General features: G+C 38.5%; 1 protein-coding gene across 1 annotated transcript; it reads right to left on the reverse strand.

The window, feature by feature from the left end:
* Positions 1-396: 396 nt before the first annotated feature.
* ABI3BP (ABI family member 3 binding protein) lies at positions 397-159,990 on the reverse strand. The gene is given in 55 exon segments (XM_057413009.1): positions 397-890; positions 3,346-3,459; positions 7,233-7,394; positions 8,384-8,413; positions 9,896-9,975; positions 21,081-21,192; positions 25,370-25,582; positions 26,818-26,886; positions 28,883-28,966; positions 30,959-31,072; positions 34,898-34,993; positions 39,971-40,045; positions 40,319-40,384; positions 41,504-41,578; positions 42,033-42,107; positions 43,271-43,318; positions 43,802-43,873; positions 44,523-44,597; positions 46,059-46,133; positions 46,823-46,897; positions 48,120-48,194; positions 48,875-48,949; positions 49,847-49,894; positions 59,131-59,205; positions 59,721-59,768; positions 61,105-61,179; positions 61,675-61,722; positions 66,832-66,912; positions 67,401-67,466; positions 68,595-68,669; positions 69,215-69,289; positions 71,176-71,250; positions 74,034-74,099; positions 74,489-74,554; positions 75,657-75,719; positions 76,136-76,201; positions 79,125-79,211; positions 85,139-85,204; positions 85,594-85,659; positions 86,762-86,829; positions 90,309-90,371; positions 91,536-91,614; positions 92,813-92,887; positions 96,935-97,009; positions 98,333-98,413; positions 103,088-103,165; positions 105,840-105,935; positions 106,960-107,022; positions 108,103-108,154; positions 112,850-112,911; positions 115,770-115,951; positions 123,273-123,405; positions 126,340-126,408; positions 136,423-136,602; positions 159,804-159,990. Coding segments are annotated over 55 exon segments (4,557 nt in total). The 5' UTR covers positions 159,883-159,990; the 3' UTR covers positions 397-774.
* Positions 159,991-250,363: the final 90,373 nt, after the last annotated feature.

Here is a 250,363-nt window from a genome sequence, read left to right on the forward strand (position 1 = left end):
GAAAAGCTGGAGCCTTGAGGGGCATGTTTGTCACTCTCTGTCCATAAGTACCTGCCTGCTTTCAGGTAGCCCAACCACCCATTGCAGTCCAGCTCTGCAGCAAGGGGCTGAATGTGCTCTGCTGCTGGAGCTGGAGCCTTCGAAAAACCCACTAACCTGATGATGCAAAGCTGCATGTAGAGCAATCTCCCTCTTGTGTGCTGGCAGGAGTATAAACTGTTTGTATAACAGGTAAAGAGACAGCGATTCAAGTTTACTGGTTGCAGGATATTAACAATTGTAGTGTCTTCTCTATGACAGATCCATCTGGACAGGGAGCTTATGGCACTTGTGTTGTAGAAGACCAATGGATACTTAAGAACTAAAGCACGTTGTGTTCCATGACCAATTCTGCCATAACTGTGCCTTAAACATTTATTGCAACATTGTGATAAATAATATACACACCGTATCTTTTAAAATACCATATAAACCATACCTCAGGAATAGGGAGCCAGCTTCCCTACACAGTATCCTACAACATGGCCCTAGCCTGGCTGGAATTTATTTTTTAAATCTAAAACCAGGTCTGTAAAACTGGATAACTACATACAGTAAGCAGCCTACGCTATTACACAATTAATGTAGTATTGGCATTAGACTCATATAAACCCTTGCACATCAGCAAACTCAACTGCAGTGCCAGGTGTACTGTGGACATTGCCATCTCTGAGCCCATGCTGGGCAGAGGCGGGTGGGAAGTGGCTAGGCCTTGTTTCCACGTTCACGTAGCATCTACCATTTCCCAGGAATCGATGTTCCACACTCATACCAGCGAACATAGTTAATGTCGGTCTCTCCACCAATTTTTCCAAATTTGACAGGTTCCTGACGGACGGCCCTGAAAAATCCTACAACAGAGAACAGGGTTGGGTTTGCATAGAGCCTTCACAGGACAACTTCCTTTGATTACGCTGTGATGTCCGTGTGCAGCTCAAGTAAGGGCTACACTAGGCCCTGAGCTGTTAGCTTGCGTGCCACACACAGCACTGTGCTGCCCCTGCACGGAGGGCACGCTGGCATTTTCCACCGAACTCCCAACACAAGCAGCAGCCCTTGGGATGTCTGCAGTGCAGGAGAGGTGAAACCTCCCTCCCTTTGAGGACCCAGCACTCACCCATGGGTGGTGCTAGCAGGGCTGGGCCAAGACTCCTGCCTTAGTTTCCCCTTGGCTGCAGCTGCTGGTGGCTTCTCTAAACAAGAGATGGTTCTTCCTCACAAAGTTATAATGATTGAATGGTTCCCACTGCAGCAGCCTTGACACTGCAGTAAACCTAAATAAAACCTGACAGCTCGGGATATTTCACACTATCTCCCCATCCCCAGGTGAAAGAAATGCTACATATTCCAACTGTTCCATATGACAATTCACATGCTTGCCAGTCAAATGGTTAAAGTGAGGCATTAGTGCTGAACTTAACCTGATCATCAGGAATGTGTGTGTGGCTAAAGCATGCACCTGTGCTCACACACACACAAGTGACTGTTCTGCCACTAATACACAACAGTAGTCATCATTCACCCTGCACTTTGGGCAAATGGGTGTAGTTAGTTCCAGTTTGAACAGAGCTCGTCTTGCTGCAGCCAGGGAGGAACCCCACAACAACAATCTGTTCTTTCCTCTGTCCAGTTCATTGACTAGAAGACACGCTATGGCAGAAATAGGGTTTCTGTTGGTTGTTTTGTTGGCTTTTTTGCTTAGGTTTTTTTTTTTTCTTTGTCTCTACAAAATTAATGTAGCTGATGAATTCACTCAATAAATCCAGTTGCAGAAAACAAATCGGTTTTAAATGTCTGGCGCAGATTCACTTAAATTAAAAAAAAAAAGCTTAAAAGACATTTTAGATTGGATTCAGACAATCCCTTACAACAAACAAAGCACCTTTACAAATGGGCAACAGTGATGGGGAAAGGAAAAGCAAAGCCCTCTTAAAAAAAAAAAAACACACACACACACCCCCCCCCCCAGTAAAAAATCCCATGAGCAAACGCCCTTAAGCTCATTTACCTAACTCTCTTCAGGAAAACTTGTGAGAGATTTTGGCACTTTGGTCTCCCTCATCTAAGTCAGCACATTCCTGTACTTCCATAAGGTGCTTTATAAATCATAGAATCAGCTGAGTGGAAAAGTCCTTTTAGATCATGAAGTCCAACCATTACCCCAGCACTGCCAAGACCACCCACTAAGCCATGTCACTGAGGGCTTCATCAAAATGGTTTTTGAACACTTCCAGGGACAGTGCTTCTGTCACTTACCTGGGCAGCCTGTTCCAATGCCTGATCACCCTCTGGGTGAACAAATTTTTCTAAATATCCAGTCTAAACCTCCCCTGGCACAGCTTGAGGCCATTACCTCTTGTCCTGTCACTTGTTACTTGGGAGAAGAGACCAGCCACCTCCTTGCTATATTCTCTTTTCAGGTAGGCTTAGAGACCGATAAGGTCCCCCCTGAGCCTCCTTTTCTCCAGAATAAAGAAATTCAGATCCTTCAGCAGTTGCTCATAAGACTTGAAGCACTACCTTCAGGATGAAGCACTGCCTTCAGGAAGGTTTGGACAACACACTGATACCATACCAAAAACCGTTCTATCTTCCTTGGTAAAATACTCCCTGACACACTCAGCCATGCACATCAATGCTGCCTGTGTCCGTGCCCCCTCAAGGGCATGGAACCCTTCACAGCAGCATTGCTGCCAGCAAGCAAGGCAGGCACTCAGCTGACAGAAGGACAATCTTACGGTTTAGCCTCAGCAACATGTGAACCATAGCCATAGGCATGGGGCAGGCTGCATTTAGGACATCCAGTCCCATGCTCAGTCAGACCAGGCTGGAATTCTAGGCACTTGGTTCAAATGAGTGCACACAGAATTACTGCAGTGTGAATTATGTTTTCCAGTAATAACCTTTTGGTGTTTAATTAAGACTAAACAAAGCTGTTTAATGCCCAGCTGCTGATTTACTGCACTTTAAATCAACCTTACTAGTTTGAACATAACACTTCATGCCTCTCTGCAAACACAAATTTGTGGTTGGATTTAAGTATGTAACACCAGCTGTGAATAATCTGTTGGCATGTTTGAGACAGGCGGAAGGCTGTTTACTACCTGACAGAACCTGAGTCATAACCGTCTTTTGATAAGTCATTGTTCATCTTCAAAAGCCCCTCAAGCCTGTTCTGCCTGCAAAGCCAGTTCTCCCTTTACATCACCCGCCCTGGCAGTGGGCATTGCATCCACCGCAGGAAAAAGAAACATGCAAACAAAGGAATTGTCAAGGGTTGCTACACAGAGAGGCATAAGGAATTACCGTCTTTGACCGGCAGATCTTCTTGCTGTCCTGTCCTTCCATCTAAGAATGAGTCTACAAACTGACAGTGATCTTCTCCATGGCCCCGCTGGTCTCCTATGTTATAAAATTTTCCTGAAAGCAAACAAGCAGCAATGTTCAGTGAGGGCTATTTCCAACAACCACCGGAGGCCATGGGCTGTGAAATTTGCTCCGTGGGGAAACCAAGGTGAATGCTACGATTCTTTTCCTCCCAGGATCTGTAGCTGTAATTTGAATATTATGTGCATACTCCAAGTACAGTGCTCTTGGCTATAGAGAAAAGTGCCTAATTCATGGCCAAAACCTATACCTGAATGCATTTTTTCCCCACCTTACATTTCATACAGTAAGCAAAATTCTGTTATTACCTAGAACCTCATCCTGATACTACCAAAAATAAGGTGAGTTTTGCTAGTGATTTCAACATAAGGCAGATTTGGTTCCTTTCACAGAGCCCCCAGTACCTTCAAGGATGTTTTTGTGTCACCTCATAAGACACCCAAGCCTGTTTTATAAATCATCACATTTTTACAACACGTATGTGCAAGTGATAGCCTTTAAGGAATATATGACCCCAGTATAGTAACTGCTATCCAGAACATGAAGTGTGCCCTTGTATTTATTTGCAGGATTGCTTAACTTGACTGCAACTGAGTAGAAAACAAGGTCTCAAATGCCACATGGAGCATGTGCTGATATTGTGGGCTGTGCTTACCCTGTTAACAAGAGCACAGTGAAGGAATTCTGACGGAGGTGTTTTTACTTAACTGATTTGGTTTGCTGGACATTAGTAATAACTTAGTTCAGAAGATGGAGGAATTGATGCTACACTCTCTTTCCAAGCCCTGGCAGGAAATACTCTCAGATGAATGTACCTTTTTCTCTAAACTCCTTTCATAGCACTTCTTACTACGTTCAGCCTTTGGCTGTGAGGTTGAAAGGAAATGTGAGAGCCTTTAGATACAGGCTCAGTACTCAAGTGTGAGCTAAGCAGGAAGTCCAGTTAGATGCTGGGCGTCTTGAATCTGCGCCAGTCTGGCCATTTGAGGGATGGTGAGATGGCTTATGTTACTGCTCCTTAAGGTGCAATTAATAAAGTAGCAGACTACCAATAAACGTTCTTTTTCTCATATTATTTTTTTTATCTGATCAGTGCTTTGCCAAGAATCCTCACCTCCAGCTGATGGTGTCTGTGCACACAGTTCTTCCCTAGCTTTAGAAAATTATTTATGACTATCCAGTTCTGGCTGCAGGCATGTTTTTTTCCATAGGAGAACTGGTCAGAGGGAGTTCCTTTCAGCAATTCTTTGGTTTGAATTGCTGCCCAAACCAGCATTTTTTTTTCCATGGCGTTGAAGGTCACACTTAGAATTTTTTTTCCTCCCCTTAATAAATACTTTTTTCTTTAGGTGGCCTGCTTTTCTGAAATGCCTGCACTGACTGCTCTGGAGGACTGTTAAATGAGGTCAGCAGTAGATGCTGGTTTATAGAACAGTCCTGGCATGTGTAGCATAGATCAGTTTTTTCTTCATGAGACTGAATAAACCAGATATTTTTATGGCTAACACAAGAGCCATAACTTTCAGATATGCACACACTCTCCTGGCCCACAGCGTAACCTATGCATAATTCCAACAATTTCTATACATAAATTAGCAGTGTTCTCAGTAAATTTTTACTTCCCAACTCTTTCCATAATAAAGGAACACACTTAAAAATATTTAGCTGACAAATGGCTGGATTTATCTTTCTCATCTGGGGTTAGCAATTCCAGCATAAAGTAAATTTTTCTTTTTTTTTCCAGTGTTCCCATATGGGTGGTCTTAAGAAAATTAGTTACCATCTTTGTTTTATACATTATGAATTCTGCAACTGTAGACATAGAAATATATGCTAAAACCAGTTTGCAGTGATATGGTTGTTGGCTGCCTTGTAGAACAGCATCTGCACAATGCACCCAAAGTTCAAGATCACTGTGCTGCTTAAACAGCAAAGCTCCAGAAGGTATTTTCAGCATATGGTGGAACTGGGGACCTCAGCGCAGCCCCTCACTGCTGGCTGGCACTGGCAGGATTTCATCCTCTGGCCGTGGGGGCATGGTGAGATGAGGTATGACAGCGAAGCACATCTGAACAGAGTCTGGCTTCAAGCTGGAAACTTCCTCACTCACATACAGAGGCCCATGCCATGGCAGTCTCACTTAAGAAATGGGGGGATGGGACAGGACGCTTTCCTTCATCATAAATATTTCAGTTATTTCAACAACTGTTGACAACTGGTCAGCACTGGTTGTAACAACTCAAGGGCAAGAACCAGGCTTAGCAAGTATAACGAATACAATGTGGCTGCCATAATCTTTCTCCAGCAAGTTAAGTCACCACCCTTCCAGCAAGAACAAAAACAATCTGATGAAAATGGGAAAATGGGCTCCTAATACATTAAACTTTTCTTCTAAGAGTGAAGTAGCTTTCACTGCAGTGTTACCTCACTGATTTGGGGCTAAAATTGAGTCCTGCTAGATTAGCACTGCTATTTCCTCTACTGGCTGGTTTTGTGATACGCTGTGCCTCAGTGCCAGTGTTTGTCATTTGATCACGGTTAGTACAGCAACAGCTGAATGAATAATCTCTCTGTTCAAAACAGTTGCTTTTATTCACATAACTGCCAAGGTATTGTTTATGTATGAGGTATTGTACTTGCTTTCCTTCCTTGTCTGCTCATGGGAGCATGGTAGCAGGTTCAAGGCCGTACAGCTTAAAATTGTATTGGCATGGGCTGCCCTACCCTCTCCTGCTCTTTTCTTTCCATGTGTACAGAGAGCAGAGTCCTGCTCCTGTGAAGTGCTGAGCTCCAAGATGGGGCAACTTTGGATTACAAAGTCACAGTTTCTCCTAGTTAATGTAATTCAAAGTAATGAACATACTACCTCTAACTTACACTCAAAAGATATTTCCTGTGCACAGTTACATATACTCCTCCTACTCTGGCTGACATACTATTATTGTTGTGATAGAGTTGTCTATGCAGCTCTGATGAAAGACTGAAGAAAGCCAGGATCTTGGGATGGATTATAAGAAGTTAACATATTTCTAAATATAGGTTGTACAATCTGCATCAGACACAAAGTTCTGCTGAACTATCACCTACCCTGAAAAACACTTTATAGGCTGTCTCCCCAGCTTATACACAGCATATGTCACTTGATTCAGGTCTTAAAGACATCACACTCCAGTGACTTCAGACACTGAACAAAACTTGAGAAGATAAGGCCAGGAGGCTGCTGTTAGTAATTCAACAGAAGGCGGCAGAGTGGTGGAGCGGAGAGGAGAGAGCTTGTAAGCGAAACTATGGAATGTGATAACAAAATAAAAATGTCAACACAGGTCAGTAAACCCTTGTTGACCAGAGTTGTAGCTATTTATTTATAAGTAATGAAGTAACCAGATGTTTATCAAATGGGATAGGAATGACTGAGTTCAGTCCTGGTATCAAATGAGGCCCTAATCCTCTAATTAAGAACTACTCCAGGCTACCCTTTAAATACAAATTTGGCACCTTCACTGGCAGAGATGTGATCTATCTCAATTTTCTGTATGACTGCTGGGATACTAACAGGTATTCAGATGAATAAAATCAAATGACTGTCAGAGAGAAGTAACTCTTGAGTCTGAAAATTCAGTATCAAACACATCAATGATTGCTGAGCACAACCAATCTACTGTGCTCATTAGTCTGCCTATGGACCTGATTTAACACACATGATCACAATTCAGTAGAGCTTGTCTATATTAAACCTCTTAGTTCTGGAACCATGATATCTTTAAGAAGCATATCATATGGACAACACTGATTTGAATGTCTCTTACCCGTAAGTGAATCACTGAGGTATATCTTGTATCTCAAAGAGTTACACAGCTGCACACCTACAAACTTCTTATACCAAGTCCTCTTTACGTATTGTTTCCCTTTGCATTCTGAATAGGTGTCTGAATTGAATGGGATTTCAGTCCAGATAGCATCCTTTCCCACTGCAGGAGAAGAAAAAAAGAGGCTGAAGTATGATGCTGCACACAAAATTATGTACAACAAATACATTCAAATAAATAGAAATAGAAGCCTTGAGGGAGCAGAATGCACCATGGCACAAGTCACCTGCATTTTGAACATGAAAGATCTGTCAGGGAAGCATCAAAGGCTGCAGATATGACTGATGCAGTGAACTGCTGCTGCTCTCTGTGTGTGGTGCCAGTTTGGAATAAGCTCATACTAGGACCTTTTTAGGGGGACAGTGACTGTGTGTTGGCAAAACTCATTCACAAGGTTTGTGATACAGTCACTGTTTTTCAGTGTGTTCAAGCCAGGACAGTCAACTTGCAGCAAATTGTATATGATTTAGCAAAAATACACATAAAAATTTGTGTCATGAAGTACATGGAAAGTAATGGGTGTCTCAGTGTTTGTCAAAGTGATGCCCATTACAGATGCAAAAAGCAGCCCAATTTGCTTGAGTGATCTCAGCTTTTCTTCAAAACGTCGCACAAAAGACAGCAAGAGCCTCTTCTAAGTGTCCTGAAGCAGAGCTGGATCAAGCTTTCAGAAGTAGAAAACTTTTCTAAAGCACAATGGCAGATAAATAGCATCCTCTGAGTTGTGCTCTGTTAACTCACTTAAAAAGCATGGAGTATCTTACTCATTTTACAGAGCTTTCTTTTGCCTTAGCGACAAGGCTGAGAAAATATGACGCTGTCCTTGGCTCATTTGTGTATATTGGTTTGAAGCCATCCCAGCTGCCATGGAAGCACCACATCGGCGGTGTTCCGCTCAGGTAAACAAGCAGCCTGGCATGAATTCCTTACCAGGGGTATGGGTGGAAGGAGTGAAATAATGTGCGAATGCTTCTTGATTCCATCACTCATTTAACTGGTGTAGGGCAGCCACCCCCCTCGTAAAATTATGCTATCTTATTTCTGACAAGCTTCCTGATCAGAAGACTCTATACTATACATAAAAGGCTTACTTGAAATTGGCTCGTTCACTCTTGGGTCCACTGGGGGAAGAAAACAAACATTCAATCAGATGCTGTAAAAAGAACTTTCCCAGTGTTTCAATGGAAAAGCATTGGTAAGTGTTTTTCTACAGCTGACCTAAGCTGTAATTTGTGAAACAGAAAGAGTTTTGGAAGAAAAGTTGATTTTTTGTACCAAATTAAATAAAGGGAATATATTTTTATGTGAAACTACAATATCAATGGGCTTTTAGAAATTTCACCTATGGGACAATACCAGTCAAACACAGTTCTAGTAAAAACAAGAGCTTAAACCCATAACCAGCAAAACCCAATTCTACTGCATCTTTTTTAAAATTTCATTTCCAAAACTTAAAATAATAAAAAGGACCCCTCTGTAATACTTGCCACTCAAAAACTTGGCTATGAAAGCCCAAAAGTGAGAAATGGATGTGTGCAATTAAGAAAAAATAAAACTGCCTGCATAATTCGTCCAAGCTAAATAGCAGACAGAACATAAGCCTTGTCATTCCTGAAAACTACACTTGGCACAAACATTTTTTTCAGTTTTAACAATTTAGGATTACAAAGAGTGCATTCACAATTTTTAAGTATGTGTGGCATAGTCTGAACTCCTCCCTGACTAATCCCTTGCTCAGCTAGATCTCCCATCATCAGTGGACTAGATGAGGACTAGATCTAGCACTAGATGAGGACTATAATATTACTACACCTGGCTCAAAATGCAGACTGAAAAAAAAGGCTAAATCTATTTTGTGTTTTATACGATCCTTAAGTACTACCAACCCATAAACACTTCTACACAAAAGATGGTATCATGCTTGTATAAAATCAACAAGTCAACTGTAGTTAGCCTTACTGGGATCTGGAACAGAGAAAGCAAAGGCAGTCTCCAATTCTCACCTCTGAGTCAGATAGGACTTAACTTGGGAACCGCCTACGGTCAAAACAGGCTTGTAGACACCTTTTTAACAGTTTCACAGGTGAGTAAACAGGACAGAAGGGGACATACTGGATCATCAGCTTTTCCCAACTGCTATTTCTCAATCCTTATTTTAGCCAAAAGACATCACTATTATACAGCAGCCTTATTGAACAGGTAGCAAAGGTGCCCATAAACACACCAGCCCAAAGAAAAACCTTATGTTCCCCATCCAGAAGTCATTAATGAGTTTGATAGATACAAAAAGGTCAGGAATATTAATCTTAAATGACTGAGTCTTCTCTAAGGAATTAGGCTTCTTCATAATGAGCACCAAACTCTCTGTGCTCGTGTTTGTTTCTCCTGCATTCTGGCCATCTTACATCCTTACACAATACAGCCCTGAATGCAGCTGACCTTCCAGACACTACTGTAATATGTTCAGTAGTAAAATGGCAGTCTGGATATAGTGAAGAGCAAGACCAAATGCACAAAATGAAGCAAGAGAGCCTTTCATATATCCCCCAAACTTGAATACTAGAGCCACTGTAAATGACGGTCAGACCTTTGGAAGCTCTCACCTGATTCAGTACTGAAGGCCACAACATTGCTACTTGGACCTTCACCAAGAGGGTTTCTAGGTTTCACGTGGAATTCATAACTGCGGAATAAAATAGAAGAGATGATAATTTTGCAAACCAAGCATTCTTTCAGACTCTGGAGCAAGCAAACTGCCAACACGCACTTCGGTGCTACTTGCTCTGGGAGAGGAACAAAAAGGCCTCATTTCTTGGTCTGAAAACACTGAAATAGTCTTTGTCCTCACTGTATAAGGCCTCTCTGAACACATAATTTACCAGTCCTTTTGATAATTATTTGCACATGTAATATTAACGTTTGATTTAATGCACCACTGGTTTAAGCCGGTCTCCTCTCATGCATGCAGTTTCAGCTCTGGCAAAGGGAGAAGTTCAGGTGAGGTCAGAAATAATCTGATAAGTAGAGATTGAATAAAGCACATCATTGCTATTTATTTGCTTTTTTTTAATGCATAAGAACAAAAACCTCCAATTCAATGCCTCTCAGGCCCATCAACAGTAATAGACTGGGCCAGTAGTGAAACAGCATGTCTTCCAGATAGGAGCTCAGCCAAGGCAAAGATCCAATTACCTGAACATACATTAATAGTAAATATATGATGTAATGAGAGATGTTGTGCAGCACCTCTTTCTTATCTCTTTATAGTCATGTCACACACCAGTCTGTACTATAGATATCTCATAATCTCTTTTATTCATAAGTCAAACACAGTGCTATGAAAAAGGAATAGAATAATGAAGAAAATCCAAGCCAGGCTTCCCTGCTTAAGCTTCTCCCATGTCTTAATACTTTATTATTGGACAGTGGGATTGAGTGCGCCTCAGCAAGTTTGCCGATGACACCATGCTGTGTGGTTCGGTTGATACGCTGGAGGGAAGGAATGCCATCCAGAGGGATCTTGACATGCTTGTGAGGTGGGCTGATGCCAACCTCATGAAGTTTAACCATACCAAGTGCAAGGTCCTACACCTGGGTCGGAGCAATCCCAGGCACAGCTACAGGTTGGGCAGAGAAGAGATTCAGAGCAGCCCTGCGGAGAAGGACTTGGGGGTGCTGGTTGATGAGAAAATGAACATGAGGGGGCAGTGTGTGCTTGCAGCCCAGAAAGCCAACCTTATCCCAGGCTGCACCAAAAGGAGTGTAACCAGCAGGTCGAAGGAGGTGATCCTGCCCCTCTGCTCTCGTGAGACCTCATTTGGAGTACTGTGTGCGGTTCTGGTGTCCTCAACATAAAAAGGACATGGAACTGTTGGAACAAGTCCAGAGAAGGGCCACGAGGATGATCAGGGGACTGGAGCACCTCCTGTATGAAGACAGGCTGAGAAAGTTGTGTCTGTTCAGCCTGGAGAAGAGAAGGCTGTGTGGAGACCTCATAGCAGCCTTCCAGTATCTGAAGGGGATCTATAGGGATGCTGGGGAGGGACTCTTCATTAGGGACTGTGGTGACAGGACAAGGGGTAATGGGTTAAAACTTACACAGGGGAAATTTAGATTGGATATAAGGAGGAAATTCTTTCCTGTTAGGGTGGTGAGGCACTGGAACGGGTTGCCCAGGGAAGCTGTGAATGTTCCATCTCTGGCAGTGTTCAAGGCCAGGTTGGACGCAGCCTTGGGTGATATGGTTTAGTGTGAGGTGTCCCTGCCCACTGCAGGGGGGTTGGAACTTGATGATCTTAAGGTCCTTTCCAACCCTAACTATTCTGTGATTCTATGCTTCTATGATTATAGTCATGGACAGGCAAGATAAGACAGCTTCCTACTGCAGTTCAGCTCTAGGTAAACAGCTATTGACAGACAGTTGCAAAGCTAAAAAATATTACACAGAAGACACCGGACAGGTGAGGCAGAAAAGAGAGTTACAGGGTTGAACACTGGACACAGATAAGATCTTACATGAAGGGCAGACCTGGAAACAGACTGTTTCCCCTTCCTCCCAGCAGACACTAACCCAAACCAACTGTTTCTCAGCTCTCCTGGCTGTAGGCTGGTAGGACCTGGGATTTTCTCACTACTCAGCAATGGCTCAGTGCCTCCCTGTAGGACCTGCATGCCTTCTATGCCAAAGCACCTTGATGAGTAACATGTATACACACCCAGATAACAGTACCCTCTTCACACCCCCGCCAAGAGCTGTAAGCAGTCATCTGTCCAATGCATGCCACCTGTAGAGACTTTTCATGTGCCTTGATTGAGTACATGGTGAACATCTCCTAACACAGTGTTTATACATCAGTGAGAGAGATCCATAGGACATGAGTCATGAGGACAGTAGGCCTGTAAAATGGGGCCCTACTTATAGACTAAACACAGAGCAACGTGAGAATCCCAGAAGTGTGCAATTAAATATCCAGCTCATGACTAGTGAAGGATTCCTTACCAATGAAAACTTGGTAGCTCATGACTATAACAGCATTGTAATGTATTGCTGAAACTGTTTCCAAACAGCAATTTTCTAAAGAAAAAAAACATACCACTCTCTGCACACGGTTGGAAATTTGTAAACTCCATTTCCAAGTCCCTGCAAGAGACAGAATAATTCAATCCAAACTTTGGATTACCTCTCATTGCTTCGTGGCTCCTGCAAAATGTGAACGGATAGCTAATTAACCTCAGTGGACTAATCATGCAGTACCAAGCAACTGTTTTCCATCCACAGTTCTTCTAAGACCATATTTAACTTTCAAATTGCTTACATAAGCAATTGCCTTTATTTCTAGAGTTTTCTTTTAAGGGAAATACTTACAAAATTTGGTATGCTGAACAGATGCATTGTGGATAATGCATGGATATTTCTAAATGAAAGATGGGCTTGTTTTGAGCTTTAAAAAGTCTGTTTGGAGTAATCTTACTATTTATTCAAACGTGCCACAAGACCACTTTGAGCAACTCAGATGATTATTGTGGAAGGGGGACATTAAATAAATAATAAGTTCTAGACACAAAATCTTCTTCATGATCAACTTGTTTAAACAAATACATGTTTTTAAAAATTGGATTTGAGCCATTAATATCCACATGCAGTACAGAAACTATTTTGGTCAAGCAGTATTCTCATCTGGTAAGAAAGGTTGTTACACAGAGCACTGCAGCAGGGCAGTTGGAGATTCCTCCTAAAGAATCACTGAAGCATAAATGAAGATTTGCTAATATGCTGGGTGTTTTAAAGTAATAAAGAGGATACATTTTGGGCAGTGTACAAATTAATGCATGTCTAGAGATAAAAGACTCCAAAGAAGTTTTCCTGCTTCCCACACTTGGGAAAATAATGGTAAGATTGAAATAAAGAACTCTACATACAGAGATTCCAGTTCATGTAAACAAAATTGGAGAAAAGGAAAGTAATAAAGAAATGCCCAAATTTTAGCTTCATGGTTTAGGGGAGCTTCTTATTAATAATTTTAAATATGAATTGTTTTAAACTAAAACTTATAAAATTTTATAGTTTCATGGTGGGTATTTTTACAGATGCCCAGTCATCATGGGCTCCTTTCCTCTGCCAAATTCAATCCTGAAACAATAGCAGTGGCTACAACCGTATGAGAACAACAAACAACCACTTTTGGAGATGAAGAGAAGTAGCTAGTTGAGTGAAAACTGAAAGGGAGAGAAAGGAAAAGTTAGACTGGGGTCACGATTTGATAGAGTTTACAGATCTAACTGTAATGTTAAAGCCATGGTGTGGTTCTCTTCATAAAAAAAAAACATTTAAAGTTTGCCTTTTTGTGTGTCGTGAAATATCTGAAAAATAAAAACAAAATGGTGAAAAAAGGTACCTCCTTCCATATTATGCACTTCTATACAAGCCACAAGGGAGGAGAAAAATGCTTAGAGATTCATGAAACTATGTAGGGCAAAGTTAATAAAAGGAAATAGGAAAGCTGTTTATCCCATGTCTATCTCTTAACTAGACATTCACAGGAACCTGGAGTCTATATTGTATCTTTACATATGTGTGCCTATGATGACAAAAACTCTGCTACCCTCTAACACCTAGAAGATTGATATCTTACAAAGTTTGGAGACTAGGCCTCCCAAATCCTCCCAAACTGCATAAGACAATAAAAGTCCTTGTTCAGATTAAATGGACTTGACTTCTGGTATTAATGTGCAGAGCATATTTTTCCACCATAAGAAATCACTATTCCACATGGAACTTTGGCAGACGCAGCTGCTCCCGTATTTTTCAAAGCATGCAAAAGGAGAAGACTGAAGATTGCAGAACTGAAAATAGATGAAGAGAGATTTTTACCATAGTAGGAGGACTGGAGCAGTTGAGTACAGTCCTGGGATTTCAGGTCATTGCTGGGGAGATGCTGGTGGTTAGATGACAATATCACACAGGGCTGTCTCAATGTATACATTGAGCTTCTCTGTTTCTGCAGTGTGTTTGTATAGCAGCATGATCTGACATAGCAAATAAAACTAGGTTTAAGAAACGGGAGGGAGGGAGTGAAGGAGGGATTGCTGGCCTTTTTTGGGGAGTCTTTCTCCTAATCAAGTTGGAAGAAGGGCGGGAGAAATAGGAAATGCTTACCCATGATCCTGTCATCAACAGCAATTTAGTACAAAAATCTGTTACTACTGTAATAATGAGTACAAAAAACTCCAGCATTTTTCTGCCACTTTGCATTTTTCTGCATTGCAGCTTTCACTGTAGTGCCCATTTCTTAACTGTTAACAAAAGCTAAGCTCTTTGCATCAGTAGATTTTTTTAACTTGCATGTGATTAGCAAAGTTTAGATGCTAACTGCAATACAAACCAATACTAGATAATGGCAATAACAGCATGAACTGTTATTGTGAATTATTTATTCGTATGGTATGAATTATTGTGTATAAGTGCACAAAAAACGTATTCAGTAGAGGGCTGTAGACTTACTTGGTATGGCCTTTGAGTAAATTATAGCAACATTCTCTTTTTTTGTCTCGTACCTTTTGTAAGAAGTATAAAAAAAAATTTTGAAGAAAATCATCTACACACATTATAAAAGCAGTTTGGTACATGCATATATCCTACACATTTCACATGCACTGCACAGTTCTGGTTGGTGGTTGGATTGTTTGCTTTTGTTTTCTGAGGGCCTTGGATTTTATTTTTCTTATAACATTTTTGTTATTTATATTCCTTAACAGACCTCATGGCTGGAAATATACTTTGCCTCGGGACATAATCTAACCCCAAAATCCAAAAGAGACCACTCAAAATTATTTTAAAAAGGAGAAAAGTAGATTTGAAATCACCAAACTGCTTAACCAGGCAAAGGGTCAGTATATAAAGGGAGGTTTTACAAAGCTGTGCAATGCAAGAATCACAGCCCTTTTTTTCCTTATTGATAATTTTTTTTTCTATTAAAAAGCTACACCAGCAGGCTGGTGGGACACATCCTCTAATGGCTAACTGAACTTGGCACATCTCTGACTGCAGTCTTAGTATTTTTCTTTACTACCTTCCAATTACTGCCAACGTAAACATGAATGAGAGCTGTTTTCAAAGCTATTCAGACACTTTTTTGAAGGCTTGTATAGAAATTAGTGCTGCAGATCTTCCTGGACACTAGTGGTATGTGCTATGAACTGAACTGCCATTAAACAAGCCACCAGAATGAAAGAGGAAATGTACACCTAATAAAAAAAGTATTTCAAGATAGGGCAGGGATACAGAAATAAAAACTACATATTTTTTTCAGAAAAAAACCAGGAGAAATAGCATAAAAAGTTAAAATGATATTATAGCAGACAACTGGAAGACTTAAAAAAACCCCCAAAAATATCAATTTTCAGGAGTTATAAAAATCCAAAACTAGTAAAAAAAAGCCCCAACTTAAAATTCCTTTGGAAATGGGAAAATAGAATTGGAAGCAAAAAAAACCAACATCTGCATTTAATATTCTAGCCTAGGAAAGTTCCATGAAAAAAGTGCAGGACAGTGAAACTAATTTCAGTGAAGGAGAGGATGCAGATGAGCACCATTTTATTACTACACAGGAGACAGAGTGAAGAAAACAAAACCCACAGGAAGCCCATTTCTATCTCAGGCCACTCAAGATTTATTACAAACAAGCACTTCAAGGAGGGAAATACTGAAAATTGTGGATAATGACCTTACCTTGAATCACACATGGAAGGTCTTGCTTGACTATTATCACCAGAGAAGTTACTGCAATACTTTCTTTTTAAGGGTAGTTTAATGTAAAACTAAGAATATATAAAGAGCACAGAGTCCCGAGTATGCCAATGAAACCAGGGGTTCCACTGTGAGCAGTGTGAGCAGCATTGTGAGGAAACTCAAAAACAAAAGACCTGTATGACAAATGAGATGAATTATTACAGGTCTTACTCCTCAAATGACTGCTTGGAAGCTAGATTTTAATTGCTCTGACCAAAATGATCATTCTTGTAGCTTTGACTATTTTCCAAGTGGAATAAATAGTATATTTTCCCCCAAACCTGTGACAGAATCTCCATGTGGAGGATGAAAAATTATATTGACAGATTAATTCATAGTGGTGTATCCCTTTCTCCCATTTTGCTTTGCTAAGAAATCAATGGCATTTGTATTAGCATACAAAACCAACTTGGCCTGCATTAAAGAAAATAGGCAAAATTGAGATTTTCAAGATCAGAAGCTACCCATAAAATACTGTGATACAATAATTTATGATGGAAGGGACTTATGAAAGTCATCTGGTCCAGGCCCCTTTTCACGCTTATTTTAAAGCTACATTAGGTTGCTCAGGGTCAATCAACAAGCACAGTAGTTACAGACACTCACTGCTTGAATAACAGTAAAAACTGAGTACCTCAGTGCTTGGTTCAAACTAAGTACAAGAAAGAAGGATGAATGGAATTTAACTATTTCACTCATTTAACGAGTGAAGGACTGATGGAAGAATGAAAATGGCAAAAACTGCAGAAAAAATGGTGTGTGTTTAAGTGTGATATTGAAAAGAGGGCTGAGTGAAATGTGACCTGGATCCACTCTAAAATTCTTAGAAATAGTGTAAAGGTAACAAAAGCTAACTAAATCACAAAGTTGTAACCAACAGCTGTGATTAGGTGATTATTCGATCACAGAAGTGCATCTGTAACAAAAATTCTTAAGCAGAAGATGTTCATAAAGCAAGAAAAAGTTTGCCTTGTCAGGCACCAGTTATATCCAATATATATTCATCCTATAAGGAAAAATCCTTTAATAACTGTGATATTGTCAACTGTCAGGCATGCCTTACTATGAGAGAATGACATGGATACAGCGTGCCTTTTCTTGGGGAAAAAAATATAGGGATCTCAGCACTCCAACAAAATCAAGCCATACAGGAGACTTTAGAACCTTAAAAAAAAAACCCCACCCCCCCCCAAAAAAAACCCAACCCCCAAACCCAGCAACAACAACATAAAAAAACCCCAACAAAAGTCCAAGCAGTTTTGTTGCAAAGCAGCTGACTGTACCCCACTTTTAAAGGGTGTATGTCCTTACAGACAGATTTTCAGATCACTACATTCTTCTCACAGTCTTGACGTCTTGCAGTCAAGTCACCAAGAACTTGATGCTAGCATATATATTGTAAGACAATCAAGATGTATGACCAACTGCCATAATATATACAACCTTATTCATTTAAAAGTAATCCTCACAACTTGTATGCCTATGAAAGTGCATTTTCATTTCCATTTTAGCATGGTATGTGTCTGTTAAAACCAAATACTTGATAATTGTACTGAATATCAGAACTCCTTTTTCAGCCAGTACATTTTTAATGGATCTAGTCACCTTTCAGACAGCTAAATGGACACACAGAATACTACATGATAATCCTCTGATTCAGAGAAATTTGCATTCATTTAACGTTTATGTTTGTACTTACTGACAGCTGCAGTCATACATGCAATTTTTCATGAGAGACTGTAAGAGACTCTCATTGCTGCCTCACTAACACTGTCCAAATATCTTAAATGGAAATCTGAGTCTGGCCATTAGCTTCTAATCTTTCAAAGCTGCCTTGTCAAATACCAGCTCAAATGAATATGAATGTCTGGCTTACTGCAGAGCTTCCCAGAGGTGTAGTAGTATGACCAATTTGAAAGAAGAATGTAAAAAGAAAAGTAAACAAACAGCATGATCTAGCAGGCACAGATGCACCGTTTTCCCCTGCTGCTCCTTCTGCCCTCTTCACACTGAGGAGTTGTTTGTCTTGCTTCTCTCTTGCTGGATGTGGGTAATTAACTCTTTAGCTTTTGGGCAAGGCTAACATATCCTACCTGATTTACCTCAACAGGATGATAGACAGTGGGCAAACTGACTGCAGACTATCTTTGTCATGTACTGCTTCTCAAGAACATACATCCAGAGAATTGCAGACTTGAACTATCTTGCTGCTATAGGATCTTTCTGGTTTGAATTTACTCATGGAGACTGAGATACCACATTTACAAACATTTTTATTCATTTTGAAAAGTCTCTGCTTAGGTCTGTCTGTTTTAGATCCACCCTGAACTGTCTTCAGTTCTGGATGCACTGAACCTTCGGAGCAGCATAGGTATTCACACAGCCTCACTGATGGCTTCAGGGAAGCTGGAAAAAATAGACTCAAATTCAGCTTGTCAGCTTCTCCAAAGTGCTTGAAGGCCAAGAAGCTCTTCCCCAGTTAATCCACCTTCTGCTATTGAGCATCTCTCTTTCCATATACTTGCTGGTAGTTTTGCAAATGTTGATCATTTTCCGAAAGGGATTTATTTTCTCTTCTAAGTTTCTTTTCCAGCTCCACCTCTTCTACAGCTCTTTCCTTTAAAGCTAGTTATGGAAAAGTCTGCTTCCCAGTCTTAATCTCCTACTTGATGAATTTGTGGACATTTCAGGGACCCAATTAATTTACCAAGCTGTGTTTTATTGTCTCTTTTAATCCTATTTTCAGTCAATTTTGTCCACAGGTCAATTTTCTTCATTTATTGAGCAATTGGCTCCTGACAGATGGGAGGTTTTATTATGACATTCCTTGCAACACTGATACTGTCTATATGATGCCAGCTGTCTTCATAACTTTCTTATTTTACCCTAATTTAGTGTGCCAACAAACCTGGATTCAGATGGTAACAGCAACCTTTTCCTGTGCTGCTACTGAAGCCCTCAAGGTGTCCTCAAAATTAGGAAACATTTTGAAATGGGAGTTTAATTGAATAGAGCCACTCAGAGAAGGATTTTATGTCCTTTAAATCCTGTGAGACTAAAAATGACATGCACCACTGCCATTTCTGTCAAAGGTTTTCAATTTCAGGAATAGTCTCCTGAATCCAGACAGACTTTCACTGTCTTTCGCTTTTGAGGTTGGGGATGAGAGGAATAACAGCTTTTACATCTTAAGTCAGTCTCCACCAGTCAGTAGCGATCTCATATCTAGCTTCCAAAATCCTTGCTGCAAAAGACAGCTTTTCTCCACGGTTTCCACTGTCTTTGGTCTGGACTTGTTTACCAAAACCCAACAGTCCTCTCATACAATTGATGGAATTGTTACTAATTAAAGTTAAAAACCATCTCGTCTGCTTTCTCCTTCCTTATGACCCTTCCAATGGTTCTAGCTAGGTCTGCCTGACTTCATCTTGCCTCCTTTCTGAACAAACAGCAATCTAAATATACTTTTCTCTCAATATCAAAGCCTTTTCTTTGCTTCCATGTTTTTTTCTACACTTAACTAAATTCATCCCATTTCTGTTACCATATATGACACAGAGTTTGAGTGTGTAATGGAAGAGAATTTCACTAATAACACACTGTTCTTATCAAAGATTCAACTGTATTATTTTAAAGCATTATTCAGAACTAAAATGAAAACACAAACAGTACAGCCTGGCGTGTTTAGGAGCACCTACAGCATTTTGTGTTCACCACTCCAGAATTACATTGCTTTACAATGTATTTCTTCTAAGCTTTCTCAACTGATTGAGGAAACTGATGCTTGGTCTCCTATTGTATTGCCAACATATCCTAGTTGCCTCTTAACAAGACAGAACAACCTAGCTTCAGTTCACCCTTTCACAAGACACATGCCCTTAAGAAGTAAGACAGATATTCTTGATGCAATACACAGAAATGCTAGCCCTTCTTAAGAGTTTTGGAGTCTGTCAAAGAAACTGGTTTTGGGTATCACAGTTTCCTCTAGCCTTTCTTTTCCACTTCTCTTCTCTTCCCCTTCACTTTCTGCAACAGTTCCTCATTCCTCAAATACATGATCTAAGAAACAACACCCCAGATTAAACCACACATTGCCTAAAAATAGAGGTTCAAGTTGGGTTCTATGCAGAATTTTGTGCTGTGCTTAAACTGCTACCAATTTAAGGACAGTAATAGAAAAGGGCAATTTGTCTGAAACAGAAAAATCCAGTCACCAAAGTCAAATGGATGATTTTACAGGAAGAAAAACATGTCATTCATTAGCTTTCTGATGCAATCAATAAGCAACACAAAGAACGAGTGGTTTCATCTCATCTCTGAATTTTACCACAAAACCAGAAGAATAATTTTTTAAGAGATACTTTTTTTAATAATATTTATTTGGGCTGCATGAGATGCACGCCATCAATTGGAATTCACTGACCCATTTTTAACTTTCCAGGTGTTTCAAGACACTGAAAGAAAACTACATACACAGCACAAATGCATCTTTCATTTCCATGGGCCATGCATAGTCGAACTTTGTACAGTGCCCAACTTGCACTGCAGTATTTGAATGAACATCTCTAAATAAGCAAGCAGGCCAAGTCAGTTGCGCAAAGTATCCTGGAAAGAGACAGCTGTGCATATAAATCTTTATCTTACATATCAGGTTAATATTTCTTGTGTTCACCTTGTTGCTTTATCTGCCAAATTCAAGAGATATGCTGATAAAAAGCAGTACCTTTTCTTACATTGGACTGTTAATCCAATGTCTTTCTGATAGAACAGGTCACTTCTGCAGTTTGTCCAGACCATACTCTTGGAAATTTCCTAAAGATTCCTCAAATGCCTATTATCTGTTAATTTACAAGAAAGCAAACCAAAGCATACCTTTTTCCTATCAGAACAGGAGCAAAACCGATTTGGTCTCATATACGTATGGATTTTCAATTGAATTGGCAGGCAGTTTACAGTCAAAAGTACTTGGATTAACTTAGAAAATTATTTTATTTAGTTACCTTGTGTCAGGTTTTAGGTTTTCCACAGTAGAATGAGTTTGATTTGTAGTGATAATCGATTTCTCCTTTTCACCATCAGTTACTCCATTTTCAGTTGACACAACCTCATACTCTGGAAAAATATAGTACAGAAAAATGTGCTTAAATAACAGCTTACTTGAGCTTCTTCACTGTTCTCTCTTTTCTCATCTGATTTCCACTCCTACTGTCTACTAGGCTGTAAAGACAACTTGGGTGAATCAGTCTGGACATTACTATGCTAAAATTGTTAAGAGAAGGAAAGATCCAATTCCAGATTTCCAATTGCCTAGCCCCTCATACTTCCTTATAATTCAGTTATGGGATGGAAGGTATTCAACCTCTCACCTATGTCCAAAGGTACAGTAGTGACAAAATTCCAAACACAAATAAGTATTCTGCAGTTTGAATAAAAAAATTATCAAAAATAAAAGTAGAGTTTCTAAATGCTTAAAACTCGATTAAGACCTAATCCAGACCTAATGTTTTTAAGATTTCCAAAGGAAACTGCTCAACTAACTTGGACTGTGCACTTAGAGAATCTGCCAGTTTAGAATGAAATAATTTTGCATAAATATATTTCTGTATTTATATGATTTATAGAGTCTAACTACTTTCTTTTCATCTCACTGGGATGTATCATCAAGCACAAGCCATGCGCTAAACAGGGAATTAACAACAGATGTTTGGGAAGAAGGTACCCCTTCAGTCATAGCACTGCTGAGACACAGTCTCTAGCAGCAACCTTTGTCCTATACACCTTTTCCTATATAGCCTCCAAGGGCTGAGTAAACCATGGGAAAAAAAACACCAAACTATGCAAAAGCCTTTATTTTCCCTAGTTAAGCCTCATTTGAGAAATTATGTTTACTAGGAAGCATGGAAGGAAATGTGGATATCCACTGCCTTAGGTGCATCCAGATAGAGTATGAGTAGGAAACTTCACAGGAATTCTATTTTTCTGTGTTCTGCCTGCCCCAGGTCAATATGTCATGTGATTTTTTAATGAATTATTTAATTCATTTAAATGAATAAATGTGAATGGACATGCAAACACGTGCATGCACAGACGCAAAGCACTGTTGAGCACATCTAGTACCTGCATGTTACTCAGTGCGTAAGTCTTGGTGCACAAGTCAACAAACTTTTCTGTGGCAACACAAAGTAGCAGAGAACCAGCAAAATAGTTTTTGCTCCTGACCTTTGCAGCCTTTATGAAAATAAGGATGTAAGCTTGATTACTGTTTGTTTTTAGGAATACCAACACAATGAAACCCCTTGAACATAGCTGAAAGTCAAGCATAGTAACCAGCAAATGACATTTTGTTTCCACAATTCTATCTGAAACAGTGCATTAAAAAAATAAAATAAATAAATGTGATGCCTAAATCAAATAATTGAAAAAACATGTATAAACTACAAAAATAAAAAGAGATGACAGAAAACTTGATTTAAGTCTGTCTAACCAAGTAATGTCATACTGGTGCCAATATGAAGTAATCACTGTTTTCAGAAAATGGGATTCGATGCCTTCTCTTGAATTCACAAAATGTCCTTGGATGAGTCATTAACAGAGCAATTTTTTGAAGTTAAAAAGGAGACAAGCTCAGTAAGTTTATTTGTAAAACACAGAGTTCAAACATTTGTATTACTTATTGAAGTTAAAAAGAATGAAGGTGGTATTGCGGGAAAGCTGTTACATCTAGATAGGAAGATAGCTAGATTGAAAAATAAAGTTTCTCTCATTGAAGGAAAATGAATATTAGTCACATATTCTGCAGAAGATTTTAATCTTTCCTGGTATGGGGAAGGCTATGCCACATGTCTCAGTTATCACAGAATACTCTTACAGAAGAGAGGAAACTTCATGGAAAGTTAACTTTTACAAATGCTGATTACAAATGAACAGAGAAAAGATTCATATTGCATATGAACTGTGCATATTGCTTGCTCTATATTTCACAACACGTATTAGAACAGAAAATGAATAGTATCAGAAGGCAATTAGGTCTTGCTCTCATCATTAGAGATGTGCGCTGACAGTTTTACCAGCTATAACAGAAATGTTTTTATATTTTTGCAATACAAATGGGTGTGTTGCGGTGGGTTCATTAACATGCCCAAGAAAAATGGCAGGTCTACTTCCAAGAAAACATGCAGACTAAATGGTGTTATCTAATCTAATCGAGCTAACGGCTGGTCTGTGGAGGAGACAACAGTAGCAAAAAGGCTTTTACTTGAACGAAAAGAAGCATTGCAGAGCTGCCTGGAAAATGAAGTGTTCACAGAAAGCCTTTACTCAGTCTAATTTTGAGGTCAGCAATATTCCTTCAAAATTCCTTTTCTTCCAGGATGAAGCACATTGTGGAAGACAAGCCAAGTAATCAATCTGTTATATTGTTGGTACTTTTTAATTGCCTACAGTATCTTGTTATTCCCCTTTTAATCCACCAGAAATGCTAAGTTTCTTCCTCTTTCCCAGAAGTAAAAAAATGCAAGTTAATTTCTGTGTTGAGTGTCCTTTTGGTTTTGCGTTTACTACTTTTCAAAAAGAAAGAATAGAGGCTAAACCTAGTAATTATTTCTAGAAAGTCAAGGAAGGACTAATTTGGGGAAGAGAGTGGCCTTGCTTGTGACAGTCACCTAATTATATCCCTTGAGACACGGGGGAGCACAAAATTACAAAATGAAATATATAAAACTTTAGAATCAGTTTTAAGTAGTGTTAAGTTTGATGGCTTTGTAACAGTAGCAATGGAAAATTACTGAGGTGCATGATACACAGAAAAAAACCCCAACAGTAGAGTACAGCTAGAGAACATACTGAGAATTCCTGTACAAGATAAAGCATTATAGTTGACATAGTTTTAAGAAAAACAGTCTAGAAGAACAGGACACAGGGATAAGGAGTATCTGGGAATGGCAGGTGTCCAGGATGGGCTGCAGTTAAACTAACTGATAAGAGGAGGACAGTAGGATTATTATATCTGTGGTGCTAATGAACCAATTAAGCTGGTAGAAGCATCTACTGCGCGTGCTCCAAAGGCTGCCAGAAGCGATGAAGATTGTTGGAAGAAGTAATTGACCCTCAGAGACCACCACCACAATTCTGTACGTATGCGGGGAACTTTCTGGAAAATGATGTAATCCATATGTAGCCTCATGAATATGTATGTATGCCCAGTGACTATATAAGGGCGGCTTGTGTAGCAATACGGAGACACATGTTAGGAGGAGCTATCCCCCATGTCTCCTGGCACCCAAATAAAGAATACCTGCTTGTCAGCCTGAAAACTTTGTTGGCAAGTTTGTTCCTGGAGTTTTCTCCGAATCACCCTGCACTTAAATCTCTCATGACATGCATACACAACATCTGAAAAAATCCCACTTAAATGATAAAGTGAATGGCTAAGATCAAGTCTTAGTCCTCACAGTCCTGAGTCTTACCTGTTCTACTCCCCTGTAAAGCAACACAGCCAAATCCACTTGGTCATGGCTGTGATAAGCCAGTGATTTTGCAAATCAAAGTTCTATGTCCAGCATAAAAAAAAAAAAAAAAAAAAAAAAAGCCTGTTTTCCTAACAGACCAGAAGAACCATAATTTTCAGTTGTTAATTTGGTAAACTTGTGTTGAGACATAGAAGATGACAGAAAAACTATGAATGGTCATCTTGCATGCTTACCTGTCTATGTACTGATTCCTGCATGACTCACAAGGGTTTATTCTCAATACAAAACATTTCTTTGGAAATGAAAAAAACAGATTATTTTAACATAGAGAACTTGGTGACCCTATGCTGAGTACTGCAAGTATTACACTGGCAGAGTTCTACTGTCTTACTAGATGGATGTAAGGTTTCATTGTGTCTGGCCCACTGATCAACAATATCCTCAAGTCAAGAAAGATGTGTGTCTACATGTGTATGCATTTATGTGATAAAGACTACTGTCACATTCCTAGAACTTCTTGACTAGATCTTACCAGATTCTGTACACAGAGAAGCCAGAGAAGATACTATAGCATCAGGACAGTCATACTACTTAAATATCTTATTGTGCCATCACTGACACCAATGATACAGTTGTGAAAATCTTGCTTTAATCTAGTAGCACTGTCTTACCCACACTGGAGTTTACAGTAGCACAAAATAGAGGCACTGGGACTCCCTTGGGATTAAAATATCTTTTAAATGGTATAAAACCACTGTGAAAGCATAAATAAGCTGGAAATACTGTATTCTGATACAATGGAGGAAAGAAATAAAACCAACCAGTAACAGTGTCATTGTCTGGTTTCTCCCAGTCCAATATGACGAAAGTTGGACAGCCCTCAACAGTCACCACTGTGAGGTTTGTTGGAGGATTTTGCGGAGGACGAGTAGGTTCTTCCTTGCTGTTAGCTTCCTCTTGTGGAAAATGTTCAAGAGAGCTTGTGATTGAGCAAGGCACATCATCATCTTTCTTCATGTACTTGACATGGGGGGCTAAGAGCAACAGGAAAGAGTTGTTATTCAATACAAGGTGTTTTTACAAAATGCCAATGCCACTTTTCACTTCTGGCACAACTTCCATCTTGTGGTATAGATTTTTACTTGGTGCTCCAAGTCAAACATAAATGTTTAAGAATGAAAATCAAATATTCAATATTAAGCTGCTTGTTGGTTTTATTATTCTTGCTATACCTGGAATGTGCCCTTCACCCCCTTCTCATTGACACCACTGATGAATTACCACTCTGAAGTGATTAGTGGCTGATATGCACTGTTTGAAAGAATTAACTTCTGTCATAAAATGAGATAATCAATTATTAATATTCTCTAGTAAAATGACACTACAATTCCATTTGCAGCTTTTGAGTGCTATGCTAACACAAAGATGTAAAGCCCATCATCACTTTGTTTCACCAGAAACAGTAACAAGTATAGTCCAGAGTCATCCCATCATTAAACTTGCAGTTATTAAAGTGACTGTCAAAATCTTAAACATTTTCTGTGGTACAGGACCAAAGCTTGAAACAAACTTTGAGGGAAACCTTGCTCTCAGCATCAAATATAGGAAGACTACTGAAGACAAACACATTAGTTCTAAAATTAGAACTTCTACTGTAAACAATATGCTGTTGGAAGAAAGATAGTCTTCAGAAATGCAGTATCTTTTACGAGACAAAAGAAAAAAACAAAAAAACAAAACCCTGAAAAATCTTTTAGTACAAAAGCACTTCTTCCTGTTGTCTCACCTTGCTAAACTCTCTAGGTTACTACAACAGCAATAACTTTATCATCTAGTCTACTATATGTTATCGTTTCAGACTATCTGAATATGCACAGCCTGGAATGAGAGGTGAGGTATATATGGGGAGTAGACATCTATTACGGTAAGTTGCACTGGGATTGCTTGCAAGTCCACAGGATGACTTCTGTTTGGTTTGGTGGAATGTGAACAGAGTGCAGTGGTACTACTGCTAGTGTACAGGAAGAGCCACAATGTTTATGGGCAAGACTGCAAAGTAGGAGGTGGTAGCAGAGAAGAAAGCAGAAGTAAAATTTAGTCAAGAATATGCTGATGGTCTGCACTACAGCCCTTTCGCCTGACATTAAAGTGAAAGGGAATCAAATGGTGTTTTGGCCTTTAGATAACCAAACAAGCTAATTTTGATGCAAGATAAGTCAGCCTTCATATATTCCCTCAAATAAAAATACCATATGCATTAAAATCCTACCTTGGTACCTTGGTTTGCCTGAAGAATCTGTTTCTGATGTAGGACTTGAGCTGAAGACAGTTGCATCAACTGTGGGAAACATACTTATAATTTAATTTGCAATAAATAATACTTTTCAGTGTTAGAACTGTATCATTTCACAGTTCATTTGGCATTTTACATCATGGTAAAGCTGTTCCATAGTAGACCTTTGATGCCAGATCTGTCTTTTCCTTTTGAGGACTCCATTTTGGCTGTGATGCCAGGTAAACACCATACTTACCTGCTAGTATAAATATAGCCATAACCAACCACAGACTTAACGACTGCTGCTGGATTCAGTTTATGCAGTACATGAAAAATACTCTTGACCTTTTAAAAAGGATCTTTTTGCACTGTAGTAGCTGTTCAGCTGGAAGCTTTTTTCATGTTCACAGATTATATAGCACTGTTACATTGGCAAATGAACTTCTCCAAAAATAGCAATGAGGAAATCACAAATTCTGTCTTCAGAGTGTACAACTTCTACAAAATTTGAAGGAAACTGAAGGCAAATACACTGGTGAACAGAAATGTGCTAAAGCAGTCAGGATTCACGATACCAGTATTCTATTAAGTAGCCACTATACTGAACATTACATGTATATATAAATATATATATATAATGAACAACCCAAACATTACAATGGACTTCAACAGACAAATCACAACATGTTCACAAGCATTTCTTCATAAATCAATGTCCTGGGTTCAGCAGTAGCAGTCATGTTTCCCCTTCTTGGTAGCTGGTGCAGTGCTGTGTTTTGACTTCCAGCCTGGGAACAGTGCTGGTGATACCGATGTTTTCGGTTGTTGCTAAGTGATGTTTACCCTGACCAAGTACTTTGTGAGTCTCATGCTCTGCCAGGGAGGAAGGGAAGCCAGGAAGAAGCAGAGACAGGACGCCTGACCCAGACTAGCCAAAGAGGTATTCCATACCACAGCACATCATGCCCGGGGTGAGGGTGTGTGTGTGTGTGTAACTGGGAGTTACCCGGAAGGACAAGGGCTTCTGGGTGGGACTCGTTTCCTGGCAGGTGGTTTTGTATTCTCTTCCCTTGTTATTTTCTCTTATCATTGTTGTCATTTGGTGTTAGCTTTGGTGATTGTTCTTATACATTGGTTGCTGGACTGTTCTTGTCTCAGCCCGTGGGAGTTGCACTCTTTCGATCCTCCTCCCCATCCCTCCGGGAGTGGGGAAGGGAAGAGCCTGGTGGGGGGGGGGGGGGCCTCGATTGCTCTCAGCCCGGCACCACTCACTGGGAGTGAGTGGACAAGCTGTCTGGCTAGGGTTTAAACCATGACAATCTAGTACCCAGCTTGCTTTACTGAGCACTAAGGTTCACAGTAAGTTCATGATAATTATAAGGAGACAAGAATTTCTGTGTTACTATAAATCCAGGAAAACTAGAAACAGCATAATTCATGACAGTACACCTAGAGCTGCATCTCTTAGCTCAAAAATTTTAAGCATACCCTCCATCAAACCCATTCCTGTATGACACTTTGAGGAGATCTGGTCGAAACTTGTGAAGTTGAAAATTTATGAAGAGCGAATTAACAACTAACCACTATGTTTACTCCATCACATATTTTTTCTTCTTAAATGGTGGCAGTTTGATCAGATGTGGAGCGCTATCAGTCACTGTTGAATAACAATTTGAACTTATGATCTCTGCAAAAAGAAATATCTCGGAAAAGAAGTGCCTTCTCTATTCACTTCACAGGTTTAAAGTAGCTACTGAATGGTATTGAAAGCTTACTAAACACAAATTGATTTCTACGAAGATGGAAGGATCACCATGCTCTCATTTACCAAGGTGTGTATCAGAAGACAGCCAGGTGAACTCAGTTAAGTTAGGAAAGTTGCAAAGTGGCATAAAGAAAATGAAATTCAACCCAGACAGAACACATTAAATATACAATGCATAAATACGGTTTAGGGAAAGGAAGTAAAGGAAAACATGAAAACCTTTACATAAATGAAAAAAAAAAAAAAAAAAAGAAGAAAAAATAAAAGAAACCAGAACTGTCTTAATATGCTTACCATAATAGTCTGGGGTTGCAAAAGCTGTTGGTATCTTATATGACGTTCCTATCCTCACAGGTGTTGTTGGTCCAGCGGGTTTAGCTATAGTGACAGAAAGAGGAACTTGTGGCAACTAGATATCTTAAGGTCCTTTCCAGCCCTAACCATCCTATGATTCTATGGTAAAGGATGCATTGATTGTTTTCAAAATAGCTGTAAAAGACAAGAACTACATTCATAAAACATGCACATACCCCCAGATAACCATTGCATGACTGTGAAATCATAATCATAATGTTGTTGCCTTCCCTGCATATATAAGACAGAAGAATGTGGTAACTGAAGTCAGAACTCTGGTGAACCAAGTCTAAACCAACAAAAATCCCTATTATCCATTAATTTCTTTCAAAGTGAAAATTTATTAAAATTCTCATAATAAAGATTCTCTCCTAATTTCCTTATTAAAGACTAAATTTATTAGGATTCTCACTAGAGTCCAGTTTCACAAAGGTTCTGGAACTCTCTTGTTTCCTTTTTTCCATCCAGAAGGCTTTTAATGTTGGCATAGAAACCTGCCCATAATACTCACCCACTGCTTTAGTAAGAAAGATACAAATAAGGAATTAATCACAGTGTTAATGAGAAAAAGAAACAAGACGGAATTATGAAAGGGAAAATCCAAGAACATTGAGGTAAATTTTTCCTGTCAGCATTGTGGAACAATGTCTCCAGGGAACCGGAAGAAACTCAATTATGATAATTAAAACTAAGCTGGATAAAATACTAGTGAACACAGGGAGAAAGGGAAACCTGCCACTGGCCTCACAGGGAAGAACCAGATCATCTAACCAGAATATTCCATCTTGAATGCCTAGGAAGGTATAATACCACATAACCTGACCCCTAGTATATGGAAAAGGTGAAATTTCAAAACACTGGTGAATTAATTTGACACTTAATGTTGAAAATTAGCATATACCCTATTAAAAGCAAAGTAAAATGTATCAAGTCAACATTATTTTTAATGCTACAGCTTAGGACTGATAGTATCTTATGTTCTGTTGTAACAATATCTTATGTTCTATTACTAAGGAAACATCATTGAACAACAGCAAGTATAGACATAACATTTCAATCTTGGCTCTGCTGTTGAGTAAATATACAGCTTGTTTCATCCAGATTGAGGATTCTTGCTTCTAATCTGCTGCAAAAAAAAATATTAAGGAATTATTTAGGCCTTTAGTGCCTTAATAGCATACAAGAACCCAAATGAAACAAACCAAAAAAAGCCAACAAGAAATACAGCAGAATTGAGACCTTTATATTACCAGTGAACTACAGAGAGAAATATGAAGAGGGAAGCATTTCTTATGTTGCCAAGCATAATGAGATAGTAGTTTCTGACTACCTGAAATAATGAGTGCCTAAGAATTCTTACATAGAATCCACAGACAAAACACACATTAGGATACTTAGTATTGGCTTCAGGATAAAATTAAAATAAAATAGGAAATGTGAAGGTTTCAGTGTGCTCTTATACTGATACCAAGAGTAGGAATATTGTAGCATAGGAATGAAGCTAAACTCCGCATGTGAAATAACTCAGCTTGCCCTGCCTACCATGAGGTTAGTTTCCTGAGTGCCTGTTAGCTCGCTATTTGTAGGGGTTAATGGATGTGTTGTATATATGGGACAGAATTTCTTTACAAATAACCAGATGGGAGGATGCATTGAAGCATAATAGTTAATATCTCCCATCTGATATGCACATTAAGTAACTGCAAATGCTGTTAGCAGACACAAAATGTTCTTAAGGTTGATCTTCTTAAAGGATGACTTGCATTATGCTACTTTGCTTTCAGCTTCCTTACTAGGGATGATTTTGACATAACTATGTTAGGAAAATGAAAGGAAAACAGATTTTATGTATGAAAACAAAAGACACAAGACCTGCATGTTCCAGAAGACTAATTTCTGCAGATATCCCAGATTAAAGAAAAATAATCTATACTATAAAATTTTCCTATACCCTGCTAGTCACTTCAGTATTCTTTCATACATAATACGATATTTATGCTGAAAAGGCTGAGATACCTGGCATCCCTGGTTTACCAATCACAGTGTTTGGAGGCAGAGGTTTCCTTCGCATTTGTGTAGGCTTGACAGGAGGAGGCATAGGAGGATGCTGAGGGCCAGGTGACATGGTTACTAAATAACAAGACAATATTATTAATTATTTAACCTCAAATTTCATACAATCACAAACCCATTACAAGTTATATTCTGACTTCTCAAACTATGTTTCATGTCTGATTTAGCATCAGAAGTGGTGAGGTGAGGTTGGAAGCTGTTGTATGAGTTGTATTTTCAGCCTTAAATTCTTTGGGAAGTGTGTGCCATAGAGTGTTAAATCAAGCTTACACTGAAATTACGTAGCTGCTTTGGGATTTTGTACAAGTGTTTCAGCGACTCATTTTCTGTGTAGTTTATTTCTGTCAACAGTATTTTTTTGGCAGACAATAAGATACTTCTTCCCACAATAAATACCATCTCACTGTACTCAGAAACACCTTCAGTATCCTACTCAAAAGATTTCTGATCTTCTGTACTTTCTAGCAGATAAAACTGGCCATGCTCAGCTTGAAGCAAAAGATGTAGCAAAAGGGAAATTGTCATTAAGGACAGTTTATCCTATGCTGTACAAAAGTGAAAAATGAAGAAGTTACTGTCACTTCATGCACTGATATAGATAAAGACCGTTACTAGTAGAAACTCCTGGAGCCCTCAACTAGGTTGTTTCAATGTGCATCTCCAGCCAATATCTATTAAATTTATCTGGCAAAGTCCCTTGACAGTGAGGAGGAAAGGAGAACCTAAACCTGAAAGGAGAACATAAGTCTGAAAGGAGAACCTAAGCCTCTTAATTCATACTTACAAAACATATAATTGCCTATATTTTCCAGGCAATTATGAAGGATTTTATTATACAAAGGAAAGGCAAAGATTTTTCTTCCTTTGCACTTCTGAAGAACAGGAGATATGTGCAACACATTTATGTAACAAAAGATTCCTTGTACCGTACAGGGGAAAATCCTTAAGAATAATGTAATTCTTATAATGCTGCCAGTGTCAACAAATACACAAGTTGCCTGATACTGAATTACTGGCCACACAGAGTACTTTGGGTCCTACGTATCGGACCTTAGTTTACTCTAAAAAAATAGCATGACTATGGACAAGAAGAGAGCAGATTCAAAGACTCACTGGGAGAGCCTTTTTAGAAATACTTAAAACATACAAACAGGAACATGTCCATCTTTCCATGTTCCCTTTTCCTTTTAGACTTCTGTAGTCACTTATAAACATTTTTTGTTTTTTTTTAAATCCCTCAGATCCAGACAGGAAACAATGCTCTATCTATTTCAGGAAGATGTAATGGTTTTGAAGAGAGCATTTATAGGTTTCATATTCATCCGTAATCCCCAGAGGGAGATGAAAAAAAAAAAGCCTAAAGACCTAAAAAAAGATAATGAATTTTTGTATATACTACTACATGGCAGTATCTGATTAATTTTCCCTTTGACCATGGAGGACAGCATTGTCTAAGATACTTAGCGGGTGAAAACATGCAAGTATTTACTCACCAGTGTTTTCTACCTAATCTTCTGAACAACACAACCGCAATAGTTACATGCAAGCCAAAACATCACATTCACTGGACTGTGTCACACTTGAATCTACTACACGGCACTCCGGAAAAACAATAATCCCTACTCTTCCCTTCTACAAATTCCACAATGATTTGGGTAATGGTCTGTAATGATAACAGATCTAATTAATAATGTGTGGAGACTCAGCTTGTAACCTAGGACACACAAGAGTATTTAGGGATTTTGTGATAGTGTAGATTCTTGCAAGGAATGGTAAACTATTGGGATTTATTTAATGTTGGGGATCTTTATGGATTGGGAAGGTATTTCCTTGACTGTGCCCCTCTTCATGAAAGAGGAGTGCATGCAAGTCTCTTAGCACACAAGTGTCTTAACACATCAAGGTTAATTCTTCTGTGCTGTAAACTATCTTTTTAATTTCTTTTAAGTGGTGTAAGTTTGGGTAAAACCAAAAAGACTTTCTTTTCAGTCAATTTTTATGACAGTAAAAAAGCACAGCTAAAGCAAGCCCTATTCTTGGTGATGCATATGAAACAATGGAATTCTCTACCTGAAAGGTTGTTTACATGTTTGTATGTATGTCTGTGTGTATACATGTGGTATACAAAAACTCTACAACTTTTCAGTTGAAACAAATTTTTAAGAAGCTGACTAGGAAAAAGTGAAACAAAGAAAGTCTGTTTTTGAAGGCTTCTTTGTGGAAGCTGTTTGTCAGTAAAAATATATTGATTGTTTTAAAAATATAACAGCAAGACTTGAAAGAAAAAAAAACCTGACAAGCCTGGTACAGCACAGATAAAAAACCCTGTAACTTGTTAGTATAACAACTGCATTGTTGGTTTTTTTTTTTCCAAGCCTAATTTTCCCAACAATCCTGACATGACATCCTTGTCTCTAAATTGGAAAGACATCAATTTGATAGGTGGACCACTCGGTGGATAAAGAACTGGCCGGATGGCTGAACGCAAAGAGTTGTGGTCAATGGCTCAATGTCCAGCTGGAGACCAGTAATGAGTGGTGTCCCTCAGGGATCAGTGTTGGGACCGGTCTTGCTCAACATCTTTGTCAGTGACATGGACAGTGGGATTGAGTGCACCCTCAGCAAGTTTGCCAATGACACCAAGCTGTGTGGTTCGGTTGATATGCTGGAGGGAAGGAATGCCATCCAGAGGGACCTTGACACACTTGTGAGGTGGGCTGATGCCAACCTCAGGAAGTTTAACCATGTCAACTGCAAGGTCCTACACCTGGGTCAGAGCAATCTGAGTCACAGCTACAGGTTGGGCAGAGAAGAGATTCAGAGCAGCCCTGCAGAGAGGGACTTGGGGGTGTTGGTTGATGAGAAAATGAACATGAGCCAGCAGTGTGCACTCACATCCCAGAAAGCCAACTGTATCCTGGGCTGCATCAAAAGGAGCATGACCAGGAGGTCAAAGGAGGTGATCCTGCCCCTCTACTCTGCTCTTGTGAGACCTCACCTGGAGTATTGTGTACAGTTCTGGTGTCCTCAACATAAAAAGGGCATGGAGCTGTTGGAACAAGTCCAGAGAAGGGCCATGAGGATGACGAGGGGGCTGGAGTACCTCACATATGAAGACAGGCTGAGAAAGTTGTGTCTGTTCAGCCTGGAGGAGAGAAGGCTGTGTGGAGACCTCATAGCAGCCTTCCAGTATCTGAAGGGGGCCTGTAAGGATGCTGGGGAGGGACTCTTCATTAGGAGCTGTAGTGATAGGACAAGGGGTAAGGAGTTAAAACTTAAACAGGGGAAATTTAGATTGGATATAAGGAGGAAGTTTTTTCCTGTTAGGGTGTTGACGCACTGGAATGGGTTTCCCAGAGGGGTTGTGAATGTTCCATCCCTGGCAGTGTTCAAGGCCAGGTTGGACAAGGCCTTGGGTGGTATGATTTAGATAAGGTGTCCCTGCTTATGGCAGGGGGGTTGGAACTAGGTGATCTTAAGGTCCTTTCCAACCCTAACTATTCTATGATTCTATGATATTCAACAAAACTTCCTCATAAATGGGAAGACAAATTGGTTATGCATTTACCTTATTCTTCCTTTGCTATGTAGAAACTGTTGATATGAAAAAAGTCAATGCTCACAGTATTCTGGGTGTCATAAGGATATAACACTGCTGGCTGTAGTTTTTAATACATAGTGTATGTTAGTGACTAAGTAGTGACCATGAAATCTTCTTACTTTTATCTTTGTTAGTAGCATCCTGAAGGCAAGAGGTGTATTGGTGAGAATGAATAATAGTTTCTCTTTTTAATGGAGGTGCTTTTTGTGTAGGAATGGTCATGTTTTTATTCTTTCATAACTGTTAAAATTTGCTATATTGTCTTATTTTATTAACCTTACCAGAAATTGCCTTTTCCCAGGTATCAATATATTCCAAAGGTTTTTGTATATCAATGCCAGTTTGTCTGTCAGTATCCTCATGTGTATGTGCATCATCTGGAAAAAAAGGAAATGAAATAACTATCTACAGTTCTGTGTACCAAATTACGGAATACTGATACATTGTGTACGTTCAAACTCTATGTAACACTAAGCGAAAAACTAGCATATAAGACCCACCTATGTTTTACAGATTACTTACTGATATTCGTTATCTTCCTATTCAAGTAAACAGAAAGTGATCTGGGTCTAGAAAGTGTGCGATTAAATTTTTAACGTTACTTGCAAAAAGTCTGCCTAGAAAGAGAACGTTAGTAAGATTAAGAGAGAGCAGATCAGTTAAACCAAGATTGTATGTAGAAAGATGAGTACAGAGAACATTCTATTTTTTCAGCATACAGAATAAAATACCCATTGATACTTGCAAAGGGCAAAGTTCTCCTTCTCCCATATGTAAGATCTTCAGTTTTCCTCCATTTTTAATGACTAGAGCAATTCTGAACCAAACATACACTGCATTTGGAGGGCAAAGTGTACATAAAATCAAGTTTGTATATAAAAGAAAGTTCTACTTAAATGTTACATAAAGACATTTTAAAAATACTGAAGTAAATGGCATTAAAAAGATCAACACAACTATGGCTGGTACAGAACAACTGTCTCTCATAATGATATCTATAGAGCAGTCAAACTGTTAAATTAATACGTTTTCCCTATACAAAATAAGTATATTTACTTTATAAAAACTCTATATATGCTGGAGTGAGAAGATGCATTGCAATTTCATCATGGTGGCAAGGGGGTAGGGGAGGAATACCACTCCTTCCTCTGACATATGACCCCCCCTGAAAATTAATGTTTTAAGAAAACACCAACCAAACCAAACCTCAAATTTAAATTAATTATCAAATTCCAACATGATCTAAACCCTTCAACCACAGATTTCACTGGTTTATAATCTGGTGCTCAGTTTCTTTTGAGATTAAATTAGTATTTTAACACCACAAAGCAAATAATTTTCCAGTTATTTTAGTATTTGGCCATTCTTGCTAAGCATACCTTAGGAATCCAGAGTCCATAGTATGGACACATCAAACGTTTTACTTAAGACTGAAGTAATGAAACCTGTAGTAAGCTGGGAGCAGGATGCAGGTCACCCGATCCCTGTGATCAGAGTTTCCGAGCGCATCATGTGGTTTTATATAACTGCAATTTGTCTTCAGGTAACTAAAGTGGTTTATTAGATCTTCAGATATACTAAGTACCAGAGTACTAATCAGTGTTTCACATTATGGTGTTTGAGGAAGAAGAGGCATGATAAGACCAGCACCAGCTTTAAAAAGAAAAAATTTACCGTGTACACCACAGGTCATAGTCAGAGTATTTAGTTTCATTAGCTTCATCTCACATTAAATGCATCAACAAAATGTAGTAGCACATGGACTAAATCACACTAAATCACCCAAGTATCCGTTACAACTCCAATCTAGCTTAGTCCGATCTTAGTGTCTATAGAAAAGCCTGCTCCTTACAATCTAATTTAGAATCACAATCTTTTCTGAGTTAATGCTGTTCTGTCATTAGTAAAGTAGTAATGAAAAATACATCAAAGTTTCAGGGAAAATGTTCACACCACAACATTTCCCTGTTGACAAAAAAATCTCCCTTTTGAATGATTCATGGACTTTGAAGTTACATAAAAGTTTGTATTTTCACTGAAGGTCCCTCCTCTATCAAGCAGCTTGCTACATTTATCATAATATTTGCCTTATGCTAGCAAACATAATTTGCTTATTATAAGCATTTTGGCTTACCACATTCATCTAAGCTTTTAACAAAACTGAAAATACATGTACTACTTGCATGTGTGTTTGTGTCTTGTTTTACTTCTATCTTTTTTCCTGAAAACATTCATGGGGGTCTGGAGCACCTTAAAACTAACTACTGCATCTTTAATAGCAGGCATACAATTAGAAGGGTGGATCATTTTAAGGGAAGAACTGGAAAAATTGCCTTTGATAAAGCAAATTGAAATACCTTAAATCTCGAGTTTCTCTAGAACTTGGCTTTACAGCCACACTTTCAAAAATAAAAAATAAAAATTAGCACAAAGTTAATGGCTATATGACTATAATGAAACCCAACCTCTCTTTCACAAGGGAAACGGAAATGTTGCTCTAAACAAAGAAGTTTGTTTGCTGGTGGTTGTCTGGAAGCTTAATAGATCAGGAGCAGTTTTTAAATGCTTAAGACTAAATAAAAAAATAACTAAGTTATACACACTAAGAGAAATATGAAAAGCCATCTCAATAAAATGAACTAAATAAAATGGCTAAGGCATGGTTGAAAGCTAGAAGAAATGTTAGTCATGAGGAGGCAATCCCTGCCTCTTTCCCGCAGTCAAGTTTACCATCTGGCACTATAGCTAGCCAGGAGACCAAAAAGCCTGCCAGGAAACCAGTCACAATCCCATGTGCTGCTGCTGGAAAAAAACAAATTCCACTGCTTATCATCTGGGCCTTGCAGCTGCCAAGTGTACTCTGCATGAGGTGAAACGTCTTTGCACAATCAGGAAGAACTGGAGTACATTTAACAGCAGTGCCAGCTCAGCAAGGGACTGGTCTTGAAACAAGTGTCCATGGCTCTTCAGTGAATGTGCTTTTCTTCAGAGAAAGAAAAAAATGAAGTAATGTCTAGAAGTAAGTCTGAAAATATACTGTTCCTTAAAGTCCAATAAAGGCATCTGATCACATTTTAAGGGTTCTGATAAGCTAACCACAGAAAATAAGATATTTTCATAATGGAAGAAATCAATTTCCCTACACGGAAAAATCATCCGGATACCTTAAAATGTTAAAATATTTGTAAGATATCACCCACTGAAAAAGAAGTAAGATTTAGGTTAGTAGAGTTAGTAGAGTTCTCTTTTCCAAGTCTCTTCTGCAGACTCAGGAATTCTGTCTGCAATATGTAATTTCACATTTCTTCAGAGAGATACAGGTGATTTAATTGGTTACCTGAACTCCCTCTTTTTGTGAAAAGTTTTTTATGAGCAGAGAGTCCTGTAGGCTCAGACACTGCATTTGTCACAATACTGTGATGTACCTGCTTTACAGAAGACTTGGGATTCCACTTATGGATCACCAAGGAGAGTAGACTGAGAAACTGTGAAAAGCTGCAGTCCTCTCTCAATGTCATGAACGTATAAAATTCATTGGTGATTTCCTTACACTACTGAGAAGAAAGGTGCAGACTCACAGAGAGCTATGCTATGTCAGGAGGGTTGGAAGAGCAATGGAAAATATTACTTGAAGTATTGTTTTCCAGAAGAATTCTAAAAGGCACTTACTCGCCTTTTAGTATACATGGTATGCACAGCAAGGCAGTAGTCTTGTGATGATCTTTGACATGATCTACCACAATGAAGCTCTAGCTCTTCCTGGCAATTTGCACTACTATAAAGACATGGAAATAATGAGAACTAGTGGGCATCCAACAGGAGCATTTGAAACAAGATTGCTTAAAACAATACCTTAGCAGTCACCCAAAAAAACATTAAGCACAATAAACTACATTTAGGAATTTATGTCTACTATTATGCTTATACTGCTGATTTACTTAGCATGATTTTTTTTTCGTTCTTTTTAATCTACAAATGCCTCTGCAAAGGTTACTACTATATGGGAAAAGGGAAAAGCATAATATACTGTTTAACATAATTGTGTATTTGCGCATGATTTCATAAGGTGCTTTCAAAAGCCACCTACTCCTGGAGACCTGTGTGAGTTCTGCCTGTTTTGGTTATCAGACATTAGAAAGCTCACTTATAAGCAGACTGCCAACAAAATAAAAGAATAAAACTTTCTAACCCACAACTACTGACACAGGTCATTTAATACTGTCTCTGATGTCCTGGAATTTGATGGGCTCATTTTATTTATCAGAAGGACTATGAAAGGTCAAAGAGCACATACCTCCAATGAAGGCGCCCACTCTGTATGTAATACAGAAGAGTATGTCATGTTCTAAACAGGCTATTTCGAATTCAATTTAAATATTCAACTTTAAATATACAACCTCTTTTGAGATTTTGCATTCCTAAAAACATGGTGGGCTTCTCAGAAGTATATACAGGAATGAGTAGTTCAAATCATACTGAATTCAACAACATGTATTAAATTGACAAACATACACTGGAAGAAGTACAGAGAAACATTATATGGATAAAAAAGGAATGTTTACAGTACACATTGCTCAGGTTATCCTAACCTACCTAGCACAGAACAATAATATGGGATAGTAGCACTGTTAGTAGTGGGTGAACAGCCAAAATTTGCTTTGAATATGCATTTTATTTATCTATATTATTTTTTAAGCCTGCATCATTGATGAAGAATCCCCAAATTCTTTATTTAATTAACCTTTGTCTGTATTTAAAAAAAAAGCAATATTTGTATTGATAGAATAAATTAATGCTTTATTAAATAAAATGTATGGATTCATTATAAATTAGCACCGAAAACATTATTTTGATTGGATAAAAAATCAAGTACAATTGACAAAGGATGAATGATTTTTTTCAACAAACAAACCAGTATTCTGAATAAATCTTTGTGGTTAGGGATGTATGTTATCTGTGTGTGTAAGGACATGTAAATTGAAGTGTTAGCTCTCACTCTCCTCTATCACCCACCAACCTGGAATTTTCTTCATGCTGAAGTATTTAAGTATGAATACTGCACAGTCCAAATACTGCAGTCTGAGTATGAGTATGTTTAACATGAACATACTGTGTGCATAGCTAGTAGCTAGCAAGATAACTGGCCTTAAGGCTTTCTTACCAAGTCTTCTGACTTGGATTTAAGCAACTGGGTAACCCTTTTCAACAAAGTGTTCTCCCATATTTATGTAAAGTACTCACAAGGAATTAATTTCAGTAATCAAACACAATAAAATATTTTGCAGGATTCAACATGATTTAAGGTTCATGTGTCTTACCGACAAGTTAAAAACCACCCAAAACTTTAGCTCTACCTGTTGTTGGCACAATCCACTTTGGCAGTCCAGGTGCTTTTGTTCTAGCTGGTGCTAGTGTGATACTGCTAAGAACTGTGAGAGAGTTTAAAAAAGAAAATAGGTTCCATGAGAAGAAAACCCAACACACTTTTATGTGATGCCACCAATTCCACATTAGAGAAGGAAAAAAACCACCTGGTTTCTTTCTTTTTTTTTCTGATTTGGAAAAGCTTTACCTCTAATCGAAAGAAAAATACTTTTTTTTTCTTTCCCCAGCAACACTCAAAATTCTACTGAGAATAGGTGAAATTAATTAACTAATTAATTAACTTCCACCCCATCCTAAATTGAATAAACAATTATTACCTGGTCTGGTCTGTGATTTATCAGATGGCTTTGGTCTTGCAGAAGTGAGATGTGTTTTATGGGGTGCTAAAAGAAATAATGTTCAGTTTAAATATTATGTGTCAACAGAACATCAATACTGCAGTGTAATTTGCCAGAAAAGGCCCATGCACCAGTGCGATACAGCAAAATATATGTATGAGAATTGTATGAGTTCCAATCTGAAATGCACACTGAAAATGCTAGTTTTTTTAGTGGTCAGATGACTCCATCATGCAGCCTGACCAGCTACATTCATGTTTAGGCTTAGGAAAAGATATGTAATATTTACAGCCAGTTACCCAACTGTACATGGATATAGAGTTAGCTCTGCAAGGTATCCATGGCCTTAAGACATTTAATTAGGCTCTGTAAAAAACAATCAAACAAAAAACCTCAAAATAAAACACCAAACTAAACCTTCCCTAAATCAAATATTCATATAAAAACATAACACATCAAAAACTGAGAAAACAACTGGAATTATTCAGTGCAGACAATGTGTAAGGCTGCTGAAACATAGTGGCATCATCAAGGTTAAAATCAGAAGTGTTCAGCCTTTTCTTATTGTCACCTTTCACTTGCCAAATGATTTTGATATTGTAGTTGTTACAGAATTTGTATGAATCACACTGAAAGCTGAAAGCATAAGTAGTAATCACTGACATCTTGCGCCAAATTATCAACCTCTGTAAATCAATATTTTAAATGAGTTGAGCTGGCTATTTGATAGTCAAATCTAATAACCACTCTATACCCAACACTTAATGCAGCGTCAGAGAAAATACTTATGCAGGAAAGAACATATTACTCATTTTCGACACTTAAATTTGGTAAAAGCTTTACAGATTTAGATTTACTGTTTTATAAAGAAAAAGGCAAAAGTCAGTTTCATCTATGTTTGCCACACTGTACATCTGAGGATCCAATACACAGCAGTAATGTTTAAAGCTTCGTATCATCTTTGAGGCAATACTGATTACACCTTGATTTTCAGAGCAATGAGTAAAACCCCCACTTGATAAGGAGAAAAGCGAATTTTCATTTTATATATTTGAAATAGTTTAAACGTAATAATGAACAGACCATTAAACGTTAAACTGTTCTGATTTTACTTGAGATCTACAAACTCTCAAGATAACAACTTAAGAAAGTCTTAAAAATTACCTGTACTGAAGTGTGGAATTTCAGTTGCTAAAGCAGTTTTGGCCTTGGGTGAAATCTGGTATGTTTCACTGGGAGCTGAAAGTGGAGATATTATTGCTTACCAAATGCAAACTATTTCCTTTTAAACATAAGACACCACAGGGGGAAACGGAAAAACTGTCCTTGTGCTAGAATCAGTGCTAGAAACCTGGCTGAAAATCATGCTTCTATACAAATAGAAGACTTTTCAAGACTGGGAAGATATAGTCGGACAAAAGAAAAAAAGATGACCCAGTAATGCCTTTACATATGACTCCTTAGCTTTGTACATGAAGTACTTATTTCTAGAAAGAATTGTATGAAAGAAGAAATGGCTGGAAAATTAAAACTAGCAACATTTTGTACATGCAGTGGAATGTGACTAACAAGTGAACACAACATGAAGATATATTAAGGTGGTTCTGTTGATTAAAGAGTAAATATAGTCATATAGCAAAGGCAGAGGAACTCAAGTTTTATGAAAAATACACTGACATTACATTCTCATTACCCAAAGTCATTTTGGACCCATCAACAACATGAACTGTTACAAGGTTAATCGATCCCAGGTGTGTTGCTCTTGGAGCTACAAGAAATAGAACATTGCTCTGTGAGAAATGAAATTGAAAATGTTGGATTTCATTAAGGATCTGTGTTCTTTGTTTCCTAAAGAGCTATCACCACATCTACTACAACAATTTTAACAGATGTGAGACAGATACATGTTCTAATTAGGCTGGATGTATTTTAATGATGGCAGCCACACATTGCAACTATTTTGCTGGCCTCCCCCCAACTTCAGTAGAAATGCCCTGAAAGTGGAGTTCTGACAGTCTTTGGTCTTTCTCATTCTGGTTATGTTAATTTGCACTTCCTAAAATTTTTCTAAAAGCTTATAGTAGTGGTTTTATCTTTCTGATATTCTTCCCTTACTCAAATATGATTGAATTTAGTGAAAGATATCTAAGTTACTGGATTAAAAGGAGAGACTGGCAGCCAGAGGCACATACTACATATCTCTTTCTCTTTCAGAAATAAGGCTAAAATAAGGAAGCTGGAAAGAAACCTACTTAGTGGCATAAACAGCAGTAGCTAAATAGTGTCGTTTATTTTTAACAACTTTCTTAACAGCAATTTTGCATATGCATTGTTATAATGATTTCAAAGTCAGAGAATAAACCTATAAATTCTGTTTTCTAAAATTCTTTGCCTAAAGCTAATTTTTTAGTGGCACCAAAACATGGTACTTGTCAGCTATGACATGACTGGATTATAACTATGCATCCCTAAATCTGCTGTAGTTACTACAAAAATAACTGATAAAAAGAAGGTATCTATACTCTTAGCATCTAGCTATCTTGGAGTAAGATTCTGACGCAAGAGTTTCAAAAGTACTTGAGAAATTGAAGCAAATGTATATAGAGTAATAAAATCCCCCCAAAGAAAAGAACACATTGACGCTGGCTACAGCAGCGTATTTTTATTAAAATTAATCTAATTCATAGTATTTTTCAAGGCTACTACCCACTAGTTCAAGACAACCAACCAGCTTCTGCTCCCCATGGAAATAGATGCAATTCATGGGCATTCTCTTTGATATAATTTATTAACATACTCTGATCTGAGCAATGAAGCTAATTTCTGTCCACAAATGAAGGATGTCACATGACTGCAGTACTGAATGACAGAAGACAGTGTAACTAAAGCAGTGCCACAGTAACACTTTTAAAGTTAAAAGCTTTAAATTACCAGGTTTAGTCTGTGGTACCTCTGGCATGAGCAGTGTTTCTTTTGGAGCTGAAAGAAAAGGAAAAAGATTATTACTGTATTTTTCAGGAGTCATGATCCAATGTCATACTTAGCCCACAGAGAATTCATGCCTCAAATGCCTGAAAAAAAGACAATAATAATTCCATGGCTTTCTGGAACCTGAAATAAAGTGGCTATCCAAACCACAGAAAAATCTTAGCGCAGTTCTGTAGGATAAATTGAGTTAGAGGCTAAAATTCTTGCTCTAAAAGAAAAATTTGACCACTGAATTTGGTTGGAGATTTGACAAATACAGTCTTCTGACCAGACATGAGCTGTAGGCTATTTCTGCTTTACTTCTAGGATAGAACTGAAACTCATCTGTATTAAGAAACATGCATGTGTGTAAGCAGAATGAAGTATAAGTGGAATGATGTTTCACAAAGTACCACACTGGAGCATGTTCTCTAGGGATTTCTTCACTGAAAAAATAAGAATACCTGTGTCTTAACATTAAGGAAACTTATTTACCCATTGTTGCCCTTGAATGGTTGCTGGTAGTAGATTTTGTAATAATTGGTTGTGGAGTTGCCTGATGTACTGCTGTTAAGGAGAGAATGTGAAGAATCTTAGAATATTAAACTGTAATAGAAACAAAGTAGAAATGCTACTTTAGAAATGCACTATTTCTAAAACTTTAAAAATGCCCCGAACTAAAGTGTAGCAGAATACTTTAAAAATCAGCTGCCGAAAGATAGTTAACTTCTGTACTTTCCTTCTGTAACAGAAATGGAAAGAGACTCAGCCCCCTGTAACTATTTTAAAGACTTCTTTTCTTTCAGGATAGCACACAATGTCAGTTGTCAATTGTACAAGCACATTGCAAAGGAATTCTGCTGCATTTTATGGATGGAAACTGAAAAAGTGCTTGTAGCGTTGCATCTCTGATGACTAGGAAGTAATCAGGGAGAACATATTCTATCCAGCCACTGAAATTTGTCAGCATCCACGTTATTACATTTTAGTCATCATTTGCTGTATTTAACAGAAAGGAGGAAAACCATTTTCGATGCATGCTAGAAATCATCCTGTTATTTTTAGTGTAGTTTCGGCATATTTTGGATAAAGTGTAATGCCTTTCTTTGAGCACAAAGCCAGCTGTGAACAATTCCATTAAAAAGAACAAAACCCAAGGCTAAGGGAAGGAATTATTAAACACAAACACACAAAGTTAAAGGAAGGATTCCATTACCAGGTTTGGTGTGTGGCACTCTTGGTTTTTCAGATGTTTTTGGTTTGGTATGAATGAACTGTTTTTCAGTTGGAGCTGAAATAAAAACAAACAGCACCCATAACAATAATTGAAACCCAAGCTTCTTTCATAGCCCAGAAGGAACATAAGTACGATCTGATCTATAATAAGGCAAACTATGTAAGAGTAAAGCTGAAAATCAAACAGCTGGAATTCCTGGAAAGAAAGAGAAACAAGTTAAATGGCCACTGACGCAGACTTCATTATATTCAAATTTGTAGCTTAGGACGAAGCAGTGAATCATATAGTCACGGACAGCATACAGTGATGGAAAAGAAATAGACAGTTGCATCTTACATCTTCCACATCTGCCATACATGAGTATCTGAGGACAGGATCTGCTTTTCAGTGGACCCTTAGTATCAGACTTGATTTATGAATTAAACACTTTGTTTTTATGTGGGAACTATTCAATCTGGTCTTCATACTGCTCAGTTAAAATTGTTGCCATGTAGGAATCATTTACTGGAAAAAGTTATCTTGGCACCAGGTAGTCTGATCTACACCAGTGGAAACGATCTTCAAAATATCTGCCTGTGCATTCTTCACCCTCCTAGCTCTGACGAACCATTTTCTACACATGAATATTCCATCAGGTAGCCCCAGATACATATACAATAGAGCACATAAACTTCATAAAGCTATACAGGGATATCAAATGAATATTAACCTAAATAATTCGTGCATACAGGGGATATATGTTGAAATAGGAACACAAAAGTTTTTTTCATTTCCTATTCCTCAGAAAGAAAAGGCATACTTCAAAGATTACTGATTGCCTATTAATACTTCATTAGTGATACCATTTCATTCTCAGAAAATTGTGGTCAGTGTTGGCCTCTGAAACTGGGGATAGAGAACTGATTATTAACAGAGTTTACTCAAGCAATACTCCTGCTGCCCAATACTGCTTGGATTTATTGATCTTTATTTGGTCCACATCTGACACTTAAGAATAAAGAATTCTCAGCTAATGTTTCATATAATTTAGCAAGTTTTCCCAATGTGAATGACTAGAAGTTAGCAGAGAAGATGGTTTTAAGAACTAGTATTTGATTTGGAGGGTCACATATCTGGTCCATTTTGGTATATGTTATGCTATGGCTGATAACTTATAGTTTCCTTGCAGTGAAGCAGAAAAGTATTTTAGGATGGCAGTACCCATACCTCATGTGCAGAAGTTACAGGATTCACTACATACTCTTTAAATAAAGTCTATTTTTATTGCAAAATATGTAAGATTTTAAAGAATTACACCATCCTGACTGGAAAGGCTATGAGATGAGGAAAAGAACCTTCAAAAGTAAATGAGCTCATGCATTATTACCCTTGTCAAGACCAGAGGGCAAACAAGTATCTGGAAGCAGAGCAAAACTTCATCATTAGTTTTTAATGTATATAATGAGAAATCCCTAAGAAGATCTTCTTTAACAAGAATAGAAAATAGATTATTATTTATGAAATACACATTATTACCCAATGTTGCCTTTGTTCTTTCAGAAACGTGAGGAATCGCAGTAGCATCTGGTTCATGGAAGGCTGGAATGATTTCTGTTGGAAGAAATGTTGATAACGCTCAGAATAATAGACTCTCCCTTTCCCTCCCTCCCCTTCAAAAAACACTTCAGCACTATACAATATACAACAGAAAAGGGATGTTTTAAAACAACAATGGGCATTTACCCTCAGAGATTTATAGCTACAGAGAGTTCAGGTGTTTTGTTTGCTTGGGGTTTTATTTCATAGATATTAAAAAAAAAAAAAGAATAATAGTCCTTCGGTGAAATCAGCGATTATCTTATACAGTTCAGTCACATTTATGGTGGGGAATCTCCTAACCCAAATACAACTGAAGGGAATCCTTAGTCTGATCTGGATGAATATATGCATATAAAGGAAAACCACAGCTTTAAGAGGCTTCTCTCACAACAGGTTCAAAATGTGGTGCAAACAACTGAAGTCTGTTGCATGGATACAAGCTGTGGATAACTTTTTATCATTGATTTAAACATACAGGTCACTACCGTTTCTTCTGGTAACATCAACAATATAAAAAAAAAATAATCTTGAATTGTTGCAGTTTCCATCAATGGTATGAGTTAACTGCAGCATTGCAGAAAATTTTTTAAGTTACCCGGATACCCAGGTAATGGCAAATGCACTGTTGATAACTCCCCCCACTACCCTAGCCTAGTGTTCAATTATCTACTGCAGCTTGACAAAAAAATCTGATAATTTACCAGGCTTCCTGTGTGAAGCATCTGGGATGGGATCTGCTTTAGGTTTAAAGGGAGTATGTTGTGGTTCTTGACGAGCTGAAAGAAAAGTCCTGTTTTAAGGGTTTATAGTCTTCAGACATAGACAGGTTTATTTCACAAACACTGCATGCCTTGTGCTTGCAAGGAAAAATAAGATCCTTAGGTGAGTCTGAAAAATTGAGTGTCAGATGCATAGAGTAATTTCAAAAGAAAAGAAAATCCTGAATTAAAATGGGTGGAAAATTGATCAAGTAAGCAAAATCTGGAGTCAAGCAACAGAACCTGAAAGAACATAGACAACTACAGTAGACATGTTTCCCTCTGTATGTCAGAGCTCACAACTGCAATACCCATGACATGCTTGTCTCCTACAAGTGTCAAAGAATTACAGTGTGTATGAGAATGAAAGAAACTTACTGTGAAGACAACAAAACAGCTAGGAATCTTTCAATATCTAGAACACAGTAAAATTAAGATGGCATGTGAAAAACAGACTAATAATATATAATTGGTCCAAGGAGCAGCAGGGAAGAAATAATGACCAGCGCAAGGTAACATCTTTACCTGTTGCTGTCCTTTATTGTACAATTGTATACACAGTAGGTGCCAAAACTTCATAAAAACAAGAACATACACAGAATTAGCAATAAGTGCATGCAAAAGGGTGAAAATACTCCCTTTTACATAACTGATTTCAAATTTGAACACATATTTAAATTCATTTTTAAAAATTATTATTTATCGGCAAAATTAGTGAATATATACTCACTCAAAAGGAAGGTTCAACTGATGCTTTCCCAACCATCAGGAGTTACAGAGGTTTCGTGGTTCACTACCAAACTATTAAAATCCCTATTAAGTATATACTTTTAAGGGTCAAATTCTATTACCAAGGCACACAAACATAAAAGTGGTTTGATGTAGATATTTAGAGTCATACACAAAGGACCTCAAATATGTTTTTCTCTAAGAACTTTTGATTGGCACAAAAGATGAAATTTCTTCCAAGAACATTCTTATAATGTTTGCATGTTGTCCACCACGATATGCAGATTATTCATCAGTGACAGCTTTCATGCAGTTGAAAAGCATACACAACTCATCAAAATTCAGCCATTAAAAATACAAATCAGCTCTATCTACCTTTAAAAATGTGATCATTAGAAAACCTATTTGTCTGTAATAAGAAGAGATGTTAATCAACACTTGATTCATTGAGGAAAGACAACCCATAATAAACCCTGGATTTTCAAACGCAGCAAAACAACAGTGTATTTACCAGTTTTTGTGTATGTTATGCCTGGACCTGGTGATGCTCTAGGTTTGGAAGAGACTCGCCGATTTTCTTTTGGACCTGTAGATGTGCAAAATTTTGAATATGTTACTGAGAATAACAATTCAATATAAACCTTTTGATTTTCCTGACAAGATTCACTTTCGGCCAAATTTTTTTTTTAGAAAGTATTTCCATTTGAAAGTAATTGCAAAGAGATCTCCTGACAATGCTCATGCAGAGACTAAAGACAAAGTGACAGTGCAGTGTTGGATTAACTCTCCACTCCTTTCAGCTCTATCACACAGAGCTTTCTACAGAGTAAACTGTATTTTACTCAGCTGTGCATTAGAAAAACCTCCAGCAAAGAAGAAACGTGGAAATTTACCACTAATTTTCAAATGGACAGAAGTATTTTCAAAGTTTTGGCAACAGGAAAGTAGCGTAATTCTACACTTGTAAATAAGTAACTGGAAAATATAAATACTTCTGCCACATTTTGTGGAAATTAAGACACTAATTTTCTGATGTGCAAAGGCTCAAGATGAATGTTGACCCTCATTTCCCTACCATTCCCTACAAGTTATTGACATGTATAATATTTAGTGGATTATCTTGTTCCATGACAGCTATATAGCAAAAAGCAATAACAACAGTAAATCACAGCATACGCTGTGTACTTTCAGAGAACTAGTAGATTTTGACAATTTTCAAACTGATAAAACTTTCATGCAGTAAAGGCAAAATATTGATAAGCTTACTTGCTCTAGTTGGAGGAACACGTGGACTGGGTGATGTTTTAGGTTCAGAAGTCCCATGATGTATATCATTAGGAGCTGAAAGAAAGAAATCCTGTTACACCATGCTAAAATTTTCTGAGGTATCAGTGTCCACTACCACTCATAACAGCTAAAAAAAGAAAAAAAAAAAACAAACCAAAACCTCAAACCGATCAAAAATTTAAATCAAAAATATTATATGGAAGCGATGCAGAAGAAAAGAGCTTTTTTAAATAAAATTGGTCTACAGAGAAAAAAAGATAACTTTCTGAGGCATACTATCAACTAAGCATGTGACAGAATTACTGGTTCTATTTAAGAAGAGGACTTAAAATAACAGAAGAGAACAAGTAGCTTCAAATACAAAGGCACCACTAGACTGTAATGGAGGTTGTACTGGAATGATTCGCAGTACCAGATCAAAATGCTAAAAATGCCTTACTCAAAGAGATCTGACTCAAGGAATCATATGACCCAAACATCACTGAAGCAATTTTTTTTCAGCAATGGAATTGAGGTTTGAGTGAAACAGAATTATTTTTCAGTCCTCTATGAAGGATTAAATATCATCTAGTAAAACTGGAGAGGAAAGGAAGTAGAGAAAGAAAACTTGCAACATGCAGCTCTGCTCACCTAAACTGTATGACTAATGAGAAGAGTGCCACCTCTACTTGTATGACTTCGAACATGCAAGTTAGAATCCTCTTCTGATCTTCCCTCCGCCTCTTACCATTAAATACTGAAGGAAATTGCCCTATGTTATGTGCATAACAACTTGAAAGGAAAGGATCCTCCTCAAATCTTTTGTAGAAAATAAGAAAAGAGACAGAGAATCTTGACTGATAAATTAAGGCTCACACAAAGAAAGGTGACAAATTTTTGCAGGTCTACTCTTAATGATTTCTGTTGAAGAGGAAAGACAACATAACTGTTCAAGTAAGAAAATATCATTACCTACTGTTGACTTTGGTTTCTCAGTTCTAAATGTGATTGGTTCCAGAACTGCATTAGTGTGATAAAAAAAACAAAACAAACAAAAAACAACAAAAGCAAGTATTACCAAGAATAATCAAAACAATGACTACTTCCACAATGATCATACAACCATCCTGCTACAGGCAATGACAGACTGTCACTCCTCTCTGAAGCTCAACACATGTCAGTATCCTCAAAATGGCCTCCAGTTCAAGGCAATAGCTGTAATACAGAACAGGGCCCAAATATCAATCTGAAGCTTTTATAATAAACCACAAAGAAATTGTGGGTGTTTTTTCACCTTCAACTTTGTTCACTTTCCTGACTTATGTCAAGGTTTTGATTCAAGCAACAGGCACAGATTTACTGGGGGGAAAAGGAAACTTAGTTGTCATTTTTCTGCCCATTTCTCCAGCAGCACTATCTAATACTGCATATACTCTGGATACCTGTACTGGGTCTGGTTGGGACAGAGTTTACTTTCTTCCCAGCAGCTCCTGTGGTACTCTGTTTTGGATTCATGAACGTTGATAACACACCAATGTTTTAGCTATTGCTGAATCATGCTTGCTACACTATCAAGGACTTCTTCATTTTTAACTCTACCCCCAAGCAAGTAGACTGGAGATGATAAAGATGCTAGGAGAGGACACAGCAGGGATAGCTGAAACAAACTGACCAAATGAATATTTCACCTCACATAATGTCATGCTTAATAGGAAAACTTTCCAAAGGGCCCATTGCTCCTAGAGTGACACTGGTCTGCTGGTGGGAAGTAGCGTGTGGTTACCTTTGTATCACTTTGGTTTTCTCTCTGTCCTTGTTGAATCTGTCTTTATCTTGAACTATGATTTTTATTTTTTTTTCCTCTGCTTTGCTCTTCTGATTCTCTCCAAGGTGGAATGATCAAGGGGCTAGTGGGCTAATGACTTGGGTCAACCCACCACACTATCGAATACAGTTATTCGTGTGAGTTGTGTAACTTTCTTCCTTTATCTTTAATTAGCTCAGGGTTGTATAATGCTCTCTACCAAGCTGTGTAAACAACATTATAGAAAGTATTACACATTCTTAAATCTCTTAACATCATAAGGGAGGTGCAAAAGTGAACTGAAAAGTATAAATGAACAACTGTGCCTGATAAAGAAAAAACAAGTACACAAATGCACAATTTGAGAAATACAGAAAAAATCCTTCCTCTTTGCAATGACGCAACTCCTATCTCACCTTCACTTTTCCCAAACCCAAATTCACACAGAAAAGACCTATTTTCATTGACAACTGCACAGAAAATGCCCACTGTTGCAGTGACTTGGTTGATTATAAATCCCCTGAGTGTATATTCTTCAACATATACACTCAAGGGATACATGTTTATCTGAAGCTCCACAGCAAAGTAAGACACTGTCCTGGGTTCAGCAGTAGCAGTCATGTTTCCCCTTCTTGGTAGCTGGTGCAGTGCTGTGTTTTGACTTCCAGCCTGGGAACAGTGCTGGTGATACCGATGTTTTCGGTTGTTGCTAAGTGATGTTTACCCTGACCAAGTACTTTGTGAGTCTCATGCTCTGCCAGGGAGGAAGGGAAGCCAGGAGGAAGCAGAGACAGGGCGCCTGACCCAGGCTAGCCAAAGAGGTATTCCATACCACAGCACATCATGCCCGGGGTGAGGGTGTGTGTGTGTGTGTGTAACTGGGAGTTACCCGGAAGGACAAGGGCTTCTGGGTGGGACTCGTTTCCTGGCTGGTGGTTTTGTATTCTCTTCCCTTGTTATTTTCTCTTACAATTGTTGTCGTTGGTGGTAGTGGTGGCGATTTGTGCTGTACATTGGTTGCTGGACTGTTCTTGTCTCAGCCCGTGGGAGTTGCACTCTTTCGATCCTCCTCCCCATCCCCCCAGGAGCAGGGAAGGGAAGAGCCCGGTGTTGGGAGGGGGCCTCGATTGCTCTCAGCCCGGCACCACTCACTGGGAGTGAGTGAACAAGCTGTCTGGCTAGGGTTTAAACCACGACAGATCTTTTTGGCGCCCAACGTGGGGCTCGAGGGGTTGAGATAACGACAGATCTGGCCGGATTAATAGCCACTCGTCCCAATGCTGATTTACTGGCTCTCAGGGTTGTTCCTCTTGATCTCACAGTTTCAGTATATCGTACCTTACGTCCATCCGGTATTTGCTGTATTAGTGTTTTTCAAGTGTGGGGCTTGGTTTTTGTCTCATTGTACTTTATGGTAATGACTTGTAATACAATAGACTCATTGATCATGAAACTGATCTGGCTTATGTTCCCAGTGTGGTAACCACCTTTATACTTTGGGAGGTATATAATAGAAGTGCTTAGCAATTACACATCTTTTTTCTCCTTCTCAGGTGGTCAACCTGTGAAGGAGACATCCTTTTACCCTCCCGGTCCTCCCCCCAGACCATTTACATTTGAGAGTTTTTAAATTTTTGAATGGCCTTTTAATGCTGTTGAGACTTATTTGCTGATCGTGATGGGGATCACCATGTTGGCACGCATACAGAGTGTGTTTTGCCCACGACTGATTTCAAGAGTTAAGCAGAGTCAGGTTTGGGTCTTGTCTGGGGTCAAACGATGATATAGGAGGACCAAGAGATTTTCCCTGAGGCTGGACAGTCATGAGTGGCAGGGTGTGTGGGATAGTATGGGCAAGTATCTAGGTCAGTGGGCCCCTCCAGTACTTTGGAATTTCACCACCGAACAACTGCAAAATCCAGAAGAAGTAGTAACACACTTAAATGAGGTGTGTGGTCATTCTGGCCATACCAGAGACGGACAAATCATGGCAACGTGCTGGGGCTTGGCCTATGCTTACAGGGACTTGTTCAACACTATCCAGCACCTTCAAAAGGAAAAAAATGTTGGTGGATCTGAGGGCAAAGCAACAGTCAGTGCAGCTACTCCAGCCCCAAGCACAGCAGCCTCACCACCCCCAGCGACAAGTAGAGTCGCTACTCAAACTTTGGCTGCAGTGAACAGTGCAGCTACCCCAGTGGCAAGTACAGCAGCTGCTCAAACTTCGACTGCAACAGACAGCACGGCGACCTCAGCTCCAAGCAGAGGAGCTACACCACCCCCAGCAACAAGCACAGTCGCTACTCAAACCACAGTGATAATTACTGCAGCCAAACCAGAGGACCAATTCGTACCAATATCGGTTGCCCCTGTACGCAAGAGAAAAAGCAAAAAAGAAGCAAGAAGGGTGAAGCAAGGTGAAGAAACAGTGTATTCACCATCCGGGCTAGCATCTGATCAGGAGTCATCATCACATGATGAAGAAGAAGAAGAGGTGACTTCTCGACCTCGGACCTCAACTGAGCTACGGAATATGCGAAAAGATTTTACCCGTCAACCAGGGGAGCACATCATCACCTGGTTGCTCCGATGCTGGGACAATGGGGCCGATGGTCACAAACTAGAAGGTACAGAAGCCAAGCAGCTGGGATCACTTGCTAGAGAAGGGTGAATTGACAAAGCAATTGCAAGAGAGAAAAAGTCTTTGGTATTGCTGCTTTGGAGACTGAGGAAATTGAGCAGCTGTCCACCTTGCCTGGTCTCTCAGAGGATCCTTCTGTTGTGGGGTTGCTGAAAGTCGAAGAACAGCAAGTGCCAATTGCGACCACAACAGTGCACCGGCAGCAATATTGCACCAACCGAGACTCCCATCCATCAGCTGACCCGTAGACTGGAGAGTCAGGGAGTGATCAGCAGGACCCGCTCATCCTTTAATAGCCCCATATGGCCAGTGCGAAAGTCTAATGGAGAATGGAGACTAGACTATTGTGGCACCATTGAGTGCTGCCGTACCGGACATGCTAGAACTTCAGTATGAACTAGAGTCAAAGGCAGCCAAGTGGTATGCCACGATTGATATTGCCAGTGCATTTTTCTCAATTCCTTTGGCAGCAGAGTGCAGGCCACAGTTTGCTTTTACTTGGAGGGGTGTCCAGTTCACTTGGAGCCGACTGCCCCAGGGGTGGAAACACAGCCCTACCATCTGCTATGGACTGATCCAGACTGCACTGGAACAGGGGCAAGCTCCAGAACACCTGCAATACATTGATGACATTATTGTGTGGGGCGATACAGCGGAAGAAGTCTTTGAGAAAGGGAGGAAAATAATCCACATCCTGCTGAAAGCTGGTTTTGCCATAAAACGGAGTAAGGTCAAGGGACCTGCACAGGAGAATCAATTTTGGGGAATAAAATGGCAAGATAGGTATTGCCAGATCCCCACAGATGTGATCAACAAGATAACAGCAATGTCTCCACCAACTAATAAGAAAGAAACGCAAGCTTTCTTAGGCGCTGTGGGGTTCTGGAGAATGCACATCCCAAATTACAGTTCGATTGTAAGCCCTCTCTATCATGTGACCCGGAAGAAGAATGATTTTAAATGGGGCCCTGAGCAACAACAAGCCTTTAAGCAAATTAAATGTGAGATAGTTCACGCAGCAGCCCTTGGACCTGTCTGGACCGGGCCAGATGTACTGTACACCACGGCTGGGGAGGATGGTCCTACCTGGAGCCTCTGGCAGAAAGCTCCAGGGGAGACTCAAGGTCGACCCCTCGGCTTTTGGAGTGGGGGATACAAAGGATCTGAGGCCAGCTATACCCCAGCTGAGAAAGAGATACTGGCAGCCTATGAAGGGGTTCGAGCTGCTTTGGAAGTGATTGGCACTGAAGCACAGCTCCTCCTGGCACCTCGCTTGCCCGTGCTGGGCTGGATGTTCAAAGGCAGGATCTCCTCTACACATCATGCAACTGATGCTACATGGAGTAAGTGGGCTGCACTAATTACACAACGAACTCGAATAGGAAATCTCAGTTGTCTGGGCATTCTAGAAGTCATCATGGACTGGCCAGAGGGCAAAGATTTCGGAATGTCACCAGAGGAGGAGGTGATGCGTGCTGAAGAGGCCCCACCATATAATAAACTGTCAGAAAGCGAAAAGCAGTATGCCTTGTTTACTGATGGGTCCTGCCATACTGTGGGAAAGCTTTGGAGATGGAAGGCAGCTGTATGGAGTCCTGGACGACAAGTTGCAGAAACTGCTGAAGGAGAGGGTGAATCGAGTCAGTTTGCCAAGGTGAAAGCCATCCAGCTGGCCCTGGACATTGCTGAACGAGAAAAGTGGCCGTAATTTATCTCTATACTGACTCATGGATGGTGGCAAATGCCCTGTGGGGGTGGTTGAAGCAATGGAAAGAGAGCAGCTGGCCATGCAGCGGTAAACCCACCTGGGCTGCTGCACTGTGGAAAGATATTGCTGCCTGGGTGCAGAACATGAAGGTACGTCATGTAGACGCCCATGTACCCAAGAGTCGGGCCACTGAGGAGCACCAGAGCAACCAACAAGTGGATAAAGCGGCTAAGATTGAAGTGGCTCAGATGGACTTAGATTGGCAACACAAAGGTGAATTATTTTTGGCCCGGTGGGTCCATGACACTTCAGGCCATCAGGGCAGAGATACAACATATAGATGGGCTCGTGATCGAGGGGTGGACTTAACAATGGACACTATTGCCCAGGTTATTCATGAGTGTGAAACATGTGCTGCAATTAAACAAGCCAAGCGGTTAAAGCCTCTTTGGTATGGAGGACAATGGCTGAAGTATAACTATGTGGAGGCCTGGCAGATTGACTATATCACACTGCCTACAACCCGCCAGGGCAAGCGCCATGTGCTTACCATGGTGGAAGCAACCATGGTTGCTGGAAACACACTCTGTGTCCCATGCCACTGCCCAGAACACTATCCTGGGCCTTGAGAAACAGATTTTGTGGCGACACGGCACCCCAGAGAGAATCGAGCCGGACAGTGGGACTCACTTCCGGAATAACCTTATAGATATTTGGGCGAAAGAGCATGGCATTGAGTGGGTATATCACATCCCCTACCATGCACCAGCCTCTGGGAAAATCGAACGGTACAATGGGCTGTTAAAAACTACACTGAGAGCAATGGGTGGGGGAACTTTCAAGCACTGGGATACACGCTTACCAAAGGCCACCTGGTTGGTCAACACCAGAGGATCTGCCAACAGGGCTGGCCCAGCCCAGTCAGAACTTTTACATATTGTAGAGGGAGACAAAGTTCCCGTGGTGCATATGAAGAATTTGCTGGGGAAGACAGTCTGGGTTATTCGTGCTTCAGGTAAAGGCAAACCCACTGGTGGGATTGCTTTTGCTCAGGGACCTAGATATACTTGGTGGGTAATGCGGGAAGATGGGGAAGCCCGATGTATACCTCAAGGGGATTTGATTTTAGGGGAAAACAGCCAATGAACTTAATTGTATGCTGTTGCCTGCTGTGTAATACTTTTATAGCCCATCAGCTAGATGTCTTCAGGTCACCAGCGACTAGCCCTGACTTCACAGTATCACAGTATCACAGTATGCTAGATATTGGAAGGGACCTCGAAAGATCATCTACTCCAATCCCCCTGCCGGAGCAGGAACACCTAGATAATGTTACACAGGAATGTGTCCAGGCGGGTTTTGAATGTCTCCAGGGAAGGAGACTCCACAACCTCCCTGGGCAGCCTGTTCCAGTGTTCCGTCACCCTCACTGAGAAGAAGTTTCTTCTCAAGTTTAAGTGGAACCTCTTGTGTTCCAGTTTGTACCCATTACCCCTTGTCCTATCATTGTTTGCCACTGAGTAGAGCCTGGCTCCATCCTCATGACACTCCCCCTTTATATATTTATATACACTAATAAGGTCACCCCTCAGTCTCCTCTTCGCCAAACTATAGAGACCCCGCTCCCTCAGTCTTTCCTCATAAGGGAGATGCTCCACTCCCTTAATCATCTTAGTTGCCCTGTGCTGGACTCTCTCCAGCAGCTCCCTGTCCTTCTTGAACTGTGGGGCCCAGAACTGGACACGATATTCCAGATGCGGTCTCACCAGGGCGGAGTAGAGGGGAAGGAGGACCTCTCTCGACCTACTAACCACCCCCCTTCTAATACACCCCAGGATGACATTGGCCTTCTTAGCCACAAGGGCACAGTGTTGGCTCATGGTCATCCTGTCGTCCACTAGGACCCCCAGGTCCCTCTCCCCTACACTGCTCTCTAACAGGTCGTTTCCCAACCTATACTGGAACCTGGGGTTGTTCCTGCCCAGGTGCAGGACTCTACACTTTCCCTTGTTATATTTCATCAAGTTATTCCCTGCCCAACTCTCCAGCCTGTCCAGGTCTCGCTGGATGGCAGCACAGCCTTCTGGCGTGTCAGCCACTCCTCCCAGCTTAGTGTCATCAGCAAACTTGCTGACAGTATACTCAATTCCCTCATCTAAATCATTGATGAATATATTAAATAATACTGGTCCCAGTACTGACCCTTGAGGCACTCCACTAGTTACAGGCCTCCAACTAGACTCAGCCCCACAGACTACAACTCTCTGGCTTCTCTCCTTCAGCCAGTTCGCAGTGCACCTCACTACCTGATCATCCAGACCACACTTCCTCAATTTAGCTGTGAGGATGCTGTGGGAGACTGTGTCAAATGCTTTGCTGAAGTCAAGGTAGACCACATCCACCGCTCTGCCGTCATCCATCCACCGTCTTATTTCCTCATAAAAGGCTATGAGATTGGTCAAGCATGATTTACCCTTGGTGAAGCCATGTTGACTGCCCCTCATAACCCTCTTATCCTTGATACGCCTTAAGATGGCACCAAGGATAAGGTGTTCCATCACTTTCCCAGGGATGGAGGTGAGGCTGACTGGTCTATAGTTACCCAGGTCGTCCTTCTTGCCCTTTTCGAAGACTGGAGTGACATTTGCTTTCCTCCAGTCCTCAGGCACCTCTCCCATTTCCCAAGACTTGGTAAAGATGATGGAGAGTGGTCTAGCAATGACTTCCGCCAGTTCCCTCAGCATCCGCGGGTGCATCCCATCTGGACCCATGGATTTATGGATGTCCAGATTGCTCAACTGGTCTCTAACCCATTCCTCATTGACTAAGGCAAACCGCTCCGTTGACCTGACTTCATCTAAGGTCTCAGGGGTACAGGGCTCTTCAGGACTGCCTGCAGCAGAGTAGACAGAGACAAAGAAGGCATTCAGTAACTCTGCCATCTCTGTATCTTCTGTCACCAGGGCACCCATCCCGTTCATAAGTGGGCCTACATTGCCTCTGGTGTTAGTTTTATCTGCCATGTATTTGAAAAAGCTCTTTTTGCTGTCCTTGACCCTTCTCGCCAGGTTTAATTCTAAGGAGGCCTTAGTCATCCTAGCTGCCTTCCTACATCCTCTAGCAGCAGCCTTATATTCCTCCCAAGTGACTTCCCTCCAACCATCAACCCAACAGAGAATGAACTTTGATAGAGCCGGATGAGTTCCGCAGTAAAGGAACGACCAGCATCAGCAGCAACGATCCAATACTGCACACAGTCTATCCTGCCCTGAAAGATTGTTACAAGAGATGGAACCTGACATCATGGACCGAATGGACTCGGCAACATTATAGGGATTGGTCCATGCACTAAGAAAATGATCTCTTTCTCTTGGTCTGTGTGTATATGGATGTATATATGTGGGAGAGCGATGGTATATTGAAAATGTGGGATCTGAGCATGACGTGAATGGTATGGAATAAGGGGTGGATAATGTCCTGGGTTCAGCAGTAGCAGCCATTTTCTCCTTCTTGGTAGCTGGTGCAGTGCTGTGTTTTGACTTCCAGCCTGGGAACAGTGCTGGTGATACCAATGTTTTTGGTTGTTGCTAAGTGATTTTTACCCTGACCAAGTACTTTGTGAGGCTCATGCTATGCCAGGGAGGAGGGGAGGCCGGGAGGAAGCAGAAACGGGACGCCTGACCCAGACTAGCCAGCTATGTCATGCCCGGGGGGGGGAGGGGGTGGGGGGTGTAACTGGGAGTTACCCGGAAGGACAAGGGCTTCTGGGTGGGACTCGTTTCCTGGCAGGTGGTTTTGTATTCTCTTCCCTTGTTATTTTCTCTTATCATTGTTGTCATTTGGTGTTAGCTTTGGTGATTGTTCTTATACATTGGTTGCTGGACTGTTCTTGTCTCAACCCGTGGGAGTTGCACTCTTTCGATCCTCCTCCCCACCCTTTTGGGAGCGGGGAAGGGAAGAGCCCGGTGTTGGGGGGGGGGGGCCTCGATTGCTCTCAGCCTGGCACCACTCACTGGGAGTGAGTGGACAAGCTGTCTGGCTAGGGTTTAAACCATGACAGACACACATACAAGTTTAATAAGTAAAAGTAACAGTGTACTTACCAGCTTTGGTTTGTGGCACCTCTGAGCCTGGTGATGTTTTAGGTTTGGAGGTAAAATGCTGTGTTTCTTTTGGAACTGAAATTCAAAAAAAGAAAAAAGCAACTATTAAAATCTTTCAAAAACTGAGACTAACAGTGCATAATATTAAAAAAAAAATTACATGCCTCTGGAACCCTCTGGAAACACAAAAAGCTTGTATGAGAAATGAAGAAGTATGAATGTCTGGTACACAGAGAAGTAGTGCTGATGGAGAACTTCTGTAGCAGGGTAACATAAAGCAAGGCCAGTATGGATGAACCAATTTGAAAGATGAAGCATCACAGGACAGAAACTCAGTACAGAGACATGTAGTGAGAGGAAGATTGTTGTGCTTCCATCCACTTTATAGAAGACATTTGTGTAAGAAAAAACAAACAAGACGATTATGAATTGTTAGTGTAAAATCACACACAGCCCCCCTCCCCAACCTAAAGACTAAATTTAATAGCAAAAAATTATGACAGTGGAGCACAATGAAGATGTATTTATGATGATCTGTGTATACTGAGGAAAAAGCTAAATGTGATGGTCTCTGTAGGTAAAGTTGTTACCTATTGCTGGTTTTAGTTGATCAGTTCTAAGTGTTACAGATTTCAGGACTGTATCAGAAACAAAACGTAAAAGCTATTACAAAAATTGAAGTGAGAAACTGCATTTACAATTAGCATTACTTGTTCAATAACTGTATTTTGAATTATGTAATACGTACACAGCCTCATACAAAACCCATTATATTAAATGAAGTCTCTGAGAAAGTAGCGTAAGCTGAAACATAATGTGAATGTAGCTCTCCCATGGGCTTCAATGAGATATCCAGTATATATCACTCCCTTATTCACATGGCTTTTTAAGGACACAAATCTCTTCCCTTTGTGGTGTATTTCAAATGCAATTTATATATACAGTTGGAATCAGAGACTACTTGCTTGTTTACTGGATGCTATATTATTAAAGAGAATTACAGTGTACTGATCATGTATTTCAGTTATAAACTGGTATGTATCTAAAATTAAACTGGGTGTTTAAGGGGCATAAGGATTTAAAGTTTATGCTGCTTTCTTGCATTTCCCTCATTATAAGCAGAGGCATAACAGAAATGGTATCCCTCTCTGTGTCAATTCTTCTGCAGGGGTGACAATAACCAAATCTTTTAAGACAATCACAAGATAAGTGGATAGCGCTGTAAAAAAAGTTCTGTGTATTATAGATTATGAGAGAATAAGGATTTTGACCATTTTCTGCATGAGGAACTCATATCTAATACATAACATCAGATTTCAAAAATATTGCTTTATGTACAATTTACAGATCTTCAGTAAAGTGATTACCATGATTTTTTTCACATTTATCAAAAGATAGCTTACATTGATATTCAATACCCTTGTAATTTTCTGTTGACATTACCTGCACTCACGTTTAATGACACAGTAGAAAAATGCATTTTTTTTGAATACAGCATAAATGATAATCAATGCTAAAAAATATCAATACTTATAAACAAATAGTAGCTATTTACCAAGTAATTTACTTGCTCATGCAGGAAATAATAATGTAATGAAAGTAAGTAATTGTGACTTAAAAAGGAAATGTATTTATTCTAACAAAACAAAGCAGTGTGAGGAAGAACTGTACCACCTAAGTAGCCATAATACACGCTTCAATTGTTAGGTGTTTCCTTTAGTTACCACTGTAATCTGAGTTTATCAACAATATCCTCTTTCTGCTGCCATGAAGTAGCAGAGATTTATTCTTCTGCACGATGAAAAATATCTAGTGAATGCTACAACATCTGAAAACTGCAAGCAAATCACTGAACACACAGCAGAAGAGAACCCCATTATGTTTTAATTTTCTCAGTTACCTAAACAGCTGTTCAAGAAATATATTTCAATCCAATACAAGCTGTACTAGAAATAATCACACAAAGCAGTTTACCATCTTCGGCTTGTGGGATATGAGTTTTGGGTGAAGTTTTAGGTATAGAAGGAATACGCTCAATCTCCGTTGGAGCTGGAAGAGAAAATGTGGGTAATAAGTTGGTTAAATTTCACAGTAATTAGAATCTAGTATCATGTTGAACATAGAAACCTCACACCTGCAACAGAGAAAAAATGGTTCTTCATAGAAAGTAGGAAAGTCAGGTAATACTCTCCATGTGTTTATAGCAATATAAGCCAGAGAGTGGAATTTTAGTCATTTTTGAAGCTTGGGTTTTATTTTTTTAAAATAAAAAGCTGGGACAAGCACAGACAAGCAGAATTATAAGAAAGGTTATCCAGAGCTGCCAGAATAATTTTCTTGAAAAAAAAAAAAGGAAAAAAAGAGAGACATTCCAGCTCTGAAGAGAGCAACATACACAGCTGCCATGGATGTCAAGCAAGAGAATTACCTAGAAGAAAAATGGAGTTTAATGAAACAATCCTAAGGCATAAGGTGATTAACTTCGATGATGCTTTCTGTGATGAAAAAAGCAAATATGACAGCTTGCCAAGGAAACATCATTACCTATTGTTGACCTTGGTGGTTCAATTCTAAGTGTAATAGGTTCCAAGACTGCACCAGGAACGGTGTGAGAAGGTAAGCATGGAAGAAGTAAAAAAAACCTTTAGAATTACTCCACTGGGAAGTATAAAAGCAGGTGCTAATACTATACCACAGTGACACAGATCTTCAAATTAACTTTTTAAAACCATGGACAATTGAACTTCCTAATAATACAGGTTCAATAAGAAGAACATAATAGCGCAAACTTGATGGCAACAGAAGCAAAAATGTTAATAGAAATCAGTAAATCCTAGAACAAGCAAGGGCAGAGATCACACATCTTAAAGGGAGCAAGGGACTCTTGATATACAAAAACGGAAGATGTCCTCAAACTGAGGTCTGCTAGTCCTTGAAAGCGGCATGCTGACCATGACAAAACAGTTAAAATTTTCCACTAAGGTGACCTTTCTATTTTCAGGTTGCCTCTGAAAAAGCAGTGAGTACTTAAAAAGAAAAAAAATACTTAAGATATTAAAAATGAAAATAAATGTCTGCAAATTGTTTTCTGAAGCAATTTGATTTCCCTTTGTATAAATATTATCCCAAAATAATGAATGACTTCCTTCTCCCTGTTCGAGGAAAAACGAGTTGACATTTTAAACTTTTTTTACTTTCTGCACAAATAGCAAGCCTCAAAATAGAAAATTTCAAAAGAAGTACCCTATCAGATTTAGCTTGAGGGTTATGGTCTTAGCAGATGATTTGGGCTTCAAATGTGTGGACTGTGATTTTGGACACTGGTTTGTAAAAAACAGTATTTAAACTGAAATTAAATGGTGTACCATAGAAAAATCGCATTCGCATTTATCAATAAATAAAGTCTAGGAAATTACTGTCAGCATATATCAATGAATAAACACAGAAAAAAAATGATGCTATGGGTTTGATGCATTGAGTGTTACTGGTTATGGGCAAAACAAGCAGAGGGAGGCTTTGAAGAAAGGGATAATTAAAAAGTTGGATGCTATTCTGCAAGAAAACTAGGTTTGAAAATTTTAACCAAAAGCCAAAGAAAAGAGAGCTGAGAAATGATGCTTAGAAAACATTATTATCTAATGTTGACTTTGGCAAATCAAGGTCATTGGAAGAGTTTTGAAAGTCATTTACGAAGTAGAACTTAAATTTACTGCTTCAAACTGCAGTGATTTGTTGCTAATTAACCAAAACAAATTGATTCCATTTAATCAAATCATTTAAGCACTTTAAGCACAGACTTCAAGCCATCTTTGTCCAGAAAAGTATCATATGTGCAATTAGCTTCATCCAAGTTTCAAGGAGCAAAGCTATACCTCTTAAAACATCTTGAAACACTTCACAGAGTACAATCTGCACAGTAAATGCAAACAGTGACTCAACTTTTTGAATTAGATATAATATTTCAAGAATCACTGCAAAGGACATCTTTGTTCTTAGTCTACATTAAAACATACTTATTAAACACATCACCAAATATATACTCCCCTATCAAAAAAGATAGCTATCATGTATTACCTTATATAAACTTTCCTCCTCACTAAAACTAGAAACACATAATTTTTTTTTCATCAATTGAACACAAGTTTCCATTGATCAAATGAAAAGATGAAATATTTTCCATAAATTTGAGAAATTATCAATACAATGCTCATTTATGTGCAACAAAGCACTTTCCCTTCTGCAGAAATTGTTCAGCAATTTGTACTAGAAATATGATTTTTAGATTATGTTATTTTTATATTTCATAAAGTCTTTACTGTTGCAAAAATTCTTACACTTTCTTCTTCTAATGTAATTGAAGCTTCTAATCAGACATCTTTGAAGTGATACCCTGTCATTTAGAAGGCGGTATCTCCATGCTAGAGGCATGGAAAAATAAAGCACCAAGAGTATATTTCCATTGTTGGGTTTGGACCACATATGAATAAGCAAGATGCCTACAGGAAATGATGTTTTCAACTGCACATATTATCAAACCAGTGAAAAGAAGAATGGCTAAAGATGACTTGCAATCATTACCCTCTGCAGTCTTTGGGCATTCGTATATATAGGGACTCCTAGTAGTGACTGACACCAGAATAGTTGCTGATGGAATAAAGAGGATCTTCTTGAGCAAAGTACAGGCATCTATATTTCTCAACTTCTAGTACGCCTCAGCTGCTCTCATTTCCCAATTAAAATCTACCTCCTCTCCATTATTCAAATGGAAATGCTGAAAAAGTAATATATTTACTGAATGCTTTTAAGCAACAGTAGCTACCCTGTGAGGTTTTTGCTGCTCTTTGAAAATAAAAGGTGCATTTATGCTAAAGGAACACCACTGGCAGAGGAGCTCCACAAGTCTTCATCTTGTTTTCCTGTCAATCTTGTTTGATTCTTTAGGTCTGTAGACCACTAAAAAGAAAGAGTGCCAGAGAAATCCACTGTCTTTGGTAAATCTTTCTATTATTTTTCCTGAATTTCTTCCACAGTATTCTTCCACAATAAAGGTTAGATGTGAAATATTTCAGGCGAAAATCCTAGTGTTCTTCCACAATAAAGGTTAGATGTGAAATATTTCAGGTGAAAATCCTGAAGAGATTCAAAGTCTCTGTTACTGATAGTCCATTTAAAATATTCACATTTGATGTAGACTTTTCAAGATTAAAAGGTAGAGCGGGAAGGTGGATTTCTCAGAATGATGATGAGAGGAGAATAACATTGGGAGAAAATAAAATTACTTTCAAATCCTTTGAACCTTCTGAAAGTAGAGCATCTAATTATAACTGCCAGACAACATAAGAGGAATTTGACATAAAAGTTACTCTTGAAAGCATTGACCAATTTACCAGATTACTGAGTTATAAGTACTGAGCAGCCAGGTAACCTAGACTTTGAAGGGCAGAAAATAGTAAGACAGACATGCACCAAGTTATCAATCAGGGTTTTCATAGGCTGAGAATGTATGGTTCTCTGGTATGACTGTATTTCTGAAGATGCATGTTCAGAAGTCCCTCCAGGACCTTCATAGTCCTAGTAAGGGAGAGAAGATTGTAAAAGGAAAAACTACATATATGCACCTATCTATCTAACATTATGCTCTCCTTAGTACTGTGCTAAGACTGTGGAAGTTTACAGTCATTAGTAAGTCAGTGATCAAGTATAAATTTGGCACATATTTTTCATTATTTAGATTCGCTGTTAAGGAAAGGTGACACTTGGAGTATTGTGTGCAGTTCTGGGGTCCTCAACATAAAAAGGACATGGAACTGCTGGAACAAGTCCAGAGAAGGGCCACGAGGATGATCAGGGGACTGGAGCACCTCCCGAATGAAGACAGGCTGAGGAATTTGGGGCTGTTCAGCCTGGAGAAGAGAAGGCTGCGTGGAGACCTCATAGCAGCCTTCGAGTATCCGAAGGGGGCCTATAGGGATGCTGGGGAAGGACTCTTCATTAGGGACTGTAGTGATAGGACAAGGGGTAACGGGTTAAAACTTAAACAGGGGAAATTTAGATTGGATGTAAGGAGGAAATTCTTTCCTGTAAGGGTGGTGAGGCACTGGAATAGGTTGCCCAGGGAGGTTGCGAATGCTCCATCCCTGGCAGTGGTCAAGACCAGGTTGGACGAGGCCTTAGGTGATATGATTTAGCGTAAGGTGTCCCTGCCCACGGCAGGGGGGTTGTAACTAGATGATCTTAAGGTTGTTTCCAACCCTAACGATTCTATGATTCTATGATTCTATGATACAAGTTTAGAATTTAAACTGATCTCCCAAGTGGCCCTGAAATACAGAGGAGATCCTTGCTCTTTGACCATTTTGCCAGCTATCCAAAAGCAAGGTTATCCCCATCCACTGCATATTTTGTGCCTCAGTAATTTCTGAACACGAATATAATAATTTTTCCAACCAAACAAATGCCAAATTCACAAATATTACAGGAAGATCATTACAAGCTTAATTATGATTAAAAAGTGTTTCTTATTATTCCATCTGACCAACCAGTGAAACCACTAATAGGGAAAGAACAAACAAGAGGCATCTGTACAAATACAGAATCATGCCACCTCCTACATAGAAACTCTTTATATAGTCATTCAGTGTGGTAACATCAACATACAGTGTTTATCTTGGCAGTTCAAGGCTGTAAAACAATTTTATACAACAGTTTCCAAATGAGGGGTTTTTTTTGTTTTTTTCTTTTTCTCTGCTGTTTCAGAAAACAACATGCAGGATTTGAATCTATATTCAGACATAGATATCTACAGCACAGTAATTATTCTAGTAATACAATACTGGATTTCCTACAATAAAATTTCGTAGGAACTGTAATCACCATGAAAAACTAATTTTACACACTATTTTGAGACTGTTCCAGGTCATAAGAACCATTTAGTTACAAGCTCCACAAGGAGTTATTTGGTCTGAAGAGAGTAATTCTTTTTATGCACAAAAAAATCTTCAAAGATAATCTGGAAAGAATTTACGAATATTGCCTGATCCCTTCCAGGATTAAGTAATACATTCTTACGATTATGCATTTTTAAGATTTCTAGTTTCATTATAGACCTTGTAGTGCTAGAAATATTTTTGTAACTGCATTCACTTGTTCCTCAGGTCCAGAAAGTGCTGGGCGTCCTTTCTCTCAGATACACATCACAGATCAAACTCAACCCCAGTGCAAAGGTGCAATTTCATTTGCTTTCATAAAATATGCCTTTACTAAATTCCAGAGCAGAAATTACTCACTCTTATTTTCACTGTTTCAGGTATGTCTACATATGCATTAATGATCACTGAATCAGTACAAATCTTATTGATTTAGTAAGGTGCTACAACCATCAACAAAGCAGGAGAATTTGCATTTTGTGGCATCTGTGCTGCACTAAGTTGGAAAACTTGTTATTTTGTAATGAAAAGCAGGAAAACAATTTGTTTCAATGCCAGGCCATGTGACTTGGTGATTTGGGCTGTAAAAGTTAAAATCTTTCTGGCTGTGCTTCAGAATTTTTTGGTTCAATACAAAAATAATACTCTTCAAGGAGCACAGTTCCCTCGGTGCTCATCTTTCTGATGGCTAATGCTGAGTTTCACAGAGAATAAAATTAAACGGAGGTATCTTATTTAAGTGATATAACAAATATTTGTTATGGAAGTCAGGTACCAGGTTTAGTTCGTGGCTTCTTGGGTCTGCCAGATGGTCTACATTTAGATACAGACGGTTTGAGTTTTGCTTCTTTTGGAGCTGAAAGAAATACACTGGATTACAACATTATCCTTTCTACTGTATCACATGAAAATCACATTCTTCATGGCTGAAATGAAGCAACAGAGGGCTACTGGGAACAAATGCAAATGGTGAAATCAGACTTGCTAAGAAGGCTTCTCAAAAATCTTCCTAAGACTTCACTACCAAACAGCAAAACCCCTGCTTGTTCTTTGCTGTAGTAGTCAGTAATAAAATTTAAAATACACAATTGTAGCTTTCAATCACGTCAAAATGTTCCTCTCACTAAGTTAGCAATTCATTATTGCAAGACACCTAACAGGTAAAATAATAATGCTGTTTATTCTTTTGAACTCCAGGTTGATTTTAAGCATTCGAAAGACATATGTAGAAAAGTAAGCAAAAACATCCTGTATTTTCAACACTGTAAAGAAATTACTGGTAGTTAGATGGAAAAACATGGACTGCAAAGAAGAGTGGTCAACAGCTATGAAACCATGTATTACCTAGTGATGTTTTTGGTTTTTCAACAGTCTGAGAAGCTTTAGGCTCCAAAAGTGACAGTTTAGGGGCTAGAAAAGAAAAATTCATGTATGATCAAACAATCAGTAGCCTTATCAGCAGTAAACTTTAGCATTACAAGGGTTCAGGGTATGTGTTTTTAAACCAGCTAGATAAGCATGCAACTACGTCCTGCTCTTACACATAATACTCTTTACTCCTTTTAGGTTTGTTTCCTATGAAATTACACACTGTATGCTTGTGGTTAAGTGTGAGAGTCTGCTTCTGAGGCTTCTTCCCCATATTTACATCCTCAGGGCATTTTCAATCCATTGTTTGATTCAGTCAACAGACAAGGGCTCTGACTGAAGAAAAGACTGCAGTCTATAAGAAATACCAGAGAATCTATACCAAAGAGGAAACCTCTACATGCCAAAATCTTGCTGAGATGAGAACAGAAATATTTTAGTATTGGTCTAGTAATGTACACCATAATATTTATTGATCCAGTACCTGAATCACTAAAGACACAAATTCAGCTCCCTTTAACCCCCAAAAGAAGAAAATTAGTAGAGATACCTATTGTTTGATCAAAAAGCAGAAAAGGAAAAAAATGCATGACATGTTGATAACGTTCCCATGGTCAAAGAATGAATTGCATGTATATGAAATTTTCCCCTTCCCCTATAAGAAAGCTCTCCTATCTCCACTAAAATGGCAATCCTTTCAATTGAGTTCCCTGCAGGAGGACTAACTGATCATGAGTAGTACTTTACTTCAATCAACAAACTTTTGCAACTAGTAAAGGTGCCATCTTTGCCATAGTATGCCTGTGTGAAAGGGCAAGATGGGGACTAGCAAAAGAGATGATAGAAATAATAATCACATATATTTTTTTATATATGTGACATAAAAAAATACTTCTGTGACACCCAGAAGTAGTTTTTTTTCCCTTCAAGTCCTTTTAGAAGGTTAAAAACTAGAGAACTTATTTATATTTTTATCATTGGAACCAAACGAGTAGAAGTGATGAGCTTGACTCTCATTCCTCCTGTCAGACAACATCAAATGACTGATTTTAGAATGCTGAGTTAGTCAAGATGCACAGATCCTGGCCCTTTTAGGAAGTTCTATTTAGATTATTTGTAGTGAATATATCTCTCTGCATACTAACTTACAAAAATAGTGTGCAAAATTACCAGGTTTCACATGCTGCACTTCTGGGGTAGCAGATGGCTTCAGTTTAGAAGGAATAAGCGGTATTTCTTTTGGAGCTGAAAGAAAGAGCTCAGATGGCAATCAAGAATTGTTTAACAAGGGTTTTCCACAACAAACACCACATGCCTTAAGTTTATACTGAAGAAAAGACCACTTAGTATGGAAAGTCAAAGACACCTGATTAAATCAGTGCGGAATGGAGATGATATTGAAATGCCATGCACTGATCAGAAATAGATCCTATGTCTCCAAAACAATGAAACTTTCCACAGTGAAAGCTCTACATATCCCAGACAAAGACAGCACATGCGTGTGCATGAATGTAAAAGGGATAGACAGAACATTTAATAACAGGACGATGGTGTTTTTCATGCAAGAGGCAAGTTTTACTTCTCTGAGGACAGTAAAACCATCCTGAACTATGTTTTCATTCAGAGATATGTCAAGAACAAGTCTAATGACAATGGAAGAACAAAACTCTATAACCAGGAAGAAGAATAATTATGCATGTGAAATGATATACTAGAAGAAATGCTTTCATATGGATGAAATGCTCAAAACAAAGACAGAGCTTTTCACTAGGTGAAAACAACAAGATTACCTAATGTTACCCTTGGCCATTGAAAAGGATGAGAAGTTTTAGGTGTGAAAGATTCCAGAATGGATTCACTTGTTGCTGTCGGAGAAAATGGTAACAGTCATAAGAGAGCAATGAGGTCATAGCGGAAATTCTTCTTTCATAAGCAAAACCAAATTTGTTTCTATAAGAACAACAAATACTTCAACTATGTTTGGACACATCATTTTAGTATGCATTTGACAGAAATTCTGTCTTTTGAACACCACAGAGCTTCCGTGACTATAAATCATCGTATTTGTGAAGCGTAGAAATACTGGATGTTCATTTCCTCCTGCCCTCAGTGCAACTGGTCTAGATCTGAACCACTGCCAAGTAAGATTTTAAGTTGAGCATCTGAAAATTTTGAGGTTTCGTCCGCCACTTAAGGGAGATGGTATGGTGTAAATTGTAGGAATTTAATAAAGAGGACATGTTGAACAATCAATTATCAGATATTAAAAGCAAACAGAATCTGGAGTAGAAAGCTGACAAGCGATATAACTGTGGTTTCAGTCCAAAAGCATTGAGTGTCTGTAACTGTTAACCAATTTCATGCTTCATATCCTTTCAATATCCAATTTCACTCCTTCATATTTATAAGAAGGCTACAGCAGTAGAATGCAGCCTACAGCACACACAGAAGTATTTTCATCAGCATAACTGGACAAAAAATACTGTTTCTTTAATTATCTGTGGCATAGTTTTCAAAATACTGAAGGAGAACTATGTGACTATGAGTTACCATATGCATCGTAAGTGTTAAAAAGCACCAATTTTAAACCACTAACAGAAATCTAAATTCAAATTTCAGGTGTTAGGGTCTTATCCAAATGTGCACTGAAAGCGAGGATTATCAGTGAACTCACTTCAGTGAGTTTAAGAGCATGGTTTGAGCTACTGAATTAAGAACAAGCTAGAGATTATTGTACCTTGTCTAGCATCTGCTATTTCAAGCTTACTAGGTGTCACATGGCTTGAAAGAACAGCTGAATGCCATTGAAAGCTATAAAAATCCCAGGTTACAGTACCTGTGATTACTAGTTCTACACACAGGTTCTTCAGTTTAGAAAAAAAGTAAAATATTACAGGTTATAACATATTTAAATTTGCAGTGAAGAGGTCAACCCACAGTAAGCATGTCTTACCTTGACAATGGAGCAGTACTGTTTAGAGGGGGAGCTGACAAATAGAAGTGTAACCCAATCAAAGCTAGTAATACTTTAGATAGCATGGTCCACATAGTTTAAAGCTTAAGCGCAGAAAAAATAAAGGTAAAAGAACAAAAGTACTTCTAACACCATGCCTGTAAGAATGAAGTGCTCCAAAAAAGGCAGAAAAAAACCCCAACCCTACAAAACTAAAAAGCACTGCAAATATATTTCTGTAAAAAAGACTGCCTTAATTCTCCTCAGTACTTTGCTTTCTGTTAAGATTTGTTAGTGAATTTTAATTTATGAGTACATACACACATAGAAAACAATGGTAAAATAAAGAAAACCAAACTCCACTGCACAGTAAGAAATACTAAGAAGCTTACTATGCTGACATAAATAACAGTATACAAATGTGTATATCCATCAGAGTGTAACAATTAAGCTTGAAAGAAAAAAAAACAAGTAATTGTAAGATTTGTATCACACTTAAGGCATAATAATAATTAGGAAAAAAAATTACTTCATTTAAGTATTCTCAGAATAGCCCTAGTAGCATTCTGAGAGACAAATGTAAGATCAGAAACACTATCAGATGAGTTTCTCAGCAGTAAACACAAGTTATCATGTAAAAAAGGGTACTTTTTCTATACTGATGGTCATGACTCAAGCAGAAAACTAGTATGGCAGATGATCAAAATATCTGGGATGAACAGAATTACCAAAATTACTATCAAAAGATAGTGGTTTAACTGAAGTGGTTTAACTGAAAAGCTAATACATTACTATTACCCGTAGTTGTTGTTAGCACATGAGGTGTTCTGGAAAGTGGAGACACACATTTTTCCAGGTCAGCTGAACTTGTAACTGCAGAAAAAGGTAAATAACCTTGAGAGATAGATTCATATTGGTGCAGACACAGGGGGGAGGAGGGGTACCAGGTGCGGGGGAGGAGGGCGAAAGCTGGAGGAGAGATCAGAAAAAGATTGCTTTACATTGATGTGCAAGATGGCAACACCACTATACTACAGTTTCAGAAGATTTCCAACTTGAAAATAAATGAACAAACCCCTAAAGTTTTGAAAAAGTCACACGTCCCTAACAGACACAACAGGACTCCCAATTGATCTGTGTATGTCTAACATCAAAAACACTGCGATTTGACTTCACCTGAAAAAGAGACCTACATATTTATATTACATGCAAATATGAATTTCTACAACCAGCTATTCCTAATACCAACACTTTGCTTGTTTCAGCTGAACAGATATTAGTAGTTTGAGTTAGAGGTTTTACTATATTACTACACATTATGTCATTAAAAATAAATTGTGGTATTTTATATAATAGACATAACATAAATTGACATAGATTTTGTAACATAGTGAAGAGCTAGGAAGTGACACAGAAAATTCAAAACAATACTACTGAAACATTGACTGTCAGGTTTAGGATAATTTTCCTTCACGTATTTTGCACATTAAAATCTTGGCTGTGAATACAAATTTAATCTTAGATATATATGAACCCAGTAAGAAAAGTTCCAAGGTGAAATAATAACATAACTTGGACAAAAATCTTAGTAACAGAGAAAACTGCAAAGTAAAGTGCATAGTATGACTAACAAGATATTTCCCAGGGTAAAACGTCCCAGTCAAGAGTATGTTTTCATAACTGATAATGACACTATATAACTGGTGGACCTTATAGCTGAAAGATTAAAACCACCCAAACCAATATTGATTCCTGTGGGTTTCATATTTGATCCTATGACACAGAATATCATCATGTAGCTATATAGCCTAACTACCAACACTGCAGACAACACCAAGCAACCAGAGCAAACAGCATGTAACTGTAACATCCTTGACACACAAACAAATTCTAAGCTATGGAAGAAACAAATACAATTTTCCAGACTCTATTTTTGATATTTCTGCAGATGCAGGCATTTGGGATGGGAAAGTAATATGATCAGAGTCCAGTGAAGCTGGAAAACAAAACAAAACAAAGAACTGTTTTCGGCAGCATCTGAACCTACAGACTGAACTAATTTCAGGCCACTACTAAGGAACTAGGGACTTGAGTCAGGAAAAAATCTCTGGTGCAGATAGAATGGATTTTCTAATGTCAATGTGCAAAGATGCACTGGTGATTTAAATGATAAAGAAGCTGTTGCAAGAAACATAAAGAGATAATCAAAGACATAAGACACCATAATGAAAAAATATGAAAAAAGAACATAAAAAGTAACTAAAAAAAGGGGGGAAATGCAAAGAAAGATTGCTTATGCCTTGCAGCACAAGATGTTACATAAAAAACATAGTTTGAAAACATTATTTAAAAATAGAAATAACAGAGATGTACAATTTCTGAACACAGAAAATATTCTCTTGCAGAAGAGAAGGCAGAAGGATCATAAAAGGATTAATATATGTAAAGAACCCCAGCATCATGGGAAAAGACCCTAAAGTACATGACATACAGATAACAAAAATATAATATTTTTCCAGTGCCATAAAAACACCCTTCAGAATCAGTTTCTGCTTCTTAGGTGGAGACACCAAGAAACACTGACAGCACATCTCTACGATCCAACTGTGTCTCAGTGGGAAGGATACATTAATAAAGAAGGATACATTAATACAGTTCATTACAATACTAACTTGCACTTGACTTCACGTCTGGGGACTTACCAGCCTGCCCATATCATGCTTTTATTACCTCATGGGCCAAAAATTACTGCCAAGCCGCATGACTGGTCTTGCACACCTGCCAGTGTGAAAGCAGCTATCGCCACGAGCATCTCCACCCATTGCCATCAACTGCCATAGCCAATGCTTAAGTAAATACAGCTTTTCTGTGAACAGCAGTTTCAACCATACACTTATGCTTCACCCTTACACAGGCCAAAGAAAAACAATGGTTTGGCTAAAAGCACAGCAATAGCTCCTGAGAGAGCACTTCCCATCTGCACTGTGACCAGTTCTGCAAGAAATGCAGCATGGCCAGGCACCAAAGGCTGCCGGTGTTTCAGAGAAACATGCGGTGATTCACCAGAAGCTGAAAAGAGGCATCGTCCTTACAACCTTACATCCCTGATGTGACCCCAAAACCAGCAGTAGAGCAGAGAGCTCCCACTCCCAGGTACTGGCAACATAAAGGTGTGGGCAGATGACAATGGGCTGCCTTCAAAGTCAGCAGTGAAGCAACCAGTGGCTGCACCCTTGGACCTGCAAACACTGGTGGGCAGCTGAACCACAGAGCTGTCCTCTTGTGCCAACCCAGATCAGCACAGCCAGGATTTGCACCTTAAGAACGCTGTCGTATTTGAATGTGTCAGAGAAAGGAAGGTCTGCTACCAAAACAAATGAAGCAGGGCAATGGCAGACAAAGGCAAGGTGCAGTAATGTGTTCTCTACGCAAGCTGCCATTCAGTCCCCACAGAAAATGCTTGTCAGAAATGGAGAAGCGTGGGATGAAACAACAGAATCACAGAACAAGTGAGGTGAGCGCTTTGGCAAGCCAAGCTGCACCAAGTCTTCATACTCTCCATGGAAGATGAGACGGATGCCAGGTGTTTTGAGGTGGGAGGCATGATAGGAAGAGACAAAGGGGAAAATGGAAAAAGAAGGGGGTTTGCTAGTTACCCATCACAGTTGGATGCGTTGTCAAGGAGGAAGGAGTGGTGGACTTCAGCCTGGGTCTTCGAGTAGCTAAGATCAAACACAGAAACCACCTTCAGGTCCTCACACAGGATGCTGTTGCATGGTTGGTATCAAGACAGAGCTATAAACAAGGAAATGCGGACCTGCTTGGAGCAGGCTTCCATGTCACGGCATCACTCCTGTAGTGTGCATGATGCCATGTTTCAACTGGCATAGGTAGCCTGAGGCAACAGAGTAAACCTAGAAGTGGAATCTCAGAAAAAGCAGCAGAAAAGCTTACAGGTGGAGCAATTTCTAATCAGGAGCCATAAAGGAACAACCGCATCATTGACCCACTCTTTTGGACACCAAAAAATCTGAACTGGCTCACTGCTGCAGAGAAAAGCATTGCCAAAGTAATCAGCGGAGGAAAGGAACCACTGACACTGACTATTTACCCTTCACAGTCCGTGTGGTTTTCAATGAAGCAGACGAGGTGGATTTCAGCTCCGGTCTCTGGGTTGCTGCAGTCAGACACAGAAACGACCTTGAGACACTCACACGGTTTTGCCACAGCAGCACAAGCAGCACTAGTTCACAGCACCCCAAAGGTCCATATTTAGGTTAACACACCCCTTCTCCTTGGAGTACCTTGTGACTCAGTGATCAAATCAGCAGGTAATTGTCTTGCTGTGGTTGCAACTAGCACAATACTGTTAAACTCAGTAGCTAAATGACTCTCCATCATCAGAAAAATGTCTAAATGTCTACTTTACCAACACACGTCTGACACTTTCCCAAAAGATGTTACAAGACCAGTTGTTGCAGACTGAACGTGGAGCAAAGAGACCTACTTTTGGACTCAGAATTCAAGATGACACGTCATGCGTTCATCTCAAATGCAAGGAAATACGAATTCTAAATTCTTCCATATTCCAGCTCTAAAGAATAAAATGCACATTATCATTTGAACACTCAGTCATAACTCCAGCTCTCTTTGAAGCTCAATAACTTCACCACAATTTTTTTCCTTACTGTTCTTGTCACTAATATTATTATTTTTTCAAAGAACAGACTGTGTAAGTCCTCACCATTCCCCTGAAAGGCTTCATCTTTCCCCATGTCATATAAAAGTTCCCATTCTTTCTTTAGGTTAGTCACTGAATCATAGAATCAGCTATGTTGGAAAAGACCTCTAAGATCATCAGGTCCAAAAATAACATGCCTATTCATCAAGCTTGAACTTCATTGTGGAATGAAACAGGGAAAAATTGTTTATGTCCTATAAGTAAACTATGAGACAGCTATACCACATCAATAGCAAGACTAAGAGGTAATAACACTATGCTGCTTATACATTGGAATTTTTCATTCTAGAAAGAATTTTCAAAATAAAAACTACATCTACAGACACACAGGAATTTAATGACAAATACTTTTCCCCCTCTGTCCCTGCAAAAAGTGATGGAAAAAAGCATAGGTTCAAACATCAGAATCACATCATTAGCATGTCAAGTGTTTTCACAAGCCAAAGTGCATTAACAAACCTAGTATTGCTCAAAGCAGATGAAAGTTTTGTCAAGTGATAGCAGGGGAAAAGAAACAAATATGAAATACCATATTTACCCTCCAATGTTCTTTGACTTGCAAGGTAAAGAGAGGTAGATTTCAGCTTTGGTCTCTGGGTAACTAAGATTAAACCAGAAAACTGCCTTCAGATATTACAGATGAACATTCCTTTTTCAAAGCAGTGTCAGTACAGAGTTTTAAATGAACGAAGCCCATATTCCATTCAGCTTTTACATAAATATCTGCATTCATTACAGCATTATTCTTTTTTAAATGAGGGTGACCTAGCTGAGTTAGTGTAGAATACAGACAGTTAGCCTTTTAGTGAACTAGACCTATAAAACAGAAGATTACAGAGGGGGATTGAGAAGCTTAACAGTTATCTCATTTTCATTATTTATAGAAATGACTGACCACTAACACATTTGGCATTGCCACTAAAAGGGGGAAAAGGAAAATTCAAAAGTTATTGATTAAAATAATGCTTTTCATATATAAGTATTGCCAAAAAGAAATCATGCTGGAATATTGTTTACCCTTTACTGTCTTCCTGGTTTCCAGTGAAGAAAAAGATGTGGGCTCCAGTACTGGTCTTGGAAGAGCTAAGGTTAGAGACGGAAACTATCTTGAGATGTTACAGCAGTCTCTCTATAACAGCATCACTTTAATCGCATCCAGAAAAATCAGTATTTAAATTGTGGCTTATCAAGTATACTTTTCCTACCAAATAAATCATACAGCAATTTTTTGTCACTCCCTATAACCAAAAACCCCAACCACTAGTTGAACACTGTTCCTAGAAGACAATAATGGCAGTCATGATGTTCCAGAGCTGCATTTTAACTGCAGTAAATAACAGATCCACCAACTAATTTTCAGGCATCAAATATTTTCAAACTATTAATTGAGAAGTGGTCAACAAATATGTAACCAGAATCCCTGCCTGCTTCAAAGATACGGGCAAGTTTTTGAAATGACCACCTTATTTTAAATCTGAAAAAAACCCTAACCCCAAACTAAAACCCAGCAATTAACTAGCTCTGATTACTATACTTTTCACTATCCTAAAAAATCTGAACTTTGAGGTTAAAGTAACATATGCCTGGAAGAAACAATAGCTTCTCTGCAGAAAGATGCATACAGATGAACTTTAGGATTTTCATCAAGAGCTGAGCCAAATACTAGAAGAAATACTTGTTCCTTCTTAACCAAAATCTGTATGCATCTTTAATGGAACAACAGGAAAATGATCTTTTTACATGTTGGTATGAAATACTGGTCTTTTAGCACTTTGTACCAAAAATCCTTTATAGCTTCTGACCAAGGAGCGGTAGACACGAAGTAGTTCTTTAACAGGCTTGCCATTTAGACTCAGAAGCAAATGTGTTAACAGAAGAAAAAAAGCAAGCAAGTGGCAATGTGATGAAAACTAAAATGTAATCCCACATTGCTCACCCATCAATTTTTGTCTATAGTTTCCAAAAGGATGAAATGTAGACTTGAAGACTAATCATTGTGTAGCTAAATTATAATATGAAAGTCATAATGAAATAAGCAGTCTCTGCATAAGTGATAACACTGTGGTTTTAAAAGAAAAAAGTAAGTCTCGGTTGAAAGTGGTTTTCATTACTTGAATAACCACATCAGTTTTTTAGGTTCTGTAGAGCACAATATTAATCAGTCTTCAAGAGGCAGAGTTCAAACAGGCTTGAAGAACTTTTGCAAGTAAACATTTGCTAGAAACAGTGAACAAATGACCAACTAAACAATAGATTCTTAAGGGAGATCATTAAGTTCATTCAAGGACCCACTCCAGGGGAAATAACATATAAGCAAGTATTTCATTGCAGGCTTCACTGGGTGGCTGAGCAGCCTCACCCTCCTTTAGTTGAAAGGTTCTTCTATTTGCTCTCTTTTCTTCCTTCCCCTTCCTTCCTCCCTAACATGCACATGCAAAACTAAATCCCACAATTCCTTAGGTTATTCCAAGGAAGTCCTTTAAGTACAAACAACATAACATTCTAATGGTTCCCATCTCACACATACGTTAATTAAACATTATTGTCATATCTAATAACATTTTTAACTCTCCTTCAAATCTGGGACTTATTTTTGCATGTTTACTTTGAATTCCAGACTAGATCACACACTATTTTCTCAATTCTCCCAAACACTGAAAGTGTTGGGAAACTGATCCCTCTGGTTTGCAAAGAGAGCAGTGTAACTTTCTTTATTGGCAAAGCATGAGAATGAATAATTGAACTTGGATGTGCTATTATACAAATACATAGAAAACCATCACCGAAACTTTCTGTTAAGGCACTTGATTGTAAGTTATTGATCAGTATGAAAGATGCATAATCATAAATACTTACTAAAAACTCTGAAGAATAAATGCATAAAACTTCAAACATCTCCATTTATTGAATTTAAGAATATTTACTTGAATCGAAAAGCTTTGCCATTAACCCACAACTATAGGCAGTTGGACAGTTACTTAAAGTTTCCTGCAAAATACCCCTTTAGCCCACTTTTTACTGCAAAGGAGCTCTAGCAGCAACTTGAAACAGACTTTGGATGGAATTATTATTGAAAAGAAATTAAATATTTCTTCATATAGAGTCAGTAAAAGCAGATCTGTAAGCACTAATAAAACTGTATTTGTTCAGTGTCATTTTATAAGACATTGGTAAATTTTAGCTTATTTTCTGAAGACAGGAAGAAGAATAATACTAAAGAATAAATGTTGGCAAGGAAGAACAAGAAAATTATATAATTTAGATTATGATATATCAATAAGTGTAATTTAAATGTAAAAAAATACCATCTTCCAACCAGTTTAATTTTACTGGAGTCTGATATAACAGGTATCAAAAGTGTGTTTGAAAAGCATCTCGTCTACCATAGATGCACCAGCTCAAGATCAAGTCGTAAATATTTTCCTTAATTGCAATGCTGTGCAGTTTAGTTTAAATATGTGCACACATGTGATAAGCAAGCTTTTATTTCTTTTAGCCTTGGACATATGCTGTTGCATTTACTGGCAGCAAAATGTCTACCTTAAATAACTGCTTTAAATATATTCAAATGAAAGGACTTAAGGGTGCATTTTCCAGTATTTTGAAGCCTACATATTCACTGTTACTGATCCTGTTATTTCTATGGGACATACTCAACACTATCAACCATTAGAACAGTTTCATTGAGGGGTTTAAACAAAACTTATATTAGCTTTCACTCTCACCCATATGCAGTATTGCAACGTAAAAAATGAGAACACTACTAGATTTAATAAGACACATCAAAGCCTGTTATCATCAAGGACAGCAATATAGACTTGTAAATGTATTAAGAATGATGACCAAAATTAGAAGAGAGTATTTAGTCTGGTATTCAAGAGAGCAAATTAATTATGACAGTTCTGTAATTATTCTGATTAATTTCAAACTTAACTAACAATATACCATAAGTAAGATGAAATCTCTGTGAGAATTTCTATTTTAAAATAACATTTTCAAGTATTACCAGGTACAACTGGTGGCATTTCTTGGATGCCAGATGTTTCAGCTCTTGAAGAAATGGGTTGCTTTTCATCAAAAGCTGAAAGTAAACCTGGAGTTAAAATGTGAACTGACTTCAGAGCCACAGGATTTTGACAGCAGCTGTTGGAGAGTTCAAGACAACACCTATGTGAGATCAAGCAAGATGTCAGCAGCTTTAAGGATGAGCTGTGAAATGCGGTGTCAAATAAACAGCATAAACACTGAAACTGGTGTGAAATGAAGTAGGGTCAATTCTTCTATCTCATGCTAGGTAGAATTCTCAATGTTTTGGGAGGGGAGTTTGGTTGTTTTTTTGTGTGTTTATTTGGGTTTTGGTTTGTTTTTTTTAAGTACTTATGCTTAGAAAAAAAAAATGCAACTACCAGAAGAAAATTAAAGGCAACATATGTTAGCAGAGGTCTTTTTGTAGACTATTTAGTCAGTGTGGTAAGTTATTTTTCAGCTTTGATTAGACAGAAATGGCCAAGTTGTGGATGGACAGACAAACAAGACTAACATCAAGTAGTTTTCAAAGCAACGTACCTGAATGAATCTTAGCATTATCCACAGCTAATGGAAGTGATGGCAAGGGATGGAAAAGCTAATGGAATTACATGCTATTTACCCATCATGCTCCCTCTGGTTTCCACGGAGGGATGAGATGTGAATTTCAGGCCTGGTCCCTGAGTAGCTAAGATCAAATAAGAAAACAATCTTGAAACAATGAGTGAGATTGGTCTTTAGATAAGATAACCTTTGGCCCTTTATTGACAGGTCCAAAAGATCTAAATTTATATTAGATTTCTTGTATAGATAACTCTAACAGATATTTGTAGCAGCCTGCTCCATTCTTTGTCTTAGGGGTTGGTGGTTTTGGGGTTTCTTTGGATACATGACAACTAATTTTGCCACATTTACTACAAGGCCAGCTGGCTGCATGTGATTTCAGAATTCTGTTCAATAGCAGCAGCTGCCAGGAACCCCCTTGCCCCCACACTCTAGTTTACATGTTCCAGATAAGTCTTTTAAATAAGGAGCTGCAAATGTTTAATGCTGTTTTGATACAGCATATGCCTTCACATTATAAATTAGGCATAAGTTATGAATCAGGGCTTACTTCAACCTGAACCTCACCCCCCCCCCCCCCACCCCACCCCCCACCCCCCTTTATGCACATGAAGTTGGAAATTGTATACATCCAGCATGGACAAAAGCCTGTACATGACTTCTTTAGGCAAAGAGACAGAGTAAATTAACAGCTCAAATAAAAAGAAGCATTGTTTTTCTGCACACAAAAGCCCACTATTTGACATCAAAGGTAGAAACTTTATAATTTAGTTTCTAAACACATTTGATACAATGTGGGATTACACATTAAATCCAGCTGGCCTGCATTTTGGAAAGTCATGTGGGAAGAGTTCACTGTGTTAAAAAAAAGCAGGTGGTATCAACCTAAAAGAATATCACAGAATAAGTGAAACAGCGTAACTGAGGAGGGCATCAAGCATGTTGGATGCTGAAGAGAGTTCCATCAAATGAACATTTACAGTGCAAAAACTTGAAACAGTATGAACTTGTATTAAAATTTTCAGCTTTAGAAAGACATGATTCCATTCACACAAAGACAGAAAATACATCAGAATCACAAAAAACTTGATCACACTATATATGTGTTCTGTAAAACATGAAGTGTTGAGATGCTTTAGAATTTTTCCTAAAGTCTGAAACAAAAGAGGCTGAAGAGTAAGTTTTCACAACCAGAAGTCATTAAAAGAAAATATATTGGTGTTTGTCTGAGAAATTATCATATTAGACATCCAGAAAACATAATAATTTACCAAGTTCCACTTTACTTGGTTGCAAAGGTATTTGAACAGTTATTGTAAAAAAACCCCTAGCCAAACAAATACCATGTTCAGCTTGAACCTGTCAAATCACCCTTTATCACAATAATTATTTATGTAATCATAATTTTGAAGTATAGGATTTTAGGGAAATTACACTACACAAATAGGGTATTATGAGTGAAATAGTACTGTCATTTATTTATTTGAATAAAGTACCACCATTTATTTATTTGAATAACTACCCACTGATGGCTGCTGGTAGTTACATTTAATTCAGGGAATCTGTTGATATGGCACTTTTGCAAAATCATAGACTCATAGAATCATAGAATTGTTAGGGTTGGAAATCAGGATAAATGACTTGGGGCAGGGCTAAATATTGATGTAAATCAGTAATTATATTATGAGTAAATTCACATTGAAGCAAATTACACATAAACAATTATAATCTGAGTCATCTCTTAAAACTTTCAGAAAAATCATAATTTGTGTATAATATAGAATTACAAAAAAAAAAAAAGCTATAATACTCCATTATTCTGTCATGAGAATCCTAAAAGCCAACTGTTTCAATGTTGTAATCCCAAATGCAGCAATGTATCACCTTCCTCCTGTAATAATATTAACCCCAAGGTAAAGAAATGTAAATTAACAATACAACCAAAAGCAGGACATTCCTTGTGAGAATTCCTAACACTAATAAAATTACATTTTCAAGAAACATCATTACCAGATTTTGTTGATAGCATTTCTGGGATAGCAAATGTTGTGGTTCTTGAAGAAATAAGCTGTGTTTCATCAGAAGCTGAAAAAAGAATCTGAGTTTTAAAACTTGCAGCGGCATCAAAGCCACTAAAATACTATGCAGAAGCTGTTCTGTAAAAAGAAACGATACAAATAAAAATCCAGACAGAAAATGGATTAAGAGTCAGCTGTAGGATGATTGATAGAACAGCAAACAAACTGACATCTCCTATGGCATGGATACAACACGAGTTTGATCAGAGTGGTATTCTCGCAGCTGTTACATTTCCAAGACACAGAATTTGTATCTTTTGGAAGATCTTGGGTAGAGAAAATTTCAAATATGAACTAAATCTACGTAAGTTGCCTACAGTAATACAAGAGTATGTTCCTCAGTTAGTCAGAGTAGAGTGTTTTCAACTTCCTTAATAAAAAGAAATAATTGACATGAAAGTACTGCAAAAGAAACTCAAGAGACACATTTTGCTTAAAGATAATGACTTCTGGTCTTACCTCACTGCCACAAAGCTACTTTGGTATAAACAGGATTACTGACAAAGACCACCCTTTGGTGGAAAATGGTTTAAAAATAACTTGATGTTTTTATGACAATATTTTAATGAAAATAAACACAACAAAATTCAGATTCTATCAGATAACTAAGACCACCATTAGAAAAATTATGCAGCCAGCATGAAAGAAACATGCTCTGTTTCTACAGGCAGTGGTATATAAAAAACTGGAGTAGGTGCTCTTGATGTTAAGAATCTATGTGGCCTCATTTTTACGTCAAGAGAGTTATTGATGTGGTAGTTCTGAGAGAACATGCCATAGAGAGCAGTAGTGCCACACTGACTAGCTGCTAAAAGTTTTCCATATAGTGAAGATGTTTTGACTGAAATGACCTTGGACAAAATTAAGTTCTCAGCTCTAAAAGGATACAAAAATATTGCATTCATACAGAGGCAGGATAAATGTTAGTACCAACCATGGAGTATTAACACAGCTGCGTCATGTTTGTGTTCAGTATGAATACTGCGATAGACAAAAGCTAAGACTTTACTAAATTTATTTGTGATGAGAAATAAAAGGACCACTGACCAAAGTTTAACAAGCAAGACTAGGGAAAACATGCATAGTGTATATATGCATGTTGTAATGAGGTGTTCTCCAGATGACAAAAAACATTAATGATCATTTACCCAATTACACTTCAATGTTGTCAGGTGTAATAGGTTTGAAAGGTGCTTGAATATTTACTGTAATAGAGACATATTTTCATCTGTTAGGATTTTAGATCACATCGCCTTTCACAAATACGTTGCTAACAAATTCACTTTTTCTGTAGCTGTGTTTCCTAATTCGCACTTAAGCAATACAGGACCACATGCAAGAAGATATCCATTAAGGAAGTTTTGGACTTATTAAAATAAAAAAACATCAGCACTGAGATGGTATGTACAACTTGAAAGGACCAAAAAATAAACATCTATTTTATACCAAAGAATTCAAGGTCTGATAAACCACTGCTTTGTGCCTTCGGCAGCTACTCAGCCCTGCACACAGTGAATAACCAACCAAACTGACTTCAGAGGAATTTATCCACGTATTCTACTAATAATACATCAACAAAATAAGAGTACAAAAGTGCAAGTGAGTTTAAAACCCAGGCTGGAAATAATATTACATTATTTACAGTATTATTCTAGTTTGAACATTCTGATCAGCGAAGTATAGACTTGCTATTCTTGAAGTTATTTTGCAGTTTATACCTTAAGTGTGCACTTTTTAACATGCACACTTAAATGATGAACCATCACAACATGACATCATCTGCAACCATAGACTTGAAGGTTAAGTGTCTGAAGAATAAAGAACTGAAAAAACATAAAAACATATTCTGCAAAATTTTATAAAAAGAGGTTAATGTACAAAGATGTGTAAACACACACATATGATGCACAAAATGAAATAGAATGTCATGAGTAGAATGGAAAAACCTTTTGACAGTTAATAGGAATGTAGGACTGAAAATGCGCAAAACCACTGCATAAAGGGAGGCAAAGGGAAAGCAAATTTTCTAGATGATGATACTGAAACAATTCCAATTATAAAACCTGGCACAATTAAAACAATATAGAAAGGGATCCAGACATCACCAGAGAGCAAAGGGGAAGGCAATACCCTTACACCAGTAACTTTATGAGTTTTATTATAATAACAAGTGTCCAATTTCTCCACCATGAAAACAAGAAAGTTAAGAAAAGTCCCTTAAGTGATGCAAAGCAAGGAATGTAACTTCCCTGGAAAACACCATGAAACATGTGACACATCTAAGATGATAGGAAAGGAAATCAAGCTGCTACAGACAGACGCGTCACAATAACATTGCAAGAAACTCAATATTCATTGCAATTTTAACTTGCATCCAATTTTAAGTCTGGGGGCTTACCAGCCTGCCCATATCATGCTTTTATTACCTCATGGGCCAAAAATTACTGCCAAGCCGCATGACTGGTCTTGCACACCTGCCAGTGTGAAAGCAGCTATCGCCACGAGCATCTCCACCCATTGCCATCAACTGCCATAGCCAATGCTTAAGTAAATACAGCTTTTCTGTGAACAGCAGTTTCAACCATACACTTATGCTTCACCCTTACACAGGCCAAAGAAAAACAATGGTTTGGCTAAAAGCACAGCAATAGCTCCTGAGAGAGCACTTCCCATCTGCACTGTGACCAGTTCTGCAAGAAATGCAGCATGGCCAGGCACCAAAGGCTGCCGGTGTTTCAGAGAAACATGCGGTGATTCACCAGAAGCTGAAAAGAGGCATCGTCCTTACAACCTTACATCCCTGATGTGACCCCAAAACCAGCAGTAGAGCAGAGAGCTCCCACTCCCAGGTACTGGCAACATAAAGGTGTGGGCAGATGACAATGGGCTGCCTTCAAAGTCAGCAGTGAAGCAACCAGTGGCTGCACCCTTGGACCTGCAAACACTGGTGGGCAGCTGAACCACAGAGCTGTCCTCTTGTGCCAACCCAGATCAGCACAGCCAGGATTTGCACCTTAAGAACGCTGTCGTATTTGAATGTGTCAGAGAAAGGAAGGTCTGCTACCAAAACAAATGAAGCAGGGCAATGGCAGACAAAGGCAAGGTGCAGTAATGTGTTCTCTACGCAAGCTGCCATTCAGTCCCCACAGAAAATGCTTGTCAGAAATGGAGAAGCGTGGGATGAAACAACAGAATCACAGAACAAGTGAGGTGAGCGCTTTGGCAAGCCAAGCTGCACCAAGTCTTCATACTCTCCATGGAAGATGAGACGGATGCCAGGTGTTTTGAGGTGGGAGGCATGATAGGAAGAGACAAAGGGGAAAATGGAAAAAGAAGGGGGTTTGCTAGTTACCCATCACAGTTGGATGCGTTGTCAAGGAGGAAGGAGTGGTGGACTTCAGCCTGGGTCTTCGAGTAGCTAAGATCAAACACAGAAACCACCTTCAGGTCCTCACACAGGATGCTGTTGCATGGTTGGTATCAAGACAGAGCTATAAACAAGGAAATGCGGACCTGCTTGGAGCAGGCTTCCATGTCACGGCATCACTCCTGTAGTGTGCATGATGCCATGTTTCAACTGGCATAGGTAGCCTGAGGCAACAGAGTAAACCTAGAAGTGGAATCTCAGAAAAAGCAGCAGAAAAGCTTACAGGTGGAGCAATTTCTAATCAGGAGCCATAAAGGAACAACCGCATCATTGACCCACTCTTTTGGACACCAAAAAATCTGAACTGGCTCACTGCTGCAGAGAAAAGCATTGCCAAAGTAATCAGCGGAGGAAAGGAACCACTGACACTGACTATTTACCCTTCACAGTCCGTGTGGTTTTCAATGAAGCAGACGAGGTGGATTTCAGCTCCGGTCTCTGGGTTGCTGCAGTCAGACACAGAAACGACCTTGAGACACTCACACGGTTTTGCCACAGCAGCACAAGCAGCACTAGTTCACAGCACCCCAAAGGTCCATATTTAGGTTAACACACCCCTTCTCCTTGGAGTACCTTGTGACTCAGTGATCAAATCAGCAGGTAATTGTCTTGCTGTGGTTGCAACTAGCACAATACTGTTAAACTCAGTAGCTAAATGACTCTCCATCATCAGAAAAATGTCTAAATGTCTACTTTACCAACACACGTCTGACACTTTCCCAAAAGATGTTACAAGACCAGTTGTTGCAGACTGAACGTGGAGCAAAGAGACCTACTTTTGGACTCAGAATTCAAGATGACACGTCATGCGTTCATCTCAAATGCAAGGAAATACGAATTCTAAATTCTTCCATATTCCAGCTCTAAAGAATAAAATGCACATTATCATTTGAACACTCAGTCATAACTCCAGCTCTCTTTGAAGCTCAATAACTTCACCACAATTTTTTTCCTTACTGTTCTTGTCACTAATATTATTATTTTTTCAAAGAACAGACTGTGTAAGTCCTCACCATTCCCCTGAAAGGCTTCATCTTTCCCCATGTCATATAAAAGTTCCCATTCTTTCTTTAGGTTAGTCACTGAATCATAGAATCAGCTATGTTGGAAAAGACCTCTAAGATCATCAGGTCCAAAAATAACATGCCTATTCATCAAGCTTGAACTTCATTGTGGAATGAAACAGGGAAAAATTGTTTATGTCCTATAAGTAAACTATGAGACAGCTATACCACATCAATAGCAAGACTAAGAGGTAATAACACTATGCTGCTTATACATTGGAATTTTTCATTCTAGAAAGAATTTTCAAAATAAAAACTACATCTACAGACACACAGGAATTTAATGACAAATACTTTTCCCCCTCTGTCCCTGCAAAAAGTGATGGAAAAAAGCATAGGTTCAAACATCAGAATCACATCATTAGCATGTCAAGTGTTTTCACAAGCCAAAGTGCATTAACAAACCTAGTATTGCTCAAAGCAGATGAAAGTTTTTTCAAGTGATAGCAGGGGAAAAGAAACAAATATGAAATACCATATTTACCCTCCAATGTTCTTTGACTTGCAAGGTAAAGAGAGGTAGATTTCAGCTTTGGTCTCTGGGTAACTAAGATTAAACCAGAAAACTGCCTTCAGATATTACAGATGAACATTCCTTTTTCAAAGCAGTGTCAGTACAGAGTTTTAAATGAACGAAGCCCATATTCCATTCAGCTTTTACATAAATATCTGCATTCATTACAGCATTATTCTTTTTTTAAATGAGGGTGACCTAGCTGAGTTAGTGTAGAATACAGACAGTTAGCCTTTTAGTGAACTAGACCTATAAAACAGAAGATTACAGAGGGGGATTGAGAAGCTTAACAGTTATCTCATTGTCATTATTTATAGAAATGACTGACCACTAACACATTTGGCATTGCCACTAAAAGGGGGAAAAGGAAAATTCAAAAGTTATTGATTAAAATAATGCTTTTCATATATAAGTATTGCCAAAAAGAAATCATGCTGGAATATTGTTTACCCTTTACTGTCTTCCTGGTTTCCAGTGAAGAAAAAGATGTGGGCTCCAGTACTGGTCTTGGAAGAGCTAAGGTTAGAGACGGAAACTATCTTGAGATGTTACAGCAGTCTCTCTATAACAGCATCACTTTAATCGCATCCAGAAAAATCAGTATTTAAATTGTGGCTTATCAAGTATACTTTTCCTACCAAATAAATCATACAGCAATTTTTTGTCACTCCCTATAACCAAAAACCCCAACCACTAGTTGAACACTGTTCCTAGAAGACAATAATGGCAGTCATGATGTTCCAGAGCTGCATTTTAACTGCAGTAAATAACAGATCCACCAACTAATTTTCAGGCATCAAATATTTTCAAACTATTAATTGAGAAGTGGTCAACAAATATGTAACCAGAATCCCTGCCTGCTTCAAAGATACGGGCAAGTTTTTGAAATGACCACCTTATTTTATTTTTCTGATCTCTTCTACATTACCCTCTTCTAGCAACATTTAATGATTCACTAACCAAATCAATAACTGGCATTTCCTGTGATTAAAAATTTATGAGGTATTCTTAAGAACAGCAGCTAAATCTGTTTCCACCTATGGAGAAGCTTTTGTATCCAATATAAAAGAACCTGATATGCATAAAAGTAGCAGATTTGACATGTTAGCACTTAACCACTTCGAATAACAGGCCTCCATAAACATACAATCCTTCATGAAAAAAAACCCAACAACCCCACAAGACAATCTGTCCTATTGCTTACAAACATAAGAAAAAAAAAATCTTATCATTCCAGCATTTCATTCTCAGTATCTCAAATGTTGTAGCAGATGTAACTGCTATCTCTTCAGTTACGCTTTTATACAGAGCAACTTAGAGTAAACTCTCCGTTTAGGAAAGCATCACTGTGACTTTGAGAGACCGACTAGATGTCAGAACTACAGTGAAGAGAGATATCATTACCAGCTGAGATTGGTGACATTTCTGGCATGATAGATGTTGTGGATTTTGAAGAAAAAGCCTTCCTTTCACCTAAATCCAAAAGGAATCTTGTATTAAAAGGCTTAATTGCCTCAGATCTACTATGGATAGCACAGGACTCAGCAGACAAATGCTGCATTGGTAAAACTGAAGTACAGGGAAATTTGCTTGCAAATCAGCTAGGCATTACTGGTCTTATGAACCGTTAGGGGGTGTGGACTCAACGTGGAAACCATGTGACTGAATTATTCAAACTAAAGAGGATCATAGAATGGTTACAGTTGGAAGGGACCATAAAGATCATCTAGTTCCAACCCCCCTGTCATGAGCAGAGACACCTTTCACTAGACCAGGCTGCTCCAAGCCCCATCCAACCTGGCCTTGAACATTGCCAGCGATAGGTCAGCCACAACTTCTCTGGGCAACCTGTTTCAGTGCCTCACCAACCCTCACAGTGAAGAACTTCTTCCTAATATCTAACATAGGAAAAATATCTTATTACTAGGAAAGAAATCTTATGACTACTTACTTATTTTAACATAATAAGAATTATAAGTTGTAAGAAAACACCTTTTGATCCAGAAAACAGTCAGTGGGTCAGCCAATGTAAAAGCTAGTCAAAACAACCTTTTCACAAGATTACACAAAACCAACCTGTTGAGTGCTTAATTCCCTCTCACAGTTAAGTTCTCCCAGCATAAAAAATACCCCAACTAAACCAAACAACAACCCCCCTTCCCCCACCCCCCCCAAAGAAAACCAAACCCAAACCCCAAACTGAGAAAGGCAGGTACATGGCTGGGAACCTCAATAATGAGAAAACCAAACCCAAGAAACTAAAGGGAACCCACATCTATGACCCCAGTCTTCCATCTACAAAGATGAAGGATGAGTGCAGATGAGATCCTGGTTAGTGGCAGCAGTAAGTGGGGAGGAGGCCCAGTTAGAATTTCTAAGGCCCGGTTAGAATTACTAAGGCCCAGCTAGAATTAAACTTTGCTAGGGATGTGAAAGATAACAGGAAGGGGGGGTTGGAACTAAATGATCTTAAGGTCCTTTCCAACCCTAGCTATTCTATGATTCTATGAATTACATTGCAAATAAAAGACAGACTAAGGACAATGTGGGCCCCCTCCGGAAGCTATCAGGAGAACTGGCTACCCTGGATTTGGAGAAGGCTGAGGTTCCTAATGACTTCTTTGCCTCAGTCTTTACTGGCAAAGGCTCTGACCACACCACCCAGGTCTTGGAAGGGAGATGAAGGGACTGTGAGAATGAAGACCCTAGGCCCACTGTAGAAGAGCATCAGGCTCGAGACCATCTTAAGAACCTGAACATGCACAAGTCCATGGGACCTGGTGAAATCCATCCACGGGTCCTGAAGGAGCTGGCAAATGAAGTTGCTAAGCCGCTGGCCATCATATTTGAAAAATCATGGCAGTCAGGTGAAGTTCCCAACAACTGGAAAAAGGGAAATATAACCCCCATTTTCAAGAAGGGAAAAATGGATGACCTGGGGAATTACAGACCAGTCAGTCTCACCTCTGTGCCTGGCAAAATCTTGGAGCAGATTCTCCTGGATGGCATGCTAAGGCACATGAAAATCAACAAGGTGCTTGGTGACAGCCAGCATGGCTTCACTATCTGAAGGAGGACTATAAGGATGCTGGGGAGGGACTATTCATTAGGGACTGTAGTGACAGGTAATGGGTTAAAACTTAAACAGGGGAAGTTTAGATTGAATATAAGGAAGAAGTTCTTTACTGTAAGGGTGGTGAGGCAGTGGAATGAGTTGCTCAAGGAAGTTGTGAATGCTCCATCCCTGGTGGTGTTCAAGGCCAGGCTGGACAGAGCCTTGGGTAACATGGTTTAGTGTGAGGTGTCCCCACCCATGGCAGGGGGTTGGAACTAGATAATCTTAACGTCCTTTCCAACCATAACTAATCTATAATTCAATGAATTAGTGGGATGGTGATAACTAAAGCAACACAAAGCTTCCAAAACCAGCAGCAAGGATAAAAAAAAGGGGGGGGAGGGAAGGGGGGGAGAAAAAAATTTGCAACTAAATAAAGTCATCTTATCAATTTTATCCAGTGCTGTTTCTAATAAGTGAGGTTCTGTAGTAATTTTGGGCATGGATATTTCCAACTCAGTATATCTCCAGCTGCAGGGTGTGAAAAGGGGTAAGTAAATACCCCTGAGAAATAACTTTATGTAAATAAATTCAGAAGGAAGATGAGAAATTTTACCCTTGACTGCTCTGCAGAGTATTTTTAAAAATTGCTGTTTATTTATTTATGAACTCAAACTTCTTTTTCCAAGTATTTTCAATACCTTCACTAACTAGTTAGCTGAAGATAATAGTCTAGTTTTTGCAAGTGTGCAAATGTTCACAAAAATTTTGATAAACAATGCATATATAGTTTTACATGTACTTAAATAGCACCTGAAAAAACAGCTGTACAACTTACTGTACCACTTAAAACACATCTTTCCAGGAAGTTAAGAATTCTTCAAAAAATTTAGGAAAAAAATGTGATCTGGGGAGGTTAAAGTCTCTTGGTACCACTTCATTAACTCAACTCTCAATTTCTGTCCCAGGTATCCCATGTAACAAAATGAACGAAGTTGATTTGAAAATCATTGCCTGGGAATAAGATGCAGTGTAGCAGGTTTGAACTCTTGAAAACTGTACTGCAATGCCAAGAACCAGTAGGTTATACAGCAGAGGACTTAATAAACTATAGTTGCATTACTCAGAGTAAAGTGTTGGGCAAGGAACTGCTTTCCTTCCCCCTTCACCACCTCCTACCCCTTCCTCATTACCCTCATCTCTTCTGCACATACTTGTTCATATTCAAGCTTAAAAAAATTAAGCATCCTCACATCTCAAAGGTTACAGAAAAAAACAACTACCTATCTCCAAAGCTGAAATCTAAAGTATACCTTAGTCAGAAAAGGTCTGGACTGAGATATGTTTACTTTCTTATTTCAAGACAATACATCAGAAAAATCACAGCAAAAATGTGTATGGGCATTGAAAAACAGACAGAAAGAAGGAGAATGAAAACAATTTCATCAGTAAAAAAACTGTAACCGTCTTAAGCTTTGAAAATTTTAAATCTTTTCCTGACACATCCATTTTATCAATACTATAGTCTTTGTTTAAACTTGTTCTGTGAGGATGCTGTTACAGGACTTGAAAAACTAACACATGGGGCAACACACATTGCAAGCAAGAAGGAATAACTGTCTGAAATCATAAACATGGAAGTAGCACCAACCAACCAAACAGAAGGGTATGTTTCTGAAATAATAGCACTATAATTTACCAGTGCCTCGTATTTCTGAAGCTGTAAAAGTTTGGGGAGTAGAAGTAACATGAAGAAAGTCACGTGAAGCTGGAAAACAAAACCAAAAATAATGTTGTATCGTTTTGAAGTGGTAAGAACCATCATCCAACAGCACCATATTATTTTATGAGCTGAAGAAACTTCTAGGTAATATTTAGCACATTGTGTTCTGCAGAAAAATAAGACTCTGAAATGTACAATAACCAAGTAAGTATGACTTGAAAAAAGTTCCAAAACCATACATAAATGCACAGATACATAAGGCAACGAATTACCAAACTGTCAGCAGAATCACACAAAAAGAAGCTGAACTATAGAGTTAAAAAGAAAAATATAAAGCTGCTCAAAAAAGAACAAATTACAAAAAATAGTAGCAAATTGGGACTGCATGGAATTTTTTTCTAGAATTCCAAGAATCAAGAAGGAAGACATATTGGTGCTGAAACTGGGAAAGGATGACAAAGCAGGAACTGTACCAAATGAAACATACAATATGTCTGTTGTCAAACATGAGAATGGCTGATAGTTGCAATCAAGCCCTCCTTTATTAATGGATTTTCTTCAAAAATTAATTTCTTCCAAAAACGTATTCGTCAGGCATGTTAATGAAGTGAAATCTTTCCAACTGGCTCTCATCTTACTTTGTTTTTTTTTCTTCTTTTGGATAACTGTCAGTGGCCCCAGGTAAATAACTAGCTATTACAAACTCATCTATAAAATAAAAGAAACCCGTCACAGAAATTATCAAAGGACCAAGTAGTCAGTGTCTGAATCTTCAATGACATGTTTTCATAGTGCTAGTTTTGAAATCTGGGAACTTACAGTTGTGCCTATGCTTACATAAAAAGGCTAAACACAGAGCTACATTTTTAAAAGATGTTGGAATTTCTGCAGTTTCCATTCATTTTTTAGGACTGAGTACTTCAGCAAATCAGGATATTACACTTATGAAACTCAGGTGTGGACAGGCCTATTTAAATTTAGTATTTACTGTAAGCCCAATTGAATTTTAAAGCTAAGAATTACAGGCTGTAGCCAAACTACATGTAAAATCCTCCAAACTACTAGTTCAGTTTGTCATATAAAATGTTATAAACAAACCTGCTATTTGATACAGCACTTTCATACCTGCAGTTACTCTTCATTTGCTGAACAAACTGTCAAACTGAACAAACTGTTTAATGAGAGGCACTGTCTCTGAAAATTCCTATCTGCCAAGAGGATTAATCTTATGAAAAATTGTTACCAGATCTGGTTGGTTGCACTTCTGTGGTATAAGATGTTCTGGATCCTGAAGAAATAGGCTGTGTTTCCTCAAAAGCTGAAAAAAGAATCTGAGTTTAAAATGCTGAGACCTGTGATTTAATGGATTAACATCAAGAAGCTTAGTGAAGGCTGTTCAACTTCAGATGATGCTAATGCAAAGCTAAGCAAGATGGTAGATGGCCTGAGACACAAGACAATTGTGTCATGGCAAGAAGACATGACGGCTGGCAATACAGACTTCGGACCCTGAAATTTGACTTTCACATGCCTGAAGGAATTCTTATCAGCAAGGAATTTTATCTTATTAAATTTTCTGGGATCAGTTGCAGCTATACAAAAAGAAATAAGCTAACAGTGAGATACGACAACACTGTATTTAAAGCTGTCTTTAAATCAGTAACAAATATGTTTTTCAGCTGGTCACACAGACACAAGAATGGTGAATAAGCAGCTCTCTGCGAGTGTTGGTAGTCAAGATTCTAAAGCAGATCTCAAAATTACCATTTGCAGATCTACGTGATGCTAAGAAAATTGAAAAAAAGTCACAGAACTAATCTGCTGATTACCCATCTCCATCTCTCTGGTTTGTGAAGAAGGTAGAGATACGGATTTCAAGGCTGGACTCTGAGTAGCTAAAAGCAAACATGAAAAAAAAAATATCATGATATCAAGACAGTGGTACAAAAATCTTATTTTTAACTGTAATGAGGAATTTTTTGTTTGGTTTGAAGGTCTCTTCTTTCTACTAATTTTTACCCTAATCAAGCTTTGACATATATTATCTTATAAAGCTGAATCCATATTACTTAAGAGGTTTCTCTTCTCAGAGGAGCAGCTCCAACCCCAACTCTCCAATCAAAACACATTTGATCTTCACAGCAGTCACAGGTCTGCATAAACTGTTTACTGTTATACTATGTATAACTATTTTAAAAGGAGATGTAATGGGAAAAGATAAAAATAGAGTACAATGAAGTCAGTGAAACAATCATGAAAGTAAACAGCATCCTTTACCAGTTATGTTGTAATGACAACTATTACAAAAACCTTACGGTTATTTCAGTTTGAAGTATGGATAACCTGAAGTGTACTTTAACGAAAACAATGAATCAAGGCAGAATTGGGCATTCTTATCTAAAGACTATCATGAATGTGTTTCCACCATGTGCCAGTTTTGCACTACTGTCCTGCTTCTAAGAACCAGATCCTATTCAAATGTGTGTACAGGTCAGTAAGTACCATTCTTTCCCATAAACTTATTTGCACCAGTCACTTATGCTTATTTAGGTTATGATATATTTGAAAGAGAAAATTTCCATCTTTGTTTTTAGTAGGTCTTTATCTAGATGAGTTTTCCTGAAAAGCAGTTATACCGGAATTTTAAAAACAAACTTCTCTGAATGCTTGGGATTGAGAAAAACATTCTCAGCTAGGTGTAGGTTTCATTTCTAACACAGGCAATATAAATATAACCCAAAACATGAACAGACTTTTACTTCATATATTGGATCTGATTTCCTATTTACTTTCAATACAGCTTATCACATTAACAAATATGATCTCAGTTTACTACCCTGGTATAACTGGACTCAGCAGTTGGACCAGATGATCATTGTAGGTCCTTCCAACTGAAACTATTCTTTTCTGTATTTATAGGAAAAAAAAAAATACCAACTAAAGCTGTATGATTCACAGCTTTTGGCAAAAGCTTCCATTGATGCATTTATATCCAGTAAGAACTATGAAAGATCTCCCAAAGACATAAGAGCATTAAAGGCATGTTAGCAAAGTTATCTTTTCAAAAAAAGACTGAATTCAAAATACAGCGACCACACAGATAGTTTATAAAACAAAGGAGATGTCTCCCTCTGGTACAATCAAGATAGAAAAATAGAGGAAAAAAAAGCCATGAGGGGAACTAGGGCAGAATACAGGTCACACACGCTTAAACTTCAGAAATTAAATTTTGCTTTCTTTCCTGATTTTGTGACAGCAGGTCATCAAGGCGTGAAGAGGCAGAGTGCAGAGAAATCTAATCCATATGAACCTCACCTTTGCTCTCACAAAATATTTTTGACTTCAGTACTGATTTCATGGGCAGCACAGATGCTCCAGCTGACCCAATGGCTGGGCCCAGCTTCACATAATTAAATAACACTTTTGCTAAGTGAAACAATTTGGCAAAAATGGAAGACATGAAAACAAAACCAGAATAAATACTTGAAAGAAACATGTACTGTGACTCAGCTATTACTATTTTACTTTTATCCCTGAGACAAACACAGATTAGGTTATTGTGCCCCTGTAGAAAGCAAAAATGCTTCTCATCCCTAATAATCTTCAGGTTTTCAGCCACATTATAGCAAATAGGTCCTTAAATCATTGTATCTCTCTCTCTCTTTCTCCAGTGCTGCCTCTAACTGGATTTGACCAAACTTCTTTCACCACAGTGAAAACAAATATGTATCTCCATCCCCACAAACGTATCTGGAAAAGAGCCATTAAAAATTGTAGTAAATTAAAAAAAAAGATAGTTAAAAGGATTTTCACATTCTTGAGAATTTGTTTCAAATACTCATTTCAAGAAATAAGGGAAGTAAGGGTTCCTGGAAATTATTTTAAAATTCGGCAGACTGCAGTAAGTAAAAGTATGCTGCCTAAATAAAGCAGCACTACTACATAATAACTTCTTGACTAATGTTGAATGAAATATAAGTCCACACTGATTCAAGGTCACTTGTTAACTAGTGTAATAGCTATTTATATAGATAGCAGCAACAAGCAGTTTCAGTAGAATGAGACATTTAGGACTAACACAATGACTCAGTGTAGAGTAATAGAGGTCTGTTATGTAAGCACAGGTCTTGAGAAGGGGAGGCATAGGAAACAGCAAAGAAGAGTACAAGCATGGGATAATAAGAGATGGGGAGTAGGAATTGGAGACCCAATGCCATAAACAACTCGGTGATGATGTATTATAAAAACTGCACACCTGAAGCTGGACAAAATTTACTTTGAGTTAACAACAAGAACAGAGAAATAGCATCTAACATACACAAAAGGCACCATATATGCTAAAATCAGATGTAAGTTGTCTCTCAGCAGAGGGGAGAGAGAGGGAGAAATCATCAACATGAATGTCATATTCCTCCCAGCACAGGACTCCAGATGCTTATAACTTGCTGAAATATCACCACTCACCACCGACACAAGCATGAATGCGCCAAGCTTAGGACCCAGAGATAGTGAGTGGAAGGGTGAGCAAAACACCAGGAAAAAGGGTAGAAGCTAAGAAGGTTTTCTATTACTGTTTTAACTACGTTACTGCTATTATTGAGGCTTTCTGTATGGAAGGACTCCACCTGCATTAATATTCTTTGTTTTACTCTAAGAATCAAATCTAAACTAATGATGATTGTTGAACTATATAGTCCATTAAGGCGTGTTCCCTCTTTGCCCATATGAAGATTTTGACCCTAACATTTTGACTCTAACACAGGTAAAACTATTTTGAAAATGTGAGCAGTGCCATACTTTCTCAAACATCAGGCGTTTCCAAAGTGTTCTGAAGTTCATCACCAAACAACTGATGAGAAATAAGCAGATTTATGTATATTTAAACTGCAACATCTTCTACAAATTATGGCACTATTTAAACAGAACATACAAGTATTTGGCAAACTGCATGAAAATCCACAGAACTCATGTTCACTGCAACAACACTCCAACTGTGAAATGCAGTCTCAGAAGCTCATGGTGTACAGTACTTCTAAGAACATTACAAAACTAAGAGTACAGATTTTAGCTAAATATAAACTGCCGTCATCAGACTGTAGATAAAAGTTATCCCATATTCTCACAAGATTTTGTTTGGTTGGTTGGTTTTTAAAATGAAGCATTAATCTGGAGAATCCTGTCATAAAAATAAAGCAAAACCAGGCTTATAATGAAAGAAGAAATTTGCAAATTCTGTGAAGAAAAAGCTAAAGCCTACCACATTTTATAGACAGAATATTATTGCAGCTGAAGAATTAAAACCTACTGACCACAGAATCAAAAAATTAGATAATTTTCTGCTGACATTTACAAAGAAAGCAATTACCGAGCTCTGTCAGTGGACTTTTTGGAGCATCAGAGATTCTGGATCCAGAAGGAAGAGGCTGTATTTCATTAGAAGCTATAATAAAAGAAATAATCAAGACTTTAATTGATTAAGAACATTACAAGGCACAGCATGGATCTATACTTTGGCTTATAGACCACTCACTCCTGAACCCAATGATATTTAATAAAAAAAGAAAAAAAAAATTAGTTCCAACCTAGGAAAAAAATATCCACACAGCTTTCTCATTTAAAAGGATGTGTGGAATTACAGAAAGAAATCATCTTTCCCCTAATAGTAATATTAAGATCCATCAATCACAGGGATTTAGTAATGAACATCCATCACTAACTATGATCACTTAGTTTGAAATTAATCACTGACCCGTCTTGATTAAATTTTGTATTTTAATCTTTAAAAGTATGGCAGAAAACCAAGCAAGGTTCATTATCCTTAAAAAGAAATTGATCAAAGTTATAAAATTTGATTGGCCGATGACTGAGCTTCAGGAATTACTGAAAATCCACTTGTGACTGTAAAGGAAAAAAGACAAGAGAATATGTAATTAACATGAATCAATAGGATTAAGTAAAAATACATTTATTGAGAAGCATTAGCAGTCCTCTTCATGGGAAGATCTGTATTTCAGTCCTGCAAATGCTGATGATCTTTTCCTTTATCGTATATCATCCTGTGTGTATGTCATCTGGGCCTTAAAGAAATCTAAGCAAAGTTTAAAAAAAAAAAAAATACAACCTCAAGTTTAGATTTGTGTTCAGAATTTTACACCATTTGGGGGTTAAAATACAGGCAACAAAATCAACATTGGAGAATTTAGAATTCTGAATGCAAAGAAGTAAGTAGATGCTGGTTGAAATCCCAGAACTACTACTTCGATCAGAAATCTCTCATTCTGAGACACTCTGAAAAAAATCAGTAAAGTTCTTTTTTCCTCCAGGAACAAATACAATTATATCATGTCACATGCAATACAAAACTTTACTTTTGCATCACTATTGATGCTACCTAGATGAACCTGTCAACAGAAGAAAAACAAGGAGGTAATTATTTCAGTTTAATCACTGAAGTTAATTTTACTGATGGAAATTTTATGTGATGTCAATCATACAGACCACATAGACAGAAAACATTGAATCACCTCATCAAATCCGCTAGTAATAATCGTACGTATAACAGCCACAGTTCAGCCAGAGCTAGATGCATCGTAATTTACATTTCATGTGTGAATTGCTGGAAACACAAAGGGAACCAGAAATCACTAATTAGGACTTCTTTTGGAGCAATAAAAAGGGAGTGTAGCAAGTAGCAGAAAAGGTGTGCTGAGGGGAAAAAAGCATTTAATACACAAACAAGGTAAAAAGCAGCAAAATTAGTTACCCAGTATGTTTTGAGTTTGCACCAATTTGGGTTTAGGCGTTGATTTAAATTCCTCAAGTCCATGTTTTTTCTCAGCCTGAGCTAGAAGAAAGAAGCTTTATTTACTTTAGAATCCCTTTAAACTTTTCTTTACCTACTGGTGACCAGCAGCATCAATATAGCAAAAAGTTTCAGTATTCATTAAGTTTAATAAAAGACCATTTTAATTTTAAAACACAATAGAAGAGAGTTTTGTTTATTCCAGCATGGTCTCCATGCTTTTTCCACAATCTACTGAGCATGGTTTAAGCAAGAACTGATCACGTAGGTTTATAAGGTTCTTCTTGCATTTCCTAAAGAGAACATACCATTTTCCACATTATGCATAGTTACATAAATGCCACTACAGCTACAAGTGTTACACTATTTTCCGCTTTTCAATGCCACAAAAGCTGGAATCTCCACAGGTGCTGCCTTGTTGGGATCAAATTCAGTTTCTACTACATCAGTTACAGTGCTGTTACTTTCACTGCAGTGGAAGGCGTTTTTTGTTCTAGAGTGAAGTTAAAGGAATTTATCCTTATGAAGCAGTGGATGAAAATTCATCCAGAAAAGCTCCACAGTTAACAAACCTCAGAAGTACTTCAAAAGCTAGCATTTCTTATTGGTGAAATGCAACCATAAAAAAAATAAACAAACCAACAACAGGAACAAAACAAAAACCTCAACAAAAAAAGCTAATACAGAAAGTTAGAACTCATTATTCTTTGTGTTCTTTTTAGGGGTCAGATGGCTTACACTCATATGTGTATGTCTCTTGTCAGCTAAGTTAGCTGAGCAAGCTGAACAAAAAATAGCATGCCTACAATTGGGATAAAAGAAAGCAAGGTCTCCTGTGGTCTGCACAGGACATTGAGGGATGATATGAAATAACATCAGACATTTTTGTAAAAAAAGATACAAGAGGCAGAAAGTTTAGGATTTAAATGTAAAGAAAGAAATGCCTCTATTGTCACAGCATGGAATACAGCAAGAATGATTTCAGAAAACATTTCTTAAACAATTTTTCCTCTAACTTCTCTTAACCTTCTCATTCATGTTCCTCTATTCCTCCACAACTAGAATTAAGATATTCTGAGGGAATCAATAATCTCACTCCTTCCCATACCCCACATGAACACAAGAAGAAGCCTTCAGGAGCCAGAAGGACAATAGAAGGAGCAGAACTTGGGGAAACATGTCAACAAATGAATTATTGCCACTAAACATTAACTCTAGATAATTTTTCATTTCAAGCCTATTCTCTATTTGACAAAGGTATTTTGATAGATTTCTGATATAATCTGTTACATAAAGAAATAACTTGCTCTTTTATAATTTTTTTTTCATTTAAAACAGTTCTTCCATGTCCTAGACAGCTGTGCTGTTATTTCTAGCTGCTATTTTATTTCAGTTTCCCTGTGAAGTGCTGTTATTTCTAGCTGTTATTTTATTTCAGTTTCCCTGTGAAGTTAATGAAAGGGCTCACAATTCAACTGAGAGAAAAAAAAAGCAGTGGTAGTTTGAGTTATATTAGACAGCATTTTAAAGATTGAAGGGGGGTGGGGAAGCATTTTGAATTTGTGCTGTTGTGTTAAGGATAAATTTGTCCTAAGCGGAAAATATCATAACAAGTCTGGAAAAAACAAAGCATGAAAGAGCTCACTAACCAGTCTTTCCATGGAAGTGCATGCCAAGGGAGGGGAGGCCTGAAATTAAGAAAATGATGGGATGCCTGGCTGACAAATACACCAAAACCAGTTACTGAACTATGTCACACCACAAAACACTCCCTTTGACAAAGGCCCAGTGGAATAGAGGCCCAGCTCACTGAACATTTCAGCTTGTTGAAATAATTCAAGCTCCTTTCTTCCCTTCTTGCCTGACTGATGACACAATGGCTGCTACAGCACATGGCTCCTTTTAAATCAGTGTTCCATTGTCAATTCTGGCACAAGTCCTTAAAACTTTCATAGCAAATAATTGCTATGCCTTAACTTTCAAATAGTGAAGCCTGGATGAAATATAATGAAGTAGATCCTATTGCTAAACTCAATTAATTGTGCCCATGTATCACCCTGTCCTTCAAACACAACCCTTGCAAAATGCTGGTGCTCAGATCTCTCACTCAAAGTCTGGCTCAAATGCTTAAGTATTCAAGTTATTTTTGCATATGCAATGACCAGACTGAAATTACACTTGAAGAACTTACTTTGTCTTTTAAATGATTTACTTTTACTTCTCTATTTCCTGCCCCCTTTTTTTTTTCTCTTTAACTGAAATATTGTAACCACAATGAACACATTCTTTAATGTAAATAGTGTCATACTCTTACATCAGCACTGTGATCAAGAAAGAATGACTGAAAGGAATGGTTACCACAGCAAAAGATACGGAAGTAAAATCACAGAGGAAGCATGGAGAGGAAGATGAAAATTATTCTAAACATTTCAGTAAACAAATAATGGTATAGTAGCTGTAAGAATATATTAAATTTCAACAAATGCTTCTATATCGCTTGGCACTAAAAAGACTCTGCTTGCTCAATTATCATGCAAAATGAAACACACCAGCAACTTAAAAAACATATAATTCTGTGTTTATGGTTAGAAATACTGCATGCCAGGTACATAAACATCATTATAGAACACAAAGGAACTGGAATGGACTGATTCTCTCTTCCCCAGGTGATGTATCATTTCTGGCATCACATTTCACAGCATTTACCTGATTAACCAGTAAATTCCAGCACAAGGATGAATTATTTTGGTTAGATGAATGCATTCTTGAGGATTACAATTTTGCAGGAGAGCCAATTATAAATTATCTTTCATTTCTAATTTTCACAAAATGGCAAATTCTGTGAAATGTATTTGTAGATTGCAGTTACTCAGACAAGGCAATTAATTCAGTAAAATAACTGCAGAATCTAAGTCTACAAGAGACCACAAACTATAAATCAAAAAAATTTGAACAAAAAAAATTATTTACAGTTTTTTAAAAAGTATTCACATTTTCAAATGTGAGGCAGTCTGTTTGTTACACAAATGCTAAACTTGTCATGTTCAGAGCTCCCTTTGAGAATAAATTCCTTTGGGCGCATCTTTGTTTTCCTCTTAATAATTAGGATGAACAGAAAAGAGCTATTCATATGAAGGTTCTGCAGCAAGTAATTGATGGTTAAAACTAGAATTTAGCAAACACATATCTACTGAATGAAAAATAAAATTCCACAAACATTTTCAGAGAGAAAAAAAAAGATGGTTTGTTTAGTCTAAAAGATGGTTGCCAATCATTACATGAGTTTGCTGCATTATTTCATCCCACACTTCTTTTACTCCCAAATATTCTTTGGGAGGGTTTTTGTCTACTTGTTTGCTTTAATTAAAGACTGAGTTGGTCTCACGACATAAAGTATCGTATCTTTGATATACATATGGAATAAAAATATCCACAGTCATGTTTAAGGGCAGTATCTGTGTGAATTGTGTGATATCAAAAGAATAATGTGCTACACAATTTCAACCAGCCAGGAAATACTTTCTGTATGGAATAGCATAATGCCAGCAAGACAACATAATATGACTAAGCTAATCCAAAGCACACCATCTCTATATTGTTTCCACAAATTCCTTTTTATTTTTAAGACTTGCCACTGTTTAAGCCTTCTTTCTCCCTTTCAGCAAAGAAGTTGACAGAAGTCAACTACTGTCTCTAATGACAGCAAAATCAAGACAGCAAGCATAATGAAGTCTCAATTATAGGATAAAAGCCAAACGACAAAAAATGAAGGTAGGTATATGACTACTGACGCAATTTTAGATGTGGGTTGATAAAGAAGATAGTGAGTCTCTCTTCATCATTTGACACAAAATAATTGAGTTCTGTCCAATCTTTTTCTCAGATCACAAATGTTAAGCCATAGGGCTATACTTGTCTTATGACTTGATAAAGTAGTCTATGTTGCACTTACTTGTTCCCTAAGCAAAGGAAGCCAGTAGATCATGTGAGTTTTAAAACATCACTTCGTGTTTTTTAACAGTATAAGAAATTAGCATCTGAGTAAGTCCTTTTAAATAAATGATATTTTTTCAGCCACAAGTAGATGATAAAAGACTTCAGTCTTCAAAATATACAAGGTAAGATACATTTCACAGTCATATAACCTTGAATATGAGTCTAGAACCAAATTTTATATCCCTTTCCCATATATGTGAACAGCTTCCACTTACATTAATAAGACCAGTAAGTCCACAAAGACAGTGTGGTCAAGATTAATGTGATCAAAACTGAACTTAAATGGATCATCATGTTGTTATCCTCTAAGCCTCTGAGCTTGATACAGTGATCATTCCATCTTAAGGTCACGCATGCATTTTGCATAATCATACTATTATCTCTAATTTGCTTCTTCACATATTTCATGGAAGTTAGAAGTTCAAGGCGCATCACCAGAAAACTCATTTTGCCATGCTTCACAATTTCAAGGTATCCAGCACCCCACAACGATACGGTTGTAAGTTTTTTATAAACCTAACAACTTTCCCCTCAAATTCAGATTTTATTCAGACTTTTATCTACACCTGCCACTCATGGTTACTAATTCAGCCACATTATCCTCCTGTTTTCCCATTACCGCCTTTAACCGCAGATTGAGCAACACAAAGATGAAGTTAATTTTAGCTAATATATTTGGAAAAAATATTCCACAGTTTCTAAAAACAGAATTTTCATTACCTGGGAGAGACTCTGGAGAGATTTCTTGAACTGCTGGTGTTTTGGATTCAGCAGGCCACACTCGAGTTTCATTCTTAGCTAAAGGACAAAATGTAAGAGAGTAATTGCAAATCTGCTCTATTCTACTACAGATTTATTTTTATCCTACTTCAGTTTGCCAAAGTAAAATGAAATGGACAAATGTGGAAAGCTGAATACCTTTAGGAATCAATGAACTTCCACTGTAAGCTCAGTACAAACATCTATCTAGGTATGTTAAACACGTGCTTTTTTGAATTTGTTTTGTTCATTAAATGATTCCTTAAAAATAAAATTTACAGCATGGAAATTAATGCCTTATGAATCATTACTTTCATAGTGCAAAATAGTCCTCAGGGTTTTTCATTTTCTAGCATTTCAAGCATTAACAGCAAAAATGCTTTTCAAAAGTCAAAGATGCAATATAGCTCTAAGCATTATAAAAGAATAGTCTAATAAATCTTCAAATACAATGGAAATTTCATACTAGTCATGTCCTTATTTTCAGTTACATTACTTCTAAAAATTACAGTAGTATGACAATAGCCTTCTATTTCAACAGATAGAAAGATATTTCAGCAGTGGATATAAGAAAATTAATGAATTTTGACTTGAATAATACACTTGTGGGTTTTTTTTTCCACTGAGGACTAACGCAATACACTTTGTATAGTAAGATTTTTACTAGTTTTTATAGAAAAAAAAAACCAACAAAAAAGCCTTTGAGAATTCAATCAGTATGATATTCTTTGATGCATTATTTTGACTTTTCTAAATAATACAGAATTAGAGTAGTTGCAGCGTGTCAGCAAACTATAATTAGTCATAACTCCGCACACAGATAAGTCTTATTGCATTTTATTGTAGACATACATCATTCCCAGACATCAGTGAAAGGTATCTGTATAGATTTGGATAGTATGTCTTCTTGTCAATTATATTATACATTTAAACTCTTTCTCAGAGTACTTTTGCTTTACAAGCAATGATGCTTCCATGTTTTACACTCCTTTGAAATCCAGTAGTTATTTGTGTGTATACCAATGTACTTCACATTCTCTATTAAGGAACACATAGTAAGTAGAACAGAACAAAACATCACCTCTCTGCTCTGGTTATTTTCACAAAGGTGTCTGTGTAAACTACCATAAAAAGTAGCTCCAAACTGGCATTGCACCAGCTATCTATTTTAGACATATCTGAGCATTCAAATTTAGAAGTCCAAGTTCTACAGTCAGCCTGCTGAAGAAGCTTGACATCTCTAGGTCAACTGAAGTTACCTTTGTCTTTTTTCCTGTCTTTTGCTCATTGTCACATTCTCCCATTTTTACTGTGCATACTACTTATGACCTTATACCTTCTACCTTCTTATACTGTATGACCTATCTGAAAAAACAGTATTGTTTTCCTGCATAATATTATTTCTACTTCTTACTCAAACACATTCAAATATTTTCCTACTATCTAACTCTACCCTCACATGTACACTGTATCTTAACAGGAACAAGCACTGCTGTTTAATTACTGCAAGGCAAGCCAGCCTGAGAATATGCCATGGCCATCAATGGAGTAACAGAATAAATTAAACAAAGCAGAAATAAGAAAGGAAAAAAAAAAGAATAAAATCTGATGCAGTTGTTTGGAGTTCAAATCAAGTATTAAGCCAAGCCAAAAGTCACCAGCTCCAGAACTCTAGTCTGTGAAAGAAGTACTGTGAAAACGTTAGAGGTGACCTTATAAGTGTCTATAAATATATAAAAGGGGAGTGTCACGAGGATGGAGCCAGGCTCTACTCAGTGGCAAACAATGATAGGACAAGGGGTAATGGGTACAAACTGGAACACAAGAGGTTCCACTTAAACTTGAGAAGAAACTTCTCAGTGAGGGTGATGGAACACTGGAACAGGCTGCCCAGGGAGGTTGTGGAGTCTCCTTCCCTGGAGACATTCAAAACCCGCCTGGACACATTCCTGTGTAACATTATCTAGGTGTTCCTGCTCCGGCAGGGGGATTGGAGTAGATGATCTTTCGAGGTCCCTTCCAATCTCTAGCATACTGTGATACTGTGATACTGTGATACTGGAGGCAGTATTAAGGTTTGTGATGATAGTCGAATGCTAGTTTGCAGATCTTAAACAAAAGCCTCAATTAATCTTGTTCCTGTGGTTTTCAGGCATATTCAAAAGATCCACATGAAACCTGTACTGGAATGTTCTAATTTCTGGTTACCATTTTTCATTGATTTTTCATTGATTTAATTACAGATAATAAATAAGACTCTCTTCATGAAACAATTTCTCACATACACTCAAGCCAGGACTCATATAATTAAAATTCACTGAAAATCCAGTCTTTCAAATTGACACACAGACTTTCATTTTTAAAGACATATATTGAAAGATATAACCTAGGAAAAAAAAAAAAAAAGAAAAAGCATAGACTGTAAAACAAAACAAACCCCCTGAATTCCATAAAAATAACTAGATTACTCTTCTCCATGTATCAAAGCTACTTCAAATGGCTGTGAAATACCTTAAAACCCCATTGAGATGTTTTAAAATAAGTAGATTTCTATGAATTTTTATAAGTGCAAGCTAATCATTAATTAGACAAGTAGAAAAAAATAAGGTAAAGGAGGAAAAAGAAGGACTTTTCTTTTTGCACATATGATCTCACTTTGTTACACTTCTGATACTGCTCATGAACAATACAAGCTTAGTTCATTTCTGCTTACCCATTTTTTTTGTGGATGCTTGATGTATGTCATCTATTGGCAGGAGAGGGGGAAGTTTTTGCTGAGTTTCATTGAGACCCGGAACAATGAGATGCACTACACAGAAAGATGAGTGTCATTAATTCCAGAAGGGATGAAAAATACAGTCTACCCTCTGAGATAGGTGAGCAAGTACTACTGAACCACTGGGAGTTTAGTCTGATTATCTGACACATTAGTTAGTCTTATTCAGTAATTATCAATCCTATTTGGTGCTATTTCCTCTTTATATCACTCTTTGTATTACCATTTCACAATTAATCAGAATTGAAAACATTCAGTCCTGGAGTTCTGCTGTATAACAAATGCTTGGACATTCTGTCTGGTGGGCCTGGAGGATGCAACACTAAATATGGTTAGTGAGTATCTCAGTCATAGAAATATGTTAAAACTCTCACAAAGCAAACTTAAGCCAAAGTTATGCAGCTCTATAAAGTATGTCCATATGTACAAAGGACTAAACACCTTCCTGAATCCAGGAATAAATTGGTCACGAGGGACATGATGCTGTGAGCCTTTCCTATCTACTTCAGACAGACCAGTAGTTCACCACGCTAAGCACTATGATAGTCCTTTCCCTATGATAGTCTTTTCCCTATTTTTTCCCTGGTTTTCCCTATCTGTTCTTATAGGTCAAACACAAACAGAAAGCATGAAAATGAATGCCTTCATAGAAACAGTTATGGCCGAGATCTAACGTTAAGCTCTAGTTACAAGGAAAGTTACAATACACACAACTATAACCTAATATATCAGAGGTTTGCCTGTATGTATACTACCTTAAAACCAAAAAGAAATAAAAAGAACCCCTCATCTCAGTAAGATCTTTGCCACAGAACTTTATTGAATTATGAAAGAAGTTCTTGGCTTAATCAATGATAATATCTTCTTTTAAATACTATGATAATAACATGATTCTATTTCTCTTAGGCTACATCATCCTTGAACCATAGGTACCAGCTGCAAAATACCCTTTGATATGCAAGAAAAGAACTATCAAGATCAAGAAAACTGAAAGTATTTACACAGTTCTAATTTTCAGCCAAAGATGAGAAAAATAATAAAAATATCTTCTAGTCACCTAATATTGCTCCTGGGAGCGAAGAATTACCTGAAGTCTTTGACTGTGTCCGGTTTTGAATAACTGTGGAGACAACAGAGGGATATTAGAAGATAAATTTTAAAAACCAAAAAACAAGAAACAAAACCATACATGAGACAAGCTTCAACATTCCAAAAATCTTCTTTCAACATAATAACTGGAGATGAGGACACCATCCTAATCTTGTCTGTATTTACACTGAGTTCAAGGGACTTCAAACTGCTTTTCCTCTACATCACCTCTTAACTGTGCATCTCTCTCTCCCTTAGTGTATCAGGTTTATATCCTTGCTGAAGAATGACATTCTATGCTTATATTAATATAGGGCCAGCTCCAGGCCATCTTATTACCCTGCTATTCACAAGTCTTCAAAAAAAAAAAGTATGTATGCCAATACAGTCATATTTTACTTGTAATACTGTATTTTGCTTTCACTCCACCCTCCAGTGTTTTCCTTTTCCTGAACTGTCAACTACCTTCAAAGACAATTTGCTTAATTTTATTAGTTAAAATTATTCTCTATACAGTTTCTGTTACCAAGTTTTAATTGCAGTTTAGCTTCTACTAGCTATATTTCAGTACTTAATTTTCAAAGATTACTACTATGCTACCTCTCCCTACTAGAGAAACAAGCATTTCTAAAGGACAGTATGTGTAAGTCTACTGTAGATATCTCCACTGACCAGGGAAAGGAGAAGAAGGGAGTCTAAGTCGAAGACTTAGCTGAAGATACCCACAAAAATGTTGATAGCATGAATCTTATCCATACTGCTGCCCTTCACACCTGACTATCAATTTATGCATATCTGGGAGATCAACATACCTGGACAATCCAGTCGAAAAATCAGCACTGATCTGTGTCCTTTTAATGACTCAATTAAGTCATTGTTTATAATGCAATGTAGTAGCTCACTTTATTAACACAGTTAGGTAATAGCTTAATAGTACTTGCAATTAAAATACATGGTAGTTTGTAATGTTCCACCTATTCTAAAAGGAAACTTTCATGACATTCACATCCAAGTCAGAGGTTCAGAGGTTTGGTTTATTTTTTATTTTAATGTTAAGTTACTCTTGCACAGTGTAAGAATCAAATAAATAAAAAAAGGCATACAAATTTACCTTGTTTGATTATTGTGACAGGGACCAACCTCTTATTATCACGCAGTTTAAGCTGAGAGGAAAGAAGAAAAAAAGCCTTGGGATAACTGCCAGAATTGAACTTTCTTAGCAATAAAAACAGAGGGCTTCAATCCAATACCATGACTGCCCCAAGTTAACACTGGATATGGCCCTCGCCCTGGCCACTATTGCTTCAATTCCCATGGGCTAGTATAGTAATACAGCATTTTTATCTCCTTCTTTTTCAGCTTAAGACATTTTGCTTCACAAAACCAGTGTTTGGCAGCTTAGGAATCCTGAATCCTTTTTTCTTTTAAGAATCTCTTGAGCACTCACTGGGGAATAGACCAGAAGACTTTGAAATGCTGAAATTTTAACTACAACAAAACATCTGAAACATACGCATATACAAATTTGGTCACAGGATATATATATATATATTCTCAGTAATATATATTTAGAACACAAACTATTCCAGAAACAGGTGCACATTTGTAAACTATCAGCAGTCTTGGGTGCTTAAAGGAGATTAACTCAAAGTAATTTTATTTGGTGAAATTATTTCCAAAGTATAATTGGCCAGCCACCCATATTCTCACATCTTTATGCTAAATACTCGGACTTTCCTGCTGCTCACTTGTCTTTAACCCAGATTACCTTTTGCTTAAGTGTGGATCTTTTCCAGCGTTTAATACCACAAACATAAGAAACACATGAATGGACCCCACATTTATTAAAAGTAAGAAAACAGCTGATCCCAAAGATTATATATCACTATTCACTACCACACATGGGCACTGGGAACAACTTCTGAAAGCTTAGTAATACACTTGGGCGATGAGAAGAGGTAGACTGTTAATGACAGCAATACAAAACTAATAAATACAATTAAAGTGGATTTTTTTTTTTTCCAGTTCTATCTGAGTTACAAGAATGAAAGGAACTCAGACAATTACCCTTCTGTGTTAAATGTACACCACTAATGTCTGAATCAGTTAATGTTCATTTTGGATTTCATGACATCTGGTCTATTTCATGTGAAAGAACACTTCCACGAAAATTAAGCATTTGAAGACAAAGCTTTAATTATTTACCTAAGGTTTACTACTTTTGCTCTATTCTAAATATATACATATATATAAAAAGCTTTAAAAGCAATGGCTGGGTACACATCAGACACATTGCAAAGTCTAAGAAGCTGGAAAAAAGCAAATCTCAGCAAGTAGGATGGCCCTTTCCTCAGGGAAATGGAGCGAGGCTGCTTGTTCTGTGGAAGGCATTACTCTCTGCTGCCTAGTAACGGTTTCACATTGGCATGAACATGATATGAAATTAACTGGAGGTTTCAATCATTGACATTAATGAAGGATAAAAAATAATCTTCCTTTTACATTAGTTACTTTCCCTTTATTTCTTAACCTTTGTTTATTAACCTTGTTTATATTTCTATTGTGCCTTCAAATGAAAAAAAATCTGCAGCAGATGATCAGCTTTAGAAGTAACCCTGCTTTTCATATGACTGAGAAGAGGGATGAAATGCATTTATCAGAAGGAGGTGTTCATTTTACTGTATTTATCATCAGAAGCCCTACAACCAATATACAAATCAAATCAAAGAAACAGCTCTCAAGCTGTAGTGACATGAAATCCATTTCCACAGCTGATATTATTACACTGCTCACTTGCACGAATCTGAAAGTGTTGCTTTTGAAATCTACCAATGTTTCATCAATCCTCTCCTTTTGGTCTGGAAAAAAGTGTCTATTTTAGATATTTCTATGTCTAATAGAATCTACTACTCGGACAAACAATTTCAGAAACATCAGCATGTCATTTGTAGGAATAACACTATTATATATTATACAATTACATTATTTTCCAAACAGACAACATAAAGCATATAGGTATTAGGAACAGTAGTTATTAAAATTAGTGTGGCATCTCCACGAATGAAGAAAGATGGTAAGTAAGGTATTTATTAATTTCAGAGGAAAATTAGGGTTGTAAATTATATCATAAATCAGGCACCTTAACTTCTGACCATAATCCTATGGTATAATATAAAGGACTGAAGTTCTCAGACATGCTCTCAAACGGCATATGGCAACATTACTTTAAGAGATACTTGTTCTTTCTGCCTCTCATATCCAAATATCCACAAATAACTGTCATACACATAAGAGAATCCTCAAGGAAGCATTACAATCAATCTGGATTGATTAAGTTTTCGAAGGGCGGGCACGTTTTCTTCTAGAGTTTTACAACTGATAGAAGCTATGAGTCCTGCTTTTTGGCTGGGGAAAAAATAAATATATATATCCAAGAGGACCCCACCTTTCAAACTGACATTATGAAATTACAGAAACCTAATCAGACAGAAGAGGAAATAAATTTCTACTGCATTTTCCCCACCCTACCACCACCCATTATTTATGGGAAAAAGAATGACCAACTCTAGAACTCTCCTTTTCTTCCCTCCTCTCACTAGTTGTAGCTTACACAGCCCCAGGAGCTTAGTCAAACTTAAAGGATGAACCTGCCAAAAGAAACACAAGCTGATATGTGACTAATGTTGAAAGGGCAGAATGACTAGATAGATCTGTAATGTTGCTTTAATAAACACCCTTTAAAAATGTCTCTTCACAGAGAAGAGTTCGGACCATGCTGATAGGAGCCAGTTGTGTCTCTGGAGCAAAATAAGGCACAAACAAAGCTTGGCCTAAATAGCACTCATGCTGGCTTTGCACTTATGATGTGATTGCATCCCCGAAACATACCCCACCTAATACCTTTGAAGCTGAAATAATAACGTAACTTAAGAGCTTGCCAGTATCTGCTTCCCAGCCTCAGTTTTGTGGCTTTTTGTACCACTAAAGTGAGAAGGATAAGAGATTTTTTAGAATAATCTATGAAATGTTCTCGTATTTCTGTGGAGGCTGATAAAACAGTACTGCTCTGGAGCTAAGCCCTGTGAAGCTAACTAAAAAGACTAGATGTTGGCTCTAGTCCTCCTCTCATGCTTGAGCTGTGCAAATATTTGGAAAACGGTTTTAGCTTACTTTCTCAGGACTTCTCTTGCATAAATAGAATCCCTACTTCCACAGAAGCAGCATAACAGAGTCAGCATCCTGGCACACAGGGTTTGCTAAGAAGAGTAAAGTAACTCAGCTTGCACTCTGTATGTCAGAATGAATTTACCTGGCCTTGGGATGTTGTGTGTAACTTTAAATATGCTAATGGGACCAATGGGAACAACAGTAAGGTTGAGTTTATCACCAACATAATGAGATGAGCACCTTCTTGAATAAATAATCAATTGGCTTCATATTACTTACAGATAAAAGAGGTTGTCTTGAATGTGAGACACAACTGTGCTTCCAATAATCTAAGCATTATGCTGCTCTAACTCTGTATGTAATGCTATAATCAAAGTATTACTGTCCTAAATGAATACCTAATTATTTCTACAGGAAAATGCATGTAATGGACTGTGATTTGATTCATGAAGGAATTACAGGTTTGGTAATTAAAGACCATTGAAAATATTGCACAATATGAAGAAAGAATAGTGAGAAACCATACAGGACCAGTGCCTACCAAGAATGTATTTGGAAAATTAGGCAGAAGAGAACTGTGAAGAATGGATTGTTCCCTCATAACAATCATTACTCATGAGTCAATCCTTTAAAATGTCTGAAGTAACAAGGATTTCTAAAACTTTCCTCGGGAAGTTATCCCATAGTCTAGTCAGGGACAGTACCTTAAAAAAAAAGCAAAACCACAACAAAAAAACAAAACAAAGCAAAACACAGAAGATTAGCTGCTGAAATTTTCACTCTGATGAAAAATTAAGCAAAGGAAATAAGAAGAAATTTTAACCTCATAGTAGAGGTGGTAACGCTCGAAAGTTATGAATAAAATGTCTCTTTTTCACTGTATTAAAACTAGTCCACTAACAGGTTCAGCTGACATACAAATGCTACATTTCTGCTTTGGCTCTTGGAAGCGAAAAGTATCTGCGTGTGTGAATCCACAAACATATGAAAACGCACCCATGATTGCTTGACAGCTGTTCTGGCAAATACCAGATGGGGGGGGGGGGGGGGGAAGCAAACAAAAAAGGTGGAAATTAATAAATATTGGTATTTATGTATTTATTTACAATAATCTTGGAATGCTGTGATGAAACAGTTAAAAATTCTACTTTGCCACTTGCAAGGATTTAATGAACTGCCTACCAATTTTGATAAGCACATTAAATTGCCCCTTCCAGCTTCCTCTGGTTCTACAGTTTCCTCACATGTAAGAACCACTAGTGAATCCAGTAGGATGACTAAGGATTTCAGAAAATCTGAGTATTCACAAGATTACTCTATGAAATAAAAGCACTACCTTATCACAAAATGAACTGACCGCCACAAATACCAAAGGTTAACAAACCTGACTAGCACAAAGAGATAAGCAAATTTTTATGTTTAGAATTCACACACAGAACACCATCAGTACCATGTTCGTTAAACCAGAATCAGTTTATGTCATCATCTCAGCTGAAGTTCCCAATCATTTAATCAATTCACATATATAAACACTTCTTCATAGAGTTACCTAGTTTTAGATTTAATAGTTTGTTTTTTTTTTTATATTGGCAATCTGTGGCCAAAATGTCTTTCTCACTTTAACAGAGAAGCAAACATTTCACCATACAAAATATAAACATGGTATAAAATAAAAAGACTGTTTCTCATACCTGTGTCTGGGAATTAGGTACCAACTTGTACACATTCTGGAGCTGTCCATTTACCTTTTTGCCTGATTTAACAGAAAGATAATTACATAGAATTATTTTTGTTTTGTCCAAAGCAAAGTAAACCAAATGTATTCACCTTTTTCAATAGCTAGGAAAGTTAGGAGGCTTAAATACTATGTATAAAAACACACTGTGTAACAGTTTTTTTGGTCTCATTTCTCCAGATTAATCAAATCACCTGCAAAACCTCCTTTTAACATTTTTACAGAGAGAAAATTAAATGTATTCTTCTTATTCTACAGCAGGAAGTAGAAGAACTGAAGTCATCATTGGGCCCTACTAAGAACTCAGAGGTGCCTTCTTGAATAAATTTAACGTAACCACAACATTAATACGCAAGGAAGAAACTTGAAAGGGGAATTTCTGCATCCCATCTCTCAGGCTGGTACTAGGACTGGCTAAAGGCAGCATGTTTTAAAGTCTCCAATAGTCTTGTGCTCTTTAAGTGCTCTTCTAAAAGAAATACAGATTTACCACTGGTAGCACAGCACAAGCGTATCACTTCGCTTTGGGTCTGACATGATTTCCTTTATCTCAGAATATAAACAAAGTGACCCAGGGATTTAATACCTGAAATTTTTCTCTTATGTTTTTTTTCCTAGCTTCTTAGTATTAGAAACTTCTTGTAATGCAGATGCAGGAGAAACCTCCCAGCACCTCTTATATTCTAACATGATACTTCACACTTCATCTACATCTTCCACCTTTACACCTTACTGCTCCTTTTGTGAACAGGCATGTAAAGACGAGTCAAGTTAAACATTACCATATTTCTTCATACTTCCATCCAAAACAGATAAACATTAGGAACAAATCAACTATAAAGAAATATCAATTGAAACACATTTAAGTTGGCAAGCTATCCTGAAAAATCAATCTTTCAAAGTGCTTGATACTTCTCAGGAACTATTTGCTTAACCACAAGGCAAAGCTGACAAATGTTTCACACTGATTTAATGAGAAAATCATGCTGAGATGGTCAGAAATAAGACACTTTCATCTCCTTTGATAATTTTTGGTTAAGTAAATGTAGAACCTTTGCCATGTCTTTTATGTCTTCCCTGAATAATGAATTAAAACCAGATTTTCCTCCCAATTCCTCCCAACATGTTTAGTATATAACAAAAATTTGGTCTGTGGAGTCAATAAATACAAGAACATGCAAGAGGAATTTCAGTTTATAGTCATTTATATATTCTACAGTAAAGAAAGAAAATCTATAGTGATGGATGTGTGTTTTAGTTTGAAATGCTTCTTAATATATAAAAAAAACCTTGAATTGCTACATGACAGTAGTTAAAACAGGCTAAAAATTGGACATTTTTGCTGACAGGTAAGCTCCTATGCAGAAAGATGGCTACAAATGAATAATAAATGTTCACTCTTTGTTTACTGCCTGCAGCTTATCTACCTACTATGCCCTGACAATATGAAAGGCTTGAATCTGAAAGTGCTTACAACTTTCTGATTAGAAGATAATTTATCAGTAGAACAGAATGCAGATAATACAGGGTAATAGTAAGCTCCTTGGATTTAGGTGCTTCAGAAGCATCCGCCAAATACACAAGTCTACATTCTAGTAAAAAGAAATCTCATTTCATAGAATATGAACTCTTACCAGAAAGTATCTTTCAACCAAACTCTATCTGTCTCCATAACTTACAAGAACCATTCTTCTAGCCTATTAAAAATGTATAGTCTATAAAAAATAGCATTTAGAAATACATTCCATACAAACAGGTCTGTTGATGACAGTGGACATTTCAATTATTCTTGAACACTGCATTAAACTATAAACACAATGCACTCTTCACTGCCTCCTGCTCAAATATAGTCTAGCACTTGATGTACAGATTGCTTTAAAATGTTTAAATGTAGGAAAAAAAGCCATTTAGTAAGCCCTCTTTAGAGCTATACAGCAGTTCCTTCTTGTGAGGCAGGTATGGGAAAAGACTATCATGCTTCTCCACATTAAGTTCATGGTTTAACAATGGCATTATTCTGGACTGCAAAAATGACTCTATGAGTACTGAGCAGGTACTTAAAAGTTATAGCTTTCTAGTTCATGAAGAAGGCTTGAAAAGTTCTTTATTAGGGAGTATGAGGGCTTTTGCAATGTTACAAGCTCTTATCCCTTCTCCTCAAGTATATCGAGCTGTGTAACTTGCCTACAACTTGAAAATGGAAACTTCATATGCATAACGGTCTCATGAGAATTCCCATTTTTCACATTTTGAGTCAAGCTAGAAGTACCAAGAACAGGTGTTCGCAGCATCTTCTGACCAACATCCTGCTCATAAACACCTCTATGTAAATGTCTGAGGAAAATGAATGAAATCAGACAGCGTCTGTTAAGACACCTCTTCCTCTTGTTAAAAGGGGGAAGCTGCCTATTTCCTTCAGCAGTACATGATGGGGTTAATTTGGTGTCAGTTTGCCTGCATTGTCTTGGGACTTTGGAGAAAAAGCTTAAAATATGACTGAGAGAACAGCCAGAGATGCTGTACACAGCTTCTGTGAAAACCCAAATAAAAACATGCATGACAATGCATGTTTCAAACTCAATTTATGTAATTCTCTGACTGAAAATTATCTTCAAATACAACTTTCCAGCAAGGCAATAAAGAGCCCAATCTGCTGCAGATAGTCTACTATTTGCAATGAGTAGAGAACAACTCTTCGAAGAGTAGCTGGCAGTTTTTCAAACACAAAATATTTCTAGTTACACCAGTTTCTAAAGAATTTATTAGGGACATAAGGAATAGCATTTAAACCTGATCAGTAGCTTACTCTACTGCAGTAGAGGAAAAAATACTGTCAAACTAAGTAGCTGTTTGATTAATTAATGTCAAATACTTACTAGACAGAACTGTCTTATGATTGGAAGTCTTGCTCCAAATACTATCTTCTAGATTGTCTTTAACTCCAAATTCATAAAGTGTGTTTGGCTTCAGATTGTCCACCACTGTCTCTGTAACTGGGCAAAGCTGAAAAACCCATTTCTTGTCTTTACCCTTTTCTCTGTACCGAACTGTATAGAACCTGCTCAACAGAAAAATAAAATAAAAAATAGTATTCTGCACAAAGAAATGTATTACAACCATTTTTGTTAGGAATTACTAGAAAAGTTTCTACCCACCATTGTTCTTGTTCTTTCTGGACCCTTATTGTTATCAAATATCAGAAAAGCCAGTATACCTTCCCTGCAAAAGCAGTACCAGCCCTGTCATCTTCTAGATATATGTATGTTCCCCATGATACAGGACCCAACAATATGACTGTTATACAAAGAGCAAAAGAACAGTCTCCTTATTAACAACCAACCATGTGTGTGAGGTTCTGACCACAAACTGCAAGCTCATTTTGCAAGCAGTTCCTTTGATTCTGACATAACGCAGAACTAGTTAACCGAATCATGAGTCAAGGACAGTAAGGAAGCCTCAACCAGGTTCTCAAATTCTTCTATATTCACCCAGGGGAAAGTGTTCCCCTCAGAATTAGTCCAAAAATGTACTAAAGGGAAAGCCAGTAATAGTTGGCATTTATATTATAAATGTGATCTCATTCTGTGATTCTGTTATGTACTGCCCACACTTCAAACAAGAAAGTAAACCGCAACATTACTTTCAGCAGTTTAAATTAGTAACATGATGAATTGCTAACAGATTATGAAAATAAAAATATTTTTATAGAAATTTCCCAATTCAGTCAAGCAGCATCTCTCTAAAAATGTATGACTGCAATGTTAACCAGTAAATAACAACACGACATAAATGGTGAGAATTATGGCACAAGAGCTCCACTGCTTACTAGCATCTCACTTTCCATATATGTGCTGAATCACTGCCAGAGTGGGGCAGAAAAAAATCTCAGAGAAGTTTCACAACTTTTTAATCCAAATATTACTGAGATGTTTTACACATAACTTTAATAAAGCATATCTATTGTCCATATCCATCTTATATTTACATCAGCTAAAAAAAAAGAATGAATTCCATCCAATTGCATTTTTCCACACATCAATAGAGCAAATTAAGGCCATAAATCAAACACAACTCTAAACAACCAGATACATGCCCAGTAATCGTTCAGGAGCAAAAAGAAGAAGGGATTTGGCTTGTGAGATTTAAGCCAGATATTATATAGGGAAATACATGTAGGGAAAGGGAGGCACTTTAAGAGAACAACAAAAATGTCTTGTAATCAACTCAAAAGTTATCAAAGGTCCAGATTAAAATGACTTTATGGACCAAACATAATACTGCCAATGCATAAAGCTGCTTTTGCCAAAGCTACAGAAATGCACCTCCAGACTAGCACGTATGTGGAAAATGACTGTCAAGGACATGAAAATTCCTCCTTCATTATTAAAACACAACCTAAGACAAGTGCCAATCATGGAAAATAATTTCAAACACAAAGTTTCACTTTGTTTACATATTTTATCTCATAATAGTCAAATTTGTTTTCTTGGCACCAAAAATACAGGTTCTCCTGGTTTAGTTGCTACAATTCAGCTCATTCAGGTATTTTACCAGGTTATGAAATTAATATTTATCTTGCTTACATAATGCTTTTCATCAGCTCTACTACTTTGCATTCAAAGCAAGCCATAGTTTAACCCAAAAGTTGGAAAGGAAAGAAATATGACAAGTAGTAACTCTTCTCTCTCATCTTATTAATTCCTGGGCTACCAAGTAAAAATTTGCATCCTTATTTCAGGGGGCTGTGATCTACTCACATTTCAGGTGCCTATGTATCAGTTGGACTGACAAAGAATCTTTAAGAAGAAATTATTACTAGCATCAAAATGAAAATTTCTTCTCCTTTATCCTCTTAATCTGTTCATACATAATCACACAGACATTAACAGACAAGAAAAACTTACTTGAAATCTCTGTCACTATCTTGCAAAGGATGTAACATTAATAAGCAAATCCATCTGCAATATAAATGCATCTTGCTGGACCTCATACAGTCTCTTGGCAAGGGGTTTAGAATTGGCAGACAGATCTATCATGAAAATGTGAATCATGAGTAGAAAAAATTTCCTTCTCAGCTTGCCTAAAAGAGGAAATTTTGTTTTCATTTTCATCCTTAGATTTTCCTACCTGTTCTAGTTGAATGTGATAGAAATAAAGTGATTGTATGTGATGGAAAGAAACCAGTGTACTGATCCATTGTGGTTATTGAACAGTCTAAATTAATACGTGCATCTGAAATTATGAGGAAAAAAACCTGACCAAAAACGTGCCCATAATGGATAGGCTTTTAAGTGGCTTCTCCCACTTGCTTCTACTGTTGAAAATATTATATTACACTGTGTCCACACCTGCAGCCTCCTTCTCCCTGTTTGTTGGGTTTTTGTTTTTTTTTTAAATTAAATAACTGAATTTAATTAATGAATTAAAATATGGAGAACACCTGCATTTCAAAAAATATCTTTCATTACAAATCAAAACTATTAAAAATCTGACAAGATGTGCCACACTATGACATTAGAAATAGAAACATATAGCATAGAAGAAATGTGCTCTCAACTCCCAAGATTTCCAAGACCATAAAAACTTCACCAAGGGTGTAATTATTTCAATGGAAGCTTGTCACCAACACTAAACACACTGACTGTGGTGACAGAATTTCCTCAACAATTTCAATAAAAGCAACCAAATGCAGTTCCATTTACCAACTTGTAAGTCACAATTGTTTGAGTATTAATAATATCTAAATTGTAAACAACATGCACTTTTGGGGAAATGCAGTCATTTGTTTATAGAGTATGAATACAGAAATGCCAAGTTTTGTCATCAAAGAATAACAATTCATTGTTAACCTGACCAACAAGCTGCCAAATAAAGCTCAATTTCAGTGCCTGCCTGAGAACATTCTAGTGATTAAATTCTGTTATCATTTTAATTTCTTCCTTTTACAAACCTTCCTTTCAGAAAAAGATACAACATCAACCAATCAATATATATAACTGAAAACATGAAAAAGTAATAAAATCCAGTTACTGCTCACATATTGCTACTAAGAGAAGCAAAATTGTATGATGGATAAGAAAAACATTAAGTTTTCATGACAGTGCCTTGATAAGAATTCCACCGCAATTTTTCCAATTTAACCAAATCTCTTCCTAGCCAGATTCCCAGAAAATGCTTGTACATGCAAATATTTGTGCACAAAAATTAGATACTGGAAATCTTATAAGGCAGATGGTTTTATGAGAGTTCCAGAGTAGTACAGTTTATATAAATATCATGAGTTTATTTGGAACCATATCCAAACCAAAACTCCAAACAATTTAATCATGACGATTTTAGTCACACATAACAGAAAACAAACAATGAAGCCTTGGAGATATAAGAACATTCCTTTTCTGTGTTTTTTTGTTGCCATAGATAAAAGATTATAAAACTTATTTCACTTTAGTGCAGAGGAATGTAATCAGACATACACACGTACATATTTATTTCTTTATAGTTCATTAGAAGACTTCATTAGAAGCACAGTATCCATTTAGTGTTAGAAAGTACTAAAAGAAATTGTTCCAACTATGATTCTTCATATACTGAGTGTTTCACAAATTGGCATACAAAATTAATTATACCATTTCCTTTTTATTACCAAGTTTACTTTAAAGTAACGTATAAAAAGATGGAAAGAATTACATCACTGATGGTTACCAGTTAAGTCTCTAAAGCACTAATTTAGTTTTCACTGTTACATGATCTCTAACATTCACTTTTTTCACTTCTATTTTTTAGTAGAACAACTGAAATGAATAGTTAGAGGTTCTGAAGAATAAGATGCTGGCCACCAACAAATCTTCCCATGTTTAAACAAGCTTTTAGCATGTACTCCCACAGCAGTAATTCAAAAGCATCTGAAACTCAGTTATCTGCTGCAGTAGGTTTTCCTTAAGGAATTCTGGTAAGTTTAAAATACGTTTTCTATGACATTTGCAACAGATATTGTGATTAATCTGGCAGCTGCACAGTGACAAAGATTTGTGGACAGGCACAAAAGGAGATGTGTGTACATACCTTTCTGAATTTAGGGTTTAAAAAGCCCTACTTGTGTGCTGTGCAACATAAAGATTAAATATGGATTCTTCTGTCTTCCATCTCTTTTTTTCTTACTTTTTTTTTTTTTTTAAAGCCTCGGATATAAATTAAGTAAACCATAAAATCCATACTCCTTGCAAATATTAGGACATGAGGACGTTTAAATCATGGGCAAATAAATTTAAACAATATAAATGCAAATTTGTCAAAGTTCTTAACTGAGATGTATTTCATGAAAAAACAAACTTCTTGGTTTTAAATTTCTATTTCATATTTATTTGGAAGCATGCTTTTTTTCTTCTATACAATCTACTTGATAGAGTAAAATATAGTCTTCTCTCAACAAAACCTGGTTTTGTCGTGCATGGAAAAAATATCTTGTGCTCCTTCCCTCAACTCTCTCTCCTAAAGACCTGAAAGTCTGCTTCTTCAACACCCTGCTCTGTTTTGGCATCTGTAGAATTACTCTAACCTAAGCAAAGCCCCCCAAAAGTTTATGCAGCAGTCTATACTCTCTTTTTCAGACCTACATGGACTGTAAGCAGCCACAGTATGTTTATTATGAAAGTTCTGTCCACTATTGGCTGTTTGAACATTGAAAGAAAGAGAAGAAAGAATTTTACCTACTGCCTCGGAAATAAAAAAAAAAAGAGGAATGTGACTGTGCAGCAGGTTATTAACTACCTCATACTGGCATCAGAAAATAGAAGACATGGAGAAAGCTAACTCCACATTGGTGGAGCCTTTCTGGTATTACATAATTTTCATCAGCTACATAAAACTAACCACTTGAGGTTTTCTGTTGGTCTTTTTGTTTTGTTCTGTGTTCTAGTGCTAAGGCTCTGGCCAAGGATTATAGCCACTTCAAGGAAGTTTTAAAATTTCACACAAACAGCAGTGATTATCTTTGCTTCCACAAAGAATTAGGGTTTGGAGTTATTTTCAGCAAATACATAGCACTCTCTTGGCTTATGCCCTTAATCTCTAGAGAGTTAAGCAACCAAAGAATGGTTTGTCAGGAAATGGGATGGGAACCTTTTCTTCATTGGAGATTTGTGTAAAATACTTCATAGGTACAGAATAATACAGAAATTATGTGTTACTTACTTATCCAATAATTAAGCAATAATTTGACTGAAGCAATAAAAGATACCATTGCTTTTTGAGAACATGGCACCTTTCACTCAAAACTTATTTCCTCACAAAACCAGATCTTCTAAGGAATACCCCACTGAGGTCAGATTCTCACTAGACAAAATCTTGGCCAGCATATCCATGCTGTTCCATGTGGTTTGAATCATCTGAGTCAGCAACATATTCAACTAGCTTACATTATGCAAGATTTGTACAGAAGCTTAATGTCCATCCAGAGATGGTAGAACTTGAGGCTGAGAACAGTGACTCCATTGCAGGTCCTGAAGAATTACAAATCTAAAACTTGGTGAGATATTAACTGAAATAAGTGTTCATACATGCCACATACTGCCAATGTCAAAGATTACAGGTCATGGCTGTACAGCAGTCTTAAAGATGATTAACAGTACATTTCAACAGGTCTCAGTAAGGAGAACCTGCCAGATGAAAAAGGACCAAGTGGACTGCCTCTGCAATAGATACAAATGTTGATGAATCTGTTATCTGACTTCAAGTCTTGAGCTTTTCTTACCATAATCTACATTTGACATAGAGTTGAATGGTATCAATGGGAGTTTCATTATATATGTCCTGGGTTCAGCAGTAGCAGTCATTTTTCTCCTTCTTAGTACCTGGTGCAGTGCTGTGTTCTGACTTTCGGCCTGGGAACAGACCGGATAACACTGATGTTTTAGTCTGGCCAAGGACTTTCTGAGCCTCATGCTCTGCCAGGGAGGAGGAGAAGCTGGGAGGAAGTAGAGAGAGGACACCTGACCCAAACAGACCAAAGAGGTATTCCATACCACAGCACGTCATGCCCAGGACGTAACAGAGAGTTATCCGGAAGGGCCAGGGCACTGAGGTGTTGAAGGAGGTATCAGTCAGTGCTTGGTCAGGCTGGGGGGAGGGGGGGGGGGGGGGACGACACACACGTTATTGGTCGGCTGGTGGTGAGGTGTTGTATTCTCTTCCCTTGTTATTTCCTTTATCATTAGTATTATTGGTGGTAGCAGTAGTGATTTGTGTTATACCTTAGTTACTAAACTGTTCTTATCTCAACCTGTGGGAGTTGCATTCTTTTCAATTCTCCTCTCCTTCCCTCCGGGAGTAGGGGGAGGGCAAGAAGGGGGGGGGGGAGGGGGGTGTGTGAGTGAACAAGCTGCCTGGCTGGTTTTAAACCATGACAATACCAAAGTAAGCAGATTCATGTCTAAATTGACAGACAGAAATTAGGAAAGAAAATCAGAAAGATGGAAAAAAAAAAAAGTGTTCTCAGAACACTTATTAGAAAAATAAAAGATGATAGTTGCAAACCAGATGTAGATGCATTCCAAACATGGGTGCACGAAGTTTCTTGGTTTTACAAAACACTGCCGAGTTGAATGGAGCTTCACATAACATAAATGAAGAAAAAAAAATCTCTTCTGTCATAAAAGGAAGAATACAAAGAACACCAAATGACAGAGCAGGGAAACATCTGTATTAACTATTTCAATAATGGAAGCTGATGAATTTTACTCATCTGCCAAGAATTGCCTAAAATGTAATGGTGTGCTGAGAAGCTACTCAGCACTATGACTTCTCTTGAAACTGCTACTTGGCAAGTCTTCCTGACCTTCACACCTATTGTACCACTCATTAAATAAATTACAGCAACACAAAAAATATTATAGTAGAAGAGATCTTCTTATAATTAAAATAGAAAATTAATGAAAGCTGTACTGTATCAGCACCGGGAAAGCAGTGTCATGATAAGACCAAATAACAGGAAACAAAAGTCAAATAGCATTAAAACACGGCATAGTAGAACAAAAGATTTACTTTATTTCTACTTGGCCAACATTAAACCAATAAATTACCTATGGTTTAACAAAGTTTCTTTCAATTGACTCAGACACAAACAAAAGTAGAGCCAAGGGTATTGGTTTAAGAAGAACAAAGATCTAGTGTGAAATAGCAAGATTTGTACTTCAACATTTAGCTGTCTGAATAAATTTGCACTCAATTTGAAACTTATTTAAGTAAATGAGAAAACTTACTTCATGTTCAGAATATTGCTTCCAACTTTTTATTTTCCACTGTCAAACTTTTTTCAGCCATACCACATAAGTACACCGATTTAAATTATGATCATAATAAAAAAAGGTTTTCAGTTATGTTACCTGTCACTAGCACAGTTAGTAGTTGCTGTCCAGTCACGCTGAGGGTTGACTAGGATGCCCCAGGAGAGAAACACAGAGGTTGGGGTGAGAGTGCCAACTACCAGCTGCAGAGGCTTTTGATTCTTGGTCCGACCTACATAAGAAACATATAGTTCCAACTAAAAGTTAGTTTCTTTCTCCTGCATTATGTAGGGTAAAGTTTTTGCAGTATGCTTAACATAAGAATTAGATATATGTAGAGTAGGTTTGAAGCTCTGGCTGTCTTGGACTGCATCACAGAAAGCATTGCACAGAGTTTAGGGCATCAGGAAGTCTCTCTGAATGTGACAGAAACAGTAACTTCTTGGCAGGATTCTTAGTAGCACTGAAATTACTTCCACAGATAAGTCATGCTTTCTAAAGCATTCTTCATCAAGGGTTAAATTGAACCTACAAAAATTATTTTCCTTTTCAGTCTAGGCAGATCAGAGTTAGTATCTGGATCTAGGGGCATTTTTTGTTTTAGCCACCTACTACACTGAAAATGTTCCGCTTTTGCGTGATACTTAACTTTACCTTTGATTTGTATGAGCTAGCACAACTCTCATACAGAGAAAGAGCTTTCTTTAAAGAAAGTTTAAAAGCTAACATTTGAAAATGAAGAAATTATCTAGAGCAACCATTTTGAACCTGTAGTTTGTGGACTGCTACAAGCCCAAGGAGAACCTTTGGTGTTTGGAAGATGATTAATTAAAGGAAATCCCTATATTCTTCACAACACGTTACATATCTCAAAAATCTAAAGTATCTGTACCACCTCAAAATCTACAGGTGACCACAAATTCCCTAAAAGTTTATAAGCCACTGATCTAAGGGTCATATTTTTTACTATTGTGAAACAGATCTGACTTTCTTTTCATGCCTTTTGAACCCTAGTAGCTTTTCATTTAACAAGCCCCAGTGAAAGTCTGATTTATACTTTCAACCAATGTGTAAGTGTGCATTTAGAAATGTTAACCATGGGGGTTTTTACTTTATATTGATGATGAGTATGTTGACACCCCTCCCCAAACAAAACCAAAAAAAGCACTCTGTACCATTTGAAATACTGTGGAACATATGATATTTCCAGAAGAGCAAATGCCCGAAGAATTTTCTTGTTTTCTGGACTAGTTCCTATACTGTTTCTCCATTTTTAAAGAAAAAGTAAAACCCAACAGCTTGGTCATTCAGCAAACTGCCTGGCAAATCTGCTATCTATAGCAAAATCCCTTTCTTGATCACTTGCTGAGAAAACATGGAAAATATGTGAAGTTTAAGGAAAATAAAACCCAAGCTCTCATATAACTTGAAATCACACTGGCTTTTGGGAGGACCTATATATGATTTTGATTAAGACTTATTACGCCATTAGTTCCCACTTAGACACTGCAATGATCTATACACCGTAAAACCAGGAATTACCTTGGTGATCATCTATGCTGATCTGTATGAATACAAAACATACAACTGCTCTGTATTAATCACAGTATGCACTAGAGTGTCTCTTCCAGAAATGCAACCAGTTTTCATTTTTAAATTTAAAATTGCAGCAACTCAGAACCTACCACAATTATTGGTGATTTTCATAGTGTAACTATTCTCATTACTAAAAAGACCTGCCGTATATGTAGCTAGCATTAAAGCAACAGCTGTTCTTACATCTTTGTCTGCTGGAGTGAAAAGTCAATTATCTGAATCCTGTTCCACAGGATTTGCTTTTTTTGCGGTTTTTTTTTTATATATGTGTATGCATATATACATATATGCACATGTATATGTATGTGTATATATACATATATATATGTTGCATCTGAAAACTAATTCACCTTTCAAAATCTTTCCAGACGTACAGTTTTACATCTGGCCAAGAGCAAGAAATTAATTCCAAGCAGTTATCGGGAACTAGAAAAAGGTCATCTAGGCCAAACCCCATGCAATGAGCAGGGACATCTTCAATTAGATCAGGTTGCTCAGGGCCCTATCCAACCTTACCTTGAATATTTCCAGGGCTGGGGCATTTACAGCCTCTGGGTAGACTCTTCCAGTGTTTCACCACCCCCACAGTAAAAAAAAATTCTTCCTTATATCTAGGCTGAATCTCCACTCTTTAAGTTTAAAAGCATTACCCCCTTGTCCTACTAAAACAGGCCCTGCTAAATACTATATCGTATACACGTATCAGTTTATTCTTCAGAACAGTCCAGTGATCCTGAAAATCATCTCCATATTAAATTAAGGAATTAAAATCTAACAACAATATTAATGACATGATTGAGCTAATGCAGAAAGTCTTTGGAACAGATGAGAATCAAATCCAGATTTCTACTTTGCTATGTACAGTTTAAACTAGAAACATCCCACTTTCCTTAACCCAATGCATCAGCAAACTTAGTGGTAATACTGACTTACAGATATATACAGATACATACATATATATACAGATATATATATGTGTATATATATACACATATATATGTATATACACACACACAAACACACACACACAGACACACACACGGTACCATTTTCCAATGAGAAAAAAAGAGCATCAACATGTACATGAATGAAGAAATCCTTACTGGTACCTTATAGAATCATAGAATCATAGAATAGTTAGCGTTGGAAAGGACCTTAAGATCAACAAGTTCCAACCCCCCTGCCACGGGCAGGGACACCTCATGCTAAAGCATATCACCCTTAGCAAGACTAGCTTCAGTACACTAGATTACTGTATGCAAAACTTTTACTTTTTTTCCATGCACTTGTGACCTCTTTAGACATCAGAAATTAGCATTCTAAATTCAGTTTTCATTTGTAATAACTTTTTACAAGAACAATCTTTAGGTACCTCTTCATATTTTGACCACCACATTTTTGACCAATTACTGACTAGGAAATACTGTCCTACATTTTATCTTCCTGCTTATGGAATTTGTGCATCCCAGTCAAGCATCTACAGTTACTAATATCTTTTCAGAGAAACCCAGTAAAAGATTCTGTTTTTCTTCAACTACCTTAAGAAAGATATGCAGTAATGGTAAAATACCTGAACAAGATTTCTTGTTACTTGAAACACGTGATGGTCTTACTGAAACCAAATAGCGTGGCTCAGCATCTGTAAATGAAGAAAGCATCAATTAGTACAGATGTGCTATTTATTTAAGAAAGGGATTAACCTATAATTAATAAGTCCAATATTCAGTCAATGCTTGACACATTATCCAATCTTTGTGATTTCCAGGCATGTTTGCTTTAAGCTTATTGGCCAATCATTCAGAAATACTCTAGCATTAGGAAAAATAATACACCCATGCAGAAAATATTTGGCAATTCTTTTTGACTGTAACACAACAAACAGGTGAACATGGCAGGACATACATGTAACACTTCAACTCAAATATTAAGTGGAAAGTGAATGGGAATGAAAACCTGGACAAAGAGGAAGACATCACAGAATCACAGAACGGTTTGTGTTGGAAAGGACCTTAAGATCATCTAGTTCCAATCCTCTGCCCTGGGAAGGGACACCTCACCCTAAACCATGTTGCCCAAGGCTCTCTCCAACCTGGCCTTGAAGACTGTCACAGGTGGAGCATTTGCCACTTCTTTGAACAACCTGTTCCAGTGCCTCACCACCAGCACAGTAAAATGATACCAAAATAGAAAAGCAAAACATGTAAAGTAATAAGAGGGCAAAGCCTAAAGAGTACAACCAGAGATATCTACTCTCCTGACAGGAGCTGGAGGAACTTCTCCTACAATATTTTCTATGCTCTGTTTCAAGCCATGCACCTTAGATTTCATGTTGTAAGGCTGGAAGTAAGCAGACTCTCATAAAGAGCTGCCCGATTGTAAAAAGAATAAACAATATTTTAGGTGTGCATACACCAATAGACCAATACTAAATAATTCAAGATTTGCATGATAGTCTGGTCACAGGAAACACCACAATGTCATATAAGTTTAGCACAGTCTCCAAATCAGTTACTGTCTTATTTTATAATTAGGTTTACATACTTCTTCCAGGGTCAATTTAGGAGATTAATTAGACTATTAGGTGCTTTGACAGTTTTGAATAGTCTTTATGAAAGCAAAATTATTACTAACAGTTAAGAGCAAGGGACTTATATTTGTGTAAAACCCACAAAGGGCTGTGACTTTGACTGAAATTTCTGGGTAATGTTACACTAGAAATAATGATGCATGTAATAGGACAGCAACAATTTAAGTGATTTTCTTATTCAATAAATTAATCTCAGAGACAAATTGCATTTTTCAGACTTTCTGACATTTACACTTCTTTTAATTTTACCCCCTATTCATTTTCTCCCAGGAAAAATAAACCTTTGCGAAATTGTTTTTAAATTAATTAAAATAATAATTTAAATTATTATATTTATCTTAACTCCAGTCCAAATGTATTTGTACCACTTCCCATAAGAGGTTCAATTGCTTCACTTCAAAAAGGTAACAGAAATGACTGTTTTACACAGCAGGGAAAAAAAAAAAAAAAAGCCAAAGCAAAACCAGCCCTACCAAAGAAGAATTTTTGCATTTAAATTCATTCCCATGGAAATGGCCTCAGTTTCTTTAAAAGTACACAAGAACTGCAGCCATTCTAAAGGATGCAGAGTCATCACTAGCTGGGTGTCAGTGTGAATCAGCTTGGAAAATTTCTGGCAATACTAGTCTTCATAGGAAATAATGAAATTAAGTGAACTGAATTTTATATGAACTCTTAATACATTTCAGAGACACTGAATGCAGTTTGGATAACCTGAGGACATTGTGGTAAGAGGCCATAACCTCAGATGCATTCCCGTTTCTGGCAATGAAAGGCACATAACTTCACCCTGCAGCTTAAAATAGGAAATATTTTGATTAAAACAATGTTGAGATGGTGATTTTAGTTTGGGGAATTCATCTTTAGAAAGATCTTATGCTTGACATCAGATGTCAGAGATTTTTGCCCTTCTGAACTGTTTAAAACCCAGCTCTATTCTCACTGAAGAAAGAGCAACACTAAAAGCTGTAAGAGCTTCCAAAGATATATCCATGGGCAGAATTTGGCGCACCATAGATTCATCAAAACTACTTTAGCTACATTTTTTCTTCTAAGAAAATTCCTCTGTAAAATTCCTATATCTAGTTTAGACACATATATTTTCATCTGTATCTATGGATGAGATACTGAATTTCCTGTCTATCTCAGTGTAACAGATACCTTGAAGTCTACCAATTAAACAGAACCACTGAGAAATCATTCAAATTTTTTATTAAATTCAGAAGCCCACTGAGTTTTCACACTGTTTGGTCTTCTTGCTAAGAAATGTATGCACTGATCATCACCACAAAATGGAAATCACTGGATGCTACCACAACTCAGTTAATTTTCAGGGGCTTAAAATATTGCCTTATCCATGTATTAAACTTTATCAAGCTGCAAGAACTGTTTTCCTGTGTTCCTTTATGATGCCTATATATATGCATAATCCTCTCTATGCATCCATGTCTATAAGAAGCAGGAATCTTGGGGAGAGGTAATATAGAAGGAGAAAAAGGAAATGCTGTTAAATACTGAAACCTAAATAAAATCATAATTTAGCTTGTGCTACTTCCTCTTAATGCTTAAGATAAATTAAACTGACTGCTGAAATAAAAGATAGGCAGCAGAAAGGTGACCATTCCGACCCATAAAAATATGAGGTTCTGACTGTGTGTCATTATGATTCACAGAATATATCAACTATTTACACTGGCTTTGGAAATCTTAGCGGTTCCTTGCTCCTTAGCACGTTCTTGAAGGCCTGTTACTGTAAGACTAACCTGCTACTGCCTAGTCCCCTTTATTAAGGCTGGAATGACAAATGTAATGGATAACAACTCTTTCAGCTGGCACACAACTATTGCTGCAGATCAGAAATAAAGACCATATAGTGACAATCTTCAATTCTTTAGCTATGAAGTACTACAGGGTGAGGAAGTTGACGAGGCCTTCTACAGGCAGCTGAGAGCGGCCTCACAGTCACAGGCCATGGTTGTCGTGGGGGATTTTAACTTCCCTGATGTTTGCTGGAAGGACCACTCAGCAACCCAGCCACAGTCCAGGAGGTTCCTCCAGTGTATGGATGATAACTTCCTCCTGCGAATGGTGGATGAGCCAACCAGGAGAGGAGCGCTGCTGGATCTCATCCTCACTAACAAGGAGGATCCAGTCGAAGCAGTAAGGGTTGAGGGCTGCCTTGGTTGCAGCGACCACGAGATGGTGGAATTCAGGATCTTGTGTGGTAGGACCAGTAGAATAGCAAGTAGAATTGCAACCCTGGACTTTAGCAGGGCAAACTTTGGCCTTTTCAAGCAATTGCTAGGGGAAATCCCATGGGCAAGGCTGCTTGAAGGTAAAGGGGCCCAAGATAGTTGGTTGGCATTCAAGGATTGCTTTTTCCGAGCTCAAGATCAGAGCATCCCGGCACATAGGAAGTCAAGGAAGAGGGCCAGGAGACCTGCATGGCTAAATAGGGAATTGCTGGGTATGCTCAAGTGGAAGAGGAGAGTTTACAGGTGATGGAAGGAGGGGCTGGCCACTTGGGAGGAATATAAGGCTGCTGCTAGAGGATGTAGGAAGGCAGCTAGGAGGACTAAGGCCTCCTTAGAATTAAATCTGGCGAGAGGGGTCAAGGACAGCAGAAAGAGCTTTTTCAAATACATGGCAGATAAAATTAACACCAGAGGCAATGTAGGCCACTGATGAACGGGATGGGTGCCCTGGTGACAGAAGATACAGAGATGGCAGAGTTACTGAATGCCTTCTTTGTCTCTGTCTACTCTGCTGCGGGCAGTCCTGAAGAGTCCTGTACCCCTGAGACCTCAGATGAAGTCAGGTCAATGGAGCGGTTTGCCTTAGTCGATAAGGAATGGGTTAGAGACCAGTTGAGCAATCTGGACATCCATAAATCCATGGGTCCAGATGGGATGCACCCGCGGGTGCTGAGGGAACTGGTGGAAGTCATTGCTAGACCACTCTCCATCATCTTTACCAAGTCTTGGGAAACGGGAGAGGTGCCTGAGGACTGGAGGAAAGCAAATGTCACTCCAGTCTTCAAAAAGGGCAAGAAGGACGACCTGGGTAACTATAGACCAGTCAGCCTCACCTCCATCCCTGGGAAAGTGATGGAACACCTTATCCTTGGTGCCATCTTAAGGCATATCAAGGATAAGAGGGTTATGAGGGGCAGTCAACATGGCTTCACCAAGGGGAAGTCATGCTTGACCAATCTCATAGCCTTTTATGAGGAAATAAGACGGTGGATGGATGATGGCAGAGCGGTGGATGTGGTCTACCTTGACTTCAGCAAAGCATTTGACACAGTCTCCCACAGCATCCTCACAGCTAAATTGAGGAAGTGTGGTCTGGATGATCAGGTAGTGAGGTGGACTGTGAACTGGCTGAAGGAGAGAAGCCAGAGAGTTGTAGTCTATGGGGCGGAGTCTAGTTGGAGGCCTGTATCTAGTGGAGTGCCTCAAGGGTCAGTACTGGGACCGGTATTATTTAATATATTCATCAACGATTTAGATGAGGGAATTGAGTGTACTATCAGCAAGTTTGCTGATGACACTAAGCTGGGAGGAGTGGCTGACACGCCAGAAGGCTGTGCTGCCATCCAGCGAGACCTGGACACGTTGGAGAGTTGGGCAGGGAATAACTTGATGAAATATAACAAGGGAAAGTGTAGAGTCCTGCACCTGGGCAGGAACAACCCCAGGTTCCAGTATAGGCTGGGAAACGACCTGTTAGAGAGCAGTGTAGGGGAGAGGGACCTGGGGGTCCTAGTGGACGACAGGATGACCATGAGCCAACACTGTGCCCTTGTGGCTAAGAAAGCCAATGGCATCCTGGGGTGTATTAGAAGGGGGGTGGTTAGTAGGTTGAGAGAGGTCCTCCTTCCCCTCTACTCTGCCCTGGTGAGACCGCATCTGGAATACTGTGTCCAGTTCTGGGCCCCTCAGTTCAAGAAGGACAGGGACCTGCTGGAGAGAGTCCAGCGCAGGGCAATGAAGATGATTAAGGGAGGGCAGCATCTCCCTTATGAGGAAAGACCGAGGGAGCTGGGTCTCTATAGTTTGGAGAAGAGGAGACTGAGGGGTGACCTTATTAGTTTATATAAATATATAAAGGGGGAGTGTCATGAGGATGGAGCCAGGCTCTACTCAGTGGCAAACAATGATAGGACAAGGGGTAATGGGTACAAACTGGAACACAAGAGGTTCCACTTAAACTTGAGAAGAAACTTCTTCTCAGTGAGGGTGACGGAACACTGGAACAGGCTGCCCAGGGAGGTTGTGGAGTCTCCTTCCCTGGAGACATTCAAAACCCGCCTGGACGCATTCCTGTGTAACATTATCTAGGTGTTCCTGCTCCGGCAGGGGGATTGGAGTAGATGATCTTTCGAGGTCCCTTCCAATATCTAGCATACTGTGATACTGTGATACTGTGATACTACAGGAAAATGCCCAGATTTACCAGAAAAGTGCTAGTCTACAAATCCATGACTTAGTGCTATAATTCCTCAAACATAGGTTTTTTTGACAATTCAATGAGAAGGGCCAATACAACATGGGAATTGCTTTTCCAAGTTTAAATACTCGCAGCTGACTAAAGCAATGCTACTTTGGACCAAAGAACAACACTCCTGCAGGAACACAGACCTAACCAAATGATCTTCGAAGCAGAAGGGAAGACTAGTCACACCCTGAGGCACTAGTAATTGTAATGCAATAGTATTTCTTTCTATAGCAGTTGATACATGCAGCAGACACATGTATTTGCATTCAGTATATATTCTTACACCCTTTCGGCCCACTTCTTAAAAATATGAGAAGCATTTAGTCATCTTGTTTTAGCTTTTAAACATCAAGGCTACTACAGCTCAATGAACTGTCACCAATTAGATGAAATATTTTTCTGCACTCCGTCAATATTCAGTATTTTTTTCACCTGGACAGAGTAAAACACACACTACATGTTCACACAGGTATGTCTACAACTTAACCACAGAAGAAACATTCCAAAGACTGCAAAGTTGCACAGAAGTAAGCCAGTATTCTGGTGTCATTATAAAAGAAAAGAAGACTAAGATTCTGTAATGTTAGTTATAAAAACTTATTAAAAAATACTTTTATTACCCACCTTAACAGCTTCAGGTGGCAACCAGAACATAACAAAAATACATATCATTGACACATCAACTTAATATAGGAGAACTTACTTCCATAGGCAATGAACTAGGCTATCAAATGAGCAGCAGAAGGCAACTAATCTGCACTGCAAAATGCTAGCAATTTCTGCTTATATTCAACCATACTATTTTAATTCATTTTAATTTAGTTCAGCTAACACAGAAATGCAACTAAAAGCAAAAGAACAATGGACTACTTAAATTAGAATAAATTTTAAAGGAAGGTGTTTTCTCCTTCCTTTAGAATTCAATAGACCATCAGCTTCAGAAATCAAAACAAAGGATTTTTTATCTTCAGGCTACAATTCCCTAATCTGAATTTAGGATTGCTAAAGACTCACTGCAGGATGCTGTTAAGGGCAAAGGCCAATGGTGGAGAAAGTGAAGTATCAAAATTATTGTAGTGTAACAAGCATGGGAAAAGATACAGAAGGAGGACATAAGGGGCTGTTGTGAATTAACATGCTGCTGGTCAGCACACTTAGCTAGCTGAAAGTGCAGCTGCTGACCTCCTCCAGATCCTCCAGTCCACTAGGCTCAACTAACATTACCAATAAGAATCTGGGGTTTTGGTAAGTTATTAGGAAACAAAATATTTCTGAATTAATGTTCACATTATTTGGCATCTTGAAAACCATGCGGTTAGTACACCTGCACATTCCTGGTAATTGGTTTGTTATAAGAAACTGCACAGCAAGGTGTTTTAGCTAAGCACTGCTCTAGCACACATCCCTAAAATACAGTTTTAGAAACGTTTTCAGTGTGGCACTAGAATTCTTGTATATATATATATATACACACACATATATATATGTGTGTATATATATATATCTGCAAAATTCACCCATCACTTATTATGGTTATTATAAAGCAGGATTGCCAATACATTCTCTTCTTACGCTGTACAATCTGGTTCAGGTAAAGGACAGGCAAAAGCATGGTCAAACTCTGAACTGGTTTTAGGAACAGAAAAGGAAATCAGTTTTATTTACTGTTACCCTATTGCTGTTCATTCTCACAAAATTTTCCCTTCTACACCCAACTTTTGGGATTTCTCCAACAGTATCAATAAATTCAATGAGGCTGACTTGCAATCTTCCTAACCAAGCTAGAAAAAAACTAGCAGAAATTTGTCAAGGAAATACTTTTTCTTTATGAGTCATGCAGACTGAACAGATTTAGATAAAGGTTTACATCAAGCTCACAATTTTGGATGGGTTTATTCACTTTATTTATAACTCCAGCTGAATTTACACTTTGATACATTTTGACACACTCTGAATACCTTCCACAATCAATAATAATGTTGCTTACTGTCATGTAAAGTCATAAAGTACATTAATCAGAAGACACATCTTGTATCCTGGTAGAGGATATACTTCTTTGAACCAAACTTTGATGCTGCTTCATAATTGTCATTTACCCTTCACTGTGATTTGAATTCATCTATCTAGCAGTGCACGAAGCTGTTCAAGAGTTTCTTGCCAGCAAGAGCTCATTACAAGTTCAGGAAATCCAACAGAATCTTTTTCTGTTTGTCCATGCCCTCTGCATGCAGTTCCCAATTCATGGATAATGTTACACAATTGCTGGCTCAGTTATTCTATTAGTTGCAAAAGAAACAAAAAGCAAATATTTTAAGGTAAGAATCACTGCAACGAGGTGCTGAACATTTTAATGGATGAAACATAGGCAGATGTCACACTTCTTACAAAGCCATATATGTCTGCTGGAAATCCTAGAAAATATCACTTCCTTACTAATTTATTTTGAAAAATTTGCCCATATACACATGTAATGTCATAAACTCATAAATCTGCTGATTTCAAGTTTATTGTTAACAAGGTCAGAAGAGGTGTGTGACCCACCAGAAATACATGACAATGAATTTTATCTTAACAGTGACAGCGTTGGGAATATGAAAATCATGGGCTTTAGATATATCTGGTTTTGTGTATATTATGTCATCTCTTAAAAAATATAAGTTAGGCATTGCTTCATTCCCCATACTCCAGTTCCAAATGGGGACAGTTATCTCAAGCAAAATACCGATTATGCTGCTCCATTAACAAAACCAGGCATGCAGAGCTAAATCAAGCAAATGTCTGCAATGCACTTCATTCTGCTATGTGAATCTACGCTGTTAGAAAGGACATAGGACATTTTAAAGGATTGATGCATTTTAGGGAAGGAATCATGACTTACATGCAAAGTCTGTATTTTTTCTTACATTGGCTAACTACTAAATTATTAATGAAATAACGTTTTTTCTTTGAGTAGGTTCTACAGTTGACTGCGTATCTGTACCATTTTCACTTACAAATCTTCATGGAATAGACAATTTTAATCCTAACAGGGGATCCACTTTTGTCAAGATACAGAGATTCTCCTGAAGCAAGTCACTCTCTTATGAGGTTGTAGTCTAAAGCAACGTTTCTTAATCCAATGGGAAAACATACCTTTTAGTAACAAACAAATGTTAAATCCTAAAAATTGGATAAGCCAAAGCATGAGAGGATCAAGGAGTTCTCAGGGTGAATGTGAGTATTTCTGTATAAATCTAGCTGATCTGATTGTGGAAAAATGTGTGGAACCCACTGAAGACCTTTTGCAAAGTGACCATTGGTATTTGAATCACCAGAGTATCTATAACATGGAATTTAACATGGAATATAACACAATTTTTAGTGTGAAATTTCGAAAATACATTGGTTTAATATGAAGATATCACAGTAGGCCAACCTTATCACATATGAAATGTTCTCGGAGTACAAAGATAATGCAAGATTTTTCAGCAATAGGGTCTAGGGGTTTTGTATCTTTGGAAAGAATCTGGAGAGCATTTCTGTTGCTCTTATACAATACCTTGTTTTTCTAACATCCTCATGAAGTGTATGCTGACTCAAGTTCTCTGGCAACCAGAATAAAACCTAACCATTGTTCCTTAAACTACAAACCATCCTGCAATTCCCCCAGATTGTGTCAGCAAGGCAGTCACTGAAACTGGGGGAAGGGTAGGGGGGGATGTGCTAGCAGCCACCACTGTCTTCACCTCTGGCACCAAAGTCACTCTAACACAGAGTGTCCTGGGTTCAGCAGTAGCAGTCATTTTTCTCCTTCTTAGTACCTGGTGCAGTGCTGTGTTCTGACTTTCGGCCTGGGAACAGACCGGATAACACTGATGTTTTAGTCTGGCCAAGGACTTTCTGAGCCTCATGCTCTGCCAGGGAGGAGGGGAAGCCGGGAGGATGCGGAGACAGGACACCTGACCCAAACAGACCAAAGAAGTATTCCATACCACATGCCCAGGACGTAACAGAGAGATATCCGGAAGGGCCAGGGCACTGTGGTGTTGGACAAGGTATCGGTTGGTGCTTGGTCAGGCTGGGGGGGTTGAGTTATCGGTCGGCTGGTAATGAGGTGTTGCATTCTTTCCCCTTGTTATTTCCCTTATCATTATTATTACTGGTGGTAGCAGTAGTGATTTGTGTTATACCTTAGTTACTAAACTGTTCTTATCTCAACCTGTGGGAGTTGCATTCTTTTCGATTCTCCTCTCCTTCCCTCCGGGAGTAGGGGGAGGGCAAGAAAGGGGGGAGTGAGCGAACAAGCTGTCTGGCTGGGTTAAAACCATGACACAGAGCCAAAAGCAAACAGACGTTCTTGGTTTAGCTCATATTCTTTGCACACCTGGCAAGTACAGTAAAAGCTGCATTTTAATGTGGTGTTTAATATTAATGAAATGGGAAAGATGATGCACTCATTGTTAAACAAACAGAAAGAAACCCTGAGCAACAAGTCAATAAAAACAACAATTAAGAAGCCCAAAGGTTTATATTCTTACTCTCCCTCCGTAAGTCATGACAATAGCATGCAAAGCAAATATGCCTTACCAAGTTCTGTTACGTAGTTTTTTCCTTCTGAAGGTAAAGGAATGTACTGATTAGAAAAGAAACTGCTTCCATAACCCAGGACAAAACCTTCTAGTCTGGTGTTTTGACTTGCTCGAAGATACCTCATGCAAATGGTGTCATCTGTTGCATTGATCTGAACTTTTAGACTCTGCCTTTTCACTGGGGAAGAAGTGAAAAAGAGAGAAGATCAGAATGTATTATCTTGTAATCATATAATTAGTAACGGACTATGACAATATAATAATATAGGTCTGTTTAATTTGCTAGTTGCAAGAGACTGAACAATTGCTTAAACATGGATTCTTCTGGAAGCTCAGTGTATTTTAAAAAAAGAAGCTAATAGTCATGCAAAATCGTGGTTTCCAATACTTTCATTAGCTTAGTATTATCATTAGGTGCAACATATTTTACAACTGCAGTAGAAAAGGAGAAGTGCATGAAGTAACTGGAAAAAAAATACAAGTATTTTTTCCTTTAAATCTTTAAATGCGAGACTTACAGTAAACCTAGCCAGTCACAGGAGCCATAGGTAAAAAAAATTTCAAGTTTTTTTCTTGTTAGTAAAAACCATAGATTTTTAACATAAAGCTAATCACACAGCCAAATTAGGGAAGAGGATAAGTAGTAACTATATCTAAATTAAAATGCTACAATTTTTTTTTTTTCCTCCCACATTGGGCTGAAATGTAATTTTCTAGTTGGAATTACAGCAGGACACCTCACTAGCATATATAGGTTACTCAAAATTACCAAGAAACCTTTTTTCTTAGAACAACACAGAATGACTTCATAACAGACTAAACAATTTTTTTTAGGCTACAAGAAGGTGTTTTGTCTTGCCTTGGTGGGGTGAGGGAGGATGGTATTTTCATTCCTTGTACATACAATTTTAATATTACCTTGTCTCCTGGGTTTGGCAGTTGTCACTGTTAAGCTTATCATATTTTCAGAATATGAGAAACTGTTAAATGTCAATGATAAAAGAAGTAATGACTTTCCCCAAAACTTATGACACTAGCACTAGAATTATATGTTTTGGGTTATTATTTCCCTTCTCATTCTCAAAATACAGATTTTTATTCCCAACAGATTTTCAAGCATCTCTCCAATCATGAGAGCTGAAATTAAGTTTTCAGAAAAAAAAACAGAAATTTGCACAAAATCATTTTACTTCAGGAGCTAAATCCTGAAGAAGAACAATGAGATGTATGATCTGTCATTACTTAACAAGGAGAGTGATGTTGAACTTCTTTGTCATTCCTGTCCCTCACTCTAAACCCTTCTTTCCTTTTTTTTTCTCTCTCTGTAATTGCATACTGATATTCAAAATTTCTCTAGACAAGTACATATTCACTGTCTGGTATCACCCCATAACCTCTCTTGTTTTCTTTTGGAGAAATTATAATGACAGGAGTTGCCAAGAGGCCACAATCCCCGGTTTGTGAAAGTGATTTAGTAGTACTGTTGATCACCTGCAGTTGGCTGCATGCCAAATATAAAGATCCACGCCAAACATTTTATGCCTCTTCCCTTTATAGAAAGAAGCATACAAGTAAAACTGATGGAAAACACGTGCCTCTGAGGAGATCCGTCTTTTATCTAAAGACTGATCAAGCAAAAGCACTCAGCCAGGAAAAAGTCACGGTTTTCCAAAGGCAAATCTGCCAGGTTCCAGAAGACTGAAAGACTTCTATAAAACTCAACTCTCTGACATTTTCAGCAATACAATACCATCACAGGGAAAGGTGTGGCAGTTGCCTTGTTATCTGGGAGACATCCTCACTTCTTTTATATTCAGTATATGGAGCTGCTGTGGGTATGCAACTTTGGATATCAAGAAGTTTCCAAATAGCAAAAAAACAGGAAGCCCAAGACTTCAAAACCCTTTAATATACTTCATAAAGATGCCTAGTAAAAAGTGTTCCATGCCAAAAAAGTTTAAGATATTATTCTTGATTGACAGTGAACTAGATTTGTTAAAATTACATAGTCTGCAAAACTCCAACCTAACTTTGGAGAGATGAGTATAAATGAAAAGATGGTCTCCTGGTTCCACTGAATATACATGTCTAAGAACAGAGCAAGACTTACAGTACTCGATTCAAATATGATAATTCTATTCCTGTATTAAAACTCTTAAAACTGGATTTTTGAAAAAATATTTAAATTTAGAAAAAATTCAAGAGTTTGTTTTTGTTTTGCTTGGGTTTTTTTAACACAATTGTTGCTATATACCTCAGTTTTACTTTACATTAATTTGAAGACTTAATTCTAATTCAAGATTGAATTCAAGTGGGTTTGATTCCAATTAGATTGATACTGTGTTTTATTCATAAGTAGTCAATTCAAATTACAAGATGTCTTGATGTTTTTTAAGCCGTGAATTAAGCTCTCCGTGAATTTTCTGAAACCAGAAATGGGATTTAAATGGGATCCCAATACAGCAATAGCTTTGAGGTAGGATACTTTAGATCTTTTCTTTGTAGCTAGCATATCAAAAACACAAGAAAGCTTTTAAACTCGAAGCCAGTTCTAGCAGAATAAAAATAGGAATAATGTATTTTTAAGAATAGAGAATAAGGCAAAAGAAAAGGAGATTAACTTCAAATATAAAACATAAATCCTTGTCCTCCCCAACTTGTCTTGACATGGCAGTTTTTTTTCCTCTACTTCGCTGTTAAGTACAGGATGTTTTCAGTGGATTTGTGGCCTGGATGGCCAAAAATAGTGCAGGGTCCCCTACAGTTCTTAGGAAAAAAAGATCATATAGTCACAGAATCATCAAGGTTGGAAAGACCTATAGATTGTATATAAGGAAAAAGTTCTTTACAGTAGCGGTGTTGAGGCAGTGGAATGGGTTGCCCAGGGAAGCTATGAATGCTTCATCCCTGGCTTTGCTCAAGGCTAGCTTGGACAGCGCCTTGGGTGACATGGTTTAGTGTGAGGTGTCCCTGCCCATGGCAGGGGGGGTGGAACTAGATGATCTTAAGGTCCTTTCCAACCCTAACTATTCTATGATTCTATGAATTAGTGGGATGGTGATAACTAAAGCAACATAAAGCTTCCAAAAACAACAGCAAGGATAAAAAGGGGGAAAAAAAAAAAAGAAAAAAATAATTACAACTAAATAAAGTCATCTTATCAATTTTATCCAGTGCTGTTTCTAATAAGGAAGGATCTGTAGTAATTTTGGGCATGGATATTTCCAACTCGGTATATCTCCAGCTGCATTGGTGTTATAGTGGTTAGCATAGGTGCTTACGGCCACACACCCTGCCACTCACGACTGTCCAGCCTTGGGGAAAATCTCTTGGTACTCCTGTATCGTCGTCTAACCCTAGACAAGACCCAAACCTGACTGATTAACTTTCGAGATCAGACAAAATAGTAGTGGGTAAAACACACTCTGTATGTGTGCCAACATGGTGATCCCCATCACAATCAGCAGGCAGGTCTCAAGGGTACCCAAAGGCCATTCAAAACCTTCTGAACTCTCAAAGGATGCTGTACATGGTCTGGGGGGGGGGGGGGTTGGGGGTGCACTGGGAAGGTAAAGGAATGTCTCCTTCACAGGTTGACCATCCGAGGAGGGGAAAAAAGATGTGTAATTGCTAAACACTTCTGTTATATACCTCCTGAAGTACAGAGGTGGTGACCACAATGGGAACGCAAGCCAAATATGAGACAAGAGTGATGGCATATTTAAAATGTGAGATGTCAGCATGACATGAATGGTATGGAATAAGGGGTGGATACTGTCCCGGGTTAAGCAGTAGTAGTCATTTTTCTCCTTCTTAGTAGCTGGTGCAGTGCTGTGCTTTTGACTTTCAGTCTGGGAACAACGCTGATAACACCAATGTTTTTAGTTGCTGCTTAGTAATGTTTACTCTGACCAAGGACTTTCTGATTCTCATGCTCTGCCAGGGAAGGAAGAGGGGAAGCCAGGAGGAAGGAGAAACAGGACACCTGACCCAAACTGACCAAGGAGGTATTCCATACCACAAGCACGTCATGCCCACTATATAAAATGGGGGTAGTTACCCAGAAGGGTTAGATTACTGCTCGGGTAGGGCTGGGTATCAGTGGTGAGCAGTTGTATTCTCTTCCCTTGTTATTTCCTTTATCATTAATATTATTGGTGGCAGCAGTAGTGGTTTGTGTTATACCTTGGTTACTGGGCTGTTCTTATCTCAACCCGTGGGAGTTACATTCTTTCGATTCTCCTCCCCATCCTTCCAGGAGCGGGGGAGGAGGAAGTGGGGGAGGAGTGAGAGAGCAGCTGTGTGGTTCTGGGTTGCCGGCTGGGCTTAAACCATGACACCAAGGTAAGAGAGGCCATTACGCTGAATCACCTTCTCTCTTCTACCACTAGTGCTACAACAAAGGTTCTCTATTGAAGTTAGAAGAATCCAAGTTTACTGGGAATCATAGCTGTTGAGTGAGAGCACTTGGGATCCAGAGAGTGAAAGGCTACATAGGAGACAAAACCAAAGAACAATGAGGACAGAAGGAAGCCAGCAAGCACAGGAAGTGCTGTCTGTTGTGGCAGACCTACCACTGCACAGTAGTGGACTCTTTGTAGGGAATACAAACTGTCTATGGATTCTTTGCATGGAATAACATCTCTCCCCAAATCAGGTCAGTGTGCTACATAGTCACAAATCCAGATCTTCATCCTGTCAAAAGATCAGTACTCCAACATCTTCCCAGAAGCCCTTGCACTCTTATAGCACCCCACTTTTGTGCCCACGTACACACAGTATACTTCTTAGCAACACGCTATAAAAATACAAACACAAAAGGATGTGAATCAACCCTCTTTTTTTTACAGATGAGTACATTATAAATAAATAGTTCTTAAAAAATAAAAAAAACAGTTAAAATGTTCCAGACTCAAGGAGGTCACATGATCACATGAGTTCAAAGGAGACCTGGACCCTTATCAACAAATTCAAGCATTTCCCAAGTCTAAAAGGAAAAGACAGTTTTGTGCAGGAGACTGTAACTCCACTATGTTGGTCTGAATTAAAAACAAACAAAAAAGCTCCAATGAAAACATAAGAAATTGCAACTCATGTTAAGACCTATGAGGAAGGCCCACATGGTCTCTCATAATTGCTGGAGCAATCAAGAGGAGTACACAGTAGCAGAGGGGCCTCTGCAGCCAGATGAGGAGACCTCCACTCTGTGTACTCCAAAGACACTGCCAGTCTAGTCAAGACAAGGCCAGCCTAAAGCAGTACAAATGTAAAGGACTTTGCATCAATTAGTTTGGTAAATGGGGACTGCTCTCAGAAACACATTGGTAAAACAGATTTTGCTTGTGTTCTGAACAACTAACAGGGAAAGCAGGTATTCCCATTCTGAGTAATATCTCTATCTTGGCCACAATTCAGACAAACATTCATTAAATATGATTGAAAGGGCAAGGGAAGTCACAGGAATTCAGCTGTCATTATTCTGTGATAAGAATGCATTTGATTTTGAGAAAATAACTTTGTCATATTATCATTTTATGAAAGAGTCGAATGATAAACTAAACACCTAACTCCAACATAAAGAGATTCTGAAAATACCTTACAAACAGAAAAGAACAATTGCAAGCACAGAGCGAGGCAAGGGTAAACCTTCCTAATGCATATTCACTTTTATTAGCTTTTGACACGTGTTACTGAAACTCTGGTCTTAAGTATTTGCATTTGTAGCATAATTCTCACACATTGAGGCTGTCTCCAAATGCAAGTCTCTGGGACCTGTAGGTACCTCTGAAAAACAATCTTTCCCTTCATGCTTGCCAACAGGAATTCCACACTGATCTGCAAGCATTCTCCTCAAAAAAAGTCAGTTGATGACCAAAAGCAGCAGGACAAATGGCGCACAGCATACCTGAACTAAAAGCACTACACTGAGTTCATTAGATCACTTGCGGTATTAGAATCACTCTAAGGAAAGCACTCTTACAAGGGGAAAGGCTGTTAAAGACAGCTTAATGAATCAGCTGCGTCATAACGGAACCAGCCACCAATAACTCTTCAGAAAGAACAGCTACAAATGGATTGAAGAATCCAGCTGGGAGCATCACAGTTTGACACTTGTTCAAGCTTTGGATCCACCAGGGATTAGGTGAAGTATCTTCTCCTTATCACTTTAATCATGGAGTAACAGAGGAAGAGAAAGGAGAATTCATAACCACTGCTACCATCTCTGATTCTTACTAGCTACTTCTGAGCAATGATTCATATTTAGCTACAAGGCAAACAGAGAAGTTCAGTTTTTAATTTCTACTTTCACACCGAAAGTTCAGTCAAAGCCCTTTGGTTTAGGTCTAACATCCCCAAAGAAATCACCATCGCAAAGCATACTGAAGAGGCGAACCAGTAATTACTAAGAAGAGTTTTTTTTATTCCTTTGATACTTAATAAGTGAAAATAACTAAGATGAAAAGAAATGGTTCACTGGGCTAGTTGCATTAAAGCACTATTCGTTCTGTAATTCATTGTTGGGGACAGCAGTATTCCCAACCTATACAAGCAAATAAAACCACCTGAAAGTTCACTTCCCAAAAGAACAAATAACAGAATTTTGTTTCAGTAATAGAGATTTAAAGCCTTTGAAATTCTGTGTCCAGTGTGCCACTGTATCATTACAGCATTGTTGGTAACTATAGACGTAAAGTTAAAATGGCCAGCTGATTTTCCTCTGTTTCAAGGAACATGAGAGAACTTGGGTGATGAAGTGACTGGAATGTGGATTAACTGTTTCTTTTCTGTTTCTAACCAAACCCCAAAATATATCTTGGCTCTGTCAAATAAAGTATCTTCAGCTGAAGAGCACTCTATTTCTTTCTTCAACTTCAGAAGATATGTCAACAGCTGGCTGATAATGTATCAGCTAGTAATTATCACATTCAGTAGCAACCCTGAGGTGTTGGTATAGCAACAAATTTAAAGAATGAAGCACAAATGAAAAAGACACCACGTTTTGTCCTGAAATAAATTCATCTTGGCAACTTAAATTTAGAGCTATCTCCTCATATGCTTCACTGAAGGCTCAGCAAAACCAATACTGGGACAAAGTATTCCTTTCACTTATTCTGTGATTCTACTGATGTGCTTTAAGTGTGTATGGTACCATATGATCAGATACTGTCCTACTTTTTGTTTTTACCCATAGAGTGAAAAGCCTTGAACTCTGCCCACAAGACTAGAGGGTGAATACAGCTGTACTGTATTACAGTAAATTTGGCTTTGTCACCAGAATTCCTTTTGCCTTACATTGAAATTGCTTGTTTTTCACCATTTCAAAGATTTTTAGAGGGCATGAAGGCAAGAGCCAGCATTGCCTCGCAGAGTGCTAGATAAATTAAGTGTGCCCTAAGAAAATTTATTAGCAACATCTATTTGGGAACACCACTTCTCAACATTCAAATCATTCACAGCAGCACTTTCATTTTCCAAATCCAGTGCCATTGTACCACCAGCCAAAATTTCAATGATAATCTAACACTACACAACTTTTATTTTTGCTATTTCATATTTTTGTATTTACTTTGGCTCCCAAACATGGAGAAATGTTGGTTGTTTGGCTCAAAACCAAATACAGCTTAAAATGTGAAACATTTATAAACAGTTCTGTTTCTCTGCAGTAGAATAAACAAGACGCACTTCTAAGACAGCCACAGTCACAAAATAATTTAGGGTGGAAGGGACTTCTGTGAAACATTTAGCTCAACCCGCTGCTTGAAGCAGACCTAATCAGATCAGGTTGCTCAGGGTCATGTCTAGCTAAGTCTTGAAAACCTCTAAGGACAGAGAATCTGTAATGCCTTTAGGTAACCTGTTCCAGTATTTCTCATCTTTGTGGTATAAAAATCAAATTACCATGTTCCAAATAGTGCCCAGTGTCATATTGCTGTGCACTTCTGTTGAAAATCTGCCTCCATGTATCCTGCTGTCAGGTAGCTGTAGTCAATATCAGATCATCTTTCTCATCACAGATTACATAAAACACCAACTAGCTACAAAATACACATTAATAAGTACTCTGAATGAAGAAAATAGGTGCCATATAGACCATATCCTTAAAAAGGGTAACAAAGAATACCTTATTAAGACAGCATAACCTAAAAGTATTGCACAGTTTTGTCATTTACAGCTGAAATTTCCCGATTAAACCTTTATTTTTCAAAATATTTGTATGCCTACACTGTGTACACAAGTCTAACATTACTTCAGAAAAACAGGCTGTCAACATGCAGCAGTTAACTGGCAAAACACATACATGCACATCTATCTACAAAAGTAGCCTAACTCATAAGCTTTCAACTTACACTCACAGGATCTCTTTGCTCAGACAGCTTCCAAAAAAGATGGAACAAAAGAAATGTTACTCTAACCTATGGACCAACATTTGCTACGCTGAGGTCCACTGACACATTTTTAGAGATCAGCAGAGAATTTTCAGCAGTACAACTGCTGGTCCAGTCCCAACACTCCTTAAGTTGGGTTTCTCTGCCCCCAGGCTATTGATTCTGTTAATTTCAAAGCCATTCTGTTGGTTCAAGGAATCAACTGAGGAGCAGAAGCAATTGTTTCATATTGAAATGCTTCTTTTTTCACTTATAACTGCACTGTTTAATATAGAAATGGTAGATTCTTCTCATTTTGACTATGGCCCTTGATAGACAAAGCTTGCTATTTTGAGGCTTATTATCAAGGTTTATTACTTTATCAATAACCTGAAACTAGTAATTGATTCTGCATTATTAAGTTTTGAAGTCAGCACTTCTTTTCAACTCCCGCTGTAACTGAGTCGATGTCATAGCATGGTTAAGCACAACCTGTCCTATAAGTTGCAGTAATTTAAGAGAACAAAAGATATCATCAAAGAAAGATCTAGACAACATAAATTCAATCTATCTTCTGATGTCTAGTAAGAGAACTGGATATCTCTATGGAGGATCTATGTGTTAAAGAGGTAGCCACTTATGTCAGGAAATACAGAATTTCAATTACATCTTTGTGGAAAATGAACCAGAACAAGCTGTCACATGTTAACTTCAAGGCCAACAAAACCCCAAAACTCTTTTCATGTAATCCTCCATACCATATTTTCTAAGTTCTCTTGATGCCAAAATTCTTTCAGCCAGTACAACAGAAACACTTGGCCCATTTACTTCTGAACTACAGTTCAGAACTGAATTAATATGCTGTAGCTTGCTATTAAGTTAGGATCAATAAGGACAAGGCAGATATAAAGATGTAGTTGCCAGAAATTCTATGTATCTACCTAAAGTGACGTACAAAAAAGTATTCATTACTTTGCTGTCATCTCTTTCATCTGTTTTCAGATCATTCAAGCACTTCTTTCTGTGTTCTACTTCCATCCTTTTCACTCTCTCTCTCTCAAGGCTCCTTCCACATGTTGGCCTAATTTTTTTTTTTTATTTATTGGACTAAGTACAGTAGCTATCTATTTTTAGGATACAAAGCTGAAATTTTTTACATATTTAAACTCAGCATCCCACTTCAGTGATCCAACCACCATTTCCAGCTTTAATTCTGCAGCTCATTTCCTGTCATTTATTAAAATACTGAACAAAATTGAAAATAAGCAAGAAAACTGCTGTTTGAGAATAACCAAGTCTACAGCTCTGATGATAAAGAGAACAGGAGTTCTTTGGACAGAGTTTGAACGAACTGTCCCTGGCTGCTGTCATAAGATATTACTTTCTCTTTAATCTTAGAAAATTCCACTCCTTTCTTTACTCAGTCATTTAACAGCTAAAATTTGAACTTAAATGAAGTCCTATTTAATGAATTTAAATAAAATTCAACATTGAGCAACATTTTTGAAGGATAGAGACAGAACAAAGCCTATCCATTATTTTTAATGCATAACACCCCCTGAAACTCCTTCAAGTTGAACTATTTTTTATAGATGCTTCTTTTCAAATCAATAGCACCCAAACAAAAAAAAAAAAAAAGGGGCATTATTTTTCCATGAGAAAGAAATCTTGTTAATAAAAGGAACCTCAACCCTTATTTTAATTTAAATTATGGCCACTTATTTGCATGAGGACAAAGCTAGCTTATAATTACAATCTCCAGGGCATTGTTCCCTTGGCTTCATTCTCAGAGCTAATTGTTGTTGTTTTCTTCTAGGCTGGTCTGGAATGTCTTTCTCTGGGCTGATGCAGCTCTACCTGAATAGAGCTGATGACACAGCAACTGCAACTTGCCCAAAAGAGCTGTTCTTTCTGATTGTGCTTCTTTCTCCTGTCCAAGGAAATAGGTCCAAGGCAACTCCACCCAGGCTGCACTATGAAAAAAACTGTAACTTGGTCAAAGAACCTAACACATTCTGCTTAAAGATATACAATAAAGGCACGTAGAAGACTCTGGGGAACAAGAAAATTCTCCCAAGTTTTCTAGGCCTAACTCCCTTTTAAGCTTTCAAAGAGCATCATGTAACACAAACACCAAAAGAGAAATGTGGTCTTCAGACATGGCTGCATACAGGGTAGTCATATTTTAAGGATGATCAGCTGAATAAAAGCATGGATTTTGTTTAACAACAGCTCCTCAATAGGGAATCCTCAACAAGATACTAAGGACTTAAGCAGGTGAGGAATTCAGATGCTGTTGGTCTGGCTCTGCCCACAGGTAACAAATATATTGAAGTGATCAGCATTAAAGACTGTGGACCTTAAAGCTACAAGTTTCTTAAGAATATGTTCACTAACAGGCAGTGCCTAACACTACTCCCATTACGTATTCAATGGCAGGCAGTGTTCAGCATCACCACTCCCTCAATCCACTTCTCATCTATAAATATCAATGCATTTTTGAAGAATCAAAAAATCAAAGGTATAATGAAAAACAGTGTCTGGAACTACAATTGCAACTGCTTCTGAGAGAAGAGTGAACAAATTTTCCAAGGCCAGACTGTGTCTGGCCAATCCTGCTGACTTTTGTAATGCAATTACTGGCTTTGCATACAAGGGAAAAGCGGTGAATATAATTTACTCGGACTTTGACACTATCTCCACAGATATCTTTCCAGCCAAACTGGTGACATGGAGACTGGATGGGCAGATGACAAGACAAATGGAAAACTGGGCTGAAAGAACAGCAGTTAGTAGTTAAAAGTCTGAAGTCCCCATTGATAAGTCTTTCTGGTTCTTGAGCAATTTCCACAGTAATTCCTAAACTCATTTTGGTGAGGGAGAATGTTTTGTGATTTGTGTACACTTGAGAAAAACTTTGTCAAATAAAAGAAGATGAGTTGTACAGTATGATCTGCTTTCAAGTTGAAGGGAAACAAACTATATCGAGACACCCATTCAGAAATAGGTACCCATCAAGCTACCTTCTGCAACTGGCAAGATGGACACTGCCGCACACTTCACACACCAGTGAGTTTGAATGGTTTGTTTCCCTGTCAAGATTTAATATTAAAATAAACACACCCGTACCCATCTTGTGAGAACCACAGTTCAGTCTGTGGTTTAGTTCACAAGCTCTCAGAAGATCAAATAAAAAGTATCTAAAATAACATATCCTTGAACAGAAACAAGTATTTCATCAGAAGGTAACACAATAATCTATTTCTTGCAGAAACATCTAGAAACAGAAAAAAACAATCTGCCTGTCACATTGACATTTATATACAGGCACCATGCCCATGGCAGCACAAGACATTTATCAATTTTTAAATATACACAAGCTTATAAGAAAGTACTTAGTACCTTACTACTGTCTAATGGGATTTATTTTCTATTTTGAATCCCCCATTACACTATGTATAGTTGAAATAATACACAACAAAAGATAAAAACTGAACAGGATCATCCCTTCTCCAAAGTCATGATGGTTTTTTACTTCCAACATTGTAACCATTTTATGATCACACAAAGTAGCCAAGTTCTCTGTTCAAAATCACCTTCTAACATCCAAGACATACAGGACTTCAAATAGTGCAAAGGATCAATAGCTTTGGATGTGCACCTGGCAACTGTACTTGCAATATTCTGTGATTTAACTTTGGAGTATGTTCCCCATTTTTCAGAGGCAGACAACTGATAAAGCAATTAAATATCTGACGCATACATAAGAATTTTTAGGCGTTGCTGTATATTATGTGCTAAACTCAGAATAAGCAAACTTAATCAGTTAACAAAACCAGTAGTCACATATGAAACGCTGTTATGCTTTGAGAACTGCAATTTGGGCTTGTCAATGTATTTAAGTCTACCAATAAAGATTTTAACCAGCTTTTCCTATTTAGTTTAGAAAGCTAGAGACACAAACAAAAACAAAAAGCAAAAAAAAAAAGAGAATTGCTCAGTGTTTTCAACAGAACACTCAAAGTGGTTTCACCTAGTTCTTGGTCTCCAAACTGAACATCCTCACATATGTCGACGACACTACCTGAAGACAGACTAGTCCTATAAGGGTTGATTCCAACTGCATATAGTTTTTCCAGATGGAAAATGTATCTCATCTTGTACCATTAGATGAGATGGATCTCAAGACTGATGACCTGGCTTATTAAGAAAAAAAAAGTAACCAATTAAGAAAAATCACAGGTGACCCTTTTCATCTTCTATATTGCCCCACATTGTGAACTTGAAGAGATCAAAGGGAAGCTTCCACAGTTCACGCAAATGTCTGAAAAAGGAAGCAACAGACTTCCAGGAAGTCTTCAGTTAAAGAGTGTGAAAAAAGAAACCACTAAGAAGATAACTACTTGATGATTTTTGGAAGCAATATCAAATTCCAAAATTTGGCAGAAATTCTTTGTTTCAGCACTGTGAACAACGTGTGAAGCAGAGGCATTGTCCACTTGTCTTCAGAAAGCTGAAAGATGGAATTGTTTTAAAACAATGGATTAGAGGAAAAAAAGGGAAAAAAATACATTTATAGTAAGTATACAATATGTAAAATAATAGCTAAGTGTATGATTAAGGGATCACCAAGATCAATCGCAAATACTCTTGCCACTAAAGGTGTTTCATCTGTTCTCTCATCTATTTCCTTCCTACCCAGGATATGGCAGACAATACAGAGTTTATGTTTTCTGACTAGATATCCAAATTCTACATCCATTACATCACCTGCTCCATTTCAGCACATTGCCTTTTATCTACAGAGCTGAAAGCAAGCAGTGGGGAATAATCTCAATTTCTAACCCACCTTTTTAGGTCCATATTTACTTTTTTAAGAATTCTCCATCCAGTGTTTTATTAAAAGAAAACAAAAAATGCCAATAAAGAAAACTATCAGCTGCATAAAAGTAAGGCTTATGTTAATTCTGGGGCATGTGCACCTATATACAGACCCATTGGCTAGGCAATCTGTGTACAACTGACTTCTCATATTTACTTTTACTTCACTCAGGCATGTGTTCAATTGCTCATGGAGAATTTATGGTATGTAGAAAATTATGTTTCTCTCATCACTAATCTTGTAACTCAGTGTGCAGTGAGAAGATTAATTCCAAAGGAATGTTCTTTGACATATTAAGTACATCAACACTGCTGAACATGTTTAGAGTTTTAAAATGAGATCATCTTTCCTGTGCCAGTTTTGTTTGACAACTGACAAACTTTTTAACACTACAAAAGCAAATTACTGAGGAAAAACAAAACAAACAAACAAAAAACACCCCCCCCAAAAAAAAAAACCACAACAAAAAATCCAAACAAACAAAAAAAAACCAAAAACAACAAACCACCCCAAATAACCTAGGAAAGCCAGGTCTTCACAATGCCCAAGATTTCTACACTGAAATAGGGCATAAATAAGAGTATCAATTTCCTTTCTATGGGGGAGCATCTGTAATTTTTCTCCAGCCTTAATACTATAAACAACCTTCCATTCCCTTCAAATGAATATACTAATAGCATCTGATGTTCATTGCTAAATTCTGTAAATACTTCCAAGTGGAACAGAACATAATAAACATCTGTTACATTATTGAGAAACTTCACTTTCTAAGAATTCACTACTGCACACTAACAACATACTAACATTTCTACCAACTGCTATTTGACCATGTTACTAGAACTGAGAGAGTATAGGGGGATTGATAAAAGCTTGGTAAGACTAAAACAAATAAATTACCAAAAATGAATCCCACAGTGATTTTGTGTGCATATGCATGCCTCTGCGTGCTAGACAGTCTTTATGAAATTACTCTCATAACTTGCTTACTTGCGTGCAAGTTTAGTTTAAGTATAAATCTTTCATTGGAGCAAAAATCACAAAACCTGTCTGAATCCAAAACAAGTTCTTTAGCCTAAAAACTTTATATAGTTTCCATCTTTTTTAAAAAATCTTCTTTATGATGTTTATACAAGACTTGATAAGCAGACAACATAAATTACCTGCTACACCATCACCAACTGAGTCACAGCAGATTTACCACCTACTAAGGAGCACTGAATAATCAACACCAACAGGGAAGCATTTTTATTAGACTTGCCAGATTTTGCCTTCAGTGTTTCTTCCTGCTTTTTGTTTTAATTATGAGGAAAAGATGCAGTATTTATGCTTGTCATAGCATTGCTAAAGCTGGTTTTACTCAGGAAGGGAGCAAATAACAGGCTACCAATGTGGAGCAAGTTCATAGTCGTGTTCATAACAGTAAATAGCTGTTAACAAACTTTATGACAAAGGAAGGAGACCTATGGATTCAAGCTGAATGCACAACCCCCTCACTTTTAACTAAGACAGCTTTTCACCAAACTAAGAGAATCCACAGTTCTCAAAACGGACTGCAGCCATTTCTCTACCTATGAAGCTATGCTTCAACATACACTGTGCTATAAATAAAAACTCTGCCCTGCCATTTAATCCAGCCACTTCAGTGTTTGTGTGAGCCAGAGATAATGGAACTCAGCCAAAATTTCCAGGTCAGATAATACAGTTTTCTTCCTATTATTTCTGTCCCAAAGCTCAATTTCTTACCACCTTTCATTTCTTCATTTTCAGCATATGCGTGTGTACAGACAAGAAAAGTGATAAATGGTAAGGTCTGAAGTCCTGCATTTTCTTGCTGTACATTTTTCTTGTTCATATGTAGGTTTGAACTGTAGTAATGAGGGAGTCAAGACTGCCAGAAAATACTTTCACTTCACAGAAAACAACCTGCTGGGACATTCCAAGTTCATATATTTTTATTTTTGAAACAAACACTGCTTTATGTGCTTTTAATTACTCCAGACTTTTACATCATAGAAAGAAAAATTAAAATGAATAATTAATATAAAACAGAGGCAAGCAGCTGACAGAGGGAAAAAAGTTTTTTCCCCATGCAAGTTTAAAAATTTTATCCCATATACACTGCCAGTCCTTTAAAATTGGCCGGGTTTCCAAAGCATTAATTATGTAAAGCTGTATCAAGCAGTCTGTGGCCATTTATAGATTCACAAACTAATGGCACAACTGCTGGCAGCAGGAAAGAATATTACAATCTCTTACTGCTTTATTGAATCATGCTTTTCCTAAGCAGATTTCAAGAATAATGCAAAAACTCAGATCTACACAAAAATGCAGAAATAGCCCTATTAAAGTAATTCCCTCACACTTTAAGAATCCATTTTGCCATTGAATCTCCAGCTTGAAATGACAGCACTGAATTACAATCCCTTACTAAGTATGGCAGTAACGCTCTAGTGTTAGCACACTACACAGATAAATAAATATAAGTAAAACCACATGCAGAGGCTTAGGTACTTCATTATGTGGGGGTTTACTGAAGTGGATTTATTCACTTGGAGCCCTGCAGTCTTGACATATTTGTTGAAGGTAAACAGGATTTGTGCAAAAAAAAAAACAACAAATGGCTACAATTACCATAAGAAAACATGGTAGATTCACTTGCGCACACAAAGAGTTGTCATCAATGGCTCAATGTCCAGCTGGAGACCAGTAACAAATGGTGTCCCTCAGGGATCGGTGTTGGGACCTGTCTTGTTCAACATCTTCATCGCTGACATGGACAGTGGGATTGAGTGCGCCCCCAGCAAGTTTGCCAATGATACCAAGCTGTGTGGTTTGGTTGATACACTGGAGGGAAGGAATGCCATCCAGAGGGACCTTGACACACTTGTGAGGTGGGCTGATGCCAACCTCATGAAGTTTAACCATGCCAAGTGCAAGGTCCTACACCTGGGTTGGAGCAATCCAAGCACAGCTACAGGTTGGGCAGAGATTCTGAGCAGCCCTGCGGAGAAGGACTTGGGGGTGTTGGTCAATGAGAAACTGAACATGAGCCAGCAGTGTGCACTCGCAGTCTAGAAAGCCAACCGTATCCTGGGCTGCATCAAAAGGAGTGTGAACAGCATGTTGAAGGAGGTGATCTGGCCCCTCTACTCTGCTCTTGTGAGACCTCACTTGGAGTATTGTGTGCAGTTCTGGTGTCCTCAACATAAAAAGGGCATGGAACTGTTGGAACAAGTCCAGAGAAGGGCCACAAGAATGATCAGGGGACTGGAGCACCTCCCGTATGAAGACAGGCTGAGAAAGTTGTGTCTGTTCAGCCTGGAGAAGAGAAGGCTGCGTGGAGACCTCATAGCAGCCTTCCAGTATCTGAAGGGGGCCTATAGGGATGCTGGGGAGGGACTCTTCATTAGGGACTGTAGTGATAGGACAAGGGGTAACGGGTTAAAACTTAAACAGGGGAAGTTTAGATTGGATATAAGGAGGAAATTCTTTCCTGTTAGAGTGGTGAGGCACTGGAATGGTTTGCCCAGGGCGGTTGTGAATGCTCCATCCCTGGCAGTGCTCAAGACCAGGCTGGATGAGGCCTTGGGTGATATGATTTAGCGTGAGGTGTCCCTGCCCATGGCAGGGGGGTTGGAACTAGATGATCTTAAGGCCCTTTCCAACCCTAACTATTCTATGATTCTATGATTTATTCTCCCTCCAGAAACACTCTAAATAATATTAACTCATTATGGAATGATGGATCTCAGCAACTTGAAAGTATTTTACAAAACAGAGGTTACATTTTGTCTACCAATCTCTGAAAAAGTATAGCAAATGCTCCCTCCAGAGTGGGAGAAAATTATCTGCCTACTAATAAAAAGTGGAGACTTAGGGTTGATTTGGCCAGACTATAGTGGCATATGACTGGTATGTTTTGAGGAACAGCTGTGCTGGGGAAGTTGGCCCAGCCCTTGCCTAAACAAAGGCCACACATTCATGATGCTGCCAGTTATTTTCATTAACACTATCCTCACAACAAAATAAGACAAATATATTTCAAAAAGGAAACTTGTATTACACACATGCTGGCCTTTATTGTAGAAAAGCCAGTTTTTAACTACAGGCAGTTAAATTATGACTGTCAGGTGAGTTCAGGTGGCATCCAGCCTTCTTCCAGTTGCCCTTTTCCCTACTTGGGACTGGGCTGTTTTGCTAATGGCACCTATTTTAGGCCACTGCCTTTCCAGAACACTAATACCCACCTCTCTTCACACCAAGATTTAATGTGACATTGATGCACAGTCCATGCCAACGAGTAAGTCTCGGATGATGTCCCGCAAAAGGCAGTAGTCAAGAATACTCCACAACAACAATCTTATACTGCTTACCAACAATTCAGGTCTGCACTTGAATTTCCTGAAGGAAAAGAAATCCACTAGGAGCTGTATAAACAGTTTTGACTGTGGCAGGTCACTGCTAGCCATTTTTTCCCTTGGAGCACACAGAGCTTTCTGTTTGCACATGCAATGCACAGTACGCACCTGGTGAGTCCAAGTATTCCAAAGAAGCCTCAGACCCATTAATCATTCACAGTACCAACAGTCAATAGCTATACAGACTATACTATCCATATACAGTAGGTCTGGCCAAATAGTAGCAGCAGGATTTACCCCAGGATTTCTCCCCTCAGGCAAATTATGTAGCTCGTCTGTTGTAATGGCTAGGTACAAAAGATTATATGGAAAAGAACTGAAAATTTTCAGAGAGAAATACTTGGGAACATTAAAATTAAAATGAAGAGGCTTAAGGCTATACATATTACCCATCAGTGAGATCATTTGAGAGGCATTTGTATGCTATGGAATGTAATTCTGGCAGAATCCACCATATGTATCATAACACTGCCAAACCACTGCCTGTGCCAGTATAAAAATGGAATTCTGGTATTACAGATTATCTTTGAACTCTGAAGTCTGACACTCAATACTGAGTTTTCATATTTTTTTGAGCAATCCTAGGACACAACTGTCTGTATGATAAATTAACTTTGATTAAATGAGCTGCTATAATGGCAACATTCTTATGGGTTTTTTTAATTTTCAGCGAAGAATAAGCCAAATTTGCCATGACATATCTACTGACTGAAATCCTTTGCCTCTCTATTATACCAGCTAGAAGGATCCTTTTGAAATTTCTTATAGGACTTTACTGTCATTTTTATGCCATTAAACATAAAAGAAGTATTTTGCACAAATCAAATTAACTTTGCACTTCTCTTTCTAGACACTAAAAAAAAAATTAACTTCAATAACTGGACCTGCTTCATTAGAATATGTTTTTTGAAGGTTAATGCATTGTGTAATTTGAAAAATATTTCCCAGAAAGATGTTCCATAAACCATGGAGAAAGTAACATATAAACCACATGTCATTTCACTCCTTTTGTGATATTCTGATATGCCAGCTTTATTCTATGTTAAAAAAACTCTCCAACATTCAGGACACTTTTTCCTGTCTTATGATTTCTACCCTGCTATTCTACAGCTACCAAAGGGGTGCTTCTGGGGAGCTGGGGGACAGCACACTAAAGTTTAAAGACTAAGGTTTGGCTGTTGCAGTATAGCAACTGAGATAGACTGAAATAACTATATTGTTTTAACTGCTCGACTCCAGTAAGTGAAAACACATGCCGAGTTTAACCTCCGCCTAAGAAGAAGTATTACACAACATAGCATAGCCAGCAAATTTAGCTGAGAATATAATTAGCCTATTCCTTTCACAAAAGTCAACAAAAGTTTGGAAGTATACTGTAAATACAGCATTCACTCTCAAAGAGATGTCAGTTATAATTACCATAAGTACAAATCTTAACTAGTAGTTACCTACAGTATTTTCTAACATTCCTGTATACTTACCAAAGAAACCAAAAAACCTTATTATTTTTCCCACTTATCCCCACAATTGACAACTATAGAAACAAGAAAGTTTGGATCTGGTTTTCCCTACATGAGTCTGTAAATCAGGCTCTTTCATGTGCTTCCATAAGGAATGTTTCCCTAAGAAGGCAGCTACTAGGAATAAGGTGAATTAAGGTTTCCTGAGCTCTTCCTGGAAAGCAGAACAGGATAGGCCTGAGTTCTGGAAAGTAGAACAAGGATGTACCCTAAATGCAATCCACCTGATGATTAATTCAAATAGAAAAACAGAGAGATCAAAGGTGGGGGGAACAATGGATTGGGGGGGGGGGGGGGAACAGGGACAACACCAAAAAAAGGAAAAAAATATAAAAGGACAGCGTTCAGACTCTTAAAGGCAAGTTTATATCAACCCCAAATTTTCTCCACTCTAACAAAGAAAAACAGAACATGAAGATACACAAAAGCTATCAGAAAGAGATTATAGTGAAAAAAAAGTGCATTTCTAGGTACATCTGGAAAGTCAAGTGGCAAAATCAAAAACATCAAATGCTGTTACCAAACACTAAGAATTTGTTCCACAACTGTTGCTTTCAACAACATTTGTATCAGGTCTGGCTGGAAAGATGCCAGTGAAACACCGTGTACAATCTAGTGGATTTTGTCCTGTAACATGTTTATTCTTGGCCTCTGCATTGCTCTTTCATCTGTCCCTAAGATTCAGGATGGTCTGTTTACCAGCTCCTTCTCTAAAGACAAGACTTTTTTGTTTGTCCTCAATTCCTGTCTAGAAAGACAATGATGCATTCTTCAAGGATGAAACATTTCAGTTATGCAGAACCATAAAAAATTAGAGAAAGTATGACAAGTTACAATTCTGACACCTATGCATTGCAATTGTTTCCACACCTCATTAAAATATTTCATGTTTGACAGTGCTGAACTGAAGTATATGTTGGATGGCACAAGCATAGTGGCATAATGGAAGAGACAAAAATAAGTACAAAATGTCCAAGTCTCTCTCCCTTCTGATGAAAAAGAAAAAAGCTTTAGAAGCTGACATAGTCAAAGGGACTGTGGCTCCATTACTTGATAAAAGACCATCCCTAATCTTACCATCATCTCCTGCCCTGTTCTTCTGTGACTCTTCACGATCTCCATAGGCCCCAACTACTGAATTTTCTTAGCAGCTGATCCCTCAGAGACTCATGAAACACAATATAATTAGAAAAAGGCACTGTCTGCACAGTAAAACACAATACCCACCAAGCTCCCTTTCCAATTCCATTGCTTTTATTTGTAACTGTAAAATCTTAATGTAGAGAGTCAGAATTATGACACAGCTTGCAAATGCTTCAACACTTGTCATTTACTATAGTAAATGTGACAACTGCAAGAGAAAGGGTGTTCACCTGCATTTAGGGCGCTACACTAGAACCAGATGTAAGTAAAGACCTATTTTCTATGCAAACAAAATTATTATAATGCAGGATATATAGAAGCAGCATAAAGTTCCCACTGGATATTTTAACTGATATTTCCACGATTTTGACTCCTTGAGTGTTGATAGTGCTTCCAAATTATTCCCCCAACAGTGCCCTAATTTTTGAAGTCGAAATAATTAAAGAATTGAATTTGTTAATAAGAACACTCTTTTGAGAATACCAATAACATTTTCTTTGTCATTCTAGTCAAACACACACTTGTGGAAGTGAAAGTATAAAAACACACAGGAAAAGGGAAACCATGTGTCCTCCAGCCTCCTGAACAGCATTATTTGCACACAATCTCTCACACAGCTCTGGAAGTTACTGACATCCAAAGGGTGTGCTGGCTCTGCTCCTTTGCAGCTGTAGGAGGCAAGATGTTCTTTCCACCTCGGATCACTTAAAGGAAATCCCAGTCCACAAGACCAGTGATCAGTGTGTTTCACCTCCTGGAGAGAAGACTTGAGAGAACTCCAAAGTGCTAGTAAGAAGAATAAGATTTACATCGATAACCTGTTCACAGGAATACCTGTACCACCAAAAAAATTTGTCTAGATTGTTCTCCCTTAAGTTATAAAATTGATTCCATGGTTCCCATCAGAGCAGGAGTCACCCTCGAACCTTAGTTACATAGTTTATGACTTAAAGAGTACAGGAATTCACTAGAATTAAAGTTTGCTTAGCAGGGCAGAGTAGCCCTCTTAACAGAATACTACCACTACATATCCTCATTTTAAAAATACTTTAAGATACAAATATGCTCTTTTGCTTGTGAAAAACATCTGTACTCCATTTCAAACAAGAGACTGTTGACAGAAAGACAGTCCTCTGAACATTTCCAGGTAACAGCTAGGTACCAGTATATTTGCTTTTTCAATGCAGAGCAATGTAAATAATACCCTTAGAGGCAACTGCAAACAAAAGAATTAGACTGGTGTTTCAACAATGCAAAGTGGGAATCTTTAAAAAGCTATTTCACTGAAAACAAATGAATTTTCCACCTGCAGCTTTCTGTAGGTTTCTGCATTTGGCAAACAGAACTTCACTTCTGCAATGTTATTTTAGGACGTGAAAAGATGCATCCCAGAGTTACTCCTCTACTGACTGCAGTGGATCAATAGCTTTGTCTGAATTTCACACTTAACATAAATTTACAGCCACTATTCTATGGCAGATGAGCACTAGAGAAGCTCCTCCTTCAAAGCAGGCAATACATAGAATCATAGAAAAGTTAAGGTTGGAAAGGACCTTAAGATCATCAAGTTCCAACCGCCCTGCCATGGGCAGGGACGCCTCACACTAAACCATGTCACCCAAGGCTCTGTCCAACCTGGCCTTGAGCACCGCCAGGGATGGAATATTTACAGCTTCCCTGAGCAACCCATTCCAGTGCCTCACCACCCTTAACAGTAAAGAACTTCCTCCTTATATCCAATCTAAACTTCCCCTGTTTAAGTTTTAACCCATTACCCTTGTCAGTCAACTTTCAGTTGATTTTTGTACAAGGTTTCTCTTTGTCCTATGAAAACTGCTACAATAGTTTACTCACAGGCTGCTTTTTTTTTTTTTTTTTTTTTTTTGTAAAACTAAGGTTTTACAGTCTGCTTGACTTGAAAAACTGCATATCTGACTACACATTGCCCCATTGCAGAAAACTCCACACTGGCTCAAGAAGAGGAGGTTAAAAGAAAGCCACCTCCAAAAGAACATCACCAGAGGGGTGGGAGGAGGGGGGATGAAAAAAAAAGTAATCTTTAAAAAAAAAAAAAGTCTCCTGAGGAGGGGAGAGGGGGGAAAAAAATCACCTCTTCTCCTGAAAACACTTTTAGGTTCCACATCTATGAACCAGAATCTCCTAGGAAGCCCTTAAACTGCTGATCTCTTAATAAACGTTCTCATAAGGAACTAAATCACAGCTCCCTTTCTAAATGTTACTGGTTTCAGGAGACTGCAGATGTAAAATGCATTATTGTAAAATGCATTATAAAGCACAATGGACTCAGGCAAGCGCTTCTACAAAGTGAGAGCAATGCGTGCAGTACAGAAACAGTTGTGAAAGTGCTGTTTTAATGCCAAAGTACTACAATCTAGATACACAAATATTCTTTTCATTTTAAGCTGTGACTATTGTTCCTGCAGTAATAAAATACATGTCAATGTGACATTAGCAAGGAAAAGAACAGACCCCTGCCAGATTTGCAAATCTACTGTACTTCCAGACTCCAGCAGAAAGGAATAGTTAAAGAAATATTCACACAGGTTTGGAGGGCGGAAATTTCAATAAATGCATACAACCTGACCTACAAAAGTCAATTTCTACTGAATTGTTAAGGATGGATATAAAGGTAAAGCATAAAAGTTATTTCAAGACAGAACTGAAATTTTCCAACAATAACACAGGATGCTTCTAAGTCACATTTTCTTTAAGATCTTAAACCACAAACCTGCACGATGCTGTCTACATCCTTACAAAATCATTAAATACAGTTACTTTGTTTCATGGTAACCTCTCAGTAAAGTCACAAGATACCTGAAGACATTTCAGCTTGTTTTATTAAAGGTCTTTACTCTCTTGTACCTGCACCCCATCCTGTCGACTGTTCTTTCATCTTTTCCATTATTTTTTATCATTCTTAACATGCTGAAAGTAAACTTCCATGCCAAAACACAAGCATTAAAAAGAAAAAAAAAAGCCCCACAACAGCAAAACAAACAAAACCCCAGAAAGTTGTCATAGCTACTTGCCTCTTGGCAGTTTCTGAGCATTTCCCAGGTTTAGTGCAATATATCCACAGAAAAGGAGAAAAACCGATCTTGCCATCATAGTCACAAACCCAGCCTTGCACTGGGAATGATTGTGACAGGTAACACACAGAAGTACTGCAGCTGCATTTAAGTGAACTGTTCTCTCTGTGGCAAGAGGCAGGAACACTTTGACACGAGCTTAGTTTACACAGTGGGAGGAGACAGGATGACATCACTTACTCCCACTGCAAAAGGAGAATTAGCATTAAAAAAAAAAAAAAAGGAAAAAAGGATTATCAGGCTCCTCCTACAATAATCTTCTGGGGTTTGTTACAAGGTCCTTCCACCACTCAGAGTAAGAGATTACCATTTTATGTTTTAAATTTCAAGCAAATAAAACCAGGGATATCAAAACTTCTATTAACTGAAAACTGATGTGCGAGACATTTTCACTGTTTTATCCAAGAAAGCTGGACTTGAAATACAAAAATAACACTTGCAGTACTCAGAAAACTGTTTGCCATATTGAACTCAGTATTTCTGCAATCTCGAGACTTTGCTTAAGGTTAGTTTGAGCTAGACATGGCTTTCATCCAGGCAAAACAATTACTACTTCCACTTGACACAACATCATAAACATATAAATATCTGTGTTTAAAAAAAACAAATGCCATTTTTTCATTTGTATCTGATTTGGCAATTAAAAAATATTTTATATTTTCCCCTTTCATAAGAGTCTGGTGAGACAATGAGCACAGTGCCCATGTGAAAGCAAAAAGGCAATGCATCTCCTTACAGAGGCTGGATCCTCTCGCCAGTTACATAACTGCAAATGAGTAAGAAATTCCATTATTCCATTTAAAGCTGTTTCACTCAAATGAGTTGACCAAGCACAGAATTTGGTCCTATCCACAACTGGGAATGTGGGAATAAAGGGGTGAAGCAGAAGAAATAGGTTGCAACAGAATAAGGAAGAATTTAGACTTAGTATCTGGAAAACATTCCCAAAGAGATTACATCTATTCAGTGTGTACTCCCCAACAAACACCAAACCACCACAAAAAACCACATCAACAACCAAACCCAAACATATTCTCTGCTTGTAATATGCAAAGCTCTTCAGCATGTATGGTCTGTTGCCCCTCCCCACTTGCCTGGGACCTGACATCATCCTACTTTCATACAGTGTTCTGTAAGCAGAGAGAAGTCACAGTATTAGTGCCTGCTCTGGGTAGAAACAAAGTAATTTCAAAAAAAAGTTAATATATTAAAGCATACAGGAGTGTTTCTTAAAAAACAGATTAATACTTTATTTAAAAGACCCCATGTACTCTATACTTCAGAAAGAGCTTCAAAACAGAAGCTGAGTAATGGTCCTAGAAAAAACAACCAAGGAATTTCAAGGTCTTCTAATCAATATGGAGAACACACAGCTATAACAAAACCATTTTGACAATGGAAATGTTTTCCAGCCTGATCACACCCTCTTAATTCTGACATATGGGAACCTTTTTTTGATTCATTAACTGAAAGCTGGGAATAACAAGTTGGAAGTCAATATTATTGACAGACCACAAAAAGATCCCCAAACACTATTACCTTAAAGGTCTTTGGGAGGATTCACATCCTGAATGTGAACACTATGAACAGATACATGCAACAGGTACAATGTTTAGAAGGCCATACAGTTGGACAGGAGTCTCCCAAAACACTGACCACACATAATGGCAAAAGAGTTTCAAACGACAGAAAGCTGGATGCACAGAGCAAATGTGACATTCTTCTTTCCATGGTGAAATACTGTTTTCAAAAATGCCCCAGAAAGCACACTCTATTTTTTCCTGTTCAAAATTAAAAAGAAGAAATCAAGCATTTGAAGGATCAGTCTCTCAGGAGAAGTAATGGGAAAAAAACACTTCTTGGTTACACACAGCTGTCTTTGTATTATTGTAAAGTGGACTCTTGGTTTGTCTTATGGCAAATTCACTCTCCTTTTAAAGAGCATACAAAAAGCATATACAAAGGCCAACTTTATTCAGAAAAACCTCTGTGAAACATATTAATCATTTATTAAGAGATAGTAATATTCCCATTACTGCTCTCAGAATCACTTGCTTGTCTGCTGCCAGGTACACCTTTCCTCTCCCTCCTGTGCATTTTCCAAACACTTCTTTGGTACACCATAGAGACATGTAGCCTTCTCCTTGAAATCCTGGCAGACTATCCAGGTCCCTTTCCCTCTGAATATTCCTGTAGAAAAAAGCTCTGCTCAGCCCAGCATTAAAAAATCCACATCGTGATGCATTTCACATTCTGTCTTATCAAGCATATGCTTCATCAGAGGCAATTACGGCTTGATAAGCAGAAACAAGTGCAAAGACTCAAAAAAGTTTTAATATAAAATTCTGTTACGCTTTTCCAGTATACTCTCAGCACAGAATCATAGAACCATAGAATATTTAGGGCTCAAAAGGACCTTAAGATCATCTAACTCTGCCGCATCTTTGTCATCAGCGATTTCCTCCACTTATTTTCTTACAGGACTGACTTTTCTTAGGAAACCTGTTACACAAAAAAGAAAAAACAAACCAGCTTCTGCTTTCCTTCTTCCTAAAGCCTTCTGCTATTCACTGGATACTGACTACTGCAAACATGGGAGCAGAGGGAGCTTCTGGGATTTCAAGCACTATCCTACACTACTGGATGCTTCTGTAATGCTGTTCAGGTTTTAGATTTCTCCTTTTGATGAAGGGACGCTCCACAAACTCCATTTAACTAGAGACAGCATTTGGTTTCAGTTCACAGAAATAAAATCTGTACATCACACTTCACAGCAGAAATCATCCAACCCAGAAGTTCCTCAGGTTTCTTTCATCCATTCAAAACTGGAATTATACTACTCAGCTGTCATGGTTTAAGCCCAGCCATAAATCAGACCACACAGTCTCTGTCTCACTCCCCCCCCCCGTTCTCACCTGCCCCCTCCCAGATGGATGGGGAGGAGAATTGAAAGAATGTAAATCCCACAGGTTGAAATAAGAACAGTCCAGTAACTAAGGTAGAACACAAACCACTGCTGCTGCCACCAATAAGAATAATAATAAGGGAAATAACAAGGGAAGAGAATACAACCGCTCACCACCCGCTGACCAACACCCTGCCCAACCCTGGCAGTGATCTAGCCCTTCTGAGTAACCGCCCCCAGTTCTCATCTTGGGCATGACGTGCTGTGGTATGGAATACCTCTTTGGCTAGTTTGGGTCAGGTGTCCTGTCTCTGCTTCCTTTCGGCTTCCCCTCCTCCCTGACAGAGCATGAGACTGAGAAAGTCCTTGGTCAGACTAAACATGGCTTAGCAACAGCTGAATACATTGGTGTTATCAATGCTGTTCCCAGGCTGAAAATCAAAACCACAGCACTACACCAGGTACGAAGAAGGAGAAAAACGGCTGCTACTGCTGAACCCAGGACACCATCCTTTGTCCCATCACAGAAGGAAAAGATGAAATAAAGAAGATTCAGTTAATGACAGGTTTGTGTTAGTTTACTTTTACCTTAAAAGGCAAGAAAAACAGGGCAAGTGCAGTTATGAAAAATCTCAAACAGATAAAATTTGAAGTCAAAACCTCTCATGTCCCTAAATCCTCCAATTCAGCACTAAATTAATGCTTAAGTAACAAAGTCAAGTACTCAAAAGCTTACTTCTTTATCTCAACTTCAACAGAACCTCTCTGGGGTAGATCTCAAAAACAGAGACTCCAACAAGATAGTATCACAGCAAATCTGGGAGCAGAACTGTGTTTTTACAGTTCTATTTTAATAATTATCAGGCCAAAAAGTGCAGTGAAAACAAGCGTATGGGAAGGCAAATAAAATGTCAGAGGGGTCTGGGGGGAGAACAGCACATTTTGTTTCCAAATACAAATATGCTTTTGTTGAGATCTGGGCTCAGTTCTAATTCACCTGTCATTCCTGATTATTTTGACAAGCAAAAGCCAAGGTGACTCAACTCCTTACTGTTCTAATTTAAAGCAGGAAGAATGTGTAAAGCATAATCTTAAAAACCAAAATCCTATTTTCACTCTTAAAAGCATAAAAATGCTCTATGGAACTCTAAGAGTAAGGACATACTTGCAGTACACTTGGTCTGTCTTTCTTCACAGCACTGCTGATTGGTACTCTACCTTTCACCAGTGCTGACATTTATTTGAGAAATGCCGTTGCTTAAAAATGTAAATGTTAATAATAATTATCATTCTTTTGTGTGTGGCTCAGTTATTGGACTCTTTTTCTTGTAAATCTCAGGGGATCTCCTCTGAAGGCCTTCAGGAAAAGACAGATGCCAAAGAACATTCTTTCAGATGTGTTGCTTAACAAAGAAAAGGAAGAAAAAAGAAAATCTTAACTCTATTTTCTGAAAGTCTGCAATTGCTTCTTCTTTCTCACTCTCCCACTGTCAATTCGATAAGCAAACATTTGAACTCTCATGCTATCAAAAACACATGGTCACATACTAATCTATTAGTCTAAAGGTAAGGCATATTTCATTTGACACAATAAAAATGACAGACAATGTCAGTGCATTCCAATATCCTGATCCCAAGCTGAGTTCCAGATCTCCAGATGAATGGGATCAGAGACAAATTGAAAGAAATCAGTCAAATGGATGCTCAGAACAGCTTTTTTTTGAGACATTTTGTTACATAGTTTGTCACACTGTTCCAGTACTCACTCCTCTGACACCTGTGATTTCAGACAGTGACATCTTTATTAATGGACTGTACATCTCATCAAAGTTCTCCTGACTGAACAAATATCATCCCTCAGCCTGTCTTCACAGGGCAAGTGAAGACCACCTTGGCTGCCCTTCACTGGGCTTGCTCCAGTTCATTCACTTCTGTCCTGTATTTGGGGGTGGGGTGAGAGAACAATATTAGACACAACCTAAGCATGTGGTGCAGCAAGTGGCAAGTAGCAAGGGACAATTACATCCTCCACCACTGGCCAAACTCCTGTTCAAGCGGGACACTTCTGACCTGCCTCGCTCCTAGGGCCCATTGCTGGCTCCTGTGCAGCCTTTTGTCCACCAAGATCCCCAAGTTCTTTTCAGCAGAGCTGCTCCCCAGCCCATCAAACCCCAGCCTGTATCATTGCAGGGGTTATTCCCACACAGATACAGGACTTTGCAGTTGTCCTTATTGAATTTCAAGAGATTCCTGTCAGCCCATTCCTCCAGCCTGCCTAGGTCCCTCAAGAATAGCCCTGCCCTCAAGCATATCAAGTGGTCACCTCAATTGTGTGTCACCTGAAAACTTGGAAGAGTCCACACTGTTACCTTCTCCTCCTATAGCAAAACCCTAGCCTGTCATTTGAAGCAATACATAACTACTCAATACTGAATACACTGCCATCTGCAGAAAAATACCTTAATCTTTTCTATCATCAAAACATCTGTGCCACATGAGATAACTAACACAGATGACAGAGACTCCCTATGACTGGATTACTCTGCAACATTCCTTCAAACATGTTCTGTCTATGTCTCCCCTGCCATCATACCTATAAATACTTATCACTGTCTGTTTAAACAGAATCTGATTAAGCTGAAATGCAGGCAGAGGCAATGAGTAAAACATAGCAAGGCATGTGACAGGAATGAGTCTCCAAGACAGCAATTATACAAATCAAAAATATCTTAGTATGTATCAGTTTTCCTGGGATTAGAATTAATTTAGGATATCCAAAATTATCCTGGATTAATTTAAGCACTGGTTCTATCTTAGATAGATTCCTTTGGAAGATAGGCTTCATAACCCACTCTGTACTAAGCCTCAGTCTTTCAATATTCCATTACAGTCTTCCACTGAAGAAGTCTGAGTCTCCTGGTCTCTTTCAGTGCCTCTCCAGAGTATGCTCTGATTTGTGAAAATACTTTAAAATCACAGTCCAGATTCGAGAACTCAGATGTGAAGTCTGGAGTCTCTTACTACACGCTAGGATAGGAAACAGAATGTTTGTTTTTACATTTAGAACATGAATGTTGATGCCAATGGTAATTTTATCGTGAAGAGGTGTCTATCTTTAGCACAGATCAGCAGGAGTATCCATCTCGGAAGATAACAATGAAGCATTAATGACTGACTGCTCTGATGTTTCTCAAGTTATAGTATAGCCGATTTGTACATGAATGAATACATCTCTCTGTTACAGATTTAGTTTATTTCAAATTACTGCCAATCCAACACTCCGCATCAGCGATTCCACTTTTCGGCACTAGGGCGCATCCTCGAGACAATTTTTAGCCACCCAAGCGTCTTCCACCCTCTGCTGAGCCGAAACCACCCCTCGAATCAACACAATAATTAATTACACGAAAATCTTTGAAGAGACCAAAGCTGAGTGGGAAAATAGTTCTCTCAGTGCCTGTCACCACAATTCGGCACAGAAAAAAAACCAAACCAAAACAAAAACAAAACATCAAACCAAAACGTCAGAGTTGAACTCAAATTTGCCTCACTACAGCTGGGGCACAGAACTAAATGTAAATGCCCATTCCAGAGACAGCAGGTGCATCCTTGAGCTGTGCTTATTTTCCTCTCCCCTACATCAACCATTCTGAACAGAAAGCAAGGGGAAGTCCTAAAAGTAACTAGAGCAAATATTAAAAAGCAAAACCTTGTTAACTGCCATGAAGAGTAGTGAAGTCATCTCAAAGTTAGGTGGAGGAAGACAACCACATTCTTAGTTTTATTAAAGGATACTTATTTTCTTGGCATAAGAAAATTATTTCTTTGGCTAGGATATGGATATATGGTCAATGCATGCAAAGATAGGAGGGAAATAGTTCATGTTTGTTCCCCTCTCCTTATGAGTCATTTTGGCCTAAAACACATCTTCCAGAAACTTTTTGGCTGCATTTCATTATGTTAGTTTAAAATCAACACCAGCAGGCTTATCTGTTTCAGAGTACTGTGCATAACTTTGAAGTGTGACTGCTTGTAACAATTTAAACACGTAAAAGACACTATAAACTCTACACTTCATTTTAAGCTGATAAAGGCAGCTAATGATCAACCTAATTACATTATTCTGAAGTACATAGCAAAATTATTGAAAATAATTTATAATGTACATATTCATACCTTTAGTTGTCCTAATTATCTACTGTACACAGGGACAAAATAAAAAGAAGGTATTTTATATGAATATTAAACTATTTAAAGCTAACTAAATCCAAGATTAAAGAATAAACTCTGCATGCAGACATTCTCCTTTAAAACCAAATTATTTGCATACTGATCTTAGAGCAAATATTTTACAACTATAAGTCTAATCAAAGCAACTCTAAAACATTGCAGCCCACATAATGACAAAGCGTATTATGTGCAGAAGAAAGGGATTACATTTCACTTCACAACTGAACAGCAACTTCAGAGGTAGTTTCCTGTTTCCAGCAGGTAGCTCTGAAATGTCTGAAGATTATTTTTTTTAATGTCATAGAATCATAGACTAGTTTGGGTTGGAAAGGATCTTAAGATCATTTAGTTCCAATCCCCCAGCCATGTGCAGGGACACCTCACACTAGACCATGTCACTCAAGACTCCATCCCACCTTGCCTTGAACACTGCCAGGGATGGAGCTTTTAAATATTTAATGTCAGGAACAGAAGAAAAAAATGCATCATACATAACATTCTTGGTTTATATTATTTCAGGAGAGAAGGGGAATTACATAATACTAGTCTTAACCTGGTCCCATGGACCAAATGGCCACTAGTGGCTACAGTGGGTTTACATACACATGTGGACCTTACCTTCCAGTTCAGTTCTATCTGAAAATAGTTCCAGTTGTGCTATCCAAGACATCCCCATGACATCAACAAAAATGTAAGTGGGGGTGATCAGGAGATTCTCTTTCAAGACATTGTCGTGATCTCAAATAACGTATGAATGTACATATGTAAAATAGAAACCAGACTTAACGTGAAAAGTAAATACTGCTATAGAGAACAGTCCTCCCATAATTCACCAATCTAACATACTATCAACAGCTAAAGAAAATTCCCTTCCACTGAATGAAAAAGTACCACATTAGACTCTACAACGCAAGATAGTTATAACATCACACATTCTAGAAGAAACCCCGTTTGCTCACTGTGTAACACTGTTTAATCCTTTGTTATGCTATTATTGTCAGATGCCAGGAAAAAGGGTTCTTAATTCATCTCTTAGCATCAGTGAACTCACCAAGTTTAAACTTAACACTTTTTGCTTGACTTTGAAAACCAATGAACTGAATTTACCAGTTTTCCTTCAAAAATTCTTAGTGTTTGGGAGACAGAGTTTGGAAAGTGTCTCATAATGCAGAGTGCATGGAAACTGAATTCTGAGCTGCTTGCTTTTATAAAAAGCTTGTAAGATTGTTTTTTTTTTCCCATATAAAACTGGATTCTGTTTTGTGCAGTAAGATATGTAGAATGTCTTGAACCTACCTGCTTGTGCCTCAGCATCTTGAAAAACTATCAAGGAACATAAATAGGTATCCAAAGTGCAGGTAGTGCAAAGTTCAAGAGCTCAGTGAGTCTGTAAAAGCTGGGAACTGCAACAGATACATGGACACAATCTGGAGTACAGGCAGGGTTAATATTACATTTTGTAAGTCTCGGTTTTTGTGCAAGTTGGGTTTTTTTTTAAGAGCTGCTACTACTGTTCATCAAATACTATCAGCATCTATGTTTCTACTATGCCAAACACAGGCAAACGGACAGAAACAAGCACCAGAACTCAGAGCTCATTTCAAAGCCATTTCTCTCAAAATTACTCTTTCTGTATTTTCAAGTGAGAGGTCAACTGGACAGTTTTGGAACATTCCTGAATTAAACTCAAAGTGCCAAATGACCCTCAATTATGAACTGCTGTTTAGTCACAAGACAAATACATTACTACTTCAACAACTAGTATTCTGCCAGTTTGCATCAATCATAAAATGTAAGGATATTCTCCAAGACAAGAGACTTCTCCAAACCATTAACCTTTGGTACCACAGCAGATAAGGTTACTGAGAGCTTGGAGCATCCTGCATGTTTCAGTGTATGTTTGACAACTGTCTGCAGTTGCTATCAGTTCATCACAGACATGTTTGCAGAGGACCCTGAGCTGCTCTCAAATTAAAACAAAACACTGTAAAAACAAGTCTTCTGGATAAGATGACTTCTCATGAAATCCTCATTGCCAAGGTACAAAAAGCCACATAATCACTGCATATACAATTATTCCATAACACGAAAATGAGAAATTTGGAACACTTCATAGATGCCCAATTCCATTTATTCCAAATAAAAAACAAACAACTTAATAAATTTACATCAATATAAAAAAACCCACACAAGCTGGGTTTTATTTTTTTTTTTAAATAAGCTCTGTATGTGCTACACCAATGAAAGAGCACAAGTACTTAATGATGAGAAATAGTAGTTGAAGACATATGGACTAAACATTAACATATGCCTATTCACCACTGCACTGATTTTCAATTTTTATTTTTTTATATCATAAATAAGAGAGAACATGAAGCCAGTTCTGGGGTTTGATTCATTCAAGTGCTATCTTTTCCATCCCACATTACAAAGAGCTTGCTATACCCTGTCCAGTGGACTGGAAAAACATTCTCACTTTTTACTTTAGTCCTAAACCAGATCTACACCCCCCTTCATTCACAGCAACATACCTATGAATCTGGAATAATATTTTGATATCTCGTAACCCATTGTTATCTTCACAAGCAGGCATTAAAATGTTTTTGAAAAAAAAGAGCCTTAAAAATAAGTAAAAATCTAGGAAGAGAGGACATTTCATACTTTGAATCTGATAGAAGATGAATCATCAAAATTTAGGAACAAAAGAATATCATTTGGAAAGAAAACTCTTCGAGGACAGAAAAGGATTACAATACTTTTCTTACCTTAATTGGATAAGAAAGAAACAAGACAGGTGTGCAGAATAATTGGTATTCACAGAAATTATGGTTTGTCAGAAGCAAATGGATCCCATTCTCATCATATTCCAAAATCACTTATCATAAAGCCATGTATGTGCTTCCTTATGGATGCAAGTTGCCCATGCCAACTCAGAAAAGCACTCAAAACTTCAAATACTACTGGGATATGTCTGGCCTTTGGACAGTATCAGAAGAGAAAACAGCTGAACAGCTTGCATTCCCCTGTATAACTTGCATCAACTCTGGTAATACCAGGAGATTATGAAAAATTTGGAACATAAAAGGCCATCAAAAACTGTCAGCAAAGAGAACTCCAGGAATGGTACAACATGTTACAGACCTAAATTATTAACATCAATTTTGGCACTGTACAGAATTACCACCCAGTCTCGACGACAGGGATCATTTAATCAACAGAAATAAACTTGTGATCTACTATACATGTATACAAGTACACCTCTTGTAACAGCCTTTCCTGTAAGAGCTATTTTGTCATCTGTCACCTCCCCTAAAAATTTGCCTTCAATTTATAAAATGAGTCCAAGTATTTTCAGGGAAAACCCCACAGCACCAGTGGTATCATTAAACGATATGTAAGCTGTACAAACACGGAGTTAATCTACTGAATCAACTCAATCACTCAATTTGTTGGCACACCCATAGTGAACCAGTGACAAGGAAACGTGCTACAGGTGTAGTGTGGTCCAAAAAAAAAAAGGGAAAAATAGCAGAAAGGGAGAAAAGCAGCTTCTTGATACTATCAGTGTATGCAGAAACCAAAACTAGCTCAGTAGCTCAGTCCTGGTTCAGAGGCTTCTCTCTTACTTCTCTGCCACCCTCCCCCCTTTTCATTTTTTCTTCTGTAGAAGAACTGAAAAAAGTCAAACATGACATGGACTTTAGTTCGCAGAAATTCCTCAGGCATTGGTTATACATTTCCACAGATGTTAGATGTTTTCACATGGAAATTACAGTGCCAGACATTATTTTCTCAGAAAAACAGTTTTAAGCTCTTTTGATCAGAAGAGATTTAGCTCAGTTTCATATGAGTCAGGGCAAACAGTTTCTAGATGGCCCTCTGGGAACAGCATTTGGATGTGAAAAGACCAAAGTGCTTCAAGCAACATGACAATAGAAAAACTGGAGGTATCTCCTGTAGTACGAAAGTAGCGGAAGGGAAAGGTGCGAAGAAATGCATGAGGACTATAGGGATTTTCCAGAAGAGCATGTGAGAAAGCAGCCAATAAACTGACAAAGCATAAAACACCACTTACTTCCCAAACAGCATTTAGTCTCTATGGTACAAAAAGGAGTTTTCTAGCTTTCAAAACAACTAACAAAGCTGCCAACTGTTACTCAATGCATAATCAAGCTGGGGTGTGGGAGAGGAGAGACACAGTGAAAGCTTTCATCTTTTACAGTACTGACAGCAAAGTTAAAAGTAAAGTTCTCTCCTGCAGGGCTGTGCATCGCTGGATGAGTGTTAAAATCAGTGCATAAAAATGTGCATGAAACAAGTGCCTTGAGGTCTTGGTAGCACAATCTTTCAAAGGAAAGACTATAAATGGGGTAGAAAGCCAGGAAGTGTCTGTGTTTTAGCTTTCTAGTAACTGGACAAAAGAAACACAATACCTGACTGAATGATGTGATGTTCATACCAGCACACTTACATCAATGGTGGAAGAAGTTTCTCAACAAATACATTTAAAGGAGGTGGATGGTTTGTTATTAACACTGGGCATGCCTGGGTTTGGTCAAATTATTATTCATTATAAATTAGTTTCTGAATTAATCTGAAGAGAGAACTACCAAAAAGTATTTCCTGGATATTTTTAAATGCTACATATTTTTATACCATTTATTCTTTAAAGTCTTTGCATATGGGATTACACCTTTACACACATAAAACCAGAAGTATGCCATTAAAAGCCTTAGGCAGCTTTTTTCAAGCAAAAGAACGAATGATCAGATTGCCTATTAACTTAAAATGGAGAAAAACTATTTAAAATAAATAAATTATTCTGTCAAAGGTTAACTATGTCCTTTCTCTCCTTTCACAGAAAGGCCTGGTACTATACGAGACCAAAGAAAACCTGATAACGAAGACCAAAACCAGGGACCAAGTACTGCAGAACCCATATGAAGAATACCGTTTCTTGCAACTCCTAGCTGATCATAACATCATACATTCAAAATTCCACTTAAACTCTACAAAGTTGAGAGCTGGCCAAAATAAATCTTCACATGCTCTTTGGCAAATCTCCTGATTTGAACAGCACCATCACTTAGTGGCCTTTAGCACTCGTGTTATTTGCCACCACCAGGACTCTTATTTTGTACAAACTTCGTTGTTATGGTTCAGTATTCAGAATATCAGAAAAGCCACAATCCTGATCATTACCTTTTAAAAATTTTCCTTGTAAACATACAAAGGACTTGAGGTTTTAAATAAGTCCAGTTATAATACAGGCTGCAAAAACACAGCAATTGACAGATGTTCCTGCAAGCAGTTTACAGGTTGAAAGCCTCAGTATGTAGCCCCCTCCAGTTCTGCAGGAGGATCAGTAAAAAGGATGTATGTATTCAGTGGCTTGCAGCTTTTGAGGGATGATCTTATTCTGCACCACCTTTTTTGCAACAACAAGAAAACCATTGATAATGAGCATTTCACAAGTTAAAATGCAAAAGGAACTCTTTTATCCAGGTGGTTAGGTGATACCACATTCATCTTTTTCATTCATCTTCTTTCCTTATCTAAAAGCAAAGGAAAAATTCCATTTAGACACCGGTGTATCCCCTACATGCTGTATTCACAGCATTAATTTTATGCTTGCTCTACTTTATTGACATTATGGCAACAGAAGGTTTGTCCAGTTGTGAAATTTTTGCTACTTCCTTTTTTAATACTGTGATGAAAAAATTTTTAAACATTTTAGAATATTGACCTTGCAAGTTGCCAAGAGTCAAAATTATCTGAACAAACTTCAATAAAGATTCTCCTGGTTTAGAATATAATGTTTAATTCCATCTGCCTTCATCCAATGAACAACTGTGTATACAACTATACTTCGAATCCCGTGTTCAGTTATGGGCCCCTCCCTACAAGAGAGAAATTGAGGTGCTGGAGTGGGTCCATAGGAGGGCAACAAAGCTGGTGAAGAGTCTGGAGCACAAGTCTGATGGGGAACAGCTGAGGGAACTGTGGTGGTTTAGTCTGGAGAAGGCTTGGAGGGACCTTATTGCTCTCTACAACTATCTGACAAGAGGTTGTAGTAAGATGTGTGTCAGTCTTCTTGTAAGTAACAAGTGATAGGACAAGAGGTAACTGCCTCAGGCTTTGCCAGGGAATGTTTAGACTGGCTATTAGGAAAAATTTCTTCACCAAAAGGGTGATCAGGCATTGGAACAGGCTGCCCAGGAAGTGGAAGGAGTTCAAAAAAAGTGTAGATGAGGCCCTCAGTGACAAGGCTCAGTGGTGGATTTAGCAGTCCTGGGGTAAGAGTTGGACTTGATGATCTTAAAGGTCTTTTCCAAACCTAGTTGATGCTATGACTCTGTGATTCAAGGCCAGACTATAAAAATTCACACGAGTTCAGCCAGTTTTCAATTCACCTCACTATCCACTTATCTAACCCTTGTGAGGTTGTCTATGAGGATTTCATGTGAGACAGTGTCAAAAGCCTTACTCAAGTTAAAGTAAACATTCACTGCTCTTCCCTCATCTACCAAGCTGGTCACCTCATTGTAGAAGGCTATCAGGTTGATTAAGCATGATTTCTCCTCTGTAAATCTACATTGCATACTCCTAATATTCTTCTTGTCCTTCACAGTCTGGAAATTATTTCCAAGATTACTTCCTCCACTATCTTCTTTTGGACTGAGAGGGGGCCAACTAGACTTCTGCTCCCCAGATTGTCCTTCTTGCCTTTCTTGAAGACAGGAGTGGCACATTCTTTCTTTTGATCATCAGGAACCTCTCCTGATCACCACAGCCTTTCAAAGATATGCAGAAGTGGTCTTGCATCATCAGCCAGCTTGCTGGGTTCATTTTGTGATGCTCCATGGACTTACATACATTCAGTTTCAGTGTTCCCTAACCCCATTCTCTTCCACTGAGATTAAGTCTTCCTTAGAAAGAAGAAAAAAGACCACCATTTGGGATTCAAACAGTACCTGTACAGGACCTTGCCATTCAAAAATCTTTCATTAAAGGCAATTTTAGAAAATTTAGATTATGTTACTAACATAATTTAACACAATTAGTATTGGTGTCCAGATCAGAAAGGTCACACAAGTTGTACCACTGCTTTTGGCTTTTACTCAAAATTGAAAATGGCTTGCAATACACAAGAGGTAGGACTACAGGATGAAACAGTCTCTTGTCTTAGAGACCATATGACTACATAACAACTGTGATATTGTTTATCCATTTTCTGCAAAACACTCCTGAAATCCAGGATATATTGTGACTAAGCTAGACAAATGCCAGAAATTCTTACATGAGATTATATGGACACATGACTCTTATGCAGGCCCCTTACAGCAATCAGAATGATGGGAAAATTTTAAAAACAAAAAAATAAAAAACAATCTTGAGGAAATCTGAAAACAATGGCAGCAAGACAGGGATACTAGACTGTTTGCCAGGAAAATTTATTTATTTATACACACCCATTATGACATCAGCTGTTGTGCTGCAAGTCACTATTGATGAGCTTTGAGAACGGTGGTTTTGTCATTGACTGAGATGATTGCAAGCTTTAAAACGTCTTTCTAATGTTAAACTGGTACTCAGTAGCTCTAAAATCCACACATAAGAAAAACATCAATGAAGTCATGAACCTTACCAAGTTTACAGAGTGATTCAACCATCTGCAATTTTGTAAGGCAAAGATTTTAAATACCAACACCTGCTTTTGGAGGCAGAAACTTGGTACTGCAGAGAAAGACTAGCAGCTATTCTAAGAAAGAAAAGAATATATAAACAGCAAACATTATGCACTTGTAAAGCAACAACAAATTCTGTGGACAAACCTATCTAGCAGTTAAAAATAATCATTAGAAAAAATAATCAGTAGTAAAATAATATGCTTCTTGAGATTAAATAGTTAGCACTTGTTTAGAAAGAAAACTAAGCTACAGGTATACAGCAGGTATGGCTGTTAGCATTTTCTTCAGAGAATCTTTACATCCAAGTAACCATAGAGAAAGAATAAATGGCAAATATTCAAGACTTTTAAAAGACCTAGGCACTTACTAAAGGGAAGGCAGACAACTAAGTTCTTTGAAAAGAAAGTACTACAGTAGTTGCTTGTTTCAAAACACCAGCAAGAAAAACTTATTTTTTACTTTAACAGCTGAAAAATCCCCAAATTAAATTCATGGCTGGGTAGTACAAGTTGCTCTAGTAATAGTCAAACACAGCACAATCGGCACCCTACATTCCATCTCACTGGCACATCACTATCACTCTCATTTCCTGAAGTCTTCCTCTACCATAAAGTATCAAATTCATCCTTGCAACCTTTTTAACTTTTCAAATGAAGTTGGAGCTCTCACATTTGTGCTGTGAAAGGCACCATAGCTCTATTGCTGTTGCCAAACTACGTATGTGCTTACTGGCTGGCTCACTTCTAGGCGTGCCAGCTATCTACTCATCGGGCTAAGTAATATAGGTAATTGCTTAGTTCATGTTGATGCCTATTTTTTTTTGCAAAAGCATTAAATCAGAGTCTTTTCTTGCCTCAGTAGCTGCTTATTTTCACATAAGCCACTTATTCAGAGACTATGAAATATTTTTATTTGTAAACAATAACTAGAAGTGGAAAATGTATATGTAATGTATATGGACAAATTACCTCTCGAATGAGCTTCTGATGCATGGATAGCCTCCACAACTTGCTAAAGTTATAAAGTAGGTATGCTTTATTCAGCGCTGAGACGCATGGGGGATAGCTCCTCCAAAGGCACCTCAGCGTCATTTCCCTCCACATTTATTCTCTAAAGTTATACATATGCATGAGGTTGCACAACATGCCTATACATATTCATGTCCTATCCCCGCTTCGTATTATGAGCTAAAAGATCCTTTGTGCTTGCGCAGTGCCTCCTGGTGGTCGTGGGCGAGGGTCTCAAGATGAAGTAAACGACTCTTCCTCTAGCCTGAACTTCTCACCTCTAGTCATTATGCATGCTCCCTGGAGGCTTGGTCATTGTCCAAACCACAGAGCCAATTTCAGCCAGCTTGGGTGTCCAAAGGACTGGAACCAAGTCATGGTCCCTACCTCTTAACAATAGCCATGTCCTTACATCTTGTTCTAGCATACACAGCGAGTATGATAAGTATGAATAAGCAGTTAAATTGTCAGGCAAGCGGCTTAACCTACCCCCTTGTACACCTCAAGTACCATAAGCATGAACGAGCAGTAACAGTGTCAGGCAAGCAGTTTAACCTACTCCCCTGTACATCAGTTAACCCTTCGCATCACTTCAAATAATTTTACCTTTCAGCACCAGTTTGGTTTTTAAGTAAATGAATCAACCCAAAATAAAATCCCACTGGGAATAGGAATATTTTATCAGTCTTAAATGATCAGTAACAGGGGTTAAAAAACATAAGGCAGAAAAATACTCAGGAATTCCATTTGAGAAGTGGAGAAAAGAAAAAAAGAAAAATATTTTTTAAAAAATTGCACTAGCAGACATAGTGTATTAATTACTCCTGATATAAGACAAGAAAAATGCTTCTTCCTTCACTTTTTTCTAATACATCATGAAACATCAGATCTAGTGCTATGGTTATTTTTCCATCAAAACATCCCGTTGCTCATCATCTGTGCATCTTTTCTTTTGAAGAGGTTATGCCAGTGACCAGCAGAAGCAAAAGCAAGGGGGACAAAGGCCTTCTACATCTCCAGGGAGAGCCTCAAATCAGCTTTTCAAGCTTTTCTAACCTTAGTCATCAGGTTTAAGTGATAAACCCCCACACTCAATAATTTCTTGAACTAATTATCAGGGGAAAGAGTGACATAAAAGACAAAAAAAACCTTCTTGAGCAAAATCAGCCAAAAAAACATAAGCATACTCCTGAAATGGCTAAATCATGAGCATCATTTATATATCCTACAAGATAGCCCAACCAGAGGCAAACACCGAATTTCAAATTATTGTTGAAAAATATTATTGCTATAGTTCTGTATTTCATGGCTCATTATCAAATGCTTACAAAAGCTACTTCACAGGCAATTTATATAACATACCTCATTAACTACATGCCTGCTTAGGATTTTTGATTGACACTGTTACCCACCCTGAGGCCACGCAATTGTGACAAAATAAGGTAATTATAAAGTACAGGAAAGCACGTCTAATCTGTTGCCTCAGATGAAATGCATGCTTCTCCATAACAAATTTCAAAGTATAGTAAGATCCCAGCACTACATTATGGGCAAATTAAAAGTAAATTTGGAAAGTGATAATACATAATATAAATGAAAATACTTTTGCGTGCAACAAAATATCATACGTATGCACAGTATAATTTCTTGTGTACATGGAGGTAATAACAGCACAATTCTCAGATAAATGGACAGGACACTAGACAGGAATTTTGCTACACAAAAAGGTAAAATACTCAGCATTAGCTTGCAAAGCCAAGAAATTAGTATCTACGAGTCCTCAGCACCCTTTATCTATCTAACTTGCATGATAGCCATGATTAGGTACCACTATTCTCACAGGAGTCCTGCAAACAAGCTCAAGAGGAACATGCTACCTTCTTGTAACTCCCCAGATAGTACAAGACACATAACAAAGCTTCCCAACTATTTTTAATCAAACTTCTGGAGAACAATCAGAAGTTGGTTTTCCCAGCTGTCAATGGGAAAACCTGGCCTGTAAAAATGCTGTGCTAGACACAATAGCATGATGCCATTTCTATGATGCATGATATTAACAGTTGGTAAAGAGTTTTCTAATGATTTTTGACAGATTTTATATTAGAAAATGTCATCAGTCCCACAAAAACACTCCCATGCCCCATCTCTCTGGTGTGCAAAATGTCAAAAAGGAGAAAACAGAGAAGATGGTTCTTACCATTTTAAGCCTTCCCTACAGGCTGCCAAACAATCAAAAAAGTCCATTTAAAATCTTTCCAGATTTTTTCTGAAAGCAGAGAAATGCTGTGGTTTTAACTGTCCACTACAGCTTCATCACTTTCTTCTTCCCTCAAATATATTAAAGATACATATATTTCCAATTGTGAGTTACATCAGAGTGATTCATGTCAACAACTCAGGGGTCCTAGTGATCATTACACTTTGTGTGGAGATGGAATCCCTTGTGATCATTGTGCTATGTGCAAAGGGTATGATAAGTGTCCCTGTCAATACCACAGTGAGGAGGAAGAAGAAACAAGGGAATAATTCCCCTGGGTCAGCCGCAATATCGTGCAAAGAAATGTTTTGTTCATTGTTTAAATTGCATGAATGTTTTTAGAAAAGGAGGAGGTAGGTAACTTAGAGATATGTCCTGTTACAGAAAGTTGTGAAATCTGTGCGCTGAACAAATAAACACATAAGGAGTGGAATTTATGGGGGCTAAGATGGTGGTTAGACTTGTGATAGACATAATATTTCTTCACCTGGAGACAAGACCCAACAACAGGTGGAGAAGCCCAGGAAAAGAAGACAACAGGATTGGCTGAAGCAGCCTGGGAAAAGAAGACAACAGGATTGGCTGAAGAAGCCCAGGAAAAGAAGACAACCGGATTGGCTGAAACCCAAGAAGCCTGGGAAACCAAAAAGTATAAGAGACTATCCCCAGAAGTTCCCCGTGTGCGTCTCGGGCGGAGTGGAGACTCCCCGGTGCACCCAGTGCTGCTTGCTTATTGTCTCTCGATAATAATTATAATAAAAATCAATTAAAACAGATATTGACTAGGTTTTTATAACACAATGAGACATCTATTTTCTAACCAGCTTTAAAAATGCAACCTGTATAGACAGAAAGGAAGCAGTGTCTTATTAGGCGGGAATTAAAGAAAGATTGTCTCTTCTTACAAGATACAGAAACAGCAGTCAGTCTTCCCCAGAAAAAAACAGCCTCAATAAAAGAAAGCAGCACCACCAGTAAAATCTTATGCAGTCAGAAAGTAAAGTGATGCCTGTCCAAGCTCATGAACGTTTATTTCAGCATTATGTTATATAAATTCTATTAAAAAATAAATTATAATTTTTCCTACATTTTCAATGAATGCTGTATTACCACAAGAGAATGATTTTGTCAAGCCTGCTAGTAAATTCCATTACCTTAGTTGTGATCATAAAGCCACAAGATGTTTTTTCAGATGGTCATTTCATTACATGTGCTCTTCTTTCTTATCTTAGGCTAAAGTCATTTGGCATTGCAACAATAAAAGTCAAGGAATTTTAGCTTACTGGAAATTATTCTAACAATTCTATTTTTTATTAACATACGTAGAGCTAATCATCAGTCTTTTAGCTGCTTGCACAATCCTTTAACCTGTGGCTTACTCATGCACAGTGCATATAATACAAGAGAATCATAAACATCATCATCCTGGTACAAAGAGTTGTCAAAAGCAAGGAAACTCATTTTAGAGCATCTGTTTATCTTCTTGACTCAAATGAATGTCTCAAATGATTAATGCCTAAAAGATGAGAAGGTTTTTTTAAAAAAAAAAAAAAAACACACACAAAAAAAAAACCAAACCAACAACAAAACACCACAAATTTCTACATTAGGCTGGGATTTTTTTTTTTTAATTATTAATTCTTTTCTAGCACATACCTCTGGCACACCTACCTCTTCTACAAAGCAGATGAAAACCAAGGGAAGAATACTGAATAATGTCCATCTTAATAAATCCTAAAAGAAGCAACAAAAAGTAATTACATAGTTGGAGAAGTAACAAAATTACATAGCTGGAAAGTCCAGCCATGCTTATCTGCTTGAAAGGTGCAGGCACTTCACAGATAATACTTTTGAAGTCCAAATACCAAAACAATCTTCATTACACAGACTAAAATACTGCTGAAGCTTGACAGAAAAGCAGAGGATAAGAAAATTCACTTTGTTTTGCTGACATGGCTGCTTGCTTATCTGACCAGACTGTGAACAAATCTTGTTTAGTCTAGCATCAAACTCATCCTCTTGCCAGCTTGCGCTCAAGCAGTTGACCCCGATGCAATCTAAAAATAGTATCCACTGTTAGACGTAACACTCAAAAAAAAAAAAAAAGCATGCTGAAATGAAAAAAAAACACCACCACAACCAAAAAAATTTCAATAATTAACATCTGAGTAACATTCAAATAGTTTCCCACCCATATGAAAAAAAAAATCTGTTCAAGTTCAAGCCTACAGAAAGCTGCACTCTTTAAAGAAAATGCTGAAAAGGAACTAGTCGTTGACAAGGGCCCACATTTTCACTGCATTCTGTGGACTGCAGTTCTGGTGTGCAAAAGGACCTTAACCCATGTGAAGATTTGCACAGAGACTAGACTGGCAAATAAGGAAGATGAAGTTATTTGACCTTACATAGAAGTGATCACTGAGTCTAGTGTTTCTGTCTCAGAAGCTTGGGCTCCTTTTGGGTGAGCGCAGATATGAAGGAGTTTTGTTTCTTTCAAAATTTACTTTCAGGGCTGGTAACTACAAATACTTCAGAAATGCATAACCAGTAAGATACTGAGACAGCCTCTTCAGAAAATATGAAAAAAGATATTTATTTTCTGTTCAGTAACACTGCAGTAACACTGACAAATTTGGGAAACCTGTGTTTTCATAGAATACATTTAAAGTAAAGTGAGTAAATTTATCTTATTTCTGAGTAAAGCAGATTCACAGAAGACATTTTGTCTCCTTTTGCCCACCCAGTTTAGGGATCTGTTGGTTTGGTTTTTATACCGATTGTTAAGTTGAATAAAACCAACAATTCTACAGCTTTCATACTTCTCAAGTAATACATATGACAGAAAAGAAACAGTTTATAATAAATTAACAATTTTTATTATCTATTTACATTATTTTTTTAAGGTGGAAATGTATTTTGCTTTGGGAAACTTGCTAGTGTGGCTCATTTAAAGAGCGCATGATATTAGAAAAATTGCATTGAAAGTCCACAGCAGTGGAACTATATGCATCAATTCAAAACACCACAACTTTTAGTCTGCCCTTTGTGGAGATAACAGCAGTTGTGTAAATCAGTGCCACTTCCACACTGAAACATTCATATCTTAGAGAGCAGAGAGCAGGGGAACTATCTATCCTGACTAGAGAAAATTTTCAGGCATAAAGTTATCTGTAGGAATAGTCTAAACAACTAAAAAGAAATGGTAAGCTTTTTGGCCCCAGTATTCAGGACAAAGTCAAAATGTTCAGGGAGAAATTAAACCATGGGGAACCACATTTGCCAAAAAAAAAATGGGCACCACTTCACAGATTTTACATGCTTATCCAGAAAATTACATTTGTCTTCAAAGATACCGCGTGCAAGAATGACGATGTATGTTTAAAAATCCCAAATAAATACATTAATTTGTCCATGCATATAAAATAAGTATGCCAATAACCCCTTTCATAGGTTTATTTCCCTCCAGCTCTAGGCTTGCATCAATAGGGCTTCTCTCCTTTTAGCTTGTCTCAACTTCCAACAGTTTTGTCTGCAATAACCACATGTAATAAACCATAAGCACACATATCTAGATATAAACTACAATTTGATGATCAGAATATTGTTTGAATTATTTAATTTGAATCATTAATGCTAATTGCATCTAACTGCACATGGCTATTCTCTCTTTAAATACAGGTAGTAGGATCTCAGCTCTTTTTCCTCATCACTGCTGCAGCAACTGGCATGGCCTACAAATCACAGTGGAGAATACCCAGAAGTTTTTCACACCAGTGCTGTTAGTATAAAGCTACAATCTTCATTAATATTTCCTGACAGTACCAACAGCTTCAGTCCTGAACTAATAAGGGTCAATTACTAGAATAAACCCACAATTCAGAAATTATAACACTGACAGCATAATTCCATTGCTATCCAACTTCCACATGGGAAAAGAAAGAACTTTTTGGCAAAGACCAAGTACTTTACAGAGTAAAAGTCTCATCATTTACTTTCCCCCTTTCAACTCTAGGCAGTTACCAAGCCTGCTATGCTTGGACAATTGCCTGGTGGTTTACTCAGCCTGAGGCAAGCAGAGTTGCTTCAGAGCTCGTTCAGATACACTTGTGATACCACAGTCATTGCTCATTTTCTTCATAATGCACAACTGCCTTTTTCTTCAGTTACTTATTTTAGGTTTTTATGCTTACTGAATCTTTTTCTCTGTCTTCTTTCAGGTGTTCAACTAAAGGAGAATATATGAAAATCATTTTTTTTTCTGCTCTGGCAGACTCAGGTATTTGTTATAGCTCTTGTTCCAAAATGTCCTAATGTGGACAGCGCATTTACTTGAAGGAGAATACAAGTTTATGTCACATTCTGCTGAATTAGACTGAGCAGTTTTTCAATGATTTATACTTTTTCCATTATTACAAGGTTTCAGCAGTCCAAAAGTTTTCCTAACCCACCTGTTCTTTAAATAAATATGCCCTCAGCAGAAGAAAACAAGTCTGAAGTCAGGCCCAGATCGAGGGTAAAATGTACACCATTTAAAGTCACTTCCTTAAAGAGATGTCAGAGTCTTTATTTAGGGGAATATGCCTATACCTCCATTTCTGCTTTCAGCTTTCTGTTACAATTATTTTATTTTTGGGGCATACAGAATAATTTCCACTCATAAATTAAACATTTCCACATTACAAACATTTTACTTTTCACTCTCAAAAACTTTTCATTTCATTCCTGAATAATTTTAAGCGGATGAGTGTTACCAAATTCCAAAAAAAACCCCAAGATGCTCCCCTCCAACTTCTCCCATTATAATTGTCAAGGGAAAACATAGGTGTGAGTCTTTTGGTAGGTTTTTGCCTTTAGATAAAACAGTAATGAGTGCCGAAAACATCCATAATTCATAGAAATAGCTGGCATTTTTGTCTGACTTGGCTCTATATAGGACTGGGACAGATTCATTACAAGAAAAAAAAGGAACAAAAATACTCCCAAGAAGTTTCATTTTCAGGTATTTCTTTCTGGAGCAAGTGCAGGAATTGTGTTGCTCTGCTGTCTGATGTAAAGGGTTCTTAAAGCCACTATAGCCCTTCACTTAGAACTTCTGAGTATTCAATACACTTTTGTTTCTAAGCTGATAATGCATTTAAGTGATTTACAACAACAAAAAAGCAATTCTCAGTTCTGTAAGTGGTTAATTTTTGGTAGTCAAAGCCTCTTTAACTGTTCTGTGAACTAGAGTGAAGTCTTCTAGCCACAGAGCAGGGAAGTAGTTCTACTGGTGCAGTCTTGAGAGAATTACTAAAATCATAATATTATATGTCAAATCTGAACATTCATATATGTAGAGACATTGTTCTCACAGGAGAATGGATATTTTGGTACATGAACTCTGAATAATCCCAAAAGATACAGCAAGGCCATGAGAGGCCTGAGGAAGCTTAAGCAAGAAGATAAGAAGAAGCTGGAATTCACCGAGTTATGAAACCATGGACTGCTTGTGGAGACAGTGTTCTCACGGGAGAATGCATAAACTCTGAATAATCCTGAAAGATATAGCAAGGCCATGAAAGGCCTGAAGAAGCTTAAGCAAGCAAGATAAGAAGCTGGAATTCACTGAGTTAATGAGAACTGTGGACTGTTGGCAAGCTTTTGAGGTCAAGTTCTCACACCTGTGCTTAACCAATTATATGTTAGTCACTAAGGGTCTTCAAGACATGTATCCAATCATAATATGCCAGATCACTGTAACTGCATGTAAGAAATAGTATATAAGGAGTTAAGGCTTTGTAATAAATCTGGCAATCGCTTGATCACATTGGTCGTCTCCATGTTGTCCGTGACTCCCGCGTCAACAACTGCTGGCAAGCTTTCAGGGTCAAGTTCTCATAAATGTGCCTGACCAATTATATGTTAGTTACTAGGGGTCTTAAGGACATATATCCAATCATAATGTGCAAAATCAGTGTGAGCAAATGTAAGCAACAGTATAAGATGCTTTGTAATAAACGGCTGTAGTCTGATCACATTGATCTCTGACTGAGTCCATTCCGTGGCAAATGGCACCTGAACAGGGACCCTCTATATTTTCACATTGAAACTGAAGAAATATTTTCACATTGAAACTGAAGAAATTGAAATGCGGGAAATCGGCTGGATACGATATGGCAGGACCAGGATCGGGAGGTAGACACCTCGAAATGGAGCCTTGTGAGCCCGGAAGATATAGAGCCTTGTGAGCCCGGAAGACATGGAGCCTTGTGAGCCTGGAAGACACTGCACAGTACAAACAAGGTAACAGCCGACGCAGGTGGAAGAGGAATTAAAAAAAAAAACAAACCAAAAAAAACGGGGTAATCAAATGAACAAAGAAGAAACAGCAATACTTAAACTCTTCCAACATATCCTCTCTATGAGAGGGATAGAGTATGATGAAGCTATGCTAAAAAGATTGTTGCTCTGGAGTAAGGAGGAGTTAATCCAGGGGGTTGGCGAAGCCTTTGAGCTTGGGAAAAAATCGCTAAGGAAGAAGCCTCCGTTTTATGGCTGTCTTCAGCCCTTCTGAAGGTGAAGGGAGCAACCTTTAAAGAGACAGACTTAAATTTAATGTTGAAATGGTCGAAGACACGCTATTCAGAGACTGATGAGTCTACCGTATTTGAGGTCTCTTTGTGGAATGGGGCAGGAGTTAAATTGTGGGATGCAACCACAAAAGGCAATGACACTATGAAAAATTTGTTAGTCATTTGGAGAACTATTTTAGTGACATTAAAGTCAAAAAGTGAGATCGTGGAGCACAGTGTCCCCCCCACCCACCCCCTCCCCAAACCTCTGCCGGTTGCTGCCACGGCTGCGAAGACTGAGGACAGAGATGAAGATGATCCTTTTGACTCAGGCCCTATTGACCCCAAGAAGGAGCCTGTGCACATCCATCGGACTGCTGTTATTGCTGCTCCTGAGGTTCTGATGCCTGATAATTCTGATGCTGACCTGGATGGTCCTTTTGACCCAGGGCCTATTGATCCAGTAAAGGAGCCTGATTTATATCGCCCAGATCCTCATGATAAATGGGCAGCTGTAGAGGAAGAAGCGAGATGGGTGGGGAAGCAGATGTATTGTGTGCTTTCCCAGTGATATATGTGCCGGATCAAGACCCATGGTGGGAAGGTCTCTCCTATGCTCTTATCAGGGGTATCGGGCAGACTGTGGTGGACCGTGGACTTGGGACCCCATATACAACTCATTTGATACAGTCTCTCTGTGATACTCATGTACTAGAAGTTGGCAAATGTAAGTATGTCCATGTTTCTATCGACCCTTGGAGACCTTTATCGATATTGCTGGCCACTTCTTCTGACGTAGGCTGGCCACCTGTGTCGGAATGAGTGTGCATTTTGGTCAGTATAAAAGCCCAAGCCTCATGGGACGTGGGGCAGGCAGAGCCTCTGCAGGGACTCCCGCTAAGGTTGAGCCTGCCACCTTGCACTGCAATGATGCTTCTCAGAGCTGGTTTCCTGATAGTCTTCACAGGGTCCTTGTGCCACATTCTGTACGTGGGACTGTGTAGTGGGAGTAATGATTGTCTGGATTTTGTGTTTCAAATACTGTAGTTGTGTGGAGTGTGTTTGTGGGATCCCATATGTGTGTGTGTGTGTGTGTTGAGGGCAGATGGTGTTCTGTGTATTTTTTGTTGTTGGGTTCATGTAAAAGTTTTTAACAGGTAGCAGTTTAACATTTTGGGCAAGAAAGTGTTAATGTAAAAGTGCAGTTGTCGGCAGGTATTTATGGTTGCTGCTGAAGCAGGCAGGCAGCTGTAGCTGCTGTTGAAGCAGGCAGGCAGCTGTAGCTGCTGCCGAGCAGGCAGGCATCTATAGCCATCCCAGATCTTGATGTGAGGGATGGCCTCCCCTGTTATCAGAGAGCCATCCAGGAGAAAAAGGGCAGGCCAAGCAGCCTGTGATTGGCATATGTAGGAGATATGATCTAGTCCAAATCCCCTGCTCAAGTAGGGTCATCTAAAGCAGGTATTGATAGTAGATAAAAAAACAAAACCAAACAAAATCCCCCCCAAATAATAATAAAAAAAAGTTTTTAGTAAAACAAAAAAGGGGGAATGATAGGGGAGACCCCAAATGCATGAATCAATAAAGCACTGTTTGTCTTAAATTTTCTAACATTATCCAGTTCTGATTTACACATGGGCACAAATGTCCCCCCAGTGATTAGGCATTTTTCTACACTAACCCATGTAGGCCCAGATCTGATACCAGGGAAAGAACCCTTTATGGTAATGGTAAAGTCTTTGGAAAATCATAACTGGGAAGGTCCTTTTAGGTTAATAATTTAGGGAAGAGGCTATGCTTGTGTCTCTACAGAACGAGGACCCCGATGGATCCCAGCATGATGTACCCGTCCATTCATACGGGCGACGACTGCCAATGAAGATAGATGCCGATTCATCGCTGGTTTGAAGTTAACCCGTGGGAACTGGTCAAAGTTAACCAGTCTCTTTTTGGAGAATCAGTCAGCAGAAAGCGTATCCATGCGGGAGCATATTGCAACTGGACTTTCCAGCCACTAGGACTGCAAACATTTAAGCCTGGAAAGGGTATCACTGGACAACAGGGTTGCTTTTAGACATTGATTCTGTGAGGCACACCTTCAGGAAGATGGGGGACTGAATTGGTTGAACAAAGTGTTTTCTGGCTTGAGCATTACAGAATGGCTTTACTTAATCATTTTGTTAGCACTTTTAGATATTCTAGTCTGTGTGCCTTAGTCTTTTTAGGTATTCTAACCTGTGTGCCTTGTTTGGATTAATCATTCTGTTAGTCTTTTTAGGTATTTTTAATTTGTGTGCTGTGCTTACAACAACTTATTGATACACCTATAGGGACTGTCTTTTAGTAAAACTAAAAGGGGGAGATGTGGAGAGACAGTGTTCTTACAGGAGAATGGATATTTGGTACATGAACTCTAAATAATCCCAAAAGATACAGCAAGGCCATGAGAGGCCCAAGGAAGCTTAAGCAAGCAAGATAAGAAGAAGCTGGAATTCACCGAGTTATGAAACTATGGACTGCTGGCAAGCTTTCAGGGTCAAGTTCTCATAAATGTGCCTGACCAATTATATGTTAGTTACTAGGGGTCTTAAGGACATATATCCAATCATAATGTGCCAAATCAGTGTGAGCAAATGTAAGCAACAGTATATAAAGAGTTGATGCTTTGTAATAAACGGCTGTAGTCTGATCACATTGATCTCTGACTGAGCCCATTCTGCGGCACATATGAATTAATTAAACTATTAGGATTCTAGGAATATACAGGCCCTTTCAATGAATTTGAACACGTTTTGAGAAACACCATTCACAGTTTTTCTTTAAAACAGATCACACAAACCCAGCTGAGAACAACATCCCAATCATGCCCACCAGCAAAGTGCTGCTTTAACTCTGCAATCATGACTCTTCAGCCAGCACCACCTTGGTTCACAGTCAGTATTATGTGCAATTTCCCAAAGAACTACTACTACAAGTGGAAAGATCACCAATTCCCGGAGGCACTTGCAATGCGCCTCACAGACCACACCCTCACTGAGTGCATTCACAACTTCTACAAACACTATCTCCCCTCATAGCGCACAGAAATACTAATCCCCAAATAGCCAACACCCACATGAACTTTTAAACTGTCTTTTTAAAAACAGCACATTTACTACTAAGTTTTTACCTTGCCTATTTCTAATGACTGAAAAGAAAATACTGAATTAAACCAGAATGCAAGAAACATGACAAATAGGAATTACATTAAATGGATTACAGATTTAAATATGTAAGGTAAAGCTGAACACTATTGATATCAAGTGAAAATATTTAATACTTCAATGTCTATTTTAACCTGTTTAGAGAATGTTACCTGTAGAAGTCTGTCTATCTTTTTTCCCCAAGTTAAATATCCAGATATGTGTCTCTTCAAAAAAGCCTGCAAATAGGAACAACACGGGTTGGTTGTATTTTTTACGGGGAAAGAAAGTAATTAATTTACCATATGCATCTATCTGTCCTTCAGCTTGTACTGCTCAAAATACACATATGTCGGCTTGTGAAAAAACCAAGCAAACATCAATGCAATAAAGTGTGCTGATGACCTGGTTACAAAAATCAACAAAAAAAAGAAAAAAAAAAAAAAAAGAGGGCTGAATGAGTCAAAATCATTATGAAAGAGTAAACAAAACAAAGAACATGACTGTGCTACTGTATAAAGCCAGCATATAACTGACACAACTGTGGACAGTTCCGATCCCTACACCACACCCCAAACTGAATAAAAGGGAGACGGTAGAACCAGCCAAAACTTTTCAGCACAAACAGGCACTGAAGGTTCTTACACTAGACATATAAATCACTAGTGGAATAGAAAAAATGAATGGGAAGCAATTGTTTCCTATTTCCCCAAACGCAAGGCCAGAAAGCATTAAGTAACAAAGGAAGAAACTGATCTTACTCTCGAAATACTTTTCAATAAACATGTGGGATTCAATCACATAGGATGTATATAGCAGTTTCTCTCTGTCACTCCTTCCATCTTACTCTTTCCCCCTGCGCCAACACACTCCAGCCTTGTCCTCCCCGCTCAGGGTTCCCTCCATTGCCTTGTTTTGCAGGTTTGGGTTTTTTCTCCTCCCTCTCCTCTACCTGGCTAGCATGCTCTGATCTTCTTTAAATAGGTTTTCCCAGAAGCACCCCACCGGTGGCCACGGGGTCCGGCCATGCCCCACAGTCAGGAGCCGGCTGTGACCGGAGGGCACACCCTCCCCAAACCCCCTTTCCTCCCCACTGCTATGCACAAGAGGCAAAATGCAGGCGTGTCCCTGGCAGGGGGTTGCCTCCTCCCTAATGAAATGAGATCTTCGGTTATGGAGTTTCCTTAAGATTGTGGCCTCAAAAGTACAGTGAAACAAGAAACTTAGCCCAGGCCCCCCAGCTGATAAACACTAAGACAGCAAATACCGGCTGTAAGTAAGGTATGACATGCTGAAACTCTGAGATCAAGAGCAACAACTGTGAGAGCCAATAAATCAGCATGGTGACAAGTGACTATGAATCTGAAACAATGAATGCTTATCACAAATACCATCAGACACACTGGTCAGATGTGTCTTTATCTCTACCCTTGGTGCCCCACGTTGGGTGCCAAAAGGAACTGTCATGGTTTAAGCCCAGCTGGTAATTCAGAACCATGCAGCCTCTCTCTCACTCCTCCCCCCACTTCCAGAGGGATGGGGAGGAGAATCGAAAGAATGTAATTCCCACGTGTTGAGGTAAGAGCATTCCAGTAACTAAGGTATAACACAAACCACTACTGCTGCCACCAATAATAATAAAGATAAGGGAAATAACAAGGGAAGAGAATACGACCGCTCACCACCTGCCAACCGATACCCAGCCTGACTCCAGCTCAGGCTGGGGGGCCTGGGCTAAGTTTCTTGTTTCACTGTACTTTACGGTAGTGACATGTAATACAATAGACTCATTGATCATGAAACTGGTCTGGCCTGCGTTCCCAGTGTAGTCATCACCTCTATACTTTGGGAGGTATATAATAGAAGTGTATAGCAATTACACATCTTTTTTCCCCTCTGTGGGTGGTCAGCCTATGAGTGAGACATTCCCACACACCCTAGTGGCAAGTACAGCAGCTACTCAGACTCTGCCTACTACAGATAATGTAGCTACTCCAACTCCAAGCACAGCAGCTACACCAGCCCCTGCAACACGTACAGCAGCTACTCAAACTCCAATCGCAGCAGACAGGGCAGTTCGAACTCCAGTTCGAAGCACAGCAGCTACACCAGCCCCAGTGACAAGTACAGCAGCATCGTTTGAGAGTTCTGAAGGTTTTGAATGGCCTTTGGGTATCCTTGGGACCTGCCTGCTGATTGTGATGGGGATCAGCATGTTGGCACACATACAGAGTGTGTTTTACCCACCACCATTTTGTCTGATCTCGAAAGTTAAGTGGAGTTGTGTTTGGGCTTTGTCTAGGATTACACAACAATCTAGGAGGACCAAGAGATTTCCCCTGAGGCTGGACAGTCATGAGTGGCAGGGTGTGTGGGACAGTATGGGCAAGTACCTAGTCCACTGGGCCCCTCCAGTGCTTTGAAAGCATTGGGGATGGAAGGCAGCTGTATGAAGTCCCCAGTGACAAGTTACAGAAACTGCTGAAGGGGAGGGTGAATTATTTTGAGCCTGGTGGGCCCATGACACCACAGGTCATCAAGGCAGAGATGCAACATATAGTTGGACTTGTGATCGAGGGGTGGACTTAGCAATGGACACTATTGCCCAGGTTATTCACGAGTGTGAAACGTGCTGCAATTAAGCAAGCCAAGCGTTTAAAGCCTCTTTGGTATGGAGGACAATGGCTGAAGCATAAATATGAGGAGGCCTGGCAGATCGACTACATCACACTCTCTCTCCTGCTCTGAGAGACTGTTACAAGAGATAGAGCCCAATATCATGGAACGGATGGAAAAAGCAGCCTTATAGGTATTGGTCCATGCACTAAGGAATGATCTCTCTCTGTCTCTCTCTGTAGATGTATATATATGAATATATATGAGATAAGAGTGATGGCATATTGAAAATGTGGGATCTGAACATGACATTAATGGTATGGAATAAAGGGTGGATACTGTCCTGGGTTCAGCAGAAGCAGTCATTTTTCTCTTTCTTAGTAGCTGGTGCAGCGCTGTGGTTTTGACTTTTGGGCTGGGAACAGCGCTGATAACACCAATGTTTTTAGTTACTGGTCAGAATGTTTAGTCTGACCAAGGACTTTCTGAGTCTCATGCTCTGTCAGGGAGGAGGGGAAGCCGGGAGGAAGCAGAGACAAGACACCTGACCCAAACTAACCAAAGAAGTATTCCATACCACAGCACGTCATGCCCACTATATAAACTGGGGGCAGTTACCCGGAAGGGTTAGATCACTGCTCAGTCGGGCTGGGTATCAGTCGAGGGGTGGTGAGCGGTCGTATTCTTTTCCCTTGTTATTTCCCTTATCATTATTACTATTGGTGGCAGCAGTAGTAGTTTGTGCTATACCTTAGTTACTGGACTGTTCTTATCTCAACCCATGGAAGTTACATTCTTTTGATTCTCCTCCCCATCCCTCTGGGAGCAGTGGGGGAGGAAGTGGGGGGGAGTGAGAGAGCGGCGGCGTGGTTCTGAATTACTGGCTGGGCTTAAACCACAACAAAAGGATAGTAGAAAGTAGTTTAAACAAAAGCAATACTTCACAGAAGAGATTCATGGAAAAGTAGTAACGGAAACTTAAACATAATGCAGAGCCTACTGTTACCTACACAGGAAGGTCTTTACAGGAGGGGAATATAAGCAAAGCAATTTTTCATTCCAAAATGAAAAAAAAAGCCCCTGTTCAATAACCAGAAAAACAATGTGCACCAATAACAAAAGAGCAGGGTATACTACATGCTTGTTATAAATAGCAGAGACTTTTTAGAAGACATCACAATTTCTTATTCACATGCATAGGAAAATCTTACTTGAGACTAGTGACAAGGACACTTGCCAGAAGTGGGAGACAAACAGAAGTAATTTTTAATCAGACTGAGATTATGGGCTAATCAAAAATACCTCACCTTATAATTGTACTTCAAAGTCATTAATGAATCATGAATTTTGCTCATCTATGCAGCAGACACTTTAAAGAGTAGAATAAAAACTTGAAGATGCCTACCAGCACCTCACACAGTATCTCCTTTCTAAACTTTTACATTAAAATCCTTTTTATTGCATAAAGGGAATTTGATTCTAGAGAAGAATACAGTCTTATATACAGCGTTATTAACAGATTTCACGTGCATAACCTTAGATTGATCAAACTACTAAGAACACACCAACTCTGTATGTAAATTACTGCTAAGTACTGTTTACTATTCGTGACTTACTTACATTTTTATAGACAATCTATTTTGTGACAGCTGGAAGAATCAAGGGAAGAAAAAAACCTCACCTCCAGAAAAAAAAAAAAAAATCCACACAACAAAAACAAAAACAAAAACACCCAAACCAAAATGCATTCATGAACTAAACAACAGGCAGACCTCACAGCAATCCATTAAAAATAGAAGAGGAAATGGCAACAGTATATGACTGTAAAGAGATTTCACATGGAAAATTATCTCTGCTCACTTCTATTTAAACAGGGTTTTTTAAATAACAAGGAAAAGAAGAAAAATGTACTACCCTGCTCCCCATCTGCAATACCCAAGAAAATAATATTTTTAAAATTACTGTTAGGATTTAATCATTAAAGAAATTTTGAAACTGACAAAAGCTGCCACATTGGTAGGATTTTTACAGTGCATTTAGAGCCGTCAGACACAGAAGTCAAGTTGCACGGTAGGATTTTTACAAGAAGCTTGTAAGCATCCTTAGAGATTAACTGAATACATTATGTTGTAGATGAGTTTTGTACCTAACAGTGTTAGCTTACACACTCAATCATAAAGTAATAATCCTGATAATCTAAAGGCCATATTGCTTCTAATGTCAAAGGTAGTTGGTACCTACAACAAAATATAACCTGTGGCTCTTGATTCTTTCTCAGCATCTGGAAACCAGATGCTAACCTCAGAGAAGAATGTAGGCAGAAAAGCAGTGCAGGTCATTTCACACTGGGAGAGAGATCTATTTTAATGAAACATCAATTACTAGGGAGTCTGGAGACTCTTTCAATCTGACACCACGACCAAAGACCAAAAAGACAAGTTCTTGGAGAACACCGAAGTTGTAAAACAGAGTAGACTATGTCAGACAGAGTGAAAGTATCTGAGGTTCATATACACATTTTAAAAGGAAACGAATTCTTGAAGACCTAGGCCATAAATAATCTAACTGCAAAGAATATCTACTAATGCTACAAAGAATCATTGCATTTTTTCTCACAAAATGTACAAATACGTATTCAATCTAAGCAATGAATCAATACCAGCTTTTACTTCAGAACATCTAAACTCGAAATAGATTTGTTGTCAATAAATAATGTTTGTAAACATAACATGTGGCCTTACCACAGCAGACAGCACTATCCAAAAAGCAAAAGTTGGAACTGACACATGAAGTAACAGAAAAACAGAACAAAAGGGAAGCCTTTCCCCAAAGAAAAATTAAGCATAAGAAAAACTGTGTTAATTTCAACAAAACCAGATGCAGAAGTTTCAGGATGATAAGAGGTACAAATGTGAAACTCAACAAGACACCAAAAAAAATTATCAGCTGTTGTTTGTATCAGATAAGGAGAACACATCCACCCATCTCTCTTTTTGAAATGAAGATAAAAACATTATGTAGTCAAAGAGCAAATCAACTAAGCAGAAATTCCTCAGGAAAAATTTAATTGTACCTTTCCATCAGAGTCTGTTTTGTATTCATACTTAGAGTGACTGGTAAAAGTCGATACCCACAACAATCAGCTTAACCTAGTCTGGAATTACAAACATATTATTGTTCTCATTATTGCATGGGGTTTGCATTATACAATCTGTACAAAGGAATAAGGCAGCTCAGAAAAGCTGTCTTAACATAGCTTTCAACTCTTAAAGTTCTGCTATCCCCAAACATATTCTTCAATTCACTGATCCAGGATTTACACAGATTACATTCTTTCTTTCTACCTTCCTGGTAACACAAGCCTTTGGAAGGTAAAGAAGAAAATTTTCAGTTTGGTTTTATGTGAAGAGACACTTTTAGGAATTCAAGAGTATGGCTTGATATATGTAGTCTTCTATGGCTTTTTAATGAAGGATTGCAGCCAATAGAAAACTAAGACAGCAACCTAAACATATTAATACAATTTTTTTCTAACTTTATAGGTGATATTTATTATTGCTGTTTTAGTCTAAAGACTAAAAATTGGTCTGCATACCAAAATATCTTAACAGCTTGCTAACACCCTCCTCAAAATCTGGGGTGGTGCAAAGGGACAATACATGGTCTTTTCAACTCGTGACTGAGATTTATCTGTTCAGTGCACTGTAACTACATAAGCTATCCTGAGCAGTACAAAAATAAACGAAAAAACATGGTCCCTGCCACCTGTCATTACAATCCACCAATGTTGATAACTCAGTTCATTTCTAAATTTAAACTTATTACACTTCCTACTTGGAACATAAACACTAGCTGAACAGTTTTTTCAACATGTAATTAGCTAAGTCTGCAGACAAAGTCAATGTATTTTACAATAAAGATTTCACTTACTGAATCAGAGAGATAAAATACCCTGCTTGACTCATATCTTTCTGCAGGAAAGTAAGTCGAAGTGAAGCATTCAAAAGTTTGGGGTTTTTGGTTCGGTTTGGTTTGGTTTTGTTTGGTTGGGGATTTTTGTTGTTTGTGGGGTTGTTGGTTTTTTTGTTTGTTTTTGGTGGTTTTTTTTGGTTTTGACAGCATTCCAGACTTTTAAAGTCTAGTTTAAAGAAAGAAAAAAAAGAAAAAAACCCTAAAACACACACACAAAAAAAATACCCCCTTCACTTTCCCCAACACCCCCCCCCAAAAGAACCCAAAAAAATCCAAAAGCCATCTTCACTGTGCCAAAAGAGATTCTAGACTTGCCAAAACCATCTCTTTTGCACTATTTCCTGCAGAATTTCTACACTGTCCTAATTCAGGATTAAAATAATTCTCAGAAGACAGAAAATGTGCTGTTTGGGCCATTTAAGAGCAGCTATAAAACAATAGACGATATACTTTATTAGCTAAACTACAGATAGATCACATATAACCATGTTTCAGTCCTTGGCCATGCACTTCATTTGAAAGGTCTGTTGAATTATATTATGCAGGACTGGTGGAATCTGTTGGAGTACATGGATTATCTTCTTTTTCCATTAATATGTTTTGCTGAATATGACATTTGCATGAAGATACATATGCATGAAGATGCACACTTGAGAAGATACAGCAGAGAAGCTGATACAGAAAGAATAAATGCAGTGTTAATAAAAGCACTTCCAGAATATCTCATCACAGCACTACCTGTTTTACAGGCAAGCCAAGTTTAAGGCCCAAACCAGTTCAGCTCTTGATTACTTCGTAAAAGCCGCCAACAAAGATACCAGCACCATTAGAAGTAGTTATTTATGCAGTTTGAAAGATTGCTCTCTGGGAGTAGAAATGATGCACACAGACATTACACAGATTATGAAATAAGCATCAGTAGGCAGTTTTAGATCTAAATTGGTATTTGCATGCAGTTACACGTATATTCATTGCTATTACAAGGCTGAATCAATTTAAACACTCCAAGGTGTAGTAAAGCAAACATTAATAGTTTATGGAAGTTCACCATTATTTGGTGAACCAGTAACTGAGGAGGCTGAATTATTCCAGTCTTTTAATTTATAGTGCTTAATTGTATGAACATTTCTGTATTCTCCAGTGAATCTGCTGTCCATATCACACCTCATTTGCTCTCATTAAAATGGATGTAGTTAACAATGTATGAATGAACTAAATTATTTTAACATTGTCTCCAAATCAGTGCACAAGCACTTGTGCACAAACACAATACATAATGCAACTTCTACATGCGAAAAGGGAAAAACTCCACTATTGCTGCTCAGGTTAGCTTGTAGAAAGCTGCAAGTCTCTCAAAGGTTAAAGTCATTGAGGTCTTCAAAAGTCAACAATTCTGACTATTGCTGGAACCACATTACACTGTATCAGAAGAGTATAATACAGCCCTATCTGGGATGTAAAGTAGCTACTATAAAGAGAGCAAAGTGAATGGAAGCTTGCCATTAGGTGGTGAGCTGACAAATCTCAGAAGTCAGACGTTCCACTTTGGACTGATCTCTCATCTTTCTTAAGGCTGCTACTTATTCTTTCAGGACTTTTTTCTATTAGTTCAGCATGTCAAGAGAACAAAGTTTAGAGCAGTAAGAAATGGCCATCAGGCCTTGGAACCTTGAGTCCTTCCCAAAAGAAACAAGACCTCTATGTTATTTTTTGATTGCTTTTATAATGAAATAACTATGCAACTTTAAAACAATACTCAAATATATACCTTATAATTAAGAAAGCAAAAACAAAAAGAGTAAGTTCTTCATTAGTTCAATCAGCACTCTAAGGGACTGGCTGTGGTGACAAGGGCAGTGTCCAAAAAAAGATACGCTATATGCATAAATCCCTCTGCCTCCAATTCATCTCCTACCCAAAATATCACAGTATTTCCCAACCACTGTACATCACCATATCATAATTTAATGGGAAATCGATTTATTACCTAAAAATGAGCAAAACGGTTTTGAAGATATTGGAAAGCAAGTTGGAAAAACAGAAAAAGATGTCACACCTTACTCCATTTAGAGCAGACATTAAAAACTCCAATCTACAAAGCATGGCAAATGTTATTACTCCAATGTGGCAATTTTTTACTGTCAACATCTATCATTTCCTTTGCCACAGTATGGCCCCAATTCTACTATTCATATATTACAGCCAAAAATATTACAACAGCCATGGTTTCATAGCTTTATTACCTGAGGTTGAGTAAAGTATTCCAAAATTCACCCTCAAAATCACAGACTGAAATAACATACTGAGTCCATAAAATAACAACTTTAAATCCAGCCAAAAGCACCGACCTGTAATAGAAAGAGGCAAAAAATATCTCTACTTCTACCATTTTTTTTTCCTTCATCCTTCCTTGTACTTCTAAACCCTGGACAGAAGTCATTCATTAAAATGAACTTTCTTTACTTGCAGCTTTGTCAACATCTTGGTCAGATGACAGTAATATACTGCTTTACAGACTGTTTTGCTTGGTTATAAGGGAATCCAAACGTAGGCATAGCTTACATTTGGAGTAAATTTAGCTCTGATTACTTAATAAGGAAAGAACAGAGAAAACCGAGTCCTTTCTCGTCATAGTTTATGCATTACCCCAAGCATCATATACCATCTGTAGGTGAGAAGTATCAATGCTGTCGCATCTTTGATGTCCAAAAACTTTCTTTCAAGAGAAAGCAGCTGGCAAATTCAGCTTGGGTGTATTAAAGCCATGAGGGTGCCAACGTGCAGGATATTCTCAGAAGCAAGACAAAGCTCAGTAAATGCATTAAGAAGAATCTTAAGATGACTTGGCTCTTTTACTATCTTCACTATCAATAACTGGGACACGCCAAAGACATTAGATTAATCATCTGTACTATATTTGTACAAAATGAATTCCCAGAGAACAGATGTTTTCTGTATTTGGCACGAGCTTTCTCAGCTGAACTAGCCAGATTATGCATCAACAAACAAGCTGAAAGTGTTGTTAGAAAAGCATAGAAACAAGCAGGGTCCTTAGGTGTTCCTTACCTTTCCTGCTACTAATCCTTACAGGGTTTTTTAGCCTATTGTATTTTAAAAAGCAAAGTAACACAAAGCTAAAGAAATAAACAAAACCCCAAACAATACAACAAAAACTCCACCAAAAAAAGAAAAAAGTAAAAAACACGAAACAAGTTAACTGGGCAAGATTTGTTTTCTCAGCAGTTCACAAAGTTAGTTTTCCCATCTCTACTGAGGGTACAAAGCAAAATGTAAATCAGAACTCTCAACAGTCACTAGAACAACAGAAAACGGTTTTCCCATCATCACGCAACAGCATGTCCCCACATCAAAATTTCATCATACCACAGGTATGCCACTATGTTGCATTCCTGTTGAAGTGCCTCCTGCAGACACTTCTTATCAGTTACAGATTCCGGAAGCATGTTAAAGGCATTGAAAATCTATTCAAGTTGGTCAAAGGGATCTTGCTCTGTTCTGCTGCTGTACCATACTCTTGAAAAAAAGCATGTTACATCATCATAAGGGTAGCAACAGCTGCATTTGCACAGCTGTTCCCATGTTAATGAAGCAAGATGACAGAAAAAGTAAAATCATGACCAACTTTTCAAAGATTTCCATTAGTTGAATCACTGCTGCTGGCTCTGCCTCAAAGCATTGTGCCAAATGTAGAAAGTGACCTAGAAATTACTGCACCAAAAATATTGTAATGCTGCCCATACAAAACCTCCCTGCAGTGTATACTAGATCAATTGTTCAATTTTAGGGTCATTTTATAAACATTATAAAACAACTTCAGCTCTTTAAACCAATCCATTATAATGTTGTCTTGAGTATTATTAAAAGAAGGCAGTCTGGCAGTTCTGTGGTCATTTTTAGATTCTTGCAATCACCTTCGCTAACCTTATCATGTTGTTGCTAATAAATGTAAGCGATCATCTTTCAAATTTCATCCAAGAAAGAAACCACAAATCATTCTGAAACATCAATGATATCCAGTAATATAATCCTATGCCATGCCAGTATCAAATATCCCTGTGTTCTGACAGAATATATGAGCTAGATAGTTAGCTCTTTTTGCCAAAAAGAATAAAGAAACTGAATTCTGTTAGTTGGAGAGGATGAACTAAGTAAAGCAGTTACATCAGAGAAACACATACACAAAAGAGCTGGAGACTGCCACTAGATTGGATAGAGGATGGAAAACAGATGACTAATAAACAACCAACGACAACATCAGATATTAAAACTGTCAACCAAGATATCACCTCCTTTTACAGAGTTCCAGTCAAACTTGACTATTAACAAACATATCTCTAGTGCCTCCTGCCAACTGGAAAACAAGAATGATGGAGCACAACTTAATTTGCCTGGCACTCTATGAAAATCATTCCATTCACAAAGTTTCCTGGAGCAGCAAGCACATGCTCAGGAAAACCCTCGAAAGGTTAAAGATGCTGAATCCCGCCCAACTACATCATTTTACAGATAGTAAGATTTCTTTCTACTATATATGTAAGCAAGCTTATTACACTATCACCAACAAGCACTTCATAGTAATTTGCCATGACCTGAGGAGGTCAGAAGAACACATCAGGACTGATGAGTTTTGCTTGGCTTCAAACCCAGCACATTCACACACAAAGTACAATTTAACAAGATTCCCATTAGGTCAGGATACATGTGCTATAAACAGATTTAATTAAGTTTTCATCACCTTAGAGCCTTTATTGTTCCTCAATATTAAGAATAACATGTATAGAAATAGCTCTCACATCCCACTGGGAAAATATGTATTTAGGGATACATCTCAGGGATTTCATCATTCTTTATATAGAAAAATCTGCTGAAAAAACAGCTGCAGAAATTACAAGAATCAGTCTATCCTGTGTGTGGAGAAGCAGCCCTTCAACAGTTGATTACTTTAAGGTAATCCTTATTACGAAGCCCCAGTATTGTACTTCCTCCAACTGCAAAGGAATCTTGCTATTACAGTACCATATTACTTTCAGCTTAACTTTTTGAAACAGATTGGACTCCCTAGCAATGAAAGCTCATGCAATATTCCTGTTAAAGAACTTACAACAAGATGAAAACATTGTTGATCTTGGATCTAAACCTGTTTTTTCAGAAAAGAGTTTAGGTTTAATTCTTTCTAGTGGTATTTGAAACATCAATAATCTCATTTCAAACCACAGTGTAGAAATTCAAGAAATTTTCCCTCTTGCAGAATCATTACTACTTATGATTTAGAGTGTATATTAAAGCTATTCCAGTCATATTTCCTATTTTGGCTTCCATATTTCACCCTCTTGTATTACAAGCTGTGCTGTAGGGATTTTCCTGTTTTTTTTCTTAGTGAAGCTGAGCAAGAAATAGATTCCTTAGGTAAAGATGGATAAAAATATTATGCAATCAATGTCATAGTTGCCTGAAATTGAGAGAAGAAAATAAAGGTCTAAGACGTCTTTTTTATTAAAACTGCATTTTTATGTAATTAATACATGTTCAGAACATTAAACCAGGAAGTAGCCTGTATATACTGAATATTCTATCACTGTGCATTAATATTGATTATGTATATTCCAACCACATAATTATATCCTTACTTTTAATCCAAAATTTTCTGTTTGTGTTTGCCACCTAAAAACTAACTGTAGTGCCTTTCAGTTCCAAGAACCTTGCAAAGAACATATGGACCTCTATGTCCAGCAGCATATAGCTCCTCAGGATACTTCTCACCAACAGTCCCAGTTTGGAATTGGTGCTGGCTTATCTATGTAAGTTATAAAGTACATCAGGACAAATTATACATTTTCTTTCTCATTCACAAATATTAGAAGCTCCTTCTAAGCAATATCACTGCCTTACAAGGAAAGTACTATTCACATCAGATTCTGGAATTGGGAAGAGAGTGGGGGCGGGGGGGAACCCAAACCAACCAAAAAGAGGTTGAAGTACATTGCTCCCTTATAGCTTGGGAGCAATGGCACAATGGCACAAGCCTTAACTTACTTAGATTAAGTTAGAATATGTGAATTGGACCTTTCATGCCTTTAGCAAACCAGATATTCTGGAAGCAAGACACTCTCCCAGAAGACAACCTTGTTCTCTTCCTTGTTCTAATGCAGAAAGAGCCCAGAAGAGAAACCGTCATTATTTTCATGGGAAACACAGGACATACCACTTTTTCCTGTCTAAAACAACAGAAAGCCTCTTCTCTAAAGTCTCTCAGTCATTCTACCCCCACAGAAAGTTCCTTTCAGGGATGGTGAAAATGGCGAGATCTGAGCTTTTGAGCAAGGTTGAATCAGAATCCATAGATGTAGAAAAAAAAAAATAAACAACAAACACTTCTCCTAACAAATATTAAATTTGGTGTACATAATATGTCTGTTGCACTTGCTCTCCTTTCTCTCTCATCAACCTTGTGGTCTTCTGTTATCAGGTACTATATAGCTACTGACCACCATTAAAATGTCCTAAGTATTAAAAGGCTGAAGCCTGGACACTAGACTCTTCCCTAAATTGAATGCTGTTCTCTACAATAAAACAATGCTAAAATTCTATGATTCTAAAATATAGAATGTGAAGAGTTATTCAGATTAGGATTCTAGAAAGCCTCTTTTCTGTATTTATACAAACTCTATTCCATATACATGTCTCCTGGATTATTACTAACTGGCTCAGCAACATTTTACAGTATTTCTTTAGAGGAAGCTACCACACAACCTATCTCGTCATGTCACTAGATATGATCTTCAACAAACTAACCTCAAATTTAGCTGTATTTTGAGTGAGAGGTTGAATCAGATGGCTTCATCAAGGCCACTAGCATAGGTCCATCAAGGTCTAACATAAATTATCGTATGTTTCAGCATCTACATGCAAAAGAGTCAGAAGGCAGCAGTGGCAATTTCAGAGTACAAATAGTAGTAATAAGTAGTATTATCAGCTGTTCAAGTAAAGCCATGTTCAAACTAGCAGTTACTTGCATGCCTCTAGCGGATAAGAGTATTTCTCATAGATTACATAGCTAATTTAGCTCATACAAAATCACAGAATTTTGCCAATAAGTAGAAAAACAAGGCCTTGACAGTTTATTCATTAACTTTCTGCCCACTTTCACAACTGTTAACTATAATGAAGTATTTGGACTGTCACCTTTCTGGAACAGGGAAGTGTGCTTAAGTGTACTATATCTTTTTTTCAGGATAAACATGAAATGCAATTTGAGACAAAAGTGAAATTTATCACTATTTACTGTCAGTTAAATGGAATTTATCAAATGGTTTGGTGTCCCTTCAGATCTTTATCTACAGTTAGCAATGCTTATAGTATTTGACATCTATGACCCAAAGCTAAGAACTATCATACAACATTTGTTTCAGAACTTCTAGCAGCCCAGTGTGGAAATGGCAGATAGAATTAACTGCACAATATTTAAAAGGTTTGATCAGTGACAATTTGTTAAAACCCACCTCTTTCATCAATGTATTTAGTAACTCAGCTGCCCAAACTACCAAAGAGAAACACATTTATGGTGTTTGTTTTAAACATTCTTACGAAATATCTAAGGCAGAGGCTTAAGGATTTAGTCTATTTACAAAGATTACCATGCTATAAACAAATTAACATTTGCATCCAGCATGATTTCTTCAGTAGTTTATAGTCTAAGTCTCTGTTTTAGGAAGTATGTTTCCTCAAATTCAATTGCACACTTTGCATTCATTATGGTTGTCCTAACATTCCCTAGAAACCAACACATATAACAATACTGAACTAAAGAGCAACCTGGATTTAATGGCATGAGTTCAAGTTTGCTTATTAACTAGATTTTGAGTGTTTTATTTAAACAGAGTCGTTGTATAGGAGTACGGTATATACTAGACAACTTTCATCATGGCTGTCAACTTTATTAGGTACACAAGGCTATTAAACAGGGAGTTCACCTCTGACTTTAAAACTGTGTTTTCCACATGACAAAATAACTTCTCAAGATTGTCACAAAATGGATAAACAGAAACGAAGAGGAAAAAAACAAACCCATACCAACTTCTTTATTAACAGAAGTGCTATATGCACTTTTATAACTAAGTACACAATTCTAAGTGAAAATAATGTGGATCATGTTCATTCAGTATTCTATTGTTAAAGAGTCGAAAGCACACTGGGGAAAACCCAACATCCCTTAGGATGTTGACTCAAATGTAAAGACATGAATGGAGGAACAGATGAGTAGAATACATAGCAATGACTAAACCAATAAACAGCAGCTGTTTTACAGGAAAGTAAAACTTTCATAAACCTAACACTAAATTGAAGCCATTCAGGCACAGCACTTACCCCAGTTAGTCGTCCCTTCTATATAAAGAGCACTTTCCAGAAAATGGGCAGGGCAGTGACCCCTTCAGCTGTTCATACTGTAATGGAATAGAAGCTATGGGAAACTAACAAAACAAAGTAATTCTAGATGACACCTTTCAAAGATTCGACAACAAAAATTTGCAAGCTGCTAGTTGTACATATAGAAGCAAAAGCACAAATAAACATGAGAAAAACAGAGGGATGTACAGCCCTATAAACAAAGCTGATGAGATGCTCAACTTCAGAAATCATACCTCAATTATCCAGTAAAGAAGGAGACACAAAGCAGCTTAGGGATGTTACATGTTACAGACAATCCATTATCAAGACAAGCTGAATAAATGTTGGCATACTCTACCAAATGGAGAACATACATCACTGAGTTCAGCAGTCCTATCAAATTTCCTTGCAAGAACTGTATGTAAACAGGAAAGAACAGCACATTCTGCTTATTTCCTTCACCAGCCAGAATAGCAAAAATGTTCTCTTAGGAGCAGAATCTCTCCTTTTCATGCCAAAACCTTTCAGTTCTTTTAAGCTCTGTCATGCATTCATTTTATACTGCTGTTCTTTATTTCTATTATATTAATTTTATTTCATACTCCGGGAAACACTTGTCTTGGGTCCTCACAGTATAACAAGAACAAGTTTTGTATTTATAGTTTAGTTTTACAAGTTTTGCCAGACAACCAATTTTTGAGGCCAAACACAGACACTAGAACAGTAATATCAGAGAGATTTTATAGACTCTTTACAAATATTGTTATCCCTACATGCAATCATTAATGAGTTTAATTCTCATTAGGTAAAATAGTAACCTGAAGCACAAGATGTATTAAATTAGAACCTAAAGATAAACTACAGTCAACATTAGGACTACCAAAAGGAACACTCAGGTAACTCTTCTGCTAAGAAAAGGATTTGGGAAACACATTTTCTGAAAAACACTACTGTTTTGGTCTTCCCACACCCTTTGGTATCTGCGTATTAATAGTATTATATTCACAGTGCTCATACAGAAAACAGTTTATTGGTACAGGTATAAGTAAAACCACTTAAGATTCCACATTCTGTGATGCGATCAGTGTCTTTAAAGCAATTAGTTTGTGACGGAAATATGTACGTCAGGTCATACAGAACTGGCATGAGGAAGACTGCATCTAAGAAAGCAGCATGATCATACAAGCTTTTATAAGCAAGCTTCTCTCAGAAACACCATGAAAATTGCAAAGAATAGTAAGGCACTCAGTTAATATTAAACTGCAGAAAATAAGCTTGAATATTCAAATAATAATTTTAAAATAATTTCATAGGATGTTATCTACTGTTCCTTATATGGTGTGACAGCGAATGACCCAGATTAATCTCTGTTGAAGCAGCTTCTCTAGAGTATGCAGTTCTGCACTGATGCTTTTCAGGTCACTCCCTCCAATTTATTGTTTTTGCATTTTTAAAAAGAAAGCCCAGCACATTCCAACAACCATCATAGCATTAGCAAGAATATTACAAGTCACTGCAGCTGAAGTGCCAGTCCTCCAATGTTCTTGTTTTTTCTTTCCAGTCTCTCTGAATGATGTTTCCAGTAAAATCTCACACAGAGAAAAACGGAGCTCATCAGACAAGTCATACATGCCTCTTTCACAATTCTGAAATTGTTCTGTCTGTGACTGCATTACTGAAGTGATAAGGCAATTTTTCAGACTAAACTGAATATACCGTCTGTAGTATTTAGAAGATGCAGTCTGCAAAATAAAATCCAGACAAGTTTCCTTGGTGGAATTCATCTAAGAAACTGCCTTCATAAAATATACTTGAAAATAGCCTGTACCTGTAATAATTAAAGAGAGATCACATACCTATGTTTCAGTTATGGCAGGAATGACATTATTCTGGGAGAAAAACAAAAAGGAAAAAGTTTAAATAGTTCTCATCAAAGCTTTCTTAACATTGCACTAACTAAAAAGAAGCCTTATTCATATATAAATATTATTTTTGTTAGACTGTTAGTACAAAACAAATGCCATCTTCAAGGCCTAACATTATCAAAAAAGTATCACATATTAAGTAAGGTCCTGTAACTGCTATTAGTTGATACTTCTCATTCTGAGTTGATTCAAATCAATTTTAGCAATAGCATTACTTTTAAAAATCTCTGCTGCATGCAGAAAGACACACTAAATGGCAGCCTTCAAAAGCCACCATGGCTGTACTGTAACTGCAGTTCTATTGGTAATTTTTTAGAGCTGTTGCCTAATACCAGGCCCATGATCCATGATATTTGGGTAATAACATGATCTATAGGCCTATGCAGTCTGCTAAAAGGAAAAGCTAGGGAGTTTTCTTCTATTTTCTCTATATAATTGAGTATAGAAAGCCGGCCTACACTTCTGATTTAAGCCTTCTGCCAGTTTCTGGTATTTACATTGAAGAAAAAAGTTTTACTGTGCTGCGTACTTTACCATGCCTCCACAAAATCCCTGCTAAGCACTTTTGCAGTCCCAAAATAACAAAAAGGCTACAAAATTCCATTACATTATCGAATACAGATCCTCAACTGTTTTCCCCCTAAACTCAGTCCCTAATTCAGAAAGGCTTTAGATGTTTTGCAAAAATGTATATTTTATCCTCATTAACAAATGGCTCAAAAACTGTTTCTGGTCATTTTCAGGATTGGTTCTGATCAGTGGAGAGTTGTTGTAATCAATAAATCAATTTTCCCCTTTGAGCTGGAGACACTTTTCTACCACAGTACAGCTCAGGCATCTGTATTTTAACTTACGCCACAACTCTACTCACATTCCAGCTCTCATTTTATTTATTAAAACTATTTTCATGTATTCTATTCACAAAGCAGGATTACCTTTCCTCCAGATTCTAGCACAACTACTACAAGACTAGGTGATTCTACCATCAATGGTCTATTTCACCATGGCGTTAGTTTCATGTCACCTAGAAAATGATAACACTCAGGAAAGAAGACTTCAATCTATTACACTTTTAACTTTAATTTTTTTTTTACTGAGAATATTCACAGATCTTGAGGCCCTGGGTGTTTAGCCTCACACAGACCCAAACATAGACTCCTACAACTCCTACCTCACACTTCCCTGGTCTATAAGCACACTAGGATTGCTGGTATGCCAGTGACCCTTATTTTAAATAGTATTTCCAGCATAAAATGTGTAATATAAATGTGTTATGGAATGTTAAATTAGGACAATGAAGACTGAAAGTTCTCACAGTACCTGATCTAAACCCCTGTGAAACACTACTCAGCTCTTTACCAGAGACTCTGGTATAGTCCCCCTGATATTTTCATTGAAGTGGTAATACATAAGCAACATCATCCAGGCAGTAGCCTCCAAGTGCCTTGTCTCCCTCAGAGTAGTTGAACCCAGAAGCTGGTCACTCCAGATAACTGTTTTTTCAGTTTTGTCATTGAAAATAAAACGAACAACATGACAGCAACAACTTGCCTTTTTCATTAAAACAACTCTGTACCAACATAAAAAACACAAAAAAACAAGCCCACATAAAACTCACAGCTTTCTCACACTTAATATGTTGGTATGTGTGATGCGAACCACAGACAAGATCAGTGGCTGCCCTCATGGCCTGGGATGGTAGGCAGCCGCAAGTGCTGCACTGGCGGGGCAATGTGTGCTCCAAGGGCAGGGGCGAGGGTGGGGTCGTTGCCTGTGGAGAAGCAGACAGGGTGGCCATTTCCCAGGTGAGCGGGAACGCCCGCAGCATGGCTGCAGCATACACTGCCGAAGGGAGCGGGTGTGCTCTGTAGGGCCAGTTGCCTTAGTAAAATACGAAAATAATGCCATCAGTCTCAGCTCTGTAACAAGTTTTCCTTGGTCTGCCATAATTTTGTCTGAGCTTTTCTCCATTAAGTGATTGCCCACTGCCCCACTGCCATCTTGCAGTGGGAGCACCGCAGGGAGCACCACTTCCCCTTCTGCCCTTGGCCTATGCCTGTGCCCATTCCTGATTCAGCTTTCCATCAGGCAGGCCTGAGCTTTTCCTGTTCTCCCTGATGATTTTGACAGACATCTTCCTTACAGCTTGAACAGGCTTGGGTGGGGTTAATAAATATGAGAACCAGGGTGAGCTTTTTAACACCTTGTGTAACTGATGTCCCTCAGCTCATAGCTGGCTGCTGGAAGGAATCCATCTGACAGCCTGAATTTGTTTTGAGATGTGTATGTCCGTGAAGTGGCAACTACCATCACTGATATTCTTTAGGCACCATGGGGAGAAGAAAGAGAAGCACTCTTGGTGGCAGCAAGTGGGTTTTTATGTGGTGATGCAAGATGGCTGCACTAGCGTATGCTGGGAAGAAGGTGATCATGGTGCACAGGTGAGTACAGGGTATGCTGGTGCTGGTTTTTTGTCCTTAGGGGAGTAATACTTACTTTTTTGATTGGTACCATATTTTCCTGGTTTCAGGATTACCAAACTGTTCCCTAGTCTCTCTCTGTTAGAAACAGGGGAGAGTGGACTCAGTCTGGAAAATGGGTGAGGAGTTGCGTTTTTTCTATGTTGCATATCATGTTATACAGTATAACTATGGACGCCAGTTTCTGTTGATGTTATAATTCTAACAGAAAAATATTTTTGAGTATTGCATCAGTGCGATATGATTGCTTATGATATGCTTGGGAAATTCTGTACCTACTTGTTTTATTCCATATAGCTGAGTATTATTTATATTAAACTTCCTGAATTTCCCTTACTTTGAAATGCTTTTTTACTTTTTGCTTCAAGTGGTAAAAAGCCAAACTGTTTTTACTTCTTGCAGTTGCTGTTCTCTGCATTCTTTTTAAGAGGAAAGGTAATTTCCATTATGTTCCTTGTGGATGGAAACCAGGCTGAGCATGAGACCTGTGCATGTTGCTTAATAGCTGCTTGGGGTGGAGCAGAGCCTGGGGGATTGGAAAACCCAACTATATTGTATGAGAGGTGAAGGGAGGTGAAGGGAGAAAGAAAAACAAAAAGAAAGAATAAAAAGCAGAGGTAGGGATAGAGGGAGACTTATCATACTGCTAGAGTGTGGTCTGGGGAAAGAGAAACAAAACTGAGACCAGGTATTGTAAAAAGAGTTAAGTGACAAAACAGAAAGATGTGCCCTATGTGCCACCTCATAGGGGAGTTGCTTTCTCATCACCTACTTGAGAGGCCTCTTTTCTTTTTAAGGTGTATTTGCAGGCTGTATTTGAAATTTGAATGCATACATGTGCTTTTATGGTTGAAATGTAAAGGCATATTCTCACTGTACATATAAAAAAGAAACTATATAGATTTTTTAAAACTCTTATTTTTCTTTTCCACCTGTATGCTACCATTTCTAATGCCTGCCTGTAAAATATTTATCCATTTTATAAAATGCAGGTCCAATAGAAACTTCTATGAGAGTCTTTGAAAATAGGCTGTTACTTTATGATATAGATTGCAAATCTCAGTTGGAAGACTAGTTCTTTGCTTGAATGCCTAAACAGGTAGTGTTTAAAAAAATTGAATATACTGCTGTTTATATATCTCACAGTGTTTAGAGAGTCTGACTTCAGTCTTATGCAGGTCACTGGCATACCTGAGCTAATTTCTATGCTTTACTTTTAGACATACAGAGTTTTAAGAGTGATTGAGGGTTTAAGAATCTTTACAAAAGTGTAGAGAATAAAGAGAACATTATTTTTTTTCTAAATATTAATAGTATCTTCTATTCATATTCAAATTATTTACAGTATTTTATGTATTCTAAAGTAGATAAATATCTAAAAAAATAACTTCTACAGATATTTTAACATATTTAAATTTTATATTAAAATCAGTTTTATTCTAGCAGCTTCTGTGGAGAGTTAATGGTCTAAAATTTTATGACAATTCACAATATATAAAACCATTTCAAGTTGATTTCTGTAATGGAAATTAAGATCATATGGAAGTAATAAAGATTTGGTTACTGTAGAGGTAAGGTGAAAGATTTGTGCTGTTCTATAAAGATAATTTCTAGTACATTCAAAAGCTTCAGTGGCAATGTTTAAATTACAGGAAATTCTGTTCAGCATCCCATGTGGTATGGCCTCTGGCAAAAGAACTCCAGGCACAAATCAGTAATGATATTCTAGGATCGTTTTGGTATTTCCATGCCACCAGATTACCGTATCAGTATTTTGCTTACAATTATTACCTTACCCAGCAAAAAGTAATGAATTTCCTGGCTTTATCTTGCTACCCTGTTATATTGTAACAAGATGCTTTTGACCAACTGCAAAGGTAGGTGCATGAAAGTTGCCATGCTGAGCTTAGCACTATGTCAGGAAAAAGTCCAGCCTGAATTCCTGAAAGCCAGCCACACTTTCAGAGAAGTTAAAGTGAATATCAAATTTGTGCTTTTAAATATCAAAACACTTGTCTCTGTGGGTTTGGTGGGTTGTTTTTCTTTTTGTCTGTTTCTTTTTGTTGTTTTGTTTGTTTGCTTTGGTTTCGGGTTTTGGTTGTGGTTTTTTTACTATTGTTTTGTTTTCTTACCTGAGCTGTAGATCACTTATATTCTTGAACATGTCTTTTCTTTTATGTATCTCTTTCTGCTATATATGTTTCCAAATGGCAAACCAATGACTGCATGGTGTCTGTGTCCTGGGTTCAGCAGTAGCAGTTATGCTACTGCTGAACCCAGGACAGTCTGGTACAGTGTAACGGCCTTTGCTCTTGCATATATTGAGTTAAATTCTGCATATGCAGCTCTTTGAGAGCCCAAACTCTTATGATGCAAACTTAATAACCTTTCTGCCTATAGCATAATATTTATAATTAGTTTCATTGTGTTTAATATACATAGTTTTTGTCCACTGGGAAGAACAGACATGGATGTCATTTGCAATCTTCAGAATAGGAGGAATACTTCACAAATGTGCTTTGCCTGCCAAGTGTTAGAATTTTGAACATGCATTATATTTTCACAAAAAAAAAAAAAAACAAACAGAATTTACTACAATACCATGATATCACTGGGACTTTGAAACTGTGTTTAGTATTAATAAAAAACCTGTAGTTTATCAGAGGCTTCACAGCTGCCTACATTGCCCAAATGTTAACACTTAGAATCATAGAATCGTTAGGGTTGGAAAGGACCTTAAGATCACCCAGTACCAACCCCCCTGCCATGGGCAGGGACACCTCACACTAAATCATATCACCCAAGGCTGCGTCCAACCTGGCCTTGAACGCTGCCAGGGATGGAGCATTCACAGCCTCCCTGGGCAACCTATTCCAGTGCCTCACCACCCTTACACTAAAGAACTTCTTCCTTATATCCAATCTAAACTTCCCCTGTTTAAGTTTTAACCCGTTACCCCTTGTCCTATCACTACAGTCCCTAATGAAGAGTCCCTTCCCAGCATTCCTGTAGCCCCCACTCAGATACTGGAAGGCTGCTATGAGGTCTCCACACAGCCTTCTCTTCTCCAGGCTGAACAGACACAACTTTCTCAGCCTGTCTTCATTCAGGAGGTGCTTCAGTCCCCTGATCATCCTCGTGGCCCTTCTCTGGACTTGTTCCAACAGTTCCATGTCCTTTTTATGTTGAGGACACCAGAACTGCACACAATACTCCAGGTGAGGTCTCACAAGAGCAGAGTAGAGGGGCAGGATCACCTCCTTCGACCTGCTGGTCATGCTCCTTTTGATGCAGCCCAGGATACGGTTGGCTTTCTGGGCTGCAAGGGCACACTGCCAGCTCATGTTCATTTTCTCATCGACCAGCACCCCCAAGTCCTTCTCCGCAGGGCTGCTCTGAATCTCTTCTCTTCCCAACCTGTAGCTGTGCCTCAGATTGCTCCGACCCAGGTGTAGGACCTTGCACTTGTCATGGTTAAACCTCATGAAGTTGGCATCAGCCCACCTCACAAGTGTGTCAAGGTCCCTTTGGATGGCATTCCTTCCCTCCAGCGTATCAACCAAACCACATAGCTTGGTGTCATCTGCAAACTTGCTGAGGGCGCACTCAATCCCACTGTCCACCTCAGCGACGAAGATGTTACACAAGACAGGTCCCAACACCGATCCCTGAGGGACACCACTCGTTACTGGTCTCCAGCTGGACATCGAGCCATTGACCAAAACTCTTTGCGTGTGGCCATCCAGCCAGTTCTTTATCCACCGAGTGGATCCATCCATCAAATTGATGTCTCTCCAATTTAGAGACAAGGATGTTGTGTGGGACAGTGTTGAATGCTTTGCACAAGTCCAGGTAGATGACATCAACTGCTCTACCCCTGTCCATCAGTTCTGTAGCCCCATCATAGAAGGCCACCAAATTGGTTAGGCAGGATTTCCCCTTAGTGAAGCCATGCTGGCTGTCACCAAGCACTTTGTTGATTTTCATGCGCCTTAGCATGCCTTCCAGGAGAATCTGCTCCAAGATTTTGCCAGGCACAGAGGTGAGACTGACTGGTCTGTAATACCCTGGGTCATCCATTTTCCCCTTCTTGAAAATGGGGGTTATATTTCCCTTTTTCCAGTCATCAGGAACTTCACCTGACTGCCATGATTTCTCAAATATGATGGCCAGCGGCTTCGCAACTTCATTTGCCAGCTCCTTCAGGACCCGCAGATGGATCTCATCAGGACCCATGGACTTGTGCATGTTCAGATTTTTAAGATGGTCTCGAACCAGATCCTCTCCTACAGTGGGCGCAACGTCTTCATTCTCACAGTCCCTGCATCTGCCTTCCAAGACTTGGGTGGTTTGGTCAGACCCTTTGGCAGTGAAGACTGAAGCAAAGAAGTCATTTAGAACCTCAGCCTTCTCCAAATCCTGTGTAGCCAGTTCTCCTGAGAGCTTCCTGAGGGGGCCTACATTCTCCCTAGTCTGTTTTTTATTTGCTATGTACCTGTAGAATCCCTTCCTGTTATCTTTAATACCTCTAGCTAAGTTTAATTCTAACTGAGCCTTAGCTTTCCTAACCTGGTCCCTAGCTTCTCGGACAACATCTCTGTACTCTTCCCATGCCGCCTGTCCTTGCTTCCCCTTATTATAAGCCTCTTTTTTTCATTTGAATTTTCCTCAGGAGCTCCTTATCCATCCAAAGAGGTCTCCTGGCCCTCCTGCTGCACTTCCTTCTGGTTGGGATGCAACACTCCTGAGCTTGCAGCAGGTGATCCTTGAATATCAACCAACAGTCTTGGGCCCCTCTGCCCTCTAGGGCTGTATCTCATGGAACCTTCCGAAGCAGGTTCCTGAAGAGGCCAAAGTCTGCTCTTTTGAAGTCTAGGGCAGTGAGCTTGCTGCACGCTCTTCTCACTGTCCTGAGGATCTCAAATTCGACCATCTCGTGATCGCTGCATCCAAGGCTGCCCTGGAGCATCACATTTCCAACAAGCACTTCCCTGTTGGTGAGCACGAGGTCAAGCACGGCACCTCTCCGTGTCGGCTCCTCTGTTACTTGCAGAAGGAAGTTGTCTTCCACACAACCGAGGAACCTCCTGGATTGCTTGTGCTGGGCCGTACCGTCCTTCCAACAGATGTCAGGGTGGTTGAAGTCACCCATGAGAACAAGGGTCTGAGAGCGTGAGGCTTTACCTATCTGTCTATAGAGTGCTTCATTCGCAGGTTCTCCTTGATGAGGCGGTCTGTAACAGATGCCCACAGTAATGTCTCCCATAGCTATATTCCCTTTAACCCTGAGCCACAAACTCTCTGTGGACTGCTCACCTGTCCCCAGACAGAGTTGCATACTCTCCAGCCTATCCCTAACATAAAGGGCAACTCCCCCTGCCCGCCTGCCAGGCCTGTCCTTCCTAAAGGGCCTGTAACCTTCTATTCCAACACTGCAGTCGTAGGAGCCATCCCACCATGTTTCTGTGATGCTATTATATCATACCCCCGTAGACGTGCCCACATCTCTAATTCCTCTTGTTCGTTCCCCATGCTACGGGCATTTGTATAGAGGCATCTGAGCTGAGCTCCAACTGAAGCTGACTCATTGGCTGGAGCAGCTGGGATATCTCTACATTGCTCCAGGAATTTATTATAGGTTCTGGCAACTGACTGGGTGTGTTGGAATGGAATGATGCCCCCCTCCCCCAACACATCTAGTTTAAAGCCTCCTTGACCAGTCTGGCAAGCCTCCTACCAAAACTGCTCTTCCCCTTCTTTAGAGCAGCTCCACCAGCCCCCACTAGACCTGGCCTACAAACTTGGGTCTCGTATTCAAGACACCCAAACCCCTGACTATGACACCACCCTTTTAACCAGTTATTAACCTGGCTAATCCTCCTAGCTTTTTTAAGGTCCTCCCCTGTACCCTGGAGAATTGATGAAAAGACAATCTGAGCTCCAGAGCCCCTAACCACCTCCCCCAGGGCTCTGTAGTCCTTCTTTATGTTCCCCAGGCTACTACTATCTATGTCCCTAGCACCCACATGTATCACCAGGAGTGGGTAATAATCCGTGGGACTTACCAGAGCAGGCAGCCTCTCTGCCACATCCCTGATCCGTGCCCCCGGTAGGCAACACACCTCCCTTGAGACAGGGTCTGGCCGGCAGACAAGTGCTTCTGTCCCTTTCAGTGTAGAGTCCCCTACTACTACAACTCGCCGCTTTTTCCTGGCAGCACCAGTAGAGATCTTCTTTAGCAGTGCATCAGCCGGCTGTTTCTGGCTCGAGTGCATTTCCTCATTAGCCCCCTGAAGGACAGCAAAGCGGTTCTACGTGGAGACAGGGGATTTAGGGGGAAGCCCCTCGCTTTTGGTTGTCCTTTTCCTTCTTTTTTTTTGTTGTTTGTTTTTTTTTTGTCAGTAATTCACAGCTTCTCGGGTTAACGGCCTCCTTCTTTCCTTCATGAGGTAGAGGTGAAGCTCGAGGCCCCTGGACAGTTTGGGCGTGGGGCGACCATTCCTGCTTCCTCTCAGCTTCCCTGACATCTCGCAGTCTATTAACAGCACCCGCAGCTCAGCCACCTGCGGCAGGAGCACCTCCGCCAGGGAGCACCGAGTGCAGCCCTGCCCACTGTGCACCCTCCCCTCACCAAACCAGTGCAGGCACTCTCTACACTCAAGAGCTCTGCACTGCAGCCTCCTCTCTCATCGGCTCTGTCTGGGTGCCTACGCTAGCCACCGCCGAGGCAGCCAGAGCAGAGTTCCCGGACCGGGCCCTGATCATAAGACGAGTGCTCACCGTCCCGCTTGCCTGCCCGCCCGAACTGCCGCGCGAACTGCCTCGACCCCCTCTGTTTAACTGCCTCAACGCGCTCTGTTCGCTGCGCTCCCTGGGGCACGTTTTTACCCAGTCAGGGCTGGTGCCGCTGCTTCAGGCTCCGCCCCCTGTGAGTCAGCTGCTCGCTCTCGTCAGCTGAGCTGCAGGCTCCCGGGCAGGTCCTGTCGAGGACTTGAGGCTCCCTCGGTGTCTCTTGTCGCTCTGAGTTCAGGCTCCTGGACGCTGATCTCCCCCCCCACTCCGGTGTTGAAGGCGTCCTCTCTCGAGCTACTCACCTCAACACTTACACTGGCAGAAGCAAGCAATGCACAAATTTGCAAATTGCAGATGATTTATGGTTAATGAAGTACATTTTTGAGCAGAACAGTTAATGAAATCTGTGTTTTGGATTTGTTATGAGTTAACTTACAGCTATTTTGTTGGAAAGATTATTATAAAGCTTTTCAGCTGTGAATCACAGCTACAGGCAAACAACATAACGGAGCTTGCAGATGTCTGTAAATGATGATTCATTGTGTATGGGCTCAAGTAACCAATTTTGTATTTCTTTGAACTTGCTCCTGTGCAGACTAAAAAGACTTCCCAAATGGGTGCAAGCAGTTAAAATGTCCCATAAGGAAAAATGGGCTATGTAGCTTAACAACTCCAGCAATGAAGCTAATGCCCTTATCTGCAATTCTGAGAAAATTTCAGGGCTGAGCATTTTCAGAGAGATACTTATGCAGTTTCAGAGAGATACGCATGCAGATGTATACATATGGCCTACATAGTTTGACTATATCTACGCACTATATGTCTGAGAGCTAGTTGGATGCTTGAGTGTGAAAGTTTGCTCATTACTTGTCAAACTTGATGGTAAAACTCCAAAGCAAGAGGAGATTTGAGACCAGTCCCACTTTGCTGTGACTTTCAACATGCTGCTAATCTGTTGGTTTTCCCTTATAATATGAGGAAACCATCACCACTGTAAATGCGCTCTGGCATATCTCTGTGGCCTCCTGCTGGATGCTTTTCCTTCTACATCGTATGGCCATGTAATGGCCTTTTCATTTGCATTGTGGTTTTCAACCAGTTTGTTACATGTGTTAGTTTGTATTACAGTTCTGTTAGGGGATAAACCTTAGCCCATCTAATTCACTGCAGGTTTTAGGAGGCCTCTTTTACTGACATGAATGCTTATGTTTTCACTGCCCTGTTTCTTCACTGTGATTTTACTGCTGAATAGTGTTTCATTTAAAAAATAATTTTATAAGATAGTGAGGTAACTGTTATAGTATATTACTTTTCTGTGTCATGGCATGATAAAGAATTCCCATAATGTCTTAGAGTAAATCTACAGCCTTTCTTAACTTAGTAATGTCTTGCTGTAATCCTGAAGAATCCTGAGAGCACCAAAAACAGGAGTATGTCTTTATAAGCCTCATTTATTTTCTGAAGTGTTCTATTAGATTCTTTTTCTTGATCTAGAAAATGTATTTATTTCATGGAAACAAACATTGTGTTTACTGATCATTCCAAGTTATGTTCTGATTTTAAACAGATAAAAATATGACCTGGGAAATAACATAAACGTCTAAGAAGTTAGGCTTCTTAATTATATTTTTTTTCTCCCTGCTTCTTTGTTTTTAGGAATCCGTATAGACAAGCTACCCCCAGATAGGTTTGGCAGAGAATGATGACTAGACTAAATGCTAGTTTGATCTGAATAGTTTTCTGGCCCTACAATGGTAAATGAACATTGGGTTGAAGATTCCTCTCTCTCTGTTTGTTGTGTCCATTTAGATCTTTGTGTGAAGGAAACAGACTATGATATTGGCTTAGGAGATTTATGGAAAGCTGTGTAACTTCAAAGGCAATTTTAAAAAAAACTAGTCACTTTCAGAAAGTCAAACAATAATGTTTATCCAAAAGTGTTTGGAAGTACAATCCTCGTTTGATGAACGGCTAACCACCAGTAGAGGCAGCTGAAGACATTTCTTTGAGAAGCTCAGATTGTCACTCAGTGAAAACGAGTATCTTTGTTGCAAAACAGTAGGTAACACAGCAAGACTCTTGTGGTTTCCAAATTAATATTCACAGGGTCATAGCAAGTCTGATCAAAGAAATCTGAAAAATTATATGTTCTCTCTGCTTCTTACAATGCAGTGACATAATGACATACTCAAGATACATGCTTACCCTTAATGCTGCATGGAAATCCAGATGAAACAAAAATTGGGGATTAGTTTCTGTTCTTCATGAATACGGTCTTGTATTAATAGTTATATAGCCAATTGAATTGGTGTGAGATAAGAAAGAAAGGAACAGAAGGGAAGAAACCTGCAAAAAGTTCCTTTTCCAGTATTGAAATGAAGGAGCAATACTGGCCCTTAAAGCCTGGGGTAAATATCCTAAAGAAAAACATATTTATTTTATTCAGTTTCAAACGTTTTAGGAACATACTCCTTTATTGTATTAAAGAGAATACTTGAAAACTCAGTCCAAATACATTAAAATACACAAGTATTAGGCAGTATTATTGGAGACAGATATCTTTAAAGACATATAAGGACAAATATGGTTAATAATTTTCTTTGTAAAATTACATTGTGCTAGTAAGTTTATTTTAAAAAATTGAAAGACCTAGGTTAGGGCTTTTGGATATTTGACCATCATTTATTTTGCTGTTACAATTTCCCTGTGCTCTTGCATATCTCATCAGCGTTGCCTTGTTTTACATAACAATTGCTTTTTCCTTTTGGGCAAAACCCAACAGAACTCTGTTCAGCTTCTGCCTTACTTCACAGATGTTACCCCTGGAGAACTGGTTTTTATATTTAATTATGTTTATATTCTAGTCTTACTGTCTTTTTCTCTACAGCAGGTAGTTTTGAAATGTTAGTAGAATGGCATGAATGTAATAAAGCAGAATATAACTTTGTGCTGTAGACCCAGCAGTTGTTCTCTGTCTACCTAATAACAGCTTCCTGGGCAGTTAACAGCATTTGGCTGTCTTTCATCACCTGAAGCTTTTGCTCTGCCAACTTGAGGTCCGAGTGTCAGGATGTAGGTCTTGGTATTGTAAGGTGTAGATCATGCATGTAAATGCATACCTTCTTATGAAGAACTAGTTTACAGTTGGTGTAATGACTGTATCTGCTGGCCATACATAGTGTATCTGTCATTATTCTTGGATTTGTAAACGTACCTAAAATGAGGAACAAATAATTATTTGAAGTTTACTTACTAATACTTATTCTTGGCAGACAATTTTATTACCTATAACTAGACTTCTTGAAGTTTTATAAATCTTCTTTATTTTCTAAACTAATGCTCTGCCTAGCACCAGTTTAGGCTAACAATTGTGATATAGAATTTGGACAAATTAATAATTAAGTCAGTTCAGAACTTCTGAAATTCAGATTGTTCCTGGAAGTAAGCTTTGCTTCCTTACTGACTTGCCCCACTGGCATCAGGTTACCTTTAAATTTCAGATATAATTAGGAAAGACATTATTGTCAGTTCTTCCCGACTTCATTACTTTTCAGCCTCATAGTAAACTTCCAATCCAAACTTGCTCAAAGTAGTAGAATCCTTGGTTTACAATTGAGTTCAATATTCTGGTTATGAGAAAGAATAACAAACTTGTAATAAGTTGTTTTTTTTTTTTCTCTCACCTTCAGTGTTGCCAGTACATTGTGTGTGCTTTTACTTCATGCACTTCCTTTAATAAAAGAGCTAATGAAATACAAAAATATAAGAGTCTTCATTCTTTGCTGAGTTTGGAATAAGCAAGTCACGCATGCCTGTGATGGTTAGCAAAGATGGGTATGATTCACTTGAACTTTTACTTCTCTTAGGGTCCTCTTCTTACTTTTATTCTTCTTTTACTTAATTTTTTATTTTTATTTAAAGTTTATTTTTATATATATTTATAAATATAATATATAATAAATATAGTATATTTTATATTTGTAAACTTTATTTAATTTTTTTATTTAAATTTGTATTTTTTATTCTTTTATTTAGAGAGACAAAATGGGAATGTTTCTCTGCTTTTCAGTCCTTTTGACTTTTGCCCGGTATGCTTTCGTAGGAAATCCTGTCCTGGTATGTTCTGCTTCTGCCTGCCTGACTCACAGCATGCCCTGACAGACAGTGGTGTGCTGTGAAAAGCTTAGAAATGCCATTCTGCAAATTTCAGTTTCGTGATTGGCTCCAGGATTTAAAATAAGCTGCATCTAAGGTTGTAATTATTTTTTTTTTCAGTCCTGTTATAACCGAGTGACTTTCCAAATATAGGTGTCTCAACTTGGAATTAGGAAAGTTGCTTTTTATTCTGTATGACTGGCAACCAGTAAAGAAATGCTTTATTAACATGGGTTAAATAAAAGATCTGTTTAACTGTCTAATCCATGATAATTAAAATGGGCCATTGTAGGTGCTGATGCAGTAACTTTTTCTAACAATGTATCTCTAATTGACACCTTTTGTCTTAATGTATTTGTACATAGTATTTCCCTCTACAAATGCAAACAGGACTGCTCTTGTATTTATGGTTAGTTCTCCCATAGAAGGCTGTAAATCATAGGGTTCATAACTAATAAATACTTTGAGTCTCCTTATGGAAGCATTTTTGGTTCTGATATCCACAGCAAGCTGTAAAGTACAGCTGACAGTGCTAATGTTTGTTTATGGGAAGATCATTTACAGATTAATCTGATTCCCTCTACTCAGCCCTTAAATTAATAAATTGGAGGTCTTGCTACATATACAGGCCAAAGATGTTGCAAGTACTTGAAGGGAAACATTTTCAGCAATATTTTTACATTATTTGAACCTAGTAGGCCCTCTTTAAATAAATATTTAGCAAAACTATAATGGCTAACCATGTATTGATAATAAAATGTATTTAAGTACTACCTATATCTCTATACTGATATTTCACTGATTTATAAGGAAATTAAAAGCAGAACTTCTTATTAGATGACCTTGCAGAAATCCATTCCAAAATGGTTTAACAGTAATCAGCTTATGTAAAATTGGGCTTAGTTACAACAGAAGAATAGAGGAAGGAAGAGTATCTGGCCAAGTATACTTGGCCATGTATGTATCTGGAAAACTGTCTTGCACTAAACCTGACTGGTTTGGACAAAGGCAGTAAATGACTATCCCATCTGGTATAGTTTTAAAGAAAAGCAAGCCCTGTCTTTTCTGAGCGGCTGTACTCTTGTACTCAGTGGCAGGCACAAAAGGAAAATAAGTAAACAAATTCAGTACTGGCAGGATTTTGGAAGAAGTAATGGAGATTCCAACATCTGCAGTATTTATTGAACCTGTTGAGAATTTGTATACCGCACTTGTGTTGTCCTTTCACCTTCCCTGTCTTCTACTACAGCCCTTTGTGTTCATTTGCCCCGACAAGTTGTTCACAGAAAGATGGCTGTGTATGATCAAATCAGAAGAAGCGGTATAAAGTACTTTCATTAGAAGACAATATGATAACGGTAAATTGAGAAGATTTACCTTAGTAAAGCTTTACGTTTTTTGCACGTTTTTGGTGACAGCCAACACGGTTTCACTGAGGGCAAATCTTGCCTCCTATGATGGGACAGCATTGGTGATTAAGAAGGAGCAACTCAGCAAGTTTACTGACGACACCAAGCTGTGTAGTGCTGTCAACACACTGCAGGGAAGGGCTGCCATCCAGAGGGACCTTGACATGCTTGAGAAGTGGGCCAACACAAGCTTCATGAAGTTCCACAAGGCCAAGTGCAAGGTCCTGCACCTTTATCAGCACAATCCCAAGCACAGCGACAAGCTGGGTGGAGAATGGTCACCATTCAAGTCATAAAGTTTTGTAACTTATAACCCGTAACTCTTACTATCACAGACCAATGAGCCAAATAAGAGAATTAGCTACCTAGCCAGCAGTGAGAGTGCTCATCCCTCCTCCTCTGTCAGGGTGCAGGCATCCCCTGTATTGCACCAGGAAGCATGAAAGCCTTAGCAGTCCAGCTGCTGTTGCATCTGTTTCAAAAGCTTTTGGGGTACCTGTTTTTTATACCCTCCAGCTTGGAGACTTGGCCTATACAGTTCAAGTAAGCGTGGATTCGGAGGAAACTGCCAGACAAAAAACAGTGCCTGACAGAGGCAGCAGTTTGCTGCTGATCATGGCTGCATAATGGCCCTTTTGCTCCTTCTGCACTTGTATTGGTCATGTGCCAGGAAAGAATGTTTGTGGGGCACCTAACACCACTGCTGTCCTTGCATTCAAAGCCTGGAAGGAAGCTGAACTGAATGGGCTGGGCTTGGCCAGGGCTTTCCAGAGTGTCCCCACACTCCTTCTCCAGCCCAAACCTGCCCTGCCTCTTTTGGGTCAGAGATGCTTCTTATTTTCTTCCCTTTGTTTCTTCAACATGAATATACAGGAATGTAATGACCAAGTATAAAAAAAACAAGGGCACAACATATGTAACTATATAACTTTTGTACCTGCAACTGGGGGCAAGGGTATGAAATTTTACTTTTGATACCAGCAATTGTCTATCAACAAGGATGGCTTCAGGTATTGCTAATGTTTCTTAGCACAGGTTGACTCTAGCAGTAGGATTGTCACTGAGAGACTGCTAGTATGTTGTTTCTGGCTTAATAGCTTGTCCATGTGAGAAAGACCAAGTTCTAAGGTTAAGTCAGATCCTGACTTCGTTAACTGAAGACTAACTGGACATCACTATACCTGATAGGTGGATTTTACACATTTTATAAGGTTACTGTCAGACCCACAGTCTGATTAAGCAGTTTTGAAGCAGACTAATAGATTGGCAAACCCACACTGTAGCCCTAAGCAGAAGGTGAGGTCTGAAAACTAAAAATGACATTTTTTAATATGGTGGGGGAGCTGTTTGGTCCAGCTTTTCAAATAGCAGTAACTCCTTCAGTGTCTCATAGTAACTATTATCTTCAGTCACTCTTTTATGGCTTCAGTCAGACCTTCGATTCATGGGTTTTTATTGGGATGATAAGAGGCTGCCTGATTAATCTGATTGGTGATTGGGACAATTATTTAAAGTAGAATTTCTAGGTAGGATTAGAGAATAGATGCATAATCTGTCTCTTAATAAGGTCTGCTTAACAACTTTCTGCAGTTTATAATAATATGTAAGCTCAGAAAATGTATGAAGTCTTCTTTCAGTATCCATGTCTTTCCAGAAAGATTGCACGATTTGAGCATGGGGATATTGCAGTTTGTTAAATGAACTATGAAGGGCTGACCCTGTAGGAAAAAAATTTGTTCTGGCTACACAGACCAAAGACCAAAACATTCGGAATGTACAAACCGGGTCAGCCTAACTTAGAGGGGGTTTGTTTGTCTTTTTCTTACTTACTAAAAGCATTTTTATGGAGAGTCTTCATTGACAGAAAAGGCTGCTCTTGTGAAAGTGTTGGCTGCTTGGAACTTGATCTGGAAAGCCAGCTGACACACTTACAAGCAGGTTTCTGTTTTAACAGCTGTAAGACTTATATCTCTTGCAGCAGAAAAAAATAGTCAAGTGTAGGTTCATCAATATGGTTTCTACTAATCATGCTAACAGCCACATAGGAAATTGTCGTGGTTTAAAACCAGGCAGAGGGCTCGTTCACTCACTCCCCCCCCTTCTTGCTCTCCCCCTACTCCCGGAGGGACGGAGAGGAGAATCGAAACAAATGCAGCTCCCATGGGTTGAGTAAGAACAGTTTAGTAACTAAGGTATAACATGAATCACTACTGCTACCACCAATAATAACAGTGATAAAGGAAATAACAAGGGAAGAGAATACAACATCTCACCACCAGCTGACCGATAACTCGCCCCCCCCCAGCCCAACCAAGCTCTGACCGATGCCTCCTCCAACGCCGCAGTCCCAGCCCTTCCGGGTAACTCTCAGTTACATCCTGGGCATGACGTGCTGTGGTATGGAATACCTCTTTGGCTAGCTTGGGTCAGGTGTCCTGTCTCTGCTTCCTCCCGGCTTCCCCTCCTCTCTGGCAGAGCATGAGGCTCACAAAGTCCTTGGCCAAACCAAAACATCATTGTTTTCAGCTCTGTTCCCGAGCCGAAAGTCAAAACACTGCACTGCACCAGCTACCAAGGAGGAGAAAAATGACTGCTACTGCTAAACCCAGGACAGAAATTTATTTGAAGATTCACTTGAGGCATACTTACGTATATGAGTAATACTGTGACATAGTTAACTTGGCTTACTTTTAAAAGTATTTCAAGCCTAAAGTCAGGTGAACACTGATAGTCTGTTACATCTACACTTGGAATTGCACAAAAAACTTCGGAGTACGACTGTGATCCGTTGGGTCCATTCTGGATGTATTGCGTCCTCCCCAGATAAGGAGAGTAAGGTGTCATTGCTCTGAGCTGACTGTTGAGACCTTTGACTCGTAAGGCATCTTACCAGAGTCACCATCGTGAAAAATCACTCTGGCTAAGTGAAACAACACCTCAATATTGTAGTTGTGTTACTTAAAGCCTTTGCAAAGGACATCTGTATGGAAAAGCTGTTTGCAAGCTAAAATGTCCTAAGAGGATGCTTAAACATTTGAAATATCTTGAGTTGGCCAGGAATGGACTACAGCCAGTGGGCCTCTTGGTCCCAGTTCTGTGAAGGGGTGGCAGATAGCTAAATACATGGGTGTGCACATGAATGGTGCTGTATAGGAAAAAAAGAAAAATAAAAAAAAAATTGCTGGGATCTACTGATACCAAGGGAATTTTGAGATGCATTCAGCATGGTTTTATCCAAACTCAGAAGCTACAGTCATTTCCTTCCTTGTCTCATGGAAGTAAATCAGGTTAATATGATATCTGGCTGTTCAAAAGGAATTACATAACGTCTATTCCTAGTGTTTTTTAAGAAAACTTGGTATTAACTGCTTGAACTGGTACAGAGCTCTAAAATTTACTTTATAACTTTCCTGCACCCATTCTTAAGAATAACTCTATGGAAGGGACAATTAACTTTGGAACTAAACATGACCAGGTACTCAATCGTTATTATCTGTAGGAGTCTGTGATATTTCCCTTTGGTTGCTTTAAAAATGACCAGGAATCACATCTTCAGGTATTTGGGAATGTGTTTGGGAACAGTGTAGTTCCACATCAAATCAAAGTCTTCTGACAAGCTCTGTGTTTTTAGCCATGTCTCCTGTCACTAACAATTAGAGGCATCTGGATAAGAACAGAATGGAACTGAAGGTGCACATGAGTTTAAAATAATTGTGGGTAACCTTTTAATCACAAGTTTATTTCAGAGAGAGCAAGTAGTGCATGTTAAGAAATAACATTTGGTGCCTTGTGGGTGATAAAAGTGCTTTAGAATTATCCATGAGACCTGCTTCAGTTTAACTTAACAGGTAACAGTTTGGAGTGTAACATACTTGTATTTTGATGTATTAACTGAGGTGGATTTCAAAGCCAGTAAGCTATAAGATCATGTATGTTGACAGAATACTTGTGTGCATGCACAGTCAGGTGAATGACAATTAGCATTCATATTGAACATGCACAGACTTGATACACACAGAGGGGTGCATGTTAGAAAGTTTGGCTGCTTGAGCTGGGGCAGAGCTTTACTGACAAAGATGTTCCTCTTAGTAATTTTTTACTGGAGATTATGGGCATGTGCTCCCACTTTTATCATTGCTAGATAAGTTCCAGCTGCAGATTTCTTTCTGTGACTTTTAAGAAACAAGTGAGATTATAGCTTGGCATTCAAGGTCCTCTGCTGTAATTTTAGGGCTGTTTAATATGCATCCACTTGTAAACTGATCTAGTAAAAAGTCATTAAGCAGGAAGAGTAATGAATTCCAGAACATTGTTCCAACTATCTTAGCAAAACCCCCTCAATGTTTTACTTGGTGAGGAAGAAGCAAGAAATAGCAGGTGGGTTGCCAAACACTCCCAGATGATGCCAGCTCTGACTAATATTAGTACTTCTTATCTTCCTAAAATGCCCAATTGTCTTCACAATTGTTTTGTCTGTAACTGTAGCCATTTAAGTATGTATTCATAAACTTTGGAGGTCATGAAACAAGCAAGTGGAAACTTTGAGAAATGGAAATAGGATTATATAGAGGGGACTGTGTTTCAGTATGGAGATCACTTCTCATGGACGCTGTGCAGTATGCTGAAGAGCTTCATTTTGGTAACTAATGACAAGTCAAATACAACCCTATTAGATGAAGTCTGATGGAAGCATGGTGAAAGGAACTTTTTTAGTTGTGTTAGTGGGAAAATAGACAGCTCTGGGAGGTGCCCTCACCTTCCTCCCAGGTGGGTATCTTGTTAACAATCTGATAGCAAACTGTTTAAAAGGCAGCATGCAGTTGAGGACTCATAGTAAGCCAGTGCAAATGCTGTGGGCTGTGGGCTTGCAAGCAGCTCAGCAAACAGCCTTTCTTGCTTTCTTGTGTTTCTCTAGCAGGTCTATGGCTGTGGCATGAAGTCAGTAACTTCCTAGCGTTGTGAGGGCTATGAAGGGACTTGAGGATTGTGGACTAATTATGGTCCAAGATTTGTTTTCCTTCTGACACATGGATCCTAAATAAAAACAGAGCTTTTTCCTCAATATTATTAGCAGTATAGGACAGTAAGACAGGAAGAAGCAACTCTTTGGTAGATTGAGATAGAAGAATCTTCTTTACTTGCTTATCCCTGTCTTATAGTGCTTTAGTGGGTGACTGTTTAGTAGGTGCTCTAGAAACATTTAAGATAAAGATGAGATTCTAAAGTCTTCTTAGAAACCTTTGCTTGTATGAGTGTATTCAGAACTGTAGTCATAGTGGCAGTTTTTCTGAAGTGTGTGTGGTGAGGTTAGTTGCAATGGGCTAATAACAACTTGGAGTTTCCATTCATGTACCATTTAATTTTCCTTTCCAACTTAGTGAGTGTTCACTTTTTACCCCAGAGTGTAAAATTAGTTAAAACAGTATTGATATAAATGTCACTATGCCTGTGATGCTTGCTGATAAATCTGCATTAAACTTCTAAAACACACAGTAGTATAGAGCAATACTATACAAATCATGATTCTTCCCCATAGCTTCTTCATGAGTAACAAAAAAGCAGGCACTAATTGCTTCTGTTCATTCATTCGTTCATGGAGATACACTGAGACACATAGCATCTTCCTAGCTCTTCCCCATCTGTCTTGAATAACTAGGTGCTGTTGTAGACAAATTACAGTTAATCTCTCTGTATACAGTGCATAGCACTTTGGCATGTAATACAAAGCATTAAATATGCTTCATGGCAGGCCATGAAGGCTTAACGTAAGTCTGTGAAATGCATATACACTATATTCTGAATTTGAAGAGCAAAACAGTTTAAAAACATGATCATGTTAAGCCTTATGCCTATTCAGAGATTTTGGTTTTGTTGTAGTTTTACCAACTTTAGGTTTCCTTTTAGGGCTGAGTAGTTTATTTCAGTATCCCATTCTTACAAGGGGTTTATTTTACTTCCTTAAAGAGTACTGGGGCTTTCTTAGAACAAAACAGTTGCTGGCTTTTGGTAAAACTTAACCATTGAATGGAGTTTTTTGCCTAAAGTTTGGGATTATTAATTTGCTAAACTGTACTGCACGTTTTAGTTTCATAAATTTCAGTTAAGGATAATGATACTAAATACACTTTTTTCACGCATTTAAGATCTATTCTAACCCTTCTGGGGTACATATGATTTTTGTTCATGGCCTACATGTCTCCAGTTTTCACATTACTTTCATGTCCTGAATAGTTCTTTAAAGATAAACAAATTTCTTGTATTTCATGCATATTTGTTCCTGTTATCATACGGTTTTTGTAGGTGTCTCCTGTTACTTCTTTTGGTTTAAGTATCAACAGTAATAATAACTGTTTAATTATAAACAGTAATATTAACATGAGATGTTGAATGAAGAATAGAATAATACTGCAGCTGGATTGGAACACATCTTCTGGTTTTACTAAAGAAAAAAACGGCTTAAATTTCTATTACTGTTAAGTGTAAAAAAGAAAAAAAGCTGAACCTCCTTTAATGGAAAACTGGGCTTCTCAGATGAGAAAATGTTGGACAGTGTGATTATTATTTTGTTTTGTCAAAATGAAAACTTCTGAGAAAAAAACTTGTTTTGAAAGGATCTGTCCCAATGATATTAGTCTTTTGACATTAAACTGTGTAGTGTAAAATGGCCATCTGCTTTGTGAGATTTTCATTCAAGATGTCTCATGCCTATATTTCCTTCTGGATTTTCAGTTCATTTTGAGGCAGACATTTTTGGGGGTTTTGCTTTTTTTGTCAAAGAAGCTCATGAACAGAATGACAGGCTTATTTGTGGTTTATAGTATCAAATTTTGAATGACCTCTTGTCTGATCTCTGCTGTCTGTTTACATAGTGTTTTTATATCCCAAAAGGCTACTATGGAATCTCTTCTATCACTGGAACCAGTGTTCATCCCCAATTTTGACATATGGATATTCTTGTTCATTTACTCCCTCTTGAACCTTTCTGGATGTTACCTGCACTTTCTGTTTGGTGTCTGTTTTCTGAGGTTCTGCTATTGGCCAGTCTCTGTCCTTCTCTAGTTCTTGCAGAATATTTTCCACTTTCTTTCCTCACTGCTTCAGCAAGAATTAGTTTTTTATGTTTTCCTTCCTTGTGTTCCCTTCAAAACAGCTTGAATTCTTTTGAGGTCTGCCAATATCTGGTTATCACAGAGAATACGCAGACTTTATGAACATTCTTTTTTAAGACAGTCAATGTCTTTTTACGTAAATAGTGGCCTGTATTTCATGCGCAGGATGTCCTTGTGGATAGGAGATGAAATATGGAATATCTTCCTATCATCTATTTATGAGTGTTATGGCTGTCTATACAGAGCTGTATCAACTGGACAGAACTAATTTGTCTTCTGTCTTTCTGTATACCCAGCACTACTGGTTGTGACTGCTTGTTCCAATCTGTTGTCTTCCCTTAGTGTTGCTGAAACAACTCTCAAAGTTTCCCATGAAGTTTTCCAGGTAAAAATTTAAAAGTGGCGTTTCACTCTTCTCCTTGTTTTATCTTTTGCTTTTAATACTGTCAGCATAGTATTCCTGAAATGTTGCATTCATTTTCTTGGCTGATGACTGTGTTGTTTGAGTTTCTACATCTCTAATCACTCTTCAATCAAAGGATTGTGTTTTCCTCCAATTTGTGTCACTTTCCAATACAAATTCAGCTTCCTCCTCTCATAACAAGTCATAGATTTACCTTTAAACCAGAGATCTGTGTCCTTGTCAGTATTGAAATCTTACCCCATTACTTCATTAGTTTTTCACGAGTGGGCCACAGAAACATGTGTAAACCTGAGGTCTTTCATCCACTGCCTCTCTGACCGATGGCACACATTCACTTTCACATTTAAGGTATTTTTCTTTCTTTAGTGAAAACCTTTTGCCAGGACCTTACATCTAGGTTTCATCTGTCATCTGTCCTTTATATACCCAGTCGCTGAAGACAGACTGAGAAAATTGGATGCGTTCAACCTGGAGAAGAAATGGCTGTGTGGAGACCTCATAGCAGCCTTCCAGTACCTCAAGGGGGCCTACAAGGATGCCGGAGAGGAACTCTTCATGAGGGATTGCAGCGATAGAACAAGGGGTAATGGGTTTAAACTTAAACAGGGGAAGTTCAGGTTAGATATAAGGAAGAAGTTCTTTACTGTGAGGGTGGTGAGGCCCTGGAAAAGATTTTCCAAAGAAGTGGTAAATACTCCATCCCTGGCAGTGCTCAAGGCCAGGATGGACAGAGCCTTGGGCGACATGGTCTAGTGTGAGGTGTCCCTGCCCATGGCAGGAGGGCTGGAACTAGATAATCTTAAGGTCCTTTCCAACCCAAACCATTCTGTGATTCTATACAGTTTTCCTAATTCAGTTGTACAGATCTGCTCTTCTTTAGGCTCTCATTATTTTGTCTTGGTTACTAGAACATTCGTTTTTACAGACTCTGAGAGATGGGAATCTTTGTGCTTATATTAATGCAAAATGCAGCTTTGAAAACAATTCCTGGGGACACTGTTTGATCCCATTACCCTTTTATTAGTGTCCTTCCTTTGCTTCCATGCTATAGTCATACCCAGGCTGCTTGTCTCCACCTTCATAGCCCTTTCTAGCTAGTTCTTGTGTTTTACTTAATTTTTAAAGTTTGTTTCCTCCTTTGGGAGTGAACTAGCCTAAAAATACAGTGATATAAACATAGTTATATTACTATTTTAGAAAGTACACCTAATAACTATGCTAGTGAAACTTTTAAAACTAGACTTGACTTAGGACAATGTGGATTTGTGGAGGTGGAGGGAAACACAGGGAAACAGGCAGCACTGGTCAGTGTGATTTCATTAGCTGTCTGACCTGAGATTCAAGACAACCTGACAAGTCTTGTTGGTTGCTGACTGGGTGTTTTGAATTAATCGTACATGCTTTTAAGTGGGTGCCTGGTTAAGTTTTGGACCTTTGTGATAGGCAAATATATGTTTAGTTTTTGTTGTATAGGTGATTAATACATTTCCAACAGAAAAATTCCTAGCCATAACTTTCATTTTCACAACATTGAGAACTGGCTTCAGGTTTCCAGTATGCTTTAATGCAAAGCACAAGCTTGGTCCTGAGTTACTTTTTTTCTTTTTTTTTTTTAGTACATCTGACCTGGGTTAGCCATGACTCTTACTGGAACAGCAGTGCTAACAGATGTTATCACTTGTGTAATTTCCAAAGACAGCCACGGCGACTGACACTTTCAAATAATAAAAACAAAGCCAGTCATGCTAAGATATTAGCCATCTTAAAACTGAACGTAACACAGCTATGTAGAAGGAAGAGAGGTTTTCTTTAAGTATGCTCACATAATCTAATGGGAAGTTACTACAGCAATAATTTACTTTGGGGACAATAATTGTGTTTGCTGTCAGACTTATGGAATATCATAATAACAAGTTGTTTTCAGTAGTCATTCCTGTTTATCAAGCATAAATAATGAAAGCATATTCTTTTTCTACATACAAGACACCTTACACTTTTATAGCTGTGAATATACTTCTGAAAGTAGATTTTTCTGACATAGTGATTATCTCTTAGGACTCAAAGTAACCAGGGATCTGTGTTTGTATCTGTGAAGGTTTTGCTGGCTTTTACTGCTAGATCCATATTTTACTGAAGTATTGCCCAGATTTGATTGATGAAATGTGACGTTTCTGTTGTTTTCTGCTGATTTTTTGATGCTGGCAATTGTCAGCCAATATTCCAGATTAAATAGTCCATTTCTGTATTTATTTGTCTGTACCTGGTGTGGTACGTCAATCAGAAAGTAGTTTGGCTTCCAAAACACTATTCTAGCTTAAAAAAGAAACTGATCCTGTTCAGAGCAGACAGGATTTTTTTTCAACGCTAACCAAGATTTGTTTTGGCTGCATCACTTTGGCTGTATAACTTATTAAGCCATAGCACTTCTCTCTCAAGGCCACCACCTCAAGACTTTAATGTGAATGAAATTCCAGTGTTATAGCTCACATTTTATTTCCTACCCACAAGGAAGAGAATGATTTAATTATAGAATGGTTTGGGTTGGAAGGGACCTTAAAGGTCATCTATTTCCAACCCCCCTGCCATTGGCAGAAATAGCTCTCTTTCCCTGCTTCTCATTGTGGGACAAACAATCTGTAGTTCATTGTGTGTAAAGCACCATGATCAAAGAAAATTCAATTTGAAAAGAATAAACCTTGCAGAAGGCTTATTATTCTGGAGTACTGCAGCAACTGGACTTGAGATTTCTGTGAAGTTGCTTTCTTAACATCTGTAGGACAGGGTAAAGAGAGTAGTACATCCAAATGGCATGCCTAAGAAAGGAAACTGTCCTTTCTGTTTATTTACCTTTAAAGCCTGTCTGCTAAAGTTCTGAGCATTCAGATACTCCTGTGATAGGTGTATTATAAGTAATACCTTTTTACATTTCTAGTAAAAATTGAATGTGTCCTCACCATCTTCAAATTTATCCAAATGCTAATGTTCTACAGAAGCATAAAAGACCAAATAAACAACAGATTTGGAAAGTTGATGACATTACCGATATTTAATGAAAAGGGTGAGTTTTGTGTTTAGTAAGGCCCATTCCTCCTGAGCAATGTTTTTCTGAAGTATGTGTGGGTTTGAGTAGTCCTTTGTTTCTTCCGGATGATGTTAGTTATTACTTAATTTTCACCTGCTCACAAGACAAGTTTTTAAACCTGACTGAAAAATAGTAGTTTAACTATGAAGCTCAAGTTGGTTTGGGTTAATTGACACAACTAAGATTATTATTTTCATTTATCTGGTCACTGCTTCTCTATCTATGACAGCTTGGGTGACATCTTCAAAAGATACAACAAGAAGGAATGTAGAAAAGAAGATCTCAAACTGAGTGGTATCAAGATTAATTCAATTTCTTGTTAAACCTTTACTTTTTATGTGAGAATATCAGGGTTACTCAGGACTGAGCATGAGATGTTTTTAAGCTTTGGTTTAACTGAAAGGGTTTAGAAATGTATGGTATTTATTGGAGGGAGCAGTTGTCCTCTCCTTTTTAAGGAGTAGTGAAGTGAGGGCCGAGATTTCCCTGACTTTTGTCTAATACCACAGCTTGGGCATGAGGAACTCAAAATTGTGGTGTCTGCAAAAACGTTTCCTACCTCACAACAGGAATGAACTTCCTAGTATTTTTTTTTTAGCTGTATTCTTTTTTTAGCTGTCCTACTGCTACTGAGGAGGCTTATCTTTACAAATTACCACATGCAGAGGAGATTCCCTCGTGAAATGTCATTTGAAGTGACATTATGTATTTACTTGACAGCACTTCTTTCAATTCTGCTGTCACAGGTGAATGCATTGAGTAACTTATCCACATGAAGTTTCACAGGCAAATCAGGTTTATTTTCAATTAAATATTTTCATGTTATAAAAGAGTATGTATAGTCCATGTGCTCATTTGTGTACACTGAGCAGTAGTGCTTGATGGGCTTTTTGCACAGGTAGGACAAATTAAGTAGAATTCTGTCCCAGAAATAGAAAAACAAAGGTGATTAAGTAATGGTGATAGAAATGTTACGAGGCTTGAAAGAATGAAAATATTGCAAAGAAATGGGAATACAGCTTTCTGGAGCTGGGCAACATAGAGGAGTGTATGTAGTCTGTAGCTGTTGTAGGAAGATAGGTAATGACTTTGCATGTCTTCACATTGCAAAGACTTTTAGTCAGACATGAGTTAAGACTTCATGTCATTTTACTTTTTACCAAGTTAAATAACCTTTGGAGTTCAATACCATGAAATACTTGGTGCCAAAAGTTTCTTACAGAAAAACTGCTCTGGAGCAGGTGGTATTGCCAAATGAGCAGGTAGGATTGGGAGTTGAAGTTTTGACTCCTATGAAAGCATGATTTCATAAGAAATTATTAAATATATAGTAGTTTTTTATAATTACATACAAAAAAAATTATTAAAAGGTATTTTAATATGTAGTTAATATGTAAATATTGCTAGTGGTACTTACGTAATGCAGTATATTTGGCACTTTGCACTGGAAAAGACTTTTCAGCCCTGTGGCCGAGAACGTGGAGCTCCCTTAACCAGCACTGCGTACCTTCTCTGCCCTGTGCTGCGGGGTCGAGGCACGGAGCAGCCCCGCGGGCGGGGGCCCGCCTCGGCCACGCCTGGCGCTCCTCGGCCTCGTCCGCCCTCTGGCGGCTGGAGCGCGGCACCGCGGGGAATTTGCGGCGGGCTCGGCCCTAGGGCGAGCCCGGCTGCCGGGGGCTTGGTCCAGCCGGGCCCAACCCCCAAGGTGAGTTTCCTCGTGGGCAACCTCCGCCGTTGCTTGGCTGTGAGGGGTGGCAGCTGTCCGGCCGCCGCCACCTGCCCTCGATGGGGAAGGTTCCTGCAGGCTGAGATGACCAGGACACTACAGCTTTTGGTTCAGGCTTGGCCATTCTAGGCACCTCTGTGTCGATGTCTGATTCTGAGGACACCATGTTACTGCTCCAGCTTTGTGTGCATGTTGTTTCTGTTTCAAAGATAATTGAAGCAGCAGTAATGAGGTGTGTGCTCAAGTGTCTCCAACACACAGTCTGGATTAGACATTAGGAAAAGGTGCCTCACTGAGACTGTGGTCCGTCACTGGAGCATGTTTCCCCAGGGAGGCAGGCACAGCACCAAGCCTGTCAGAGTTCAAGAAGCATCTGGATGATGCTCTTAGACAGATGGTTTAGTTCTAGGTAGTCTTGTGAGGAGCTGGGATTTGGACTTGATGACACTTATGGGTCACTTCCAACTTGAGCTATTTAGTGTTTCTATTCCTAGTTGAAATCAAACGTGTTTCACCTTTCATAGCAGAATCGGGAGGAGCACAATTAATGTAGGAGAGGTAACTTAGAGAAAGTTCTGGTGTTGAATGTGACTGGGGTAACCGCAAATGAAGAGAGGTCCAGATAAACTGCAAGGTAAATTTGTTTTGCATGGCTGCCAGGTGTACATTTGTTCTAACAAACAACTTTTTACCCGATAGGCAGGCATATACATGTGTGACACTGCTCAATGTAGAATATGATGAGAAGGCAAGAAGTAATTGGAACAGAAACTGCCAGAAACAAACCAGTGGCCAATAATAGAGCAAAAATACACACATACATTAATACCAGAATTCTCAACTACTTGTCATTCCAGCCTTTCTTGGCTTAAATCTTAGGTTGGGAGAGAAAAACCAAGTTTGAAAAAACTTGTTTTTTTCAAAAAGAAAAACCAAGACCTCGGTTTAACCTATCATGCTAGGAGTCATTCCACAGGAGTTTCCTCCTTAAGATTTTCTGTCACTCACGGGAATGTCACAGGTGGGCAAGGGATTCTCCTGAGTAGTTACAGTTCATTTAGGACTTTATAGGTCAAAACTGCTAAGCATGTTGCACTGGCACTACATCTGACAATGCTGTGGTAAAGCAGTGCTGCCCTTCTTTTGACTTGTGTGAAAGTTACAGTGGTTTGAGCTCCCATGCTGTTTACACCTTGGTTAAATATCTTTTTTGAAATACATAGGATGCACTGCTCACCTTCATACATCAATATGAAGAGTGTTTCTTGGTTCTGTCCTTGCAATCTGTCAAACATACTGTCCTTGACTAGCTTGCAGTTAAGGTGAGCCTTACTCACTGAAAAGCTTCAATGAAATCAAAGCAGGGATTCCCTTCAGTTCTATTTTGTTAAGTTTGGGGTTTTTGTGGTGTTTGTTGTTGGGTTTTTCTTAACCAGAATAAATGAAATTGGATCAATGCAGTGTCAATACCAGCACAAAGGGAATAATTTAATGAATGCAGGCAAAGTGAGAGTGATGGGTAATTCAGCTAATTTTGAGGAAGAAAACAGGAAATAGCAAAGGCAGACACTTTTTTTTTTTTTTGATAGGGTGAACATGTTTGAGGTAACTTGTTTTATGGGCTGGCAGAAATGCTACATCTGGTTGGGCTTAATACACTTCAAGAAGTTGCAGGGAGAAAACATACTGCTTTCTGAGTGTGTGTTGAATGCTTTTTTTTCCTTTTTTTCTTAACTACTATGACAAAATGAAGCTCAGCGAGTATGAGGGAAAGACTCTTCATCTTATTGTGGAAGATGTTAGAGCTTTGAGTCTGCAGAAGGCAGAAGCTGGGTCAATAAACCTTGGAAAAGAATTTGAAGCAAACTTAGCAGTCTTGGAGCAGAGAGAAGGTGGTGAGAACGGTGGTGGTTTTGAGAATTACAACAGCATCTCTACATTCTAGGGAGGACAGTCAGAAGGATGAAACTGCAGGGAACAAAAAGAGATGAGTCTTTTAAGAGAGGTAGCAGGAGTGGGACTTCGTCCCTTTATTACCATACTTTCAGTGACATGTATTTCTGAAGTCTCAGTCCCTGTGTGCAACTGGAAACTGTGAAGAAATTTCCCAGTACTTGAACATCTTCAAGTGGCCAGAACCAGGGCTGATTTGTGTATTCTTCACATGATGTTTTAACTCAACAAAATAGGTTGTTTGGTTTTGTCCTGAAAGCCTGTGCTTTTAATCCCTAATCTGGGGGGGTTGGATTAAGATCTGAATCATGAGGTTTCTTTTCTGTCTGGTGCTTTGTTGCTGCAATGACAGGTGACTTGGTGAGTTGGGTCAGAGGCTTTGTTTGCTGAGCCTGGCTGAGTACCTGGCATCCCAGTAGGCAAGAGTGTATCACGCTGTGGGGGCACTGTGTTCCCACTCAGGTGGAGACAGTACCCATTTTGGAGGTGGATGCACACTCTCTGTTAGTAAGCCCCAGATGTTACACTTTGCTGTTCTGAAACTTCGTGCAGTCTCTCTGTTTGGGTGAGAGCTGCAGTCTGGCAATGGTACAGCACCACTTTGTCCAGAAGGGCCAGGTATTTCTGCACTGGGCTTTGCTGTGTAGTACAGGCCTAGTGAATAGTCCAGTGAATAAGAGCCCTTTTATTGCCCTTGAATATGTAAAAATATGATCTGAGCCTCATAAAAATGTCTTGGGTTAATAAAAAACAGTGAAGCTTAAAGACAGGAGTCATTTTTCAATTACAAGAAAGGTGTAATAGAGTCCTTTGCCATACTAGGATTTCCTGTTCTTTCAACTACAATGTGACAGCAAAATTTCTTGGTTGTTTGGGTTTTTTTTCATGTTGTGGGTTTATTTAATAATTTTTTTATATTTGTGTGTGTCAGTTACAAGAACAATTTGGCTGCCAGCATTTTGAGGAAAACCAGAAGAAATGTAACCAGTATGAGGCTGTGGAGCAATGACTGCCCTGGTGTGTAATTATGTAGGAGCTAAATGCTGCTTCTGTGTTGATATTGGCCCTGAATGACCAACAGACATGTAGAACTTCTTGGAAAGTAAAGTAAACCTCCCAGTTTTCATGGAAAGTAGATCTATAGGTCAGCAAGGCATTATCTCAAGTGCTACTTCAAACACATCCTTTTGAAATAATAACAAGTTTAAGCTCTACGTTACTTGATCAGGGGCTTATACATTGCCAGGCTGCCATGTAGGCTTCCTAGGCTATTCTGTAATGGAAGTTACTGAACTTCAGTTTCTCGCGCATCAGAAAATGACCCAGGCTGATGACAGGAGATGTTCCTTGTAATAGATCTTTTTGTCCAGCCACTAAATGATGGTCACTCAGACTGAGAAGGAAAAGGTTAGTGGTCAGTCTGAACTAGAAGCTCAGCTTTGCTTGAAAAGGATAAAACTCTCTCAATTGTTCTTACTTGTATGGCCATCAGACACATACCTTCCACTCTCAGCTGCCTATCAAAGCCTATTGGTGGGCGCAGCTTTGAGAACTGGTGGAAAGCACAAACCCTTCACCCCCACCCCCCCCCCCACAAAAAGAAAAAAAAAAATAGGTGCTAAAAGAAAACAGAAAAAGCAGCAGTAGGACACTGCTGAAAGCTGAGAACATGTTACAGTCAACAAATCACATATCCCATCTTCTCGGGCTAGGAGACAGTTATGACTCAAGTTCTCATGCCAGCGTTTGCGTTTCAGTAAATCCTTGCAGTTTATACTTGTGCAGGTTAACTGACATCAGTTGTTCAAATCCAGTATGCCAGCACTCGTTTGCCATAAACACACTGTCATACTCTGCTATAATTAGCTCAGTGGCTACAGGGTTTTTTTACCCTACATGTTCATTTGATCCTCTTCAAATGCAGTAATTTAGTTTGACTGCATGCAGCCCCACAATTAGGATGAATAGTCCTTGCTGCTCTTAAAAGGAAAAGCATCGTGAGGAGGAGGCTTCCAACTAATGGAAAATATATACTATAGTAATCCTAAAGTTGCCTTTCTTCTAACAGATTAGAGTAGCATATAAAGAACAGGGAAACTCCCATTTTGCTGTGATCTGAACATCTCTTTGAATATATACATTTGCTCTTTACAGCTTTCCCTCTTCTAGGCAGCAAAATGGAATTATTGGAAGAAAATTATGAAGACACTCCTTTTTTGGTATCCCAATTAAAAAAAAAATGTATATATGGACCAAGAATTAATCACTACATTTAAAAAGAAGTAAGTTTGAACTTTGCATGTCTGCTCTGGAATCTCAGGACATGTTTTCTGCAAGATCTGAAGCATCATTCAATAAAATAACATGGGGAGTAGGCAGAGTAGGGAGAATATAAATTTATTGTTTGCAACAAACCAGTTGTTACTTCAATAGAGGACTGAAAGATACATGTTTTTCTCTGTAATCTACATTGTTCTAAGATACTATAAGTACATGATAGTTTTCTGGAGAGGTGTTGAATTAATTGTTCGCCTAGTCTTTTTGAGGACCATGGCATGTCTTCAAGGTGGTCTACTAATAGGGGAGTGGGTGATAGTAACAGTTGTTAGGAACTTTCTTCTATCCACTCTTCCCCTCAAGTGTGGATTGTGGTGTGACATAAATGAATTAAATGAACACTGAATTAAAATGAATTAAATCTCCTAATTTCTCTGGGAAACTCTCATATCTAATATAGCAATTTTTAAAATTTTTCTTGAAAGGTGTCACTGAAGTGGAGTTTCCCATAGTAATTTAGAGATAGCAGTCTAGGGGTAACAATCTGGCCTGTGGTCTGTCTGTAAGGCAGTACATATTGACTACTTCCTTGAACTTTTCATTCCCTGATGCACCCATACTTATGCTACTTCCTAGCTAAAATAATATGCTGGTTCTTTGAAGTGCAGGTACCGCACCTAAAGGCACTTCTGGGGCAAAATAATAACACTCAAAAATATAAGACTTTTTATTATAATTATTGCTTATAGAAGTATAAAAGTAAATTTCTTGGAGAAGAATGAGCAAACAAACATTGCAGTGTCTCAGTTAAGTATCAGGCCAGAAATTCCAGCAGAGATAACGGTGTGCTGTAGGTTATCTGCTTAAATACACTTGACAGCGAAGAAGTAGAAGCAGCATTAGAAAGGCAGGTGAGTGTTTCTCTCTGGTCCAAAATGTAGAGTTCAGATAGTGAAGCATTACATTAATGAATTATGCTCTGTATATACTCACATAAAAAATTTCTCTGAGAGTACGCTTTGAAATTGTTTGAGTTTGTTAGTTGTAAAGTCATTCTTCTCAGCTACCACAAATTTTTATTTGGCCCAAAGTAATAGAATAGATTCAAACATCATCATGTCAGCAGAGTTGCACTCATTTAACTTCTTTCGTCAAGGTTACCCAGTTCAAAAGACTAAACTGATGAAATATGTGCTCACCAGAAAGGAGGAGTCTCTTTCACTTCAGTTACTTTATTTACTCTTTTTAGCTTATATTAATGATTGATTTTTTAATGATTTAATTTTTTTTAATTTATTTTAGACAGAAAAAGTTTCTATCAATGAAACCAAAATACTGTCAGTACTGTTAGGTACCATGAAATATTTTACTATCAGAAAAACTGATCCATATTTGTCCTATTACCCTCCTAGTAGCCAAGAATAGTAATTCCTGGATGCTAGTCTGGCAGACTAGTATGTGTTACATCAAACAGTCTTTACATAGAAATCTTTTAAGCCTTCTGAACTATCTTTGCTTTTTAGTTTGTTGCCTTTTCTTGTTCACTTTGTCCAAAAAGTGAAAGGGGAGAGAGAAGCACAAAAAGTGAAAATATTTCTACACAGAACTCCAAGAGAAGGCTCGAGTTAACAAGCCTTCTGTAAAAATAGGGAAGCTATAGTATAGCCACTCCAAAAAGAAACAAACCCCAAAAAAACAAAAAACCCACAAAGCCAATGTTTGCTTTCAGTTTTGTTTTACTGTGCTATTGAAAGAAATCTCATATGCTTCACCAGCAATCATAAGGTGTTGCTGGAAAAGCATCAGGTGATTAACTAATATTCAGATCAGTTGCATACCAGCATGTGTCTTTCAGTTTCACAGTTGCTTAGTCAGATTGCAGTCTATTTTTATCCAAGGTTTGTCGCCAAATGGGATAAAGGGGCTCATCTGACTGACAGGAAAGTTTTAGTTTTTCCAGGCCTGTCAGGAAAGCATTCTTGTAATAAGGGGAAACCTTACAATATGCCATTTCCCAAACACAGGGCTGGCAGGAGATAAGACTCTTAAATAAATGGATCAGCTCAGCTCTCTTTACTCAGAAGCTGTGCAGAAATGGTGAACCATCTGCTCTCCTGATTGTCCTTAAAGGGTAAATGAAAATTGAAGAGAAGTTTGGCCAGGTTTGATGTGGGTTTGTGGGAATGACTCAGAGTTCCCGGTACCTCCAGTAGCTCCTGGTTTATCTTTTGCTAGAGTAGTCCAAGCTTGTGGTGTTTTGTGGTCCTTTTCAAGCAAACTTTGTCCCTTTACCTCTTTTTCAGGAGTCTGTCTAGTTTCAGCAAGCTTGTAATTGCATTTAAACATGTGTCAAATGGCTGGCGCTTCTTTTGTCCTTCTCCTGGGGAGGCACACTGCATCAGTCCACCAGCTGACAAAGAGAAGCTATTCATTTTGATGAGAGACAGGAAACCTGTCAGGACTGACAAGGAAGGTTATCTGAAAGCAAGGCTCAAATTAAGGAGCCTTACCTTCTGTCTGTGCCACAAATACACAGAAGAATCTAAAGGATAAAGGATGTGGATTAAAATCTTAAATGGTTAAGTGCCAAGCAAATCCTAAACTGGGTTAAGTCTTTCTAGCAGGCAGAGACTGACATGACAGCATCTGGGTCTGTGAAATTCTGGTCCTTTTGAAATTCTTGAGTAACTGTTACACATTGCACTTAGTTTCAGAGAAAGCATCCCTTGAAACCTTATCATTAATTCACCCAGCGTTTGCCCTATGGTTCAGCAGCTGTGTAATCAGAAACATACAAAAAACCAGAAGTGAATGGAGAAGTTGTTACAGAGACCTAGGTGTTTGAACTAGGGCCTGGAGCTTGGTCATTTTGAAGTGATGCAAACTGTCCTCTGTTGTATAGGGCAACGTTTGGCCCTGGAGGTTTAGTGACTTAGTGGTCACCAGTGCTTTATTTTAGTATGTGTTTATTTGGCAGAGAAAGGATAAAAGCTCAAAGAAACCTTGAAAGTCTTATAGATGCATGAAAATTTGCCCTGGGGAGCCCTGCCAGACAGTGCATCCAGACACGGGTTGTAAGACAGGGAGCTAGTATGACTGGTGTATGAAAAGACAAAATATGATTTGTAGGATGATGCTTCTTAGCAGATCTTTGATTTAACAAATCTCTCTCAGTTATTTCTAGCTCTTAGTTGAGTGTTAATCATACTGATAGAACAGTCAAGGGAGGAATAGTAGAAAGGCTTTGGTTTGTGCTCCCATGCCTTTGATCTGTAGCATTTAAAGTATTATGTGGGGTACTGAAATGAGAATGCTTTTTGATTGTGAGGCTACAAAACAACAGGTGCGGATTTGTCAAGGAAACTTGAGAGATTTCTCTGATGTGATTTGTGCTTCTGGTCATTGCATGATATGAAAGTAGCTGCATTCAGCCTTAGCCAAAAAAACACTACTTGCTCCAGGATAAAAATAGAGCTTTAAAGAGGGCAAACAAATTATCTTCTGGCTCTTCCAGTCTCCAATTATTCAGAGAAGCTTCCATATGTCACTAACAAAGATAAGATGTATTAAAGAGCCAGTAAATTCTGCTATGCAAAAAGTCATTACCACATAAATTGAGAAGAGGAAAATCAGACGATATTTCTTTACCTGTTGCTATTAACTTTAATAGTAGCTGCTTGCATGTTTCATACAATACTACTACTACTAATAATAATAATAATATAGCCTTTCTAACTCATGGGGAGAATTTGGAGCATGGGAGAGCAAGCTGATAAACAAACCAAGTAACGGCACTCAGTATTCTGGAATAAAAAAGGATAATGTTCAAATGAACTCACTGAAGTATGGATGCCGATTACTACAGGCTTCCTTGTTGAGATGCTAAATGTGAAATATTTTATAGTAGAGCTGTCATAGCAGTGGTGGTCTAAGAATATAAGCAAGGTAAAGCTTGTAGGGAGGGAGAATATTGTTACACCTGCTGCTTCAGGGTGGGGAGGGAAGGGGGAGCAGCAGATGAGATTTCTATTTGAAAGCCATAAATCATCCTGTTCTCTGGAAAATGCTATTGCTGGAAACATGGTAGATCATATTTTAATTTCTGATAGTGGGTGGTGGTAGTATTTGGCATCCAGCTGTCCTCACTCCTCACATAGACTATTTGTACTAGTTGTGGGGAAAGAGAAGAGTATTCTGACCTTCTTTGATCTCTCTACTGAGAAAGCCAACAAAACTTACAGTGATGGTGGTGGATTTTGTGTGAGTGCGAGAGGTACAAACACCTGTTTATTTTCCATAATGTAATAAGTCACCAGATGGTAAAGGTTTTTATCCAAGCTGCTCTAGCTGGATTTGTACCAGTAACTTGGAGGTGAAAGGTGCCATAAGGTACTGTTAATCCCCAAAGCATTCATTATTCCTAAAATAATTTTCAACACCTTTTAGTGTTCGCATCTCTCTTTCATGGATGTCCATGCTTATTTATGCGGACAATGTTCAGATGAAGTGTAACTTAGAGTAGTTGGGTTCATGTTCTTTTTATGTGAGTGTTCCTGAGATTCAGTGCCAACTAGAAAATTAGTTGTCCTTGGATAGCAAGCTGGGGGCTTCTGTGAAATGAGTTGGTCATCTCATTGCAGTCTCCCGTGGATATGGACTGCCGCTAGCAGCCTCTCCAGAGAGGCAAACTGCAGTTGTGATAACATGGGAAGCATCCTGGTGGATAATACTAATTACTATAAAAATGTTTTACTGTGAATAATGGCCAGTGCTTATTGGCAGTGCTGGCAAGAATCTGCCAGATTGGGTTGAGACTGTTCTGAGACTCTGGGAACAGGGTTTATTTAAGATACAGGATTGGACCTTGGTGACTGCTTGGGTGGGTGGCAGTTTTGGAGAGATGCTAAGGAAAAGATCAGCATTGAAGGAGTTCACTCAGACCACAAGATTTTGAGACTGGCCAGTGATCAACTCTGGAGCAACAGGACACATTCAGGGATTTAATGGCTTGATGTTCTTCAGGCTACTAAATGTCCAGAGGGGGAAATTCAGCCAGCTTTCTGCAGAAATCATCCTGGATGCAATGCACTAGCTCTAGAATGGGGCTGAAGCATGTTTAATTTGATTGTAATGAGGAAATATTTTTAACATGGCTGCATCACCACTGAAACAGCTTCTACTTCAGCAGATACTGCAGTGGTAGCTGCAAAACACTAGTGTTTGAATTAAGACTGTTTGGCTGAACAACTCTGTCTTCTGGGGAATGTTTTATATTATAAAAGCATAGTCATAAATACCATTTATGTGTAAAGAAACAGAACCAGAAGCTTTTAATCTTAAGAAACACCTTGCAGCAGGTATTTTAGAAATATGTCAGTATCTGAGTTGACATTAAAGTTGTTTATTAAAAGCTTATTAAAAGATAGGCCTAAGCATTCCAGTATGATTTTAAGAAATAATTACAAAGCAAAAAAATTGTCAGAGCTTATGCTGACACTTTGAATAGAACTGCATTTATTCAGTCTTCCTTTAAGAAACAAGGGCTGTACGAGTAGTTACTGTCTTGTGCAGGACAGCCAGTCATAGAAGCAGTCTCTGTAGTAAGCTATGAGGAGAGCTGTCCTCAGACCCTGAAACCAGAGAACACTTTTGTCTTTGTAGTTCTGTTTGCTCAGGAGAGACTGGAAAATGTCAGTTTTGCAGCTGCTGGTTCACAGTTACCGTCCTTGGCAGTGAGCAGTGCCCAGCACCCTTCCAGCCTGCCCTGTCTGGAGAAGCAGCACAGCACTGTAAGTTTGCCAAGTGCAAGTACCCACAAACATATAGCACCCACCAAAGCTAGCACACCACTTCCCAGCCAAACTGAACTGGGGAAGCAGGCTTGGCCTCCATACTCAAGGGAAGGCGTAGATAAGGGGTCTTGTTGAGAGGACACCCATTGTCAGTGATGGTGCAATGAGGTAGATGCTGACTGTCCTGTGGGATCACCCTCTCCAGTCCAGCAGTTGCCAGCTGCTCCAGCAGTTGCCGCCACCAGTCTGGTTTTCCAGAGCTCTGTAGCTGATCAAGAGAATGAATCATCACTGATCAAGCTATTGCTTACATTGCCCTGTGTGCTCCCCTGCTACAGGCCTGGAGCCAGCTTTGCTGTACAGACTTAGCTCAGCACTGGAAGCAGCTCGAGTGGCCTCAGAGTCCATGTAGAATAGCTTACCCAAGAAGGCAAATTACCCTGCACTGAACTTCTGTGCGCTGTCCTGCACAGGATTTTTACCTGGATCATGGGCCTGAATCCAAGCTAAGCTAGTAGTCTTCACTTTTAGTGTGGTGGTGACTGCTTGTGGTTCGCATATTTTATGGCAGCTTTACTGAGCTGACAGTTGCTTGGCAGGCTGCGATTGATTCTGGCTCTCTTGCTGATGCTCAGGAGAACCACTTATGTCCATAAGGTATTTTGGAGACAGCTGCAAATGAGATTTAGTCAGTTTGAGTCAACCAAACACCTTGTAACTGAAGTAGGTTGATACATCTCTTCTTACTTCTTGGGATGGAGAATGCGACTCCACACATGACTATTTGGTCACCTTTTGGTACCATAAAAAGTGGACAAAGTATAGTATCTCTTCCTCACATCAACAAGTGCAGAGTGTCAACCATTACCTTGAATTGGAATGAATATGAGAAGGGCTTCATATATCTGGCATCTTACATAGTTATTGACAAAACAATCCTGTCTTTTAATGAGGTCCTCTGCTGCATTGTGATTTTAAAAATAAACCAAAACCCCTTATACCTGCTTTGTAAAAAGCTCTTGCAATATTTTATTACAGAAAGATTGACCATGAAGACATGAGTGGATTGATAGGAAGACATTCTGTTCTCAGCCTCTGGATAAAGGAAATGTAGAGTCAGAGTTGTATCTGGAAGCTGCTACAGATGAAAGGTTTGACATAGTGGCATGCAGCATTGGAGTTTGGGGGTAGGTGTCTGAGTAGGTGGCACTTATGGATAAGGGATAATAAAACCAGCAAAGTTCATTTGGGAAGTTGAGGAAAGACAGACTGTATTTTGAAAAATATGAAACAGTGTTTGTTTTTTCTTTATGTATTCATGGGAAAAATGTAGAAAGTAGAGAGATTTCAAATTGTGAGTTTTGGCACTAGTAGGAAACTTGAGTGCTCTTCCCTGCAGCCCTTCCTCCCCCTGTTTGAAGGTATTCTTTGCCTTGGCTCCAGTTAATTTCGTAGTTCATTTCAGAGGTTAGATTTTTTTAACTCTGGTTTTACTGTGCTCTGGGAGTGGAAATACAGAGCAGATGTTTCAGTGCACATACCAAGCAGACACAAAGTTGAAATGAGTATTCCCTAGTGTCTCACATCCCACAGTGGAGATGCCCCTCCAGGCTTCCTCCAAAGCTCAAGAAATTCTGCTCCTTTCACACCTATTGTGAAAATACCTTTGTCCTTTATCCTGCTCTTCGTTAGTAAGAGTCTTTCAAACTGGAGCTGGACAGGACTGCTTGCTTTCCATTCTACAGTTTCACTTTGTCTCTGACTTGCTGCTGACCCAGACTTCAGCTAGCCTTTGTCTTTTGCCCATTTTTCTCCCCTTATGCCCCTTCTACCCACCCCCAAAAGCATCCTGAAGTGGGATCCAGCTGACACCTGTGTGGAGCAGTTAATATTGCTGTTGCTAATAAGCTGGGTTTAATGCTGCTTTAATTTGAAACAAGTTCCAGTTAGGCCCCTCCAAGGTGAAGTCCTTTAATACAGTTTCCAGTAAGCAGAGGGAAGAAAGCTCAGAATGGCAGGGTTTTGAGGCAAGCACAGTGTTCTGAAGTGATCAAGTAACTCGGGCTGAGTGAGACAGCTGATGATCCTAGAAGTAAGAGTAAGTAATTGTATTTTGCTGTACCAGGGTGTGTTTTTCAGAATGAATTGCATGTAGGCTTTGTATGGTCTAATATTTCAAACTGGATACTTCTGGTTTTCAGATTTGATCCCTGAATGTGTCCTCCATTTGCAGACTGATCATTGCTAGATTTGAGGTTTCCCATTTCCCAGAGTGGAACAGGGACTATGCATGACTATTTTGACATCATACATCAAGAGGCTCAGTTAACTAGAGCTGGTTTTAAAAATATTCATGAGAGTCAGACAAGAATTGAAGAATTTGCATATTTGTTTTTCTGTATTACAGGGCTGAACAGATCTCTTCTTAGAATCATAGAAGAGAATTATAGAACAGTTAGGGTTGGAAAAGACCTTAGGATCAAGTTCCAACCCCCCTGCCGTGGGCAGGAACACCTCACACTAAACCATATCACCCAAGGCCTCATCCAACCTGGTCTTGAACACTGCCAGGGATGGAGCATTCACAACCTCCCTGGGCAACCTATTCCAGTGCCTCACCACCCTAACAGGAAAGAATTTCCTCCTTATATCCAATCTAAAAGGATTTTGATTGGATAAAAATCTAAAAAAAGGATGCCCTTGCTGGGTTTTTCCCATGATCTGCCTGCTCAAGTTTTTCATTTTGTAAAATAGTCTGGGTTTTGTACACAGTGAATAAATAAAGTGAACAGTGGGAAGTTTTGTTGCATGTTTATGGAACATGCTGGTCAGCACAGCTAATTGGGTTTTTATATCATGACGATAGGAAACTCTGCAATGCTCCATCTGGAGAGGAATGATTGATGGTGTGTTCACAGACAGCTGGGGGTACTGGGTAGAAGACAGTTCTCACATAGGTGCTGAGCAGTGAAGCTGCAGAACATCAGCTGTGCTTGGTCACATCCCTCACCAGTATTTCAGAAGCAAAATTTTCCAGTTAACCTTCTTTGCCAGATACATACGCTGTACTTAATCCTTCCTCCTTATCTCTGGATGTTGCAGTGGCAGGTTCCAGAGAGTCTCACTGGGCAGAATGGTCTCTAAAGCAATGTTAGGGATACTCATCAAAGAGTAGCTTATTGACTTGAACATATATCAAAGTGATTATGGGATATTTCTCCTCTTCCTTAAATAGAAACCTAAAAGTAACCTGTTCATTTACTTTGTTGCTCCTAACATGACTTTCTTCCTCCTTTCCACGCTCAGTGACTCCTTGTGCTGCCTGCAAACCATGGACTAGTTCTCTGCTTTAAATGCCTTACCAGCAGCTTCCATTCCATTTTTTTCTTGGCAGGTAAAGTGCAAAGCCATTATGTGCTTTGCCCTTTCAAAAATGTCAGTGGAGTCATGTGATGTGCTGAGGGATGGCCCTTAAACACTTAACCATCAGCGTTTCTCTTCAGTTATCTGCACTCTGATTCTGCTTTCTGTTAGCTTGGTGTATTCAACGTTGCATTAGGCATGACATGTCCCATCATGAGCTGTAAGCATAATGCCAAACATTTGGCTCTTGAAAGGTCAATCTCTGCCGGCATGAGGCTTTCTGTCATGTTCACTGCAAGCCTTGGAGGAACATTTCACTGTGGGGTTGGTTGTTTTTTAAAGTAGTACACTTGAGCAGACATTGTAAGTGCTGGTGTGGGTGGGGAGTGGGTTTCCATCCATGGCTAAGAGGGGCAGGTAGAAAGCAAACCCAGAAAGAGTACGTGTCAGAAGGGTGGGTTTTTTTTTTTGTTGTTGTTGATTGTTGGGTTTTTTTTTAATCAAAACTTTAAGAAATAACAAAAGAAAAAGAGATAAAAGAAAAAGCTGGAGAACTGTAGAAAGCATTTTTGTAGATCAGAACTCTCTGATCTTCCCATCTGAAAATAGGGATGGGAACAACAGCCACTCCCAAACTAAGCAGATGACTGGAACTGTGAACAGTGAACCACAGCCAGCAGTTACCTGTAGGTCATGCTGGGAGACTTAAACCCCATGCTGCTGCTAGAAGTGCTTTGCATCTCCCTCCCTTTCTGGAACAAGAAATCATATAATCACTGTGTAATCCTCTAGGTGGAGCTGAGTGAATTCCCCTATAGCTGTCTCCCATGAATAGACGGAGGTATTTCACTCTTGGGATTGCTCACTGCTGAGAGTCTGCCTGTTCCCTTGCCCTCTTAATCCAGCCATATGCCCGTGTTACTGCATAAAGTTTTGATATATGGCTGTATCCATTATTGTTCCTGCTTTCATTTCTGTTAAAGCTATGTCATCCTTTCCAGAAAGGCAGTTTCCCCATCTGGTAATCAGCTGTGGATATGCAATTGCAACTCCAGTTAACACTAATTCTGATTTGTGTTTAATATGAGACCTTTGAAAAACATTTAAGTCTTCAGTGATTCAAGACAGATAGGATTTTTTGTTGGTTTTGGTTGTATAAATGAGAGCTGGAGAGGAGGGGGTCCCCTTTAAAAGGTCAAGCTTTAAGTGTAGGTTTCTCCAACTTCTATATTTAATATAAAAACATACTCCTTAGACATACTGATGGTAGAATTGATTTTTAAAAGATAATAAATGGTCATGCATCCCCCAGAATTCCAGTATTAAAATCTGGTTTTGTGTTGAATTGGAAACTCAGGGAGATCTAAAAGCACAGGTTTTGAGGTGGTGTTCAGCTGGCTCCTTCTAAACACCTGTAGCACCTCAGGCAAGCTGTCATTTCAGTCCTGCAGCCTGCTGTCATCCTCCAGGCAGAGCTGCCTGCCACGAGTGCTTTTCCCACTGCTAAATGTAGTGTCTGCTGCAGCAAGGAGAGTGAGAAGCAGCAGGGCAAGATTCCAAGTGGACAGGAACACAACTAAAATTCCTAGGGGTCATTAATAATCTGGAGTAGGAGAGTGTTGAATGTGGCAAAAACAAAACTTTCCCACTTGGACTGACAAATAAAAAAATTTCCTTTACTGGCCCAGAAGTAGCTTTGGATATGTTTATATTTTTCATTTGAAAACCCAAAGCAAATGGATGGATGTTATATAGAACAGAAAGTACCTGTTCCCAAACTGGATCAAGTAATGGAAAGACAGAACTCCTGCTGTGTTACAGTATACTTCAAGTTAACGGGTTGGAGGGGGCTTTAAGCAACCTGGTCTAGTGTGAGGCGTCCATGCCCGTGTCAGGGTTTTGGAACTAGATGATCATTAAGGTCCCTTTCAACCCAAATCATTCTGTGATTTTATGATTCTAAACAAACTACCATGAAATTCCTGTGTGCTTTCTATTAATATTTAAAGAGCAGCAGTGTCACACCACATTTCTTATGCTATACAGTCACTCTGTCTGTCCTACAGTGCTTACAGATAGACAGGTAGAGTGGTATTGGTAAGTACTTTTGCTTTGTGTTTCAATAGCATGAATGACTGTCCCTGAGCTGGGGCTGCTGCACCTTAGCATGCCTGCTGTCCACACTTTCACAAGAACGACCAATTCCAGAAGGTGTAATAACGAACATCAGTGAAAAGTTTTGATTGTTGAAGGTTTTTTCCATTTTAGCAATTATATCTGTGTTTCCTTGTTTCAGAGGACATAGGAGGAAATTGTAGTTTCAGCTAAATCTGTTTTCTGGGACCAAATTGTTACCCAGTGGTACATGAGCCACACAAAACTGATCCTAACAGAATAGCTAAAAGAATATCAGGGTAACTGAGTATCGTTTTGCTGCTCAAGGCTCTGTCCTTCGCTGAAAACTATCAAATAAAAGGCAAGCACACAGGTCCTGAAGCACTGTCAGTATTTCAGTTCTGCACAATTGTTCTTTGTTTGAATTTCCAGCTATGTTGGAATTCTACTGTGGACTGGTGCCTTGAGGTGTAGAAGGGAAGGCCTTGAGACACCCTCGAAATAATACAGGCAGAATTTATACCCAGTGGTTTGTGCAGTAAATGGCACTGTGGTCCAGTATGGGTTTCTACATGTTTGAGACCTTCTGCTAAGGGGGTGGGTGGTAGTGACCTGCAGGGTCTCGTCTTCAAGCCTTAAGGGGGGCCACAGAAGCCAACAGACTTATCAGTGTTCAGTAGACAGTAACTGCTTTTGTCTATGTTCTTAAATTAAGCCACGTCCTTCAAACTTGCACTTAGCAAGTGAAAAACAATGTTAACTGATAACAAGTACTGGTTGATTAATACACAGAACTAGTTTGGGTTGTTGGGTTGTTTGTTTTTTTGTTAGAATATTTAGAGTTCTTTGTCTCTGCCTTGGATTAGGAAGGTGTCCAAGATCATCAAACAGTTTAGATGAAGAGGCTTGAATGGGGTGGGGAGTATGTGTTTTGTTTTGGTTTGTTAGGACTTGAAGATCCCCTAAGTAATAACATGTTTCAGCTCTTTGATTAGAACAAAAATATCTTCAAAATGGGCAGAGAGCTTAACTGAAAAGAAAGCATTCAGTTATGTGCTTTCCAGCATGAAATTTTCAGAACATAACCTTACAAGTGATAAGGAACTACATTTGGCACTTTGTCAGCAAAGGGGTTTAACAGCTTAAGAAACTGTTAAAAAAAAAACAAAACACCCAAAAATCAACCAACTTTCTGATCCTACATGCACTAATCATCATGGTTAAGATACCTTCTGTCTTTGTATCAAGCTCATAGTCTCAACATTAATTTTATACAAAAAAATATTTTGGAAATAATTTTTTTATTGTAGTGAAAATAAGATAACATTGTGTTCGTATGTATACACACACACAAAAAGATTAATTGTATATGCACTGAAATACCTCATGCTCAGTGTCACCAAGACCCTTCTCAGCTTGTGCACAGCAGATACTACAATACCTTTAAAACATGTCTGATACCAGCCACCATCCACCACTGTGCTTAGCAGGAGCAGCACCAAAGCTCCCAGGGCTGGCAGCCGTGCTGCACAGAGACAAGTCACAAGTTGCTGCCTACCCTGGGCCCAGTTCTTCCCTGTGTTGTACAGTTACCATAATCACAGTCCCCAGTGCTCCAGGATGGCTTAGCAGTGCTGCTGCAGGGCCAGGAGGCAGTGGACTGTGCCTCAGAAACTCTGGACCAGCTGCTCTGAGAGTCCTTGGGTGACCCAGCAGAATGGGGGCTCTGGTCACAATGGTGATAGTCAGCACATATTATTGCCTGCTGTGTCACGTTATTTGGGTTTGAAGTGGTTTATGTAAGCATTTCTTTCAGATGTTTGACTCAAATACCCATTCCCTGCCACTCAAGGCAAGAAGATACTACACAAGTGATGCAGTGAGGTTTTCCAGAAGATGTAGAACTGCTTTGAAACATTCACTTGTTTAGCTAAGCTGCCTACAGACAAGTAATTAATTCTCACTGTCACTTAACTCTAAAAGTATCAGGTGACTGTTGGCACATGTGGGCCAAGAACTAGACTGCAGAAAGAACAAACAACTTGGCCTTGTTTGCTATCAAAAGCTAATGTGAGGCTATGAGTGTTCTAACCTTTGACAGCCACGTGAATGCCTTAAACAAGAGACACCGGGTGACTGAACAGAGCCCACCTTAACAGGTGGTCAGAGCTTGCTTTGTAATTTGAAGATAAAACTCCCTTTCTGTACCTCAGAGGTCCCCATCTCAATTCAGCTATTTTAAAATGCTTCAGGCTTTTTTGGTTTAAGGAATTCTACTCTGACTTCCACTAAGCCAAGAATACTGTCATTTTTTTCCCTTCCCCATAAAAATTTCTGCCATCTACCAAATATACATACATTTCAGTGGTACAGCCTGATTTTGAAACACAGCTCATGGCAGTGTATTGCCCAGTTCAGTAAAGAAAATTCAAAAATCAGTTGGCTGAATTGAACACTGAGTCAAAACTAACTTTTTTTTTTTAAAGGATGGGCACAGAGGGCACAAATTTTATCATTAAACTATTCATCTTTCTATATAAACAATTAAATCCATTATGAACATGAGGATAGGGAAACACACAACAAATAATAATGTGTATTAACTTAAAATATCAAACAAATTCTCTACATAAAAAAGGTCAGTGTTAGTCACTTAAGCTTCACAGAGCATTTTTTTGATAGAAGCCCTCTATGCCCCAACTTGTGTGTCTGCCATGAACAGCTGGAGAATCAACTGCCCTGGCTTTCAAAATAGGGTTCTGTGCTGCAGCAGTACTGCGCTCCCTTGCTGGGGTGCCCCATGGGGTCACTGGCAGGCAGGGTGATGCTTGTCAGAGCCTTCAAGAAGCTTGTAGGCTCCTTGCTGCACTCTGCTTTGCTAATGCTAGTGACAAAATGTACCTCAGGCATCTGTAGAAAAGAACTTCTCTGGTGAGGTTATGGTTGCATTTTTATAATGGGAATGCTTTAAAATAATGCTAACATAATTCTAGCACAATCACGCTCACAAATCATTCACAAAGTATTTCTTCCACTAGTGCTGGATACATGTGAAATTGCTACATACCTGGATACCTGTGA

The sequence above is a fragment of the Pezoporus wallicus genome, unplaced genomic scaffold (genome assembly GCF_028554395.1).
Source record: "Pezoporus wallicus isolate ANWC-B61680 ecotype Strahan unplaced genomic scaffold, APGP_CSIRO_Pwel_v1 contig_6484, whole genome shotgun sequence".
NCBI classification, from domain to species: Eukaryota; Metazoa; Chordata; class Aves; order Psittaciformes; family Psittacidae; genus Pezoporus; species Pezoporus wallicus.